The 288,358-nt window shown below is 37.6% G+C and overlaps 2 protein-coding genes and 1 long non-coding RNA gene across 5 annotated transcripts; 2 read left to right on the top strand and 1 right to left on the bottom strand.

Annotated features, from left to right (window-relative positions):
• Window positions 1-25,034: 25,034 nt before the first annotated feature.
• Window positions 25,035-63,390, bottom strand: LANCL1 (LanC like 1). 3 transcript variants are annotated; one of them, XM_039249975.1, is made up of 10 exons: window positions 63,360-63,390; window positions 62,953-63,049; window positions 59,526-59,643; window positions 43,998-44,205; window positions 34,561-34,696; window positions 33,869-34,015; window positions 31,281-31,463; window positions 29,326-29,502; window positions 28,819-28,891; window positions 25,035-28,208 (listed from the first exon to the last, which is right to left on the bottom strand). In XM_039249975.1, exons 2-10 carry the CDS (start codon window positions 63,031-63,033, stop codon window positions 28,132-28,134), a joined length of 1,200 nt encoding a protein of 399 aa, XP_039105906.1. In that variant the 5' UTR covers window positions 63,034-63,049; window positions 63,360-63,390; the 3' UTR covers window positions 25,035-28,131. The 3 variants fall into 3 exon arrangements, with proteins under 3 accessions (XP_039105906.1, XP_039105905.1, XP_039105907.1); XM_039249974.1 differs by lacking the exon at window positions 63,360-63,390 and adding an exon at window positions 63,224-63,353; XM_039249976.1 differs by lacking the exon at window positions 63,360-63,390 and adding an exon at window positions 63,284-63,345.
• Window positions 63,391-115,277: 51,887 nt separating this feature from the next.
• On the top strand, window positions 115,278-251,774 carry CPS1 (carbamoyl-phosphate synthase 1). The gene is made up of 39 exons (XM_039249986.1): window positions 115,278-115,329; window positions 128,923-129,069; window positions 151,016-151,125; window positions 154,597-154,741; window positions 156,030-156,119; window positions 158,199-158,255; window positions 161,756-161,848; window positions 164,304-164,393; window positions 165,835-165,963; window positions 166,763-166,869; window positions 167,707-167,845; window positions 168,465-168,542; window positions 170,399-170,497; window positions 172,107-172,202; window positions 175,160-175,349; window positions 176,558-176,715; window positions 178,527-178,655; window positions 180,985-181,129; window positions 182,587-182,797; window positions 184,413-184,611; window positions 188,599-188,775; window positions 192,100-192,218; window positions 212,258-212,399; window positions 213,685-213,750; window positions 214,200-214,263; window positions 216,206-216,387; window positions 222,837-223,031; window positions 223,456-223,523; window positions 225,110-225,185; window positions 228,550-228,627; window positions 231,436-231,543; window positions 232,286-232,375; window positions 233,720-233,890; window positions 236,715-236,789; window positions 239,599-239,697; window positions 247,324-247,383; window positions 248,159-248,271; window positions 249,812-249,941; window positions 250,668-251,774. The coding sequence occupies exons 2-39, from the start codon at window positions 128,944-128,946 to the stop codon at window positions 250,764-250,766; spliced, it is 4,503 nt and encodes a 1,500-aa protein (XP_039105917.1). The 5' UTR covers window positions 115,278-115,329; window positions 128,923-128,943; the 3' UTR covers window positions 250,767-251,774.
• A 4,460-nt stretch (window positions 251,775-256,234) lies between these two features.
• On the top strand, window positions 256,235-275,922 carry LOC120243743. The gene is made up of 3 exons (XR_005531387.1): window positions 256,235-256,323; window positions 274,158-274,208; window positions 275,783-275,922. It is a non-coding gene; the product is annotated as an uncharacterized LOC120243743 (long non-coding RNA).
• The last annotated feature ends 12,436 nt before the right edge of the window (window positions 275,923-288,358 follow it).

Here is a 288,358-nt window from a genome sequence, read left to right as displayed (position 1 = left end):
ACTGGTGCAGCCACTCCAGAAAATAATATGGAGGTACCTCAAAAAGGCAAAAATAGAGTTACCCTGCTATCCAGGAATTGCACTACTAGGTGTTCATCCAAAGGATACAAAAATGCTGAATAGACGGGACATATGCACCCTAAGGTTTATTGTAGCACTATCAACAATAGCCAGCATATGGAAAGAGCCCAAATGTCCATCGAGTGATGAATGTATAAAAAAGATATGTATACCTATACACGTGCACACACACACACACACACACACAGACACACACTCGTGTACACGCGTGCAACAGGATATTAGTTGGTGATCAAAAAGAATGAAATCTTTCCATGTGCAAGATTTGTGGATGGAACTAAAATGTATTATGCTAAGTTAAATGAGTCAGTCAGAGAAAGATAAATACATATGATTTCACTCGTATGTGGAATTTAAGAAACAAAACTGATGAACATAAGGGAAAGGAAAGAAAATGAAGATAAAAACAGGGAAGCAAACCATAAGAGACTCTTAAATACAGAGAACAAACTTCGGGTTGCGAGAGGGGTGTAGGGTGGGGGAGATGAGTTAAATGGGTGATGGGCATTCAGTAGAAAACTTGTTAAGATGAGCACTGAGGGTTACATGTAAGTGATGAATCATTAAATTCTACTCCTGAAAACATTATTACACTATATGTTAACTAACTTGCATTTAAAAAAAAAAAAAAGTGTTGGTTCTCGATCTTAGCTGCCCATTGAATCACTTGGGAGCTGTAAGAAAAATCCACTGATGCCTGGTCTCCTTCACAGAGATTCTAATTTCTGTAGTGTGGATGCAGCCTGGGAATCAGAATTTTAAAGATAGTTCCAGGTGATTCTAAGTACAGGAAAGTTTATGCGCCTCTGTATTAAATTATTTAACTTCTTTCTTTATGAGAGAACTTGAAAGTGTGATTCAAAATTTACGGAGTCCTAATTCACATATAAACCTAACCAGTGTTGAATCAGATTATGTAGATTAAAGGCAACTAGTTAAAGGCTAATTCTGTGTAAAGCCAGGCCCAATGCAGACTGTAATGAGAGCCGGCAGCCTGATGCAAGGGAGGAGTAGGAATGCCCATTGTTTCCTCTCCTGTGAGTAGAAGCAGGAACCTATTAACAGTACTCTTGGATGTTAAGCATCTGAGAAATGGTATCATGAGTACTGAGCAGAGCTTTGGACATAGTGAGCATCTGATACATATTCATTAAAAAAATGGATGAATAAATGAATAAAAGGAGGAAATGTTGAGAGAGAGATTCAGTGAAAGATGCATACTTGGGCGAACTAAAATCACCCAGCAGTTCTCTAACACTTATGAAATAAAGAGGTTGCGAGTTTCATATCTCTCTTCTATTTATTCCCTTGACATTTTCTGTAGAAAGGAACTATATCTTTGTAATGTTGATTCTCCCTGATCCTAAACCGGAATGGAGATTGCTGCTCATCTCCGTTCTGGTTTGAGTTCACTCATCACTTACTTCCCTCCCAGGAAGCTAGAAAAGGAAAGCTGTTTCTTCACAGCTGTCCCAAGATCAAGAGGTTCCCAAAATAAAATTAAACACTGAGCATTCAAGGACATTTCAGGATGAGATATGCTTCCTTTTTTACTTTCTTGGCACTACCTTAAGTATTGAAAAGAACATTTGATGAATGATAGTTTTGGGGCGATTTTTAATTTCCTTCCCAGCTCAGGAAGCATGTTCCATCTCCCACTTTCCCATGCTTGCGCCCCTGCCCTCTGCCCTGCACCGCCGTAAACTTGTTCACAGAGGATGTGCCTGCGCTTTGAGACAGCCCTCAGCTCCCTTACATCAATTCTGTTAACGGGGCTTCGTCTCAGGATATTTACACCACTTCAGGTTGAATTAAGTCCTCCTTAACCTTCCCAGAGGAGGCAGGGAAATATTGAAGTGCCTGCTTCCCTTATCCCTTTGCTAAATCAATACTGCACTTGACTGGCTTCCACTTGACTCCTTATGTGCAGTATTAAAGAATTTCTTTCCAGCGAACCCTGAAGAGGATCAGACCAAAAAATGAAGGGCCCAGGTATGTCAGACTAACAAGGACAGAGAAAAAAAAGCCGGAAAATTTTTTTGTCTGTTTTTGCTTTTTATGAGTCCTGGTGTCATGATACAAGGTTACCGTTTCCTTTCAGTCTCCAGTACAGAAGGGGAGAAAGGCATAGGGAAGTGTTTGGTTTCTCATTTTATTTCTTTTGAAGTTTATTTATTCTTGGGGGTGAGGGAGGGAGACAGAGAGACAGAGAAAGAGAGGGAGAAGGGCAGAGAGAAGGAGAGACAGAGTCCCAAGCAGGCTTCCCTTTGCCACCACAGAGCCTGATGTGGGGTTCTGCCCCACAGACTGTGGGATAATGACCTGACCCGAGATCAAGAGTCAGTTGCTTAACCGACTGAACCACCCAGGCGCCCCTGGATTTTTACTTCAAAAATAGAAATACTGGGGTGCATGGGTGGCTCAGCCAGTTGAGCATTCCACTTAGGCTCAGGTCATGATCTTGCAGTCTGTGGGTTGGAGCCCCGGGTCGGGCTCTGTGCTGGCAGCTCAGAGCCTGGAGCCTGCTTCAGATTCTGTGTCTCCCTCTCTCTGCCCCTCCCCTGCTCACGCTGTATCTCTCTCCCACTCTCTCTTTCTCAAAAACAAACAAACAAACAAACAAACAAAAAAACCCAAAAAACACTAAAACAAATTTAAAAAAGCATTACTGTCACCATTTATTTCAGGAAAAGTCTTATTTTTTACTGTAAATTAAAGTAAAAATTGTAACATCAACACAAAAATGGGCAAAAGACTCAATGACATAACTTCTTGGGTTAAATTTTTTTAATGACTTTTTTTTCTGCTTAATAAACTAACACCTACTCATTGTAAAACATTTAAATACTGCAGAATTCCATAATTTAGAAAAGGTAAAATTTCCATAATTCTTCTAATTCCAGCAATGATAGTTTAGCATATCTTTTCCAAGTTTTTTTCTCCATATATAACCTGCCATATATAATAATAATGGCATTTTAATTTCATAGATTAAAATTAAATTTCAATTTTATATATTGTATTTTAATATACAAGTTACTCTACAACTTCCTTTGTTTTAGTTCACAATATATGCTGTTTATCTTTTTTATCTATACTAGACTGTGTTATACTGCTCATTCTGGGTCACTTAATCCAAAAAAATGTGTGTCATATTTTCATATCTCAGGTGGATTCAAAAGCCTACCCTCAGGCCATTGCCTGAGAAAGGATTTTGCTACCTGATTATTTATTTGCATTCATAGAAATAGTAGCCAAGTTCCATTTGGATAGGCAACACAAGCATTTACTGAACACCTACCATGTACTATGTATAAGGGTGACATAAAAATGAATAAATTGTGTTTCAGCCCATGTTCTAGTGCAGGTGACAGACAAGAGTAATTACAGTCTAAAGCCATTAAGTTTAGGTTCTACAACAGTGGTCTAAGTGAACTTGCTTGGTAGAAGAGAGGAGGAGAAACTAATTCTAACCCAGAGAATAAGCAACACATTGAGAAGGAAGTGCATTTTACATTTTAATGACTTCAAAGGTTGGGTTGGATTTTGACAAGTGGGTAAGGAGAAATCTTTTAGACACAGCTCAATTACAGAGCATAGCCTGTTGGGTTGTGATTGTTTGCTTACGTGGTTTGTAAACGTCTTCCACAAAAAACCAGCTCTTTTGGAACGTGAGATCATTTCTTATTCAGCTTTGTAGCCCCAAACCTTGGTAAAGGGACAGTCATAGTAAGCATTTAATAACTGTTCAATTGGTTTTTAAGTCATTTATTGAGAGTACTGTTAGCTAGGTAGGTTCTCACACATGCTATTTCAGTTACTCTTGTAAGATAAGTATTATAATCGTCCTTTAAGAAATGAGGAAATGGGGGCTCCTGGGTGGCTCAGTTGGTTAAGTGTCCGACTTAGGCTCAGGTCATGATCTCACGGTTTGTGGGTTCGAGCCCCATGTCAGGCTCTGTGCTGACAGCCGGCTCAGATTCTGCGTCTCCCTCTCTCTCTGACCCTCCACTGCTCGCGCTGTCTCTCTCTCTCTCTCTCTCAGAAATAAATCTCTCTCTCTCTCTCTCAGAAATAAATAAAAACATTAAAAAATAATAAAAAAAAAAAAAGAAATGAGGAAATGGAGCTCAGAAAAGTTATGCATTTGGCTTGGAGTCACAGAGCCAGAGAGCTGTCATTCAAACTCCGGGTCTGTTAGACAGCCAAGTCGTGTTTTTCTTTTTTCTATTTGTTTTTCTTGCTATTCCACATTACTTCCTAACAAAAATTGCCATGCTTAGAGTGAATTTCTGGATTATGAGTGTACCTTTAGGGTAAGATATATTTATAGTAAAAAATTATTTCTTGTTTATATGAAATTGACCTTAATTAACAGTCTTGTATGTTTATCTGCTAAATCTTGCAAACCTACTTATGTATAAAGTTAGCCTTCTCCGCTTAGTCCAGCTGATTCTCTTCTTTTCCTTTCTCTTGCTTTTTCTTTAACATTTCCAGATGCAGCCTCTTACTGGTTAGTTGTGCCAATAAGTGCCATGATTCCATGTGCAGGGTTGTTTTGCAGAGCTAAAGGAAGGGGATGGAGATCCTTTTTTCCTTGTATGCTTTTAATGCCATCAGAACCCAACAGCTCTGGGAAAAGAGATAGTGACTTTGCTTTATTTTGATTTTGAAGAGATAACTACATGTAATATAAATTCCCTCTCAGGAAAGTTTGATTAATATAAGACCCATCCTGGACTTTGAGTCAAACTTGTGCTTAAAATAGCTACTGTAGGGTATACCTAAAAGGGATACCAGGTGTTTGCTTTCTGGTACTCATAATGAAAATTTCTTTTTTTACCTTTAAAAAGTACCTATAAATTTTTTATACCTATAAAAATGTATTTCATACCTATAAAAACATAGGGACTCAAAATATACTTGTATATAATGAATATATATAATGTACATAATGAATATACTTCTTTTTGCTTATATATTTGCTTTATATATATATATTTACATATATTGCTTAATATGAAGATTTATTCATATTAATACATGCTATTCTAATTTGTTCATTTTTCATGGCTGTGTAATTTAAAGGGCCAAATTACCATAATTTATTTATTCATCCTCCTATTGATGTTGAAATGATAATTCCTGTGTATATGTCCTTATATACTTGTAAGAATTCCTTTTAGATCTATGGAATGGACTTGCTAGTCCATAGGGCACAGGCATCTTCAACTTTGCTAGATATTGTTGGATTGATCTCCAAAGATGGACCTCAATTGTACATTCCTGTCATGGATGAGAGTTCCTAATGCTACAATTTCTCACTCCAAACTGAAAAAATCAGGCTTTGGAATCATATGTCAGTCTAAATAGTTATAAAGTAATATCTTCTCATTTTAATTAGTATTTTGATTATTAATGAAGTTGAGTCTTTCTAGCAATATGCTTAGTGGCCATCAAGATTTATCTTTTATGAATTGCCTGTATGTAGCCTTTGTCCATTTTATATCTGGGTTGGGTTTTGTTTTTTTTTGCCTTTTTCTAATTTTTTGTAGAAGCTCTTTCTATATTCTGAATATAAATGATTTTTATATGGCTTGCAAATATCTTCTCTAAATCTGTGGTATATCTTTTCATTCATATGTTGTTGTATATGAGTTTTTAATTTTAAAGTTGTCAAATTTATTCATCTTTTATAGTTTGTACTTTTTGTTTAAGAAAATATTTTATTTTTTTTAATTTTGAAGTTTATTTATTTTGAGAGAGAGAGAGAGCAGGGGAGGGGAGAATGAGAGAAAGACAGACAGAGAGAAAAAATCCAAAGCAGGCTCTTCCCTGTCACCATGGAGCCCAAAATGAGGCTCATATTTGCAAACCATGAGATCATGACCTGAGCTGAAGAGTCTGATGCTTAACTGACTGAGCTTCCTATGAACCCCTTAGGTATAATAATAATAATAATATAAAAATATTTATAAAATGTATTTTATTAATTATTAAATAATTAATATATAATTATTAATTACAATTAATTATATATAATAAAATAATAATATTATTATTATTTTAATGCTTATCCATCTATTTTTGAGAGAGAGCACAAGTAGGGGATGGGCATAGAGAGAGGGAGATGGGGAGACACAGAATCTGAAGCAGGTTCCAGGCTCTGAGCTGTCAGTGCAGAGCTCAACACAGGGCTCAAACTCATAAACTGAGAGATCATGACCTCAGTGAAAGTCGATCCCTTAACTGACTGAGCTGCCCAGATGCCCCAAGTAATTATTTTTAAGAAAACTTCCCAAATCCAAGTTCTTTAAGATATTTTCTTGTCTTTTATTCTATATTTCCATATTTTTAAGTATGATATAAAATAGGGATAATTTTTTACTTATTAATAATGAAATGTCTTAAGACTAGATATTGAACAGTAAATTTTTCCCCTACTGATTTGTCATGACACTTCCAAGAAACATGTGTCCATATATCTGAAAATCTGCTTCTTGAATTTCTGCTTTGCTCCTTTATTCATTTTCTCTATACCTCTACTAAAATCTCAAGGGCCAGTCACTACAGTTGTATAATAGCCATGCTGTAAGGAAGGATAATTTTCCCAGTGATGTCATTTTGTAGAAATATATTCAAGTGTGTTGACGGTTATTATTCAATTAAAATACATTTAGTCCTAAATGTATGATTCATACAACAGACCCACGCACCTCCTTATTCCCTCTAGCTCCCTCATTTTTATATTGTAAAGAGGAAATTAGACGCTTGGCTATAGGATCTCTTCCTCTAAATTCAAGCTTTGCAAAGAGTACATAGCATGCTTGAAGGTCATTGCTGATGAACATCTTGGAATCAGGCTATTAATATTCACAGAACATGTCTATGCTAAGTGACATGATTGTAAAATATTCTAGAAGCCAACCTTGTAGTACTTTCTGGTAGCATTAAGTGTTTCCAATAAAATCCCATTAAAGATGGGAGATTAGTATCGCTAGTAACAACTTTGTATGTTTCATCTCACTATAATTTTATCAAAAACTAAATCTAATGTACATAAACCTTTGTGTCTTTGATAATTGATCATATTTTCTTCATTTAATTTTTTTCCCATTTGGCTAGTTACTTAGAAGTTTTATACCTATTGCTGAATAAATTTAAGGATAGTTACAAATATATTTCACTATGAACTTCAACAATTAAGCAGTTTCTACTGGCTTCCCCCGGAGAAAACTGAACACTTACATACATACTTATGTTCTCCCTCTAATTTCCTAGAATTTGTTGATCTAAACTGGAATTCTGGATTCATATCCTTATTTTTTATTATACATCTTCAAAAACCATTTGTTAACATTGACAATAATTGTTGCATAATTCTTCAATTTATTTTAAATTTTATGTCTTCCTCTTCCTCAAGTTTTATTCTAATTTGGATGGATTACATCCTTGAATAAAAATTTAAAAACAAAATTTCTAGCAATGTCACCTAACCATACAACCTACACACATGGATTGTAAGAAGTTCACAGGTCGCCTTTCAGTGTTGACTCCTGTATTGCTATGGACAGACTCAGGCAAGATGGGGCTTCTTTCCACGGTTATTATTCATCCCCTTCTTCTCATTTTCAATTCATCTTCTGAGTGAGAGAATTTTCCTGGGAATTCAGTGACAAGAGAGAATCTATTCTGTCTCTAGTTTGCTTCCCCTCAGCTTGTGATAAGCAGTGATGGACATCACTTCCCTCTTACTTTTTTTTTTTTTTTTTAGCTGCTTTATTTCCTGCAGAATTTATTCAAAATGTCATGGTTTTGGTGTGATTCAGTTTCCCTCTGAGGTAGTAAGGGTCATTCATATACTCAGAAAATGCCCATGTGTTTCCAGGTTATGGGCAAAGCTGTCATCAATTGAATTGTGGTGTTAGACTCGGATAGACCTAGCAGTGGTGCTTAATAAATATTTGTTGAATAAATAATGCATGAGTTCCAATTAAAGTGCGGGCAGAGAGCTATACTGTCCTGGGGTTTCCTACACGGAGAAAATGCTGGCTCATGAGAAATGCCTCAACTTGTCTTTGCAACTTCCCTTGTTGATAGGTTTCTATGGAAAAATGCTTAGTGTTTCCTTAATGAATTTTACAATCATTCTATATCCAAAAGTTGCAGTATTGTTATTGAAATGGATTTTATTTAGTAAAATGTTGCTAATCAATGAAGGTAACTTGTAATAAGAATCGATATGCATCTCTAATCACTTAAATACTTTAAAAATACCCGGAAAGTGCTTTTAATTACAAAATTTAATGACAAATGTTTGTAAAGTTCTCTTTGAAAACATTAATATTTAACGTGCAGCATGGAATCTCTGGACATGCACATTCTCTTTCCAATTGGAGATTTGGAGGCAGTGCAAAGCTCTCTTTCAAATACAGTGCCACTGCACTTAATTGAAGGCTATTGGAGAATACAATGGGGCTTAAAGTGGTATTTGTATAATTAGTTCTAAATGCATCTTGTTGATTGTGTGAGAAATTCAAAAGAAAAAAGGAACAAGGCTTCAGCCATAGTATTAAAATGAACGACAGCAGAATATTTCTGAATTCTCTTTCTGAGCCTATTCTCTGTTCTCAGAGATTATGTGAACAATGTTCTTTTCTCCTGAGCAGTCAGAATAAAATGAATGGAGGGAACAGTCCAACAAAATGATGCCGGGGAATGCTCGTAGCAATGACATCTGGGACCAGGAGCACTTTCCTACGAAAATCTAGATGGCTCTAAAATAGTAAAATAAAAGAAAAAACAATGCATGATTAGGGGAATATCTTCTGGAAGCTGGTGTTACCCGTTTAATCATCATTTTAACAAATACAATGGTGATATAACAGTAGGATTTGTAACATTTTGTACTTGGCCCTGGCAAGTTTTATCAGCAGTTATACCAGGTTATACTTTTTCTCTCTTCTTTATCATAACTCTTGCTCAGATTTTAAGTGACAAGAATGATTAATTATTGACAGAAATGGGTGTCTAGCATGTGTATGGTGTGACACTAGGCTAGAGGTGCAAACTTGGATTTGACAACCTCCCATGGCCAACCCTTCCTAGAATTCTGAAGAGTTCTCAGACATACGGATCACTTCTTACTCTCTAGACATGTGAATCTGAACCCCTCCTGGCCTTTTACCTTACTTTCCTTTTTCAGATCAGCGTGAATCTTGATGCCTTGTTTTTGTCTTTTACTTTATGTTGTAGATTGAATGCAGTTGAAAAGGACCTTTTCCTATTGCCCTTTTGCCGAGGTCTTTATGAAGCTCTGGAGATTTTTTTTTTAATTGCTAGAGAAAAAGGTAAGGAAAAGTACAGACAAAAACCAGAGAGAGGCATCCTTCATTCCCCAGAAAGAATGTGCCTGACCCTCAGTTTCATCTAGTTCCATTCAGATTCTGTCTGACATCCCAAATGGAGTGGGACACACCTCTGTGTCCCATTTACCATACCAACCAGCTGCCAGGGAGACAGGGGAGAGTTGTAGGAAGAACACCATGTAAAGAAGAAATCTGAGAAGAACAGAGTTCTAGAAAGTGTTTGCCCTGACTGCTTCCCATTCTGTCTTTACAGCCTTGCACAAGGTTCATGTATATGTTTCTTAAGACTCCATTTTACCCAAGACGTATATCTCTGAGTTTCTGCTCCTGGGGAGAAAAATGGAGGAAGGGAGAGTGGGAGGTCAGTGTTGATCCTTTGAGGGTCACTTTTATTGCTATTTCAATGGTCCATGCTGAGTATTTGAATATATAATGCAGAACACATATCAAGTTATTGTCTATAATTTAATTCTAAATATTAAATACTTTAAAACATAAGGAATATGAAATATATGCATATGGTTTAATGTAGTATATATCCAAGGAGCAAGACAACATCAGTGGTTCTTTGGTGTTTGAAAAAGTGTCTTCCGGAGTCTGTACTCCAGAGACAAGAAGCACTTCAAATGTTGCTCTCTGAACCTGCATTAGCGAGTTCATTACCTAGCATGAAGGAAGTTAGAAATGCTTTTTCAATGGTGAATTGAGTGGTGTTAAAGATATAAGAGTTGGCCACAAATACAGCACAGGCACCTCTACAAAAAGTTTTATAAATGTGCAGGTATCAAAAATATCCTTTGAAAGGTATTCTATTTAAGGGCGCCTTTGTTTCTGATCCCCATAACTTAACCAGGAATTCAGTTGACTTCTCTGACCAGAAAGTTGATGATCCTGGTGTTAGAGCACCATTGTATCTGCCTTGGGACACCATTTTGTGTAAGGTGCTCATTCTAGTTCCATATGGGCAATGAACTGGACTTCACAGAGCTTCCCAGAACAGGCTGTATGCCTAGATAGATGCTTTTGTGACCGCTGGTCAACTGATATTTGTACAAATGACAAAATTCTGTCTTGAGATTTGTTTTTCTAGACAATATGCCAATGTGGCAGGCAGATTACAAAGAGATATGGGTCTCACCTCTCTTCTTATTAGAGGCTACTAATATCTGCCAGAAGGATCGAATCACTGTGAAGCTCAAATTGGCTTAAGTCACTTCGCAATATCAGGAAGAATATTGATAAAAATAAGGCTCAACGGGGGCGCCGGGGTGGCTTAGTCGGTTGAGCGTCCGACTTTCTCTTAGGTCATGATCTCGCGATTCGTGGGTTCGAGCCCCGCGTCGGGCTCTGTGCTGACAGCCAGCTCAGAGCCTGGAGCCTGTTTCAGATTCTGTGTCTCTCTCTCTCTCTGACCCTCCCCTGCTCACGCTGTCTCTGTCTCTCTCTCTCTCCTAGAAATAAATTAAAAAAATAAAAAAATATTTTAAAAAAATAAAAAAAAATAAAAATAAAAATAAGGCTCAACGAACACTGGCACTTCTTGGTGGGATGATCATATAGCTTATTTTCCAAACTGAGACACTTTTGATCGTGAAAAGGGCATGATTAATAATTAAGCCAATAACAATAGGCATAAAATCTGGACACTCCCAGGATGTGTGCTCAGCCAACGTCTTTGAGACCCTATGTATCTGTCACTGTGCTAAGTCCTAAAGATAAAAAGTGAATGTGTTAGCTTTTATAGTAGGCAGGGGGTGGTGAGAATCCTGGGTGAAACTGACCAGCAGAGTGTAATTCCTATATTCACTGTGTTCAATCTAAAATTCTCATTTTCTCTACTGGATATTTTTGTATCTAAATAGAAGGGCTGAGAAACACTACTTTCCTGGGCCATGCCCTATTTTGATCCTGAGGAAGTCTTCAGTAATCTTTGAAATCTTTTCCCCAATTCATTTAAAAATAACTTTGTTAATAAATGGCAATAAGACTTAGAATCTAGAGTTCCTAAAACAAATCCATTTCAGTAATTAAAAAGTGAGAAGATGGTTTCTAATAAAAAAGTTATTTTTCTAATTTTCTTTTTTTATTGAGATGTGACTTACATAAAGTACAAAGTGAATTTTTACTACCACTTAAATCAAGATGTGGATCACTCTCGACAGCTCAGAAGGTCACCTTATGCCTTCTTGGGAAGCCATTTTGATGATTTCCAGGTAAAGGTGATATTCAAAATGGCATATTAATTTGTTGTCAAACTTTACATTTGGTCTCAAATCCTTTGAATTCAAAGGCTCAAGAAACTGTTACAATAGCAGGGATTAGCAATTGCTTGCTCAGACTCCAAGGAAGGTAGGAAAAGGAGTGGAAGGGTGAAGGAGGAAACCGCAAGTTCTACGTTTATCTTAGCTAACCTTATCTAGGATAAACATACAAGTACTGTCCAGCTCTTCTTCCTCCTTGCTCCTTCCAGAAATGAAAAATAGCTTGTTTCATATTTTTTAATGTTTTATTTATTTTCTGAGAGAGTGTGAGTGGCAGTAGGGGGGCAGGCGGGGGGCAGGAAGAGGATCTGAAGCTGGCTCTGCACTGACGGGGTGACAGCAGCAAGCCTGATGCGGGGCTCGAACACAAGAACCATGAGATCATGACCTGAGCCAAAGGTGGATGCTCAACCTGAGCCTCCCAGGTGCCCCATCAGCTAGATGTGTCTTTAATATCCTGCCCTCAAAAAAAAAGTATCATTTATTGAGTATTCACTGGGAGCCTGGGAGCCAGGTGTGCTAGATGCTCTTTGTGGTTTATGTACGTTCTCCTGTGGAACCCTCAAAACCACTCTATAAAGTGCAGAGCAGTATCCTTGTCTTAGCTTTACACTTAAGAAATCTAATGTCCCAGAAATGTTAAGCAATTTGCCTCAAATCACACAACATCTAAGCTTTAAAACCAGGATGACACCAGTTTTCTGTCAGAAATGTATGCAAACTTCTCATCTATAAAATAAAAGATGGACTTATCATTGGTGAAATAATTTGATTGGCATAGATTTTCTCCAGTCAACAACACTGGCGTGCAGTTTACTGCCAGTTAGGCAGCTAGGGAAAGTGGGGGATAGCAATCGGCATTGCCTTCTTTACTCCTTATTCATTTGCCTGTATGTTCTTTGTATTTTCGTGGGCAATATATGAACTTACAAAGGGAGCTGCTTCATTTCACTATCACTGTAGGAGGGTCCTAATGACACCAGAACAATGCCATTTGCAGGTTATTGTGGTTATAGAATTTCTTTTGCTGTTAGGAATTCCAAAAGATGTCTATACAGGGAAGCAAAAGAGAGAGCTGAACCAATTATCTGGGCACATAAATAAATATGTGAATAATAAATATTTATGTGGACCATATGAAACTGCAGTTTTGTGGGTCAAAGAGCAGTCGCATATAGCAAGGTTATGATTCAACTATTACTGCAATGGAAGAGAATCTGTGATTTGAATATGAGATCTCTTCAAAGACAAAATCAGAGATTATTCTTTCCTCCTGATGCCATCTCTAAAAACCAAGTCTATTTGCTCACTTTTTAATCCTGATCTTGAAAAACACTCTATTAACTCAAACCTCATGTGGTGTGCTCTCTCAAGAAGACTTCATTAGTTTATATTTGAGGAGAGGTGATTTTAAGCATGTCAAGACAAGGAGACCGCCTGTGTGATGTCAGGGGACAGCTGCACAACTGGTCTGCTGGACACTGGCTTGCCGGACGGACACGGCATGCGGTGCTTCTACTTGAGGAAGCTTCTCTCAGGGTTAAGGCAGTATGGACTTCACCAGTAAGAAAGTTCCAGGCCTTAAAATGGGAGCAAAGGGACTTGGGGACTAAAATAAGACTAAACCAAATGGTGGAAACATGCTCAAGTCCTTAATTTATCTGATTAGAGCCAACGGGCGCCGCAGTGTAGAACATTTGCTCCCATCTCAAATGCCATTAAGGAGCAGTGAACTATTTCTAGGCTTGACTCCAGATTGGTGAGAGATGAACTAACTGTGGATTTGGTTTCAGCCTGGAGTCACTGTGAAACAGTGACAGACTGCAGTCACTGCAAAACTCTGTAGGCATCAAGTGTCCCCAGAGCACAGACTGTCTGAAGAGACATTCTCCCCTTCAGAAGCATTCCTCTGACCCCATCCCAGCCCAACCCCAACTCTTCCCCTATATTTCTCTGCTTTGTTCTTTTGATACAGGCACATGGTTGCTTAGACTTAAGAGTTTTTAGTAGAGTTTGTAAGTAGGCTGCCTTAATACAGTAGTGAACCATTGCCTGTTAAAATTGGACTATGTAGAAAGTACAAAGGGGGGTAAACTATCTTTTGCTATTCTGGGAAAATAGTTATCCATAAGAAAAAAAAATAGAAGACTTTGTTTAAAGGCAGTGTACAGAAATCCTGACAACCGTCTCCTGACCTTCCTCCAGGTCAGTAGGCCTGTGCCTGCCCCCATGCCTGTTCCCTCCATCAATCTGCTGCTAGCTGTGTGCCCTTGGATTACTTACCCCCTTTGGGACTGACTGTTCACTCATTTACAAAAGGAAGTGTTTGAAGACCTCTTAGGGGTTTCAAAGTGCCAACATGTAAATGCTATGAGTATAAATGTAAGAGTAGCTTTAAAAAGATTAAAATTGCTGTGAAGAGAATTATTACATAAAAGTCTTCCCCAAATTAACCCTTTCCAACACCTAACCTGTTGTTAGGTGACTGATCAATACCATTAACTCTGTTTTACAGAAGTAGAGATGATTTTTCTAATAATTTAATTGAAGTGTATATTGAGCGCCTGTGCTAGATACAGAAGAGCGTCCAGGTTTGTTGGAACTGAATCTTATATGATTTGGGAGACTCTCTTTACAAAAAGGCAATTACAAATACAACTTTAGATGCAAAAGTGAGTATTTATTTGGATTGAGAAAAGCAATCATAACACGATACGGAGGCTTACAGATTTAAGTCCCTTTGTTTGAGCTTTCTTTAGGCAATTTACCAGAATTCCTTATGTAGAAATGTTTCTGACTGAAACCTGGCTTCATTTCCTTACCTAGATAGAACATTCTACAGCTTCCAGCAACTCTTAGTACTCAATGGAGCCTATACTGGTGAACATCCCCAAAGTTTAAGCTTCATGAAGCTTCAGGGTAAATCTGCTTCTAAGTTCCCTAAATTATTTAGGGAATCAAGACCCATAAGATAGGATTCCCAGCCTTTAGAAAAATTACAGTGGCTTGTAGCCATTAAAACTACCCCCAAAACACTGTCTGGTAATGTTTATTTACCTGGAACAATTTTGCAGGCCAGTGAAAGGATTCAAATGATGACAGTTATTTACTTTATTTAAAAATAATTTTGAAATAAATTTAGACTTACAGAAAATTACAAAAATAGTATGTAGAGTACCCATATATTCTTCACCTACCTTCCCATCATGTTAACACCTTACCATCTATAATTATGGACGCCAGGAAATTAACATTCTTACAATACTATTAACTAAATTACAGATTTTAAATTTTACCAGTTTCTCACCAAATTTTCACCACTCATTTATTGTATTTTAAGATCCAATTCAGGATCCTACATTGCATTGGGCAGTCTTATCTCCTTAGTCTCTCCTGTTTCTGACAGTTCTTTAGTCTTTTTTCTTGACCTTGTCTCTTCTGAAGAATACTGCCCAAGTATTGTGTAGATGATTCTCAGTATGTTCGTTGTCTGATGTTTTCTCATGATTAGATTGAGGTTATGTATTTTTGGCAAGAACACTACAGAATGATGTGCTCCTGGGCCATAATCCAATACTATTGTTTATTTTCTTGCTAAATTGTTTCAGCATTGGCTCTTAGGAGCAGCTTCAATTGGATCTTGTGTCATTTCAACATTCCCTCAACCTTTTATGGAGCATTTCCTTACTTTGTGGCACCAAAAGAGGTTTCAGTCTCATCTATCCCCTTCCTGCCCAAACCTGGAATCAGTCACTTCTATAAGAAATTCAATATCCGGTCTTTTTGTTTAGTGTTTTCTTCTCTTTGTTCCTAAGATCCTGAGACTTGGATAGGTTCTTTCCTAAAGCAACTCAAATGTATGCATCATCAATCATTAATAGTAGGACTGTATATTCCTTTTTATTTAAAAATTTTTTAAGTTTATTTATTTATTTGAGAGAGAGAGAGCGCATATGAAATCAAGGGATGGGCAGAGAGAGGGAGAGAGAGAAAATCCCAAGCAGGTTCCACACTGCCAGCACAGAGCCTGACACAGGGCTCAAATCCATGAACCAGGAGATCATGACCTGAGCCAAAACCAAGAGTCTGATCTCAACCGACTGAGCTACCCAGGTGCCCCTGTATATTCCTGCAGTTGTAAAAGAACCCAGCATGTGAGTTCTGACCACACTATCAAAAGCCAGGTGTGCTTCAAGGAATTCCAATCAAGCCTTTCAAGGCAGTTGCTAAAGAAATAGGTCATCATTAACATTTCCCTCCCCTCATCACCTATGTTCAACTGGCCTCCCACCTGTGAATTATGACAGGGCTACCCCCTCTGTTCATCTTCACTTCCACTTCTTGAATTCTGACCTTTTCTGGGTTTCCCTGAGAAATTGTACAGCCTCTGAATGGCCTTCTTGCCTCTAGCCTTTTCTTTCTTCCAATCCATCTTCCATGGGAATACATAAATAATCTTTCCATTTGCAATTCTAGCCATATCATTTACTCTGATGAATATAGAAGAGGATCATTTTTTCCCTCCATTTTTGTGGTTTTTCAGGACCTATCATTAGTGGTTTGGCTCCCTAATGTTCTCAAATTTTAGTGTAAGTCAGAATTGGCTGGAGGGCTTGATAAAACACAGATAAGTAGGTTGTACCCTCAGATTTCTTGTCAGGAGTTCTGGGATGGGGTCTGAGAATGTACTTTTCCAGCAAGTTCCCACATAATGCTGATGATGCTGGTTCCGATAACACCAGTCAACAAGGTAAAATCCAAACGGCTTAACAAGAACCCTAAGACCCTGTCAACAATTTTGTCCTTGTGCTTACTTCCCACCTCACCCCACCCTTTCCTCAAATGTGCCTTCCCTTTTCACATCTTTGCATGACCCTGGATGTACGGATCCCCCGAATTGCCCTCCCATTCCTCCTTGTCACTAAGATTTTTATACGTGTTGCAGACAACTATCCCAGCTCACCTTCATTCCTTCATTTTCCTCGAGCCTCAGAAGGACTGTCTCTCTTGTGTGGTCCAATATTACTTGGTAGCACTGGCCATGAGAATTACAACTTGGTATTGGATTTAGGGGTTTACTCATTTGGTTCTCCCTGTAGTTTATGAGTTTTCTAAAGGGAGGATAGTGCCAAAGTCTTGCTCAGCTTTGGCTCCTCAACACTTAGCCCTTGTAGCATCTGGCGTCAGATGGGCACAGAACAAATGTTGTTGAATGAAACATGACCTTTTCAAAGAAGGTATTGTGGTCTTTACACTAAAGAAGGTAAAAAGGATATTTTATTTATTTTTAAAGTTTATTTTGAGAAAGAGGGAACAAGCACAGGAGGAAGAGAGAGAGAGAGAGGGAAAATCCCAAGCAGACTCTGCACTAACAGTTCAAACTCATGAACCCTGAGATCATGACCTGAGCTGAAATCAGGAGTCGGATGCTTAACTGACTGATCCACCCAGGTGCCCCCAAAGGATATTTAAAATTTTTAATGTTTATTTTTGAGATGGGGGGGCAGAGAGAGAGGGAGACACAGAATCCGAAGCAGGCTCCAGGCTTAATGCTGTTAGCACAGAGCCCAATGCAAGGACTCGAACTCACAAACTGTGAGATCATGACCTGAGCTAAAGTCAGACACTTAACTGACTGAGTCAGCCGGGCACCTCCCTCCACCCCCATGCCCCACCCCCTGCCAAAGGATATTTTAAATAAGAGAGTACACTAAGATATAGAGTTAGCCAAATGACTTAGGAGCTCTGATCAGTTCTTTAAGCCAGGTAATTGGAATCAGTGTCCTCTCGTAAGTCTGGGATAGGCCTATGTGGTCTGGAAACATGGAATGAAATGGAATGGAGATCTGAAAATTCTGCTGTGATTGAGGTAGGTGGTTCATCCCTCATGCAGGCTGGTAATTAGCTAACGAAGGAATTGCTAATCCCCCTTTGCATTCTGTTTCTGCTGTCATCGTGTGCCAGTCTAGGGACCACCCTTAGTCTTGATGGCATCATACACATCTACCTAACTGTAGAACCGCAGTTCTTAACCAACCTTGGTGGTTCCTAAGTAGATTTGGTGGTCTACAAATATGGGTGGAAAACAATCACATGTTAGTTTTTGCCATGTTTTAACTGAACTTAACCATTTCCCTCATTTTAAAAAAATGTTTATTTTTGAGAGAGCACAAGCCAGGGAGGGGCAGAGAAAGAGAGGGACAGAGGGTCTGCAGTAGGCTCTGCACTGACAGCAGTGAGCCCGGTGTGGGGCTGGAATTCTGAAACCATGAGATCATGACTTGGGCCAAAGTCGGACACTCAACCTACTGAGCCACCAAGGTGCCCCTCCCTCAATTATTAATGTAGGTAATGAAAAACAATAGTATTTGCACTCCCCAAGACTTTGTCATTGCTGGGAATCACCCATATTTTAAAATCACATGATAGCAGTTATTTCTATTCATCATTACTTCAAAATAATAATAGATACAGCACTAGATTTTGTTATTAGATGTGCTAATAAAGAAGCACATATACTATATCACAATGAAAACTACTTTGGTATCTATATTCCAGTACAGTTGGTCTCTTTGGTAATCTTACATATTAAGATGTTATTTACACACGGAAAACAAAAATCCAAAGTATTTATTTTATATTATTTAAAACATGTTCTGAGAAGGGATCCACAGCCTGCAATAGATTGCTAGAAAGACCCATGACGCCTCATTGTAGAAGGTAAGGTTAGGATTGAATTCTATTCACATTTACTCTCTAGCATAAATTTGGTAGGAGAATTTTCTTAAAAGCAGTACCAAAAATTCAAGTTCACTCTGGGTGCTCAAGTTTCCATTTAAAGAGTTCATAAAACAATACAATAGTTAATGAGTGGTAGCAGAGCATTCTATTGTTGTGTACAAACTGCAAATGACGCTTTCTTTGATTTCTTGGGCTACATGCTCACAGTGCAGTAATAGTTAAATTAATTTCTAATATGTCTCATTTCATTATAGATCTATGCAATCGTCTCTTTCAATTTTAAATTGAGCTTCAGGGAAGATTAAATAGTTAGGTATTCCAGTTTGTATAAAATTTCTAGATCCATACAAATTAAACTTCCTCTGTCTAAATGACCCTAATCATTCTAATTTAACTAGATGGAGCCTATTTCCTTTTGACAGAGCTTGTCATGTTGAATCTTATCCATGGAGATGAACAGCATGCCAAATGGGTAATAAGTATTCCAGATGTTGCCTTGCCACTTTCCAGCAAAGTTATTAATAAAAGTCAGTTGCTTCTTGTCTTTTTTTATCCTCTAATGTGGGTGAGAATATAAACTTCCTTTCTCCCCATTAAGATATGGTAATTTAAAAAGTACAGTAATGGGCTACTGCAGAGGAAAGTGATTTTATAAAAGTACCTATCCATCGTGAATGGTACCTCAGGGACTCAGGGCAGTGTGAGACGTGTCAAGACTGTGGATGGGGGATGTATTCGAGGATATGAAGATTGTTGAGCCCTGAGGTTGAGATCATGTGTGTGTGTGTGTGTGTGTGTGTGTGTGTGTGTGTGTGTGTGTGTTGGAGAGGACTGAGCTTCAAAAGAGCCGTTTCATTTACTTTTGGCTGGGAATAAGCCAATAAAATGGAAATAGCTTCTCGATTGACAAGGACCTGCCCTTGCTGACTTGTGGCAGGATGCCCAAGGCCTGTCAGTCCACCTTCTATCTGCTTCTCCCTGCCCTATCCCTGGGGCAGGGACAGGAACCTCCAAGCTCTGACCTCTGAGGGTTTTCAGTGGAATTTCATGAGTCTGTCCTCAAGGCAATGGATGGAAGGTGCGGCTGCAGTGCCAACAATGGAGCCTGGAGGGAGAGTCAGAGGTGGAAAGATACGGAGCTTAATTCCAGGACAATCTGTGCTAGATGAAGATACGCCTTTTAAGCTTTACCAGAAGGACCTGATGTTTCTTAGGTATAAAGAAACTAGACATTCAGAGCTAGGAAAAGCCTAATGATACTAATGATAATTACAATATATCCAGTGTGGTGGCTTCGTCAGTCTCTTTCAAAATACTTTGGGTTTGGTGAATTTGAAATGTATTTTCCTTCAATAACACACACACACACACACACACACACACACTACACACACACACACATACACACACACACACTACTTTTACTTTGCCCCCCCATTTTTAAATGTAAAGCCATGGAAAGGTCTTTCTATTTCCAGAAGTATTAAAGTATCATTTAATATTATTACTCTCCAGAAAGAAGTCCAAATAATTGGTAAAGTGAAATAAAGTTCTGGTCTTCAGAAAACAGCCTCAACCTGTATCATAATCCATATATATGTATATGTAAGATTATATAATCTTATATATACTTGCTCTCTCCCATCTTTCATGATTTTGGCTCTAGTTAGCAATAACCTGATGTCCAGTATAAAATACTTTGCACTTTGAAGTGGAAGAAACTTACCATTAAGGCCATGGTTGTTTTGAAGTCACATATTGTTGTGAAGTCAGTACTTGCAGCCATTTCCAATATGCCTGAATTGGTGTAAGGAGTTTTTGTTGTAGACACCGTTTCTTAAATGTCAACAAAGAAATCCTATTCTACTTGCAAGTATCTTCCCTCTCACCATCTCCATTAATTTTTCAAGTTCATTAACAATCGAAATTATTAAACTGAGCTCTACTGACATCTGCTGGTCAAAACCTGTTTTTCATTGTTACCAACCCCATAATAATGCTCGGGTTTCACTAACTAGATGGTTACTATTAAAACAACCAAGCAAAGGTGATCTCAACAAATAGAAAATAGAGCTAAGCTAAATATAAGATCAGCATGTAGTAAATCTAAGTAAAGGTTTCTAAGTCCATTTCTCTAGCTGGTCAAATCATATTTCAGTTGAACGTTTAACACACATTGTCTGGGCCCTCTGTGTGCGGAATACACAGTACTTACACAGTGGGTCCAGACCTTGGATAGGGCCCCTTCCTGCAAGAGGTCCTTACTTTGTAGGTCTTGGTTGGGCCCTAGAATGTACATTTCCAACAAGTTTCAACAAGTTTCAGGTAATGCTACTTAATGTTGTTGGTCCAGAGACTGTGTTTTGAGAACCAACGGTGTGAGGATGTTAATTCACCTTTTCTGGCTTAAGCAGCCAGATAACACCATTAACTGAATTAGGAAATTTAGCTGAAGGGGCAACTTGAAGGAGAGGTAGAGAGGATGATGAACTTGGCCTTTTCAAGGAAATAGAAGAAAAGGCCATCAAAGCCAGACCTACAGAGGTTCTTTTTAACATATTTCAATAAAATGTGAACACAACTCAATTTTTAAGAGGGCACATAAGAACTTGTAAAGATAAACATTCTCTGTACTAAGTGGTAGAACATGCACTGATAATGTGAGCCGTCTAAATGTGGATCATTTCCTGGTATGGAACACCCAGGAAATACCCAGGAAACTTATGTGAACAGGAGTGTATGACCACACTTAGTTGTATTAGCCTTTTAGTTTGGAAGTTGAGGACTAATGGGCTTGTCCTATTTCCAGTGAAGTTTCCAAACCTCCTGGGTCAGCCCTGTTCTTTAGCTCTGGTGTCCCTGGATAAATGACACCAATCCCTGAGGCACTGTAGACCCATAGCACTTGATGGAATTCTTAGGAAACATGGCAAATGCAAGATGATGGCAAATAAAGACAAACAACACCTCTAGTGTACACTTACTACTCAGAACATGCTGAGGAAAAAAAGTGGAAAAAGGAATGTGATTGACCTGCTCTTGCATTTCAAACACCTTCAAACAGTTGGCTGGCTAATTATGGCTCTTCATAAATTCTAAACAAGGGGCAGAGGGGTCTAATTTTCCTCATACAAGACTTGAGGATCCCAGATGACTCAAATTAACGCTTTAGTATAGATATCTTCCATATGACTCATATTACCCGAAGCTTATTACTCTCTTTGGGTTGAAAAGATACCAAATCTTTGGCAAATTTTCCATTAAAAGGATAAACAAATACATGTTCCAAGTCTGTTTCTTTTACTGGCTACGATCACCACCATGGAAAATTAATCACCACAAGACCTTATTGCCTGATGTTATGTGGAACTGTGCCACATCTGAAATCAGACTCCAGGGGCTCCTGGGTGGCTCAGTCAGTTCAGCATCTGACTCTTGATTTTGGCTCAGGTCATGACCTGTTTGTGGGTTCAAGCCTGTGTCAGGCTCTGTGCTGACAGTGCAGAGCCTGCTTAGGAGTCTCTCTTTCTCTTCCTCTCTTTCTGCCCCTCCCCTGCTCATGCTCTTTCTCTCCCAAAATAAATAAGTAAACGTTAAAAAAAATCAGACTCCAATCATTCCAGCTTTTACGCTCTTTGTACTAGTACTTGTGCTCTTTGACTCACACATATCGATCCTTTCAACTCATCAGCCAACTCATGACCTCACTTCCTTCTTCTCTCCTGAGTCGGGATTCTATGCTGGACTATCTGGGTCCATCATACTCAAAGGAGCCTCTGTGGACAGCAGTACAGGTATTGTCTGAGAGCTTGTTAAAACTATAGCATCTAAGGCCCCATCAGATGGCATTTTGGAATCATTTTAACAAGATCCCCAGGTGATTTGTATGTATATGTGGTTGAGAAGCACTGACCTCAAAATTTTTTTAACAAGTTTCCTTGACTCTCCTACACCTGTCTTTCCCCCATTCACCAAGAGTGAGTCCTGGAGAGGCTCCTTATCATAGGGAAATTATTTATTTATATTTATTTCCAGATTTAAACAGTCTTTTGTGAGCAGGTGTCATCTTCATAATCCTAGCCAGATGCTGTACCTAGCATATGCTAGTAGCACAATTAATATCGTTGGGATTGGAGTTCTTCAAGTTAATTGCTACGTAGGTTATGAAACCAGATACTAAAATGCTAATGACGAATAGCAAGTTGATTAACTGCCTTTTTGAAAACTTTTGGATATTAATTGGATTCCCTAAGGAAGTGGATTTAACCTAAATCATCAATAATGCTGATACTGGGAGTTTTCAAGAAGTCAGCCAACTGAGTGAAAGTAATTTTGGGGGCAAGTGACTTTATGTGCTCAAATTCTCCTCCACTTCACCCATTATCAGGGTGATCCAAATTTAAGAACTCTGAGTGCTTCTGGACTGGCTGGATGGCTTTTTAAAAAAAGACTCTTTAGTGTCTTCTGCCCTGCAGGATTATACACTCTAAATCTCCAAACAGAGCCAGACACCATGAGTCACAGGAAAGACCTGGGTATTCTTGAAATTTGTGGAACCACGGAGGGGGGTGAACAGGAATATTCGAATGCATTTCCCTGTAACCTGACTCATCAGTGGTCCTGCTCACCAGGCTGTGTCACCAGAGTGGGGATGTCTACTGTATACACACAGAATGCCCCTGCCAGGCATCTTGCATGCAGACATACACGTTTATAATGAATTTGGCGGATAAAATGGTTTTAAAGCATTGCTCATGGCACGTTTAAATGAAATGGCTTGTTTACAGCATGTAAACAGTGCCACCACTTTGGATTATACCAGCAAGGGGTGCCCATGTTAATTCCTAAATGCTGAATCCTGAGAGATCAGTATTAACCTTCAACTTCCACAGTGAGCTACTGCAGTAGTTTTTTGGGCCAATACCTTTCTTACTATCCCAGCTCTATCAGGGGAGAGAAATTAGGCAGCTATGACATTACTTTATAAACTGATTTATCAAGAGTCCTGCCTTTCCCTGCATAATGACTAAGTGCCTCACAAATGCTTTCTCGAACACTTATTTGTAGAGCGACAGAACATTGGCTGCAGATTTAATGTCACCATGGCTGTCATTTGCATGTGCAGAAGTTAACATAATGCAGAAATGTGAAATTAAACTGGCTGAGTATGAGCAGTGGTCCCGCTAAGATGCATTTCTCTATGCTCATTATTTCACCTCTTGGTTTATTGTGTGCGCTTTCTCCCACTACTCACGAAATTGTCAAATAAGTCTCTGAGGACGCACAAGCACAGGGCTTCTGGAAAATACTGTTTCAATAGTTTACATAATGGAACCAATGAAGCCAATATGTTCTCCATTGTAAAAAAAGCCAATGTTCTCTTGCTTTGTTAATTGACCCTCAGCTTGAGAAGGAAAAGGGCAGGTCTGGATGGGAAGACAGACTGTGAAAGCAAATCATCAGGGACTGACTTATAGGTTTTTCTGTTTCAATGACGCTTAGAAGAATGGAGAATGCACAAAACTTTTAATGACACTGAATCCACAGTGGGAACTATCTAGGGAAAAAGAAATGACACAAAAAAAGGATTATTCTATTCAGAGAGTATAAGGAAGAGGGAGGCAAAGGTCTTTTCTAATGCGAAGTTAGGGGAAAAAAACCTATGGGTTAAGTCTCAGGAGACTTAGTTCTTCAGGTTTTGTTTGTTCACGAGCTTGAGTGTGGTGCAATTTAATATGCCCGTCATTATTTTTCTCCCGTTCGGAGGACAAGCCAGGGCATGGTAAACCGGAGAGCAGTGATGGCCAGCCTGACCCACCGCAGTGCAGTCTTCCTACAGGGAGCGGGGATGCTCCAGGTGTCACTGCAGTCTCTGGGTGGCCTCTGTGAGGCACTATCCCCTCCACGCCTCACTGCCCGCAACTAAAGATGTGATTATCACCATCCATACATTCATTCATTCAAGGGAGTGAAATAAAAATAACGGTGCATTTATCCTTCCTCTTATGAGTCATTCAGACAGAAGCCTAGAGGTATGAAGGGCATTTTAATCGTATGTGCCAGAGGACAAAACCTTAATTCAGGGATGAAAACAAGTATTTTATAATTTGGCAGATCTCTGTTGTGCCGTCACACCACACAGCTGTGGCATGAAAGTAAGTGCCACAAAGTCCTTCCAGGTGATACTGCAGAACTGCTTTCCCACCTCTGAATACACATTTCATAATTAAGTCTCATGTAATCTCTTCCACTCGTCAAAGTTCCTTTCAGAACTGGTCAGCAGGGAAATCAATTTCTAGAATTAGGCCTTTACTTATTAACCACAGGTTGGGTTCTCATATGTATGAGGTGGGTGATACACTGCTCTGCTTGGATCCTAGTAGAGTCCTCCTAATTCTATAATAATCAGATTTAAAAATACTTCCCTCTGAATCTATTTTCAGAAAGTACTGCAAATCTTGTTTGACGAAATAATGAAGAAAAAGTCAGAACAAACCCTAGTATAGAGAAAAAGCCCTCATTTACGATATAAGGAAAAGCTTTCTTAAGTTTAAACCAAAGAAAACAGAAAGCACATGACAAATACAGTCCTAGTAAAATTTTATTGAGAAATCAGTGGGTGAAATCCTTTACAGAACATAGAAATACTTATGACCCCAGCCCTTCCCACTAAGTGGCAATATCAACACTGGGGTGGGTTCCCTGAACATCCCACTCTGTTCTATACCTATAGGAGAGAAACGGTTCTACAGCTCCGTAAGAGAGAAGTGGGGTGCCTCAGACCTACTGCCGGGGAGCAGAGGTGGAATTAGAACTTGGTATGAGTAATAAAGGACTGAGATGAGTTCTAGAAGCCAAAGGAGTAGATGAATAATTGTTGGCCCTTCACATTTTATATTTCAGATCAGCCAGTAGCAGGCAGGGCACCATCAGATCAGACACAAATTAACCTGAAGATATAAGAGCAAGAGTAGGTCTCTCAATTCGGTTACGTGGGGAAGTGGCAGTGAAAAGAGAAAGTCATCTTGGATCCACTTTTACCCAAAACTCTTCCTACCATCAAGACTCTTGGTGCCAAGTCATTGGGACTGACATCAAAGATGAAAAGGGAATCAAAGATGCTTAAAGGCCAACAACTTGGAGACCAAAGCCCAGTGGGATGATGGAAATGGCTGTGAGAACGTTAACGCTTTTACATGATGAACAGTTAACTGCTGTAATTTCTCATCACCACAGGAGCAGAAACGCATGACAGGATAAATGAATACTGCTCAACAAGTAAGGTTTTACTACCTCGTTTCTGCACAGGGAGGGAAGAGATACTGTGAAGTTTTGGGGAGGCAACTTTTGGAAAGGCTTTTTTTTTTTTTTTTTAACCAAAAGAAAAGAAAGTATCTGAGGGAATAATGATGTAACAGAAACAGAACCGCAATGACGTCTCTTCCTTTTAAAACTAAGAAAGCTGGTATAAAAGTTTCTCTCGATTTCCACCATGGCGTTAGGATACTGCCCTTAGTTTTATGGCTTTTGTTGGAGTTTAAAATCCTATCGGATTTTCTTACCTCATGAATGGAAAATCCCACCAGTTTAATTAAAGTCCTAAAAAGCTTAAAAACAACAACAAACCTGAATTGTGTTTGTATTGATGAATTTGTTCATGGAAGACAGTAAATTGCAATCTAAATATTAACAACTCTTATTCAAAGTGTTCTTCTCCTCACCGAGGAGTCTTCCTGGGGTTAAATTAATCAAGATGTTGGAGATGTGCTGTGGTCAAGTTTCCTCTGGCTAAGAGAAAGTATGTTTTGCTCTCTTTCCCTTTGGTAATTACAGTAGCTCAAAGTACAGGCACAGTACTGTAAGACATTTAACTAAACCAAATGGGTTTTATTTTTTCAAGTTGGACATCCAGCCAAAGGCAAATTAGCTTTGCTGGGAACACCAGCACTGCTCATTTGAAACGCTCAGGAGAAAGGCACAGCTTAGCAGTAGCTGCAGACATCTGGAGGCACAAGGTTTTCCCAACTAGTGCGAGTCGCCGAGGAATAAGCTAATCCCAGGAACTGAGCAGTGGGCTGCTTTTTAGATCCTTCTGTCAGAAGCCTTTAAAGGGTCAGACAATTTCCAATAATATAAGCTATTTTGGTGCTAAATGGAAAATAATAGGGGACTACTCTCTGGAGGAACCCAACATATACCCACATTGGGATTTGGCTCCAAGTTAAAATAAAAACAACATGCTTTTGTGACCAAGAAAGCCACGAAATAGGCACATTTAACATTCTTAGACCCTGTTTCTCAAAGCTGCAGAATGTTCTAAAATCAGTCAAAACATGCAAGAAAAGATGAAACAAGCCTGGAAAAAGCAGCAAAGGAAGGAGGAGGAGGGGAAGCTGATGAGTGAAAACATCTGTACAGAACAGGAAGCATCAGGGACCCTTCGTCTACCAGGTAAATACACGATCCTGAGGGCTCAGAAGCCGTTAAGTGTTAAACCTAGGATATGCGAAGAGATGGGATGCATTTGTTCTAAACCTTTTCACTGGATAAATACCTCCTAAATAAACAGCAGTTCAATGGAAAGCTTACTGTTTTTGTTCGAGTTATTGGCTATATAGCACCCCTTTCCCCTTTTAGAGAGATGTAGGATGTAGACTACTGTACTATTCAGTGAAAAGACAAACATCCAGATAGAATGAAAGGAAGGAAAATAGGTTATGGCTTATACCAAACTGCAAGCAGTAATGCATAGTCATTGCCAAGGAAGTGAAACACAATTCAAAGTTTAGAAGGTCAGCGGGACAAAGAGAACTCAAATCCTAAGTCACCATATATTCACATATAGAAAATCGTTTCCTGATCTTATACTAAATCCAAGGAACAAACAAATGTAAATAAATACTTCAAAGATACACTAACTTATTTTAGAATAAACAATAAACTTTTCGTAGCTTTTCTTGAACTAATCTTCATACCAGAATTTTCAAAACCACCATTGCATGTTAGAAATTTTTGATAAAAAACTTTGACTTCTGGAACCTGGATGCTTTACTACCAAAAAGAAAAAATCTGAAAGTATCATTACCTAGTTGAACAAGCACTGTGGATTTGAAAAGTGGTATTTACGTCCTTAAACCAGTTTGCATCTCTTGCAACTTTTGTCTCAGAAGCATATAGTTATTAATATTTTTGTCCCCCTTCATAATCAACCACTTAAAGAAAAACAAAGTTCTAAAACTGTCTACCCTGTTCAAGGAAAAATACTAAAGAGGCAGATGGCAATATCCAACAATAACCATATATTTTTCTTTATCTACATTTAGTTTCTTTTAAATAGTTCTAGAACAGAAAAGGATGGTTATGTTTATAAGCTTAAGTAAGAGTAAGGTTTCATCCACGTTCTGAAATACATATATCCTCAAAACACTGTACATATCACTCACCCTTCCTTTAGGAAGAAACTGAAGTTAAAGTTAAAAGATTTCCTTGGATACTTTTAAGTAAAAGTAAATGATAAACAGAAGGAAATAAACTGAAGACAAATTATGAAATTAGAAAAATCAACTAAATCAAGTACACGGTTTGAACCTATGTTTTCTTGAAAAGCAATCAAAGCACTTAGTCCAGGTTTGATATACAGAAAGGGGCATGCAGTGCGTCGCAGGGGGCAGGCTTTCCTTTTACAGTTCGAACGCAGGGAACCTGGCTTTTGTGGGCACTAGGAGGTCAGCCAGGAAATATATTGTTCCAGCCATTCCTGAAGGAAGAAAAAGAGGTACAGGTTACCATACCACATGACTCCATTTTATAGAGTAGCTTCATTCTGTACCACCATTACAATACTAATGACAATGACTTCAATGAAACAGGCATCTGTTTAATATATGATGCAGGTCAACATGAGAGGAGATCGCTAGTGAGGTGCTCGGTCTCTTCATCCAGGTGGAAGACAGGAGGGAGAGTTGAGCCAGAGAAGGTCGAGGCACAGCCGTCATTTATCACGTCAGCTCCTTAACACAGCACCACGGGCCACTAACCTGTTTGAGCTTCCGTGTCCTCACTTGTGACACAAGGATAATAACATCGGTGTGTTTTTGCTGAGATGATTTATGGGGGCGTCTGCAAAATGCCACGCCTGTGTTTGGCTCCATAAAGGGCAGTCACCATTATGACTACTTGTATTAGGTCTAAGATGGTCCATGTAGTACTTGATTTTTAATACTGAGTTCTCATATTAGGAAGTAAAGAGGTAGTTACAGAAATGACTGCAAAATTAACTTGCCGATAAAGCTCAAACTCAAATACATTAACTACCAAGCAGAGAAGTAGATACTGACATTATAAGGTGACTAAGGTGTGAAAAATACCTTCAAAGAGGGAGAAGGGGGTGTCTGGTGTTCTGCATCCGTGTTCTCCGTAATCTAAGCACCACTCAGCAAACTGAAAGTGAGACCATGATAATTACGGTAGTGATTTCTTCTGGAGACCCCCAAAAGTTGATAAAGATTCCGTAAGAATTACTTTGAAAAGTCAAAAACTATCCTCAAGGCAGAAAAAAGGGGTTAGTGCAGAGAAACAGATAGTCTGAGACAGTACAAAGAATGGGAGGGAGGAATGTCATGAGCCGTCTGAGCAACTGTCTCTGAGGTTATCAGAGGAAAATCTCTTTCTTTTCTCCCCCCAATAAGTAGAACTGTGTCCTTATACAAGAAAGCTAATTCAACTGAATGGGTTTAGAAGGCTTTTCTTAAATAACTTGATTTGCTCTATAGACTCATGGTTTAAAAGGTAAATGAATTAAATCAGACTGACTGGAGCCCTCTCTTCAACCTTCTGGGGGAAGGGGTTTTCTTTCTGGGGGTTCTGGCGCCTACCTTACAGGCCCTATACAGGTACTTCATGTCCTGTGTGAGGTTGTACAGTGTCAGGAAGGCATAGGCGTTCCCGGCGGTGCCGTGGCACACCCCGTACCCCTTCTTCAGCAACCCGTACTGCCAGATCAGGTCAGCACACTGATATGCATCGTTGAGGTAGTGCTCCTCTCTGAACACCTGCAGGGCCAAGGGAAAGCTTTATTACAAGGGATAGAAAAGAAACTTCTATTGACATTCCTTCCTGATGGGAAAGGAGGGGAGATGCGAGATGGACGTGACTTGGTAAGAAAGGGTAAGGGATTTAGAGCCAGAGAGATGTGTCATGTGGGTGGGGACAAATTATAAAAGTTGACTAGCTTTGCTTTTCTTGCCTTTAAATAACTGCACGTGACCTTGTCTGCCCCATCTACATTCTCTGTGCACTCTGTGTGTATATATGTAGGTGCTAGTGGTGAAGCAGCATTGATTTTACTTGTGACCTGCTATTATCATCAGTTACTTTCCAAAGCACCCCATGCTCTCTTCTTTGGTTAACGATAATGCCCTTTACTATTAGGAAGTTTCTTTACATACAGGGAAGAAACTGTGTAAAAAACTGATTATAAAAACGGATTTGATTATAAAACACTATACTTTGTCAGAAAAATAGAGACACATCTTTACAATCTTTTGTGGCCTCCTATATATTGGTCAGAGACTCAAGAAATATTCTGAGTAGACAGTTTTAATATCTCATTGCAAACTAAGTATTCTTAAAAGTAGAATAAGGTGGTTTAGAAAGTTTTCCCATCATATCCAACGTTCTGAAAGTAAAATTTGATGTACTAAATAAAAGCTTAGCGTTATGAGATACCAATGCTATTTATAGTCCACAGATTTGTAATTTATAGATTTGGCACCAACGGACATAGATATCTTGGTTTACTTACTTATTTTTTTCCTTTTTCTTTCAAATAAAACCCTGTTCTCTGATTATGGCTCTGCCATAGCATGCTTTTTAAGAAATGATATTTGCATTTCTTTTATTGTGGTAAAATAATTATCTTATTTATATTTTCTCAATATAAAAGTTATATTTTAGTCATCTGAAGTGTACAATTCAGTGGCATTAACTACCTTCACAATGTTGTATACTCGTCACCACTATTTCCAAAACGTTTTCATCATCCCAAACAAGCTCGGTACCCATGAAGTGTCCTGCACCTGCCCCCCATCCCTTCCACCCGGGCACCAGGCCCTGCTAGCTTCCATTCTGCTCTCCCCTGCATGCGTTTGCCTGTTCTAGATGCTGCATATTGAAACACATCACATAAAAGGAATCATAAAGAATTTGTCCTTGAGCATCTGGCTTACTTAACTTGGCATAATGTTTCCAGGGTCCCTGCTATCGTAGTATGGATCAGAAGTTCATTCTTTTGTATGGCTGAATAATATTCCATTGTGTGTGTACGGGGCTACACACAGTTTGTATTCTGGCTATGGGGAATAATGCTGCTGTGGAAATGTGTGTACATCCTTGTGTTTAAATTCTGGGGACTATATACCTAGGAGTTGAACTGCTGGATCACATACTCATTCTACGTTTAATTTTTCAAGGAATTACCACACTGTCTTCCATGGCAGCTGCACCAGTTTACAATGCCACCAGCACTGTCCAATAAAGGCTCTGTTTTAACTGAACTTCTGGGATACTTTTCTGGGCTCTCCTCCTGCCGCTACAATCTTGGCTATTCTCCCTGTCAGTGAAGCAATCTCCTGACCTAGGAAAACAGTGCCTGCTCTGGTGTAGAGGGATTCGGTAAGAATGATTAGAATCCATTTAGCAAAATGATCTTAGGTCCAAAAAGTAATGTATCTACTGCTCCTTTAAAGATTATACACGAAAACAATTTTAAGTTACAGAATTTTACGTCACATTTTCCAATTTATTTTAAAAACAAGAAAATTCATAGTACCTTATAGGCCTGGATGAGCATGTAGATTACTCCGGGGGAGCCGTGACACCAGTGGACTAGCAGATCCCGATTATCATCCACACAAGGAGGATAATTGCCAGAAGGAAATTTCAGCTGGCAGACATAGTCTACACTGGGCTTGACCAAACTATGTAACTTCGCATGGCTCACCTGAAGGCTGGGCTAAAAACGAGAAAAGGAATCATTAGTTCTGCTGAAGCAAACAGATCTTCCTAAAATGAGTTTTAAACCAGAAAGAAAACATGACCACAAGGAACTAGATTTGGATTCCATTCCATTTATTTTAACCTACTGGAACAAATTAAATTAGGGCATCTTGGGACCTTAGGTACATACTATTTTTCAACATTTATCACTGTATACATACATACAAATAATTTTCCTAAGTCAATACGTGAGCACAAGAGACATTTCCTAAGGTTTTAATACCTTAAGCAAACTTTGAAAGCCACAACGAGATGCATTAGACAACACAAGCGTAACTTTCATTATTACATTGATAGAAATGGTAGCTGTTTCCAACCGAAGAGGATGCTAACAAGTTGGAAGACCTGGAGTTTAGATCCCAGACTGATATGTGCCTCTAGATTAAGCCTGTTGCAGAGGATTTGGCACTGATATTTACACAGGATTATTTTGATACAACGATGTACAGACTGATGGGACACACTGCCACAGGGCATTTGAGTCTCCACTGTTGATACAAGTTTTCAGTTTCTTCTTTGGTCCTGTCTTTAATTCATTGCCCTGCTCACTTCTTCAAAGAACAGATTCAGGGGCGCCTGGGTGGCTTAGTTGGTTAAGCTTAGGTCATGATCTCGCGGTTCGTGGGTTCGGGCCCCGTGTCGGGCTCTGTGCTGACTGCCAGCCCAGAGCCTGGAGCCTGTTTCAGTCTGTGACTCCCTCTCTCTCTGACCCTCCCCTGCTCACGCTGTCTCTCTCTCTCTGTCCTAGAAATAAATAAAACATTAAAAAAAAAAAAAGAACAGATTCAAAGTGCTGTCTTTTCAGGCAGCGGATGGGCATGTGGGGGTAAGGCAGTGTCGTGAGGCACACGTGCTGACCATGCATGAATTTCTCCAGGGCATATACAAATTTCACTTTACCCAAGGAATACTGTTCAAGCTCAGTTTAAACAGCTAGAGCAGAATGAGTGCATTCTCATTTTGCAGAATTTATCTAAAATGGGCTATAAATAATAGTTTGGTTTATGTTGATACATAAGTACCTACTGGAATGGACTTTTAGGATTAAAAATTAAATAATCTCAAATAGACAATAATCAGCCAATGGAAAACTTGGAACACACGTTTCTAGGTTTCTCACTATGGCCACCAAAAGGGGGCATCTGGACAGTAAGATGACTCCTAATGATCTGCTTCGACGAATGGTCATGAGGCCGTCCAGTCACTGACATGTAGGACTCTACCTCACCTTTAAACTTCAAAATACAAGAACTCTCTTTTCCTGAAAACTTAAGAATATATATTTACTTCTGGAAATACAGAACCAGTGGAGGTTTATGCCAGAAAAATAAAGGAGTCTAAGCCTGAACTGCCAAAACCCCTCATTCTAAAACCCTTAACTGAGAAGTGCAGAACAAATACAAAAGTTGGTCTCACTGCCACTAACACTCCAAGTGTGGCTTTGCATTCAAAAGCAGTAATAACCTTGAGTTTTTCAGCTTCGTTGTCATTGTTTAGCTATAGGGAGAGGGAAAGTCTGACATTGATTTTGCATTATTGCAGCCAGCTACTCAACCAGCTAATAGTATGTATATCCAAGCACTCATGTTGAACATATTAATGAAACACTTTTCTTTATGCTGCATTGTACTTTGGGAAGGTGAGGGGGGCACCTGTGCTACCATTAAAAATCAATTTTGTTTTGCTATGAATTCTTATTCCCGAGTGCCAATTTCTCCTTAAAGAGAGCTGAATAAGCCCCTGGAAATGATGTCCTCATGAAAAGTCCTCTTCTGAACCCCCCTGCCAGGTTATGCTTGCTGCAGTAAATTCTATTTAGCTTTAGTCTATTCGACTTTTACTAACGTCCTCTACAGTATTAGATCCAAAGAGCTGTTGGGCACAGCGTATTCAGCTATTTTTCAGGTAAGTTACACAAAATCTGCCAAAAAGACTCTGTGGCTTTGCTCTGTAAGTGAGCCTCGGGCAACATATGCTCATTTGTTTTCTATTGATTTTGTTCTTCCTTCTGGAACTTGTTTCAATGGGTTGTGTCTAATCATATGCAATAATATTAATTCAAGGCATCTGCTGAAAGAGCAGAGCAGAGCACCGCGTGCAGAAGGAGAGGAGAACACTTCAGTCCGCAGGAGTGGCACGAGGCGGGCAAGGACGGTCACCTACAAATCGAATGTCATCTCACAGTGCGGTGCCTTTTGTGTGTGTGCACTTTCACATGCACCTTGGCAAACGCTGCCCTTGTTTGTCTAGGTCGGGAAATTGTACGCAGGGTGACGCAGTGGTTGGCAGAGTGCAACGTCCTCACCCCGGACAGTCCAATCGGGAGGCGCACTGGCAAGCTTCACCATCTTCCCCTCTTACCTGCATCAGGTAGTAATAAATTCCTGCCAGGCCATGAGCAGCCCCCACATAATATTCTTGGTACCATTCATACATCAGTGGAGTCTTTGCTGTGAAGTTTCTCTTTTTCGCTAGGTTTTCTCCAGAGGTTAAGACTGTTTCACAAACCTACAGGGAGAAAACCAATAGGAATCATGAGAGAGTCCGAATAAAAATCTTCCTGGTGGAACTTTCTGCTACGAGGTATGGAGAACACAGTGAACAGGACACAATCTTACGGCCATGGACGGGCACAGTTTAATTCTGCTGGCAGAAAGCAGTGGTGACTGTATTCTGCCTAAAAGATGGAGTGTGAACTCTCTTTACTAGAGCTTACAAGAATTCACTTGTCAGAGGAAAGCATGAATTCCTTCAGACGTGAAAGGAGACACCTGCACCTGGGAGGTGAGATCTGGCCCTCATCTTTGGAAGGGCGACACTCTCACACGGAGCAGGCTGCACTTCTCACTCCCAGTCACTCTCTGTGTTTCCAACAGCACTCAGCGGGACACGGTCAGCTCTCTGATCCTGCCTGATCTTTAGAGAATGACACACACCTGCCTTCCACCGGGGCTACGCTAACAGGAGAAACAAAACCAGTAGTTCAGGTATCCTAACAACGGGATTCTAACCGGGAGCCTAACAAGATTCCTAAAAGCACAAAAATGTGGTACCTGCTGAATGTGGCTTTGAGGAATCTTTTCCGCTCCAAAGTTCTTATTCACAAAGAGAAGAGCATAGATGTAGCCCATTCGTCCATAGAGTATTTCATTTGGAGCATGGGGGTCAATCTTATTTAGGTGAATTAGCCTGGGAATAAAAATACATGCCTAAGATAACTTGAAAGGGATCGGATAGTGGTATATACTTAAAAATAGTACATCAAAAAATACGTGCACACACACACATAAATGTATGTATATAAATATTATATGTTAACTTACTATTAGTTATTTAAAACATTTTAAATATAATTAGTATATAAACTAAATATTTTCATATATTTATATTATAACTTGTTATATATTATATATTATAAATATATGTTAAATATTATTATACATTAATCATACATTAAGCCAGACCATAAAGGGTAGTTAGGGTACAAAATTATCCCTCAACTAAATTTTTCTTCAGTACACAATAGAAATGACAAACGAATTCAAGGAATGAAATCTACTTCCACCAAATGGAAAGCCTGCTGCACCCCCATCACCTCCTTCCTTGGTTTATTTCTGAACATGTCATCAGGCCTAGGTGCAGTGTCAGTACAACAGCCTGATGAACCACAGCCGATACAATGTGCAGATAGCACCGAGGCCTCAGTCAGCCTCTGTTAGCCTCCCTGTCTCCCCAGTCTCCCAGCCTTCTAGTCCTTCTCTTCAGAAACAACCACGCTTACCAAATTCTTGGATATTCTTAGAATTATTTTATGCACACAGAAGCATAATTACGCATTTCTGTATCTCCCCAAATGTCCTATGGCTTGCTATTTATCAATACATCTTGACAAACATTTAACACCAGCACATCGAGTAGTTTCATTCTTTATCATAGCTGTATAGGATTCCATTGAATGGGTATATTATAAGGTATTAATTCCCTATTGATGGACTCAGTTCAGCTTGACACAAAAAATTGGTTTTGGCTCTAGGTAAGATGGAGTAAACACACTCCATCCTCCCTCTCCTGGTAAACGCAGCTCCAAGACTTGGAGAGAATGCTCAAGGTGGCTCTTTAAGGACTCCAAACAGTAAAAGCAGCAGGCAGAGTGGAGAAGACCAGAATTTGAAGTACCACCAAAACAGTGGTGAGTCTACCGTATTTTTGTCTATGGTATTCCTCTGGCCTAAATTCAGAATAGTCCCAAACCTGGAAGTGAGCAGCCAGGGCTAACGGGTCCTGGAAGAAGCCCTGTAGTTCTGCGTCAGGAAAGAACGGGAAAGAGCATGTCTAATATCAGAGAGTGAGTAAAGCGTCTCAGGTTTCTGTATTTTCCCTCTTTTACCCTCCATTTACTCACACCCCGGGCCACAAGTGATCCCACGCTGTTGGCAGAAACGAACACAACGGGAGCCCACAGAAGCCAAGTCTTGGAGGGAGAGACCCTTCCTCACAGACTGAAGGAGCTGTGGCCCCAGGAAGATGGGGTGAACCTCCACTGCCTCACTCCTTTCTTGCCTTCCCAGCAGTTAGCCCCAGATGCAGGTGGGAATACTTGGCAGAGTGGATTTCTTTCCAGAGGACCGAAGAGGGAAGCCCCAGGGAACCAGAAAGTAGGTGAAGTTCACAAGGAAACGAGCTTGGGAAAACAGCCATATTTGTAGGCTGAACTCAGAGAACGAGCCTTTCTTGCTTCTGGAGGTGGGTAGTGGGGAGGGGGTGGAAAGCAAACACAATACGTAGGGAAAATGTCTTTGTTCTTTTGGATTTTTTCACATGAAATTTTGAAAGCACATCCCAACTACCCCTAAACTATCCTATATATTCAATATGACACCATTTAAGGTATTAAAACAATATAATTTGGGGGAAAACTTGACAAAATATTAGCATACTGGAAAAGTAGGAGGGAAGAGCCAGGGAATTCCAAGAAAAGAGCAGTAACGAGAGGACATCGGCCCTACTAAGTAATAGTGGCTTTGTCGTCAGGTAGCGTATGACACTGACCACACTACCTGAGGACAAAGCCATTATTTGGTTGTAAAATTCTCTTGTTGTCTATGTAGAAATTTACTTTCAAAGTAGTTAAGTACAAACAGTGCCTGTGCGAGTATTTCATCTAACTTTAGTTATTATAAGCATATAAGCACTATACAATATAAGCACTATAATCAGCATTTGAAATATCCAAAATCACACCCCTGGGGTGACTGGCTATATTTGAACTAGTCTTATCAGGAATCACCATTCAGAGGTACTCGGCACTTAAAATAAGTTTATCAAAATCTACACCAGAGGATTTGCTGATAAGTATAGTAAAGAATTTAAAGATTTTTTTTTATTGGTGGGATGAGGGATGAAGACAGGTGGAAGGTTTGGGAGATGGTCCTGGCTCTACTACCGCTTGATCCATAAGACCTGAGAAGATTGTCTGGGGACAATGTGGTTTTCTCTAAGTCACAAGAACAGGAGACTACTTGTGTGTATGTGTGTGTATCTTCTTCCTAATCAATCTTTGTACACTTGGTTTGTTTATTTGGCAGAATTTGGTTCACTGCTTGTGCTTTCATTTTGAGTACTTCGTGTTAAGGTTACAGCTGAAGGGTATACAGCTCCTACCGCTAATCTCTGGAGGCCACCCATATATACAAACAATAAAAACAAACAAGCAAACAGAAACCTAACAAATGCTGCCACCAGTCTATAACCAATGGGTATAATGAAGAGTGTCCTGGCTCCCAAGGGAGGGTACTTGTGAAAGAACAGACAATTCCCCTCTCCCAACCCTCCCCTCCACTTCTATAAGGTTGTGGTCAGGGGAGGGAAACACTCACAATATAAAATTAAAAAGCCACGTCTTAATAATCAGAATGAGATGCTTTTAATGACTGAGAGGGGCTAACAGTTATGCAATAGACTGCATAAAATTTATAAAAGTGTCCTTAAGGGAACTCACCACCTGTCAGGAGAGAGGGGTGTGAAAAAGAATGTCAGGTTGCAGTTACTGACAGTTATATTGTACCTCAACAAATGGAGGCATCTCATCAAGTTGGTTAAACATTCAAATGCTGGCTCATGTATGTTTTTTCTTCTATACGTATAGGCATTAAACTTGCAGTGGAGCAGTCGCTATCTTAGGAATAGGGACATGGTGGCCAAAGGTCACTTTCAATTTTCTTGTTGTTTCTGGAGATTTTTTTCCCCAATGTGAACAGGCCTGCCTGGATGGTAGAATTATGGGCCATTTTGTTTTCTACTTCAATTTCATACACAGACACACACACACAGACATACCCCTAATATTTTTTAAAGAACTTAAAACATTTATTTAAAAAAATTCTATTTTATTCTTATGCCAGAACTGGCAATTCAGTAATGTTGAGATCTTAACAAAATATTTTTGCTAGATACAAACTCAACTGTTGTAGTAAACAGAAGGAATACCTCAGAGTTTTGATTTAAAAATTTGTTATCAAGTTTTAATGTAAATAAAGCATATTGTATTGTATTTAGATATGAAAAGGCATTTTTGGTTTACTTTTGTAAAGGAAATTGAATTATTCAAAAAAAGGAAAATTACTGTGAATTTTTAAAATAAATACTGTTCTATGGAAGTTATTCAGAACAATTACTGCATTAATTCCAATGATGTTTTCACCTAAATGTGTCTGAACCACGTTTCCTTCATAGGCCGACATTGTAGGTTACGTTACCACTAGGTGGCGATACATAATCAGCATTCCAATTATTTTGCAGCCAAGCTCATTTGTGTTTTGGAAGTTTAAAGTAGATAGCAAAATCCTTTCAGATACTTGAAAATGAAGTACTGCTCAGAGCATCTCCTTAAAATAATACTTAAGAGTTTAGGGTAAGAAAGGAAGTATTCCTTTTTTTCCTGGATTTGAATTCAAATCCTTAAAACTCATTAGCTGGGTCTGATGATTACAAAAGGTAGGATTTTTAACTGTATTTTTACTAGCTACATTCTCAAGATAAAGTGAAGAAATGATAGCATGTATAGTCTTGAAGGTTATTTTATGTGTTTTCAAAAACTCTGAAACCCAGAAGCACATTATCGCACCTCCATTTGTTTTGCTATGATGATATTAATAGCAACCAATCTTCAGAAGAGACACATTACTCAAATGTCACTGAAGGAAGAATGAAGACTTCTAAAACCAGGATAGTTCTGTTCCACTCCTACAACATTTCCTGAGGGTGTTACTGGGGAGAGTTTTTACCTTGTATCATCGAAAGGTTTGTAACTTTTTTTTTTTTTCATGAGTTCAGGTGTTTGGGGATGTTTAATCGTTTTTTTTTCATGTACCCCAGGAATCTGTCACAGTGTGCAGGGATTTAATAAAAAGCAGGATGGGTATGGTAAAATTAATAGGGGTAGTAGAGGAAGCACACCCTCCCTGAAGCCCCCCAGGGTACCTGGAGAAGGGTTTGAGTCCCCATATCCCCAGGTGACTTGCTCAGGTGTAACTGTCTCCATGAGACTCTGTTAAGGGAGAAGCACATGTAATGGAGGTGAGCCCAGGTACAGAGAGGGGAAGTGACTTTCTCATGTCTCGTCCTGTGCCAACAAATTGGACAACTTAGAAGAAATGGAAAGGTTTGTAACTTTTTAAAAAGCAGTCCTTTTCTTACACATCACACTACAAAAGAGAGAGTGGACACTTTCTGACCAGAAAGCCAAAATTCTTCATCACTCTAAGTCCTGGCCCCAAAGCACTACGTATGTCACATCAGTCACTGAGCTGGGGACTGTCAGTAGGCAATGCTCTCTCTGCATAGTGGCGCCGTGTGTGGAGGGAAGGGTGAAAACAAACATGGTACAAATCAAACAGAAGGAAAATTCTGAGCTGTCTATTCTCTTCCTTGCCACCTGCCCCCACCAACAGCAGGACATTTTGAACATGAACACAGACACACAAAGACACACACTCCTTTTTGGGGAGTCACAGACCCGTCTGAGAAAAGCATAAGGGTTCTCTCTGTGCTGAATACAATTTGGGGTTTTATATAGACCTTGAAGCCTGAAGATTCTCAGGTTAAGAATCCCTACCTTAGGGAAACACTGACTTCTTTGTCTCTAGTGCTGAAAATGATGATTCTGAAAGACCATCATATTAGGAAAATACAGGAAAGGTAAAGATGAAAAGGGATGTTGGCGCTGGGGCAGAAGAGGCGCCACACACACAACTCTGCTATTTCCCAAGGGCTGCATGATATGAGAAAGAAGGGTCAGTAACAAGTGAAACAAACTAGTAGGTTTAATATCTGATGACACCAAATTATTTCAATTGAATTGAGAAGACTTAAGAGTTTTCCCTTAAAAGGGAAGAAATGTGAAAGCAATTTATAAATAATTCCTTTTTTCTCTTCCTGTTGTGCCATGAACTCTAGAAATGAAAAATCAAAACTGTGGCCATAAACAGCCTATTTTCCTACCATATATTGATAAAGGAAATGTCGATAAAGTTTTCAAAAAGATATAAATTACAAAAAACACCTTTATTGTCAAGGTGTAAAAAAGAAAAGAAATTTTAGTTTACCATTAAGAGTATTTTATAATAAACCAATATTAATATATGGTACTATTCCCCAAAGAGCATTTCTTAGAACAGTGAGCCCTAAAAGTCCTGAGAAAAGGGGCTGTCTACTTGACAAGTCTGGCAAATGCCACTTCCTGGAATCGCGAGTGTCCCCCAGGCACAGAAGCTAACTGAAGACACTGAGCAGCCAGTAAAGGTACATATTTAACTTTGTTTAATTAGTGCTTCCCCAATCTGAATACATAAATCTTGTTTTCATTTTTCACATAGTAAATAATTACTATCTGGTTGTACATATGTTGAGAAAGGCTGGCATTACGTATAAAATACCAGGACCACTACAGCTTATTTTTATGATACTTAAGAATGACTCACTGAATGAGACTCCCTTCTGAGTCTATAAAGCAGATGTATAGCTAAAAAAGCCAGAAAGGTAGTTTCTGTAGTGCAAATTTAGATGGTACGTGCATTTAACAAAACTCAACAAATATACATAAAACTCAGGCAGGTCACTGTGTGTAAACTTTATGTCAAAAGAAGAAAACTAAACAGGTACTGAACCCAAGTAAATGATATATATGCTTTAGTATTTAGAAGGAAGGATACTGATGTCTGCAGTTTACTCTGAAATGCATCCCCTGCCAAAAAAGGATGAATAATGTGGATAGAGGACTGGATTGATGGATTAGATCTGTGATAAAGCAAGCACAGGAAAATGTTAATGCTAGAATCTATGTGGGTAGATACACAGGTATTCACTGTTCTTTCAACATTTCTGTATGTTTGAAATTTTTCATAATAAAGTTTTGAGGGGGTAAAAAAAACTCTAGTAATTAGAATTTTAGGCCAAAAGCCTGTTAATGAAATACACAGCACTGCACAGTATAAATTTAACCAAATATCCTCCACAAATGAAATCAGTGATGATAATACCATTCTAACAGTAATTTACAAGAAAGAGTAGTGGGAATCAAAAACCGTAGTAAACTGGTAAATTGGGGGCAATCACTAATTAAAATGTTGCTGGACCCAATTAAAAAATGCACTTAAGACCTTAACAGATGTTTTACTAAACAAGAGATACAGACGGCAAATAAGTATATAAAAAGGTGCTTGCTCCACATTGTATGTTAGGGAAATGCAAATTAAAACGAGGCCAGGGGTTGGGGGGCTGGGTGGATCAGTTGGTTGAGCATCTGACTTTGGCTCAGGTCATGATCTCCCAGTTCGTGAGTTTGAGTCCCACATTAAGCTCTGTGCTGTCAGCGCAGAGCCCGCTTTGGATCATCCATCCCTCCCCAGCTTGTGCTCTCTCTCTGTCTCAAAAGTAAATCAACACAAAAAATAAAAGAAAACAAGCAAGAAACAAGGAGATACCATGACACATCTATTAGAATGGCCAAAATCTGGAACGCTGGCAGGATGTGCAGCAATAGAAACTTTCATTCATCGCTGGTGGGAATGCAAAATGGTATAGCCGCTTTGGAAGATAGTTTGGAAATTCTTACAAAACTGAATCTACCCTTGTAATATGATCCAGCAACTGTGCTCCTTGATATTTACCCAAACGAGCTATAAGGTTACATCCACACAAAGACTTGCACATGGATGTTTACATTAGCTTTATTCATAATTTCCAAAATTTGAAAGCAACTAAGATGTCCTTCAGTAGGTAAACAGATAAACTCTGGTACATCCAGACAATGGACTATTATTTAGCACTAAAAAGAAATGAGCTATCATGCCATGAAAAGACATGGGAGAACCTCAAATACATATTACTAAGTGAAAGAAGCCAATTTGAAAAGGCTACATACTGTATGATGCCAACTATGACATTCTGGAAAGGACAAAACCAAGCAGACAGTACAATAATCAGTAGTTGCCAGGGGTTAGGGAGAAGAGAAGAGGGATAAGTAGGCAGAGCAGGGAGGATTTTTAGGGCAGTGAGACTACTCTGTATGAGAGTACAATGATGGATACACGTCATCATACATTTGTCCAAACCCACCAACTGCACCACACCAAGATGTAACTAATGTAAACTAACGTAAATCATGGACTTTGGGTGATAATGATGTGTCACCACAGGTCCATCCACTGTAACAAGTGCACTGCTCTGGTGGGGAATGTTGATAATGGGGAGTTTATGCATGTGTGGGGATAGCAGGTACATGGGACACCTCTGTACCTTCCTCCCAATTTTTCTGTGAATGGAAAATTACTCTAAAAAGTTAGGCCTGGGGATACCTGGGGGGCTCAGTCAGTTGATCACCTGACTTGATTTTGGCTCAGATCAAGATCGCAGTGTCCTGGGATGGAGCTCTGCATTGGGCTCCATGCTGAGCATGGAACCTGTTTAGTATTCTCTCTCTCCCCCTCCGCTGCTCCTCTCTTCCACTATGCTCTCTAAAATAATACATTAAAGAAATAATAAAGTCTATTAAACAACAAAACAAAACCAAAAAACCTTTCCTGGAATTGCAACTCTCTATGTTAACATGCCCAGTGGAGTCTAATAGCACTACATGCAGTATTGCATAGAACGAGGTTTCTTGATAGAATTTGTGCTCAATAAACTCTAGTCAAACAATAATTGCAGTTTATTAGTACCACAGTTTAGTATTGCTTTGTAATTTACAAGCTCCTAGTCAGCTGCCCTGCTCTGTATTAAAAGTAAGAATCTGGATCCCTCCTCATCAGGGAAATACAAATCAAAACCACACTGAGATACCACCTCACACCAGTCAGAGTGGCTAAAATGAGCAAATCAGAGAACTCTAGATGCTGGCGAGGATGTGGAGAAACGGGCACCCTCCTACACTGTTGGTGGGAATGTAAACTGGTACAGCCCCTCTGGAAAACAGTGTGGAGGTTCCTCAGGAAACTAACAATAGAACTCCCCTAGGACCCAGCAATAGCACTGCTAGGAATTTACCCAAGGGATACAGAAGTGCTGATGCATGGGAGCACATGTACCCCAATGTTCATAGCAGCACTCTCCACAATAGCTAAAACATGGAAAGAGCCTAAGTGTCCATCAACAGATGAATGGATCAAGAAGATGTGGTTTATCTATACCATGGATTACTACATGGCAATGAGAAACAATGAAATCTGGCCATGTGTAGCAACATGGATGGACCCTGAGGGTGTTATGCTGAGCGAAATAAGTCAGGCAGAGAAGGACCAATATCATATGTTTGCACGTATAGGAGGATTAGGAGGAACTTGACGGAGGAACAAGGGGGAGAAGAAGGGGGGAAATGGTGGGGGAAAGGGAGAGAGGCAAACCATGAGAGACTCTTGAATGCTGACAAAAACTGAGGACTGATGGATGTGGGGGGGAGGAGGGGATGGGCATGGAGGAGGGCACTTTGGGGATGAGCACTGAGTGTTATGTGGAAACTAATTTGACAATAAACTATTTGTAAAAAAATAAATAAATAAAAAAAATAAAAATGCATATCTAAAAAAAAAACAAAAAAAACAAAAAAAAAGTAAGAATCTGGATTTGCATGTTATTTGCTCCTAAGAAAAGCAATTTTGGGTCAGTCTGTCATCTGTTACCCAGCCCACCATAGGAAATAAAGCACGTTTTTTGAATTACTGATCTTGGATAGCACCTTATATTAGTCATCACATGACCAGGATTTTGATCTCATTTTTGTTATTAAACTAATGTTTGATCTGGTATGTGTCCATGTCATTACATCTTACAACAATATAGGAACTATAATGGTTGTTCTGATGTGTGAAGTGATCAAATGACAGTAGTAAGATTTATTGCTGGGAGAAAAGTAACTTGACTAAAATGTTCTTTTGCTAATACAGACAGAATATGTAACGACGTCTAGATAATAATCCTCAAAAAGAAACATGATTACCGGGTGATGCAGTCTTCTGCCTGCTTCTCATTGTTCATCTTGTGATACACCACAGCGCCCACCGCCAGGGGGCCTGCGTCCCCGCACAGGAAGGTGATGGAACGCTTGGTCAAACTGTTCAGACCTTGCTTTACGTAGCCATGTGCCATCTGTAGGTAAGCAGGGTCCCCGAACACATCATAAAGATGTAAGTAAAGCAAAGAGATACCTGAAAAGCAACAAGAGAATAATATAAGGATGAAGAATGGGCCACTGTTTTATTCTGGTGTGCTGCCTACTCAGCAGTGCCTATTGTCGATAAGCCATAACATATATGTAAGTCAACTCTCCAGAAGTTTGGGTGACCTTAGTTCTAGACTCAGCAGCTCTAAGAACCAGACAAAGGCACTTGTTTCTTCATCACTGCAACTGTAAATAATAGGAACTCTGAGACCATGTATGAACTCTAACCTAAATTTATCATTAACCCTTGCTGCACTCTACTGTGTGTAAATGTATTCTTCTTGATGGTTAAATGACAGGTTATCAAAACTATGCTTCTAAACAAATAGTCACCTCTTTAACAAATAATCATTTACTTAATAAGTAAACAAGCAATACTTATTCTTGCGAGCTAAAGAAATTCAAAGACTAGGGAGTGAAAAACTCAATTTCTCTTTCTATGGAAGGTAATTTTGTGAATGTGAACATAGGTACAGTAACCAAATTCCCTACCCCAGTATCACCAGGCAAGGATTATAAGACAACTACTTAGTTATTTGAGATCTGAGAAAATAAATTCAATTCCTCCTTAATTTCTTTTCTCTGTCAAGGACTCCGCCACTTGAGAAATTATACTGTAAAAACTGCCAGTGACTTTTGCTCTGGGCCTTCCTCAACGTGCTTCTTATCTTTCAAGAGAAGGCTATGTATATAATTGAGGCGTTGTCTGAATGCCTGTCACAGTAGATAGAGCCTTCCCTCTGAAGCCAACTGGTCTCAGGGCAGACTCAAAGATGTGGAGGAGGGAACCTACCTGCCTGCAGCATCTCCAGAAACTCATTCCTCCCCTTAAAGTACATTTTCCATCTCATTTACCATTTTTAGAAGATACAGAGCCTCTGTTTAAATCTAAATTAATAGAGCCAATCTCTTCATGGATTCCAGTGCAGTAAAAATGCAGTCTGCAAAATTACTTTTCACTGTACTGAGGACAATTTTAAATTTAGATAGTTTTCTCATTTTGCATGGGTAATCTCCAAAGCTTTGTGATACAGACAATTCAATTTCACATGTATATTAAGGCCAAATTTTCATTTCCTGCCAAAGTTAATAACCTTGTCTGCTCTTTCTTTCTTTCAAGTGGCTTGGTGTTAGTAATTCCACAAGCTGATGATCGGATGTACCAATGCTGAAGGTCTGCGACTAAGTGTACAAAACCATGTATGTAAGAAAAAAAAATCTCCTTTTCACAAATGATCAATGTCAAGAGCTTCTTCTGCAATTATGTCCTTAAATGGCTTCGTCTCCATCCACACCAGGCATCGGCTGGCGATCCATTTAAATTGTTACCCTTTCATTTTGGCCTCCTATTCCCAATGCTGCCTGAACTCCTCTAATTGAGTTCTGTAAGCACCACAGCCAGATAATGACATGACTGACGTCTGAGAAAATGCAAAGTGATTAAATACAAGCCCAATGATTGTTTTCCTTTTCAAACCTTTGTCTCTCATTATCAACAATTCCTCTTGGCCTAAATATTTAACAAACAAAACCCACTGAAGTTTGCACTGGTAAGGTTTGATGCATTTCTCAAAAACAAAACAAAACAAAACAAAAAACAGGTAGTCATTTTTCCAGTCCATAATATTTCATTTAGATAAAAATCTTTTTTCTTTTTGATTAGCAGAGAATTTTCCTCCCAACTTTGGGGATTCCACAGCCTCAGGTGCTGTTTCTCTCCTTCTCATTCTGGGTCTCAGTGTCCCTGTATTTTGGCTCAGCGATCCCCTGTGCCTCGCAGTTTACGGTGTCTACCTCCGTCACAAGACACCCATGGATGAAAAGGGTTTCAAGTGAGGAGTGTTGCTGCCAATTTGAAGAAGTTTCCTGTGCAAGCTTACTAGAAAGGACTCTAGGTCCAGAAAATAGGACGAAATGTATAAGTCAAAAACATTTAATGACTTATCAATACTGCACACCCCAGAAGACCTAATAGAAAAAAATGGGGGAACTGTGTGTGGCTAAATGTCTTGAAGCTGATCCTTTGCTCTTCCAACCTTTAGCAGTAGTCATGCATATAACATCACCTTTGCATAAATACTGAATGCTGAGAGACAACTGGCAAGGTGGGAAATAAAGTCACAACCTTGAAGGCTCTGCAGGGAAAATGCACCCCAGTCCCCTTACATATACCCACAGCCCTGGTCTCAGTCTATGCTTTAAAAAACTCTTTTCAAATGTTAATTTTTATCAAAATAAATTTGTTCTTCATGGAAAAAGTCAAATGGTACTGCAAGGCTGACTATGCTTCTCACCCACCAAGATAATATGCATCTAGAGCAGGGCCAGGCTGGGGAGGGAGGATTACAGTTTTATCCATTCATAAACTCGCCACGTATGATTCCAGTCTCTAAATGACATTTAATATAATGAGAAAGAACATTTGTACTGGCTTCTAGTGTAACAACCATCAAACTAGTCATGAGGTTCAACACAGGATGATATATGGAGTTTAATCTTTTTAATGTTTCCTTTTACTTCTTATCACAGGATGTGCTACTTAGTCAGGGTATATGGGACTTAAATTTGAGCAGCAGATAAAATTTCCTTCTATATTGTTCACTAGGCAAAAGGTAGGATAAAGGAGATTTGCTCCTTCTTCTACCCTTTCACCTTTTCTTCCAGAACAGAAAAGACTAAAGTGAGACTTAAAATTTTGATTGCATTGGGGCGCCTTGGTCAGCTGATTAAGCGTCCCACTTGATTTTGGCCCAGGTGATGATCTCACAGTTTGTGGGATCAAGTCCTACATGGGGCTCTGTGCAGACAGTACGGAGCCTGCTTGGGATTCTCTTTCTGCTTCTCTCTCTGCCCCTCACACACACTCTCTCGAAATAAACATTTAAAAATAAATTTTGATTGCATTTAGTTGTAAAAATATACTTCAAATAGTTTTAGATAGGGGCGCCTGGGTGGCTTAGTCGGTTAGGCGTCCGGCTTTCGCTTAGGTCGTGATCTCGCGGTTCGTGGGTTCGAGCCCCGCGTCGGGCTCTGTGCTGACTGCCAGCTCAGAGCCTGGAGCCTGTTTCAGTCTGTGACTCCCTCTCTCTCTGACCCTCCCCTGCTCGCACTGTCTCTCTCTCTCTCCTAGAAATAAATAAAACATTAAAAAAAATAAAAAAAAATAGTTTTAGATTGTAGAAGTACTTTATAAAAAGAAAAAAAGGGGGTGCCTGGATGGCGCAGTCGGTTAAGCATCTAACTCCCGGTTTCAGCTCAGATCAGGATCTCACATTTTGTGAATTCGAGCCCTATGTCGAGCTCTGTGCTAACAGTGAGAGGCCTGCTTAGGATTCTCTCTCTCCCACTCTCTCTGCCCTCCCCCACTTGTGCGAGCACTCTTTCTCTCTCAAAAAGAAGTAAATAAACATTAAAAAAAAAAAAAGAGGGGTGCCGGGGTGGCTCAGTCGGTTGAGCGTCCAACGTCGGCTCAGGTTATGATCTCGCCGTTTGTGGGTTCGAGCCCCACCTCGGGCTCTGTGCTTACAGCCAGTTCAGAGCCTGGAGCCTGTCTTCAGATTCTGTCTCTCCCTCTCCCTCTGTCCCTCACCTGCTCGCAGTGTCCCTCTCTCTCACAAAATAAATTAAAAACAAAAACATTAAGAAAAGTTAAACAAAATAAAGAAAACTGCCCCCCCCCCCAAATCTGGAGGGATTTTGACATAAAATTGATGTTAAAATATTCTATTTCTTAGCTGGTCCACTCCATGATAACTACTGTCTCTAGGTTATGAAAACTAATGGTTTTTTGGTCTGAATTTTATTGTCTTGTTAGATTTGCTCATATATATGACTTACACTTATTGACATATTCTAAATGGGAAAATAATCCATATGAAGAGAGATACATTAAGAAATGAGTAAAGGAAAATCTAATCCATTATTTGTCCATTAATCCAAAAGTCATTAAAGGTGACCAATAAAACATCTGGGATAACTAATTCTGTTAAGTAATGAGTACTCTCCTCCAGGAACACGAGATTATTGCTACTCTGGTGGGTCGTACTTCATTTCATAAAGGCAACAGGAAAGTTGTAATACGGATACCCCTTCTATTTTATATACAAATCCAGATAAATATAACATTACTAAAAAAAAAATCAAGTATCTTTTAAAATCAAGCATGTGAAGTCAGTAAATGCTTTAGATATGGCATGTGCATTCCTTAGCTATTTACAGCTTTGGATACTGGGTTGGTAGAGGAAGAATGGACAGAAGTAGGTAGAGTATTCCCTTCATCCCAGGGGGAAAAAGGATACCATCAAGGAGAAGGAGGTATGATGGGGTGTAGACCAAAAGGGGAAGGCTCAAATGAGCCAGTGCACAGTGCTCCCAGCAAGTGGAATTACCCCAAGCAAACCCACGTGGATGAGTAGGCTAGGGGATGACACGGTTAATAAGGACAGATTCCTTGGGGGCTCAAATTATTAAAAAACCAGACATAGAAATTTAGGTTTGATGCTCATCTATGGCTGGTTTATGTAGAGGAGGAGTATTTTTTAAAAAGGGCATTTTTCAAAGATAACCCTATGGGTTAGTCCAGGTCCTCCGAGATGGGACTGAACATGCAGGACTTTGTTAGGGAACTGCATCCTAGACACCTACTGTATGAAGAATACACCAGCAATTACACGCTTTGGCTTGTAATTACATGCTGCTTCCACCTGCAGCCGCAGGACTCGAAGAGGTGAGGTCGCCTCACCTAACTACACTGAAGTGGAGACGTTAAATCCTCCTAGGAGTTCAGAAGGAGAGGGACACCAGATACGGGTGGGCACTAGGCATGTCTAACACAGGGCCTGGCAGAGGGGAAGAGGCAGAGAATGAGCCAAACCTGTACAGTGCAGGTTTGAGATGCTCATTAGACATGCAAGCAGAGGGGTCAGGTAGGCAGCTGGACGTAGGAGTCTGGAGTTCAGGAGAGAAAGGCTGGATAAATGTCCTCCAGAGGAGTGGGGAATAATGTGACTACTGGCGTAGTTCATGATTCTCTGATGCACTTCCGGAGCAAGTGGACTGCAAGATTCATCAATCCCATGGAGGCAGGGGTTGCTTTTAATTAACAAACAAAATAAGCAAGCCAAAAAACCCAAAAACAAAAACAAAAAACTACTTCGTGGTCTGAAAGGCCAGAAGTAGCCCAGACATACATTACTTTGAGCTCACAGCTCCTAGAGCTTGTTTGGTTGCTTACAGCTGGGGCTCCAATATGACAGCTTCTAACCGTAAGTGTCTACACAATTTAAGTTCATTAAAAGTGAACAACTTAAAATTCAGTTTCTCAGGCACACTCGCCACATGTCAAATGCTCCATAGCGACAGGTGTCTAGCAGCTGCCTTACTGGACAACAAAATAACATCTCTGTCACTGCAGAACGTTCTAAGGACAGCACTGCCTTGGACAACAGAGACAGATGTCATTCTGCATAAGAAGTTCAGGAAGTCTGGCACTGCCCCCACAGTTCATCCTAGAAATCTGTTTCTGGAATGTTGAACCTAATTTACTGGAAAGAAAAAATGATACCGTGAAGACCAAAGAAAACTTTGCCATAATAGGAATCTGTCCTGGTTTTTAGTATGGAAGTTCTGAACTAGGTTTTTCTATTCAGTTTCCTTCTGTAGCTACTACTCAGGGAAGGGAAGATAAACTGCTTAGGGACACTTCTAAAATCTGCAATGTCCTTACTCAGCTACTTATCCCCAGTAGTACCATAAATCTAGCCAGCTGTTGCAAAGTAATACTAAGCCTTTGAATTTCTGAGGGATCATTAGTCCTATTCATCTTGACCAATCAAGACCTTGGTGTGTCTCAAATGTATATGGAGATGATAAAAATCTCCACAGATGTATGACTCTCAAAAACACTTGTCTGTGAGTCTGCATTTTAGAGATTATTCTTAAACATTATTCATTTATTTTATGACCATCCTGCATGGATGTAAAAACCTTTGCCACTGTGTGTCCTTTTACAAAGTATTTGCTTGCAGGTCACGGTCTTTTCAAGATTCTCTTCGTGTAATCTAGTGGGAAAAGTTGTGTTCAGACTGTAATACTGCTGGAGTCACCAAAGGGGCTCAGCTAACACCCAAAGATGGGTCTCAGTAGTTCTGAGCGATACGGGTACAGGAACTCCCTAGAAGGGTGATGGATGGTTGAGTTTCAAATAAACTATTCCCTAGTCAAAACTTTGCAAGTTCATCAACTACCATGTTTTTTTTTCCTTTCAGATTTATGAAGGTTTAAGTTATTGTTTGTTCTAATTAACACACACATTCTGATCATCTGTCTTTTTACATCATGTTGGTACTTTCTAATATGCTGTTTATTTTTTTCAACACAATTACAGTTGCCTTCAGGGCACGATTCCTAGTCACGGTTGTTGCTGTGCACAGTGCTCTCCACAGAGCCTGCAGCAGACACTGCCTGGACCAGCAGATCTGCTCAGCTGTCAGAGGAAAGCCAAGCATCACAAGCCGCTGCCCATTGAGAGTACATGTAATATGGGGAGAAGACCAGTTGTGTACCATTAATTAAATAGTATCATCCCAAACAGGGAAGTAGGAAAGAAAGAGGGTAAACAAACACTCGGAACACCTGTCTTCTTTTCTCTTTGATGCACGTCCAGAGCTGACTGTCCGAGAGGAAAATAGATTTTACAAAAAGGAGACATCATACTTTCCTCTTCCTTCCCTGAGTGCCTGGCTTCATAACTATCAAATTAGGAAGTGCTCTTAGTCTTTTATTCAGACTGCCATTAATGTAATAAATCTTTCAACATAGTAGTGATTAAGAGCACAGGCTCAGGAATCGATGTATGGGACTGAAGCCTCACTCTGTTGCTTTCTAGCTGTATGATTTTACCTCACTTACTAAACCTCTCTGTGCCTAAGCAAGTTTATCTATAAAATGGAAATAATAGTAGCTACTCCACAGTTACTGTGAATCATGCTGATCACAAGTCCCTAGCACACAGTAACTAAATAAATGCCTGACTCCATTATACTGTGAACTTCACCGAGTGTTGAAACAGTCACTCTGCCTTATGTCTGATGGCTGATTGAAAGGGACAGAAAGTACAGAGGGAACTATACTCTTCTTCCCATGTTTCTGCCTCTCTCCACCCTCACTGGCTCCTCTGACTAGAAAAATGTTTCCTATACATGTGCCATCAGGGCCCTCTCTTGAGCTTTCTGGGAGTCTTCTCTGTCTTCAGGCTCTCCCTCTTTTCTCTTCTGTTTCCCACGCAGCAATCCATATGTGGGCTATCCGATGCTCTGAGTCTAAGGAGGTAAGTTCAAATCAGGTGGCAAGAAGGAAGAAACCCACTTTACATCCAGGTCTAAACAACAGGCTCTCTATCTAGCTTTACCAAGTATAAAGCAGATATCATGAGCCCTACCTAATTTCCAAGTTCATTTCTCAACTGGATCAGAAGTCAAGGGGAAAGAGATGTAATTGACTCTTGTACATCCTAACAGAAGTGAAATGAATTGAATCCCACTCTTTTCCCATTCCATCTAGTTTTGTTTATGTGACTGTTTTTAGTTTGCATAGGTGGTAGCTAGAATAGTAATGGCAGGACACTCTCTGTTCATTCATTCATTCGTTCGTTCATTAATTCAACAAATATTAAACACCAACTATGGGCCTGGCATTGTGTTAAATGCTGAAGCTACTCGGATACTCAAAATGACAAAACACAGCCCAGCCTCCTTGGTGTTGTCTTTAAAAGTCAAATTGCTTTGATAGGTCTTCTTTCTTTTGCTCCTGCCATTTCTTCTGATCTGTCAACATCCTCTGCCTGTTCTGTGTTTCACCTAAGCACACTGGTAGCATTTGAACCCTATAGTTGTTTCAAGCCTGTATCTTAGCCACTTAAAATAACCTACAGTGTAATGAAATCAACACCATAAAAAGTGCGGTCACAAAGAAAGTAGGTGATACTCTGGCAGTTCTCTATCTAGTGGTCACTGTGAAGGGCTCTAATGAACAGGTGTAGAGCCACACCTTTTATTCTTTCCACTTGCCCTGGCAGCACTGGCTGGGAGGCACAGGTACTTCTCATGAAGGTTAAGGACACTTGGTTGGGGCTCAGATTAGACACTGAAATCCTGGCTCTCATTGAAAAGTTATGTAATAAAAAGATCAAGTTGCAAAGAAACGATACCTGGCCAGAGTGAATCCTTTCAAATAAGTCTCGTATCAGCAGAAACTAAGCCCCACATGCTAACGCTGTAGCTCAAAGGCTATACATTTGGCAGATCAGAGGAAGAGCATCTTGAAACACTTTAATGACTTGCATTTAGAGCGCAAGTTAATATTACTCCAGGGATTATTCTGCGTATCTTCTTATTTAAAATGTTATCGAATACTTGAAAAGAGGAAATATATGCTGATCTTAGCCTCATTAACTTTGTGAGTTGGTTATAGAAGATTGGGTTATGTCTTTTAGAACTAAAGCCCCTAGAGTCCTGTGTGTGTGTGTTTTTTTTTAAGTGTGAGCTGATCATCATTTCCCTTAGGAATCATCATAGTTAAGAGAGAGAAAAAATGAAATTAAATGAGGGCTAGCACTTCCCTCATTCTTTCTTAAAGACACTAGTGAGATCAGCTATCTCTTGGGTTTACTTAACTTTTCTACTATGTTATCTGCAAGGGAAGCAATCTTTTCTCCTAAACCCTTATTTCTAACACAAAAAAATACTTCATCTGCTCATTTAATTCTTTATAATAACAATTTCTCACCAGTGTTTTGTGATTTCTATCTTATAAGGTACTTTAAAATCTCTTCCTCCCTGGAACCTACAAGCTACCTGGAATTAAACCCCAAACAACCCAAAGGCAGGTGCCATTAGGCTCTCAAGTGAGTCCCCACAGATTCTGGGACACCACCTAGGACCACTTAGTAGCTGGCCTTTGGGTTTGCTCTTAAGAGGCCTCCATGTCTGTTATTTGTCCGTACCCTTTGCTATGAAGGGTACAGGCATAAAGAGCGCCTCCTGATGGGGCACCTAAAGAACCAAAACCTTTCCCTTGCTGCTTAAGCTGGGAGCACATTCTGTAAAGAACCCTTGGTAAGTAAAGCAGGAAAGGATTATAGCTAAGAATGCTATAATGTTCAGTGCTTGTTGCTGGCATATGTCATACATCAATATCATGATGCATTACACTTCAGTGTTCTAAATTCTATAAAGGAGGATTTCAGTGAGAAGAAGTGGGCCTGTTCATTTCAAGTATCGCTTATTAACAGCTGTAAGAGCTACTGATTGTTTTCAGACTAATGGTGATACTTCAAATGAGAAGATCCGCAACAAGCCTTTTCAAATACAAGCAATTATGAAGAAAAGCTGCTGTTCTGGCCCAGTTAATTTTTATCGTGAAACCATGGTGAATATATTAATTCAGGATTAGGAAGCATGGAAACAACTTCTATAGTACAATGCTGGAGATTTAATTTTTCTGGCTGCAAATGCCCATAAATCTTTCCATCCCAAATAATTTCTTCCTATAGATTTTTGAATGGTAATTACTCTTGCCTATCTAACTGTTTCCCTCTTTCTTTCCAAACTCCTTTCATGTTTTATGGATTCTAATTTTTTTCTAAAACACTTAAAACTGACTAGTTATTAGCCACTTCTAAAATGTTTGTAAAGCATGAATATCATCATGTTATCACTGCTCAAATGACACCATCCTGTAGCTTTATATGTTATACAATCTAAAGTGTATGGAGTGAACCCAGATGTGGAAATGGAGAGTAAATACACACACAGGCACACACGCTCATGGGGTAAAGACAGGGCCTCTAAAGCCAGACTTGCTGAGCTAAATCTTAACTTTCTAATTTACTGGCTATATAACCGGGAATAGGTACTTAGCCTTGCTTTGCTTCAGTTTTCTCATCTGTAAGATGGGAATACAAAGAGTATCCACAGCACAGAGGTGTTCCGAGATTTGGGTTAGTTGATAAATGCCAAGCACTTAGAATGGTGTCTGGCGTATGTGCCCACGCTCTGGATCCTACCATTCAAATATCAATCCCAGCAACATTTTATTAATAGGAATCCTTTTTCATCTTTACTCCTGTCCTTTATCAGTCAAATCTTTACTCCTGTCCTTTATCAGTCAAATGATCATGAAACTGCATATTGATGATCCTCATTCCCTTGGAAGCCAAAACTTACTCAATATATTTTACTATTAAATTACAGAATTGTTTCTGAACATCAGTAATAATTTGTTAACTCTCAATTACTGCCTACCAAATTGATTATTCACATTCCTGGATAAGCATGAGACCCCAGAGCAATTTATTACCATAGCTGCCTCACTGGTCAGTATGAGACAGGTACAGGTTTGAATAATTCTTCCCTCCTTTCTTTCCTAGGGTCAAGGTATCTTATTTCTCTGTTGTGAATCAAAAAAGATAAAAGTCAGGGGCGCATGGGTGGCTCAGTCAGTCAAGCCTCCAACTTCGGCTCAGGTCATGATCTCACAGTTTGTGAGTTCAAGCCCCACAATGGGCTCTGTGCTGAGCACTCGGAGCTGCCTCCCTCTCTCGCTCTGTCCCTCCCTGACTCACGCTCTGTCTCTTTCACTGTCAAAAATAAACATTTAAAAAGATTTTTTAAAAAAAGGTAAAAGTCAGGAATACAGATTGTAAAACTGCGCTGGACACCCACAGGAGTAAATATGTGCGCTTTGGTAAAAATAATGCCTGGATCCTATGAAAAGCCTACATTGACCATTCTCATCACTATGTTATATCCTCTGCTTCAACTTTATAATAAAAGGCAAGATAAGTTGAGTCATAAACTAGTTTGTAAAGGCAATGGACTTTCTAAAGCAATGACTTGCTTCTTTTAAAATTTTATTTAACCTGGTACACATCACCCTTACCAATAAAGTATTATGCACACAATGTTTTCTAAAGCACATAGAACACAGGTACAGAAATTCTAGTAAGTAGCTTGTCACTCTTAGTCTCAATTTTTCCTAAAAAGTGGGAAAAAATGATGGGAGTCCAACTTTTCAGCTTTAAGTGCCTATGTAATATTAAAAACACATGGGCTTCTTCACGAACCCTCTTGTTTTCAAGACCAAGTGAGCACCTGAGGCAAATCTGGTCATAGCATGAATGAGGTATTATGAAGCTGGAAAGCCCAGCTTTGTAGCTTTTTATAGTCACGAAGCAGAAACACAGACATGACTATGGGGTTTACTATGGATTAATGCATGGTACAAACAAATGAAGGATTTTATAATCCTGTGAAAAGCAAGCAAGAATGTTAGGGGATGTGAAAAGGAGAGGCAGGTAACTGTTCAGTCAAGCATTGAAAACGCTAACATAGAACCAGCTGCAGCCTCTTTCTTGATAGAAGTTACACTTGACTCCAGAAAAATTATTTATGATTTGGCATTCTTATCATACTTCCTTTCAGTGGCAGGCTTTATGAAAGGACTATTACTTATTGAAATAAAAACAAAATTAAAATAAAGGTGTTTTGAAACAAACTCCAAATGTGAGTCTCCCTAGAAACACAGAGCAGGCAAAGTATTGCTTAGGAAACTTCAAAATATTTTATAGACAAAAACGTCCCCCCAAATGGACAGACGTTAGTGATCTTTTTACAGATGGAAAAAATTAAGGCTCATTGTCCAAATGCTTTGTGCAAACAATAAAAAAATCATTTTTCTTGTTATATAGGACTTACAGCAGAGATTATATGAGGATTTTACCCCAAATCCACTTAACCCCAGCTAACAGACTACATTTAGGATGTTAGTGTAACCATGTGACTATGTGCCAGCCAATGGAAAGTAGGTAGACTTGAAATGTTGAGTGGGGCTTCCAGGAAGTCCTTTAAAAGAGGACGAGAGGCCCTTGGGTGGCTCAGTTGATTAAGCTTCTGACTCTTGGTTTCAGCCCAGGTATTGATTTCACAGCCGTGGGATAGAGCCCTGCATCGGACTCCAGGCTGATAGCACAGAGCCTGCTTGGGATTCTCTCTCTCCCTCTCTCTCTGCCCCTCCCTGCTTGTACTCTTTCTCTCAAAATAAATAAATAAATTAAAAAAAAAAAAAAGGAGAGGAATGCATTCTTTTTTTTTTTCCCCTCTTTTTCCTTTCTGCTTCCTGAAAAGCTGACGTAATGCATGAATCTTCAGCAGTGATATAGCCAAGAGGTAGAAGCCAGTGGCTGAGGGATAATGGAGCAGAAAGAAAGGAACCCTGGATTCCTATTGACATCCTGAGGCCACTGTATCAACCCTGAACTGCACTGACCTTCTTTTACAGAAGAAAAAAATTAACTTCTAACTTATTTAACTCACTGTAGTTTTTATTTTTTCAGGTATGTGCAGCGGAACCTAACCCTATTCTAAATCCTATTTCTATCTGAATGAGCATTAACTATTAGATCATGCTGCCATTGGGAAATGAAACTTAACAAAATAGGATGGCAACTTAAAGCTATATAGTAATATATAAAGATATATGATAATATATATATTATATAGATAATAATATATAAAGTTAATAATAATCATAAAGTTTTCTCATACAAACTACATAATGATCACTTGTGAAAACTTTCACTGTAGACAACAAATGCTCAATAAATACCAATGTTGAAGAAAGTAATCAAGTTTTAAAGGTTTTCTATAATAAATTAGTGGTTCCCAAAGTAATATAATTTTGGATAAGCTGGCAACAAAAATAACAATATTTATAAAAATATGACACTAAATTTGGGGAACAAAGGTAACGAAATAGAATCCTTATTTTCTAAAAAGTATCCCCTTATGGAAGACAGTAAGGGGAACACAAAGAGTAACAGACAAATCAATATATAATTATGTAAACACTGGTTTGACACACACCACCAAGTGTTTTTATTACTTTAAAGTGTTTATGAATGCATTTTTTGGCAATAAAATAGCAATAACAAAGAGAGGATACTTGGCAAGAGAGAACAATGGGAAGAGACGGTACTGACATGATTTCATGTGTCAAATTGACATTACGTAGTTTCTTATGCAACTCAGAGTTTTATGCTATTCAGACTGTCTGAACACCGGCAGGGGACAGAAGCATTTTACTTATGAAAACATTGGAGGAGACAGTCCATTTTATGTGGGAATAATGGCTTTTTAACAGTGCTCAATTAGCAGGCATCAGGATCCTTCCTTCCAAAGCCATTAGCAAATTTATCTAAAAGATTTTATGCTACATCATAAAACAACCCAAACTGCTTAGTATGCCAATTTGCCTAAGACACTTGCTGTATAAGCTGCTTTCAGGAGGCAGCAGTAAGTATCATAAATACTTAAAGACAAAAAGCTCAAGGATATTGGCATTCAAAGGAGACGATACCTGAAACCGATACCGCCAAAACATTTAGCCACACTTGCATTTTGCTTTGGAGTGGAATTCCTTTTCTATTTCCTCTTCTATTTAACCTTTAGTTTCTGAACCAGCCCCGGCAGCAGAGGGTCCGACTGATGGTTTTTTCCTAACACTGTCAAACTACTAATTCAAACTAGAAGTCAATCCCCACTTCTTTTCCTCCTAAAGCAAAGTACCTTATAATATGTAATAATATAAGCTCACTTGAATGAGTGAGTAGGAGAGAGATTTCAGTCATTCTTTTTGTAGTCAGTTAGGCAATTAAATCTAGCCATCTGTCTCAGTATCTTTTTTTTTTTTTTCCTGGCCAGGAATAACAAAATAATAGAAACTCCAAATATATTAGGAAAAGATCTGTAAGTATGGGCTTTAGACAACGTGGAAATCAAGAGGAAGCTAAAGATAACCATGCATTGTACTTGTCTTGTTTTGCTCAAATACTTGTGATTTTATTTTATTTTTTTTTCAATTTTTTTAAAGTTTATTTACTTTGAGAGAAAGAGAGAAAAAGTGGGGTAGGGACAGAGAGACAGGGAGAGAGAAAATCCCAAGCAGGCTCCCTACAGTCAGCGTGTAGCCCAATGTGAGGCTTGATCGCACGAACTGTGAGATCATGACCTGAGCCGAAACCGAGGGTTGGACACTTAACTGATGGAGCCACCCAGGGGCCCCAAATTCTTCTAATTTTAAATAGAAAATAGTAATGTTCATTTAAATGACAGATGTTATAACTTCCTTCTTGAAGCAAAATACTTTCACATTTATTCTCATTTTTAATATACCTTGTGTTAAGCTTCTAAAATCCCCAGAAATCATAAAACTAAGGTAAGCGGGAGGGCCCAACATTAACTAGTCCATTCCTCTTATTTTGGAAAATAATGGCCTTACACATCCCTGACAGTAGAATTTTATTCTGATTTTTATCTGCCTTCCCATCCTCGTAAGGACAGAATCACTTGTCATTCCTAAAAGGTTTGTTATTAGTAAATTCCTGCTATAGAAAAAAACTCTCAAAGTGCAGTCCACAAAGCACTATCTACATCAGGACCACTGAGGCTTGCAAAATGCATATTCCTGGGCTCCGCTCAAGACCTGCTAAACTGATATCTCCACTGTGAGGCCCAAGAACCTGCGTTTTCACGACAAGCACCATTGCCTTAAAATCAAATTCCTTAAGCTGAAAACGTGTTCCTCTTTTTGCCTCCTTTCTTCAGAGTCACTGGAAAACATGGAGTCTGTGAACTGTGCGCCTTTAAGATTACAAAGCTATCTTTCTGTCTCTCTGCATTAGTAAACGAACTGAAGTTCTTCAACATTCTTCCTGTGGTTTGCCTCTCTTTCACTTCCTTGACACCTATAGACTCTTTCTTCCCAAACTTTCTCCACCAGCTCAATGATCAGCAAGACAGTGAATGTAAACCAACCAGCGATGACTATCTGAAAGGAGTAGTTCATGCAATCTATGGTTCACTCTGTGTTCATGTGTGGATCCCTGTTTCTCTCCTGTGGATAAATTCTCCTTATTTCTGTTTCACATGCTCTGTTCTGGGATGCTTCCCAACTCTTCCCACTGAAATTCTATCTCCATATTAACTATGTAATGTTTAGCATGATGTTTTCTTTCCACAAGCAGCCATCCAAATTTGTGTCAGGTATGAATTCCATGAACATGCTTACCCTGCCCTAAATTCAGTAGGCACTGTTAAAAATTCAAAGATATCCAGGGTAGGATGAGAGCACCGTATTCTCCTGGAAGCAATATACTCATGTACAGATGCACTTAAGGGTGTCCCATTCTGTCAGACAGCTCTCCAAAGGTAATGTTCTGGCTTATGCCAGCTCACGGTCAGCACTTCATACCTGTCCAGCCAGTGTAAATAGTGCTGTCCCGAGGGTCTGCTGACTTTAGACCTCTCTCCATTTGCTGAAGAAGCTCTCGAATTTTATTGTTCAAGCGTTGTGAGAACTCGGGAGTTAGCTGTAGATATTAAAGGGAAAACAAGTATCAAAAAATATGGACCACTCAACTTCCCGGACTATAGGCTATCAAAATTCAGAGGATACTTCATTTCCACTTAGGTCACATTTTTCTGCCTGGGAGAACTGGATAATCATTTTATTCTTAACAAATTAATAAAACTTAAAAGTGCTACTACATTTTCCTACTCAAGGCAGGAAATACTTTTGTTGTAATTTAAATGTTTTACATAAAATTTGTAAATAAATACTACAATAGACGTCTGGGGATAAACTGGCATACAGTAGTTTCCACCTACTAGGGAGCATCTGTTATTTAAGCCAATATTTTTTATTATAATAAAAATCATTTTAATAAATTAAGCACAAATCATAATATGTTTGCCGTTTTCTAGCCATTCAAGCTACAGCGATGTTAATTTTCTAAAGAAACACTCTAGTTGCTTTTGTTATTTAAAACATGAGAATAAACATTTATTAAAGTCCATTTGTGAGAAAATGGATAAAAATTTTTAAAAACTGTAGAAGTAGGATAAGAAAATCAAAATAAATTCATGGACATGAGGAGCCTTAGGCAGAGTGGAAATAACATCAGACCCAGCACAGTGCCTCGCAAAGGAGGGGCTTCATAAATATTGCCCAAATGAATGAGGCTGCCTATATCTTTATCTGTGATTAGCTGGGTGATTTTGCTCTACATAGAACTTCTTTATGCTTCAGTTACTTCCATAAAGTCAGGATAATAATACCTGCCCCACCAATTTCAAAAAGTACTTTGAGGATCAAATGAGATCCTGTGCCTTGGATCTTTCACATTCAGGGATATAATGTTGATACTTCTTAAAAAGTTAAGCAGTCCAAGGGTCTATAACAAGCAATAAGTTGGATATGGAATAAAAGCACACTAAGGTTGGGGCTGCGGGTTAGTGACATCCATATGAAGGCCCATAGGTGCTGGGCAAACCGTGAGGCCCACATAATCATGATCCTACAGGCAACTGAAAAATATTTTGAAAAGTTCTGTATACACTGAATCATGAACTGTCTTAAAAGATCACTTTAATGTATCCCTAAGCAATTTTAGGAACCTGCTATGATTCCCAGACTTGGATTTTACAAAGTAGTAAAACTTCAGAAAGGTTGAGGAATATCACATGGGTACGAACATTTTATTTCACCATGTAAGGATGATAAAAACAAACCTAACTACCTGTTGGCATCATAATCTCATTTTTTAAAAAGGGCATCTTAACACTGAAAAAAGTAAGAAGGCAGTAACAGGTTATAAAAGATATTAAATTTTACTTCTGAAGAGCATCTCTGATAAGGCAAACCAGACTATCAACCATAAATGGATTATTTATTCTGAAGCACCACTATGATACCTTCTTTCATACTGTGAAGAAGAAACTACATTGACAGACACACTCCCATTATTTAACAATTTCTGCCAAGAGCTTCAGACTTCAACAAGTCTTGAAAATACATTTAATAAGATAAAATATACTTCAATATTAATATAAAAGGTCTATAAATCTCAACTAGATAGAAGAGTGCATCTATGTGAGAACATGTCGTCTTCTGTTCATAGATCACAGATAATTTATCATCTTGCCTGGCCTTACTCTGAGCCCAAGAATGAGAATGCCTCAGTCTCAGGAAGGGAAATCACTTTCTATTTGTCATACAACCACATTTAATAAAGGTGACCTGCCTGAGAATATTGATTACTTGTGGCAGACCACAAAATTATTCAAACTCTAGCAATAATTTGCAGAGTCTCCAAAAGCCCTTTTTTTTAGATGCCAGAAAACAGGCCAATTCCTTATTGAAAGGTCTGTGTTAACAAATTAAGGAGGACAGATCTCCAGGGTCTGATCCTTGATGTTCAACGTTAAACAATTTTAGAACTGGTATGCTCATTTCTTTCTGGAATCTGTCCAAAACCGTGTGTTAGGTAATAAATTCCTTTATTATTTTTGGAGCAGAGTTTAAATTTATGAATATCTTTTTTTCTCCCTTGGAAATGGTTAAATTCATAAACGCATTTAATTCATAAACAGCCTGAATAGTGAGCTGTATTTTACTGAAGGCTTCTGTCCTTAGGATAAATCCTCAAACGTTCCCTTTGCCAAGATAGCATGAAACAGCATGTCTTTCTCCAACAAGACAAGACAAAATACTTGAGCTTCAGGATCTGCAGAGCTAGACAGAACACAGGTCCAAATGGCCTAAAGGAAGCCATATGACGTCAAGATTATTGTAAGAAGCTTTGCTTGGGTAGTTCAATTTTGGTCTAAAAAAAATCGGACTGACTCTAGATTCATACATACTTTGGTGCCCTTCTATTCCGCAGCTCTTCTCCATCCTTTTCATCCCTCCCACTTGCATTACTGATGTTAATCCAGAGTGACGAGTGTTTTAAAGAAAACAAAAAGAGCCACATAAAGTTGACGTGGCAGATCCGAAATCTCTAAAGCCATTATAACTCATGTGAAATGCTTTACGCATGATGAGTTTAGAAGAAATAAACTGGTAGAATTAAAAAGTGTGTGCACTCCAAAGAGATCACTCTTCCAACCTAATGCACTCTGAGGATTCCCCAACTAGGCATCTCTAAAAACTGTATTCCCTCTTCACAGTAATGTCCACTCAAAGAGACATGAGAAAACACAGGCCTCTGGTATCTTACATCCAGCTTCTCTTTTACTCAGTGGCTTATAATATAAAGTGCTAACCATTAATTTACTATTGTTGGTGAGTTTTTCTTTCCCCAGCTGTGGGGATGTTCTGCAGAGTGGCAATAGCAGGAAGAATTTCAGGCCTATGTCCCTAATTTGTCTTAGCACTTTCAGCTTGAAGATGTCTTACCACACTTTCCAACTTACTCTCATCATTTACCATGCCGTATTTGGGTACAAATGTAAAGCAGTAACATGGCACATGTGACAGACCACCAAGACTCCTCCCCTGTCCTTTAAAATGCATACCAAAATTGATCAAAACTGCAAAATCACATGGAAAACGCCATATTCGCCAATTGTTATAATTTAAATTATCAACGATCGAGGTTATTTCAGTTATAAATTAACATTAATAACAATGATTTATAGAAATGTTAGGACTCAAACTGCGTATTTTGACACGTATTTTATATATTTATCTTCAAATTATATATATATATATATATATATTTTTTTTTTTTAAAAGGGGATGCTCGTCCCTTTCTTTCAGGCAAAACTGAGCACCTTTCTGAACACCAGGGCCTGGCTGGAGGTAGGGACTGCAAGCAGATGTATCCCAAACTCACCCTCCCGGCAGAATCAAAGTAGCCTTCGGCCAGGGATTTGTTAAAATCGGCATAAGGATTCGGGAAGGCCCTTTGAGCCATGACGCCGGAAGCGAGCCTGTAGAACAGGGGAAAAAAAGAACCTAGGTTGAGATGGGGGCGTCGGCCGAGTTGCCGGGGCAGCGGGAAGCGGCCGCGCAACACCTTCCTTGCAGCTTCTGGGCCACCCCGCGGTCCCGGCGGTCTGAGTGGACCCCGCGCCGATCGCGGCCCGGCTGCTAGAGCGCTGCACCTCCGCGAAAAGGCTGTCAGGGCCCCGCGCCCACAGTGGTGAAGGGACCCCGTTTTGCACCCTTCCTTCCCACTCCAGCGATTTGAGCCACGACAGGTTCACCGTCCTGAAGCCCGGCCAGGCCTCGGCCTCTCACCCTGCAGTCTCGGACACCAACAGAAGCCACGCTTTCACCGCCCACTTCCTGCCAGTCGGACCAATCGGAACCTTCGATACTCTGGAGGCCCGCCCCCTTCTCACTTAAGGTTTGTTAAAGAGACAGCAGTGTGATTTCGAAAAACTATGAGGGGGATTAATTCCTGGGTAGTTGGGTTGGGGACGTATCTTAGCGTAACGTGCAATCGTGCCCATTATTTCCTGCCTTTCTTCTCTTTTAATATTTTTAATTTAAAAAAATAATTCAAGTCCACATGATTCATAAAAATTAGGAATTTATCTGTAGAAGAAAAAAGACTGCTTCCAGAGCTGAACGTATTCATATCTCTACTGCTCAGACTGAATAAAACGGGAAGGATAATGTCTCTCCAGAGACCTTCCAAACTTTTTCTTTTGTTCCAAAAAAAAAAAAAGAAAAGAAAAGAAAGAAAAATAAACAAACCCCGCTGCCACCATGAATTAGCATCAAGGACAGAAAACAGGGTTATGTTGAAGAGCTGGATAAAGATCCTTTGGAGATAATTGATAATTTAACTCCCAAGGCACTAAAGAAGAGATGTAAATGTCTAAGGGACAAGCCGTCAAATGGCAATTGACACTTCAAGGAAAATGCACAAAAATGCAAATCACAGCTCTTAAGAATTTGATCTGCTCATTTGCCTAAATTGGACTGTAATATTGTGTACAGGAACACTTAAAAAAATAACAAAGTCCAACAGAGCAGGACATCCACAACATTGAAATTCAATGTTTAACTGTCTCCATAATCTGAAAATCAGTCCTTTCCTTTACACTTAAATCCTACCTGGTACACGTTAGGCCCATTCTGTTGCTCAGAGAATTTTGGAGTTCAGTTTAAAAAGTCAGAAACAATCCCTCTCTCTGCTCTTTGCCTTCCTCTGGTTTCAGTGAAGGACTCTCAAGCATCAAACATCCAATTATTGAAGCTCAATCGCCACCACACCCCTACCTTGGCTTCTGACCCCTTCTGGCTCAGTTTGTTTTTTAACTGTTACTTCTAACACATTTGTTAGCTCCTTCACCTAACTCATAAAGATTTAGCAGAGACCCCGGTTGAATCTTAAATTGGATACCCTTCCTATTTTAATAGATGGGTGTGTGCTAGAGCAACTCATAAGAAAGAAGAAGAAAGAGAGGGAGAGGCACTTTATCAATTACTTTTCTTGAATTATTAATGGCATACTATCAGTTTATCTTATCCACAGCTTTTATATGAGCAATTAAAATCAGTGTGATATTTAAGTAGATTAATGACTACTACAGGGAGAGAGGCAAACTAAGACCATAGATTGTGCTTGAGCAGAAATAAAAGAAGAGTAGAAGTGGGGAAAGATGCAAGGAGAGTACGTGGAAGAGTAAGATGGGGAAGAGGAAAGGAGTATCTTGGTCAGCTTGATGGGCAGCCTCTCAAAGATCAAAGAAGTAAATGGCAAATGCAGTGGAGTAGTGTAGGGACTATAGGGCTTCTCAATCTCAGCACTGTGATATTTGGAAAGAAAGGGATGCTTCCTTGTTGCCGGCCCTGTTCATGTTTAGCATCCCTGGCCCTGTTCACTAGGTGCCAGTAGCACCCGGTCCCCAAGTGGTGACAACCAAAAATTTTTTTGCGGACATTGCCAAATGCCAATTATCCCTGGGAGGAGGGGCAACAAATTACCCCTGGATTGTGAATACAAGAGAGCGTAACCAAAGGTGTTTAATAAGATTGGGCAACTGTGTAATTCCAATATCCTCATTGAAGATTTAGCTTGCTGGAATAATGAGCTGAAAAATTGAGGAGGAACTTGGGGAGAGGTTTTGTGGTGTGTGTGTGTGTGTGTGTGTGTGTGTGTGTATTTAAATCTCAGGTGCAGCAATGAGCTAATTATACTCTTGGGTTTTTAGTATCACATTATTGGTGCATACAAGACCCTATTCTATTTTAATTTTTCTCTTATTCCCAGTTCCCAACCCATTCTTCTCCTCTAGAAGGCAATCACCACAATATGTTTAATTTATATATCCTTTGGAAAATATGAGTTTTGTAGGTATGCACTTTAAAGAATTTTTTTAAACATTTATTTATTTTAGAGAGAGAAAGTCAGTATGTGCGAGTGGGGAAGGGGCAGAGAGAGGGAGACAAAAGATCTGAAGCAGGCTCCTTGTTGTTAGTGCAGAGCCCTGTGTAGGGCTCGAACTCAGGAACCCTGAGATCATGACTTGAGCCGAAATCAAGAGAAAGCTGCTTAACCAACTGAGCTACCCAAGCGCCCCACTATGTACTTTTAATAAATGGAATAGTGCTACAAATACTCAACAACTTGTGATTTAGATCTGTGTTGCTCTGCCTACAGTTGGTTGTATTGGATAATGTATAATATTTTCATAGTTGTCTTCACCTCATTTTACTTATCCTTTCCCCTAAGGATGGGCATTGTTTCTCACTTCCAAATCACAAATAATACAGCCAGGTAAATCCAGGCACATGTTCTCAGAAGTATCTAGATGTGACTATATCTGAGATACTTACTGGAGTCCGCTCTCATCAGCGATTTTGCTTCCTGCAATTTTAGCTCCCCATGGTCGATTTCTCCCTGGAAGCAGATGATCCTCCTTGTGACAAATTGTCAGAAAGTAAATAGTAGCCTAATACTACCTCATGATGCCTACATTGTTCACCTCACCTTATCTCACTGTGTAGGCATTTTATCATCTCACATTGTCACAAGAAGGAGGGTGATTACAGGCGATACAGTACGATAAATATTTTTGGGGCACCTGAGTGACTCAGTCAGTTAAGCATCTGACTCTTGATTTTGGCTCAGGTCGTGATCTCATGGTTTGTGAGTTCGAGCCTCACATTGGGCTTTGGGTTGACAGCCCGGAGCCTGCTTGGGATTCTCTGTCTCCCTCTCACTGCCCCACCCTTTCCTGCTCTCTACCTCTGTCTATCAAAATAATTAATAAACTATAAAAGAAATAAAATTAAAAATAAGATATTTTTAGAGAGATACCACATTCACATAACTTTTATTAAAATATATTTGTATAATTTCTCTATTATTGTTGTTGTTAATCTCTTACTGGTTCTTAAATTCTATAAATGAAACTTCATCATAGGTATGTATGCCTAGTATGCATAGTATGAACATAGTATATGTAGGATTCTTTGCTATCTGTGGTTTCAGGCATCCACTGAGGGTTGTACCTTCCACAGGTAAGGGGAGACTACTGTCCTCATTGCTGGATCAGAGGACATATTATAGTTAGTTTCCCTAGTCCCTTTAGATTGCTTTATAGAAAACTAATTTATATTCCCTTCAATAGTGTCTAATAGTTTCTGTCACTCTCATATCCTCTCCAATACTAGATGTTATTTAGTGTTCTAATGTTTGCAACTTTTTTTGAGAGAGAAAGATTGAGAGTAGGGGAAAGGGGGAGAGGGAAAGAGAGAGAGAATCTTAAGCAGGCTCCATGCCAACTGCAGTCCTGACGTGGGGCTCGATCTCCCAACTGTGAGATCATGACCTGAGCCAAAATCAAGAGTTGAACACTTAACCGACTGAGCCACTCAGGTTCCCCTAGATTTTGCAATTCTGATGGACAATGTGGAAATATCATTGACGGTTAAACTTTCAGTATTTTTGTTGCTAAGGATGTTGACTGAGCTTTTCTTTATATACTTGTCAGACATCTTCCCTTTCTCTGAGATTTACTTCTTCATATCCTTTGCCCATTTTTCTCTTAGATATTTCATTGTTTTCTTGTTGATTTTCAGGAGTTGTCTTTTGTCATGTTTTTGTTTTTGAAGGGGAGGATATTGCAGATATTAATCCCCTTTGGCTTTAGGTGTTACAGAATCTCCTCTAGTCTGTTAGCTTTTTCTAGGGTATCTTTCATTGAACTGTAATTCTTCATTTTAATGAGGTTAAACCCATCCAACTTTAACATTGGGATTTGAGAATTTAGCTTCATGTCCAAAAGTGTTTCTCTACTCCTAGGCTGCAAAGATGGCTTTCTGCATTTTATTTTCTTGTATTTTAGATCTTTAACCTATCTGGAGTTTACTTTTGGATATAGCATAAGGCATGGATCCAAACTTACTATGGGGAGAGTATGGAATTGTTTTGAAAATTCAGATAAATCAAAGTATGAACAAGTTCTCTCTTTGTTGGTAAGAAGAATCCCAAGATTTGAATTACGGGAAATCATATAGAACCCATTTCTTCTGTTTCATTTTGTTAGAGAAGCAACCCAAAGAATTTCTCCCTAGCTCTGGCTCGAAAGAAAAATGTTTGGCATTGACATAGCTGTGTTAGTCTTCTAGAACTGTCATAACAAAGGACCACCAGATTGGGTGGCTAAAACAACAGAAATTTATTGTCTCACAGTTCTGGAGGTTGGATATCCAAGACAAAGGTGCTGGCAGGGTCGATTTCTTCTGAAGACTCTCTTTTTTAGCTTGCACATGGCTGCCTTCTCCTTGCGTCTTCTACATGGTCTTTCTGTAGCCTGTTTTCGAATCTCTTCCTATAAGGAAACCAGTCCTAATGCAGAAGGACTCACTCTAATGACCTCATTTCACCTTACTTACCTCCCTAAAGAACCTGTATCACCAAGTATGGCCACATGCTGAGGTACTTGGAGTTAGGGCTTCAGCGTATGAATTTAGGGAAGGGGAAGCAATTCAGCCCACAACAGTACTGTGTCATCTATGGCTATCGTGGCTGAACACATTTGTAGTTAATATAGTTTTGACTGTTGATTTTTCAAGGACCATTTTATTTTTGATAAATTTAGAATAATTTTTTTTGAAAATGTATTATAGTGCTCCTTCTCCTAATTTGTAAATGTACCTCGTGTAAACTCTCAGGAAATAATCATTGTATTATTGCTTTTAAGACAGAATACTCTAGAAATCTGGTCATGTCAATGCTAAACTGATGAAAACAGGTATCTTCTGAGGTCTCTTTAGTTCTGTTTTAAGACCTTAGTTTCAGAATGTTATAACGTGTACTAGTTAGGGTGAAAGCTAAGTTATAGTGACAAAGAGGCTCAGAAACACGGCAGTGAAATAAACACATTTGGTTTTCTTTACTTCAGGTTAGCTTTGCTCCATGTAGCCATTCAGGATCACAGATTCGTTCTGCCTTACTGTGTCACCCTTGTCTGTTAGATCGACACTGGTCACAGGCATATCTGTATTCCAGCCTGTGGGAAGGTCAGCAAAACACAGGGGTGCACATGCCTTCAGCCCCAGATCAGGAATCCATCGCCTCCCACATGTTGTTCCACGTTATTCCACAGATGAGGAGGCAGTCACATTGCCACCTCTAGCTGCTCAGAAGCCTGTGAAATAAAGCCTTCTGCTGAGCTGCTGAGTGTCTAGCCACAATGAAAGAGGGAGGACCGCTTTTGGTGGCCAGTCAGTGGCTCCAATTCATAATGGCAGTTCTAGAACTGCTACTATGTGTATCTTATTTATCCAAGGGGCCCCATGCTTAAATTTCTGTGGTATTTCCTCTGCCTCTGACCTCCTAGCAAACACACCTTCTCTGTTTCCTCCTAATTTCCCTAGAGCTTTCTTGGCAACGAGGTCATTGACCTTTGGTAGAAGGTGGATCAGAAGACTCCGTAGTCTTTTTTCTAGAAAATTCTCCCCATTCACAAAACAAAACACACACAAAATTAATCAAATGGCTGTTACTTTTTACACTTTTCTCCTCAGTATTGCATCTGTTGTGATGAGTACCCTCTTTCCTTTTCAGCTCAAAGAAGCATAAAGCAAGAGTTATCTAAGCTTTGAGTTTAAAATCACCATGCTGTTGGTTTAACATCCAGCTGAGACTTTTTAATACTGAAGCAATTTTCTGTTTCATTCATAATAGAGAATTCGTGGATTGACAGGAGCTATTGCCAGTGAAGGAAACAAGAACATAAACACACGTACACCGTACACACTGCAGTACACTTTTAATTTCCCAGAGATGGTATTTCCTATGGTGCTGGCAGTGCTTCCTCCCTCCCTTGTCAGGACTGTTATTAGTGTGCTGACAGATTCTTTTCTCTAAATGTACCTGCTGGGTGTGAGCCGCTATCATGTGAAACACAGGTGCGCTGGGGTTTTCTTAAGAGATTAAAGACTGTGAGCACAGAAAGCTGGTAAAAAAAAATGTAGAAACATTTAGACTGTCTTTTCCTCTCTATGCTTAATGTTTGAGAAGGGATCTTGATCAACCGTGTTAGCCTGTGTCTTTACAAGCAAAATGAAACAGCGGCTTTCCCCTTTATTGTTGAAAATATGTACCTACATTGCATGGTGAAAATTATGCAGGTTTCCATTTCTGTATATGCTTACAATGCATAATGAAGATAGAGATGGAGAGTGTCCCTTACCAAAGCAGCCTTCTTGCAGCAATGAATCATTAATCAGGAATATTACATTCTCCTCCGGCCCCAGTCAACCATATAACACTCACCTGTGGAATGGAGGTGACGTATTGCCAAAGCCCCATAAGATAGATCCCCATTTTGAGGTATTTTTTGGCATATCTGGCAGTCCTGGGGAAAGTAACCAACAGAGAGACACCGTGGCCCATATAGCCTCTCTTTTAAGCTGCAGAATTGCCTCACAGCAGGTACTTTTCAATTATTTAAAAGAGAAACTTCAAAATTTTCTGACTTGCCTCATAGCCACGTTTTTCGTGCTACTGTTTTCCTTTCTATTTGCCATGAGAGGCAAGAGTTCAAACGCATCGGTGAGTAACTATGGGAGAGGATTAGTTTCTAGTAAGAGGCGGGTGAAGCTGGTCCGTAGAGCAAAGTGGATTTTGGAGTATAACTTAGATCAGGAAGGAAACTTGAGGAATTCAGCTGCTGCCATGTAGGATCATCTGGAACCGACCACATTACTGGTTGGCCTGTGGCTGCAGTGTAGACAAGAGGGGCTACGAGAACAAGGGCTGTAGCCATGGAGCAGAGCTGGCTTGTCTGCCATGGTCCCCAAATCTGGGTTGAGCCTTAAAGCTGGGCGCTGGAGCCAGTGTCCGAGTTGGCAGAGAAAGCGAGGATCAGATGCTCGGACTCAACTCTCTGCCCCTGGAGGGACAGGACTTGGAGTTCCAAGGGTTAGACTAAACTTTTCTCCCTGGCAACTTCAAGTTCTAGAGCAGTATTTCTAATATATTATGACATCTTGAGAGCTTATTAAAGATACAGGTTTTCAGACTTCACTGCCAGAGATTTTGATTTAGGAAGTTTAGGTTGAATCTGCATTTTTAAGAAACAACTTCTCCATATGATTGTCATTCTGACTGAACTTTAAAAATAACTGGTAAGACACACACACACACACACACACACACACACAGAAAGAGAGAGAGAGAAAGATGGAGAGAGAGAGAGAGAGGAGAGAATCTTGAATCCAAAAACTGTGGTGCTAAATGGTAACTAGAAAATTCTGTGAATTATTCTAGCCTCCAGTTTATATTTGACATCTTATTGTCCCTAATGTATTTCTTGGGCTAGTATTAAAAAACAAAGAAGAACAAACAAAAGAAAGGAAAGAGAAATGTCTGTTTAACCTATCACAACTTCTACTTATGGGTAGCTGTTTCACCTGAGATCCTTCCAGAAAAGGAGCATCCATATTTCTTTTGGTGATTAGCTCCTCATACTTGTAGGAGCTCTTTCTTAGATCTAGCCTAATATGTCTCAACCAGAAGTTGAGACATGTTTTGAGCAAGGTGGAGAACAACAAGCCAGGACATGTCTTTTCAAACTTTCAAATGTTACCTCGATTTTCTTCAGGCAGAATAATTCCATTGTATGCCTTTTCATAGGGCCTAACTCAGAGCTCTTTAATAAAGCCTTGATCATGAAACCCAGGGGTAAGGCAGGGTAGTGCTGAGGGTTGTTTTTTTCATCTTCTTAACCCTGTCTTTGTAGAGCGTCTAATGACCAGTCATTTTGGTAAGTACAAGGGCCCAGAAACCTTGCCTCAATCTGGGATCAATTTGAAGGGACACCTTAGATCTAGAGCTGCCCATGGGACGGGTGGGGATCTCCTGTTTTAACTGCATTGCTACTGGCTTTTCTCCAGCTCAGTCTGCCCCTCTCCTTCACTACCCTCATTCCAGAGGGGACTCTGCAGTAGTCTCCTACACGCAACCCCTCTCTCAGGGTCAGTTTCAAATAACCAAGCTTAAAGCAGGACCTATGACTGTCTTTGCTTGCTTTAAATCCTCACTCTGTACACGAATCCTACCCTATACAAACACACACACAAAAAGCACACTGAAGCACATCTTTGTCCCCACTTACAATTTCTAGACATGAAGTCTAATTCAAGTATATTCATCTTCTACCCTCTCGTGACCTTAAAGAATCTATACGTTGCTTTCTCAGAAGAATCTACTGAATAACGTGCCACTCTGCTTGCCTTTTGTCTGGCCCTAGCTGTAGTGATCCACCAAACCCCCACTTCTTCACTGCTAGCTTATGGTCATCTCTCCCTTGCCCTCTGCACTTAGCCATCTAGATATTCAGCAGGAGGTTTGCACTCTGGTGTCTTACATGGAGCTGGTACAAATCATAGGTGGATCCTAATATATAACAGATTCAATTTAAGTCATCTGAATTTTGTGGTAGCTTCAGAATTTCTACATGGGAGTGGGCAGGCAGCTGTCTCATGGGGTGGGACACAGAATTGGGATTGTCCAAACATGCATGTGCAAAATATTTCACATAAGACAGACAGACATCAACTGTGCAATGTAAGTTACAAGGGATGAGGAAATTGATGGAAATTACACCATGTTCTTCCAAGCCACTTCTTGGCAACTGCATTCTTTGAATGACCTGCTGGCTGTCTTTGTGTTTAAGATCATCTTAGGTGTCCTTTAGCACAGCGCGATGCCCCCATGCCCCCTTTAAAGCTAAGTCTGATTTCTCTTTTCTAGTTTTCTTTCCTCCACAGTTTGTCTTTCTTCATTCAAGAGTTTGGATAGTAAATTTACCTTTACACATGTTTGTGCTCCCAGCTATATGTATCAATTTGTAAAAAGCCAAATGGAGAACAGTTTAGCATCAGTGAAATGTCAGGAAAATGCCCTGAAGGCACCAATGCAATACTGGAGTTTCAAATTTTGAGAATGGAATTAGGCCACTAAATCAGTTTTCCTGCCTATGTCAGGGACCACAGGGATATGTCCTAGTTCTTTTTAAAAAAAAAAAAAAAAAAAAAGGGCATCTGAACCTCACTCGGTATAACTCACAGGTCTTTGCGGGGAACCTGTGGGAAACCTTTGGACTTGAAACTAATTGAATCTGCATTGAAATGGCCTTTTCCTTTCTTTATTAAATATCTGATTTGCTTTACAACCTTTTTCTTTGGCTTGCTTGCATTATTCTTTTTTAGCTTCACAAGTTGGCTATTCTCCAAGGTTGAAAGAAAAAGAAAAGATCAGGACTGAATTATACTGTTTGTTAGATCGTGAGTATAACTTTCCCCTTTGTGTTAGAGGAAAGGACACACCTCCTCTGATATAGAGGGGAGATGAGCCAGTTGTCACTATAAAGTATTATTATAATGTTTTCAGTGCTATAGGAGGAGCAAAAACATCTTTTTCTATTTGAAAAGTGAGGAAGGAGGGCAACATATGTCTGGGCTCATCATTATCATTCAGACCCATACCAGGAAAACTCTCTGATTGCAGGCTGAATTTGCTCATGATCACATTTCTTTTCCAGGGCTCGACAGCTTGCGGTTTTCTAACCATCTCTTTATTAGCACGCTGCCTGTTCTCTCTATCTACTCCTGCTGCACCTGCTGTGGTAGTGATTGTTTGTGTGTAGAGGTACCATTGCCTTGAGAAATTAAGGGTGCATGGTGAGCAGGGCTCAACCAATGGATTAATCAGGGTACAAATTCCGCCCATCTTTTGAACAATAACTTAAACATCTGTCTTGGGAAAGTACTGTTTCTCTTTGGGAATTCTGGGTTTAAAAACTTGTGTTTACAATTGCACCTATATCCTCTTTCTTGTACATTTAAATTTATAATTGCATGTCCTAGCCAGAAAAATGGTAGAAAGGTTTGTTTTTGCATTTATAGAAAAAAGTAAAAATTATTTCTCAAGTTAAGTTTATTGAGAATCTAAGAGAGGTCTTAGTGGACTGCAGATTCATACTTTTTGTGAATACTTTACCTTCATACACATCTGGGAAATTAAAATTGCAATAGATTATTAAGGATTATTGCAATTTTTTTCATTGGAGATCTTAGTAAGAAAATTACTTATTATTTTAACATTTGAAAAAATTATTTGGTCTCCACTGCAAATGTATAGATGATGGGAAAGCTTATCTCTTAGGCTTGGATCAGGGCAAACAGCCTTGAAGAAGGACTTTATTTTCTAGGACTGAAGAACATATACCCCACAATTTAAAAGAAAAGGGGTTTTGGGGCACCTGGATGGCTCAGTTGGGCAAGCATCCAGCTTTGGTTCAGGTCACAATGTCACAGTTTGTGAGTTTGAGCCCCATATCAGGATCCACGCAGATGATGTGATGATCTTGGGATGTTCTCTCTCTCCCTCTTTCTCTGCCCCTCCCCCACTTGCAATCTCTTTCTAAACATAATAAATAAACTTAAAAAAATTAAAACATGAAATAAATAAATAAACAAAAGGGGTTTTCTCTTTTCTCTCCCACATGATACTATTTGCCCCTAGGGTTAGTTTGACTTGAAGAGTAGGGTATTAATTGCTGCTGACTTTGTTTTGAATTTCTGGCCAGAGAGTATTATAGAGGACAGGTGAAATCTCTTGGGTACAATATAGTTGGAGGTGTGTTGGCACTGGTTCGGCCCATGATGCGTCTCAGGAATGAGTACTTTCCTCCCTGCATGTTGACTTGACACCAGCTGAGTGACCCAGAAACATGGCTGCTCTATTTTCATGTGTGCATGAGAGAAAAGCATCCTTCCCTGGGGCATTTATTGGCTAGCACTTTGACACTTCCATTTTGGAGGTCATAGGAGCAAGTAACTAAATATTAGGTAAGGAGCAATCAAGTATATGGAAATGTAGGTTAAGCCAAAAATCATAAAATGGGGAGATAGAGCCATAAACTAGTCACAGGACCTCAGTTACACTTGCTTTTCCCCATGCTATCATAAGAATGAAAAGAAAAAGGAAGGAGGGAAGGGAGAAAGGGAAACAGGAAGGAGGGAACATAGGAAAGAAGGAGGAAGAAAGAGAAAAAGAAATTTCACTTTATATATAGTCATGCTTCAGTTGGAGGGTGATTCGACATAAACATTCTGTGTTATGTTAGCATGTAATGTTATCAGTATTGTTCTGCCGCTCACACCATTTTGGAAATTTCTTAGAGTTGGAGCCTGGTTGGTAACAGTAATACCCTGAAATATTATGGAGGTATTTGCATGTTGATAGACCTGCCGCTCACCCCACAAACTGTCCCCAGTTTGTAATTGTTTGTAATTCCTTCCTTTCCCTCCTGCACAGCCAGAGTGAATTTCTTTATGTGATTTTATGATGCTTTAGTCGACCAGTCTCAGCACTGATTGTAACAGAGAATTTTGTATCTAATACATGCATATGACTTTAATAAGGAAGTCCAGAATTATGTCCTAAGTGATTTTACAGTAGCATTTTAAATGTAGGATGGAAAATTTTTAAATGATGCAGGTTAACATCTAAATGCACCCACTGCAACTTGAACTCCTGTTCCAATGGTAGAGCTGAGTTTTGCGTTTGTACTGTATTGCCTCTGCAGACAGTGCCAGGTTACTTACAGGAGGTAGTGGGGATACTGGGAAGGGCCCTTAGCGGCATAATAAATGGTGAAAGGGTATATCCAGTTAGAAGAGAGGCTCTCTTTTTCCCATGGTTCCCATGACCATAATTAACCAAAGCTGGATTCCTTGGAGAATTGAGAGTGGGATTATTCAATTTTTGTACCAATGAAGTATCATCTACAATTTGAGCTGCACAGCACACATGCGTACAGTGTATTTATTGGGACTGTTAACGTAATTCTTGAAAAGCTTAGTTTATACTTTTTCCTGTGTGTGTGAAATAAGAATATTGTGTATTGAGCCCTAGCTTGGGGGTCCAGTTCTGTTTCTACGTCAGAAGTCTCTTATCTCAGAAATTTCTTATCTCAGCCCCTTAAAACTCCATGCTCTCTGGATTTCTCATGTATAATAAGATGCAGAAGGTTGTGGGGGACAAAGCTGGCAAATCCCCTGGAGGGCGGTGATGCTCTGGACTGGGACACTTTATAATGTTTCCAGGAAACTAAGTTTGGAAAGCCATTAGTCAGTTTATAAACACATTCTTTTGACATAAGGTTTGAATTGTATATTGGCAGGAATTGTTTGAATAATTGACTTGAATGAGTTTAATTGGTTGTAAGGGAGTGCTTTGTTCCTTTGGATGATGTAATTACTGCCTGTGTTGAGTTCATGCAGGAATGATTTAAATGTTGGATTTAAATGTTGGATGATGTATCTGAATTGCATTGGTTGTACTAGTGTGCATTTGATGTCTGCGGATTTGTTTAGCTCTCCCTGGCGCTTTGAGTGTCCTGTGACAATGGGCAGTTACCACCTTGCCATCACCATTGAGGAACCAAGTCTCTACCAGTTCCTCCATCAAAAAAAAAAAAAAAAAAAAAAAAAAAAGAAATGTAGGATCACCTTCAGCAGATCTGTCAACACTGGGGATTAAAGATTCCTCTCGCCTAGAGGAAACTTTTCCTGGGGGCCCTATTCCAGTTGAAGGACCAGGCTTTCCCTCCAGCCTGTTAGCCTGAAGGTAGTCACATCATTCCACTTTTTCAGTTCTATCTTCTTAACTTGGCAGGGGCTTCAGTAGAGATTTAGGCATGGGTGGTATCAAAGCTGGTGAGAAGCAGCGGGTCCACTGGCAGCAGCCAACACTGTGATTGGGGAGTAGCTGGTAATAAAAAACCTGATGGCACAGCCAAAGCCAACTCAGTTGACTGTTATGATTTCAGGTTGATCCCAACTCAGTATACCAACTGACAAGAGTCAGGCTTCACTATCCTTCCAGAATTATTCTTCTGTGCTGGACCATTTTATAATTATACAACCTTCATCATCTGGAAGTCTCAAAATATATTCTAAGCAAAAGCAGAGTTTGTTCACTAGAGAACCTTTAGATGTAGTTGTATAGTTTAGTGACCCACAGCTTTATGCTTTTTACATATAGAGAAGTAGAAGTTCCAAAAGGTTAAGTTAATTGCCATAATCCTCTCGCAAGACACTATAGAAGTCAGAAATAAGATAGCTACCATGAATGGGTAGTGGACAATTTCTTTTCTTCTTTGAGAAATGCAAGTGAAAGCCTTTAATAGCACTGAAATCTAATTTCCAATAATTATAATGAAAAGAGAAGTTTCTCTGTTTGGGGGGGTTCTTAAATTTTTTTTTGTTTTGACTGCTTTGGCTTGTCACTTCTCCTCAAAAATATATTTTTAAATAAAATGCAAAGGACTCGAAGGAAACAAATCGCATTGAAATATAGTTATCAAAATAATTTAAGAATTGTGATACAGTAATATATGTGCTTCTTATTTACACACTAAATTTTTTTTAAGTTTTACTTATTTTGAATTAGAGAGAGAGAGAGCACATGAACAGGGGAGGGGCAGAGAGAGGGAGAGGGAGAATCCCAGGAAGGCTCGGTGCTGTCAGTGCAGAGCCCACCTGGGGTCTACAACTCATGAACCACAAGATCATGACCTGAGCTGAAACCAAGAATTGGACACTCAACGAACTGAGCCACCCAGGTGCCCCTAAATAACACAGTCTAGTGGCTGGCCTAATAATAATCATCACAAATACAAAGTAACAATATATACATTATTTCAGTATATCTGGAAAAATTGCCATAAGAAATAAACATCAGGAACACCTGGGTGACTCAATCAGTTGAGCGTCCAGCACTTGATGTCAGCTCAGGTCATGATCTCACAGTTGTGAGATCAAGCTCTGTGTTGGGCTCCACTGTGAGCATGGAGCCTGCTTGGAATTCTCTCTCTCCCTCTCTCTCTTTCTTTTTCTCTCTCCCTCTCTCTCAAAATAAATAAACATTAAAAAAAAGAAATAAAAACATAAGTAAATTCCTTTGAATTAGATTCCTGGACCCCTGTCTGTGGGTTCAAGATGAAGAACTCCTTCTATGAACTCCTTCTCTGACTGAAAGATGGAGTCATCTTCCATCATGTGCTTGTCTGAGATGGTGTCAAATAGGTTTTCCAGTAGGGAGCAAGCTGGTGGCTTCGTTGGAGGAGAAATGAATGGTACAGATGACTGCAGTAAGAATACAGGCCGAGTGAATCTTAGATCAAATAATAAAGTAATAAAGTTGGGGTGGGTTTGTTTTTTTTTTTTGGTCTCATTAATCATTTTTTCTGCATAACCTTTCTCCAAGTCAGGTGCTCAGTGCTTTTGAGTGATACTAACAATTCAATTAGATTTAATTGTTAGTGACAATGCTTTAGACTTTACCTGGATATTAAGTATGTATATTTACATAGAGTCTACAGGGAGACAGCACTATTAAATCCAAAGGAATCTATTGCCAATCATGGATCTGAGGGTTCCTTTTGGGCACTTGGATAGATGGGTAAAGGGATATTGTTGTTAGTTACTGATAACTTTCATTCACCTTGTGGTTGACTGTTTTCTCACCTACTCATAAGTTAGTTGTAGGTTTTATTGGGCAAACAGGGGAAGTAGTTCTTTTTCAGTTTGCTCTTGGTTCTATTTATCCTGGCAGTAACATTTCCCTAGGGGCAGGCAAATAGTCTTTCAAGTTGAACATCTCATTTGCAGTGCTGTCACTTGAAGTGATAGTCATTTGTAGTTTGTAGAGGAATGATTTCATTCATATGAGTGAACAGATGGGTTAATAAAGCTGTCTGAAGTTGTAACCTGGTTCAGAAGCGATTTCAGGGACATCAATCATGGTGTCATGATGCTGGATGCTGAACTACCAATAGTCTATTAGATTATAAGCACCTTGAAAACCAGGGTTAAACTTCATCTAAAGCAAGTCCATATTAACACAAAGTAGAGAAGTGTGCTTTACCTCTAGGCTATCATAAATAAAGGTGGTGTAGAGTATGTTGCTGTCATGCATCAGAGAGGGAAATAGTTAAAACAAATTAATTTCATAAAAAAGAATTAAAATAGGTTTTGTGCTATTTCATTCTGCCTGTGTTTTCTGTATTTCCTAACTCTTCTTGTTATCAAATGGCTTTGTCATCTCGAAAGAAATGCTCATGTAAATGCAAACACACTTTTTAAAGAATTGATACTGTATGAGCTTTAGGGGAAGAGATTCTTTTAAATTCATTGTTTGAATTGTGTTTCCAAGATCTCTTACCTTTTGTAGTGAGCTTGGTTTTGTTTTATGCTCCACTGCAGTATGCACTGGGATTTTTTGGAAGCCACATAAGAGGAGAAGGTAGGGAAGACAGTGAGGGAACTGCTGTTTTCCTGGACCTCTGTAGGCTAAACTGTCAGAATGCCCGTGGCATATGCACCATGGTGCTTGTTAGCATAAGGCAATAGCTTCCAGTCCTGGCTGCACGTTTAGAATAACTTAGAGAGCTTTTAAAACATACCAATTAGGGGTGCCTGTGTGGCTCAGTTGGTTGAGCATCCAGCTTCCGCTCAGTTCATGATCTCAAGGTTTGTGGGTTCAAGCCCCACGTCGGGCTCTGTGCTGACAGCTCAGAGCCTGGAGCCTGCTTTGGATTCTGTGTCTCCCTCTCTCTCTGCCCCTCTCCTGTTCATGCTCTGTTTCTCTCTGTCTCAATAATAAATAAACATTAAAATTTAAAAAAAAAATAAAACACCAATTAAATCAGAATCTTGGGGTAGGGAGATGCTGTGTCTTTGGTATGTATTAAAAGCACTCTAGGTGATTCTAATGTGCAGTCAATGTTGAGAATTATTGATACAATGGATGTGAGCATCAATCTATGAACTCAATGGGCAAGAAACAGAACTCAAATTATTTTTATTCCTAATCTTGATTTTGCTTCTAACCTCATTTTGTCCCTTAAGGTTTACGTCACTCACAGTTCCAAGTTCTAACAGAGTGCAAAATCTGGGGGAACAGAGGAGCTTCTATTTGTAGGTCATCCACCCACTGAGGTTACCTTTGGGTGCCTGTCATCACACTGGCATGACATTCTGGGTCTAGGGGCATGGCGTGCTTGGAACACTGGCATCTTTCTGTGGTGTGCTGTATTCAGACACCAGAACTAGTACTAAGGGGAGCCACAAAACTCAGTAAAACACGAATCATATTCCAATGCAAAATTTAAAAAAATTTGAATTAATGCAAAAAAAAATCTGTGTTGAAAAAAACAGATTTTTAAAAGAAAGACAAGATCTGTACACCTTCCATCAGCAGCCTCTTTCCTTCTGGGAAATACAGTCTGTCCAGCAAGAGTGCACTTTCTTCCTGCCTGTCCCTTCCAATTGAAGAAAATCTCATTTAATCTAAGAAAAATCCTTTTGCCTTCATGTTTTGATATTTTACCGCATGTTTGATCTTAGGACCATTTTCACTTATCCTCATCCCCAAAATGGGCTTAGACATGTGGAAGCAAAAAATATGAAGAAATGTATTTAGTGAGCAACTTCCACATTTTTTTTTCAGTTTGCCACATCTCTTTTTTTGTCACTAAGCACAGAATTTACTACTTGAAGTATGGAGAGAGAGAGAGTGAGAGAGAGAGAGAATTGGGGAGTAATGTACCATAGGTTTTCTTTCTCTCCATTGTTCCCTTCTTTCTATCTCACCTCCCTCCTTTTCCTTCTTTTTTTTTCTAAATAAAGAAAAATTGGTAGGGAATATGAAATATTTTATTATTTCTCAAAGATTCAGATCCTTGTCACTGAAATGCTCTGTCCCCTATACCAAGCATTTCTCAGAATATGTCTTATATAGATGTTGAACCAAAAAGTTAAACACAGCAGGTCACCTCAAATGCACCAGAAGTGTCCATGGCATCTGCTGCTTCCTTAGGTGTTATGATTTGCTGGTGACAATGCCCAAATTTCCCATTACACATTTTGCTATTTGAAGAATTGAAAAACAAACAAACTGTGTATGTCTCTGTCTCCAGAGCCATTTGTGGAAACAGGCTCGTTATCCATCTCTGAGAAGATCTTCATGGTCTAGGAAGAGCCACCATCTTAATATTTCCTGTTTCTCTTCCCTGGGTGATTTTGAATAAAATCTTCCTCTCATGGGGCGCTTGGGTGGCTCAGTGGGTTAAGTGTCCAACTCTTGATCTCGGCCCAGGTCATGATCTCAAGGTTTGTGAGTTTGAGCCCCAAGTCAGGCTCTGTGCTGACAGTGCAAAGCCTGCTTGGGGCTCTGTCTCTCCCTCTTTCTGCCCCTCCCCCGCACTCTCTTTCTCAAAATAAACTAGTAAACTTTAAAAAAAAGAACCACAAAAACTCCCTACTCTGGCCACAAATAAGACCCACGTAGGAATTAACTCCGGCAAATGGAATCCTCTCAAGATGCCTCTGTGAGGAACATGGGAACTTCAGCAGTTCATTTATCTTGGCTTTCAGCTGGTCTCCCCTCATTTTGTCACACTCAACATCTGATTCCCCAGTAAACCTTGTCAGCTGACTCAGAATAAATCCCGAATCTTTTCAGTTTTCACTAGCTCTACCGTCACCACCCTGGTCCCAGTCAGCACGATCTTCCCTCTGGATAACTGCAGTAGCTTCCCAACTGGGTGTGGGTAGGAACCGCGGATGCTCATCTATATGCATATTCTTCCCTTCTTCTTGGGCACACCACTCGTCTACATTTCCCAGCGCTGAGGCACCTACATGGAGCCGTAGGACTGGTTCTCATCTTTGGAATGAGAGAGGGTGATGCCTGTCTCCTTAGGTGGAGGAGTGTTGCCCCCCCAAACACCTTCTCTTTCCGCATTCTCTTGCTGCATGGAGAGAAGGACCCTGAGGCCCTGTGGGAGAGCAGGGCCACAAAATGGAAAAGTCCTGGGGTCCTGAATTATTGTATGGATTAGGATCATCACACTGACCTCCACTGGATTTCATGTGAGTAAGCAATAAACTTACTGTGCAGATAGCTGCATGGCCTGGGACCTCATTTTCCCTGCATGGCTCGGTGCCTCACCTTCCCATTTTTCTTGGTCACCCCATTCAGTATTCAACTCCTATCCTTCTCTGCTCTATTTTTCTTTATAGCGCTTATCACCACCTAGTACTATGTAGAGATTCAATTCATTTGTTTTCTAAGAGTACTCTTATTCTGAACAACTGGTCTATTTTTATCAAATAAGGAATGAGAATCTTGTAACTGATCATATCTCCCTTTAAAAGAAATTAGTCCTAATAAACACAGCAGAAGTTGTGTAAGATGCAATTAAGTAACTGTGTACTAACTCTTTCTGATTTTGTCTTACTATTTGGTCTTCATGACCTTTCCTTCTCATTTAAAATAAAAATAAATATACTGTTCTCTATCTACTTTTCTTCTAAATCTTTTTGGAATTGAGGCAGGTTATAGATAAAGAAGAATTTATCTTTGTACCTCCTAATGCCAGGAAAATATGGTAAAATTTAATAAATGTAATAAAATATTTTTAAAAATCTACCTTCTATTTATTTGGGGGAGATTTATGCTTTTTTATTGTCAAATCAACTTTTCAAATGAATACAAGGTCGATTTAGGTCAACATATATTGATTTAGTTGGAATGCTTTTGGAAATATTTTAGGAGAAGGGAGAGAAAAAAGAAAAGAGCAAAACAAGCCCATTCTAAGAGGAAGTCATTGGGTGAATACGTGGGATTTGAGGAGAGAGGTGAACCTGAGAAGGAATGGAAGGTCCCTTCCCTTTCCCCAGGCTTAGCTCCTCTGTGTTTCTTCATCTGGCTACTGATTCGTATCCCTTATCATATCCTTTACTAAACTGGTAAAATTAAAAACAAATAATAATTAACAAATAAAGGAAGTCATAGTTCTAGTCTGGATGGTGATTCTTGCCTCCCTCTTGCCCTGCAAGGCTCATGACTTTCACCTTGGTCTAACAAGACCTCACGATTTGGGGTATGGCCTCCATCCCCATCTCTGCCCCTCTGGCAGAGGGACTAATGGTAATTCATTCTTCCTTTCCACACTTTAGAACAAGGGGTGGGGGGGCTGGATTAGCTCGTTGGTTCCGAAGGGTAGATTCAGCTTAAGGGGCCTGAAGAGCTTTTAAAACCTATCATTTCCAGGAACCCTGAACTTCAATTCCTTTTATTTGAGCAAAATAAGTTTTTTCATTAAAAATTATTTTTTATTGTCATAAGTATTTGGGCATGAGACCCATGTACTAATATATTTTTAAAGGATTCTTCATGTGATTCCTTTGTGCAGTCAGAGTCAAGACCATTGGTCTCGCTACATTCTCTCTCAGCACTCACATCCTGTGACTGTGTGGATAATTTAAGTCTTTCTTTTTTCTTTTTTCAAGTTTTTATTTAAATCCCAGTTAATTTACATATAGTGTAATATTGGTTTCAGGAGCAGAATTTAGTGATTCGTCATTTACATACAACACCTGGTGCTCATTACAACAAATGCCCCCCTTAGTACCACCCATCACCCATCTAGCACATCCTCCTCCCTCCTCCCTCCATCACAGGTCTCTCTCTAACTACAGATAATGAAGTCAGAAGCTCTAAGGATTGCGTCTGTACCTTTGGGAGGTTATATTACACGCTGCCACTAGATGGCACAGACAATTCTTGGGATGGAGGAGATTTCTGGTTATTTGGAATTTTTGCCTTCCCTAGGCAATGTACTCAAGACACCTAGCTTAGGAAGCTTTGTGGGGACATGACACTTTAGTTCCTTTCCCTGAGCTAGAGGCCCAGAAGGTGCAGCTGTTTTGCTTGACAAGTTGATAGAGGCTCATTAAATAAACGTTCTATTGTCTGAAGGGAGAGAGAACGTGAACCTCTGCATAAATATTAGCTCACGTTTTTCTTACTATTTCCAGCAGGTGTGTGCTCCTCTCGTCTTCTCCGCAGTTTTCTTTCTTTTTCTCTGTCGTTGTTCTCTCTTTCCCTTTCTTTCTCCTCCTTTCTTGGTTTCTGCCTCTAACCACTATTTATAATCTGCTTACAGCTAAAAATGGATCATATTTTATTCTGTTACCTTTGTGGCTGATACATTTCATGAATCTAAAAATGACTCAGACACAGTATTCCTGGAAGCGTGAACACACTCAGGTTACTGGGAGAAATTCTTATGCAGGGGATTTCTTCTGCAGCAGCTGTAGCAGCACCAGCCAAATCCAGGAAGAAAGAAAGAATTTTATGTGCCTATCAGGGAAAAACAGTCAAACTCCTCTCCTTTTAACAACGCAGTTCGTTCGGGTAAGGGCCAAAGCTCTGGGGGTACGTGTAAGTAGGGGTTTTGCACAATAATAGGGTGTGCCTCTCTGCTACATCTCATTGGAAGATCTCAAAGCGCGCTTGCTGCTTTATTCTAGATAGCTGCCTCTTTTCCCCGGGCTGTCAAAATAGGACGACGTGTTATGATTTTTTTCCCCAAAGAGATTGCATTCCTTCCCTGGCTTTGTTCCAGCCCAGCTGCTTGTCGTTCAGGGAGATGCTGTGCTGCCGGTGCCAGGATATACCACTGTGCTCTCTTCTTCCCCGAGTGACATGTACTGATGGGTCACTGCCTGGAACAGCCTTGCAAAGCATGGTGTGTGTCCATCCGTGAAGATCTCTTGTTGTTTACTCTTCTCTGGTTTCCATCTGGCAGCATCAGATACCAATCTTCATTAAAAAACCAACCAACCAACCAACCAAAAAAACGCAAAAACAAAGAAAAATACAAGAAAAAGTTCTTTCTTTAGGAGTTAACATTTATTGAGTGCTTATTGTTTGCTAGATACTGTTTCAAACACTTTACATACTATTCTATCCTTTAACCCCCACACCAATGTCATGCCCCGGGTTTTGTTGTTAACCCCACTTTACATATGAGGACACTAGCAGGGGTGAGTCAATTGCTCAATGCCACAAAGCTGATAAGTAGTTGAGGAAATCTTTGAGCTGAGGCAATGTGACACCACCGGCAATACTCTCTTCACCCTTCATTCAGGTGGTAAAGAGTCACGTATTGGAGTCCCACATAAAAAAAGGATAGGTTTGGGGCTCCTAGGTGGCTCAGTCGGTTTAGCATCTGACTTCGGCTCAGGTCATGATCTCACGGTTTGTGGGTTCGAGCCCCGCATCGGGCTCTGTGCTTACAGCTAGCTCAGAGCCTGGAGCCTGTTTCAGATTCTCTGTCTCCCCCTCTCTCTGACCCTCCCCTGCTCACGCTGTCTGTCTGTCTGTCTCTCTCTCTCAAAAATAAATAAAACGTTAAAAAAATTTTAAAAAGGATAGATTCTCTAACTGGACAGTCATTAAGAAAGTGTGTATTTCCTGTTCATGTAGCTGTATTTCCTTTGGCATAGGATTCAATGGGTGCTCCAGAGCCAGTTTTCCCCCATTCTGAAGGACCTAAGTGCATTCTGGTATATACCCATTTCTCATTGGTTAGGTAATCAAGGAAAGACACACATCTTAATTGTGATTGGCATCCTGTGGGTGTCTACACAGTCTTAAATAAGTTTAGGAAGGAGACAACTGAGAGGATGATCCTTGTTGTTTTTACTGACTCGCTTTTGTGTTACTTGAGAAGGGACAGAGTTAGGGACCAATGCATATAAAACTAACAGATGCTATTTGGGAGCTTTGCCCATTAGTCATACCCTGACTTCTTCAGATTCAACACATCTTTCTATCTTCACACATGCTGTCTCTCTCGTAACTCCTTCCTGGCCCTCAAAACTCAGCCCACACCACCTTCCCCAGAAAGCCTTTGAATGATATGCTCAGCTGTATACTTCAGGCTTTGATTTTTCTTTGTTTACCCAATTTTTTCCCAATTCCTTTCTTTATCATTTTTTTTTGCTGTCAGGTTTTCTTTCTCTTTATCAGTTATTTATTGAAATACTGTTGGGAGCCATTCTGAGCCCACTAGTCGAGAAAACTCCTGGTGAGGTTAAAGCAAGTTTGCATGGTCTCTTGCCAATCAGATGACGACTGATATCCACCCCCACTCAATTATTTCTGCTTGAGCACTGACCCCTAGGGTACCTTGTTGATCAATATCGGGAGTGACTTGTCCCCTTATTCTGGCCCTGGTATGATGATTGCACCTTGTGAAGGAACTTATTGTGGGAATGTCTTCTTTTGATTATGGGAACAGACATCGTGTCTCCAGCAGGTCCTGTTTCCCTCCATACTTTCCCTTGAGCTATGAACAGGCTAATGACCCTTACTCATAAAAGACATGTACAATTCTGTTTCTACCGTTGCGTTAGTCCAAGATGTTCATACAGCTCAACATGTAAATCAACTAACCAAAAATGTCTTTCATGCCCTAGCTATTCAAGAAATCAAAAGTAGACACAAAGGTAAATGCACTGGTAGAGGCTATTCTATGTATTGGAAATAAGCTAAACTCTTTAAAGGTATGGTTGGCTCTCTGGTGCAATAAAGCATATATCTGGAAAATCAAGTCTTGCCTGGAGACAAAGAGCCTAACCTAGAGAGAAGAACAGAAGATACGTAGTACATACACCTTTGCTAACTGATGGTGTATAGCAGCCCCTTCCCTAAGGCCTACATTCCACAAACACCTTCCCTGACCCTGGCAGCTGTGATGAGGATGGATAAGAGTATCTACAAACCTATGATTTAATCTTAGTGTTATTAAAATGTGAACACCTTGTTATTTTCTTAGTTACTCAACCTCACTATAATTGGGGCAGTTCTGCAAGAAGACTTCTGTAAAACCTATTTCTGTACATTTTCCAAAAACATCTTATCACAAAGAGCTCTCCATTGTAAACATTCCATTTCCTGACGCCATGTTAACATTTGACCTATAAATAAAGACACCAAAACCGACAGGACGGAGATGCCTGCCTGGTGATCAGAAAGGATCCTGGGGTTCTCTCTCTCTCTCTCGCTGACACCACCCATCCTTCAGGGACCCCTGGACCTGCCGGAGCCAGCCTCCGACAAAATACTAGCTTTGTTTCTGTCATTCTTTTATTAGCCTCTCTCTTCTTTACTTCTATGCATAGATGAATATATGTCCATTGATGCTAAGTTTTGATCTACTCTTCTCTATGTCCCTACTTTATTTCTCTGCATATTTGCCCCATAATGTTTTATAAGAGAGGAAATATTTCATAAAGGAATTTTTAATCCCACTTTATTAACGGTACTATAATGCCAACCTAAGGAAAACGAAGAACAAACGCGTTGAACTTTTCCACCTAATTCTTTAACTTAGTCCTCTTGCTGTAATAATACTGTTCTCAGCAGGTAAAGTTTCAGCGGTATCAAAGATTAATATGCTTTATTGGTGCATAATCTTCAAAGAGAGTCATAAGGTCTCCCAACGAGAGAGCTAGCACCAGGATGGGTCAGAAGTCCAGGGTGCACGCATGTGTATGACTTATGGCAAGGTAAAGGTTTCTATTTGTCAGCGATAAGGCGGGTAGGCTAAGAGCAGCCCCATTCATAAATTTGGTCTGAGTCAGATCCAATTCATAGATATTCAACTAACAGAAGTGTGAGTTGCAATTGTTAGTGGCCTTGAACTGCCCCACCTTGGATCTTGGGAAATCAATGTGGCTTTGTTCAGCAGTGACTGCCGGAAAGGACCATAAATCAGGAGCTTCCATACGAACCTTTTATTGTCAAGGTAATGACAAAGAAAAATGATGGCCGTTATTCCATTTACACAGGTTAGCCTCTTTTCTTTTTCATTGCTGTTTCCTCCAGCGCTCTCTCTCTCTCTCTCCCTCTCTCTCTCCCTCTCCCTCTTTTTTGTTTTGTTTTTTTATCTAATAGAAGCATATAGCTTTTGAGTTCTTTGAGGAATACATGATACAAAACAGATTATGGTTCTTTGAAGGCTATCTTAAATAATTGTATTTTCTGAAACTCATTCTGACTATGCTGTACTGTGAACTAATCAACCAAGTCGTTCTCCAAAATGAGAGTTTCGTGTTTTGGGTCACTACAAGCCATTTTTAATAATTTCCTATCATGGTTCTCTATCAGATGCAGGACAATATACATTTTATCCAGATTACTGGGATTTGTTCACTTGCTCCTCTAAAAAGTGGTTAGCGATTGGTAAACTCAGGTGGTTATACCACGCGAGTTTAATTGCCATTGATGTGGCTCTGTGGACTCCCGGGTAATTTCATCAGACATAAATGCTGAATACTTGAGGGGGACCCTTTGCAGCTCTGCAGTGTTCTTCTGGGTAGCTCACTCCTCGCTGGCACACCGCGAGAGAACGCTCACTTCTCTTGGTCCCCAGACTCAGCTTCATGTTCCTAAAGTCAGGGGGCACAGTGGACCCTGCCTCAGTCTTCTTCCCCCCACACCCAAAGCCAAAGCCTGAAAAGTCTTCACTCGCCTCACCTGTAGTCAGTGTGTCAGGCACTGCTGATATCAACTGCCTGCTTCCTTTGTCTTAAAAAGTAGTTGCTTCCTATACACTGGTTGTTATTTCTGTTGCTGTCATTCCTTCATGGTGGAGGGTGTATGCAGTCCTTTTTACTCCATCTTAGCTAAAAAGAAAAGTCTTCAAGGAGAATTTTTAAGTTCTAATTTATATACCATAACATTCACCCATTTTAAGTGTACATTTCAATGATTTTCAATAAATTCTCAGAATTATATAACCATCATCATATCATTTTAATTTTAGCACATTTCCAACAATTCAGGAAGATCTCATACTCATTTGCAATCAATTATCTTTGTTCCCACCCCCAGTCCAGACAACTACCACATTCTGTCTCATTGAATTGCCTTTTCTAGACATTTTATCTAAATAGAATCAGACAATATTTGCATTGGCTTCTTTTATTTTTTTTTTTAAGTTTACCTATTTATTTTGAGAGAGAGAGAGAAGGCACAAATGAGGGAGGGGTAGAGAGAGAGAGGAAAGAGTGAGAATCCCAAGCAGGCTCCACACTGCCAGCGCAGAGCCCAATGCAGGACTTTAACTCAGGAACCCTGAGATCATGACCTGAATCGAAGTCAGACGCTCAACCGACTGAGTCACCCGGGCACCTCTGCATCGGTTTCTTTTAGTTATGAAGTTTGTGAGGTTTATCTACACAGTAGCCACTTATCAGGAGTTTGTTCCTCTTTATGATAATAGTATCTTTTTATATGAATATATCACATTTTGTTTATCCATTTACCAAGTGATGGACATTTGGATTGTTTACATTGTTTGACTACCATGAATAATGACTCTATGAATATCTGTGTATAAGTCTTTCTGTGGACATATGTTTTCTTTTCTTTTTAATTTGTTTAATGTTTATTTTTGAGAGAGAGTGAGAGACAAGTGTGAGTGGGGGTGGGGCAGAGAGACCAAAAGAGACACAGAATCTGAAACAGGCTCCAGGCTTTGAGCTGTCAGCACAGAGCCTGACTCAGGGCTCGAACTCATGAACTAGGATGAACTAGGAGATTATCACTTGAACCAAAGTCGGACACTCAACCAACTTAGCCACCTAGGCGTCCCTGGACATATGTTTTCATTTCATGTCTTTTGAGTAGCTATCTAGTAGTGGAATTGTTGGGTCTTATACTAAATTTATGTTTACATTTTTAAGAAACTGGTAAACTAATTTCCAAGCAGCTGTACTATTTATTTTACATTTCTACCAGGAATGAAGATTCCAGTTTCTCTGCATTTTCATCAACACTTACTATTATGTGTCTTTTTGATTATAGATCACCTAGCAGGTATCAAGTGGATATCTCCCTGTGGTTTTTACATTTCTCAAGTGACCACTGATGTGAGCATCTTTTCATGTGCATATTAGTCATTTGTATATCTTCTTTGGTGAAATATCTATACAAATACTTTTATCCATTTTAAATCATGTTATTTCTCTTCTTATTGAGCTATAACAGTTCTTAATAAATTCTGGGTACAAGCCTTTTATCCATGATATGATTTACAAATTTTCTTCTAGTCCATGTCTTATCCTTTTACTTTCTTAAAAGTAAGTAGAAGTGTAAATGTGTTTAATTTTGATGAAGTACAACTTATTATTCTTAAATTTTATGGATCATGTTATAATGATACCGAGTGTATTATCATTTTAATAAACTTTTTTTTTTTTACTTTTTTTACTGTTTTTATTTATTTCTGAGAGAGAGAGAGAGAGAGAGGGAGATGGTATGAGCAGGGGAAGGTCAGAGACAGAGGGAAACACAGAATCTGAAACAAGCTCCAGGCTCTGAGCTAGCTGTCAGCACAGAGCCTGACGTGGGGCTTGAACCCACGAACAGTGAGATCATGACCTGAGCTGAAGTCGGACACTTAACCGACTGAGCTACCCAGGCACCCCTTTAATAAACTTTTTTAAAATTTATACTAGCCAGAGTGGATTTTGTAATTTACAACTAAGAGATGTAACTGACTTGATGATTAAGAAAGGAGACCAAAAATTTATATTTCATTCCAGAACTTTTGAATCCAAAAGTGGGAAGAAGCCACTCTGGAATCATAAAACTTTATTTTTGACAGTTATAATATAATGTTTGGATTGTTACAGTTTTTGTTGCTTGCCTGTACTGCTGTCAACCAGAGGGTGCTATTGGCTTGTCTATCACGGGACTTCTTCATCTGGATGGTTAATGTTATTTTTATCTAAAACATTCCAGAGATCATTGTGGACATTGGATCTCATCAATCATAGATAGAAGAAAGAAAGCATATTATTGTGTGGGTGAGCCCTCAGAAAGAAAAAGAGCACCTCAAATTTAAAACCTCTTATCACAAACCCATGCTTTGGGATTCTTCTTTGGGTCCTAAGTTTATTATGAAAAGAAAGTACACTGTTTCATTGGGCATTCTGAAAGAGGCAAACAATTAAATCAAGGGAAAATAGATTTAATCAATAATTAAGGTAGTTAATGGATTATTTCTTATTGTAAACAACTTAAAGCTACCATAGAATCTCAGTATCTAAACAAACTGATGAAATAAAAGGACAGGTGAGTTTGGAGATGGGAGTGTCAGAGTCAGGTACTCTTCCTAAAACTAATTAGCTCTGAGATAGTGAGCATCTTACTTTCCTTATCCAAGCCTCTGTTTTGTCATCTGTAAATTAAGCATTGACTAGATATTACAAAGTTCCTTAGGCCTTTTCTAGATCTAACTGTATAGATAATGATTTGGAAACACCTTTCTATTATAAGCTAGCTGTCCTTTTTTTAGGACTGAGTGAACTAGATTCTTTCCACTCAGGGGCTGGGGAGAAGGAAGTTCTTAAAAACATCATGCCTGATTGCCTGATCTGAAAACATGTTTAAAGAGAGAATGCTCATGTTGGCACGTATAAAAGGGGTTGGCATTATTTCTTGTAGTGGGTATGCTTGAGAGTGGGGCAGAGATGGGCTAGAAAGATTGCTGTTTCTCTGGCCCGTGATGTTGACCCTTTGCACTTTACCAAAGTCAGTGACTCCATTGTGCAAAACAAATATGTGCTTAATGGAGGGTACCTCAGGTCAAAGGCCAACTGCACACACAATTACGAAATAAATAAAACTGCATTTCTGCAGGAGTCATTAGTTATAATTTATGTACTCCCTGAAATTTTGGTGCACCATATTTAGTGAGAAAGCATATATAAAAGCTGTCAGAAGGTAGACACTTAATGAGTATTATTTCCCTTCCTTCATTTTTCCTATGCCTTGCCCTCCAACATGGACTATGGTATTTATCTTTCATAAAGTTCTGGAAACTTCATATGGTTCTGTTCATCCAGAGATTGTGCCTCAGGCTTTGATCCTTTTTTAAACTTTTGCTTTTTGATCATTCGCTTACTTTTGAGGACCCATAGATATCTACAGCCAAAGGGATTTAGAGTATTAAATTATTTTAGCTGATATTTATTGAAAGCTTATTATGTGCAAAGTAATATTCTAGTGATGAGGGTATATTGGGGAACACACAAATAAAAGTTCTTGTCTCCATGGAGCTTACATTCTAAATAAGGAAAAGTAGGGATATGAATCAATAGTGAATGTTACTTTTGCGGTTCCAAATTCCATTTATCTATTTTATTATTTCTGCATAGCTACACTCCAATATTCCTATGGGAAACATACCCTTCATTGATTGGAGTCTTAACGGGATTGTCGTTTAAGTTACTCCAATCTCCCTTCACCAATTTGTGGACACATGACCATGCTGTAACAATCAGATACTCTGTCAGGTTAGGTAACAAAAGGATTGAAAATTATTGGAGTGAATCCAGCTCAAAGATAGCACTCTGATAAATGCCATTGATTTCTGTTACCTAGAACTTCAGAACTTGACTAATTCTTGTTGGTTCCAAAGGCCTCATTCTTTGTTCCTTCTGTGCAAAATCTTCAATGTTTCTTGTTTAAGTTACTGAGTTTCATGTTGCTTGGCACCTAGTAATCCTAACTATATTAAATAGTATATAAGTAAGAAGTATCACATTTATTTATCTTTTTATACTAATTTAAATTCAACCCTCAGTCTCATCCACAGGGCTGGCAGGAAATAAAACCTACTTCTTTTTTTTTTATTAAAAAAAACTTTTTAAAATGTTTATTTATTTTTGAGAGAGACAGAGACACAGAGTGTGAGTGGGGGAGGAGTAGAGAGAGAGGGAGACACAGGATCTGAAGCAGGCTCCAGGCTCCGAGCTGTCAGCACAGAGCCTGATGTGGGGCTCGAACTGACAAAATGCAAGATCCATGACCCGAGATGAAGTCAGACACTTAACCAACTGAGCCACCCAGGTGCCCCTAAAATCTACTTCTTAATGAGAGTCTTACTTCCCTGTAGGGATGAGAAATAAAGAGGCTCTTTACTGTCATTAGTCATCTATCCGGATTGTTGGAAATACCCATGATCCCAGCATCTACGCCACACCAAGGATAAGGGAATCTTTGAGGTGAATGAACACTCCTGAGTTAGGGTTCAGTTTACAGGTGCACCATGGAAAATTTTGTACGTGTAAGTAATATATAATTTATCTGAAACTTTGTACTTTCCAGCTAATTATTCTGATGCAAAACCTCTCTCAGACAGTTAGCTTATCTGAGAGCCTATGCTATCTTCTAAGAACAGAGGGCAAACTATCATGTTCATTCTGCTTTGTTCATTCACCTGTCTTCTTCAAATGAACCTGGATTTGTGTGCTGAACTCTAGGGAACATTTCATTTATTTCTTCATTTAGCATGCATTTATTTTTTGCTCTGTGCTGAGTCCATTATGAGATTCTGAAATTACAGTGAATAGCTTATTACAGTTTCTGGCCAGCAATGACTCACAGTTGGGGGAGGAAAGTTGATTGTGGCATAGTGGCTAAGTAACCAAATAATTATGGCAATGGCAAGTGTTACAGTAGAGGTATGAAAGTAGGTATAATGGGAGCACAGAGGATGGGCTTGAGTCTGTTTGGCTACACCATGCCATGGGTGGTTTGTATAAGGAGAGGATAACTGGACTGAGTCTTAAGAAATGGATTCAAGTTTACTTGATACAGAGATGGAAGAAAAGTATTATATTCCAAACCAAGTAGATGAAGGAGGAGAGGGAGACAGAGAGAAGGAGGAGGAGAAGAAGGAAATGATTGGGAAGAGGAGATTGGGTGAGAGAAAGAGTGGTCTGTGGTAGAAAATGCAAGCAGTCCATCATGACTTCTAGAATGAAGAGTCCATTGGAAGACTCATGGGAGAAGAGCTTGGAAAGGAGGACAGGAGATCAAGCATAGTGGATAAAGGAAGAATATTATAATTAGGCTCTCCTATATGAAAACTCAAGTTCTGGCCCTTTGGTGTGGTCAGCTGAAGAAGGGTGATTGATCCAGTGTTCTTAATTGTTAATACCTCCATTTAAACATTATTGTAAGGATTCAATGGATTTATGAATGCAAAGAACCTAGCACAGTGCATGCTACAGCAGAATTCCAGAAATCTTTCTCTCTCCCCCTCCCCACACACCTTGAAATTTATCACAAAAGCCATAAAACTGAAGGTTACTGATAAAAAGTGCTTGGTGGGTGCATTTGGGAAGTAGTGGGAAATTGCTTGAAGATAGAGGGTGAAGCTGAACTGAAGAGATCTTTTGAAGTGGAGTGGAAGCGCTATCGATTTAAAATCACAAGCTTAAACATTACTCAATTGCAAGCATAGTATTAAAATGGAAAAAGAAACCAATGATACAAATTGCTATGGTCTTGTCACCTAATCAACAATCGATACTGTCATTTACTCATGATACTTCTATTTTGTTAGGACCAAAATCTATATTATTCTCAGTGTTTACAGATTTTTAAAAATAGTATATAAATAGGATATTTATGTTTGAATTTTTACTTAAAATTAAATCATGGAATTTGTAAGTTATTCTATAGCTTTTCCCCCTTTTTTATTCTTCTTACTTCTTTCTTCCATTAGGAAATCATTGTTAATAGCTTGACGTGCTTCCCTGCACATATTTCTTCATGCTTATAAAATTGTATACCAACAAAAGCACCTATACTACACTGTTGTTTTTTTCATTTTCCTAAAAATGGAGTAACCATATATATTTCTTTGTAACTTACTTTTCTTATGTAAAAATATATCAGGGAGATTTGGGTGACTGGGTGGCTCAGTCAGTTAACTGTCCGACTCTTGCTTTCTGTTTAGGTCATGATCTTGGGGTTCATGGGACTGAGCCCCACCTGGAGCTCTGTGCCGACACAGCTGAGCCTGCTTGAGATTCTCTCTCTCTCCCACTCTCTATCTGCCCCTCCCCCACTCACACTATCTCAAAATAAATAAATAAAAACATATAAAAAATTAAAAACATATATCAAGGACATCCATCTAATAGGAGTCCCGTAATAACGGAATGTTATACACATATGGAAAACTAATCATAGAATCTTTAGCTCTATAGGAGACCTTAGAAATCACCTAATCCAATGGTTCCCAAAGATGGGTCTTCTCAATTAAATTATATTCCTAGCAGGCAGAGATTTTGCACATAGGGGAAGTGTTGGATGTACTCTACCAAAAATTAGTTGGCAGTGGTGGGAAGAAGGTTTGGAGGGAGGGATCTGGGGTCCTACTTCAGGTCTCATCTTTAATCTTATTTTCTCATGGAAGCATTCCCCGATAACCTTAACTTGGATAAGTGACCCTCTTATATGTCCTAATTGAATCTTCTATTTGTTCTTTGTTACATTCACTAGCATAATTTAAATAAATTATTAGTTATTAATAAAGTAGTTATTATCCATCTTTTGTGCTCTTTATGTCTCCATTACCTGCTATAGTGCTTGACAGATTAAAATTAAAAAAGCCAAAAAACAAATGAATGAGCATGAGAGTCTTTTGGGGATGGGGATGGTTACACAGAGGTTGAAATCTGATACAGCAGAGTGGGAGTAGGGGATCAGAGTCAGTGACAAGAGATTGCACTAATGGCTCAGAGACTGATAGTTTCCTTTGAATATGTGGCAGTTAAGGTTATTTTTCTTAGCATGTTAGGACCATAAACCAGGTTTTGTTGGTTCTTTGAGAAATTATTACGCTTTTTGGAAGACATTCATTGTAACTAAATGCATGTCGATATTGTTCATTTAAAATGGGAGCTGTCCCTTTAAAGTGCTAACATTCCCAACACGAGTCACTTTGTTACCAATGTTGAGATAAGTTATAGCAGTTAATTGTGGCTGTTTAGGGGGCATATAATTAGAACAAAGGGGAGGTGATGGTCTGGAGTCACATTTTTCTAGGTTGCCATGTGATGAGATAAAACAATTTTACCCCACAGCAAAAAAACAGAAACCTTTTTAGTGACACTACAACAGCCTCTCTAATGTACACAATGCTACTTTAGACCCCCTTAAGAGAGGTTTCAACGCTGGCTTCCACTTAATATTCATAATATCTTTATTTGTATTGAGAGTACCAATTAAGCTTTAAAAAATGTAGATCTGAGAGACAGTCTGTCTCTTTTTTACTATTTATTGATTTAATTCATTTCATTCTCAATCTCATTTCCCTTTGCTTTTGTTAAGATTCTTTTGGTTGCAAGCAACAGAAATCAGTAAGTTTAAATAAAAAGGTAATTTATTGGAAATACACCAAGGTAGCTCCAAGAAGAGAAGGATGAACCAAACAATAGTGCCTCAGGAAAGGCAGGAATGGTGTAGAAACTGGGTGCGTAACTGGTGAATTATGAAGCTTTTCCAACTGTGTCTCTTACATTCTTTTTAAAGATTTTATTTTATTTTACTTTATTTTACATTTTATTTTATTTTATTTTATTGAGAGAGAGAGGGTGCAAGTGAGCAAGGGTGAAGAGAGAGAGACAGAGACAGAGAGACAGAGAGAAAAGCAGGGCTCATGGTCAACTGGTGCGGGGCTCGTGCTCACCCAAAATGGGGCTCAAGCTCACCGGAAGCAGGCCTTGTGCTTACCTGGTATGGGGCTCAAACTCATGAACTGTGAGATCATGACCTGAGCCAAAGTCAGATTCTTAACTGACTGAGCCACCCAGGTGCCCAAGATTTTATTTTTAAGTAATGTCAACACCCCATGTAGGGCTCAAACTCACAACCCTGAGATCAAGAGTTGCATGCTCTACTTCTGTGTCTATTACATTCTTATTCATTTAGTTTCAAGTTCATGAGGGTAAGTGAGGCACATCTCTGTCAGCCTATCTTGCTTTTAATTGTAATAGATAAAGTCAAGGAACTCTGAAATAAGGTGCAGTTAGTAATAGGAATTGAAGGCAAAAGATTGTTGTGGGGTAAATTCTCAGCAATATTTGATAGGATATGGTGGCTAACTGTGGGATATAGTGGGACAGTAGAGGAAAAGATGAATCAAAGAAAGTATAACTTTTACAGCCTGGGTCGATTGGGAAAATAGTGATGCCATGGGAAAATTTGGAATATAGAGTGCTTTTTTTTTGGGGGGGGGCGGGAAGGCTTTATGCATATTTGAATTTATCACAATGGTGAGAAGTCTAAGTTAAGATTTTTAAAGGGAGTTATAGTGAAATAGAACTGGATATAAAGTCAGGTTTGGCATAGCCATAAGAACAGAATAACTCTCCTTGGAGTTAATTTTGTACTGACTCTTCTAGTTTCTTTGGACATAAAGAACCATGGCTTAATCATCATTCAGTCTCCTAAGGCTTAGCACTTAGTAGGTGCAAAAGAAGTCACTGTGATATTAACTGAATTAAAGTCAAGAGAGAAAAGAGTGAATTGCTAAGAATATTCACTTTCTTCTGCAACTAGTTTAAAATTTTGTCTTCAGTTTTAATGGCTCTGACACAATGAACCTATTGTAGAGGCCACCTCTTTCCATAACCAGAGAGTCCATTTGCACTATTTATTTTCTCCAGTCAGGTTTATAGACCAGGGAAAGATTTTTTTTCATTTGCCCTCTCTTGGTTGTTGGGTTTATTGCATTACAGATGCTTAAATCCTAAACATTAGCCTCTTGAGAGAAAACAGTGAGAGATATTTCAGCCTGAGTTTCCCTTGATTCTGGCAAAAAAAAAAAAAAAAGAAAAGAAAAGAAAGCAAGAAAAAAAAAAAGAAAAGAAAAGAAAAGAAAGGAAAAAAATAATCTGGAAAGATAGCATTCCAGAATAATTTTGCTTACTCTTCACTACTTGATCAATACTTCCACCAGCAGCAAGAGACAGAGTCTTCCTTTACATTGGAAGTAGGAGCTAGGTTAGACACCCTGATAATAAGTGACAGTATTGTGGAGATGGATGGGGATGGGTAAAGTATAGATTTTATTTGGTTTCATCTTAACTGCACTTATTCTATCTCCATTTTATTGCCCATTCATTGCTCCATGTCAGTTCAATTCTATTCTATTTCAACTTGAGATATACACTCAATATAAGGATGGACATTTTCACTCAAAAGCATTTTCAGATCTTGTCACCAGCTAAATCTCTTATGGATTTCAAGTTTCTTATAATGAATTTTAGTGATTTTAAGCTCTTAACTTTTAAAAAGCTTACAGACTGTAAACACTTTATTAAAAGTGTAATACTACAATATCTTGGTAAGTTTGTAAAGGTTACCATTTTATAATTACCTTCCTGATAGGAAAGTTGCTATTGAAGACAATTTAGTGACCAGCATAAGTCATGAGGTCACATATAAAAGTTGAGCAAAACTATTACCAAATTCCTCTACAAAATGGGTTGTTATATACTAATGAAATACAATTTTTGATGGATGGAGTTCCTGAACTCTTTAAGTGAATTAGAGTCTTCTGATCTGGAATAATGTTTGTTGAAAATGACAACAATTTACATTTCTAAATGTTGTTGATCTCCAATAATAAAATAAGCTGCATCCATTTTTCCTCTATCTTGAACTATAAGATAAAATTATTCACTATTCTCCATTAAATTCCCTTTCCTATGGTACAATAATAGCAAAAAACAATTGAGCATTGACTAGTACTCTGCCAACCATCTTACAAGAGACAGGTACTCAGTATGCTGATTATACAGAGGAGGAAACCAAAGCACATAAATGTTAATTTGCTCAAAAAAGTGATTGCATTAACATTTAAATTCAGATGGTTTAACTCTAGAACTTGCATTTTAGACTGCTTTCGACTCCTGTTTCAGAGACCATTGTGTTTGGTATACACATGCGAGACGTAAGGATAAACATCACAATTCCTGAAGCAAAGATGTTTTCTTCTGGCCTGTTGCGAGGGGCCTTCACTTCCGGGGCAGCCAATTTCTAGTAGTTATATCTCATTGACTGTTTTCCGCCCTATAAACCTAAATTTACAATAGTGCTACGAGGTAGGTATGAATATTCTCATTCTTCAGTTGAAGATACTGATGGAAAGGAAGATTACATAGCTTAACCTAAGGTGGTAGCTGTAAGTGCTAATAATAAAGTCAGCTAATAATAAATTCCAGAATCTTCCTGCTGCATCACAAATTCTGCCTCTCTAATTATTTTTTACCCCAACCTCTGTTTATACTCTAGTTCTGGTGGATATGTAGCTGACAACCATCTACTTCAGAAAGAACTAGAGTGCTCGTTAAAAATGCATCTAGCCAGTTTCAACTGTAGCAATTCAGATTTAGTGGGACTGGTATGTGGCCCAAGAATCTGCATTTTAACCATCATTCCTTGCCAGTGTTATACACAATAAGATTGGAGAATAATGGCCTTAGTATCAGGAAATGTTCATGAGGTAATGACTTTTTAATGTTTATTCTTATTTAAGTCTTATATATGTCTTTTGAAAAATAACTGGTAATATCGTCCCAAATACTCTCGCCATATCACAGCTTGAATAAAACTACAAGGCTTGAAAATTCTCCAGGACATGACTTAACATTGCTGGTTTCTGATATAGGAGAAATGATGACAAAAAGAGCAACTTGTATGCAAGTTGAAAGATCGTGGCCTTGGGGCTGAAAGCCCTGGGGAATTAATTTTAGTCATAACAGGCAAAGACAGGGGGAAAAAATATGAACTCTGCAGAACAGATAATTCTATGTTCAGTCTGTAATTTTAAACAGAATTCTGTGAGCTGTTAGCTCCTGTGGTTTCTATTTAGCATTGTGTAATGGTCTCTCAATTGTCCAGATTTACCAGTTATTTTAGGATTTCTATTTCTTTGGTACTTATCATTCCATGCTTACTGAAAAAGTGAACAATAAAAGTAATCAGTTGGGAACATTTTAATGAGGCGATCCAACCCAAAGCTTTGCATTCAAGTATTTGTTTAAATCTGAGGAAGTTATGCCTCCAAGCTCTGTTTTACTTGGCCTACTGAATGAGGAAAAAAAAAAAATTAGAGAATTTCACGTAACTTTGAGTGCAGGAAAAACGTTGTTTACGGGGAGGAGTTCATAGCAGAATCTGTTTTGAACAGACGGTTTGCTTAAATTGTTTACAACCTGCTATCAAGAAGGATTAGGGACCAATATTGTAAATTTGGCCTTGATATGAGGCGAAACTTTACCCATGCTGTGGGATGTTCCGAATGTTAAGATTTAAGCAAAAATAGATCGTCATAACCCTGTTTTTCAGTATTCTTTGCTGTACCTGGCTTTCTGGACTCCATTGTTCTTTTGAGATGGAGACCCTGAATATAATTTTCCCTATTTAATTCCTGGAAAAATGTATATCTTAATGTGTATTAAATTAGCAACTCAAGCTTCCTAAATCAGTGAAGAGAGCAATGATTTCTGATGGGTTCATGTACATGATGATCTCTTTCAAGGGTGCAGTATTTGGTAACTCTGACAATTCCACAGTTTTCTGGTAATCTGAGTTAGCTTGGGGGACACCTGTGTGGCTCAGTCGGTTAAGCATCCTACTTCAGCTCAGGATGTGATCTCGCAGTTTGTGGGTTTGAGCCCTGTATTGGGCTCTGTGCCAACAACGCAGGGCCTGAAGCCTGCTTTAGACTCTGTGTCTCCCTCTCTATCTGTCCCTCCCCCACTCACATGCTGTCTCTCTCTCTTTCTCAAAAATAAATAAACATTAAAAAATAAAAGTAAATAGGGGCGCCTGGGTGGCTTAGTCGGTTAAGCGTCCGACTTTCCGACTTTCGCTTAGGTCATGATCTCGGGGTTTGTGGGTTCGAGCCCCGCGTCGGGCTCTGTGCTGACTGCCAGCTCAGAGCCTGGAGCCTGTTTCAGTCTGTGACTCCATCTCTCTCTGACCCTCCCCTGCTCACGCTGTCTCTCTCTCCTAGAAATAAATAAAACATTAAAAAAAAAAAAGTAAATATAAAATTAGTTAGCTCTCTGATTAATACTACATTTATGTATCATAATTTTCATTTAGGGCCCCAGGAGTGAAAGTTTAACCATTTCATTAGCCTCTACTAGGTTGCAAAGAACTATGAGGCCTTTTAAGGAAAGTATAATTAATTTTAGAGAGTTATAAGGCAGCTCCAAACTTGAAAATAAGGCAACAAGGCCTGGAGTATTTCCAAACTTAAAGAGAAAAGGTTAATTAGTCTTTGACCTTAAACTCGTTTGGAAGGGGAATGTGTTACTTGGAAAGTATTAGATCAAAAATTGTTCTGCAGAATGGAAAAAGAAACTGATAAAATGCTAAATGAATGGGTTTCTACTTAGTGATCCCAAATTCTAAATCAGCAAGAATTTTCTTATTTCAAAATAGCCTGTGTAAAACTGAAGTCGCTGTAGGCTTTTCTGCCTTTCCACTGTTTCCTAGTAGGACTAGGCAGGTGCCGTGAAGTGCACAAACAGTAGGTAAGAGGTAAGAGTTATGTTTGGCTTTTGAAGTTCAAGTTTGCTGGGTCAAGAAAGCTACGTGCTTTAGATGATCACAAAGTGGTTTCTGTGCTGATGCTCAGAATTCTGAATTTTTCTGTTCAATGAAATTGCTTAATATTATGTCCTTAAGAGATGTAGATCGTCATATACTATTTAGTGTTATTGGGTGTGAATGAGTTATTTTGTAAATATTATTGTGCTATAAAAACGAAATTAAATTGCTTGTATTTAGTTTGAAGCTATTCAATTGAAACCTTGGTTTAGGAGATAGCTATTTCTAAAGAAACCAGCGAGTTTGATACTAATTAAAAGGTTCCTATCCAGGTGTCTTATACCTGATGAGGAACTCTACCAACCTGACACAGGCCTTAGCCACAGTCCAAAATAGGACAATTTTATGGTTTTGTTTTTATTTTGTTTTGATAAGGCACATGCAGTACTTAGCCTTGAAGATCACACTCTTTGACCATGGTTGAACAGGTCTCCTAGGTTACAAAGGTCTTCGAGAAAATGGTCCTGCCAGCCATCATTGTCCCTGCACTGCCTTAAATAGATGGTGGTCTCATGGTCTCAAAGAAGATCCTAAAGATGAAAAGGATTTTTTGGTTTTCTGAAGGCTTAAATTTAGGGTAGAGCTTTGGGCAAATAAAAACTGCTCACGGGTAGGTGTTTTGAGATTGCAAACATAGCGATACAACAATGATAAATACGTAGCTAACACTTCTATGTCACTTAGAGGCTAGATACTATTGTAAGCATTTTACCTACAAATCACTTACTTAATTCTCATTGTGACCTATGAGATAAGCAGTACCATTATTCCAATCATACAGATTAGAATTGAGGCACAGAGAAGTTAAGTAGGCAATTTTCTCAAGTTCACACATTTAGTAAGTGGTGGGTCAAGGACCTGAAGAAGGCAGTTAGGCTCCTGAGTCTGTGTTCTTAGTTACAACCTGTATGAAGAGTAAGATTCCCAAGACATAGCCTTACCAATGGAAGTTATGCATGTCTAGTTTTGTAGGGCCGAAAGCAATGGTATTGAGCTGTGTATCTCAATTTCCAAAACAATACAAATTCATCTATATTCTGTAAAGGAATCATTTGGAGTATTTCCTAGCTTTGCAGTTTAGGGGCTTCTTGGATGAGGCACCTGAGAGATAATGTACCAGACAGTGGTGTACCAAGGGGAATAAATCAAGTGATCATTAATAAAGACTGTAGGAACAAGTTCATTTCAGAGTAATCAAAAATGATCCTTTGTTCCTCCTTCTCTTCAAAGGAAAGCCGTTGGGGAACAGGGAAACCAACTGCAAAAATGCTCTGTGCCTGGTTTAATCAGACAGTGAACTGTTGAATCAAGCCAGTGTCCTTAGCTGCCCTTTGTTGAGTGCTCCTTGATTAGTCCAAGTGTAATGTGACTGATAGAGCCATGTTGGATGTCCTCGCCACATGTTCTGATGAGTTAGCACTCGGCTGCTATTGTCAGACAGCTGTGGGAAAATAAGCAATGTTTCAAAGGCACAAAGGCTGCCTGTGGAAGCACACATTGCTTAGGTGCACGGCCAGCCCTGTAGTGACTGATGGAGATGCTGCTCCCTTCTGGTGTTCTCCTTCACTTGTGCTGGGAAAGGGACGAAGGGCACCTTTGAAGAAGGAGGGATCATGCATAATCACTTCATTTTTCTTCTGCTGAATGCAAACTCATTACTGAAAGATAAATGACTGTCCTCTCTTGTAACAATTACCAAAAACCATTAATATATATTGCTGTAGGTCAGATTTGTATATTTCTGGGATTGTTCCTCTGTGGCAGTTATTGACTTCAGCACATAGCATCGATTACATGCTTTTGTTAACTTGAAAGTGTCTTAGAAGAAACAGGCAGTAAGTTTCCAAGAGGTCTCAGTGGATCTGCTTTACATAGAAATATATACTTGTTTAGACAGTGTAGTGGGTTTAAAATTTACAGTCATAACTCATGTGGACAGAATGGATTGTTTATTTGTCTTTTTTTAAGTTTATTTATTTATTTTGAGTGAAAGAGAGAAACAGCATGTAAGCAGGGGAGGGGCAGTGAGAGGGAGAGAGAGAATCCCAAGTAAGCTCTGCGCTGTCAGGGCAGAGCTTGGTGTGGGGCTTGAACTCATGAACCGTGAGATCATGACCTGAGCTGAAATCAAGAGTCAGACACTCAACCGATTGAGCCACCCAGGTGCCCCAGAATTGTTTATTTTTCTATTACTGAAATAGACTTAAACTTACTGAATAGACTTAATAGTAACTTAAACACTGTTGCTCTTGTCACCTCAACTTAGTTAAGTTACTTCTAATTTATTCAGTACAGTTCTGAGGTTATCTTTCTGGTCCCTTCTTCAATTATCTCTAGAAATGATCTAGTTGGACATGTTATAAGTCATCCTGGCATTCACAGAAGAGTGCCTTGCTTCTTGGGTCTTCCCTGGTCCTTGCTGCCTTCCACGGATGTATAGCAGGGCTCTTCTAGTGCTTGTGCCTATGTGCAGCATCTGGTGCTGATATACTTGGGCCTGGTGGAGTCCCTGGTCCAGAGGTCCAGACTTCACCTCATGCCCCAACTCTGGCTCTCTTCAGGCCACAGGCCCTCTGCACACTTCCCTGTTTTTCCTTAGAGGCTGCTCAAGAACTCATGACTGCTTTCCATGCAGAGAGTGGACTCTGGTTTTCTGAGAGGCTTCATTTGGCTCATCTGTCTAGAGCCTTCCCCAGCCATGATGGTGACCCTTCTGCCATGTTGCTTTGGTGTCAGAGTGAATGAGGAATTTTCTTAAGAGCTTACAGTGTTCCCTGGCCATGTTTTGAGAAACAAAGTATTTGTATCCCTGCCATGCGTGTTTTAATTGCTCCTCTATTCTGGAGGTTTAATCATAGTGGGGTGGACAGGTAGGTAGAGAGTGGGTCCAGTACCTACCCATATAAGCAGGTGACAATCTGCCCAACCCCTATAAGACTCTCACCTGGTTCATCACTTTCTTCCCTTCCTTACCCACCTCTTATTAAAGGCTCTGTCTACCTTTTAGTGTTGGGAAACCTCATGTTTTATCCCTGCTCAAGTTTTATACTTGAGCATTTATACTATACTATATAGCATTTATACTATAAATGCTACGCTGAGTCACTTAAGTTCTGGCTCATTGGAACCCACATCAGTTTTCTCACAATAATATCTGAAAGCCGCGCTTTCCAGATTCTGCTCCCAGCTACTGGAGAGCTTTGAATATCAAAGCTGAAGAAAGACGTTTTAGTTCTTTGTTATATTCATCCTCTCCTGGAAGTAAGGAATGCAGTTGTTTGATTCAGTGAGGAAGGTAGGGTATGTATCAACTAATATTTCAAAAATATCATCCCACATATAACATTTTCTCTTTTTTACTGCATGCACCTAAATTTAAAAAACAGTTCAGTTTCTCCTCCTTTTTTCCTTCTCCATTCTTTAATGACATTGAAACTTCCTCATTATTGGGTAAAGATGAATGCAACTACAGCTTAGCCCCCTTTCCCCCAAATCAGTTTGCTAGCCATCTGTGGACCGTCTAAAATGGCTGTGATAAGAAAGGTACTTTTACGATTTTTCATTTGTCAGATGAGGAAACAGATTTAGAGATTCAAACCCAGATCTGTAACTTCGTATTCAACATTTTAAAGGTGGACATTATACTGCCATTTCCAATTTGAGTCTATTTCAGAGTGGTCACACACATGTTAAGCTAAACCCATCCTGAACACATTACATGGAAACTAATATCCTACAAAAGGATCTTATGTGTATACAATTAAAAAATTATGTACATCTTTTTAAATTTGAAAGAAAATTAGCTCTCTAGTTTCTATTATTTTTTTATGTTTTACTTATTTCTGAGAGAGAGAGACAGCATGAACAGGGGAGGGTCAGATAGAGAGAGGGAGATATAGAATCTGAAGCAGGCTCCAGGGTCTGAGCTGGCTGTCAGCACAGAGCCTGACGTGGGGCTCAAACCCACAACTGTGAGATCATGACCTGAGCTGAAATCAGACACTTAACCAACTGAGCCACCCAGGCGCCCTGCTCTCTAGTTTCTAATAATCAATAATGTTTTTTCTGAATGGTTAAAAACAAATCCTTCTGACTAAATAGTGCTTTCTGATTCTTTAGATATAAACCCAGTGGACTGGCAATCCAAAATAAGCCAATAGGTCTTCAAAGATCACTGGAACTGTAAATACCACCTGTGGGTATCTGCCATCATAATACCTTTGCAGAGAAGAATTTAAATTGCCTGATGGATCTTTTATCCATTAAGAGGGAAATGAGAGTAAGGAAGAAAGAACATGAGAATGAATTATTGAATGGGAACTTTGAAAAATTTTTAGATTACTTCTAACACTAAAGTTAAATACTACAAGATAAATAAATGTGAACAGAAAAAAAGCCCATGTAAGTACTAACAGGCGATTTCACTGTTCCACCAAGTGAACCACCAAGTGATAGAAATATCAGCAGTTGAAAGTTAGTGATAAATTTACATCGTATTCATGGACACCAGAAACTTAGAAAGCTATAAAGTTCACCATTCCCTTCCTTAGTGATACCAGATGCATTTTAATAGGAATTTCTTAAACTCTTGTACTTTGAAATGCTGATAAGCTACAGAGGTGTATCACACATTGTCTAAAGATGAATTATCAGTTTTGGATTTCTATTTCCTCAAATCACCACCAGGCTCAGTTTCAGCACATTGCTAAGGGGATTAATTTTCAAAACAACTGAGTGGTCAGAAGAACTAGTGATAAGGAAAAGGGGAAAAAAAGCAATAGTAATTGACAAAATTCTATGTGAATATATGTATATTTCTTTTTCATTTACTGTGAATTCTGGAGGGAATAATTGCCTAATTCAGTCTGGCTGGGATAATAGGCATGGGATTAGTCAGGGCTTTGTGTACAGGATGGTGAGTCTGCTCTAGCATGGAACTGCCATGCTCCTGCGGTGGTGGGTCTGCCACACAGAAATAACACAACTAACACCTTCCAAAACAGCCCTCTGAAAAACCGAGTACTCCCATGCCCGAGTGTTCGCTCGGTATTACAGCAGCAATGTTCAGCTGCTCTAACTCTAGTCTTAATCAAATATGATACCCTAATTCCAACGTGGATGTCTTATACCACTGGTGTTTGGTAAGCTACCACATTTCCCTGAATAATGTGTCATTTTATATGAAAATGATAAGACAGCAGTAATTTATTCAACATCAGTGGTGATGTGATTCATCAGGTACTGTTGACAGGTGATGTGTTTGTGCTATATCTGGCCTTGCACAGAGGCTAACGCAGTCTGTTACCCTACAAAATGCACTACTTTTCTGCTTCCACACTACTCTCCAGTACTACTAATCTTTTCCAGGTGGGAAGACCAATACTGAAACCATGGCTTCTCTTCCTGTAGAATACAGGTGCTTTGATCCTCCTGGCCTTGGGGTGGACAATATAATTCATAATCTTTCCTATGGCAGCCATTTTTATTTGTTTGTGGCAATATTTGAAACAAGAATGGAGATTGTATAATTATATAATGAAATTATCTTTCAAATTAATAAGGCTCCATTTTCAGATTTCCTGTGTTGTCTCAATATGTTATTGAAGTTTTAAAGGCCACTATAAACTTTAGAGAGGTCTATGTTTCCTATTATAATACATCCTGTATCCTTGTTTCTTTCCATATTTATGCACGTATGTACATAATGATATGTATGTTGAAATGTTGAAATGGTCTACTTTTGTATATTACAGATTGTACAGTATAGCCTAGAGCTGAAGGTTCAGCTGGTTTTTGAAAAAAATCAAGAGAGCAAGCTTATAGTGGTTGAATGTATTCAGTATATATTAAAATGAAATATCCTTAGATGTTTAAATAATAATATGTATTATAATTTCAATAATTTACTTCGTGTTATTGTATTTTTCAATAGAAATGAACTTGTCTTGAGTAACTTTTTGTGTTAGTGTTCTTGAGAGAATGCCATTGATTCCTAGTTAATTACTATTGCATGATTAAAAATCAGTCCACTGATATCCAGTGGGGATGGTAGGATAAACAGTATGCAATTTATTAACTTTCAACATTATCTAATACTTCTTCTTGCATTTAAAAAATAATTTTCTAAGATATTAGCACATTACAGATAAAGTAGAAAAGTACAGAAAAATATTACTTATCATCATACTCTCAGACCACCATTTTTGTATCATTTATATTATCAATTTTTAGCAACATGAGTAGTGCATTGCTGTATTGTGAATATGAAAAATGAAAACATTACAGATAAGGCTAAAATCTTTGACAACATTCTTCCCTATGGAAAACCTCTTCCTGCTACTAGAGGAGAATATTATAACTAATTTGATCATAACCTCTCAAACCTCTTCCCATCAATTGTACATAAAATTGGATAGTGTTGGTTTGTATACATGTGTGTATTTATTAATGTTATACTATATGTATTATTCTAATACATATATTAGAATGTATGATTCTTAGAATCTAATATTGTAAGTCTCCTTTCTCATCCACCAGGGTGCCTTAGTGATCTTTCTTTTCTTTCTTTCTTTCTTTCTTTCTTTCTTTCTTTCTTTCTTTCTTTCTTTCTTTCTTTCTTTCTTTCCTTTCTTTCTTTCTTTCTTTCTTTCTTTCTTTCTTTCTTTCTTTCTTTCCTTCCTTCCTTCCTTCCTTCCTTCCTTCTTTTCTTCTTTCCTTCTTTCTTTCTTTCTTTCTTTCTTTCTTTCTTTCTTTCTTTCTTTCTTTCTTTCATGTTTATTTTTGACAGAGAGAGAGAGACAGAGACAGAGCATGAGTGGGGGAGGGGCAGAGAGAGGGAGACATAGAACTCAAAGCAGGCTGCAGGCTCTGAGCTGTCAGCACATAACCCGACACTGAACTCGAACTCATGCACTGCAAGATCATGACCTGAACCGAAGTTGGGCGCTTAATCAACTGAGCCACCCAGTTAGAGATATTTCTATCCAGGTTTCATCACTAATTTGTAGGGGAAGCTTGAGAAGACAACTTAACTTTGTGCCTCAGTTTTCTCATACGTAAAATGAGAATAACAAAGAACCTGCCTCACAGGATTTTTGGAGGATGAAATGGGTTAACACATGAGAAACATTTAGAACAAAGCCAGTGCACGGAGTAGATGCCATGCCAGTGTTTGCTCTTACCCTTTGTGTGTAGAGACCTACTTTCATCTTTTAATAGTCTGCAAAATATTCCACAGAATTGGTATACTGTGCTTTGTTCAGTCGTATCTCCACTGATTATTTTGAAGCAAGACTTGGAATTATTCACATAAGGCTCAGATATGCAAAAAAAAAAAAAAAGTAGCCTAATTTTCTTTTATTTATAACTAATGTGATCTATTTTACCTGATAAAAATTAAACTTTAGGGGTGCCCGGGTGGCTCAGTCAGTTGAGTGTTAGATTCTTGATTTTGGCTCAGATTGTGATCCAAGGGTCATGGGATCAAGTCCTGTCTTGGTGTCTGTGCTGAGCGTAGACCCTTGTTGAGGAATTCTCTCTCTCTCTCTCTCTCTCTCTGTCTCCCCCCTGCCCCTCTCCCCTGCTCTTGCGTTCTCTATAAAACAAAACAATAAACTTTAGTCTGAGTTGGTAGACATTACCTTGAGCCCAATGCTGGAATGTAAATACTCTTTTTAATTTTTGAGAGAGAAGGTGGGGCAGGGCAGAGAGAGATAGGGACAGAGGATCCAAACCGGGTTCCTCACTGACAGCAGAAAGCCTGATGTGGGGCTTGAACTCACAAACTATGAGATCATGAACAGGGACAAAGTTGGATGCTTAACCAGCTGAGCCACCCAGATGGCCCCCAAATACCACTTTTAGGTAGCTCTGTCCTTGCTTGGTTGACCTATGTAGATGCTCAGTTTTTCCAAGTTCTGCCTGTTTACCCTAGTCCTCTTCAAGGTGGACTCTGGTTGTTTGGCTTAAATGATTTGATGATAGAGAAAGGAAGGGTGCCTGGATCAATGTGTCTTCTGGATCCTTGTTGATATCTGCAGCAGGGCCGAGTTGGGTCTATTCTCTGTGTTGGTCCCTGCTGTGAGTTTATGTTTGACCTGCTCCTTGGGGTAATACTGGCTTTAGCTATTTGTCCTTTGTTTAAAATTATCTGCTTGCAGCGATCTTCTCATCTCAACCCTTGGCCTCGTAATTCCTCAGGTACTTTAAAACCTCTGTGCTGCCGCAGTGAGGATGGTCCTGGCTGATTCTACATTTCCAGCTTCCAGGCCTGGAGTATCAAGAGCTCTTCCTCATGTCCGGGCATCTGTTGGCTTCCCCCTGTCATTTGTGCTCCATGACTGCACTTCCTGAAGAGTGGTCCTGGATGAGGGCCCAGGGGTGGCACTGAGATTAAGGGATCCGGATCTGACTTCCTGGTTTCCTGTGCACGTCCACATTCTTCTCAGCACCCTTCAACCTAGTGATAGGCTGCGTGCTTCTCTGTGCCATTCCCTCTCTCCACATCAATGCCCAGTATTTATAATGGGAAGGGTTGGTCCATTGGTAATATGAAAGAGCACTAAGGAATCTGAGTCCTCTAGGCTAGGTCTGATAAGTTAATAGGGTTTAAAGGATTTAAAATACATCTTAATTGTTAGGGCTGTTGTCTTACTGCAAAGTACCATTGGAATGCCAGAAGATAAATATTAACTTTCTCTTTCTCTTTGTATTCCTGCTGCAATAATCCTAAACTACCCAAAAGCAAATGGAGTGTGTGTGTGGTGAAGGTCAGTAAAGAGAATTTCAAAAGGGAAAGGAATGTTAACACATTTAAATATTATTGCCGCTGCTTCGCTTCTGCCGCAATGAATATCTTTATCTATTATTTTGCACATGTTTTAGTATTTCTTTAAGTTACACAGTGAGAAATGTTAATTGCCATGGATATGACCACTTTACCATTACCATATAGTGACAAATTGTGCTGTAAGTGACGAGCCAGTTCATACTCACCTTATGAGTGATCCATAGAATCCTTTACTCATCAGTGCCAGACACTTTACAGAACTTGCTCCACTTAAATTCTCTCGACAATCCTCCATAGCAGGTTTTCTTATGCCCACTTTATCTATGAAGAAACTGAGACTCCAAGAGTTAAAGCAACTTGCTCAAGGCCACACAGATAGTGGCTTATTTGCAAATCTTTCCAAGCAAGGCCTAAGAATCCTACTGTTTTATCTCTTCATTCCAGAAATTTGTCTCTACTTTGGGTTAACCTAGCTAACGTCGACTGCCATTGTTTTCCTCATGTCCCAGTGACTAGTCTAGGATAAAACAGAATATGAAATCACAAATAATAGACAAATTGTACTATTTACTTAGGTCAGTTTAAATACCTATTTACTAGTCAAGGGCAAATAGTTGACCTTGTATCTTTTTGACTCAGAGTCATTAGTACACAGGAAAAGAAGAACAAAACTCAGTTGGATGAAGGGCTGGATCTGCAAGGAGCTTTAGCGCTAGGAATTGCGAGGCCTGAGGCATAGCCCCAAGACTAATCATCAGGGGTGCAGTATCCAGAGGGACACATGCCTTCAGCGACTGCATCATCTACTATTACAAGCATCTGTATTGAGATTGACAGAGCAAATTCGTCAGGTTAGAAAAAAGAACTCTTTCAGCTGAGTCGTGATATTTAAAAATCTCTCCTTTTGAGTTCCTTGCCTGGCCAATCAAACTGTCCTCACAGAACAAATTGTTGGATAATGAAACACATATACTGTAGCTGGTGAGTACTGTCCTATTTACAGCAACCGCTTCAGCCCGAGGCACATCTCTGGCTGCTCTACTTCTATCTATAAGTTAAAGCGATGGCCTCGGCGAGCAGTACACTGTGTACAGCAGCTGCAACTCGTTATCGGCTTTGTCCAGAATAACAAACAGAACAAACACGTTTTGCAAGGGCTTTTCCCCCCTCTTATGTAGAGAAGGGGAATGAAGCAATCAGTGAAATGCTGATTGATCAGTTGTGCTGACTTAGAGAAGTCCAAGGCCACATTAGGACTATTACCCCCTGCGAAACAGAACAACAAAAAAAAGTTCTTAGAACTTTATTTAAACCAGTATTTCTGAGATGTGAAGTTATAGGTTTCTTCAAAGGGAAAAAATGGGAAAATATTTGTCTTTTACTTAATACAATTTACTCATTCAGATTGCTTTCCTATGTAACAATGGTTAATTATTTTTGTGAAGAGAATTCGTGTTTCTTGGCAACTGTTTGTTGACCAGAGTACTACTAGGTTTCATGAACCAAATGGTATGATGTTAACCAATTTTAGCAAACCATTCCTCTTCTTTGATTCAATGTTGACTTCAGCGACAAACCCCTTAGGCACATTTAGACCTCTACCAGAAATTGCACCACCTCCAAAATTCAAACATGCCTCTGCCCCTGGCCCCTTTCTTATTCTTTGACTTCATATACTCAAGTATTCTCACTGTTAACTGTTTCTTGAGCATCCTTTCTAATCTAGCTTTAGAGTCCACCATTATAATTCTTTCTCTGGAGATATCCTTAACTTCCACACTCCTGTTTCTTTCTAACTGGCCTAGAAAACCTCAAGCTTTTAGTGAACGATCCTCCATCTTTATGCCACACCCTTGTGTTTGAACATGGCTGGAGAAAACCACATACATGGACACCCTGGTATCACTATAAATTCGTGATCAAATGGGAATCTAATACTTCTGGCTCTCCGTATGGTTCTCTAATGAAAGCATGAACTTAATCTTCATCGGAGTTACTTTAAACTTTCCCATCTTCAGTTGAAAACTATATACCTTCTTCATTAAAAAGTACAAATGGGCCGTGCTCTCATCATCATACTACTAAATCAATAAATCTCCAGCAAGAAAGGGGATATTTTAAACATCTACTCCCAACTACTCTTCTAATACAAGGATGGAAACATCACCCCTCTTATACTCAACCAATCCTTCTCCATGTTCTCTATTTTTCATCCTGACTCGCTTTCTCAAAATCTTCACTTTTGGATACACTCTTTCTCTCATGCAACTGTATTCCTTCCTTTCATCAGATATGCCCTGTTCTTCTTCCATCTGAAAAGCCAACCAATCAATTGACCAAGCAACCAAGCAACCAACAAACAAAATACCCAACAAATAAAGCCCTTCCTTGCTCCACATTCTCAACCAGCTTCTGTTATTTTACTTAACTGTGTTCTTTTCTCAAATTATCTACACTTTTTTGCATTCCATTCATTTTTTTATCTACTTGGATTTGACTTTTCCCTCCGCCACTTTAATAAAATTAAATTTATAGTCAAGCAAATTCTAGCTTTGGCTTGATCCACATGGGGAGGGCTTTGGAGCACAAACCACATGGCAAAGTTGTCTGTTCTTGAGGGAAAGAAGTTGGGCTTTTTATGACCCTAAAATGGAGAAGGCAACACTGATCATCAAAATCCCCCAGGGTAAGTCTCTGAAAAAGGTGTCAAGTATGACTGATTGGCAGTCAACCCTCACAGTGGCTGGGAGATGAGCATGTTGGCCTGGTAAAGGGGATCTGGGAAAGACACCCAAACAGGTCTCCCACAGTTAGCTTCTTACATGGACTCACCTCACATGGAATGCATTCTTTACATAGTCATCAATTTTTATAACTTAAAATACTTGCCCTTTCCATGTGCTTTAGACTGAGTGTTTATGACCCTCCCCCCAGTTCGTATGTTGAAACCCTAATCTCTAATGTGATGGTGTTTGAAAAGAGAACCCTTAGGAGGTAATTAGGTTATGAGCATAGAGCTCTTATGATAGGATTAGTGACCTTATATGAAATGGCATGCAAGAGATTGTTTTTTTCTCTCTCTAAATATGAGGAGAATGGGAAGAAGGCTCTTACTAGAGCCCAACAATTCTGGCACCCTGATCTTGGAATTACCAGCCTTCAGAACTGTGAGAAATAAATGTTTGTTGTTTAAGTCACCTGGTGTGTAGTATTTATTTTGGAGACTGATGCCATGTTAAAATCCGTCACTGGCTTCCTACTGTACTGTGAATATTAAGTATAAACCTCAACAGGTCCTATCAAGGCCTGTAGGATCTGGATTCTGACAATCTCTCAGATTTCACCTGGTCACATTCACTCCCTGTTCACAATCCTTTTGTCCCACCAAGCAGTTCCTGAAAAACACTGTCAATTCCCAACTCAAAGCCTTCACGCATGGCATCCCATCTGGCTGGAATGCTTTTTCTCCCACATTACCCATTTAATAGACATGTATCATTTGCATCTCAGCTTAAATATCACTTCCTTAGAGAGACTGTCCCTAACCATCCAATCTAAATTTTGTTACCCACTATTATTTTCTGGCTGAATACTCTGCTTTTTTTTTTTTTTTTTTTTTCTGCAGAGTTGTAATTATACATTGTAATATAATTTGTAACCATATATTGTGTGATTGATTACTAAGCTGTCTTAATACATTGAAAGCTCCAATTTATTCATATTTGTTCAGCGCCTCCTATGAAGTATGAGATTTGAGACCATGTAGTTCATTTCACCATTACTTAACAGAGTATCTGGTATATAGTAGTAGATAGTCAACTTGCTGAATGAATGAATAAATAAATGGATACATGATGGTGGCACCTGGGTAGCTCAGTCTGTTAAGCATCCAACTTCAGCTCAGGTCATGATCTCACAGTTCTCGAGTTTGAGCCCCATGTCGGGTTCTGTGCTGACAGCTCAGAGTCGAGCCTGCTTTGAATTCTGTATTTCCCTCTCTCTCTCTCCCCCACCTCAGCTTGTGCTCTGTCTCTCAAAAATGAATAAATGTTAAAAAAATGGATACATTATGAATAGATTCGACATACAAAACCAGGGAATCGGGAAACACTCCTTTTCCCTCCAGTTATTCCTTAACAATTCTACGAAGGCTATCAACATAAGGGCATTTGGTGTTTAATCAAATTGGTGTCCTTTGGTGCTGTCTTCTGAGAGCATAGAACTTGATATATATTCTCTCATTAACTCTTACACACCCCTGTCATTTACATGGCATCAACTTAGCCAGTTTTTAGAGACATTGGGATATAGAAAGGTTAATTGATAGGCTAATGATAGAATGGGTTGCTGACAGATCTAGGGAAAGAATTGTCCTTTACCTCTAGCTTAGCATGTTACACACTTGCTAGTAGTTATGGAAGATATGTTGGGGATAAATCCACATCAGTAAGTTTGTAAAACTGGGAACTTCATTCTGAAATATATTACTGCAAATATTCCTCCTCTGCACATAGAATGTTTGCTCTTTTTTTTTCCACGATCATTAATCTTTCTCAATTTCCTTATGAGAAAATGATGCAGACAAATATATGTTAAATAACATAGCTGCTGTGATAGGATGAATTCATGTCAAAGCTCTGTTCTGGGATTTCTAGTTGACTTTCATAAACACAGCTATATTTTTCATCCTCATTGGAAGAGCAGTTTATATGTTTAGTATTAAAAATTCCAGTTCTGTTGATTGCTAAGCCTTGAAACACATCAAATGAAGATTACTCAGGATGCTTTGAATCCTTCTAGGGAAACATTTTGTATAACATTTTACTTAACTCTTTATATATCATTCCATATGTAAATATTACATGTATGAATGATTTTAAATATTTAGAATATTTCTATAGCCGTAAATTATTTTCATTTGGCTTCGATGAACATTTCCTTTATGCTAGTTCAAGTGTGTCGATGGCCCTTGAAGTAAAAAGTTACATAATACTTGATGTATAACTGCAAATAAAATTTGGAGCATATTTCTGCTGGTTAATCCAACGTGTATGTGGGAATTTGAAGTGTACTACATTAAGTATGTAAAAGAACAGTAGTCATGTTGCATCTTGAAATTTGTCAAGATATTTAGGACATGTCTTTACTGAGGAAATATGTTAATTTGGAGAACTTTTTACTTTAAGCGTCAAGCACTTTTTTTTCATCTCCATACTATTTTTAAGTCAGGTGATCTGGTAAGGCTTCTAATTCTATTGGTATTAGAATATGACCTGTCACTTGGACTTTGGAGCTATGTCTTGTCCTCAGGGAAGATAAGGAAAAGTGTCTTATCTTAGGTCTGGAAGAAACACCGGAGTCCAGTATCAAGATAGTGGAGTAGTTATTTGCCCAGACAATAGTGCAGGGTTTTCAAGCCTGAAGAGAAAGATTAATCTCTTTAAAAAAGGACTTTGCTAACTCGGGCCTGGACATGGCAATCCTGTTTCCAGCCATCCTGTGTATAAGCTTTCATAGTCAAAATTTGTTTGCTTCGATTTTAATTTTCATCTTTTCTTAGCTGCTCGTATTCAAGATTTGGAAAAGAAGGAACAGTGGTGAGCTGTGTAACTCATTGGATTGTGATGTAGAGTTCTTGAGAAGTTTTATTATTCCTGACTTTTTAAATTTTTGTAACTTTAATATAACTTTGGTCTGAGACTTTACTTTTATCTCTGAGATTTAGTAATTGTATTTTGGTATTCCTGTTGGGTGTGAGGGTGGTTATAGATTTATAATTTCATGAGTATTTGAGGCTTTATTTATACTAAAGCTTGCTGTTTTTTGTATTATGCCTTATGTGTTTATAGCATTCAATATTAATCTAAATTCACTTAAAATGCATTTTATCATGAATTTCAACTTTCGTGTGTTTTCAGAAGGCATTTGTGTTTCTAAAGAAATTAATGTGAGATTTCATGGTTGATACCTTGTTTTTGTAGTCGCACAGGCAGTGGATAGTTACAATTTCACTTTAGTTAATTTGTTCAGTGTTTAGCCAGAATTGGCTGGTGAAAAGGTGTGATTCTTTTTATTCCCTTGAGAGGTTGGATCTGAAGTGTCTCCTAAGGGTACGGGTCAACTCCTCTGGGATATGAAAGATGACATGAGAGCTTTCTACTTTGTAAAGTTTGTTAACAGGTGATCACATTTCATCTTGGGAGGGCTGCTGGAGAGGAATATTAATTTGGCCTGTTATACTTGGGTCTTGTGGGTCTTGAGTTTCTTGGCCTTTAGTTCTTTTTGTTATTTATTTTTTGATCTTGAGAGTAGAAAATGTATGCCATGTCTTTTTTATTTTACTTTTAAAAATTTATTATTTTTTTTTAATTTAAATTCAGGTTAGTTCACATACAATGTTGTCATGGCTTCAGGAATAGAATCCAGTGACTTGTCTCTTACATGTGACACCCAGTGATCATCCCAAGTGTCCTCCTTAATGCCCATCACCCAGTTAGTGCATACCCACCACTCCAGCTACCCTCAGTTTGTTCTCTGTATTTAAGAGTCTCTTACAGTTTGCCTGCCTCTGTGTTTTTATCTTATTTTTCCTTCTCTTCTCCTATGTCATGTCTCTTAAACAATAAACCTGAAACCATAAACTCTTGAAAAGACTTTTCAAGAGTGAGCTTTTAGACGTCAAGTCTTATTTCTACTCCAGGGTTTAGTACCATGCTTGGCACATAAAGGGTTTTCAGTAAGTGGTGAGAAAACAAATTAGAGAGAATTAATTATCACATAGGTCTTATGTGACCTATGAGAGGTCACTGTTGATACTATTTCCAACTTGTTGATAGAAAACTAAGACAGTGAAGAAACTGATTTAGGATCTCACAACATGGATAAGGCATAAAGAACCTAAAACTATGGATAGGTATATATATTGTCTTTTTAGCTTTGTATTATAGTCAATAAGCAGTGTGGAGCTATTTCAGTGTATGAAATAAGAGTATGTGAAGCAGTTTAACTGTATGATACAGATAAGATAAACACGAAGTTCATAAAGGAAGCATAATTTCGCATGGCTTTGAAGCGTTAACAGGATATGGACAAATTGAGAAAATTAATCTATCAGATCATTGCCCTCAAATTTCTTCATCAGGTAAATACTGCATCATCTTATGTTGGCTAAAGGATTCACAATCCATTTTACTGCTTTATTCCTCCTGCTTTATCAGCTCCATTTTATAAAGAGGAAACTTTAGGAGGCAGAAGCTATGTGGCCTTTGACACTGCTGGCAGTGTGTCAAGCCACTGTGAGAGCCGTTCACATATTTTAAATGTATTGTTTTGTAATTAGACAGTCCTCCCTTGACTTCTCTCTTTTCTTGTTCCCTGTACTCCTTTTGTCATGTTTGAAATGTTTTCTCTGGTGAAATTTGTGTGGCAGGGCGAGGAACCAAAGAGGAACAAGTAGCAGAGATGGGGAGTACCAAGACACCTTGGATTCTAGCCAGTGGCTGTAGCTGAAGGGTGGGAAAAAACATCACAGCAGAACTTGGAGCCTCCCGTGGAGTGGCTCTAGTCTCTGCCAGGAGTCCGGTTTGACCTTCAGTGTTAATTTTTTTTCCTTTGTTTCGTACTTGCATATATGCCTTGATTTCTTATACTATCATCGTGAAATAGCTGGATGTCCTACCTTCAGTGTTCAAGTGAGCCATCTTGGCTTGTTACCACACCTGCCCCACATCATCATGTGTGCCTAGACGCTGAGCCAAAGACTCTACTTATAAACTCTAAGAACTGAAATCAATGGTTAACAAAATGATGGTGCTCAATGGACGTATGTGCCAATGTTTGTCAATTAATGTTATAGACAACTTTTATTTAAATGCCAGCATTGTTTTTAAAAAGAATGTTTTCTTTAAAAGACTGATTTTCATTGAGATCAAGCTGCAATGACAATTGGCAAAAAAATGCAGAGAATTCAGGACTTTAATTTTGGATTATTAAAAAAGTTTATTTTCAGATTTGAGTACTGTTTTCTCAGTTCACTGTGATATTTCAATGTGTTTTTAAGCATTATTGAGGCAAAAACTTGGATACCTTCACGGTAAAGAAGTGTCCTATTTTTCTTACCCTCTGCATTAAAAATGAAAGGAAATGGGAGTTACATACCATAGCAGTTCTTTTCTCTAGTGTTACAGAATGCTCATCTGATCATATAGGCGCTCTGGTCTCCAAGTGAATGGGGAAATTAAACTACACTCCTGAAAGACCTTTAGCTGAAGGTTTCAGTAAACTTCTAGCGGGTTTTAAGTCTTTGAAACTTATATGAATATAAATATAAGAAAAAAAGAATCCTTGGTTTATGTTGGGAATAGCAATATTTTATAACCAGCATATGTCCCCAAGGACCTTGTATCTATCTTTGTTTTGTTAAAGTAGGGAAATATTAATTAATTAATCGAGTACTAATCAATTCTGTTAATTAATGGTAGAAAAATAGATATTTACACAAGTAACTTTTGAGTTCAGGTCTTTAATAATTTAAGGAATATGGTTACCATGTTTAGTACAAATATTATTCTGACCTGATAACTGTCTCTTTTCCCAAGTTACGTACTGGTGTACCATCCCGAGTAACTAACATATACTTTTTCCAATACATGACCTTATTTTTTTAATTTAATCTTTTTAAAATATATCTAATCACTCTTTTTGTAGGATTTTTATTATTGCTACTTGGCCTCAATTTCTAATCCCAGTCACTTAACTTTTAAAAATAAACTTTTGGAACTTTCTCCCAGTTCTCAACTTTCAAATGCTCAACCTTTGCTTTTTTAGTCCATAGAGTTTTCAAGAATGTTCTCTTGAAATAATGAGTTTCCTAACCTGAGTTCAGTTAGCAACATTACTTATTTTCCTCTTCCTATCTGCTGAGGCCTTGATGAGGTCAAGTAAAAGTTAAAAATAAGTGACATCCAAGAAACAATACCAGGATAAAACATTTAATTCCTCAAGACCCCAGAGAGTGTCGGGAGTTGAAATCCAAGTAGGCAGTTTTGTCCATAGACTTCAAGGATCAGGATGTTGGCTTCTTTTTCTTTATTCTCCTCTTCTTCCTTCCATTTTCCAACTCCTTCTTGTTTTTCTTTCCTCCGTTCCAGAGCATTACTTTTCACCAAAAAAAATTTACCCTCAATAAAATAAAAAAGGCAACCTATCTTTCAATGACTCAACTCAGAAATCTCCCAATCTGGAGGAAGAAATAACTGTATGGTCCATTCATGAGAATTTGCAATAATGTTTTAGGAAGATGGAACTTTATTGTTTATGACAGTAGTTCAGGAGGTAGAATACATCTTCCTGGACCAAGTTCCTCTGCAAATAGGAGGCCAGGGAAGAAATCAGTTTTAATATAACAAATGTACTATAAAAGGGGGTGGACTATGAATGTGCGTGGGTGACCTGTTTTTAGTCAAAAAAGAAAAAATGTCTTCTACGTCATTCCAACGTAATCTACGGTCCTTTACTTCATGAAGTCGGTAACTTCAAGACATGTTGCACAACTTGCTTCTCTGTGATTCTCAAAAATGTTTAATTTAAAGAGGGTCCGATACTCACCTAGCGCATGACCTGGATTACCATGGATAACCCCTCCTCATGGCCACAGTTGCTCTTTAGAGCCTTGCAAAATCATTTGTATTTACCCTTGACAAACGTTAAGAAAACAAGACCATCAGAGCTGTGTGTTCTGTTCAGCACATTAGAAGATGATTTCGATGCCATGATAATTATTGTGCAAAAAGGGCTGCTGCTGAATTAAATTTTTTAACTTAGAAATATTTCACTCTTTAGAATAGCAGTTGCCTGATGATTTGGTCATTTTATTTTATAAAATTTATGCTGCAGCCATGTTTAGGCCAAATTTTAAGAAATGTTAGGCCCACATTAAGTTTGATATAACTTATGTAGTTTGTTTCACAAATTGTGCCATCATTTATGAAATCATTTGTATTTAAAATGTAGTAATTGTTCAAAATATATGTTTCTACAGCAATTTCTACTAAAGGCTTTAGCTCTAGTATTAAATAACTCAAAAATCATGAGATGGCTTTGGCATATTTAGATATTTATTTCTTATATCCTTAAAACAAAGGAGTTGAAAAGATGATTTTAGAGATCCCTTTCAGCTATATGTAACCATCTGTCTACTTACTTTTTTATATTCTGTTTGTCTGATGAGAATTTAGGCAATACAATTTCAAAAATTTTAAAAATGTTTCAGTTTCCCATGAAGCACCTTTCAGCATAAAAGATTACTGTTTCCTGATATATAGTATCTGATACATGGAAAGTATTCAGTAAATACTTCCTGAATTCACTATTCTTTTAGCAATTCCAGACTTCTTTTTTTTTATAAGCCATCATGAAAATTCAAGGGCCTTAAATTATCCAGGTTCTGGAATAAGTAACTTCGAGCAATAGGATGTAAGATAGAAAAATGTAAAATATCTTTTGCTATTTTATGTAAGTCCAGCTTAATCAGTTAGCCAGCTAGAAGTGTGGCTCCCTGGACAATTGGTTCTACCAGGTCGATTACTGGAACAAAAATGCACAGTCTAACTTCCATGTTACCTTCTTCATTTTTAAAATTATTTAAAACATTTTTAAGTTTATTTATTTATTTTTGAGAGAGAGAGAGAGAGAGGCAAAACCTAGAATCTGAAGCAGGCTCCAGGCTCTCAGCTGTCCGTGCAGAGCCTGATGCAGGGCCTGAACTCACAAACCATGAGATCATGACCTGAGTCAAAGTCAGATGCTTAGCCAACTGAGCCACCCAGGTGCCCCTCTTGTTATTTTCATTTTAAACATAGTAATAAATCAGAGAAGTTGTGGATAGCTTTTTCTTATTATTCGATTTTTACTGAAGTTACATTTACTCATTTCCAGGTAATGCCATAGTATTTCTGAGCATTGGTACCTCTTCAATCATATATTTTTCCTATGAAATTGGATTCTAATGTGCCTACCCATTCTAAGTCATTTCATATTGTTGCCTCTGTTTTTCCTAGATGTAAATGACATGCTGGCGAGAGGAGGGACATTGGCTAACAGCTAAGTTCTGATCTTGGTTTTGCAGCTTATTAGCTGTGTGATCTTGGGCAAGCTGCTTAACTTTCTGTGACTCACTCACCAACTTTGTCTGTGAAATAAGGTTAATGTTAGCTATGTTCAGTACATAGATTGCTTGTAAGATTAGCAAATAATGCCAAGTACCTAGCTCAGCACTTAGTAGGTGATCCACAAATGGCAAGTCCTTCCTCATTCCAATGTAATGGACTTTCAGGCAGGGTCATATTTATCATCATTGGAACCATTAAAATGGATTTAGTTAAATACATATTTACACTTACTGTCATAATATCAAGTAGTGTATATACCTTCTACATAGATATAGGTATATACTAATATATTGTAGTTATCAATTCCAATGCTTTAACTTCTGTTGTAGGAGTTTTCTTATTTATTACCCAATAATTGCTTTTTTTTTTTGGACTCTCAAGAAGGTTGGAAATTTTGATTAGGAATCCTACATGACACGCTTTTAAATTTAATAGTCATCTTACTGTCAAAATTCCATTTTTAGTGTTTTAACTTATTTAATATTTAACTTTGCAGTGAACTTTGACTTTCTTTTCTTAAATTTCACTCTAAATTCTGTTATGCATGGCTTTAAGAATAACAGCTTACTGTAACTAACTTTGGGCAGGCCACTCTGCTTTTTGACTGCTACATATGCTTTTTGGCCTATTTCCATGTCATATATAATATATAATCACTCCTCCATTGTTTGTATTTGCAGTTTGTTTTTCTCCCTCTTTTTGGACTGATTTATACTTGTCCTCACTTTGCTTGCACTTTACTCTGTTTGTGTTTGACTATGTCTTCAATTTGCCAAGGTCACTGTGGATTCTGAATCTACTTTCTAAGGCATTGTCCACTCTGTTCTCATCCTATGAATATATCAAAAGCTTGGTCTGTTCACTGGCTAATTCACTATGTCTTCTTACATTTATGCACATTCTCCAGCAGACATGTAGGGACCTAATCCTGGTCTAGAACATGTGCTCAATGCTCTCGAATGGAAGTAGATTGCATCTAATATTTCTAGTTAGTCTAGGAGTTATGTTTCTTTTCTTAAAGGTAGAAATTAGTATGACAAGGTTTAGTCTATATAAACTCATGCTACTCCCATGGATTAACCTGTTTTTTTTAAGGTGTTCTCCGGGGGGGGGGGGGGGTGGGTCTCATACATAACACCTTTTTTATTATACTAGGATATAAATCCCATGTGCCTTGGATTTTAAGTGTGTGACACCATTTTTATTAATTTTTTATGTTTTATTTATTTCTGAGAGAGAGAGAGACAGTGTGAGCAAGGGAGGGTCAGAGAGAGAGGGAGACATAGAATCTGAAGCAGGCTCCAGGCTGAGCTGTCATCACAGAGCTGGACGCAGGGCTTTAACCCACCAACCGTGAGACCATGTCCTGAGCCGAAGTGGGACACTGAACTGACTGAGCCACCCAGGCGCCTCAATGACAAAGACTCTCTTTCAGCTATATTTGGCACTTCCTTTGTGTCACTTCAACCTTTATGTTATCAAAAGTTAGATTGATAAGGACCTTCATGAAAACTCGTTCCTCACTTTGTATCCCTTTAAAGGCCAATTGGATCTTAATGAATGTGTCTCACTTGATTGGATTTCCTCAGACACCTGATTTTTTAAAGACTCCGTCATCTAAATACATAATATTTGTCTATTGTCATTACTGATAAGTCTCTATGGCCAAACTTTATTTTATCTACCAACTTGTTCTCATTACTGTGATGGGAGAAAGTGTACGCCTTCTATGCAGGAACAAATCTGTATCACTTTCCTTGAAAGAAAGTGTCTTTTAAGAAAGTGTCCATATCGGGGCCCCTGGGTGGCTTAGTCGGTTAAAGTGTCCGACTTTCACTTAGGTCATGATCTCGCGGTTCGTGGGTTCGAGCCCCGTGACGGGCTCTGTGCTGACTGCCAGCTCGGAGCCTGGAGCCTGTTTCAGTCTGACTCCCTCTCTCTCTGGCCCTCCCCTGCTCGCGCTGTCTCTCTCTCTCTCTCTCTCCTAGAAATAAATAAAACAAAACAAAAAAAAAAAAAAGAAAGAAAGTGTCCCTATCTTTACTTGTGACGGTGTTCCTGGTTATTTTGGCTAATAAAAATCAGAATTAAAACATAATAATAATTTCTTTCCTTTATATTCTACTTTCTGGCATCATTGCTCAATCACAAAATAGAACTTTCCCTTTTGGGGGGTGTTATTTCATCTTATTTTATTCTGAATTTGTTTACTTTGCAGACATACTTTGACTTTTGCTTTAAATTTCTCTCTTCAACACAGCATTTTGTAGAATTCTTAATTGACGGTTCTTTCCCCCTATTCCTGAACATCCTTATTTCCTCTTATATTCATGGATATAATTTTGTTTCTGCTTAAATAATCCTAATTGATCTGGTAGGAACTCAGTACATAGGAATCCATTCATTTACTCAATCATTTTTCCAGAAGTACCTCCTGCATGCTTGTTTTTTTAAAAACTTTCTGACAGATGCATCATTTTCTTAGAATTGCTTTTGATTCATTACCTAGCAAGACACACTTCAAGACAGCAATAGGCAGTTTCTGTACTTTTAAAGAAAGAATTAATAACACCATTATTTTCTATATGTTCTAAAACTTTAGGCCTTTGTTCTTGAGAATGAGCTGGGTCTCTTTTTTTTTTTCTTTTCAGTTTGTAGCAGATCTCCCCTTGTTTATGTCAATGGATCATCCAAATAAATGAAGACAATCTTTGAAATTAGTACAGACACTATTACAGGCTGTCAATCACTGCTACTTTCTGTTTACTCTTAAGAAGTTTTCCTGATCATTGATGTGAATGAATTTATTAATGGGAACAAAAAAAAAAGGTAAAAAGGAAGAAATAGTATTTGTAAAAAGCACATGGAAGTTTTTGACCTCACTCATAATTTAAAATTAAAATGAAAGCAAAATAACCATTTTCTGTCCTTAGATGAGCATGTAAAACATAATGCCTATTGTTGGCAGAGTGTATTGAGAGGGACACTCATATACTACAATCATATGTAGATGGGTACACTCTCTTTGGAGAGAAATTCAGCAATATTGATAAAAAGTAGCAATATTGATATGCCTTGTAGCAACAATAGAGGCAGTGAAAATCAAATATTTTATACCTCTCTCAATTAAGGTTGTTTTTTTAAACAAGGTTGTTTTTTTAAGGTTGTTATTTATTTATTTTGAGAGAGAAAGAGAGCATGAGCAGGGGAGGGGCACAGAGAGAAGGAGAGAGAGATAGGATCTCAAGCAAGCTTCAGGCTGTCGCCACAGAGCGCAGTGCTGGGCTTGAACTTATGCGAGATCATGACCTGAGCCAAAACAAAGAGTGGGACCCTTAACTGATAGAGCCACTCAGGCACCCCTCAATTAAAGTTTTAATTTTTTTTTACATTTATTCATTTTTTTTCTTTAATTTTTTTTATAGTTTATTTTTGAGAAGAGAGACAGAGCATGAGTCGGGGAGGGGCAGAGAGAGAGGGAGACACAGAATCCAAAACAGGCTCCAGGCTGTGAGCGGTCAGCACAGAGCCTGATGCGGGGCTCGAACCCACCAACCGAGAGATCTGACCTGAGCTGAAGTTAGAAGCTTAACTGACTGAGCCATCCAGTCGCCCCACATTTATTCATTTTTGAGAGAGAGAGTGTGAGTGGGGGAGGGGCAGAGAGAGAGTAGACAGAATCCGAAGCAGGCTCCAGGCTCCAAGCTGTCAGCACCAAACCTGACTTGGGGTTCCAACTCACGAGCCATGAGATCACAACCTGAGCCGAAGTCGGCCGCTTAACAGAGTGAGCCACCCAGGTGCCCCTCAATTAAGGTTTTAAACCTAAAAGAAAATGTAATAACATCAAACATATTCTTGATATAATATTACCTCACAACAGCATAATGCAAGTTTTTCACAGCTTTAAAACTATGACCAGTACCTAGTAATGAATGTTGGAAGAAGGTACACTAAAATGTTTACGGAACATATGTTTGGGGAATGAGCTATTATCTACTTTTTCATATTCAAAAAATTTTAAAAATATTAAATGAAAATAAATATCACTTAGTACTTGATATAATGCCATGTTCAATACCGGATATCTCCATGACAACTTTATCAAATTAAGTGCTCTTAAGGATTTGGAAGCCTGAATGCTTCCATTCCTCTTAAGAAAGGATAAATAATTATACTAGTTAATGATACTTTGCTCTCTCTCTTCCCTCTCCTTTCCATTCTTCTCTCTCTCTTTCTGTCTCTCTCTCTCTCTATGGCATTTTCCAATTTATAGAAGAAATAAAATACTTTCTCAGAATTAGATAAAAATGTTCAAGTATTAAAATATAACAAAATCAAGAAATGTTTTGTTTTTAATAATTTTTATTTTTTATATGAAATTGTGCAGGAGAGAGTAGCCCAGAGGTATAAACAGTGATAGCTATGATGAATGTATCAATAGAGAAGATGGGCTAAATTTATACAAAAAAATTTTCTTTACTGAGTGAGTAACTCCTAAGATTAGAGGATTTGTATCCTAGCTCATCCAACATCTATTTCAACTGCACAGATTTCCCCAGGCTGCTGTGTGTTCATGCAGGCATACCTGTCATCCCGCTTAGTTATGTGCAGACAGTTTACGTGAAGCGAGGGCCATGTAAATGCTATGGAAGACAAAAAAAAAACCATTCCAACCTGAAAAACACATTCTTTTGAAATGCTTTGAAAAAATGTCTTTCATAAAAGTATAATATTTCCCTAAATTTTTTATCTCTGGCTTTAATGTTTGCTACCAGTCACCTCTTATCATCTCACTCCTTTGATCTATCCTGATGTAAACTCCCTGACTAACAATCTTATTTCTTTTTCAGTTTGGCTGTAGATTTCAGTCTGTCTTGAACACCCAAACATGAAATTACTCGTCATTTTATTTTTTGGTCTTTCCAATTCCCAAGATGATTATGGAATCAGGATGGATGGATTTTCTTTTTCTTTTTTTTTTTTTTTAGTTTTTTAATGTTTATTTATTTTTGAGAGAGATAGAGACAGAGAATGACCTGGGGAGGGGCAGACAGAAAGGGAGACACAGAGTCTGAAGCAGGCTCCAGGATCTGAGCTGTCAGCACAGAACCCGATGCGGAGCTTGAACCCATGATCTGTGAGATTATGACCTGAGCTGAGGTTGGACGCTCAACCCACTGAGCCACCCAGGCACCCCAGGCTGGATGGATTTTCTAAGTCTCTAATTCAGAATAATTATCAAAATTTTCTAATCTTCTGACTTTTCTCTTTCATTTTGATAACTTGAAAGATGAACCATAGTCTACATTCGGGGCATTTTACTGACCCAAATGAAAGCCCGTAATCATTACAACTCTCAGACCTACATTTTTCTTTAGATTCCAGAGTCATGGAGTTATATCTTAAAGTTGTAGACATCTTTCTGGAGAACCATGTTTAGTTCATCAAGATTTTGGTTAACTGTTATAAAAGGTTGAGAAGCAACTTACTACTGTCTTTTCCTTGTTCAAATCTTGGAGTCCTCAGTACCCCAGCTGTCATATTCAATCAAAGTGCAGGGAAAGAAGGGAGAAAATATACTACAATGTTTAGTGCATGAGTATCTCTGGTTAATGAGACTATGAATGATTTAAATTTATTTTGCATTTAAAATTTTTTCCGGGGCACCTGGGTGGCTCAGTCGGTTAAGCGTCCGACTTTGGCTCAGGTCATGATCTCACGGTTCGTGGGTTCGAGCCCCGTGTCGGGCTCTGTGCTGACAGCTCAGAGCCTGGAGCCTGTTTCATATTCTGTGTCTTCCTCTATCTCTGACCCTCCCCTGCTCACGCTGTCTCTATCTCTCTCTCAAAAATAAATAAAACATTTAAAAAAAAATAAAATAAAATTTTTTCCATAATCAGTGTAAGTACATGTCATTTTTCTAATGAGAGAAAAATTTAAAAAATATATAACTATATATATATATAGTGAAGTGAGAGACAGACAAGAGGTGTCCAGATATATATATATATATATATATATGTGTGTGTGTGTGTGTGTGTGTGTGTATACAGGTGTGTTCATATATATGTATATACATACATATACATATACATACATATATGTACATATATGTGTGTATGTATATTTGTATATATATATGGTGAGATAGAGAGACAGATATACAGTCAAGGGGTGAGACTGAGGCCTAATTTAGAATGAGACTAAGCAAATAAGTACTGATTCTAAGTTCTCTGTACTGGAGTTGAGAGTTTTCCTTCTGCCAGTTTCAACCTCCTCTAATTAATTTTCCATGATCTTTCTTTCACACATATTTCATTTGTTCAAAACACTTCCATGACTACTGTGAACAGTATTTATGGATTAAGACCAACCATTTTAAGGCACACAAATTCTTCCATGTTTTGATTCCTGCTCACTTCCCTGCCCTGTACCTGCAGCTAAGCTTTTATCAGACTGTTTCAACTTTTTTTTCAAATACCATATGATTTTCATGAGTCTCTGCTGTTGCTCATGCCATCCCTACTGTTTTTTTATCCCTTTCATCTGTTTGGTGAACTCTTATGCATTCTTCAGGATAACATAGTTTAGGATCACATAGTCCCAGGCTTAAATTTTACTGGATTTTACACAAGGGAGTCTTTTCTTTCCTTTTCTTTCCTCTTCTCTTCTCTTCTCTTCTCTTCTCTTCTCTTCTCTTCTCTTCTCTTTCTTCCCTTCCCATTCTTCCCTTCCCATTCTTCCTTCCTTCCTTCCTTCCTTCCTTCCTTCCTTCCTCCATTGCATTTGGACATACTACTATAACATTATCTATTTTATTAATTACTTATGTACACTAGATTGAGAGTATTTTTTTTCAGTTTTCTATCACCAGAAGCCATGAAGTTCTTTGGCTTCAGAAAATGTTTATACAAAATCCATTAAGTAAGACAGAAGCCTGAACTTAAACTTTGTTTCTTATAAACAAACAAACAAACAAACAAAGTCATTCTCACTTCCCCAGTTCCAACACCCACCCTACATGTGTGCAGTTTACAATCTCTATGCCATTCTGGGTCATCTTTTCCAGTACGGGAGCACGTGGCAGGAGAGCTTTCATTTCTTGGCCTCCTTTGCAAAGACACAAAGAGATGATGTGACAGTGCTTCCTGATCCACACATGAATCAATTTTGACTTAGTTGAAGCACAAATGCTTAAGTTTTGAGAGTTTCATATGCAACATTTTAAAAACTGAAAAAAATCTTGGCCTAGGAGCAGTTCTTCTATGAAAATCCATGATTGCTCTTGTTTCAGACTCTATAAAAATCTTATAAATCTTAAGAGAGATATAGTCTACTTTGCTCTGCTTGTGTTTTACTTAATATCACCAACCATTTCTAAAATGCAAAATACAAAACAATGCAATAGTAAGAATGTAATATACTACTTTATTAACTCAAAAAAGAACAATCTACATTTATGCAGAAAGGTTTATTGTGTTGTCATTTTTACTAGATGTGGTTGCCTATCTCTCCTTTTTTCTAAGCAGAAAATGGCAATTCTTCAGGTTTCCTTGAGAATCCAAAATCGCTTTTGAGGCAAATTAGGCATCACATTTAACACCAGTAAAACCCTTTGATCTCTGGCATTATTAGAAAGTTATTGCTCTTTAGGGTGAGATTCCTAAGGTTATCCACTGTGTCTAGGTCATTCTATTCAGCTGCATAAGCAGTTCCTTTGATGGATGTCTGGTTTTCTACAACATTAGCATTATCTCAGCAGGAGAAGGTAGTGTTTGATGTTTTGCAATTTGTATTACACGGCCATGGAACATCTCTGGACATTACCTCAGGGGGCGGGGCTAAGAGAAGGAGGAGCAGTGGCTGAAGACATTTAATGACAGAATGAATGGAAATTCAAGGATTGATGTGCAGTCAGCCTTAAACACTGGACTGCACCCCCCATATTTCTTTCACATTAATTAGAAAAAATCTTCTAACATAATTCTCATAAATATATGTAATTTCATTTAATCTTAGTCACAAATCAACATCTTCAAAATGACGAGGATTTTGACAGTTTGCAAAGTGGTGAAGACCCTGAAAACTGGTTTTGGCTTTACCAATGTGCCTGCGCACCATCAATGGAAATGTTCAAGACCTGGCATCAGGCTTCTTTCTGTCAAGGTAACAGTCCCCTATTTCTTGTTTCTGATAAAATTGTATGGGGTGTAATTTATTTAGCCTGAGGCAAACGTGTCACTTAGGAAGCAAATACAGATTTGTGTGCAATTCTGAAGTGCTAATTTATTAATATTGGCTTTAATATTGAACCTTCTGGTTTAGTAAACGTTCATTTTCAGCTGCTCCGAGTAAAATTATGGCAATTTTCACCCAGCGTAAAGAAAGGTCACAATTCCTGTGAATATGTAGCACGTAAGCATTCTGCTTAGAAAGCAATCATTTTTAAAGGCAATAGGGCTCTGCCTGTGTCCAGACACTACTGCACACAATTTGGGTTCAAGCGTGAAGTTCCTTGTATATTCCTGAGCCACAGCATAGTAGGTAATGTGTTAAGTTAGTCTTTATTGGCTCACTGGAAAGTTTTTTCTTCTGACGTGTCATTTTTTAGGGAAAAAAATGTTGGAAGGATAATATCTACATAATTCTGGTATTTGTTAATCATGATATAGACATCATTCTATATCTTTGCTTTTTCCTTTTCCCTCTTAGCCCTTCTTTTAGAAGTCCAAATTTATTATTTTAATTTGCAGATTAAGACATGGAAGCAGTTAGCAGCTGATAATACTATCTCTCTGAATGTCTCTATAGCTAAGGAGCAGGTCCAGGAAGAGAACTTTAAGTGTTCTCCCCCACTTCATCCCCCACTGGATTATGAAATTCCTGTAGGAACTTCTGTTCCTTCCTATAATTTTATGAAGACATTTATTACCAGAGAATTCTGAAATTACTCTATGGGAACTTTGCCAATGAAAATCATTTTTTAGAGAATATAAAGTTTAAGCGATCACAGTAGCTTTAAATAGATTGCTTCTTTAGTAGTAAGAGCTATAAAAAGTGAAGTAGAAACAAAACAAAGCAAAACAAAACAACCTCTATCTGTTGAGGTAAAATAGGTTCTAATAGTTTTGAGTGTTCTGCTAATACTTTGCATGGTCCCTGGGTTGACTAAAAATCCTCCAAATGCTTCCTCAGCTTCTGCTGCTTAGATTGCTCCAGTCAGGATTGAACAGGATTTTAGCCCCAAGTGACATCTATAGGGCTAAACAGTGCCTGTAGATCCTTGTAACCTCTGGTGCCAGGATGGGGAAAGAATGGGAGTAACAGGAAAGGGAGAGGGAGACAGAAACAGAGGTGAGGAGTGAGGAGGGAGAGAGAAAGAAAGGAGAAAGAGAGAGGCAGAGAGAGAGAAGGAGAGAACACAGATCTCAGGAGAAAGTACCAGAAACTACCATTTTAAATTAAGAAATGCAGACATAACCATTTTGTTGGATTCTGTTTAATTGCAACAAGAGAGCCAGGAAGGAGGTATGTTCTAAACCATCATCAAAGAAGCAGTGACTAGATATTAACTCTGAGAGCAAATATTGGTTTTAGCTCAGTGTTAGTAATATCTCAAAGGTACTCATATATCACTGAAGAGAGAATGGATAGTAATGAAAATAATACTGTTTACAGTTACATATGTCTCCTAAGACTACAAAGTTGTGTCCCTTGAAATATCTTTTTCTTCTTTCATAAACAGGTAGGCAGGGATGGACGTATCTACATCAGACACCAGAAATGGAAAAATTGAACAACTTACTTAAAATGGCATAGATTAGAAGCCAATTCTCTGTGATCTTAATAAGTGCTCTATACACCCACAACTACAACCACAACAAAATTATTTAATTATGTGGATAGACTACAGTGAAAGTAGTTCTTCTAGTTCACGGTGGCAGATCTGTTTTAAAGGTCTGCCAAAGTTCACAGCTAAGAATGACAAATTTGTAGGAGGAATAAGCCATCATTTCATGATGTAAAAGTCATTACTCACACTCAGTCATTACTGGCCAGAGTTTTGGAGGAAAGCCAGGCATGAAAAATAGAAGTTCTTGAACTTCACGATACTGAATTAAAATTCTTTTCAGCAGTCCAACAGGGCTTGTGTTTTATTCACTTATTTTGAAACAGTCCTCTACCTAGTTTTCCTCCTGTCTTCTGTTTTAAAACTCAACTCTCTTTAAAAAAAAGTATATCCAGGGGTGCCTGGGTGGCTTAGTCAATTGAGCGTCCAACTTCAGTTCAGGTCATAATCTCACAGTTCATGAGTTTGAGCCCCACATCCGGCTCTGCACTCATAGCATGGAGCCTGCTTGGAATCCTTACTCTCCCTCTCTGTCTGCCCCTCTCCCTCTCATCCTCTCCCTGTCTCTTTCTCTCAAAAATAAATAAACATTAAAAAAAACATTATATCCAACTTTACTCTTTTTAGATGGATATCATATTTTAAAGATGGTAAAACTTTTTAGGACAAAGTTACATAATAGTCAGTGAAGGCCAGTGAGAATAGTCACTAAAAGTTGGTGGTAATATAGTTAGTTATAGCTAGTAAATGAATGGTAGAAGACACCCTGTGGTCAGATCTACAAGCATTGCCCTATAAATTGGTTGCCTTTTCAAAGGTTGTTGTAGAGGTCACTTCTCTCATTGGTAACAGAGTGGGTTTGACGACAGCAGTGATGCACTTGTACTTTTATGTGGCCCTTCCTTGCGTATTTGTTTGTGGCCAATATTTACAAAGTGTACCTTGCAAATAGACATAGTTTTCTTTCACTTAGAGGGAAGAAGAAAGAATTTCAAGGTGCTGTAAGTTTAAAGGAATTAGATATCAAGGACATACATGATCAACAGCCGTATCATATAGTAGTTTCAGAGACCATAATCTTTTTCTATTAGAATTGGAAATGTTAAGTGCTCCTTATTTACATTCAGTCTGTTGTAGCTGTGCTGTAGAAAACACACCAGATGGGGAATGAAAAGATCTGGATTCTAACCCTTCTTGTCCATTTATAAATGCTCTGAACGTGGTCAATTCACGTATCTTCTTTGAGCCCAAATTTTGTTATCTGTAGTGTAGAAACGCTTCTTGACTTACTCAAAAGATTATGTGACCATCACACATGATCAGTGCTTAAAAATCTAAAGAATACCATAAAAGTAAACCTTGGATGCTCGAATAAATTCTGTCCTCTATATTTTAGTAGAAAGGCTTAGTAGACAGATTAGAGTTGCCTCATAGTTTTCATGGACTACAAATTATTACAATGACAAGATGTCGATTAAAATATTCAAATATTTATAATTATGATTTTTTTCACCTTTGTGTTAATATTAAAGGTATCTCTAGGAAGATATTGCTTATAGTAAATTAGACCAAGACTATGAAGCAAATAATCTTTTTTCACTATTTTGAATTCAATTCCAAAAGTCAGGATGTACATTCTAATATCCTATTTAAAGCTTCTATCCTGGGAGTATAAATAGGAAGAATAATAAGTGGAAATAAATGGATGGTAAGCAGATAGTCTCTGATTTCAAGAAACTTATAAATTAAAGAATTCTGAATTCACAAGTCTTGGAATGTTACCAAGACTAAATAGTTTTATTTTTACTTGCAAATGAATTTGGAAATCAAATGTATTAAATTGAAAAGGTTAAGTTTCCCATGAATAGAGAAAGGTTTAATAGGTACTACTTCTAACATTAATCCACTTGTTTTTAAAAATAGTGACCTGTGTTACAATTAAGCCAGGAACCTAACAGTCCAAGTGTCCTTCTCTTTGGTATTTCAGATACAATTGAACCCTAGGAGTCATTATTCCTTTTGAATGGTTTTCATTTTGTAAGATTTTATATTCTGATTCCAACATGAAACTACCTATTTAGCTCAATCTTGAGGAGCTATTGTCATTTGATTAGAAATTGGCAACTACAAAAAGCCCTACAATTAGAATCATTTAGCTATATTGTAGTAGCTTTAAAGACATTCCCAGCAAGTAGAGTTTGTTATTATACTGGAGCCTCTTTGTACATATTAGAGATGGGGGTAGGGGTAGGGTTTTCGTACACTTTCAAGAATAGCTATTATATTAGACTTTTACTACATACAGATATGTTTTAGGGCTGTATTTCATCCATGATGATACAAATTTTTGAAATAATAGAGTATGTTTCAATCCCAGATGAATAATTGAAGAATTAGTCTGGGTGATAAACAACTTTATATATTTTAGGTGGATAATATTTCTTTAATTAGAAGATAGCCTCCCTTCGAAACATTTTTGTTTACGTACTCTACTTTTTATATCCATTCCACCCCCCAACCGACTTCTTTCTAAAGTATAGACTCTTTTGTTGGTCATCAATAATGCCTTGTCATTTTGAGCTGCTTGCTATAAAACTGTTGAAAAAGCTAAAGCCAAACAGGACCTAGGTGAGGGTAGGGAAAGTGAGATACCAAAGTTGCACCATTGAAGGAGGCCATCACTAGCAGGGCCATGGTGTGCCTCCTTCCATGTTACATGATAGACACCTCATTTACTTATTTACATCCCACACCTGGGTAGGAAGCTAAGAAATCTCGTGGGGGAAGTACCTGTAGGAATGGCACCAGTCTTGGCCTCCTGCTTCCTTCTTTGGCTGATGAACACTTGAGTTTCCACCTGACCATGCTTAACAGAATTACTGATGGTATAGAAGTGAATTTAGGTTCTATTATTGTGGAAACAGAGAACATTCTTTTGCCCTCCCATCTTCATTAAACCTTCTTCATGTTTCTGACTTGTACCAAAAGCTGAGGGTTTAGTAGAGTTTTCAATATCTCCTAAGCAGTGATCATGCCAGAGCCCACTTCAAGACTTCAGGAGTTTGCTTTGCAAGACTGAATGTCCTTGTTTGACTAGTATTTTCTAAGGTATTTATAGTGATGGAGGATTGGAAGAAAGCTATAAGAGCCAGCATCCAACTTGGTTTTGGACTCCTCAGCCCTAGTGACTTCTGGTTTACACCTGATTTTCTTCATTTGGTCTAAATGAATTCAACTCATAAAAATATTTTTAAGACCATTTGTTCTTTTTCTTTTTTTTGTGAACTTACTAAATGCCACGTATCAGTCTTTTATATTTCACAGGGAGATGATTGGCTAACGTGAAGTTCTAACTTCAATCAATAGGGTGGATGTAGCGCTAAGAAATTTACTAAGTTTCATCTATGATTTAGAACTAAATGTAAAAGCATATTAATGTATTACCATAAAATAAAAATTAGCTTACTATATTGGAAATCTCTTCCAGATTCAGAACAATTTTACCACATAAAAGATGCTCATTAAGGTACTTGTTAATAAACCTACATTTAATGAACACATTTTGTAATGGAATTTTTCTAAATGCTATACTTTATTTAAAATGAAAAATATAATTAGAATAAAAATTACTTTTGAATCCGACTCATTTGTTTACAAATGTCCAGAACAGAGAAGTATTCAAGTAAATTAACCTTGTGATTTCCCCTCACCCCCCCCAACATTGGCGTATGTTTACCCAAAGGCAGATAACCTAATATTAACTTAGGATGTTGTAAGACTTAATTGATTACCACTGTTACAGTACTTTTAATTGTTGAAGTGGTAGGCATTATAACTGCAGAGAAACCTCATTAAATATTCCACACATAGAAATTGTGCCTTAATTCTGAATTTTAAGTATCTGCATTTTGATAGTACAACTCTAAGAATGAAAAATAAGATTTAATTTACCAATAAAGAACACTTTAAGATTTCAACTTTTATCATATTATCTATGCAATAATAAACTGAAATAAATTCTGGTTTTAAGCTTCTTCCTTTCCCAAGCTTGGTTCAGATTCATTTTATTTCTTGAGAGGATGAGTATCAATGTAAAATAATAGCTAAGAAACATCAGGTGAGCCAGAAATCAACTATGTGATATGGCTCTAGGCCTTGGTGAAAATGGAAATAAACACATGGAGCTTCTACTTTTTTTGACACACAAATAATTTACATAGTCAAATGATTTAAAAGCAATACAGTCAGATTCCCAGAGTAAATCATTTTCATTTCTACTACTAGCTTAAGGGGATTATTGCAGCTATAATGTTTTATATTCAAAATTTTTATGGAACTTATTGCTAAATTAGCTTGAGGCTTTACATCCAGAATATTCTACTGGTAAGTTTTCACACCCAGGAGAAGAAATAATGTAGTTATTCCCATTTCAAGTTATTACCAAAAATGTAGCTGGAGTTAACACAAGGATACATGGATGTCTAGTTCTGTACATCAAGTGAAATACACCTGTAGAAACTATGGTTAGAATTTTAATTAGGCCCAAACACCATATGGAGTTTTTAAATTTGCCATTTTGTTTACTGAACTTACATACCTAAAGCCATAGTTAGTTGTTTAACTTGGCTTTGGACTGATGTAAATCACATGTCCTGCTGTAATGTTATGGCTTACTCAAGAGCCCATTTATATACTGTACTTATACTTTTCAACATAAAATGAAATATATCTATTTTTTTTCCTTTTTTTCTCCTTTTTTGGTTGCATTTTGAGAACAGATTGTTTAAATAAAGAATTAGTAAGGATTCTGGCTTTATATGGTCATCAATAATTCTACCAATAACTCTACAAATAGGGCAATGCCATTTATAGTTGACATATTTCTTCCACTTCAGCCAAAGTATTGTCATGTATTGTAATGAAACATGTTGTTTTTCAATTTTCAATTTTTTTTCTCATACAGCCCTGTAAGCTTCACATATGCAGAAACCGCTAATGTGATAGGTGTTTGCGATTAGCAATTTTAGACTTCAAGAAAAGTCTCATTTTGACTTGTTTCCATTGTCTCAAACTAATAGGTTCAAAGAAAAATGCTTCAAAGTAAAGGACCAATATCTTCAAAGTTAGCCCGGAATGATTACAGAACAATAACTGGATGACTTTTAATAACATAATACTGAATGCAAAGGAAAAGCCTAAAAACAACAATGAACACTGGGCTCTTATAAACTTTTATAGGTTAAGTTATAAATTATGCTTGAATTTTGACTCTTACTTCCTATGCCTTCACCCTCTAAATCAGGTGAGCATAGCACTAGGGACATATTTTCAAAGCTTTTTAAAGGAGAATTTAGCTGTGTGACTTGCATTAATAGTTGTTGCGTTGTTCTTATCCTGGGAAACACTTTGAATCATCTACCCTTTTATTTATTTATTTATTTATTTATGTATTTATGTATTTATGTTTTTTATTCATTTCTGAGAGAGAGATAGAGACAGAAGGGACAGGGGAGGGTCAGAGAGAGAGGGAGACACAGAATCTGAAACAGGCTCCAGGCTCTGAGCTAGCCGTCAGCACAGAGCCCGATGCAGGGCTTGAACCCACAACCGTGAGATCATGACCTGAGCCTAAGTTGGATGCTTAACCAACTGAGCCACCCAGGCACTCCTCATCTACCCTTTTAAACCTGATTTCAAACAAAGAGTATTAGGATATACAATTTTGGTCATCTTACTAGGGAATGAAAATAGATTCATAAATGTAGATTTAAAATGAATTTTAATTTTAAGGAAAAAAATCAAAAGCCCTAAAAGAGACGAGACAAAAATGTCAGATCTGCTTACAGTATCATATATTTGAGATCATTAAAGAACATTTTATGACATGATAAAGCAACAATATCAACTTCCTTGGCAGACAAGCCAACAACTAGAGAATTTGTCGGAATTTCTACTTATATGCAAGCTCCCTCACAAAAATGTATTTTCATCAGAAATTACCTACAATTTGTGAAAGAATCCTCAGGTTTCATAAATATCAGAAAGTATGACACTCAAAGATTGTGCAGTTTCTTAAAAGTTCCATCTAAAAAGTAATATAAGAATAAGTATCATGTAGAAATTTATGTAATTCAGGGGCACTTGGGTGGCTCAGTTGGTTAAGCGTCCAGCTTTTGATTTCAGCTTAGGTTATGATCTCACTGTTACATGGAATCGAGCCCTGTGTAGGACTCTGTGCTGACAATGCAGAGTCTGCTTGGGATTCTCTCTCTCCCTCTTTCTCTACCCCTCCACTACTCACACTGGCTTTCTATCTTTCTCTCAAAATAAATAATTCAACTTTAAAAAAGGGATTTATGTAATTTAATTTAATTTAGAGAAAAATACAATTGTAAAATAAGAGATTAAAATGGGGCAATTACATGTGTACAGGAAAATTCCATTTTAGCGTATTGAAATATTATATGTGGGAAAGTCTACACTCTTATGGATGTTCCTCCTATATATTCTCAGACAAAAGTAATATTTAGTATTAATTGGAAATGGGGACTACTAATTTCAAAAATCATATAAATCAAAATCATATAAAGTCACAAGGACACACAATTTTGGCTACTTATTTTATAATCCAACTGGCTCCTAGAACCACAATATCTATATGTTCCACACTAAAAGAAATCAAACTAGGAGTATGAACTAGTTTTAATGCATATTTCTTGCTATCCTCATTGGCTACAAACCCTTTGTCAGGGTGGGGCTTATTTATGTGTTTTGTAAACACAATTACATGGATAGAAAAAATATAATTTTGAAGAGGTGGAGATAATGTTATTAATTGCAGACACATTTTAAACATTGGTTCAAGGTTAATCAAGAGATCTTTAGAAGGTAGAGGGAAGTGTGTGTGCGTGTATATGTATGTGTGTATGAATTTTTCTTTAGGCAGCTGCATGCTGAACTTGTGCTTAGTGGTCCCCCAAAAGTGAATGTCTAGCCCTGGACATTGAGCAACTTAGGGGTACCATTAGCCTTGGCCTAAGAATCTTGACTGACCTTTAAGTGCTATGTCAAATTCGCTTGAAATCAGGGCTAATTCTTACATTTTAGAGATACATGAAGAAAGGAAATCTTTCAGGTGTCTCGCAGTGTTTCATATGCATCTAGTAGTTTCTGGGTTAGAACCCCCATAAAAAGTCAATCTTTATTTCTTGAGACTCCCGAAAGTCTTTGAATTCTTATCCAGACTCATTTGGCTTAAGTGTCCATAATAAGTTAGATTCTCCAGAAGCAGACACTGAAATGGCATTTAGGGAGCCAGATATTTGTTAGGGGAAAGAGTTGGGCAGAGAAGTAAACTGTAATGCAGGTTTGACAAAGCCTAGGTCAACCTGACAGAAAGCTCTTGCCCATCAGAGTTTCCTGTGTTGAGCCTTGGCCTTCAAATCCCTGGCTGGCTCAGTGGCCAGTGTGGGCATGGTGCTGTCCATGTAGGGCATGTGGCAAAGCAGCTGTCTGTAGCTCAGGTAGACGCTGAAGGATATGACTGCTGACAACTACCCACTGACCTCACTTCTTGCAGCAAGTCAGCATGTCCTTCATGAAGGGGGACTGAGACCTGCATTTCCGTGTTTACAGCATGTATAGTCCTAACAGTCTTGAGAGCTTGAGAACTCAAGGGCCTGGAATTCAGTGTGAAAAGTTCTCAAAGCATTTTGGTTCTCCTGCGATTATAACCTGACATTTGACATTGACTTGACATTTCACTTTGACAATTTACAGATCTACAATTTACAATTCTTGGTTGGCCTGGGTATGTTGTGGTTTATCCATGGCAGTTTTGAAAGAAAGCTCCTGTAAATAAATTTAAGTGAGTTTATAATTGAGTTGCTTTTTATCCCCATTTAAAACGATTGGAGAGAAGAAATGGAAGCAAGCTCAGGAAGCGAAAAAAGGGTAATGCATAACTCAGTTTAAGCTGAAATTTTCTACTTGGCTCTAAGCGGAGGGATATGATAAAGTGGTAGAAGGTTGTTGATTACAAAACACACTGATTATGTTCAGAAACCACTGCTTTTCCATTTATCAGTGGAATGATCTTGATACCTTCAAGCCTCAGTTAGCTCTACTGTAAAACGGAGATTTTAACATTACCTACCTCGCTGTTTTCTGTGAGGATTAGATAAGAAAATACATTGATAGCTTTAGAAATAGTGCCTAACACATGTTAAAACTATTATTAATAAGGCCTTAGGGAGAGGGTCAAGGTGGAGTTCTCAGTGGGGTCAATGTGCTTCCAAATCCTATTTTTCCAACATAGCTTCATAATTCTATTTGAAATAAGATACCTTTCTCAGAACACTAAACATTTATCATTAAGTCTATATACATGACTTATTTGTGCAATTGCATGTATACTTTAATAAGCATAGGTAACTATATATTCCATCAGTTTATGCCTTAACAGATTCTCATTATAGCAGAGCCAAAAGATAGAAACAGGTTGACCTACTTCTATAAGGCATGCTTATGACATGTTAATGCTTTATTTTTTAAAATATAAGGATTATTCCAGAATTAAAATAGAACAAAACAAAATGGGAGATACTTTAACATATGGACTCAAAGTAGAGAAAAATTGAAGTATATGTGTCATCTTTAGTTATTATTCTCAAAATTAGTTAACATCTTTATTGAGTGCCAAGTATGTACCAGCACTAAAGATAACCTCTGCAATAATATCAATAAAAATATGGCAGCCTCAGTATTTTTCAGAAGTGTATAAAAACAGACTGATTATTAGTTATAAACTATTTGAGGATTTGGTATAGAAATGTAATATTATGAAGCTGCATTAGTGAATTAAATGAATTTGCTAATGACATATAGTAAAAATTTGACAAGCATTTTAAGTGAAAAGTAAAGGGAAAAAGGAGAATAATTGGGCTGTGTATACTGTATCTATTTTATTCCTTTTCCCCAGTGATGGAGGAGTAGATATATTTCAACACAAGATTAATATTAATAATGGAAGCAACCCATTAGGAAGCCAAAAAAATGAAGATTAGAACCTATCTTCTAGAATCTTCTGAAGACATTAGCTGTATGACACACCTCATTTGTATTGAAACCTAAAGATGTTTATGAGACAAGGATTGCTGTCAAATCCTAACTCATTCTTTGCTTTTGTCTTCCATCTTTTAGCATGAACTATACCTATGTGAGACATCTGTCTTTCTTTCAAGTAAAAATAAATAAGCAAACAAGACCCAGTAGCCAGTGGGCATCAAAGAACTGTTTTGAAAATTCATGATATCAGCATGAGAACAACATCCTAACATCACACGATAGCCCATATTTCTGTGCATTCACCAAGTCTGTAGTGGCTACCTTATTGTGTGATCAATGGTGGGCTGTTTCTATGAGGATATAAAATTGACTTAGGCACTGTATTTTCTGTCCTAGAAGTCATGATCTGGCAGGGTAGAAGAGTAACTTAAGCAACTGAAGCAGAAGGTAACACACAAACAGTACATATGCATACAATGAGAGCACAGGAACGTCAGTGGTTAATTCTGACTTGGATCTTTGAGGGTGTATCATGAGCAAGACTAGGAAGGATAACAGGCACGTAAACAGGCAGAGAGGAAGATATCTATGCATAAAGGTCTAGAGATGCGGGAAGTCTAAGGGATTGCATATAGAGAATGGGCCAGGTGAGGGGATTTAATGTCAATTGGGGAATTTGAAGATTAGTGCTATGCAATAGACGTTTACAAAAGATAGCCTTAACGGCACTGCAAAAGACAGGTAGAAGCAGGCAGAGTTTGAAGGCGGGGGGAACAATTGAGAGGTAATAGTAAATAATGACAGGGATTTTCTCTTGGGTGTTGACAAAGTATGATGTAACGTGGAATTAATTCCAGAAGCAAATAAATGACTATCTATGAGCTATTAATAGTCATTTTGAATGACTTGATACTATGTGATGATGTGGACCTATTTTATTATTTTTGTAGTTAGAGTGACTAACATGAGATCCATCCTCTTAACAATTTTTTTTAACGTTATTTATTTATTTTGAGAGAGAAAGTGCTAACAGGGAAGGGGAAGAGAAAGAGGGAGAGAGAGAATCCTAAGCAGTCTCCTCACTGTCAGGGCAGAGCCCAATGCAGGGCTAGATCTCACAACCGTGAGCCAAAATCAAGAGTCAGACAGTTAGCTGACTGAGCCACCCAGGCGCCCCTTAACACACTTTTAACTGTACAATACAGTTTTAGGGCTAATGTACGGAAGATCATTAAAACATTCATCTTAAACATTTAAGACTTCGTATCTGTTGAATAGTAACTCCCATTTCCCTCTTCCTCCAGCCCCTGAAATTCTGATTCTTTGAGGTTGACCATTTCAGATATCTTTGTATAGGTGGAATCATTCAGTATTTGTCTTTCTGTGACTGGCTTATTTCACTAAACATACTGTTCTCCAGGTCCATCCATGTTACCATTTTTGATAGGATTTCCTTCCTTTTTTAAAGATGAGTAATATTTCCTTGTACGTACATGCTACATTTTCTTTAGCTACTCATCTGTTAATGCATATTTAGGTTTCTTCCATATCTTGGCCACTGCAAATAGTGCTGCAATGAACATGAAGTGCTAATATCTCTTTGGGATCCTGATATCAATTCTTTGGGTAAATATCCTGAAATAGGATTGCTGGATTATATAGTAGACCAGTTTGAATTTTTTGGAAAAATGTCCACACTATTTTGCATAGTGGCTGCATCATTCTGTATTCCAATTAACAGCAGAATTAATTTTAATTGCAGTAGTAATTATTTAAGTAAGTTTATTATCTAGCCTGTAGGACCAGATGTGATTTGAAAGTTGTTACTCCCAAGGGACATTAGGAAAAGATGCCAAAGAGAGAGACACTGAATCTCCAACATTTTACTATTAGATAATATCTTTGGATCTGAAAGATTTGTCAAATCAACCATTACTAGAAAGATATTGAATTAGAAATCTACATTTTATAAAAGAGTTCAACAAAAAATAAGACACATGAAATAAGAATTCACAATGCGAATTAAAGTAAAAGCATACCAAGTATATGTTTTCAGTATTAAAATGAATAATTTTCAGTATTAAAGGAAATAATGGGAAGATGGTGTGGAAGGGAATGTATATTTTTTCTGTTTTAGCTGAATTTATTATTTAATCATTTAGTGGTACTCTCCTAAACAGCTAGAAGATTATCTGACTAGAGTAATTTTACTGAAGTGTGAATAAAGCTTAATTATGATTTAATGGCTTTATAAAGAGGAATTGCTATACCCACTTACATCTCTAGTTAGTAGAATATGGAAGAGAAACTACTATGAAAGCAGGTGTTCTTTATTCCTTTAACTAGTCTCCCAGGAAATAAATCACATGGAATTAAAGACAGCTGTACATTGCCTATCACTTCTTACCTTTGTGAGCAGTGCCTAAAGAGGAATAGTTAAGATATGACTGGAGCAAAGCAGGAGTGAGATTTGCAAGCCGATTATGTTCCAGAAAAACAAAAATACAATTATGTGCATCTTTGCCACCTGTTAGCTTTTCTTTCTTTCTTTCTTTCTTTCTTTCTTTCTTTCATTTGACCAATCAGTATTTGCTAGATATTTACTACTGGTAAGGTTTTAGGGGTGATAATGGTATCTTCTCTTCAACCTCTATATTTAGAATCAATGCAGAAATAAGACACAGTATTCTAACAAATAGCAATCTGAATATCAGCTTTATTACTGTTAAAGCTGTGTAGAAAACAGGGCTTAGATCTGTAACCAAATAGACTTCCCAAGCCTCCTAGTCCCTGAACCAAATGTATTCACTCACAGCTACAGCTCTACTACTTTGATGTACAACTGAGAACAGATTTATTTGAGAAGAAACTTAAGAAGGGCTGAGCAAGTCTTGCTTAGTTCCATTTCCCAAAGTTATCAATCATTCCTTCTAATTCTCCCTTTTAGATTGGGGGTTAAATGACTTTTCTAAAGTCTCTGAAAGTTAACTTCATGGGCCAAGGTATGAATTCAGAGATGTATAAAATGGTTTCTCCAATCATCTACTTTGTGCCAGACATTGTATTATGTGCTGGTGATTGCTGTGTTGGACAGACAATGTAGGCACTCTATCCTTAATGTTGTCTGGGTTGCCTATAATCTTATTGGAGAAATTAGTCATATACTTGGATATGAGGCAGTAAATTTTAAGTGCCAATTTTTGTTTAGCCTTAATTTGGGAAGGGACTAGTCTTCCGTTGCTTGTTTGGTTAACGCACAAAGATGATCAAGCTTGGGTTTCTAACAAGTGGTAGAATTTGGGTAAATAATAAAAAGAGAGCATAGGGAAGGGTGAGGAATTGGGCATACCTGAATCACTATTGCTCTTCAAGTCTTGGTTTTCTGACAAAGTCGCCGAAGTCATCTGTAGAACTGACTACTAACAGTAAAAATTAATAACAATTAATCACATTTATAAACCCCAAACCCAAATTAAGCAAACAAAAACAAATAAGAAATCCAGTGAAATACATATTTTACCATGAATGGTATAGGGAGGGAGAGAAAAAGCCAAATGGTGAAATGTGGGAGAGATGGTCAAAATTGCTCTCTCCAATCCAACCTCGTTTACATTTATATTACCTCTCCTTCCCTTCCACAGAACACAATTTTAAAGAGTCCCTAATGGGAGCGCTTGGGTGGCTCAGTCGGTTAAGCCTCCGACTTTTGCTTAGGTCATGATCTCATGGTTCATGGGTTGGAGCCCCGCATCAGGCTCTGTGCTGACAGCTAGCTGAGAGCCTGGAGGCTGCTTCAGATTCTGTATCTCCCTCTCTCTCTGACCCTCATCTGCTCACTCTCTCTCTCGCAGAAATAAATTAAACATTAAAAAAAAGAGAGAGAGAGAGACTCCCTAATGGCTGTGCATGGAGTGGAATGGATGGGGCCAGGGTAGAGGAAGTCATTGGCCATAGTCTATGCATTTTTCCCCCTAAAGCCTCTGCTTTTCTCACTGCTTTTCTTCAGAAGTCTGTCCTCTCTATACTTAAAATGATTCCTCCCCTGGTTGAATGGAAAATTATAATCTACTCTTATCCTGAAATGTCTATATGCATTTGTATATTTATAATGGATAATTATTTTATCTTTTAAAATCTGTGATCTAAGCTTTGCCAAACACAATGTAAGTGACCATATTGAAGTGAGAGTCTCAGATGCTTCTTATTCTGCTGTCTCTTGTGCTAAGTTTTCTCTCCTTGTTAACTTTAGTGGACTTTGCATGTTTGGGGTGATAAATGACATTGAATGGAGAAAAAGGATTGATTTAAATTTGATTAACAAAAGCAGTTTAAATATCTCTTAACTGCTAAGCTGAAGACTGGTACAGATAAAACCCAAAACTTCTTTGATATATTTCAGAAATGTATTGTAAATTTGATTGAGTCAACATAAGTTAAAGGAAAATAACAACAACAACAGTCATTTGACTTTGAGGTACTTAAATCTAAAATTAGATAGTAAATTAAAAGTTAATATTTTTTTTACTGGCTATGGTCTTGAGATTTGAAGAATATTCTTATAATTTCATGTGCATTTAATTAGTATTGAAGAATTACAGTATAATGAAAATGAGTACTCAATTAAAATTAAGCCACTAAGTGGATTCTGTCACACATGGAATTTAATTTTCATGAAAGTTTTACTAAGAAAAGTTATTGGAATATTAGCTTAAGACCCAGAGGGGAAAAAGGAAAATGAAGAACTGCAAGGTCATGTGAAAAGAATTGAGACTTGTTCCTTCCAGGTCAACAACAGCAACAACAGTGGAAAAATCCAAAGTAGTCATCTGCAAATAATGCTCATATAAGTATCCACATTTTGTAAGGACCCTAAACAGGGTTCAGATTCAACTTACTTCAGAATTTATTGTTTGCTTGTATTGCTCTATAATGATGAACAAAGAGACAGGCAACAGCAAGTTAGGCTCCAATTTATACTTGAGCAATGTGGATAATAAATACATACTTATTCAACTAATTTTGGTGATCAAGAAGTAAATAGCTTTCAGTGTTCAAAATAACTTTTGATCCCTTTGAGTTTGCCTCAGACCTTCACTTGAATTTGCTTTAGCAAATTCATATTTTTAATATCTGAGAATAATGTGGGAAATGTAAAATAATTTTTCTTAAAGATACACTAAAATTAAATAGAATAAAACAGGATTTTCTTCCCATACTTCTATATTTTAGAATATACTGGATGAGGGGAGCTTTTTCATTCTTTGTCTTTATTTACAAAGTGAAATAGGGAATGAAACAGTTTGGCAAGTAATTCAAGCACTCTCAGCCTCTTTCAGGTGAAATGCCTACTAAATTGATCTAAATGATCTTTTGTTTTCAGTTATGATATTTGTCTTAACTCAGCACAACTTGTATTTGTACCCTTCTATACAGCATCCTCAATATGCCTATCCTGGTATAATCAGCCACTGATCTTTCCCTTCCTCACCCTCTTCTCCTTCAATGCCACTCACATCTCTTTCCCATCTCTTTCACATCTCTTTCCCATCATATCTCCACATTATTTCTTTTTTGTTTCAAGATTTTATTATATTCTAGTTAGTTAGCATGTAGAATATCTCCACATTATGAGACTAAATTAAAGATGTTATAGAAAAACATTCTTAATTAAGCGTATTGAAAAGACAACTCAAAACAAGTACTTGCTTATTTTAAAATTCATACCTTTAGCAAACTAAAAGCCAAATAATAATGATAATAATAGTAATGATTTCCAATATTTTATTATGTTATTTTCTTCAGATTGACACTCAGTAAGTCTTTATTCATAAAACAAAAATTAAACAATTGTCTACTTTGTGCCCGGCAGTGATGTTGGCTCTAGTGGCACACCAGTGAGTGAAGCTGACCTAATACTCTGCCCGCATGAAGTTTGCTTTCTAGTGAAATAAGGTAGATAATAAATAAGATGCTGGATAATATGCTAGGAGGTAATGACTGCTGTAAAGAAGAGCAGACTAAACAGAGCACTGGGGCGGGGGGAGATATATTGTAATTTGAAATACAATGGTCAAAGTAGGTCTCGCCAAGAACATGGATGACATTTGAGCAGACTTGAAGGAGTCCTTTAATTTTTTACTTTCAATTGAAACTTTGACATGAATTTCTTTCATGAAATTTTAATTTTTTAATATTTATTTATTTTGAGAGAGAGAGAAAGTAAGTGAGTGAGTGAGAGAGCTGGGGAGGGGAGAGAGAGAAAGAGAGAAGAGAGAATCTCAAGCAGGCTTCATGACATCAGTGCTCAACCCAAAGCAGGGCTTGATCTCATGAACTGTGAGATCATGACCTGAGGCAAAATCAAGAGTTGGATGTTTGGGGCACCTGGGGAGCTCAGTTGGTTATGTGTCTAGCTTTGGCTCAGGTCATGACCTCACAGTCTGTGCTGACAGCTCAGAGCCTGGAGTCTGCTTTGGATTCTGTGTCTCTGTCTCTCTCTCTCTGTACCTCCCCAGCTCACACCCTGTCTCTCTCTCTCTCTCTCTCAAAAATAAACATCAAAAATAAAAAAATAAAATAAAAGAGTAAAATGCTTAACAGTCTGAATGACCCAGGTGCCTCTGTACAATTTTAATTTTTATTACTTAAAACAGAAATGGAAAAAAAGGGTGAATTCTTTTTTTTTAATGTTTACTTACTTTTGAGAAACAGAGAGGCAGAGCTTGAGTAGGGGAGGATCAGAGACAGGGGGAGACACAGAATCCGAAGCAGACTCCAGGCTCTGAGCTGTCAGCACAGAGTCAAACATGGAACTTGAACCCACAAACGGCAAGATCATGACCAGAGCTGAAGTCAGCTGCTTAACCAACTGAGCCACCCAGGCGCCCCCTGAATTCTTTTATTAAAGAGACATTTTCTGAAGGAAAGGATATTTTATATATCTTTGTATCTCCAGGTGCTTCAAAGCTATTCTTTCTGAGGTTTCTTCTTTGTAGAAAGAAGTGCATTCATTCATATGTAGACCTTTTGTTAGATGGGATGCCTGGGGACATTTGTCCATGTATTTCCAGAGACAAGCATAGGACTTGGCACATGGTAGGACCTCGATGACTTTTTGAACTGAATGTCTAAATAGTCTTATTGGCATATACATTTTTATTAAACACATAGAGACCATGTTGTGATAGAGGTCATTTGCTTAGTAGAATTCGTACTTATATATACTTTGGTTACTATTACTGACATTCTATGAGTGTACAGTCTTCTCTTCAATGAGGTTTCCTTTGTACTTTTAGCATTCAAAGGATTAAAATCCTCTGGCAGTAGGCACTTAAATTAACACTTAATATTACAATCTAATTTCTAGGCTACAGACCTCTTTCTACTAGGACTGAGGCTACTAAAATATCTTACAATGGTAACAAGGTGATTTCTTTTGGACTCAGTGGAATGAAATAGCACTTGGGGAACTATTAGCTAGAAGAGGGGATTCCAAATAATAGCTCTTTGTTCAGAGTTCCTCAATCAATTCGTAGATAAGTCAATTGGCACTCATCATTTTAAACTCATCAAAGGTCCATGTAGTTAAGAGGAATATAAAGGGTACTATAGGCAATAAACAGAAGCCTTGTAGCAATATAATGTGTAGTGACAAAGAGGATTGGGAGATCTATAAAAGCTGCCCAAAAGAACAAAAAATATAATTAAAGGATCAAAAAGACATATTGAACACAATCTCAGGGACTATTTCAGGCAACAGTAAATGTCTCCTCAAATATATCTTTAAAAGACTGAAACCAAAGTAGAAAACCAGTCCTATGGATAGAGAAAGAAAAATACCAAATAGATTTGTAGGAACAGGCTAACAGGAGTTGGATTTGCTTATGCTAATTTTTACCTTTCTTAAAATAATTAGATGGTGTCTAACCCAGAGATCAGACAATTTAAAAGTCTTAGATGAGAAGAGAAACAGAAAAAAACAAAAGAAAAGAAAACAGAGATGATATTTTAGGCAGGCATGGCTTAGAGTAGGATAGATAAACTGGTGTATAGAAAACAGTTGAAATTGGTAGTTGGCACTCATTTTGCCAACTAAATACAGTTATTTTAGGTTCCATCAAAGTTATGTATTGTTTAGGAAAATGTTGGCTTCCTTCCTTCCATTTTGTGAAAGCATGTAGGTTACACATGACTTCCTCAAGAACAGAAAATAATATTTTTAGTAAAACATGTTTTTTTGACAGTGAATTTTCATTACTTGAACCAAAGAGGTTCACCTAATGAAACATGTCAGAGATACATAGGGAATTTTCCCATTAAAAATGCCCCTACTGAGAACCAGCACCATAGACATTTGATTAGCTTGTAATAATTCTAACAATACACTGAACATTATCACTCGTATTTCCTAAAATCCTCAACCTCTGTCTTGAATTGTAAATAAACGATAGTTGACAAATTGAAATAAAATGCAAAATAAGAAAAGCATCCTATTAGAAGAAGTGACATGCAAAGTTGATTTCCTGTATACAGAAGCAGAATTCAGAACTTGTGTGGAAGTCTTGTCATCACTCATATTATATTAATTACTCATTGTGGTTTCCTTTGTGCTCAGTAATTCCAAAAGCTTTTTTAGCTTAGTTGTTGAGAAGATAAACCATAACTATTCAAAGATAAAGTGTCAAGCTTGAGATCTCGAACACTGGATCCAAGACTATCCATAAAACAAAATTTTATATCAAAGATAATTTGTAAGCCAAGTAAAGGCAAAATTGTTTTGGCTAACTCTGCCTATGGACGCACACACATACATACTTATAGACAGAAACACATATAAGATGTGCAGACAGCACTTTGTCCAATCTTTCTCAGAAATACAAATTTTAAATCCATGCATTGTACCTCTAATTAAAAAAAAAGAACTTTCTGAATGAGAAAAATATCTTAAATATACCTATTTTATTTTATTTTATTTTATTTTGAGAGAGAGAGAGAGCGAGCAGGGGACGGGTAGAGGAGAGAAAGTATATTTTTAAAAACTCTTTGTAATGTTTACTTATTTTTGAGAGGGAGAGATAGAGCAAGCATGGGAGGGGCAGAGAGAGAGAGGGAGACCCAGAATTTGAAGCAGGCTCCAGTCTTCAAGCTGTCAGCACAGAGCCCTATGTGGGGCTCAAACCAATGAACCATGAGATCATAACTGACAGAGCCACCCAGGAGCCCCAAGAATCTTTTTTTTAAGGAAATAATTCTTCTTTTTAAAAAATGTTTTAAGCTTATTTATTTATTTATTTTGTGGGGGGGGAGAGGGAGAGGGAGAGAAACAGAGAGAGAGAGAGAGAGGAGGAAGAGAGAAGAGAAAGAAGAGAGAGAGGAGTGAGAGAATCCCAAACAGGTTCCATACTGTCAGCAAAGAGCCTGATGCAGGACCTGATCCCAGGAACTGTGAGATCATAACCTGGGCTGAAATCAAGAGTTAGATGCTTGACTGACTGAGCCATCCAGGTGCCCCAAACATATCAATTTTAATAGGAAATACTAAAATATTTTGTGTATAAATATTTTGAGTATGCATACCCACACATAAAATATTTAGTCACACGGTATATTAGTTTAAAGGTGATCAAACACTACTTTATACAAAGAGCAATCATTCCTATGGCAAGAGATTTGTTTGCTTTGTACCTAAAAGAAGCATTGTATTTCTACAGAGAAGACTACTATAGAAAAATAATCAGGTTTTCCATTTTAGCAGTGGAAAAACAAAGTGCATGTCGCAAAGTTAGAGGAATATAGTAACAGAGGTCTGGAAATCACTTACTGAGTTTCATCTGTATCCCAGGTTGGTGTGTATGTGTATGGGAGGATTTGGATGGCAGGGTGCTAAAGGGTTACACGCTATGAGTCCTGTCCTAAAAGTGTAAGAGGAAGAAAGTAGAGAATTCATGTTTCTCTTTAATGGCCACACTTAATCTTTGCAGAAAGACCTATGCACTGATCTCCCTTACTTCAACAATTTTAACTCATGGCTGAATTTGTTTCATATCCCTACCTATTTGTCCTAACCCCTGAATATTTTGAAGGAAATTATTTTATCTTTAAGCATTTCAGTGTATATCTTTTTTTAAAAAAAGGACTCTTAAATATAAGCATAATGCTATCTTCAGTAAAAATTACACTAAAAGTTAATCAAATTTCCTCAATTCTTGCAGAGACATTTTTCCTTATAGTTATTTTTTAAAACCATGTTTCACTTATTTTGTCCTGTAGTTTCTTACAGTGTATATTTTACATTCCAAAGTATGGTTTAACACATTTCTCTCTTCCTTGAATCTTATGTAAATTGAGATTTGTCCTAAATTGTTTCAACAATAGAATTTAGAGTATTTTTGAAGAGTAGCCAATGTCTGCTTCTTAGATAAGTTTCTCTCATTGTCACTCTTCTTAGCCAAGAATTTTATAGAAACTAGTTCAAAGATTAGCATGGTGAAGTTATCAAATTCAGAATGCCTTGGATTCTAAAAAGAGAACCGGACATGGATATAACTAACTCCACTTAAAAATATAATATGACCTATTTTTAGATGTTTCACAGTGCTTCCATTTGTGTCGGTATTAATAGAGTGGGGATAGGGTTTCATCTCCTTTATGACCATAAAGCTGGTGATGAGGGGCAGCCCTTGGGAGAACGCCATCAAATACAGAAGTTCTCTGGAAGACAATTTGATGGATAATCTTGAAGATTCCTTCTAGCCCTAAACCTCAGAGTGATGATGAGCTATATGGTACAATATGCAATGTTTTTGCAAACACATGAGCTTCCCTTAAAGCTATACTTGAGCAAAGCTATGTAATATTAAGGGGGGGGTGGAGAGAAACACATAGCATTTCAGCTCAACTGAAATATTTCTGGATTGTCGATAATTCTACAAGTAGACTTGGAATATACAATGTACCAAGATGCTTTAGTTCCTCTTTCAAGCAAAACAAAATAAAACACTTGCCAGTAACAAGAGCCACACGTTTGAAGAAAAATGACAAGGAACAGGAGCACAACTCCAAATATAGGCAGTATGGTTTCATCAAATATACTGTACATTTATTTAATACATTTGTATATTATATCTTTGGATATTTTTCAACTAGGTGTGCCTCATATTTTGTGTTCTGCTAAGATTCACCAATCTGTTTCTTTAGGCACAGACAGCACACATTGTCCTGGAAGATGGAACAAAGATGAAAGGTTACTCCTTTGGCCATCCATCCTCTGTTGCTGGTGAAGTGGTTTTTAATACTGGCCTAGCAGGGTGAGTAATGCTTGTGCACCAAGGTTTTATTCTTCCTTTATGTAGAGGAATAATGAGATGATCTTACTCATGGTGGGAGGTTGATATCATCACATGATAATAAGACTGCATATCATCCTGGCATTGCACTGCTCCTGTATGTGGTGTACTCTAGGCATCCCTGAAACAAGGCATAGACACAAACTCCTCCCTGCTGTTGTAAATGAAAGAGAACATGGACACTGGTATTACCCTGAAAATAAGGAATAAAAGTAATTCTAGAAAACTAGGGTCCAAGGAGGCAGGTTATGTGAGAGTATTAAGTGGCCTCTGCAAGAGAAGGGAAAAGATGGGTATCTCACTCTAGTGCCATTCTTTCAGTGAGTTAAGAGTCAGCTTTGCACATCTAATTTGAACTACTATAAGTAGCTGAGAAAGTTCTTAGGTATTCTATACCTATAGAATACACAAGTAACAAGTACATTTATTTTACTAAAGTAATCAAAAGGAGAGCAGGTTCATAGATCTGATATTTTCAAAATTATCAGTTGAGACCCAACTTAGTATTGAAGGTCTGCTAATAGATGTGCAGCAACAAAGATAAGAGCTACTACAGAAATCACGTAGCTGTTCTTATCTAGCCAACAAATATTTGTTCATCTGGGAACCGGGAGGCTGAAGTTCTCGTCTAAACTTCAATGACAACTGATTATGCAATATTGAGAAGATCACTTAACCTTTCTGAATTCTGCTTGCCACATACAAAAATGAGAGACCTGGATTAGATCGTGATTTATAGTTGGGATTAAAAAACATATTAGTTCTTTAAAAAATATGACTGGATGGTTTTAAGAGGTTTCCATTAGAGATTCAGTGGATAAACTTCTATAGGATAGAATATTTAATAAATTATTTAGGAAAATTCAGTTAACCTTATAAAGACAGAGTCATTGAGTTAACGGATACTGAAATTATCGACCAGCCAAACTTCCATTATGTTATTAACATACATTCTTCTCTAAACTCTTGGCTCTCTGTTTGAAATAAAGAATATTAGATGGGTTTTAAAATAGTTCCACTGGTGAGAACATTAAATTACAGTGTATGAAAGCTGTTTGCAAAGTTTTGCTTCACCAGGCAATTATTTAAGCTTTTCGACAGCACTAATTACTAGCTGTGTTAATATACCTGCCAACAGACAACTGTTTAATATAGATCAGAATGATGGAGGGCACCAGAGTTTTCTTCTCTGTGATAGATTATGGGTAATAAATCTTGTCACATCACAAAAGTCAAACAGGACCTGATGGATTAATTTGCTTCTAATGCTGCAGTTCTCTAGGACAAGCTGTATTTATTCATTTACCAGAGAGAGTATTGTAAGCATATGTTTAAAGGGAATGGCCAGTTCTTTCATGGAGAGAAAGAAGAAAGGGAAGTAAAATTAAATTAATTAAAGATGTTTCTGATGTACAAAAAAGGCATTCATTAGTAGATTAGTCCACGGACCCTATTTTCCATTGAGAACTGTTGTTTCATTCATTGTGTGGCTCACTCGGTAAGGTGGTTGATAATTAAAGGTGTTATTTTGTTTTTCATCTTCAAGAAATGCATTTATATTGTGTGTAAGCCTTGGTTAAAAAATTAGCAGTTCCTGACAGGTGAAAGGCATCTGAGAAATTAGCTGATGGAGGTGTGGATAAATATTATAGCACCCTAGTCACCTTATGGGTTGCTGAGCTGAAAGACTAAGTGTTCTGTTGACAAAGATAGTTCTGGGAGGAGTTTGTCTGGATGGGGTTGAAGAATTTATGTTGACTACTTTCCTATGTTGAACTGTATTGGTTTAAAGGTTGTTGATTCTGTCCCCCTTAGCACCTAAATTCATTTACACTAGTAATCCACAGTAAAGACTTGGTTTAACTCATTCTGCAGAAAGTGAAAATGTGAGGGGAACCACATTTGCAGTGGATTCCAGTGCATGAAATAGTTATAGAGAACTCCTGGTGCTTACTGGAGTAATGTTCCTTACTGCTAAGAACAAGAGTGATACATATGCATATATATATATAATAAAAATGAGAATATATGTGTTTTTAACTTTAAAATAAAGACCTAATGCATTCCTTCCTAAGTCTATATCAGTACTTTAAAATAGCTTTTTGAATCTTTTGATTTGGAAGTCAGAAGTGTTTCAGGTCAAATTTTTATGGGATTGCTTTTCTAAGTTCATAATAACTCCAAGTTATATACCTTTTTCTAAAGCTATTTTTTAAAAAAACCTTACTGAGTGATTCTTTCATAAACTATATGTATCCTTATTTTTCCCCTTCTCTAGGCTTTAAAATAAAAATCTAGTACATTTATTTTATTAATTCTGTCACAGATATTAATTCATTCATTTTAAATGTTCAATGAATTTTAATAAACATATATACCCATGCAGCCGCCATTGATATAATCAGGATTCTCTTCAGTTTCCTACAAAATATTTTCTTAAAAACATTTTTGACAGTTAATATTATGGTGAAATTGGCAGCCCTCACAGTAAATATCAGTTTGGGCTCATGTCTGGTAAGGCAAGTAGAAACTTCAAGATATCTGCAAACTTTAAATAGAACAATATTTTAAAAATGAAGACCCCAGGGGTCTCCAGAGTGGCTCAGTTGGTTAACCATCTGACTCTTGGCTTTGTCTTGGGTCATGATCTTACCATTCATGAATTCAAGCCCTACATGGGGCTCTGCACTGACAGTGTGGAACCTGCTCGGGTTTCTCTCTCTCTCTACCCCTCCCCTGCTTGTGTGCATGCACTCCCTCTCTCAAATAAATACACTTAAAAATATTATAAAAACAATTAGGTCCCTATGAAGGATATTTTAAGGAATTAAAAAGTTTAAGAAATTGAGGGAATGAAAATTATATGGGAATACACCCTAGTACTTAAGCGTCCATTTGCTTTAAAAGCAGAATCAGACCCATAAATACAGAGAACAAACTATGGTTGCCAGAAGGAAGAGGGGTGGAAGAAGGGCAAAAATGGGTGAAGGAGCATGGAATGTATAGGCTTCCAGTAATGGAATAAATAAATCACAAGAATAAAGGGCACCACATAGAGAATATGGTCAGTGATACTGTAATTATCTTGTATCATGACAGATGATAGCTACACCATAGCATAGCATATAAAAACGTTGAATTACTATGTTGTAGGCCTAAAACGAATGCAACACTGTGTGTCAACTGTATTTAAATGAAAATTTAAAAAAAAGAGTCAATTTGTCTTTTCATATCAGTCATATTATGGGATACATTTTCATCTTCTATCATAAAATTTCTTCAGATTTGCTAAAATCTAGAGTCAAGTTTATGGGATTTTAATCTCATGTTCTGTCATTTTCAAGGGTTCAATAATTAAGAGCATGTATATAGTTTGTAATATTGTAGTTACCTACATTATTTTGTTGGTAATTTTTTGGCATCTTTACTCAGGTACCCGGAAGCCCTTACTGACCCTGCCTACAAGGGACAGATTCTCACCATGGCCAATCCCATTATTGGGAATGGCGGAGCCCCTGACACTACTGCACTGGATGAACTGGGACTTAGCAAGTTTTTGGAGTCTGATGGAATTAAGGTAGTGCCAGTGATGACTATTTAAAAAGTCTCAATTTGGCTCAGTCACTAGTACATGCAACTCTGGATCTCCATGTTGTGAGTTTGAGCCCCATGTTGGATGTGGAGGCTTCCAGTAATGGAATAAATAAATCCTTTAAAAAAATAAGTCTTGGGGCGCCTGAGTGTCTCAGTAGGTGGAGCGACTGACTTCAGTTCAGGTCATGATCTCACGGTTTGTGAGTTCAAGCTCCACATCAGGCTCTGTGCTGACAGCTTGGAGCCTAGAACCTGGAGCCCTCTTTGGATTCTGTGTTTCCCTCTCTCTTTGTCCCTCCCCTGCTCCTTCTCACTCAGTTTCTCTCAAAAATAAATAAACATTAAAAAAAAAAGAAGTCTCATTTGGAGGGGGTATAGTTGATTTATTTTTAAGAATCAAGGGTGAGCAAAGTTTCTCCCTAATACTGTGGTACAAACCATTAAATTCATGTTCTCAACCTTATTCCTATGTCTATGAGAATAATTTTTAACATGACATTATTTTGAATTTCATTTTTCATGACACTTTGCATTTGGTCTTAATGCTGTGGATGAAACTTGGGTTAATTTGGAAAGATGTTGTTATAAGTCTAAATGACAACTATGCTACAAGAAATGGTGATGAATTACCCTTTAAAAGGTTCTCAGTAATCAACTGTGTATCAACTATTTGCCTTTTAATCTTACCCTATTTAGAGGATGAATAAAAGATAGCTTGTATGTCATTCTAAAAGAAGTAAACACATTAAGATTTTGTAATCGCGATAAATTTGGATAATATTAGGAATGTGGACCATATAAACAATTAAAAATGTACACTCCAAATTAATCTGTCTTTTCATTCTTTTCTTTTTTGTCACTATTTTTGAATGACTTGGACTGATCATGTAGATTAATTCTATTTCTCACAATTTCCCCCGTATTTCTCAGTCTCCTTTCAATGTAGTTAAAAAGTATTTATTCTTCATGTACACTAAACAAGTGATTATTAACTAGATTATTGATAAATGCCATAGAGGAAAGGTACTAGGGTGCTGAGTAAGGGGACAGGAGTTAGCGAATGGGCTAAGACTATTCCTCAACATGGTAATTAAGGTAACAGTGATGTATTTTAAGAGAAAAATGTTGATCATCTTTTTTCTTCAAATCTCAAAAATTTTAGGCCTTGTATTAATGGATACAATAAATATTTTTTTTTTGAAAATGCAAACTGACTCTTAAAACAAGTCACATACTTCGTGGTCATGCCTTGAAAACAACTCTGTTTCCAGGTTGCAGGTTTGCTGGTGCTGAATTACAGCGATGACTACCACCACTGGCTGGCCAGCAAGAGTCTTGGGCAGTGGCTACAAGAAGAAAAGGTGAGAGATATTCCGGCGGAACTAAGTGGACTAATTCTCTTATACATTTTTAAAAAAAATTTTATAGTTTTTATTTATTTTTGTGACAGAGAGAGACAGAGCATGAGTGGGGGAGGGACAGAGAGAGAGGGAGACACAGAATCTGAAATAGGCTCCAGGCTCTGAGCTGCCAGCACAGAACCCAATGCAGGGCTCAAACCCGTGAACCGCGAGATCATGACCTGAGCCGAAGTCAAACACTTAACCGACTGAGCCACCCAGGCGCCCCTGGACTAAATTTCTTCTAAATAATAAGGGCCACATAGTTTTAGTTTAATCTGCTACGTGGCACATGCTTGGTGGCATTTCTCTTGGAGGAAAGGGACTAGAGAAAACTTTAGAATATTCTATTTTCTTGAGCCACTTAATTTTCCCATCCCCTTTTACTGAGGACCAAGATATGCATTTCCATCATGGCTTCTAGTACCAGCTTTACCATTAACTAGCTGTGTGATTTTGTGTAGGTCATGTAATCATACCTTACTTTTGAAATCTTTAACTCTTATAAACATAAACAGAATGCTATTAAGTTTCTTTTAGCTTAAACATTATGACTCTATGAAGCATAATTAGATATAATCTCATTTGAAGTAGTAGGTGAAAAGGGTTATAAACGTTATCTTATACTTTCCTTAACTTAAGTATTATTTTCTAATCAAGTAAGAGGAATATCCTGGTTTGAATGCCAGACTACTTAAAGTTAAGGGACATGCTATCTTTAGCTGCATCTGCTGTGCTGTAGCTTCTTTTTGTTGGATTGCTGGGGCCTGTAACTGGCAGAATATTATTCTAACGAGCATCTGCTTTTTGGGGCTAAATGTTGTTGCTTTCTGACAAATCAGGAAATCTTGATTTTGGCTTCCTGGGTCTCATTCTTTCTAAATTTTGAAAGGGAGAAGAAGGCATTTATGTCATCCCCTGAATTACTACTGTTCCATTCTCAACCATTATCTGAATGTACTTCCGTTACCTAGACAGCTAATTTTTGTAATGGTCATTTAGGAGACCGTCACTTTAGTGTTTCCTCTGTGTCATTAAGCAACTGATATGACAGCTGCTCTGTGTCAGAACTCATAGTTTGAGCATGAACTTAATTCATGACTTATTACTTCATTTTTAAAATGTGCTTGGGATAGGGGCACCTGGGTGGCTCTGTCAGTTAAGCCCTTGATTTTCGCTCAGGTCATGATCTCACAATTGGTGAGATCGAACCCCTTCTGGGGCTCTGTGCTGACAGCATGGAGCCTGCTTGGGATTCTCTCTCTCTCTCTCTCTCTCTCTGCCCTTCCCTCAAAGTAAATAAATACACATTAAAATATAAAAATAAGTAAAATTCACTTTGAATAGAGTAGAAGATAGTAATTGGTTCACCTTCTTCTATGTACAGGTGAGGAAAAACATCTTGCTCAAACATCACTGAAATAAATAGTGGAAGAAAAAAAATAGACCCTATTTTTCTGATTCCTAACTCATTGCCCTTTGAATTTGCCACCTTTGTGTCTATCCAAACTACTCAAAGAAAAGAAAACAGTGATATTGCCTGATTTCCTGGTAGGAAGGGCAAATCTAATTACAGCCTGATGACTTAGCAAGCACCTTCAGAAAAATGTGTTGAGTGTCTAGTAGGTAGTAGGAACATTTGGCTCAAAACATGGATTTGCATATATTTACATATCATTGCTTATGATATTCACAGATTCCATTATTTATCTATATTAATACACATAATATATATAAATATGCAACATCACCTTTTTAACATCTTGTGTTAAAAGAAACAAAACTATAGCAGAAGATTGATGTTCAGAATTTCTCATTTTTTATCGTAAGGAAGGGCCTGGGTATTTAGAGTCCTGTTCCCAACTGTAACAGCAATTTACCGTGTTCTGACAACACAGTCACCCTGGGTCAGAGAAAAGAAGGAGTAGGGAAATTATTTACTGCTCAAGAAGATAGATGATGCTGTTTATAACTTGAAAACAATATGCTGGATCTAATTTCCTCCAATTTCACTGTCACTACAAATTTTCTTTCTTATAGGTCCCTGCAATTTATGGAGTGGATACAAGAATGCTGACTAAAATAATTCGGGATAAGGTATGATCATCATCTTTAGCCAACTCTATGTTTCTTTATATATATGTGTGTATATATGTAATTTATAGAGATAAAGTATAGTATATATGCTATATACTATTTTTAATTTATATATGTAATTTATATGTATGTATAAATATAAATAAATGTATATGTATATATAATTACATATGTAAAAGTTACATATATAAATTAAAAATAGTATATAGCATATATACTATACTTTATCTCTATACATTTAAATATTATATTTTTTCTCAGTGCTCGAAGAATCCAACAGTATGTGCAAGAACAAAACTGGCCAGTTTCTGTCATTTGGGCCTCTGTCACCTTGTTTTACTATTTCTAATGTAATTTTCAAGACTTAATACTTGATGGGGATGTTTGTTGCTGAATGGATTCGAGATAAATTCACTTGGCAGCAGGTTATTGAGTGGTCACTATCCCAGTGAGTCAAGGCCTTTATAAGTCAGCTCATGTGACAGGGTTAGTGAGACCAGTGGAGGAAGTAATCAGGTGCATAATAATTTTGCCTCAGTTGAATGCTGACGTGCTGAAAACTGTGAACCAGGAAATGTGCAACATTCATGCTGGTATGTGTTTAGTTTTCTTGGAGTGCTTATCTGTGAAGTTAGTGAGTTATATTTCATGAGCATGACCAGTGAGCCCTGCATATGTTACCTCAGTTATATAGTCTTTCTTAAGACTGCACCAATGACCAAGGTGATAAAAGGTAAGTTTATCTTTTGCTGGCACATCTCATAGCTGAAACATCTGACCCCTCCTCTGACAATACCTCATCACCACCTGCTTGCTTTTTCTTGTTGTAAGAGGAGTGCACTAATTTTTTTCCTACCCGAACCTTCACATCCCAGACCACAAAGAAGCTGTACCTCACTAATGTTAACTAAATTCCTCAAAGCCACTGAAGTTTTTTTTTCATTGAATTATATTACATAAAAAAAGAAAGATAATAAATGACACAATTTCAAAGTGAAATGGATTCTTCAAATAAATCTCTTGCAGACTCCCAATTAGAAAGAATATTGACAGAAGCTCTCTATAAAAGGAAGCAAAGAACAGCTTTCTGAAAACAGCTCTTTGAAAATAAGGCGTGCCACATACCCATGACAGCAAGACAATGAGAGTTTACAAAGTCCTGTCCCTCTACCTTTGCTTTTGCTTTTTCTTCCATAATTTTCCTGAGAATAGATGTTAATTGGATTATACATCCCAAGTTGATTCTTGTGTTTCCTTAGCCCAGTCATATTGTGAGAGCAGTAAACAATAGTTAGGCTACCTGAATGGGAAGAGGAGGAAGTTCAGTTTGGGCTCCAGAATCAGTGAGCAAATAAAATATAGTCAGGCCTAATGATTTGGGAAAATGGTTTACAAGACTGTATTGTACTCTTCATGTGCTATGTTAGTTTAAAATGAACTCTCCTTTTATCACAGGTGGCTAGGTTTTCAAAATTCAGCTTAATAGGGGCACCTGGATGCCTCAGTCAGTTAAGTGTCTGATTCTGGACTCTTGATTTTGGCTCAGGTCATGATCTCTTGGTTCCTGAGTGGGAGACCCGTGGGATTCTCTGTCTCCCTTTCTCTGCCCCTCCTCCACAGACTCTCTGTCTCTCTCAAAAAATAAATAAATAAACTTTTAAAAAATTGGGCTGAATAGGGGCGCCTGGGTGGCTTAGTCTGTTAAGCGTCCGACTTTCGCTTAGGTCATGATCTAGCAGTTCGTGGGTTCGAGCCCCGCGTCGGGCTCTGTGCTGACTGCCAGCTCAGAGCCTGGAGCCTGTTTCTGTCTGTGACTCCCTCTCTCTCTGACCCTCCCCTGCTCACTCTGTCTCTCTCTCTCTCCTAGAAATAAATAAAACATTTAAAAAAAATTAGTCTGAATAGAAGAGGCACGGGTAAAACAGTAGTATTGCCTCATATTTGACTATGAGTGATGTTGGTTCATATTAAAAAGGTATACTCTGACTCTCAGTTCTGTTAATCTTAGGTTGAAAAGTAAGTTTGTATTTCATTCAGGATGCTTTAAAAAAAAGAAGGAATGAGAACTGAAAACCACATTTCAAAATTAGGGATCAATAGATATGGTCAAGAAAATCTGTGATTTGGATGATAAAAGTAAGTAGAGAACGTCATGAAATGTAATAATCCAGTGTGGAAGTGATTATTACGCTACCACTCTTGTCTAATAATCACATTAAAATAACCATCATGTGTGAATGATATGCTGGTACTTTCTACTCTCACCCATTCCAGGTGACTTCTTCTTCCCTTAAGGGATACATTTCAAAAGGGGACAAAAGCTACTTTCTCTTTCCTTCAATGCAGTAATTTCCTTGGAGAAAGGCAAATCAATGAATTATTTTGACTCCCTCCAACCCCCCATAAAGTCTTGATTACTGAATGAAATATGCCATTTTTCTAAATAGTTAAAACTAGACTTACTACTAAGTAAATCTCAAGACATTGTTAACAATAAGAAAACATTTTTCAGCTAACAAGGCTAATTTGTGAAAACTTCAGAGAGCTCTAAACATTCTTTAAAGTTCAGGTCTTTAAGGACACCTGAACATTAACATATCTAAAGCAGTGAATATTTTCAATGCTTCTTCTAAAAACTGATGACTTATTTGGCATTACATATCTTTATTTATTTATTTATTTTTAAGTTATCTCTATGCCCAATGTGGGGCTCAAACTCACGACCCCAAGATCAAAAGTCACATGATTTCCTGACTGAACTAGCCAGGTGCCTGCATTTCACATCTTTTTGTGAATAAATTTTACTATCATAATGTAATTAATCCTCATTCTTTTCAATTTTCTGCAATTTTTAGATTTCTTATATTCTTCTCAATAGATTGTTTTGTCCATGTTTCCTATGAACTATCTTTAGGTCTTAAACACTAAGGGAATAGGTAGCCTAAATAGGCTAATTGGCACCAGCCTGGAACTTGAAGTCCTGAATTCTGATGCCTTTTGACTTTGCTTACTCCAGGTCACAATGTCAGCCCTAAGAAAAATGAATTGTACTTCCTAGGGTGTTTCTCAAAATGTACCGTGCAAATTACTTCATCTTTCCAGGTTGAGAAGATGAGGATCTTCTGCGAATGGTTATGAGTAGTTATAAAGACATTTTACTTTTATTATTTTTAAATTTTTTAAATGTTTTTACTTATTTCTGAGAAAGGGAGAGAGACAGCATGAGCAGGGGAGGGTCAGATAGAGAGGGAGACACAGAACCTGAAGCAGGCTCCAGGCTCTGAGCTAGCAGTCAGCACAGAGCCCAGCATGGGGCTCGAACCCACGAACCATGAGCTCATGACCTGAGCCGAAGTCAGACACTTAACCGGCTGAGCCACCCAGGTGCCCCTATAAAGACATTTTAGATCTTGGAGCTGCTGTGTAAGTCCCTGTGAATGGATTTTGTCAGCACCTTGACTGTTGCTCCCTTTTAACTGTCTAATTTTTTTATTTGACAGGGTACCATGCTTGGGAAGATCGAATTTGAAGGTCAGTCTGTGGATTTCATGGATCCGAATAAGCAGAATTTGATTGCTGAGGTTTCAACCAAGGTGAGAGATTTCCCTTCACATTTTGTAGTTCTATTTCTTGTAATATCAAAATCTTCACTTAGGCGGAGGTCATCTTCCTGAAGCACCTGAGTTGAGGGAAAAAAAGGATCTCATAGCAGCTAAAATATACAAATCATTTCATTCAAAGTTAGTAAATTTTACTTGCTGCAATCTAGCTGCAATCAGAATGACTATGGAGAACATTCATGAAGGTCTACCAGGGCCTTTTCTTTTTTAATTTTTTAATGTTTATTTATTTTTGAGAGATGGAGAAAAGGAGAGAGAGAGCATGAGAGGAGGAGGGGCAGAGAGAGAGCCACAGAATCCAAAGCAGGCTCCAAGCTCTGTGCTGTCAGGACTGAGCCCTTTGCATACCTCAAACTCGTGAACTGTGAGATCATGACCTGAGCTGAAGTCAGACGCTTAACTGACTGAGCCACTCAAGTGCCCCCACCAGGGCGTTTTCTTAAGAAAATGTTATTAAAAGACTGAAAGTTGCCTAATTAATAGTATGTCAACCTCAAAGAAGACACACTTTGATATTATCTGGGATTCCTGTTCCTATTCTATTCATATGGAAATGGGCGATGAGGATTATAGGTCCCAGACAATCATCACTGAGCCTTGATGTTGATGTTGGGTTCAGACATACATTCATGCTGAAGCATAAGAAAGATGAGTTGGTAAAGACAGTGAGTTTTAAATTAGATATGTAATTGTTTACATATTTGGAATTTGATCATGCCATATGCAATAATCTCATTTTTAATTCTAAAATTTGTTCATTAAAATGGCATGGACCTATTTTTCCTGTGTTTGTTTTTAGACATTTCCCTGTGAAGTGGTTTGGTTTGAGACACAAAAGTGATATTTTTCCTTTAAGAATTGAGAGCTACCTTGCTGGTCTAGTGTAGTATTTTCTACGTGTGAGGAACGTTGTCCTAGAGGAATTCACCTTAAAAAATTCTGTGGTAATGAGGTTAAAAACACTGCATAACATATTCCTCCCTTTAAGAGTCATAATACAAATTCATATATTCATGTGTCTGTGAGTTCTTGCTTAAAACTTCTGTCATTCTGTATGAAGAATGTATATCGTATTTGTGTAGAGACTAGTAAAAAGAGCCTGTCTGTATTTTTATCTACCTCAAATCAAGGGAACGATTGCAATGGTGAAAACTGACCCCGTTTGTTAATGCTTGGTGCAATTAAATAATTTCATTGTGACTGTGATAAAATGCGTATTTGTATCAGACTATATTTATTCTATGAGTTTTATTTGGGTATGGTTGATTACTTAATTCATTGTCTTGTAATTGCAATTTGATGTGGCTACAACTAGATGGTAATATTGCTTTATTTTGTAGCAGAAACCTAAGGTTAAAAATAAATCTGTACTTTTTCAAATTATCTGATGAGAGAGATTATCTGTAGCATTTAGGGATCAGCTCAGCAATAATTTCTGCAGATCATGGAAGGAATGGGGTGTTTTTTATTTAGGATAGTTAGCAGGAGAAAAAATATGACAAACTTTATGTATATATTTTTTCAAGTACAGTCTAAGGATTGTCATTTCCCATTCTGTAGAGTTGTGGAGAGAAGACATTCAGTTAAAGTAAAATGCTCTTTCAAATTTCCAGGTTGCAACTTTTATCTAAAATCTTTTGGAAACATTGAAGTCATCCTAAATTCAGAATATACTAGCTAACTCTCGAAGCTGAAATGAATGTGGGCACCCAACCTTCTAGGCTTTCCCTCTGTTTCTATTAATTCTCCTTTTATGACTTTGGGGAACTGATTCTTGGGTAAATGCCTATGAAAATGGATCTGACTCCAAGCAGTGCTTAAGATGTACGTAATGATTATGAGATGCTTGGGGATCCTTTTGTGAAGCCTACCGTTTCAATGTGGGTGAATGCATAGTAACCTAAAGAGACCAGTGGTCTACACTAGCTTAGCAGTCATTTGACTCTCATCCTGATTTTATCCATTAGCCCCACTGCATAAGCCTAATGCACAACAGCTCTATCCCATCCAGACTTTATTGCAAGTTGAGGATCAAGTGGTATTTAAAGCGTGATGTATCTATTACATCTGCCTAGTGCTGAATCAGGAAGTAATACTTGAAAATTCCATTGCCACTGATTGTTAATGAGGCAAAACATGGGAGAGATTATTGTTAACTATGGGAATTTCTCAGGGACCATTGTTATTACTGTAATCTACATTTTATGTAAAACAGCAAAGTACCCTTTGCTTCATAGAAAAGGTGCAGTTTGTGGCACTTGCTATGCCTTTCTTATCAATTGATTGTTAACTGCCAATGATTCCCTAGTCGTTAGCAATTACTCTGTTATCAATATAAGTGCAAAGCATCCTCACATGTGTTTATGATACTGGTGTGTTGCTCATAGCTGGACCTTCCCTCTTACTCTCTGCTTTTTTAAAATGGCAGGATGTCAAGGTGTTTGGCAAAGGAAACCCCACGAAGGTGGTAGCTGTAGACTGTGGGATTAAAAACAATGTAATTCGCCTTCTAGTAAAGGTAAGTAATTTGTTCCATCTCAAGGCTGAGGATTTGTAATATTGATCTTTAGTGTTAAACTGATTTCCTTTTTCTGCGTCAGAGAAAGCTAATGTGTTCTCTCAAAATGTCAGGGGATCCACTTTCTTCTTTTGTCTTTGATCTACAAAATAACATTTATTCCTGTTAAAACTAGAGATGTGGAGTATGTTTTTAAAAAAATCTTTAAATGTCACAAACAGAGAAGAGTGATGACTTCTTATCACTTATTGACTGACATGCTGAGACATGCCATGTTTGCTTTCTTTGGGTTTAGAGATAACCAAAAATTTAGTCAGTTGGAGAACTCCTCCATTGGAGTACATTTGTTATGTGACAAATGTTTGAAGGGATCATGCCCTGAAATAGCACAAACTTTCACATTGCTTTATATAGACTCTTAGACAACAAATTAAAATTAAACCTTAAAAATTCTTGAGGAGAATGTAGCCGTTATAATGTTTCCTTAAATATTATTTTGTTGGGATTTCTCCTCCCACTTCTCCATCTCTCTCCCTATCTATGTCTCTGTTTCTATTTCTCTCTCTCTCTCTCACATACACACACACACACTCACATGCACACACACATGCACACACAGATGTTTCCATAATACCAAAATGGTATGAATACAGAAGAATTCTTCAATCCATCTCCTCTTTGATAGTATCAACAATATCCAAATCATGATTTCAATTTCTGGTCCATTTTATTAATAAAAATTTGCATGGACTCTTTAGTAGCAGATGCTGTTGATGGCCTATCTATACCTTCTTTTCATTTTACCATTATAGGGCATTTTGCCCATACTCCAATTTCAAATGTCTGCACTTCATTGCTTGAGGGCTCTCTTTATTTGGTTGGAGGTGGCTGGTAGGCAGGAAATACTGTAGAATTAATGATCTCTGGAGCATCCTCTACCCAATGACTAGAGAAAGTCAGTGTGGAAATATCTCAACTCCTTTGCCCCATGACTGAGCTATCTTGAGGGTGGGTTGTCTACACTGTCTCTCAGAGTTCCCCAGTGGGCTGAAGCTCTAGTTGTTCATAGAACTTGATAATGCATACTTTATTGGAGTGCCTCACAGTGTCACTTTTTATTGGTATTTCTTAGAACTCTTCCAAATACACTTCTTTTTCTCAAATTTTCATCTCAGGAAATGTTTCTAGGGAAATTATCAAAGATGTCTTCCTACCCACTTCTATATACATAAGTTCTAATTATTTGATAAGAATACATATGCTACAGATAATATGAGAAAACACTAGGAAAGAAGGCTGATAATTCAGCATTATTCATTTGCATCATGTACTATTTCCCCACCCCTTCAGGGAGTGGTTAATCAAGAGAAGGTCTAGGCAAAATTACACTTTGGCAAAGAAAAATGTTATTAAACTGATAATTTTTGCATTTCTTTTCTAGCGAGGAGCTGAAGTGCATTTAGTTCCCTGGAATCATGATTTCACCAAGATGGAGTATGATGGGCTTGTAATTGCCGGAGGACCCGGGAACCCAGCTCTTGCACAACCACTAATTCAGAACGTCAAAAAGGTACAGTGACCCTGGGGGTAGTGTGTATTTGTGTGTGAGCAAGAGGGGCTCTGCTATGTAACTGCCATAAAGGCTATAACATATTTTAGGTATTCCGATATTCTTTACTACTCCTATCTATGACCTCTGAAGTATGGTCAGCAGATACTGTATGGGAGGAACCAATAAGGAGAGAGTACCAGAGGAAAAAGAACCTTTCTTTAGACAAAGTGACTGGGATTGTGTCCTCTAGTCAAGAGAGCAGGAGTGCAATCTCCAAGTATGTCTCTCTGTATGGTCATAAAATGACAATTCATGTTTCTCACCATGACTTTTGGACCTGAAACACCTTTAAGTTTCTAAAGAAATATTAAATTTTTTGTAGTTTCAATATTAAGAACATTTTATGGAATTCTAATGCTACGAATTTGTCAGTCATGTTCATATTTATAGCCTAATGTTTTTAAGTTTATTCATTTATTTTGAGAGAGAGTACGTGCACACGAGTGGGGGAGGGGCAGAGAGAGAGAGAGAGAGGGAAAGAGAGAATCCCAAGCAGGTTCTGCACTGTCAGCACAGAGCCCCATGCAGGGCTCCATCTTACTACTGTGAGATTATGATCTGAGCCGAATCCAGAGTCGGATGCCCAACTGACTGAGCCACCTCGGCTCTCCTACAGTCTTATGTTTTATTCAATTACTATTTTCTTGTTAATTAAGGAAAAAAAAGGATGCTTCACTTTTATTCCTTCAGAGGCAGCATTTTTTTGGCAGGGGTTGGGAGAACTGTACTTCTGTTAATAAAATTCTCCCTGTATTAGGTTTTGGAGAGTGATCGTAAGGAGCCATTGTTTGGAATCAGTACAGGAAATTTAATAACAGGATTGGCTGCTGGTGCTAAAACCTACAAGATGTCCATGGCCAACAGGTGAGATAGTTACGCTTCTGTTAATAGGTCAAACTAGATCTGAAATACCGTTATTAACTAAACGCGAAAGACTTGGAGAATTTACGTGCCATTTTCTTTAGGAAAAACAGATAACTGTACTATTACATGGTTCACAGTCGTCTGACTACCTGATACCACTTTTATTGCATTTTTGAAAGGCAGCCTTGTTTAACAATAATGTTGCTATAATTTAAAGTTATTTTCCTTCCCTTGGCATAAGTTGAGGTTATAATGCTCAATCAAATGATATTCTAAGGGAAACTGTTCTGCTTTCTAACACTGTAGGACTATAGTGTGACTTAAGAACGGGGAAGTCTTCAGATCCTCTTGAGTTCACTTCTTACCCCACATGATGCCAATTTATTTAACATGGAGCTTCCCTCCACGGCCCACCCTCTGCATGAAGTGTGATTCAAAATAATTCAGGACAGAGTCGTCTCTATTATTTCCCCCAAACTCTCCTCTGGCTTTAAAATTACTTAGCTCCCTTAAAATAAATCACTTATATTTGTCTCTCTGTTAAGCTAGTGAGCAATTCTTAACTTTTTGTTATGAGTGCCGTTCTCCCTTTTCTAAAACTGTAGAAGTTTAATAGACCTGCTATTTAACACACAGCAAAGCTTCCTGAAATCATTTTTGTTGCTAAAATTATTGGGATTAACAATCTGTGACTTTTCTCACAGAGTAATTTTCACTAAGCAATTGAAACCTTCACATTTTAATAGGCTTTCCTTGTTCACTATTTTACGACAAATGTGTTTATATTCTTCTCTTCACTTTTCCTTTTCCCTATTCTTTCTCTCCTTTTCTCTCCAGAGGGCAAAATCAGCCTGTTTTGAATATCACAAATAGACAGGCTTTCATTACTGCTCAGAATCATGGCTATGCTCTGGACAACACCCTTCCTGCTGGCTGGAAGCCACTTTTTGTGAATGTCAATGATCAAACCAATGAGGTAAGGGCTCTCAATAAACCTGTTCAGTTGGCAATGAGTAATGCGGAGCTTTTAATACTCTGTTATACAGACACCTTGTTTATGTGGGCTTTTTTGGTGGGTGCGTGTATAAAAACTCCTCTTATAGGTTATTTCCCAGGGCCCTCTGCTTTTTAAAAAGTCATTTCTATCTTATTGTCTCACGAGTTGACTCATTAAGATCCACTCCTTGAGTGATTAATCAGTGACTGACACATTCATTGCTAATAGGCAATTGGTGGAGATCTCTTTGGGCCTAGTCTGTGTGAGTCTCTGGGACTCACTTAGCTTTGAAGTAGCCTTTGAGAAGACCCTTGGAGAAGTAATTTAGGAGTGGGAGATAAGAAGATTTGAGTTTATTCTGAGATGCTGGGGAGGGGGGCCCAAAGGCTATGGGCCAAATCTGTTGTTTTTATTGAGAGGATCATATTTGGTTGAGGCCTTTCTTGGCCTGTTTTTATCATGGCTTTAGCTGCTAGAATGTCTTTAAGCATTTAACTTAGTTTTCTTTTTTGGACTTTATTGTCCGCTAAATAGTACACAGCCCCGGTTGACACTTATTGTTACAGAAGGAATTTCTTCCTATTTCTTATTCCTTTAGGGGATTATGCATGAGAGCAAACCCTTCTTTGGTGTGCAGTTCCACCCAGAGGTCGGCCCAGGCCCAACAGACACTGAGGTATGTCAGAAAATGAGGCTTATTACACACTTAATCTTTTTTATTTTATTTGTATTTTTTTTAACTTTTTAAAAAATGTTTTATTTATTTTGAGAGACAGAGACAGCGTGAACAGGGGAGGGTCAGAGAGAGAGGGAGACACAGAATCTGAAACAGGCTCCAGGCTCTGAGCTGTCAGCACAGAGCCCGACGCGGGGCTCAAACCCATGAACCATGAGACCATGACCTGCGCTGAAGTCGGGAGCTTAACTGACTGAGCCACCCAGGCGCCCCACACTAAATCTTTTTTAAAATCAGAAATGTATTTATGTGGGAACTTGAGAAACAAAAATAACCACCCCAGATGATCTTGGGTAAGAACATTTTCAAGAAGAAAGCTTTGATAACTCACACATTGTATTAAAATTTCCCCATGAATATCACAGAGGAAATTTCTATCTCTTTTAAAATTTAAAGTGGGAAAGCCCTTAAGAAACCTGATGTGATGCTATTTTTATTTAAATCGTTATCATTCTAATATATTTAGTTCTGAAATTTACAATGGTTGTACTATGCAAATGAATTCCCTCTTGCTCTCTTGTTCTCATAACTGAAATGAAATTTTAATCCCCCATCTGTGACTTCACAAAAATCCCTATGGCAACTGGTTGTATAGCCAGGAAGGGAGAATAAACAGCAGCAGGAGAAGGAAGGGGTATTCGGGAAGGGAGAGGGTGTGCGTGCACATATATATGAGTCAGATGGCTTAAGAAAAGAACCACAAGGAATGCTTAGAGGAATTTTGTTTTAATTTAAATATTTTTATTTGTGTGTGTGAGTTTTTGGTTCAGTGCTCAAAGTCATCTTTCCAAACGAAAGCTCCTGGTGACACTCAGAAAAGTCTGGAAAGTCTGGTGTGACTTCCTCTCCCGCACCCTAAGGCCTCCACTAGCCATGCTGACAGTTTCTCCGTGTCAGCAGATATTCTCAGAAAAGACACCTAGGTAAAATGAGGAGAATCAGAGTTTTCCCGCTGTAAAGCCTACTTTCTAAACTGTGACTTGCCTTTTTAGACATTTATGTTTTGTTTACTTTTTAATATTATTATGAAATAATGATTCTTAACAGCCCAAATTAGTATACCGTTACCTACCCACAATGAAAAGCATAAAGAAAATTTGGTGACGTACACTGTAGCCTAATGCATGGTGAATACTGTTTTTTTTTTTTATTTAAAATTTAAATATTTTGCCTATATTAGTGCTTCAGATTAGGAACATTGAAATTAAGACATGCAACATCCAGTAGCACTTAATCCTTTTTCTTTGTCCTGCCAAAAAGCTGCAAAATGAATATCTGTTGGAATTTGTCATGTCTGGTGAAACAACAGAAGTAAATTCATTGGTAACGTTTAAGAGTAAACTTGAGAGATATTTTTTAGAGAAAACAGAAATTTTCAAAATCTAGTTGTTTTGAACTTTAGGATGTATATGTAATATAGCTTTAATTTCTTTTGTATAACTGGAGTTTTATTTAGAAGAAAACATTTAGAAGAAAATAACCCCTAATTAAGGGGATGGAAACTTGACATTCTTAGAAGGCATTATCTGAAATGTTCATTGTCTGCTGCAAACTTTCTTTTGATAGGATTTGAAGTGAACACTTAGAAATGTTTATTTGATCTAATTCTTATAATAGTAAATATTTAATTTTGCCAATTTTGGCAGAAAAATAAAAACCAAATAGTGCATATGAATACTTATCCTAAAAAAAGGTATTTGTTACTTATCTGAAGTTCAAATTTAACTGGTCGTGCTGTGTTTTATCTAGCAACCTGATGAGTTTTCAGCTTCTAACTTGGTTCTCTTTTTTTCTAGTACCTGTTTGATTCCTTTTTCTCACTGATAAAAAAAGGGAAAGGTACCACGATTACATCGGTTCTGCCCAAGCCAGCACTAGTTGCCTCTCGAGTTGAGGTCAGTATATGTGGGCTTCTTTGTGACTTACGTATTTTTTATTTTCGTTATCGTGTGATAATTTTTTAAAATTAATGATAACCATTTTAATGACTGCAAAAGATGATTAGTAATATGGTAATTACTCATTATCTTAGCATCTAATTATTTTGTCTGTTCTTGATGGTGTTTGTAGGAATTTGCCTGTTTTGAAATAAAATCTTTTACAGTTTACTTCTTCTAGAAAATTTGTAATAAAATAATTTAATAAAGAATAAGCTTTTAGTTTCAAATCTGACACATTTTTATTATGTAATAAACTATCGTCTTATGTATGCTTGAGATACAGTTCAGATTACAGAATAATTATAGATGAAAAAACATTTTTTTGTTTCAGCTAGAAGTATTATTCAACATCATAAATAGAATAATATTATTTTCCTCTAAAAAGCAAATGGATAAGGATTACTATAGCACAAGACATGAATCCTTATTTGTTCAAATGTATATGTTAATATGTTAAGGTTTCCACCCATTTCCCTCACAGCCTAAACCACACATATACCCACATCAATTATTATATAAAATTTAGAGAATGTATATATATTCTCAAGTATATATGTACATATTGACTCTTTTTATAAGTAAAAATAATTGAATTATATGTTTGCATAAAATGATAATTTGAGTTGGATGCTCTGTTTTAAGGATTTCCATGGCAGCCTTTTTTCCTGAGATGGAAAGATTGGAGGTAATTTACCCACTCAGTGTGGAATAAAACGGTGGATTCTCAGTAGCCAAAGAAGCCATGTATTTACTGTACAGTGTTTTTCTCAGAATATCAACCCATGTTCTTCAGATGAGTTTCTTTTTGTTAATCGTGAGGAAAAAGATACAATTTGGGATTCCACATGTCTTTGCGTGTAGTAGGCATTTAATAAATATTTGTTGAGGCAAACCAACTTTCCCAAGTCCTTGTCTTTTTGCAGTGAGCAAGAGTATCTTTCTTCTCTGAAGGTTTGGCTCTTGTGGCTCAAAAATAAGCAGTATCATTATTTCCTTGGAATCATATATACAATTTGTAGATTTTCAGTATGTTGCCAAGACGTGCTTTATCTTGTTGCATTATCTGTAACTATTTCTGGCACTGAACTGTAAGGGCAAAACTGTGAATATACAGGTGTACCCATGTCCCCTTGCCTTCTATATTTTCATTTGTCCGTTAGGGAAGGCCCAGAGGCTTCCTTTGTCCAGAAGGAAACCAAAGAATATAAACCAAAGAATGTAACACATTTAAATTTTAGAGAGTCTTATCATATATACATTTGTTTTAAAATATATATTTATGTAATTGTGCTTAAATATTTATATGTCTTTGAATAAAACGTAGACTCCTCAAAATTTTTTACTTAAATGGAAAAAAAAACTTCATGAACTTTGGAAATTGCTTTGAAATTCGAGATGTTTAAATTGTTAGTCTTTTTCCTCACCTATCAACATATTTTTCAAAATATTGTACTTCAAATCACCATGTAAACTTAGACAATATAGTTTGAGTTCTCCACTCTTGAAAATGCCTATTTCTCCCATCTTCCTGATCAAAGCAATGTCATTTTCTTATTGCTTACAGGTTTCCAAAGTCCTTATTCTAGGATCAGGAGGTCTATCTATTGGTCAGGCAGGTGAATTTGACTACTCGGGATCACAAGCTGTAAAAGCCATGAAGGTGAGAGATCTTTGTAGAATTAATATACTCCTTTAATGAGTCTAATTAGTATTTTATAATTTAGATTTATGACACTACCTCCTTTCAAAGTCACTATAATTGATATCCTTAACTATTCCTTACACATCTTATATTAAAGAAACTTTGATCACAGGCAAAAATTTTAACCTTCTCAAACTTTTTTCACACCTGCAAATCAAGAACTTTAGCATGATCTCCAAAATCATCTATGTTGCCACCTATTTATACTGAAAACATAAAAAGTCACATTTACAGATGTTGCTCATTTCCTTTGATGCAGTGAGCTTCTAAAATATACTTGCCTTTTGTGTGGAAGAGGGAATTGGGCTCTAAGATATTTTGAATGTTCTACAGGATGCTTCAGGTATCTATGGCTGAAATGGCAAGATCCGGTTGAGAGAACAAAGGCAACCATGCCTTTTGTCCAAGCTATAGAAGTTGTTATCTGTCACTAGAGGACCTAATTTCCCCATCTGTGACTTGGGCTGGGTGACCTACCAGAATGATCTGGCAGATTTTCACGTAAAAAAGAGGATTTGATACTCACGTTGGGAAGAACACCCTCCCTGTTTATTCAAAGTCTTTCAAGATCTCCCCAACCGTTTGTTATAGCAAAACAAACCTTTAGAAAAATTTCACTGTCCATATAACATATTTCTATTAAAAAGCCAACTTAGCATCCCTTTAGTGTCCTTATTTCCTTGGATATTCACCACTTTGGTGCTAATGAGGCCATCCAGTGGCCATGTGAGCTCTTCTGTGACATTGCCTCTGGCTTTGCAGTATAAATCCATTCACCAGAGACCTGGCTAGGAGAAAGCAAGACACTGAAGGTGGCAGGAAACTAGGACAACAAACACAGAAAAATGATTGGCCAGAATTTTTTTTTTTTGCTTTATTCAATGTTCTGTACACAAAGATGTTTGTAGGAAAGACCAGAATGCAGCCACCAATTACCTAACTCTCTTCCCGTTTGTTTTTATTTTTTTAATACTCCTCTCCATACATGCATAGGCGTATATACACATGCACATGTGTTTTTTGTGTACATTTTCAAAGAGTACTTTATTTCATTGTAGTATGATTCAATTTCTCTTTATATAATTAGAGGATGTCCAATGGTTTAGATTGGTTGGAAAGCACTGTAAGTGCATTCAGGATTTATAAATACATATAATAGTTAGCATGCTTTTAATTCTATTTGGTAGTTTTATAAAGGAGTAGTATTTTTATAGCTTTTATTTTTTTTACATGCTTTACATCCATTAGGTAAAGTTATGTATTTTAACTTAAGGATAGGAATTATTAGGTAAAGTATTATGATTAATTAGGAAGTTAGTAGAAATGAATTTCTGAACTAAATATTTAAAAATGATCAGATGGTGCATATGTTATAGCCATAACTATATTAGAAAGAAGTTAGAAAAATTATTAAAATAGTTTGAAATTATTTCTAAGTTTTAAAATGTATGAACACTCATCACAGTCATTTATGGAACTTTACCTATATAATTTGACTTCTCAGAAATAACAGTATTCAATGTATAGCACATTCAAGAAAATACTTAAGTCTGTTTGTGCTTTTCTTTAGTAGTTAGACCTTCTGTAAGCTTGATGATGTGTTCTCAGTTTAGACTTAATTATTTAAATTCCAATCCATATTTTAAATGCATTTGCTTATCTGTATGTATATGTTCAAAAATTTTTAATAATACTTTTTTGAAAGCACTTTCTTGAACTCTTGAGAGATGGCTCATATTGAGGGAAGGGCATAGAACTTGAATCATAAGACTCGGATTAGAGACCTAATTTTGCCATTTATCAGCTATAAGATCTTTGTCAAGTCACTTAACCTTATAGAATGTCAAGTTTTTCATCTGTGAGGTAGAAATTTCTCTTGTAGTCTTGGAATAAAAATCAAATAAATTAATAAAGAAGTACATTATAAGTTTTAAGGCACCATTTGAATTTAAAGTAATATGAAATATATTTAATATTTTCTTCAGATCCTCCCCGAAGGGCATGTAGGGCTTTCAAGGATGATTTTTATACTTTCATCTGAATATTTTGTGGATGTTTTAGATGTGTTCAAAATTGACATGGTCATAGGCAAAATAATAAGAGCCATATGGCCATATTTTATAATAATTATTTTGCTAAGTGTCATGCTCATCCTAGTTTATAAAGCTATTATCCTTCATAGCTTACATGAAGAATTATTTTTGAGGTATCTCCAGATGTGAGAAATAAGATAGAGCTATGAATACCTTTACACACACACACACACACACACACACACACACACACACATAGAAATTTTTATTTTCTTTTTTTCCGCTTGGTCATTTTCTATTAATATAAGATGTATACAGCATATAATGCTCTTTGTTGACACATTAAGGCAGGCATGAAAATCTAAAAGGATGGAATCCAGCAGAAGGCTCTTGATGCTTCCAGCAAAGAAGCACATCATCATGCATTTTAAATGTACACTCCATGTTGGTCTTTGACAAACATTGTTAAGGGAGGCTTCTTTGATGTTGCCTCTGGTTCTATTTTATAGCTTACTACTTTTTAAGTTTTTAAAGCATTTTATTTAGTCTTTTAAGGTCGATTGGGCTATAAAGTTCAGCAGTATTTGTAGACCTTTAGTCAAATTCTATAGACATTATCTTAAGTTTTGCTTGATGCCTCCAGTGGCAAAGAATTCGGGGTGAACCTCATGAGGCAGCCAGTCTTTTTGGATAGTTTTATTATCAAGCAATTTTTTCCTTCCTTTCATCAAACGTTTGTCTTCCTTTTTATTCCTAGTTTTACTACTGATCTCTATAGCCCATAGTGAGTTTTGTCACCTAATACAAACCCTCCGTTTGAATATGGTCATTCTCTTCTTTAGACCATATGTTCCCATTCTGGGTCCTTTTGTTTTTTTTCAGGAAGAAAATGTCAAAACTGTCTTGATGAACCCAAACATTGCATCGGTGCAGACCAACGAGGTGGGCTTAAAGCAAGCAGATACGGTCTACTTTCTCCCTATCACCCCTCAGTTTGTCACAGAGGTCATCAAGGCGGAGCGGCCAGATGGGTTAATTCTAGGCATGGGTGGCCAGACAGCTCTGAACTGTGGTGAGTTCTTTTTAGTTTAACTGTAGAGCTTCAGCCCATGCACTGCTGTGTAATATTTTTTGTTTGAATCCATCTACCAATTATGCTCTGTGTGTTCATAAAAGCTTTTCTTTAATGTGTGAGGAAGCCGTTAGCAAACAACCACCTGAAAATGTCATGTGATAAATATTACTGGTTTATTTCGCAGAACAGCTGAGGTACAAAAGGAAACCTTTTACATGAATGCTCTCAGGTGGCCAAGTGAGGTCTCTCTCCTCCATTTCAGGATTTTGCTTTTCTCTGTTACCAGTGAAACCCTGCAAACTATCATGAATAAAAAATGAGAATTAACATTGACTAAATGCTTTGTGCTGTCACGTGTTGGCCCTGTAGCATTTGGATTTCACATATATTTTCACGATAACATAGATTAGTCTCTCTACTATCCCTTCATGCATCTGCTGAGTCCAATGCTCTGTCCCTTTGACAATGCTTCAAATCTTTGGAACTAGATAATGAATGAGAATCTCACTAGTTAGTTGGGGAAGCAGTTGGTGACATAATTTATAAGTCAAATATAAAAATCTTAGCCAAAGTTAGATGGCATGCTAATGGAAACCCTATCTTGATGATTTTTCACCCATATAGAGATCCACAGCACTGGAATTATTTAAATAAGAGAATCTCATTATAGAAATGGACCATAGAAGGAAACAGAAGATACTAAAATCTAGAAGTTCACTGCATACTATGATTTTTATTAATAAGGATAGTATAAATCATGTGGAGGAGTGGTATAATAAGTAATAATACCACCAGCAAAATATTTTGCTAGAATGTCCTCAGAATTTTTCTTTCAAAATTTTTTTCCTTAAGTACAATTTTATTGTGGACTCTGGTGACTTTTTGGAGTTCATTTTAAAGTTAAAAAAAAAGGGGCGCCTGGGTGGCTTAGTCGGTTAAGCGTCCGACTTTCGCTTAGGTCATGATCTCTCGCGGTTCGTGGGTTTGAGCCCTGCGTCGGGCTCTGTGCTGACTGCCAGCTCAGAGCCCGGAGCCTGTTTCAGATTCTTACTCCCTCTCTCTCTGACCCTCCCCTGCTCACGCTGTCTCTCTCTCTCTCTCCTAGAAATAAATTAAAAAAATTAAAAAAAATAAAGTTAACAGATGTTAAGAAAGACTTAAGAGTTTGAGATTTTAGAACTTGATTATACTTCGTTCTTCTGTAGGAGTGGAACTATTCAGGAGAGGTGTACTCAAGGAGTATGGCGTGAAAGTCCTGGGGACCTCAGTTGAATCCATTATGGCCACAGAAGACAGGCAGCTGTTCTCGGACAAACTAAATGAAATTAATGAAAAGATTGCTCCAAGCTTTGCGGTGGAATCGGTAAGGAATCTTTATTCTGGAGAAACAAGGCCATTATTTGTCTTACATTTAGAGGGAGAATTATTTGTCATGCCTGAAAATAAGAGTTACATTATTATATTTACATATAATTTCTTCCAGAAATGTCTCAGTATCTAAGAGACTTTGTGTATTAATCACAGCCTTTCATGCTAAAATGTTCGGGAGAGGTATTCATATTTTATGGAAAGGAAAGCAAAAGCCCATAGATGAAGTGGTTTATCAATGGTTGAAGTGCCACTGACTATCAAATCTCATGAATTAAAACAAAGAACGATGTCAACTTACAATGCCAAAGTGATTTTTACCTTCTTCCTGGGATTTGACACACATCTTGTTGATGCAAATGACCTGCAAATGAGAAATGATTGGATTGAAGTTTTCTTGTTAGAATGGAATAAATATTTACAAATGAAATTACCTAGAAAAAAGCCATTGGATCTAATCAATACGATTCATGACTGAAAAACTTGTAGTTTAGATGTTTGAAGAGGATAGATCATTTTGTGTTTTTGTTCATCATTTTCTATTGTAGCCTGTGCCTATTGAGAGGCTATTATGAGGCACTAAGATATCTATATCTATATCATCTATATCTATATCTATATCATCTATATCTATATCTGTATCTGTATCTATATCTATATCTATATCTATATCCATATCTATCTATATGTTTTTGTCCCTGACTTTATTCCTGATTTCAGGCATACAGTCAGTGAAGTGGGGGTTCTAGAGGCAGTTTTTGTTGCAACTTCCCCATTGCAAAAATAGGCAAATCTTGAGGGAAAAGGGCAGCTACTGCTGGGACCACTAAAATGGGTTGTATATGTTTCAGAAAAGAATGCTCTCAAGTACACACAATGTTGCAGAGCTGTCAGTCAGGAATAGTCCCAGGATAGCTCTGCTGAACATTTGGAAAGCTCCTGCCATACATTTATTCTTTCATTGCCAGATTTAATTATGTCCTTGCTTCCTCAGGATGCGAAACAGGCATATGGGAAAGGTGTAATTACACTCCCATTGGTAGTGTAATAATATTCCATGACAGAAAAATATAGCCACCATATGTTGTATTCTGTAAGGTAAAAAAAAAAAATCTATGCTTCTGGGACTACTCTCTGACTGAACTTGAAAAATGAAAACTCTTTCTATATAGTACTCTTAATGGCCTATTGCAGGAATATCAAGTTAGTTTCAGCAGTAGAAATCCTTGTATCATGAAGAGATGAAGGTTTTTAAGTAGAATTTAAAAATTCAGGGGCGCCTGGGTGGCTTAGTCGGTTAAGCGTCCGACTTTCGCTTAGGTCATGATCTCTCGCGGTTCGTGGGTTCGAGCCCCGCACCGGGCTCTGTGCTGACTGCCAGCTCAGAGCCTGGAGCCTGTTTCAGTCTGTGACTCCCTCTCTCTCTGACCCTCCCCTGCTCACGCTGTCTCTCTCTCTCTCCTAGAAATAAATAAAAATATTAATAAAAAAAATTCAATATGGCTCCCATTCTCAAATTAATGATGATTATGTTAGCTTTGGTCATTGTTTTATTTTTTATATGGCAAAATAAAATTTATAACTAAAAGATGAAAGAAACCTTTCAGTGGTTATGAAAAAAATCCTAGAATTTTACTTCAAATTTGTAAAACAACACTTGTGTTTCAGTAGGAAATGAAGGAATAACACATTCTATAGTCATTCTTCTCAAATAAACTGATTTACCTGAATTGCTAGACTCTATTGGTATGTTTTTTTCTGCTAGTATGGTCAGCTTTTCAAACTTTGAGTTTTTCTTGTTGATAGATTGAGGATGCTCTGAAAGCAGCAGATAAGATTGGCTACCCAGTGATGATCCGTTCTGCCTATGCCTTGGGTGGGTTAGGCTCTGGCATCTGTCCTAATAAGGAGACCTTACTGGACCTCAGCACAAAGGTATGTATTTTCACGGACCAAATTCTTACCAATCAAGAAAACTGATTTGATAAACTCTTTCAATTAGAGAAAGTTATGTAGATGAGAAATGACCTTTTCTCTATTAAAACCACTGTCATGTTTTCCAAAAGTATTGTCCAACAGACAGTACCTTTGTAAGGGAAATGCAGTGCAGTTATTTACATTGGAACACAGCATTAGCCAAATTTCTTGATGAACTCTTGAGGTTCTTGCTAGAACTTTTTGTTTCCTGCTTATGTATGCTTCTTTTTATTAAATAAGGAGTCTTTTGTTGGTTGTGTGTGCTCTCTTCTCATTGAATAGAACGATGCCTGGTGACATGGGGTCTCAATAATTGCTTGCTTGCTGAATGAATGCATGTGCAGTCAAGAGACCCGTGTAACTTACGTGGTGGTCATGGAAGTGAATTTGACAGAATTATAAGAGCTATTTTGGGGAGTGCTAGGTAAACACCAAACACAGCTTATATCTATCATGACTTACTTTTCAGAGTGAAATAAAATGCAGCCCTTGAGTTGTTAACATAGGATTTCGAGAACAGATAAATAAAATTAAATATATTTAGATAACTATAATGACTAACATTTCATTAAGTTGGATTTAGTGTTTCTAAAGTTGCCAAAAGAAATTTAAAAAAGGACAATATATCAATATGAATATTTCTTGTTTCCATTCTGGACTTATGAATCCTGTATTTAAAGAAAAGACAAGTTTATAGAAGCAATTTTTTTTTAGCATACTAGATGTTCCCAATATTTTTAGTATTACTAATCTCATTATTACTCCCAGTAGTGACAATGTGTACTTACTCTCTATTAAAAATATTTTTTTTACTGTATAAAAAACATTCTGTATACTGAATTGTTTAAAAGTGTTTACAGTGAAAGCAATTTAGGAATGGGATAAATGTTAAGGATTTACAATTCCTCTAAAATAAGCAGCATGGCATTGAATGCTCTTTTGTTGAAAACCTAGCTTTTCCCTTGAGAATAATTACTTGTATCATTCTTTCCTAAACTACCCCTTATTCTCTTGAGATTATATTTAGCACCTTCAGAAGCTGAATTAGCTCATCTGGGCCTCAATGTTAGGCTTTTGCATAAAATCTGAGACTAGAAGGAAGTTGAGGCAACATCTCATTTGATGTCAGTTATCCTTGTGTCCAAATATCCAGCCTAGTCTATTAGAATGCAGAATGGTTTCCCAAATCCCAACCCGTTGTTTCCCAGATTTCCTCTTTTAGCATGCAATCCTAATGACACATTAATCATTACTAAATTGTTAACGCTGGCTACAGAGTTTCTTAACCACTTTGAAAACCTCATCATAGGCAGCTGTGGGGACAAATGTGTTCATTTGCCATTGCACATGGTGGATCCTATAGTGTTGACTGAGGTTAAATAGATAGTGTTGAGGCACATTAAATAAATGCTAACACTGAATTATTATTTCATTATACTGCCTACTAAAAATTTGAAAAAATTCGCATACTTTCATCAGTTACTTTCTGTTCCCTTCTCACTGCCAATGCAAACTGAAAACATTATAAGACAAAGGACATTTCTGTCTTGGATTTTCAGCCACCAAATGTCCTAAGGTCGAAGACTGCCTCTTTCATATTTTGGGTTCAGTATTCTACCCACCAGTGCGTACACAGTAAATATGAAATGATAATTATACTAATTCATATCTGTTTAATCAGGCATACATGATATATGACTCAGGGTATTTAAGCACTTAGGCAGTAATTAACCATAATAATAGTTGCATATGATTCTTCTAATTCTCAAGTTTCATATGCCATCTTGGCTAACAGTTTACAACCATCATTATCTCCTTTGTTCTCCTCATCAACATCAACTGACTTTTATTGTGTATGTCACTGTACAAAGCACTCTCAGCTATTTTAGAGAAAACCAGAGTCTTTAGACTTATTTTTCCATATTTATTTGCACTTATCACATTTTCTGGTTTCACAGAAGCCTTGCTGCTGAAATAATTCCATTTCCCTCTGCCTGATTGCTCAATTATTTTCTCTTTTTCCTAAATTAGTTTGATTTAATGTCATATCAGCACTTTGAATGGCAAGCCTCAATAATATAAATCAAGCTTATTCACTGCAGGATGCTATTCCTAGTACCTCACTGATTTTCTGACACATGGTGCCTTCTGGAGCATTGAGGGGGAGGGAGACTAGGCTCCAGACCATGAGGCTGACCGGGATTCAGGCCAGAGCTTTGTGCCAAATATCCATGTTTAAACCATAGCCTTTCCTTACACTTTGATACCTTGTGTCACCAATTTCTAGGCCTTTGCTATGACCAACCAGATTCTGGTGGAGAGGTCAGTGACAGGTTGGAAAGAAATAGAATATGAAGTGGTCCGAGATGCTGATGACAATTGCGTCACTGTCTGTAACATGGAAAATGTTGATGCCATGGGTGTTCATACAGGTAAGCAAAGAGTCTTCAAGAATTATAGTAATGCCCGTGTTCAAGCTTCTGATGACCCATAGACACCTTTATTAAGTCCTTTTTGTTAAACTACAATTCTTAGCTGACAGACTAATGATAATACAAAATAGTATTTTACAGTATTGAAAATAATCTCACGTTCATTTTGATCTTCACAAAAACCCTGTGAAGTAAGACAGGTATTATTGTATTATTCTGATTTCATTTGAGGAAGAGGTCAAATATAAACAATGTAGTGATGGTAAAATCTCTAAGACTTAGTGTTGAGACATAAGAAATGAGGTTAAGACGACTTAAATCAGATGAGGGTATTAGTTATCCAGTGAGTGAGAAAATAGCCACAAGTAATAGAAAGAGGTGAAATAGGTCTTTTAGGAAGAGAAACTAGTTAGACAAGAGTGCAAAAAGGGTGACTTAAGATTAAAAAATGCTAGCTATGAGGCATGGGTGGAATTTTCAAGGAGAGGGTTGATAATGTGGAGCTGGAATTCAAGAAAGGGGAATAGAAATTAAGAAGCTGATATAAAATCATTCGCAGGCATTGGTGTGAAGGAAATAATTGAAGCTGGAAGCACAGACTATGTAAGGACATAAGCGTAGAAAGAAAGACAATAGGGCCAAGGACTGAACATGGGAGCTGTTTAGATTTACAGTGCAGGAGTAAGAGGAAGTGTTAGTGCTTAAGAAAAAGAAGGGAATGATAGAAAGAAAACCAGTTAGCCAATATAAGAAAATATTTTATAAAAGAGCTTTGGTTTTGGTTGTATCAAATATTGTGAAAGGTCAAGAATTAGGATTTTAATGTGGGATTTTGGATATTCAAGAAGACAGTTTTAATGTAAAGTTGGTTATGGGAGCTATACTGAAAAAATTATATGGCAATGAGAGATATGAAGAATTGGGAAACTTTAAAAAAGTTTCGTCATGTAAAAAATAAGAGGGATGTTCTTGTGATTGGCAATGTAGTGGGGGAGGCTGCTGAGCCAGTATAAGTCTGAGAATGTTTGTGGGCAGAAGGATTGGTGACTAAAAATTAAGAGATCAAAGATACAAGGGCTATGATTAGAGAGGAGTCAGACAATGGGAAGGGATGAGATGTGGAAAACGAATGAGTCAGTCTGGGTGAAGAGGAGATGATGTTTATAGAAGGGAGAACTTGAGAGAGAGAGAGATTTTGAGATGAAGAAAAGGGAAATTGAAGAAGCTAATGTCAATTTGGTAAGTAGGTGACTGAAGCTTGGATAGCTAGATGAACTTGGGAAAGGTTAGAAGGGCTTCTGTAAGTAATGTGTTACAGCAATGCACTGCCTTGAGACAATTATTTTCCCCACAAACCCTTAGACTAATCTGGTTTTTTTATTACACAAATAGATTAAGTCACTAAAGTTAGTTATTTAGATATACTACCAAATAACAAATGTTGCTTGGATGTACAGGTGATTCGGTTGTTGTAGCCCCTGCCCAGACCCTCTCCAATGCAGAGTTTCAGATGTTGAGACGTAGTTCAATCAATGTTGTTCGCCACCTGGGCATTGTGGGTGAATGCAACATTCAGTTTGCCCTTCATCCTACCTCAATGGAATACTGCATCATTGAAGTGAATGCCAGACTGTCCCGAAGCTCTGCTCTGGCCTCAAAGGCCACTGGGTAAGATCAGAATGATTGACCACGTGTTTGCAGATTCTTCACAGATAGTTTTGGAAAACCAACAGCTAGTGGGAGGCTGTGCTGCATTTACAAGCTATAGTCCCCATTTCTGTATGCTGGCTGCAAATCATTTAGGACCCTAAGGGCATGGTTATTAATGAGCTTGCTGCCAGATTGAAGCAAATGATATTGCTTGCTGGCTTTGTTTGCTGGCTAATCATAAACTAATCAAAATCTGGGTGGTCAAAGCAGGCTGCGAAAAATCTGCTTCCTAATTGCACTTTGCAGACATTGTTAAAAAGTGAAAATCAATTCTTAAATTTAGTCCTCAACTGGTTTCCTTCAGGTGCATAGTAAATGGCAGGCACATAGTATAGTTTGCTTGATTCAAGCATTCAAGAAATTATTCTATTTTAGCAAAACTCCACAAGACCAAACATTGTAGGATTTTTTTTTTATAAATATTGCAGCCAAATAAATGAATTTGCTACCCATTTAAAAACAGCTGGCAAGAGTAATTGGAAGGAACATTAACTAATACCTTTTGTTCTATTAATATATTTAGCACATGGCATTTAAATCACATGGCATTTAAGTGAACAAAATAATTACCTGTAAGGATTTTTTTTTTTTTTTTTTGTAATATGGCTACACAGTGATGCATGGAGTACTGGTAAAGTGTTGCTGTAAGCAAGAGTCGGGAGACTTGACTTATCCTTCCAATTCTTCCACTGACTATGTGACTTTGGACATATTTATTTTCTCTGATCAGTTTTTTTCATCTGTCAGATGGGGGAGATATATTAAACGACTCATATATAATTCTATAGTTCTGTGAATTATTTTGTCAAATATAATCACCAAAACTATCCAGTGAAGTCCCTAGAGTATTAGTGGGGTTTTTTTTCTTTCATTGATTGATTGATTGATTTTGAGAGGGACAGAGAGAGAGCATGTGAGCAGCAGAGGAATGGCGGGGGGAGAGAGAGAGAATCCCAAGCAGGTTCCGTGCTGTCAGTGTGGAGCCCCACATGGCGCTCAGTCTCAGGAACCTTGAGATCATGACCTGAGCCAGAGTCAAGAGTGCGTCACGTAACCAACTGAGCCACCCAAGCACCCCTCTAGAGTGTCAGATATGAAGGCACCCCAAGTTCAAAAATAATTTGGAAACTGAGCAAGGACCCAAACTTTCAATTACTAGGTTTTCTGGCCATTGTATACCCCATAGTACCAGCTAACTCCACTGTCTTCCTAGGGGCAGACGTGTATATCTTTTTAAAAGAGTATTTTTCAGATTCTTATCTTAGTGGAGGCTATACATAAGTGAGCACTTTATCAAGGAAACCATTGATTTTGGATTAAAGAGGCGAAGGTTGGCAGCTGTAGTCCTGAAAGTCAGGCATAGAGAATGAATCCTTTTCTGATCTGTGCCTTTCCATTTTATCATGACTCACATTGTTTTATAAGTGGCTATTAAATCTTCATACAGAACAGAGAACCAGATGTGTACCCTGATGTGGAATAATACCAGAATTTCTAAGAAAGAACAATTTTATGTTTTGGGCTGTATTTAACAGTTACTGCTGAAAGAAAAAAAATATCTCCTCCTTTGTAGCTACCCATTGGCATTCATTGCTGCAAAGATTGCTCTAGGAATCCCACTTCCAGAAATCAAAAATGTTGTATCAGGGAAGACATCAGCCTGCTTTGAACCTAGCCTGGATTACATGGTTACCAAGATTCCTCGTTGGGATCTTGATCGTTTTCATGGAACGTCTAGCCGAATCGGTAGCTCTATGAAAAGTGTGGGAGAGGTAAGTCCTTCGTTTATTCCTCTACTTTATTCTTGTTCTCAGTTATTTTGTCAAATCCTTAACAGTTTGAAAGTCTTAGTGTTGTCTAGATACTGGGATCTTGATTGGAGGATATAAAGGAATTTCATTTCTTTCCTAGTGTTTCAACATCTCGACTGTTAACATAAGGCATTTGTTACATGGCCATTTAATGGATCTTAAATGCTTTCATTTAAAAGGAGAGGCCATATCGGGGCGCCTGGGTGGCTTAGTCGGTTAAGCGTCCGACTTTCGCTCGGGTCATGATCTCGCGGTTCGTGGGTTCGAGCCCCGCGTCGGGCTCTGTGCTGACTGCCAGCTCAGAGCCTGGAGCCTGTTTCAGTCTGTGACTCCCTCTCTCTCTGACCCTCCCCTGCTCACGCTGTCTCTCTCTCTCTCTCCTAGAAATAAAAAAAAAAAAAAAACATTAAAAGGAGAGGCCATATAGGTGGATGTATAATGTACTTGAATTTATGAAAAAACATCTTTACACACACACATATATAACTGATTTATAATGTATTTATAAACAAATCTGGAAAATAACATGATATAAGATGGTGCACCAGAAAGACCACTGAACTGAGGTTAAGAATTCAATTTTAATCTATTCACACAAATTGTGGCTTTATCCCCCTTGGACTTCACTTTCTGTAGATCTAAAAGAAAAGGGGCTGGACTAGACAGTCTATCATGTCCCATCTAGCTCTAAAATTCAAACTTGAGAAGAGCCTCTTCCATATTGAAATGGTCTAAGCTTTTAGGACCTTTAGATTTCTCATAATGTCCTTTTTATACTATTTGAAATTAAAATTAGCTTTTGATTATTCCATCTTCAAAGATGCAGTGCTCCTCTGTGCAGGAGGAAAGAAAAAACATTCAGATCCCTTCCTCTGACAATCACCCCTTCCCTTCCCCACCAAGGGATTTATTTCTTCTTGTTTCCAGGTGGCTCGGCATAAGTGGAGTGAGCATGAGCCTTGGATCTAAATGGATTTGGGTTTCACTTTTTGGTGTTGCCACTTACTTAGCTAGAGACACTCATGCAAGACACTGAGTGTCTTCAAGCTTTCCATCAGAAAATTGGAGATGATAATACCTAACTTGGTTTCTTATAAGGCTTATGATTAAAAGATGTAAATATTTAGTAATGTCTTTTAAGGTAGATTCATAGTGCATTCCCAATAAGTGTATTCTTTTTTTTTAGCATTTTATAATGTTTATTATTTTTTTAATTTTAGTTAAATCCAAGTTAGTTAACATCTAGTATAATAATGGTTTCAGGAATTTAGTGATTCATCAATTACATATAACACCCAGTGCTCATCTCATCAAGTGCCTTCCGTAATGCCATTACCCATTTAGCCCATTTCTCCACTCAACACCCCTCCAGCAACCCTGTGTGTTCGCTTATTTAAAAGTCTCTTATGGTTTGCCTCCCTCTCTAGTTTTGTCTTATTTTTCCTTCCCTTCTCTTATGTTCATCTGTTTTGTTTCTTCAGTTCCACATATGAATGAAATCATATGATATTTATCTTTGACTGACTTATTTTGCATAGCATAATACACTCTAGTTCCATTCACATTTTTGCAAGTGGCAAGATTTCATTTTTTTTTATTGCCAAGTAATATTACATTGTGTATATATACAACATCTTCTTTGTCCATTTTTGTCAGTCAGTGGACATTTGGGCTCTTTCCACAATTTGGCTGTTGTTGATAGAACTGCTGGAAACATTGGGGTGCATGTGCCACCCCAATAAATGTATTCCATCAGTATTATTGTCATTGTTTATGGGTAGGATGTTTGATTACAAGCAGTATGCATGAATCTGAATCTCTATTGATTGATTGATCTATCATCTATTTTATTTCATATTGTCTCTGTTTCTATATGGCTTAGATAGGAAAACTGGATATATTACAGAGCAAAGAACTATTTATGACATGTTGTTCAATATTGGCCTTCATTTGTCCTACATTACAGATTATAGCCTATCCTCAGACTAGCCATTGCAGAAAAGATGGCCACTAATCACGGGAAGTACAGCTTAACTCCATCAGGAGAAAAGAAAATGCAGGAGAAAAGAAAAAAAAAGATATTTTACTGATCAATCATATTCATGCATGAAAGGCAGAATTATTACTATTTTGGTTTCCTTAGTTTCCAGAATGTTAATGCAAGATTTTAAAGTAATGATAGATAAGGAAAAGTTGACCTTTTAAATTAAAATGTCCTACTAGTAGTGGTAAAAAACCAGGTAGTCCTTGATAGCTGTTTTAAATCTTATTTTTTCTATTATGCTTCAAGGTGCACAAGAGAATTAGAACTGAAATGTCATGTACAGTTTTGTTGGTAGTGTTTCTGTCAAAACAAACAACTGTTATTTAGCTTATTTTGTGGGAAGTGTCCCTTTTCACATTGCTCACAATAAAATTTATAGGCCAAAGAATATGAGATAGTTTTTGTAATGTTTTCATTTAGGGGTTATTTTCTAAGGGATTTTTGTTGTCGGTGAATATTTTGCATATTGGGGAATTGGGTTAGGGCCATGTCAGTTATTCCACTGAGAAATGGTGAAATTTTCACTTAAGAAGGGGAATTTTAATAATATGAAGTATTAAAAAGCACAGATTTTGAGCAAACACGGTTATGAACTCCTTTATTATTACATAAGTATGTTTGCTTTTCTTTTGTTGAACGTATTCCATATACCATTATATACAGCATACTTACAATTAATGAAAATTTATAATGAATTACTTATAGAACCAGTTACTTTATGGCCAATTGTTAAATATATAATACCTAAAAACTATATTAAATATTCCAGAAATGCTTTCCTAATTTGATAGTACCATAAAAAATCTTACTCCTGGCAGTTTCTTTCACACTTAGGCTAGCAAGTCTAAGAACATATCGTGTAACCTTCCAAACAGCACCATGCATGCCTCGCAAGTTGTATATCTGAATTGGACTAACATTTTATTTATCTCTGCTATTGAGAATCTCCCTACTTCTAATTAAATTTGGGGCAGCATGAAAGGTTATCTGTTTGGCTTTAGTTATCTTTGAATATGTATCTTGTCACACCATTGACATGAAGATTTACCAAACTGACATTAATGGGATTTCGGGTCTATTTGAGGAAACACAGAGGTATACTAAAGGCAGCTTTATCACTGTTATTATTTTAAATTGGAGACCAAAAATGCATAGCAATCTATTATTCTGCGGAAAGGCTCAAAGACAGTGCTTATCCACTGAAAATAACTGGGTGGGCTTGACGGCAATTCAAGTTTAACTCTGACTGTAACACATCCGAACTGAATCACCACGTGGTTTTCCTAATTGGTTAGTGTACAATTAGTAAAGATTTGTAAAGATTGTGGAAAGACACATTGAATTTGTCATGAGGAATTTAGTCTCTGCCTACATCCAAAATCTGAATCTGTCAGTATTCATTATGATTCTGAAGGTTTTATTAATATTAACGCTTAGTTATAAAGAAAGCCAACCTGTCTTGAATAAGTGACTGATAAACCATTTAGAAAGAGTTCTGTTTTTGTGTTAATATATGTCTGGTTTCTCTTCATTTTGTTTTTTATTCTAAAGAACTTCTTGCATAAAAGCAAGGTTTTATTAAGGAAGAGTCTACATGCTCTGGCCACACACTCCTTGTTTTAATATGGTTCAGGGCAGGTGCAGGCAATTTCCTCATCAGTCTCAGCAAATAAAACTAAATTTCCTATGTGGTAAAAGACTGACCTAATACTGTTAAAGACTCACTACATCAAAATCATGGAGAAAAGGAGAATAGAAGAAAAATAACACCTAAATTTGAGTAGTGTTCTTCCTTATGTGTTTTGTTCCTAAGTCTTTCCTGAAAAATATTCCATTTCTGGGTTCTGTTTCAAATTTAAAATATATAAGCTCTTTAAATACATGTTTTTAAATGTGCATTACAGGTCATGGCTATTGGCCGCACCTTTGAGGAGAGTTTCCAGAAGGCCTTACGAATGTGCCACCCGTCTATAGACGGTTTTACTTCCCGTCTCCCAATGAACAAAGAATGGCCATCCAACATAGATCTCAGAAGAGAGCTGGCTGACCCATCCAGCACCCGCATCTATGCCATTGCCAAGGTAATATGTGATAAGGGGCCCAGAGCTATTGTTTTGTTCAGAATATAGTCAGCCTGGACTTTGAAGTAAAACTGAATCATAGAGTGGTTGTGAATTCAGGGATTTGGGGGAAATTTTTTAATTCTTTTCAGTAATATTATACTGGAGATTTCTGTGGCTTTCTTCTGGTTATTCTATAATTAATCAAATATTACCCCCTTTCTAAAATTTGATGTAAGCCTAGACTAAAGGGCATATATTACAGTTTTAAAGGATGATCACAGAGATAAAATGTTCCTCCATTTTGGTAGATATCTTATCAACACTCTCAAGTGGGTTTGATCATTTTGACTTGCTGTTTCCTATCACTCTCATTACTTGTTCCTTGAAAATGTATAAAACTGTATTTTAGAAAGGAAGATGCATAAACTAGTATCCTTTAGTATATGCTACCTTAGACTAGAGAATAATCTTTATTTGCTTCTTTTTCTATGTTTAAACAGAAACAACTATAAATATCTTCCATGATTATAGGCTTTTTTGTGTAATTATTTTATTAGTCTTACTTTTAGAACAAAAAAGCCCCACATTTCTCACTTCTACCATGAGTTCCCTTTTATGCAAATTAAATGCCATATTAATCTCCTTTCATGTTTACTATGTGTAGGGTTTTGAAGTTTCAGCTCATCTGATTTTATAAAAGGTGACTTGGACAGCTGGGATCTGACTGGTTAGAAATCCCTGAATGGCTTTTTGACATTTAAGGAAGCTTAAGCATTAATCCTCCAACAGTATCAAACTACAGTGACGCTATAAAGCCCCACTGACCATTTTATATGTGTGTGTGCGTATGTGGGATGAGCTGATTAAAATATGAATTTTGCCTTTAAAGAGAAAAGCCATTTTTGTAATTCGCCTCTGTGGCAACGGAAAAATGCTGTGAGTGATTTTGAACTCACTGCAACTTTAATGTCCATGTATTGAGAGTCCTGCTGAGAGGGGAGAAGGGGAGGGAATGTTTCCTTCGTTGCATATAATGTTATACTCTCCTCACCTTTACGGTTTCTAAATGCAGAGTATTAAGTTCCATTGAAATTCTGACAGATGCTAATATCTTTTGATGGACATCTCCTAATATTGAGTTTCAAAGTAATAGAGAATTAACAGTTTTCAGTGGTGATGGTGGTAATGAGAGATTATTCCAGGGGGCCATTTCACTGTCTCTACTGTTCTTATTTAAGTCTTTTGTTTAAAAAAAGCATTCTACTGTATCACACACACACACAACGTATATATAATTTTTTTCCAGACAAAGGGCAGTGAATGGATTTTTTTCTGTAAGCCTGGTAATCACGCTTCTGCCATTTTGAGGAAGATGAAAAAGGGAAGTATTTCCAAGTTCCCAGCGAGGCTGTTAAACTCAAGCAAATCTCTCATTCTTTTCTAATGGACTTATAAAGGATGAGAATTCTGGAAAAATGTGTGGAGATTCTTTCTCACAGAGTACCCTGTGTACGAACAAGAAGTGCAGGCACTGAGGTGTAAATTATTGTCTGCCAGAGTGCCGGCAGAAGGAACTGATTTCTGTGTGTTAGAAGTCATCATTACTGTTCATTTCCACAACAACCAGGAACTTGGTGGTTTTGACAAAGAGAGTAAGGACTGTGGAGGGCTGAAGGGGAAAAAGAATGAAGGGAGTGAGTAAATCTTCCCTCGCTTTCATGATTCTTAGAAAAGGGCAAGTTGCTCCGAGGCCTGATTTTTGCTGCAGTCTTATTTCAGGATGACTGGATCATCACCTCTTTTGATTTGGGGAGAATACAGGGCATTATTTTTGATTTGGGAAACATTAGAGTAACCTCAAACTTGTTTGGGGTCATTATGAACTTTATTATAGCCGCGTGACATGGCAAAGCTGCAGCGCTTGAGGATGAAGTCCTAAGATGGCAGGATCTGGCTTTCTGTTAGAAACTGTGGATGTGACTCTAGTTGTCTTTCCTCACTGGGAAATGACTCCAGGATTCTAAGTCCTCTGCCAATTGCAGGGTGATTACTGTGTGTGACTGTGTGAAAATTTCCTCTGGTCTGTCAAAAGTGTTGCTAACTCGAGATTCTATCCCCCTCACAGTGTTGATGGCCAACAGCTAAATGTGCCTTTAATCACTTGGAAAATGAGACAGAATGGTCCTTGGGACCATGGCTCTATACAGGAAGGATAAAACAAGAGAAACATAGACTTAAAATGAACATGCCTTTGAGTATTCCCATTAAATATCATCTTATACTAGTCAACAGAATTATGAGCTGTGCTGTCTCTCAATACTTATTATCATTATCTCTCTGATGCTAGAAATAAGTGAAAGTTTAGAGAAAATTAAGCTCCTGCAGTTGAAATAGAATAGTAGAGTTACTAGTTACATATATTTCTTAATGGGATTTAAAAATATGGTGTGCCATTTCTAGAATATGTTATTTTGGAGCACTAGCTGATTATTATTTTTCATTGAGTATAAATATATATCTAAAAATAGTAAAGAATAAGAGTGGACATTTTTTGAATATCAAGGTTTGGGTTTTGAGAGTTTATTTCTTCTTTCAGTTGCCTTTTCTACTCAGCTTAATGACCCGTAGTTGTGATTTTACTTCTGAGAAATTGCTAAAGTAAGCTTGAGGAAAAAGCTGAGCTGCCTATCAGAACAGAGTTATTACTACATTGTTTTGGAATATATTAGGATTTCACAAAATGCCTGTCTTAGCACAAAAGTCATAGTAACTGATTCAAAATAATTTTTTTGTTTGAAGTCTTCTCTGAGGAAATGTTCTAAAGAAATAACACTAAGTCAGATTTGATCCATAAGTTCTCTCACTGACTGCTTTAGGTGAATGTGGAATAAGCTGATAAAAATACAGCATTTGCCAAAGGGTAATTATCCAAAAATATAAATTAAAGGATCATTATACTAATTCTATATTTTCCTACCAATTTGGTTTAACTGCAGTTTCAAGAGATTCTCTTTAATTCCAAAGAGATGTACCAAATGTAGGATATAATTGTTATTATGGTTATATAAAAAGTAGGGGAACAGAGCCTGTTAGGGGGATCTTTCCGAGCACACATTGCTCTGATTAACTTAAGACACTTCCTTGGTATGCCATTTGTGGATACAGCTGGCAGTGTCAGTAGGTTTATCGGGAGGAACATCAATGATGCGATATCGGTTCCATTCTCAGTCTATAGCCTCGGGCTCTCTGAGGAATAGGGAGAGGAGTAGCTGCTATAGGTTTTCAACCAAATAAGACACATAAAATGTGTACCAATGAAAGTGTGTCTTTTTCTTTTGGCAGGCCTTGGAAGACAACATGTCCCTTGATGAGATTATGAAGCTCACATCCATTGACAAGTGGTTTTTGTATAAGATGCAAGACATTTTACACATGGAAAAGACACTGAAAGGGCTCAACAGGTAAGGCAGTGTCGTCTGATTTGCTCCAGATACTTTCTGTGCAACTTTCATCCTCTCTTACCCTCAAGCATTTGGCCAAAATTCTGCTTCAATGAAGTAAAAAGTGCCAAAGTTGGAAGGCATTAGCCATAGCCACGAGAAATGCCAGTTTTAGGTGTTTACCTTGTGAAAGGTATCTCTTAATATTCTTAACTACCTTTAACCCCCACCACTGCCATGAAACATAGTCATATTTTTATTAAGTATTTTGAAATTATAAAAATTGGTATATATTAATGAATTCATGTGCTATATAACTTAACAAAAATTACCTAGATTAAAAAGTTATCCATCAATAACTAAATGAATAATATTCCTATCTTCAATAACATTTCTAAGTTCTGAATTCTGTTTTTCTCTCTTAATATCAACCTACATATTGCTGTATATGGATAGGCAAATGCATCCCTCTTGCATTTTACTTATATTTTTTAACACTGGGACTTCTAGTTCAGCATACAAATAAGCCACATTCAAGTTTCTGTTAATAGATTCTTTACCTCTCACTAATTTACATTTTTATCTCCTTCATGGCCAATTATTTTTAAAATTTCATTTCATGTTCAGAATATTCTGATAATGTCAGGGCTTTAAAATCCACTTTTTTTTTTAATTTTCACGAGAAGACCATTTGTTGGGGCACCTCAGCCTTATGAAATCACAGATATGTTTTAAACATGGATGTTTGATAAGAGGAACATTTATTACCAATCTAAGGAAGACAGTATAATCCTCTCTAGCTTCTCCTTTTAAGAGGGTTTTGAAATATACCATTATTAGGGGCGCCTGGGTGGCTTAGTCGGTTAAGCGTCCGACTTTCGCTTAGGTCATGATCTCGCGGTTCATGGGTTCGAGCCCCGCGTCGGGCTCTGTGCTGACTGCCAGCTCAGAGCCTGGAGCCTGTTTCAGTCTGTGACTCCCTCTCTCTCTGACCCTCCCCTGCTCACGCTGTCTCTCTCTCTCCTAGAAATAAATAAAAAACATTAAAAAAAAAAAAAGAAATTGAAATATACTGTTATTAGGAAGAAGTCTCACCTACAAGCCTAGGTATACATTTAAAGAGAGGAAAACTTTTTGTTTGTGTAAATTATTCTCAAATGGTTTGCGAAAATGTAAAAATATTAATCGCTTTAAATTTTGTGGAAGACAATGGAGGTTCTCAAAGCCTACATCTGTAACATATCATTACTGTGTTTACCTAATCAAGATGCACACAAATGGGTCAATAATAACACTTCCTTTTCTTTCTGAGAAAAATGAGGTTCTTTTTTCATCTATTGAACGGTTACCCACAACAAATGCTTGGTTTTCAAAATTGGGGATTCCAATCTGCCAAAAATGAAACGAGCTGTGGTTGCATATAAGTCATCCATTCTAGGGATCACATAAAATGAACAGTAGATAGCAAATACGTTAAGAATTGAGACTATACATTCATCTTAGAAATTTGCTGACTTGAGGTTTTCTTTCTTGGTTTATGAGGCCAGCAGAACTTCCATGTTGAATTATAGTCTGTTCCACTGTTTTCACTTTCAGACAACTGATTGCAAATGCCTAGGAAACCACTCCAATTATAACCACACGAGGGTGCTAGAAACTTACAGTATGCCTGTTGTAGCAGGGAGGAGGCCTGGGGTGAAAAATAGCAGACATTATTGTGACTTAAATTTTCACTTGGTATACATTCTGATTTGGGGACAAATTCAATGCTTCCATTGAGTAGTTTTTGTTTCGACCAGAAAGCAGGTTGAATTCTAACTAAGCAGTAATAAGCGGATGGGTGATAGTGAAAAATGTCCTTGGAAGATTAGGCCCATACTGTTACAGATCACTTATAATGTTTTATTACCTCCACATTCTATTGCATTTACTTGCTAATAATTTAACATTTTTAGTTTCCATTTCCTGACATAGGCATATTTGTATTTAGATATATTTTCTATTGTTCATAATGATTGGCATAAAAATTTTATGTCTTTTAGTAATTCAAAAGATTCTAAAAAATCATACATAAAATTATCTTTTGTTGTATGAACTCAACAGGTGTTAGTAAACCTAAATCCTGAATTCATTATTTTCTGACTGATACTTTACTGTTAAATTCTTTTTTTTTTTTTTTTTAAGTGTGGTAGATGCACACACAGCAATTTGATAATGGTTGTTATTTAGAAGTGTTAGATGGATAAAAAAAAAACCAAAAACACTAGATAGCCCCTGAACCTACCTGTCACAGCCAGTCTGTGGTACATAGAGGTCTAAAGTTGGATGGATGTCACAGCTGATGGAGTATAAGTGTGTAGGACTTGAACTTTATTGTTCTGTTTTGATTATCTTCACCATTACTCTGGACTATGCTATCTCCTGCTTTTTCACAGACCTCTAAATATCCAATGAGGCTTAGTCATCAAGGCAGATACTGCTCCAACAGTAATAATACCTCTCTATTAGCAGTTGGCATTATACAGCTGATTTACATATTGCCAGTTTGCAGAAAGTTTACAAAGATTAGTTCTTTTTCTTTTGCATTCCTCTATGGTTCACTTTGTTTCAAAATCTCAACTGTCCTAGCACTGGAAAGGCTGGCTTTAGATGTGGGCCCAGGAAAGAGCTATTTGTTTGGTGTGAGTTGAGATGGCTCCTAAATTCTCTTGCCTCAATCTATCTCTGGTGCCAATGTGCCCAGGTCCCTTTGCATTCTTTTTAGGTCCCTGGGAAAATAGGCAATGGGGATTTCAGCTGGGAGAAAAGTAGAAACTTAAACATAGGACAAAATATTGAATGCTACATGTCGGTTAAGTTTCACTTGGTTCCTTTCTCATGTGGTGGAAAGAGAATAGTCTAAGGAGTGAGTCAGATAGATAGGTGTGAAGTCTTTCCCACTGTGGACTTGTGGGCATGTCATCTCCCTCACTTCTCTGGCCTCACATTCTTTCTGCTAATGTCTGCCTTATGGTTTTGTTGTGAAGCTTAAACAAATATAAATATAAAGGACACCTAGAACATGATGGATGCTCAATGAGGTTTTCCCTCTGAAAATGAAAATGCTACTTATTATGATGAAGAGTATTTTGCGGTTTTAGATGTATACATTGAAAGACAATTTTTTAGAGTCATAGTTTGCATTTGCTTATATATTTTATAATCTATCATTTCTTAACTTTCTTTATGATGCATTGTCACCTTATTTTAAAACCAGATCTGTTTTTTAAAAAAAAGAAGCAATGATAGCTAGTCATACAGATGCTATTCTTATCACAAGATCAATAACACTCCATTATGCTAATGAACAAAAATTCCCACTCTACAGTTGTTAATCATGCTAAAAATCTTCTAAAATCCAGTAAACATGTTTACTAGCAGAGGATGAGAATCTCATTCAAATTGATGGCCAGTCTATGACTGGTACTTACATATAGTCATCTGAAATGAAGTTCAGAATTTGACTCTTCAATGGAATATACCCATGTATTTAGTATATATGTGAATGCCCACAGACTGGAGGGGGGAAAACAGTTATTGTAATGAGGCTGGCATTAGGGAAATAACTGATGGGTTTTCCATGTCTGTGAGAAAGTGGAAATTATTGAAATTCCTTTCCTAAGGTTGGAGATGAGCATGTATCATGCTGAGGAGGATGTATGAAATCCCAGCCTTTTTTAGAGCAGAGATGTTGGACCAGTGTGAGGATAATTGGCCCAGTGCCCCTGCTGCAAGTGCCTGCTCCCATCAGAGTTCAGTTTACCATCTCTAATACATGAGCATAGCAATGGCAGCCCCCAGGAGACTTCCAGAGCAATAGCCATTTCTACCAACTTAGGTGAAAACCATCATTCAGAAAGCTTCAGCAAGAATTTCTCTTCCCCACTTGAGTTCACTGACTTGCTCCTTTTCCTCTTAAACTGTTTATTGCTGCCCAAGGGCATGCTAGGAAAGTTGACTGTTCTAGGCAGTTCCCCAAATTTATAAGCTGGTGTAGTGGCATTAATCAACCTAGAGTGGTAACCTATTTTGCAGTGGACTTCTTTAGGTTTTGAAAAGTTTCTCTTTATTCAAAGTGATATGAATTGTATCATGTAGGAGCCCAATGCCTGATATGCATATGCATTGGGATTTGGATGTTTAATCTATTAACTTCACATTACTTGATCACTTTCCAAGAAGTTTAAGAAAAGTTGAGTCTGTCAGAATTTTTAGCGGAACAGCAGCATTTACATAAGCTCTGTCCGCTGGCCTTCCACAACTGAACTATCCACATTTTAATATGTCTATTTTCCCCACACTTGCTCATCTTAACCAACACCAACTCTTTCACATGTAATGCTCCTCCCATATAGCATCTTCATAAATGCTCATGACAAGAAAAAATATACTTATTTGGATCTATTAAAAATTAGAAAAATCTCACCTGTAATCCTTTCCTCCATTAGCATATAGATAGATTCAATTTTGGTCATGGAAATAAATCTGACCTGCAGGGCAGAAGTACAAGTACCATAAATCAAATGTCAAATGTCTTCATCAGCTAGATTCTTCTGATATAGCTGATTCCCTTAGGTAATAAGAGAATGGATTTCGAATTCTATCTTTTAGTACAGAAACTTAAGCTTTGATTTAATCAAACAATTCTGAATGCCTTCCAAGTATAAGATAATAATCACAAAATTTATTGACTACGTATCAGTTGCTATTCTAGCTACATTATTTCATTTAATTTTTCCACGACCTAAGGATGTCAGTATTATCCTGATTTTATAAATAGTAAGCTGAGGCACAAAGATATTTAGCAATATTCCTTGCTATCACATGCTAATAAATGACAGATTCGAGATCAAACCTGAGCAAGACTCCAGGGCCTAGAAAGTTTGATATTTCACCCCTGTGCTATATATAAGTGTGTGTATATGTATATACACATATATATATGTATGGGTGTATTCACACATATAATTGTATATATTATGGTTAGAAGTGTGGAAAGGTGAATTATATAACATCTGGGGAAAATAAGTTTACGTATAATAGGCACTTTTTAAAAAAAATGTTTATTTATTTCAAGAGAGAGAACTTGAGCAGGGAAGGGACAGAGAGGTGAGGAGAGGGAGAATCCCAAGCAGGCTCCGGGTTGTTAGGGCAGAGCTCAGTGTGGGGCTCAGTTCCAAGAACCGTGAGATCATAACCTGAGCCTAAATCAAGAGTCGGATGTTTAATCGACTGAGCCACCCAGGTGCCCCTACACTTTCAATGTAGAACAGTAGTCAATAAAGGGATGGCAGTCCCTTCAGTGTAAAACTAGCATATATGATAAAGTTCCCATATGTTAGTACTTAATAGACAAGCACAGGTATAAGGATCTCTCAGCTGAACCCCTTTTGCTGTAAGTAAGGAAGAAAGTAAACTATAAGAAAGCATGTTTGTGAGTAGGGACTATTTCAGGACACTATATTCTAAGCATTTTTACTTACAATATCAAGTTGGATTAGCAATTTTAGATTGAAAGACAATAATGATGCTTAAAAGCCAGCAACATGAACAGGCAAGAAAAAAATGTGAGGGTGCTAATTACCAGCTTTGAGCATGTACTTTTCTTCGGCCTGTAACTCTTTGTAATTTCTTTATTTTCTTATTTTGACTTTTGGGTGCTTTAACTATTTCTGATTGACATATCAAAAGGAATCTGTTTTCATCCAATTTAAAAGTTTAAGAAAAGGGGCTATAGCCATTTTCATACAGTTTATACCATGTAAATATTGGGGGCTAAGATTTGGATCTATTTCTACATTAATGTCGATATAAATTTAGTTTACTATGGATTAAAGTATGGAATTATGCAGAAATTCCTTTTGTCCAATATTCTATAGGCTTCATTTTCTTTACTGTTTTAATTCTGATAATATAAATATTCTCTTCCCCCTTCACTGCCACTTACTGCTATATCCAATGTAGGAAAAAAGAGTAAAGTACAGTTTTGAGGGATCCAATTTTCATCTGAACATTACTATGTTCAATGTGATAAACTGTGTCCATTGACGAGTGCTGAAAAATCATAGGTGTGCCTATTGCTTAGGAAAACAATCTAGGGCAAACTTGGTGAGTTCCACTTGGGCATTCAAGTGCTAAATTGAGCTTAGTAAAGTTGGCCATTTCCCTGCAGCCACAAACTTCTGGCAGATGTAATAATGCAGGTGTCACCTTAGCTGGAACACTCCCTTTGAATGTCTTCTCCTACACATGTTAGTTTCTATTGACTTTTTATTTAACTTGCTCATGAGGCATGGCAACACCAGACAGGAACATTTTGTGCTTATATTTGATTAAAGTTTTTTTGGGGGAAAAAACGTCACTGAAAAGTCGCTAAAACTTACATATAAGACAGAGAAATGTCAGCCCTTTACTCTCTAAAGATAATTTACATTTTCTGATAGAAAAAATAAATAATGAACAACTTTAGTCTTAAAGGATACTAGATACAGAAATAACTTAGGGAAAGAAATATATGTATTTCCTTACATATAACATATAATTAATTGCATGTTATAATTTTGATGATATTTCACCTTGACATATGCTTGTGGTACCAATGATTGTTTTCCCTACTCTAGTCTGTGGACATTCATATATATACTAAGTATGTGGGTATATAATATTTTGAATATATAATGGAATGGTGATGATTGGACATGTTAATGGAATCCATTGATTTGATTTGCAGAAAATAGGTATGTCCTGTGACCTCACTGCCAACTCACACTATCTTTCTGGGTCTCAGTTTCATTGTAGTAAAAAAAAAAACTTTCCTCTTATTTTCCTGGAAAGCTGTACAACTAAGATGAATATATGACATATTATGTATGAAGTGATTAACTATAAAGGAAAACAATTTTATCAGTTACTACATATTACCATTCTATGGTTTTAGTTCTTCATACCCTAAACCACTTATCTAACAAACTTCTTCAGGAATACTAAAAACTCTTACATAAACGAGTTATTTTTTTCTATGTAAAAGAGTAGTATTACTGTGGGAATTTCCATGCTTCTGTGAACTAATGCCAAAAATACATTTTAATTTTAATTCGTTTTTATGTTCCATGTGATAAGATATTTTAGGTAATGTCATAGACTTTATAGGCCTCCATTATTTTTTTAATTTTTTAATGTTTTATTTATTTCTGAGAGAGAGAGACAGTGTGAGCAGGGAAGGGTCAGAGAGAGAGGGAGACACAGAATCTGAAGCAGGCTCCAGGCTCTGAGCTAGTATCAGCAGAGAGCACAATGCGGGGCTTGAACCCACGAACGGTGAGATCATGACTTGAGCCGAAGTCAGACGCTTAACCAACTGAGCCACCCAGGCACCCCTAATTTTTTAACTAATAATTTATTGGATAAGATATAATGTAAAAGCTTACATCAAATATTTAGTGTTCTGAGAATCTTAATTGAATTCACTATTTTAATAGTGTTTACATATGTATATTTTGAAAGTGTGAGAGAGAACTTGATTCTATCATGGGCAAGATAAATGCTTTACTCAAAATGTTTCTGAGTGATATTTAGTTAATTCATAAAATAAATATTATGTATTTTGTGTGTATTGATTCTTAAATGTTTGGTAGTTCAAAAATCTTAAGTTGATTTAAAATAACATATAGTCATAATTTGCATGTTTGTATCTATTAATAGTTAAGAATGATAGATTATATCCCTATGTCAATATTTCTGATCTCAGATGATGAGTTATATATTTTCTTGAGGCCATTTCTCTATATTAGGAGCTCTTACTGAACCATATGGTATTTGTTCATCTAGTCAGTCATTAATATTTATTGGGTACCTGCTATGTTCATGATGGTCCTAGGTCCCGTATCATTTGTCAATGGATAATTGTTAGTCATTAACCTGCCTTCAGTGGGTTTGTAATCTATTTTTGAAGATTAAATATATACACATGGTTATGCATAAGGCAGATGATACTGTTAACAAATCAACTAGAGGCAGGAACACAAAGCTGGGAAAATTAAATGGAGGTTAAAAATAAAAGTTCTAAGACCTTTGCATAAGTTTTCTCATGTAAGTATCAATTTAAGGTTTCCTAGAAGGTGTGCATCCCTCCCTCATATTTTATAAATGAAACAATGGCTCAGATGTTTAAGTAAACTTTTCAAGATTTCAGAGCTAGTACATATTGGAGCCAGGATTTAAATTCAGGACTTTCAGAATCCAGGAACAGCATATATCACAAAATATATGCTTCAATATATTCCAGTGCCACAGAAGCCAAGGAAAGAGAGATTTTAACACAAAACAAAAATAGGAAGCCAACTTTCAACAATATTGCAGGGTTCAGAGGGAGCAGAGAGGGAGAGAATTGAGTGAGTCCACCAAATTTGATGTCCCGGAGGAAGGATCAGGAACTAGTCTATAAGGACTGAATATGCAAGAAGAAAGAGGTAGCAGGTAAATGGATGAATTTTACTTAGGAAGTAACAAATCGTGTTTGCTCTTCTATTGTTATATTTGTTACGTTTCATAAAAATGCAAATCTTACTATAAGGAAATCAAGTCTATGAACAGAAATTAAAGTGGATATTATCAGCAATTGTTCAATGTAAGTAGTAGTTGGAACCACACAGTTTCATTTCATTGTTTTGTAATTATTTGATGCATGCTAGTAATATCCTCCAATTAAATTGTAAATTCCATCACAGCAAGTTGCAAATATCATAATGTCTTCATAGACTTTTATTATAGATTTTTCTTATGAGCTTTTGCTGATTTGTGTGAACAAAGAATAAAGTTCACTATGCTAAGTTATATCAGCAGCTCTGAAACAGATATGAATGGCTTCCAATTCTTTATTGATTATATTTTTTCTTCAGTATTGACATATGATATCTTCTATCGGGTAAATACTCAAAAATACCAGGGCACCTGGGTGGCTCTGTCAGTTAAGTGTCGAACTTTGCCTCAGGTCATGATCTCAGAGTTCATGAGTTCGAGCCTGCATCAGGCTCAGTACTGACAGCTCAGACCTGGAGCCTGCTTCAGTTTCTATGTCTCCCTTTATCTCAGCCCCTCCCTCACTTGTGCTCTGTCTGTCTCTGTCTCTCTCTCAAAAATAAACATTAAAAAAATTTTTAAAGATTACAAAAATATTTGTGTGATAATATTCCCATAAATAAGTGAATAAATATTCTTGGTAGAAAGTGAAAATCAGATTTCTTAGTCAAGGCAAAGAAGGGAAATTGGAGTATAGGAAAATGTGTTTATAATTCCTAGCTGCTCCAAGAAACCCACAAAATGACGACCTGAAAAACATATAGTCTAAAATATAAACTCACTGTGTTGGGAGACATTGTAAATCAGCATCTTTACACTTTCCTTCTTTTAAGTGACTATATATCTACTGTTTAGGTAGCAAGACTTTGAATAAACTGTTTTCTAATAACAGGAGATTTATCTAAATGTTTTATATTATCAGATAGAGATTCTGTGTACTGGAAGCATTATAATTCCTATCTAGGCATTAAAAAACCTCTATTGCCTATTGAGAACAGGCCAAATTTTTTTTAATTCCTTTTTTAAATTTATTTTTTAATTTACACCCAAGCTAGTTAGCATATAGCAGGCCAAAATTTTTATATCTTTTATTAAAAACAAAAACTATCCAGGTTTTCAAGATTGCAGATTTTTTTAAAAATTTTGTGTGAAATATTCACAAGTATTTACAATTGTAGTGAAGGTTTTAATTTAAATAACCAGCAAGAAGGTTAAGGCAAAAAAAATAGAGACTTGCAATATTTATAATACAGAGATCTGTATTTCTCTGGTGACCTTAAAATGCATTTCTGTTACAATACAGGTAGAAAATATCACTATTCTATTTTTGTGGATGGTGAAACTGAGTCACATTGAGGTGTGTGTCATAGTATATGTCACATCAGTCAGGGGAAAGCAAGGAATCTAGCCCAGGGCTTCTGCCTGCGGTTCTAATCACTAACCCTTTTGAAAAGCTTCTTTTTAGAGATATGACTTGTAAATCAGACAGCTGGAGATCACTTCCTCCTTAGCTGTCAAGTTGTGAGCTGTGTGTTTTCCTCTCTGAATTGTTGACCTCACTTAGAGCAGAAGCTTTGTAAGAGATGTGCCCTTCTCTGGAACTCTTGTGGGGAAAACACAGGGGCCTGGCAAGGAGAAACCCCTGGTGAGTCACCTTTAAAAGATATAAACAGAATTTTCAAGGATATGGAGAACTGGGACAAGGGTTTTCCCTTTCCATTTTGCTATATTTCAGATAAAAGACAGTATACATATGCATACATACATATCCATTTAATTTTTCTTTAAATAAGATATAAACACCTTATCCTTCCTGTTAATGCATGTCAGTAAAAAGCTCCTGAAGCATACAATGGAAATTACATTTACACAAAATAATCTACCTCTTCTGTAGTTATAGAAGCTAGATAATCACTCACCGACCCCCAGAATTTTTCCACCTGCTCTTCATACCTGAAATGTCTTTATGGAGGCATTAAGCCTCTGAGTTAGCCCTTGAAGGTGAAGTACGTGATTACTGACCTGAGGAGCACAGAGTGGTGGCCATCTTCCTGACAGGAGAGAAAATGTTCGGGTGCACATGTTCCCAGAAGATCAGCTGTGATTTGCAAGGAATACAGAGTATGGTGGCACTTGTCACCTCAAGGTATTGATATAGGAATGTTGCAGAGGAGGGAAACGTCTGTGAAATGCTGAGGTGCTGGGGCCAAACTTAGATGACTCAGTTTTGTTCTGATTAACTGCTCTTCCTGCTTTTCCCCCTCCTTCACTTCTTCTTTCTCCTCTCTTGTGCCAGGTCTCCCACCTCTTCTTCATCCCTGGCTTTTGCATTTACACTTAACCGACTGAACCACCCAGGCGCCTCATGGCTTTTGCATTTACGAAGCACGTACTACCTGCTTGGCATGGTGCCAGCACTTCACGTGTTTATCATTTCATCTGATTGATGTGATTTTTTTTCTCAGTAAAGTTGGAACCTGACTCTAGATTTGGCCAGTGATATTTATCTAAGGTTGAAATAGGCAGTTAGGCACTATTTGCCTATTAAACATAATGATAATAATGTAACGGCCATCACATCAGTATTAACATGGCCATGGTGGTATTACAAATCCCACCTCAAGCCCTACCCTACCTCCTAGTCTTTAGCTGTTGGACCCATTTAATTGACCATTCTTCTCTCTAGGCAGCTTGAAGGGAGAGCAACTCAATTTGCTCTTGAGTACATTCATTAGCATGAACTAAATGAGAATTTTTGCTGTCATGGGTGTTAACGTTTATTTTTATGTCTTCTTCTGAAATACACTCAGTGATAAAGGTTTTTGATTTCCACATAGGTAGTAATCCCCAAATTAACATAGATCTAATGTGACATGTCATCAGGAATTTATTTCTAGAATTTTCCCACACCTTTCTAGAAAGGACTTCCATTTTCCCCATTTCTAGAAGAGGCTTTTTTGCTCATTAAGAACAAGAAAAATTTGATCAAAAATTATTTCTATGTATGTTACATTTAGCAAGAAAACCAAATCTGTGCAGTATTTATTGGTAGGTAGGCTTCAGTTAAGTGATTCATTTTAATTAGATTCTAAGTAATAGTTTCTAGAAGTCAAAGGAAGTTAAATATTGAAAGTTATACATTTGTTGTGTGGAACAACACATATGGTAGTTGGAAAGCTATTCTATGGAAACGTGACTTGCTTTAAACAAAGATAATGGAGAGACTTTAAAATAAAGGGCTTTCAAATAAATTTATTTGTGAGATAACAGATTTTCAAACATCAAAGAATGCTTATTCAATCTCAGTTTTCTACTGAGGCCTTGTACAACATTTATTTTTGTCTGTTGGATTTGAATTCTAGACATATAAGAAACTTACATTTACGGGAAAAACCAGGATTTTGCTTACTGTATACATCTTCTTAATTTTGGGGAAAGAATATATTGAATGGATTTCAAATTACAAGTAAATGTATTAACCAGAAATAACAGAAGCAATATTCCATAATATGCACTTCTCCCTTTAGTTCAATCTGATCAGTGGAAAGCTGTTTGATTAATAAAAGGATGCTTTTGTGAACATAACAGAACACTTTTTAAAAAATTATTTGTAACATTTATTTATATTTGAGAAAGAGAGAGAGAGAGAGAGAGCACAAGCAGGGGAGGGGCAGAGAGGGAGACACAGAATTGGAAGCAGACTTCTCAGAGCCCCACACGGGGCCTGAACCCACAAAGCATGAGATCATGACCTGAGCCAAAGTCGGATGCTTAACTGACTGAGCCACCCAGGTGCCCCAGAACACTTTTTTTAAAAAACAAAACAAAACAACAAACCTTTTTTTAATGTTTATTTTTGAGAAAGAGAGAGACCGACAGAGACAGAGAGTGAGTGGGGGAAGGGCAGAGAGAGAGGGAGACACAGAATTGGAAACAGGTTCCATCCTCTGAGCTATTAGCACAGAGCCCAGCATGGGGCTTGAACTCACAAACCCTGAGATCATGGTCTGAACTGAAGGTATTTAACTGACTGAGCCACCCAGGTACCCCAGAACACTTTCTTATATGCTAAATAGCCATGACTTACTACTGTGATAGGGTAGTTTCCATTTATTTTTCATCATTTCATCCAAATCCATTGCAGAGAAAATGAATCACAGCATTGTCCACTGGGAATCACTGAGATATAAATGTGATTTATTGTGACTCAAGAATTACAATAAACCTATATTAGGTCATTGTCCCCATTATTATTACTCGATATTCATAGAGTATAATCATGATATTATAGTCAGTAGTGTATAAGTGGTCTGATCAGATTGAAAGTAATATCACAATATTTCTGGACTATTGTGGTCACTAAAGATGTATAAAAAAAGTGAACATAAGATTCATAAATTAAAAATTGTTTACTTAAAAATATCTATGGTATCAATTGCTCATAAGCTTTTCCTCTTTGTGTGATTTTGTTGTTTTTAGTAGCCTTTAAGGTGAAATGCAGTTTTAAGTGTATCGTCCTTTGAAAATCAACACGTGTACTAGTGTAGCATTATTGCAGTAGTGCTAGGGGGACCCAGATCCTAATAGATCATTTTCATGATGGCGTACTTTCCACATGAGCATTGGATCCAAGTATTGTTTGTCCCGTAGATGAGAGGTAAAGATCAAGGTTTTCTTTAATTTCTCCAAATACCTCACTGCTGTACAGAAACATAGCACAGTGCTTTCAAAAATTAGGAGAAAATTATAGCATTTACCCAATTGCCTAGGTTTCATCCTTTTGCTTTTCTAAACACTACTGCTGCTTTTGAAAAAAAAGTCTTTTGCATTTCTTTTAAGGAAAGAGGTAACAACCTGTCTCTTTGAAAGAAAAGATGAGAAGACAAATAACTTTGCAATCCCCTGATTGCATGATTGTGATTGTGGCTTGGTCTTGAACCTGTGAAATGCCAAAAATAACCCGTGAAGCCATATAAAAGCAGGGGAGATGCTGATATGAAGGTGTTGGGGCAGAGAACATGTATCTTAACTCAGTTCTCTGTCCTTTGTAAAGCAGGTGTCATTACGGAGCCATCAGGCCCTAGTGCTTTTCTCAGCTTCTGCCTTTTAGGGGATTTTTAAAAAGAAGATAATAATACAATCGCAAGCCCATCCCATAATTGTAGGCCAAGCGGAGTGCTCATTTTCACATTAGAGCTTGTGCAATCTGGAGGGAAATTTGTTTAGTATTACTTGTGAGTTGGTGGATCAGATAAAAGCCAGTCAAGTGGAAGAGAGGACTGTGTGAAGTGTGCCGGGCCCCCTGGTAATTGTGATGCTGCAGGCGTTTCACCAGTCAGTTAATAGATTTCCCCAGCTCCTCTATGCCAGGTGAAAATTTCCTCATTAAGGGGAATTTATTCCATTTCCTTTTATCATTTATTATTGAAGCCTAAGTGTGAGTGGAGGAAGTTTCGGAGATGACAGGATAGAATTTTAAACAACAACAACAACAACAACAACAACATCTACGTTGGAAGTCAGAGAAAGAGAGAGGGAGAGAGAGGAGAAAGGCTCATATTGTTTATACAACCAGAGAACACACCAGAGACTTCCTGCGGTAGAGGCTGAGCCATGCTGTCTCACCACTAAAAGATTATGGCAGGGAGTGTAAAAGTCTGATCATCTGTTTTGAAGATATTCTTCCTCCTCCAAAATTTCAGAACTGTCATTTTGTGCTGCTAAGTCGAGAGAAACTAGATATTATGAAAAGGCCAGCATCATAGCTATTTGGGGTTTCTTTGTTTTATTGTTTAGATGCTATTATGCAATGATCAAAGTGTAACCTATGAAGAGTTTGCCCTTGAACTCTGAAGGCAAGGGAAGCTGGGAGGGGAAAGATGAGTTATATAGGTACCGCACTTTAGAGGACACAGTGAAGATAAACACAAACATACTAGTACACACAAATACATACCTAATAATAGGATAATTTATTGTGCACATTTTAAAACTGTGTGCTTTTGTGCACTGTGCTCCATTCAGTTGATCACATTTCTTGCCTGGTATAATGCTCCCTTGATTTACAGTGTAGTATAAATGGAGCATTCCCTATTGAGGCTTCAAAAGACAGTCTTGAATTACAAATTCAGCATTTATATTTCTTTCAGTAATTATTCTATTTTGAGTTTGTTCCAAATTAAGGTTTTTATTTTCCTTTTGAAAAACAGAAATATTATAGCTCTGTCTCACTGAAATAAGCCTTCATCAAACTTGATTTTTTAAAAAAAATCTCGCTCTGATGGAAGTTCTTTTTAGCAGGCAAAATGGAGGACAGCCCAATATGGGCAGATAAAGATGAGACACGTGTATCTGAATCTCCACATTGTTAAATGAGCTTTATGTTCACTTAAGATTATTCATCTTGCATTTGACTCTGAAGAGGTTTAACCTTATCTAAATCACTGGCCCAAAGCTAATGAATCGTGTCTTAAAACTGTCTCTTCTTTTATTTTATTATAATGGGACTCAAAATAAAATTTTGGATCAGAACAAGTAGGGAATAAAGTCAATTTTATTCCGTATGTAATGACATGCCAGCCAGCTTTGTGTTATGCAAAAGCAGTGGAGAAAGTGAATGAGGGAAATATAGACAGAGAAGCAAACTGCTTCCTGTCTTGGAGTTCTGCGTACCCAATAGTATTAGGGTAGCATAGAGTGTGATTGTCTTTGTGATTACCATGATGGATCAGAATCAACATGTATTTTCTCAGTGAGGATTGGGAAGTGCTTTGCACTATTTCAGGAACATGGCTAAAGAGTAGAAATTGATAACCAGAGAGATTATAAATAAAATACTATAGAAGATATATCACTTTGAATTTCATATGGACATACCTACCCAATATTTGTATTCAAATGAAGATAGCTGAACACGATTATATTCATATGCTATTCCAATTTAATACACCCTGATTTTCAAGAAGTTTCAAAACATCATAGCATGCTATTGATCTAGCTGTTTGAATATTGAGCAAAAGTTAAAGCTGTTTTGGGCTAACCAAGAAAATATTCTGGGAATCAGCTTCTGAGCTTAAAACATGCATTCTGCAAATTTAGCTTCCTATATGTTTTTGGAAATCTCACTGGGTATGAATTGAGGGGGCGCCTACGGAGAAGTAGTTTTCAGCCCCATTCCAAAATTCTATCATTTGTGATTCATTATTCTGTGTTGCTGTTGCTTTTCTCGGGCATCCCCTTTAAATAATGAAAACTCTCTGGGGTGGGGATTCTATGGGGAGCAGTAATGATAGAGTCAGTCTTGTGACAGATAGCTGTGTTGTTTTTTGGGGTTTTTATTTATTTTTTTTGCCAGCAGAGATGAGCACAGAATTAATTTACTTTTTTATGCACAAAGCCAATTCCATCAATCAGTCTTCCTTTTGCTTTTTTCTCTCTTTTTATTTACTTGTTGGTAAGAGTCCAATTTTATATGGTGAGTGGAAGAGGAAGACTGCATATTTGCTGGAGATTTCTCTGTATGCTCTCTTGGACTCTTTTGGTGGAAAAGAGTACGGGGAATTATGCATATTTCAGTAATAAAAAAGACTGCATTGCTGAATGTGGACAAAAGAAATGCAAATTTATTTCATCCCTAATAGAAATGTGAGGAATCTAAATGGTTTCTTTTTTTGTTTGTTTAATACCATTATTTATAGTTTTCATTTAAAGTAATACAGCAACTTTTGAAGAATTGACTGATATTCTGTATAAGAAGACATAAAAATAAATCTTTCAAGACAAGGGGAAAAAATAGAAAAACATGACCAAAGGAGCTAAAGATAAATATACTACTTCTGGTTATCTTTAGACTTGAAGAACTTGCATTTTTGCTAGTCCATAGTCATAATCACAGGTGTGACACCTCTTTTTAAGTCATGTTTCCCAAGTGTGTCTGGACTCTTGCTATTCAGGGTTAGGATTTAGTCATTTAAGTTAGTGTGGTTGTTGATATAGTAACATAGTATGGGGTTTGCTTCAAATATTTACTGGTATAATGAGGAAATGTCTTACTGAAGATCTTTTTATTCTTAAGTTTTCTTTTACTGCCATCTCACAATTATGGGAAAATGCCACTAGCAAGCACCCAGAAAAATCTAAGGGTAAATACTGGCTTAATGTGATATGTACAACATTTCTCCATCTAACTCAATTTTTAACAAAATTGCAGATCACAGAGCAAATGTGTAGCCTTTCACCACGCAGGTAAACATTAATATGATTTATCTTTTGCAAAACTCACAATTAAATATATTTATTTAAAAAGAACATCATGCATAGTTCTAATTTAGAAAATAGCTTATTTATCAAGCACTTCCACTTTGAGGCTGAATGCACACTTGCACGTAAACAGATGAGCAATTGATTTCGGAACATAATCTTGGCAAGAAAAGTGAAAATATATGTTTCCAAAGCAAATAGCAACAAACAAGTTATTCTTCACTTTTGTCTCAAAATGGTTTCTTTTTTGCAATAACTAAAGATAAACACCAGAAACTTGGGTATTCTCAAAAGCCCTCAAGAGCTCGACAGTCATCTCTTAGGTAAGGCCTTTGTAGACTTCTCCAGTGATGGCTGGGACCATTCCCTCCAAGCCACAGCCTTCTCATCTATACATTTCTCGATGACACCTCTCACCGTGCAGACACATCTATGGCTATTTGTTTGCCTCCTAATATTTCCTGATCTCTCTGAATGTAGAGATTTGATACTTTATCACTCCATCATTAAAGTAGGTAGCACAGAGCCCGAGACACAGCACATGTTCACTAAGTGTTAAGGCACTAACATAAGAATGACAATGAATGTTGCCTTGCCTTCACCATTCATGACTTTCTCCTAACTACAAATCCTCCATATGTTTTCTATACCTGCTGTGCCAGTCGTGGTCTCAAATTATTGCAGACGCAGTTGCTCTTGCCTATAGTTTATCTGTCAACTCCTTTATCCATATAAAGCTGAACTCTCTTTTTGGCTCTGTTCTCATCCCTCTACTGCCATAGTATTTCTCAACCACATCCACTGACGCTGTTATCTTTTTACTCTGACCTCACATTGCACCACATAGCTTATCTCTTCATAAAAGGTTTTGAATTATTCTCTATCATTCCATTGTCTCAGATATTGTTTGTATCTTCATGAGCAGCAATGACTAGTAGAGATTTGTGATGATAAAATATCCTATAATCTGTACCATCCAATACAGTCACCATTAGCCATGTATAGCTATTGAACACTTGAAATCCGGGTAGTGCAACTGTGACTCTAAATGTTAATTTAAAATTTTAAAAATTAATTAACATTTAAATTTAAATAGTCACATGTGGCTAGTTGCTACCATATTGGACAGCATAGTCATAGAACATGAAGCACAATGCTTGCCACACATAGTAAGTGACTTAGAATAATCAGATTATAATCAAGAATTTGACAGGAAAATGTGTTGCTTGGGAGAGTGTTTAATCAAACACTTAGGAAGATGAAAAAATCAAAATGGGAATAGAAAAGAGAGGCTTTAAATTTATTGGGAGAAATAATTAATTAACTTGAGATATAGAAGGAAAATTAAGGGCAAAGGAAAAAGCAAATTGAGTAGGACTAGACATAGCTACAAAAATTCGAGCTAATACTGATATTCAACAGCCAGAGAAATAGCTATTAAATATACCAGCTTGATTCTCTCTTCTCTAATCTATACTCAGAGGATGAATTAGTTAAAGAAATTTGAAGAATAGAATGAACAAAATTCAGTAGATTTAATTCAGCTACATACTATTAGCAGAATTTCAATGAAAATATTTTATTTATTATTAGATCTTTTGGGAACGTACCATTATATTTTAATTTCATTGTATTGACTATCAAAATGTTGTAATTGAATTTTATTGTATTGACTGTTGCTTGAAATAGCTGACCCATAACTAAGTTACTTAGGTATACTTTTAAAGAAGTATTTTATTATTCTGTACCTTAGTTCTTTACAAACCATTTTTGTACACTTTGAATTATAGTTACAAGATGATTTCAATAACTTATAACTCCTATAAAAGCTATGGGAGTCCAGTTTCCCTGTATAGCTATAAGATGTCCAGTATAGTTATAAGATGATTTCAATAACAATAACTCTTATAAAAGCTATAGGAGTCCAGTTTCCCTTCTTTATTCAATAAATATTTATTGAGTGCTGTCTGGGGGCCAGTCTGCTGATCAGTGGGAATGATCTGGTAAATGAGCCAAATGTATTCTCTGTCATCATGGAATGTAAATCCAGCATAAAAAAAAGTCTGGGTGGTGAATAAAAGCTAAGAAACATAAAAAATATTGGTGATATTGATGTGCAAAACAGTATGGTTCCAACTATGCTTCTGGCTCCAAGCAAATGAATCAGTGAAGAGTCCAAAAAGATGAGTGGGTGAGAACAAACTGAGAAGTCTTCATAGATGAAACTTGGCTTTAGTTCACCTATAAAGAATGGCTGGGAGTTGGAGAGCAGTTGAGTAGGTAATAGGAATGTCAAAGGCACTGTAAGTGAGAGAAACAACACAAATACGGTCTATACAATGGAAATGAGCATCAGGAAAGTAAGGAGACAAATCTAACTTGGGCGGGAAATAATCATAAAACCAGAAAACTATCTTGTCAACGTAGACAGATAGGTGATATTAGTAAAGAGAGGCAGTTTATGGGAAGGATACCCAGTTTGATGCATTGTTGGGATGCCCAGGTGGAGGTGGATTCTCAAAGATCCTAGACATAAAGACCTGGAGCATCAGTCAGGGATTAAAGAAGGCGATACAGATTTGGGAATTATTAACTACTTATACTGCTGGAACCAATGATAGTGGTTAAGTTTAGAGGGAGACAGAAGGTAGAAGACCTTTAGTGTTAAATCAAGTAGAAAAATATAGAAACTTGGGGTGGGGACAAAAAACCCCAAAAAACAGTGAGTCATTTTTGTGAATAATAAAGTAGGGAGAGAAGCAACTTACTCAAGCCAGAGGAAGACATCTTTAAAGAATGAAACATTAAGCAGGACATTTGCTGACAGGTTGAGGAGATGAAACTTGAGAAAAGCCTCTTGAATTTAGTCAGAAGAGGGTCCGTGATTATTTTGAAAGAGGAAATTCATTCAGACAGGAAACACAGAAGTCATTTTCTGGAAGTAAGAGAAGAGTGTGCAAGGGTGTAAAAGTAGGAAATCACATGTTTGAAAAGGTCAGCATTGAAAATACTAGATTTCTAGAGGCTAGAAGATTTAGTGGGTTATTTACTTGTATATGTTTAAAAGATCTAAACACTTTGAAGATGGAAAATAAGGAGGCTTTGGTGTTTTTGAAGTCAAACAGTTCGCTAGTCCTTACTGTGTTTGTTCTAAACTTGAATCTCTCTTTTTCATTAACTCCTAGTGAGTCCATTACAGAAGAAACCCTGAAAAAGGCAAAAGAGATCGGGTTCTCAGACAAGCAGATTTCAAAATGCCTTGGGCTGACTGAGGCCCAGACAAGGGAGCTGAGGCTAAAGAAAAATATCCACCCTTGGGTTAAACAGGTAAACATTTCCTCACAAGGTGAAATGTGGGCACCAACGCATAGAGCCATTACCAGGATAAAGAGGGGTGGAATTCAAAAGTGATTCTACGTGTCCAGTTGATGCCCATGATGCCACCAACTTTCTTCAGCACAGGTTTGATTTAAACTTAAAAGGGAAAGGTTGAAGGGGCACTGGGACATAAGTGTTAGAGTGAGTACATGGTTTTCTCTGCCTAAATGAAAAAAAAATCAAAATGACCTTTCCTTTACTTTTTGACCCATGTGCAGATATATCTGCAATAAGATAAATCCTTAGTGAAATAGAAGGACTTGAAATACCCTAGCATGGTGGCTGACCTCTTAAAAAGAATAGTTATCTCTTTTGGCACTAACTTTTTACAGGGTAATACTTTATTTTAAGTGCCCCATCATTATGGTTCATTTAGTATTCATTGTGATAGGGTTGGGCATAATGAGCTCATCTAGTATTCATGACAATCACACAAGAACTTTCATAGGTGTACCATTGTGATTTTTTTGGACTTTAGTAGAAGGATGCCTTGCCTTAAAGTACCACCAGCTGGTTTTTGTCCTTTAAAATCATTGACTTTTCTCCATGTACTCGGGGGAGCACATGCCTTTGGTCTCAGTCTTGATGCTGAATATTTTCTATTCAGCAATTATCTTTCTTCCTTCTCACCTGCCTTACACTAGCGTGCCCTGTTGGCCCTGAATTCTTGCTCACTAAGCTAAGCTCCTGGCCTTTGAGAGCTGAATTGATTTACTTTTTCCAAATATGTTCAATGAGACCTTGTCCCCATCCCCTCTTCCCCATGCTTTATGGTATTTATGTCATTCCATTGCTCAGTGCCACTGGTAACTTAAATTCTATGCATTAATTTGCAAACCAAGAAGACATTCTTACATATAGGTCATTTTGCTCTGATTTGAGCTGCTTTAGATAGCTGTCTGGGTAAATCTTCCTAGTAACCAGTTGACTATATGACCATTGTGTTATGTATGTGAGAAGTGCTACTATAACGAATCAATGATGCTCTGGGGTGTGTATTGGCATTTATTGCCCAAGTGATAACTAGATTATATCATTGTTCCTCCACCCCATCTATTTTCAGAATTTGTAAGTAATTGAATTGTACTTACCTTTTTATTGTTTTTATATTTGACAGTAAGAGGTCTTAAAGGAATATGAATGCAGCACAAATTGTTTTATTCTTGAAAAAATATAACAAAGGGAATAAAATCCCTACTTATTTATTTACTTACTTATTTATATTTCCTTGCAGATTGATACACTGGCTGCAGAATACCCATCAGTAACAAACTACCTCTATGTTACCTACAATGGTCAGGTAGGAACTCTAAATTGCTGTATGCAGAAAGCTCTAGATTTAGTAAATGGTCAACATGGGGGAATACACATTTTTGTGTTTTTGTTTATCTAGAAATCCTGGTGATAAACATGACATTATGTAGGTCAGATGTGTCAATGTATTTCTATACTGACTTTTCAGAACTGCCTTAAGATGGTGAAATAAAACAAATAAAACTATAATAAGAATAATGGTTACCTGAACATACAGTGGTGGTGTGTTCTCATAGATGTTTAATTAAAATATATTGAAGTTATTTTTTTGTGAATAAGTAGAGCTTATACTTTATACTTATGGGTTCCCAGACACTAATAGAGTATACATGTCAATAAGAGAAAGGATGAAAAAGATACACTCAGTGACAGGACAAAGAGTTTAATTAGATTGAAGAATAACACATAATAATTTCTGTCTTTATTTTTCCACAGGAGCATGATATCAATTTTGATGACCATGGAATGATGGTGTTAGGCTGTGGTCCATATCACATTGGTAAAGTGATAAACTTATATTTACATAGGACTTTACAGTTTATATAGTACATTTCACACATGTTAATCCTATTATTCCAAGAACCATGTAAAATAGATACTGTTACGATAAACATTTTGCAATTTAAGAAACTGAAGGTTCAGACAGATAAAGCCGAAGTTTATATAGCTATTAAGTGGTAGAAGCAGTATTCAAATGCAGGTCTCAACTATAATTCCTTCTCCCTTTTCATCATATCATCCTTTTATGTTTTTATCTTCATGAACTAAATTGAGCCTTTCACTGGGGTTGGGGACTGAATTACACTTTGACTTTTTCTCATATGGCATATTTTACACAAAGACCTATATTTGCTCGAGAACTTCATACATCAACCAGAAATTACATTTGTAGATGACGTCTGTTGATATCAAATGCCAAGAGCTTTTCTCATTGGTGCATAGGCAGAGCATCATATAATCTAATTAAAATATTCACACCAGAAATGATACATCTTGCCCAAATCTTAAAATTAGACATTTAATAATGATATAATAATAATTTACAGTTACGAAGTATATATTTAAATAAACAATGGTATTTCTCAACAAGTGTGTTTAACATTTAGTCAAGCAAATTATTCTAGTATGGAAATGATGAAATGTATCATTTAAAATGTATGTTGTCTTATTTTATTACTGTAAACATAGTTTATTTTAGTTTTTATAAGTAACTAAGTGCTTCTGGATATGCTACTTTAGCAAATTCTGGCCAAATCTTGAAGTAGGTCAAAAGTGTTTATTCCTTTACTACCTTAGTTTCTTATGGCTAAATGACCTGAACACCTCCAACAGAATGTACTCTTCTCTTCTTTCATCCTTCCTATTCAAATTTTACCTAATTTATTTGACAATTCTGCATTACCTTAGGACCTAGGGCAGACTAGCTGAACTGATAATCAAGTGTCTACTTAGTGAAAATTAGCATGCTACTATATTTGGATATATTGGATAATTTACTGGTCTGATAAAAGTTTTTAGGAGACAGAATCCTTATGCAAAGGATTAGTACAAATCCCAGAACTTTCAGTTCTATGGCATCCCAGTAGAGGTGATATTTTGAAGTATTTAGGCCATTATTGTACTTGGAATTACTTTCTAGAAGGTCACTCAGTCTGCATGGGGTGGCCTTACCAAGCTCAAAGGATATGCTTGGAAAGTACAGGATTTTCCAGTCAATCAAGATATGTCAGAACTACAGGGCACTTCAGGGATCATTTGGCTTAGACCTCAGATGGCAGAGTAAGTGGAATAACTAAAACAAGAGCTCAGGTATTCTGATCACCAGCTTAAATATTTTTGTGTACTGAGGTCAGTTTGTTCACTTTGAATTATTTTCTGTAACTGGGGGTTTTTTCCCCTAAAGTTCTTTTTGTTAAGAGACAGAGAGCGAGCGAGCACATGAATGGCGGGAGGGAGGGGGGCGTTTGGGTGGGAGGGTAGGGGCAGAGAGGGAAAGAGAGAATCCCAAGCAGGCTCTGTACTGATAGTGCAACATGGAGCTCAGACCTATGAACTATGAGATCATGACCTGGGTTAGAACCACGAGTTGGACACTCAACCAACTGAGCCACCCAGGTGCCTCAAAAGGAGTTTTTTAATCATTACAATTATCTCCCATTAACTTTGAGGTTCTGAATGTTTCAAATGCAGAGATTACCTAATGCAGAGCTTAGCATATAAAACAAGCCAACATGTCATTGTTCTTTAATTAGCCCCTGTTTTTCCTACTATTAACGTAGTGTGCATAATGCATCTGAAATTTACATTTTGGAATTTTAAAAATCTCATCAAAAGGGCATTAGCTTCCTTGGCTTGGGCTGACTGGCAATATCGTTCTCTGCTCTTTGTGTTGTAACTTCATGTTTCTCTTACCTCTTTTCCCAATCTCACCATCTCTGCAGGCAGCAGTGTGGAATTTGATTGGTGTGCTGTCTCCAGCATCCGCACACTGCGTCAACTTGGCAAGAAGACAGTAGTGGTGAATTGTAACCCTGAGACCGTGAGCACAGACTTTGATGAGTGTGACAAACTGTACTTTGAAGAGTTATCTTTGGAGAGGATCCTAGACATCTACCATCAGGAGGTAAAAGGAGGAAGAAGTAGAAAGAAAGAGAGAGAGAGAAAGGAAAGAAAAAAAGGAAGAAAAATATATGCAGTGCATACTTTATAGATGTGTATATACACACACACACACACACACACATATATGTAGATTTATGTTATAATCTCCAATTAGGAGAAATGAGCTGCCAGTGTCTTCCACTGACTAATTTTGTAGTGAAACTCTAAAAAAAATTATCTCAGCCTTAGAGTCTTGAGGCTCTGGCACAGAGTGATTATTTTTTTTCTTTCTAAGCATTCCAACTAGATTGAAAACTCTTCTTGATAACATGTGCCAGACATGTATTAACTAGTACAAGACAACCCTCCAAAATATTTTGCAGAAGGGTTTAATTGGTCATTTAGACATACAATAAGCAGACTTTCTTTAGTTCATGTGTTGTTGTGGTTCAATAAGGAACGGTCTCCAGAGGAGAGAAGTCAGTTGTTCATAAAGGACCAGTTAATTCTTTGTGCCATCAGATGAAACCATTAGTATTCAATTTAAGATGGATGCGTTCATTCTGAATGATTTCTGTACTTTTATAGCTTTCTCTGACAGTTCCTCTTCTACGATCACTCCAATATTACTGAGACTATTTTCACTGTGAATTCCTATGACTGCAGGTTACTATAAGTCTATAGAACAAGTTAATTAAATTATTTTACAGTTAAAATATAACTGTTGGAAGATTTCAGAGTGATGTCCAGTGATTGTGCTTTTTTATGTCACTATAGTTAATTAAATACTATGTAGAATCATCCCTATGTATATCATATGGTCACTTAAAAAAATACCGAGCTAAGGCCATACTGCTAAAATTCAAGTTTTGACTTGATAATTCACTGACTTGTGCCAATTTCTTAAATTCTACATTTCATATTTTTTGGTGTTGTTAATGAACCAGATAAGAGTAAATATGTGCTACATGCAGGTGCTGTAAAGATAACAAGATTTGAGGTTGAAATCACATTGTAAAGTGTAAATAAAGTTCAGTGCCAGAACATGTGATGATTTTATTATATTAAAGAAAAATAGACAAACTAAGGATGGATGTATCATCATAGCTGTCTATTTGGGACTGGTATAGTAATCTTTTAATATAATGAAATTGAACCATTAGTTAGAGTATACACAATTTTTGTTTTTCTCTCTGACATGTTTTTTCTGATAATTTCTTAAGATTCATTTTAGGTGGGGATCAAAATAAGTGCATTCTACAGATATTTCTTGAGTACCTTTTAAATACCAGGGTCAGCAGGATAGAGCTGTAAGACCAAATCCCTTCAAGACATTATAATAAAACTGGGTCCCATAGCATAAATATGTGAAAAAGTATATAATTATTTAAAAATGTTAACAAGGATTACAGGAATCACAGCAGACATTTTACACATAATTAATTATTTTCATGTGAAATGTTTTAAGGAAAGATTAAAAAATTCTACAACTGCCTTCTGATACAGTTATACGTGGATATTAATGAGACCCTTTTATAATAACTGAATTCAGTATGATGGTAAAAGATAAATTGGCCCTTCTTTGAAGCTAATTGGCATTTATAGTGGTACTATGTTTTTAAAAATGTCATATTGGAGAATATAAGAACAATATTCCACTGATGTATTTGTTAGAGTATCTTATGGGAAATGTTTTATTATTGTATACACACATCATACGCACATGTACTATATGTTTCCTTCAATGAGGTTGTTGTATATATCCTCACAACCTACAGGAGACTGCTATAATCCAAACTTGGATGCCTCGTAATGCTGAAGGTACTGAGACATTCAGTAGTACATGTGCAGAGAATTGGAAGCACATCTAAACTTATTCAAAGCACACATTTGAGTCACTTTAGAAGGGCGATAGGCTTTCCAAGGATACATAGCTATATAGGATGATAGAAAGAATGATGGGTCTCCTGGTCCAGGTCTCTTGGTCTAGTTCAGGACCAAGGCTATTTCCGTGGTAACAAGGAAGCATTTCTAAAGAACGCATAAAGAAGAGTCAGAAAAGTGACATGTCCTGTGAGTAAAGCAGTCTGGTTCAGTCTGTAGAGCATGCACGCTTGATCTCGGAGTCATGAGGTCAAACCCCATATTGTGTATGGAGCCTACTTAAAAAAAAAAAAAGAAAAAAAAGGAAACAAGTCTTAATGAGAGGTGGAGTGAGAGGGGATTCTAGGCATGCTAAAATTTCCTTCCTACCTGTTCTTATTTTTTTAATAGAAAATGTTACAGTGATATATTCTTTTGGCTGCAGACATTTTTTTATGCTTTATAAAGAACAAATCTTTAAACTTTAAGTCATTTATTCCTTGTGATTGTGTCCATGGATTCTGCTCCCTGAGAAGAAATCTGCATTTTGATTTTTTTTTAAAATTTTAGTGTTGAGTGTGGGGAAAGGTCAAGAAAGTTCAGAAGTTGGTGTCTGCTATCTACAAGGGTGGGGCTGATAGATGGTATTTTTCTGAGTTCACAATTTTGGTTAGGACATTTTTTATAAAGAAAGGATGTTCTTAAGCTTTTTTGAGGTATATGAGTTGAAAATTATTACATTGTTTATAGAAGTTGCAACACTGTTCTTCTCTTTTATTAGATCTACTATTAAATCTTTTTCCCAGGGATGAATTATGTAATAATCTTCACAGGCTACAGCAATGAATAAGAATCACACAGATCCTGTTTAAACTTCACATTCTCTTTTTTCCTTTGGAAACTCATTGTCTGAAAAGTTATATAAATGAACATTAATTTTCTTCTACACCTCAGCCCCGTATAAGACCCACTTCTCTTTTTTAATTTGTTCATTAAAGACCGGATTGAGTCTAAAAAGGTCAGGCAATATACCGGACACCTTATGATATCGCTCTCTAGTTTGAGTCCTGCTTAAATAATTTTTCTTGCTTTTGCAATGAATAATCTACTGGATCATACCCCATAAAAATGTACTCTGATTAATGAGAAAGTTGTGCTACTTTTAATACCTGATACTATGTGGATACATATACAATGATACCTCTGTAAGACAATTTGAGTTAAATGAATGAATGACAGACATTAATCAATTATAGACAAAACCCATTAGGCAACTCATGACTCTAAATAGAACTGAGTTTCACTCCTAGTGTTTGATTTAACTGTTATTAAATATAATCTTAAAGGTCTGCCTAAAGTGTTCAAAATTTTTTACTAAAATGTGAGTTACTAAAACAAAGCATGATCAATCTCAGACAGATGTACTAAGAGCTGAAATTTGTAAATTAGAGATAATACATGAAATTACAAAAATCAGGCCTATCTTTTCATGAATTAAATGCTATTTCTGTTAGATAAATTCTCTCTCTTGCATTCTACCTATAACATAGCATTTAATTGGCCTATAAAAATAAGGACAAACCAATGTACTAAAAATATATTTGTGGACTTATTGCAACTTGAATACTATATCAGAAGTATTTTCGTGTGGTGTTGGCTTAGCTTAGTGATAATCAAGTTTAAAAAAACAGGAAAGTAAACAGAGTAAAAAGATACAAACAAATCTAGGTAAGATCAATGGAACTTTGGGACCCTACCAGAATTATTTTCAGCCTGAAGTATTCAGAAATCTGTGAAATATCTGAATTTTAGAATATTTTATTTCAGTGGGTTATTTAAAACTATTTTGACTTAATCAGTTATGGTATTAATGCTAATTTACCCATGTTGGATACCAAGTTATTTCCCTAAGCCCCTGCTAGTTCTGTGCTTGCAGTTGGGGGCCAATTTAAGATGGAATTCTTCCACAAAACTGTCCTATATTAACTTCATCCAACAAACATGTTCTCTTATACTGAATTCCTTTTCTGTATGGGCAAAATGTACACTACACCCTCAACCATTACTCTAACGCATTCTGTGGAAGTATGCCTTTCCAGTGATGATTTTTACTGTTGGAGTCAATGATAAGAATAGGATTTTACAAAGTTTTTCTACCACTTTTCAAAAAGAATATTTTGGAAATAGCTCTCCTTGTATCCTCTAACATTAACCATCTTTGAAACCAGGCAGAAAATAGAGTTAGCTTGAGATTCAAAGATTTGGCTTATCAGTTAAGCATAGCTGCTTTTCAGTATGTAAAGAATTGAGCTCTAGTGTTGGCTTTGTGTTTGGTAGATAAGAAATATGGGCAGGTTATTTCACTCTCGCCGATCATTAGTTTCTTGAGCTGTAAAATGGGGAGAGTAATAACTACCTCAGAGGGATACAGTGAAGTTCAAAACAGATGGTCCAGGGAATATAGTAATATCCTTAATGAATAGTAGCAGTTTATTTTATTGCTCTTTTGAAAGTTGCTAATTTATTGAAAAATAAAAATCAATTTCATAGAGCATTTTGAAAAATATTGGTGTATTCATTAATTAAACACTTTTCCCTCAACTTTGAGCTCCTACTTAATGCAATGGACTCCAATTTTTCCTCATAGCTTGGTACTTCTATTTTTTAATTTTAGAAATTATTTTTGAAATCTTTCAAGTAAAAAACTTTTGTATGCATTTAATCGAGGAATTAGTTTTTAAGCCTGTAAAATATTAACTCTGCTAATAAACTAAAAATAATAAGCAAATAAAAATATTATTATAGTACAAAGAATAAATCTTCTTAAAGGTTCTGCAAAGATGTATATTGAACATAAAAATGATAAAAGAAGCTTAAGTGCACTTATAAATATGCAGAACTGTGGCTTATTGTTTTCCATACTGTTTACAGTGCACTTAAGCACTCAATTGCAGGGTATTTGCTTAGGCAGTACTATAATTTCTCTCATCAAAGAGAAATTAGCTTTATCCCTTTTAAGAGTATTTAAGACTGATTTCAAAGAATGATAAAATACATTTGGCACATATCTATTATTTCAGCAGTTCTAATATTCATTAGGTTATTAAGGCAAATATAAATTATGTCAAGATAAATGGCCATTCAGATATAATAATATTTTGTAATATTAATAACAATGTCTTATTTATGCACTTATAGTGTGGGAGGCCTTTAATGTTTATTATCTTATATAACTTCTCTAGTGACCTTGTGAAGCTAATAGCTATTATTATTCTAATTTTACAAACATGAAGCCCGGACAGAGTTTCACAGGGGGAACTAAGATGGGAAAGGACTTTTAACTGAAAAAAATCTTGAAGTTTTAACTCCTCATAGGAGATTAAGGTTACAGATTCAGAGACTATTTGTTAGGCAAATAGTAAGGAAACGGGAATTAAAATCAGTTATTGGGTACCGTACACATGTGCCAAGGTGGCAGTAAAAGAGAAAGGATATAAAAATGGGAGTTAGGATTTAGACTGGACTTTAGTGGAGAGATTGGGTAAAGTTTAGATAAGGATGGAGACAAAAAGAGAAAAGAGCAAAGGCAGGGAAGGTTACGAGGGGCAGAACGCTTGCGAGGGGCAGTCACATAGTTGGGGACATTGAGTAGGAGGTCTTCTTGGCAGGGAGAAGAACAAAAATAATAAAGCTGGAGAGCCTTTTTTTAATGTTTTATTTTTATCTTATTTTATTTATTTTATTTTATTTTAATTTATTGTCAAGTTAACTAACATACAGCATAGCCTTGACTTCAGGAGTAGAATCCCATGATTTCATCACTTACATACAGTACCCCGTGCTCATCCCAACAAGTGCCCTTCTTATCTGACTGAGCCACTCAAGCACCTCAACAAGTGCCCCTCTCAATGCCCATCACCCGTTTTCCCTAACCCTCCAACCCCCATCCCCATCAATTCTCAGTTTGTTCTCTGTATTTAAGAGTCTCTTACAGTTTGTCTCCCTCTCTGTGTTTTATTTTTCCTTCCCTTCCCTGGGGTTAAGCTGGAGAGTCTTAATTGTCCCATCGATGGGGATGAGTTTACACTTTGTCCTTTAGGCAAAGGGACATTTTGAAGAAAATAAGTATAGGAGTAACTTGGTGAAGCAGTTTTGTGGGATAATTAATCTGAATGTGAAAAGCTGGGGTGGAAGGGAACAGGAGAAATGAGTGTTAGAAGGAGACATCTATGTCCATTTAGGAAATTACCATGGTAGTCCAAGGAACACTTGATTACAGTGTAGAGTACATGGTGAAAATATTAATTGGTTGATTTCCTTTCTCTAATTGTCATGAGTGTAAATGTCACACATTCACGTGCAGTTGTGTAGAAGTCTGATATGGTAATCATGTGTAATTATCTGGAACTCTTCCATAGATTTAAGGATGTAAATACCTGGAAAGTAAGAACCAAGTTTGTTTATCTCTTTGTGATGTAACTTAATATCCATTGTTGGGAGAAAGGAAAATATCACAACATGTTAAGCATTGTCACTAAGGAAATGAAGGCAGTTGGTAATTCATCGTGAAGTTACTCCAGGGTCTGATATTGTGGGTGTCTTTAACAGGCATGTGGTGGCTGCATCATATCAGTTGGGGGTCAGATTCCAAACAACCTGGCAGTCCCTCTATACAAGAATGGTGTCAAAATCATGGGCACGAGCCCTCTGCAGATCGACAGGGCAGAGGATCGCTCCATCTTCTCAGCTGTGTTGGATGAGCTGAAGGTGGCTCAGGCACCCTGGAAAGCTGTTAACACTTTGGTAAGGAGAGAAACACGTGTCTGTTTTAATGCTCGCTTTTGAAGAGTTGTAACTTGAATGTTAACTACTGCAGATGTTAACTGCAGGGCAGAGAGAAGGCACTGTGCTTAGTGACTTTACTTTAAAGTTGGTATATTTCCATGATTGCGGTTAAATGATGGTTACAAATTGGTAGGAGTATTCTCATTAAGATTCAGACAATGAAAGACTTTCAAACTATTTCTGAACTGGATTTGATATATAGAATTAGCAACTAGGAATTTTATATATTTTGAATGTCCAATTTGCATTTTAATAGTGTCTTTTGAGAGAAAGAATAAAAAGAGATGTGTTACCACTTGTTCTAAAGATATCTTTCTGCAGAGCTGTTGCGTCTTTTAAACCATTCATGCATTTTGTTGTTATTGTCGTTTCTATCAATCAGAATGAGGCACTGGAATTTGCGAAGTCTGTGGGCTACCCCTGCTTGCTGAGACCTTCCTATGTTTTGAGGTAATATATTTTCCCCCAAAGTAATGATTTAAAAATCAGGAGATGCAGAACTGAATGCTGTATGCTAACAGCACTTGGCTTTGATGTGTGCAATTTGTAAATCCACCCACAATCCCCAAACCAACATGGCCAAACAGAGGACCTGGGGACTGTCCTTCAGGTTACTGCATTTGCCTCACAGGGTGGCCATGAGAGTCTATAGTCCTCCATCTTAGAAGCATGACTTAGGGCATCTCCTTGCCCAACTAGAGGAGGATAGTTTTACATTAGAGAAGAGAACAATTAAAAAAAAAAAAAAAAAGCAAAACCAAACCTAAACAAGCCTGGGATATCTGTCTCCAATATCTGTTTCCTAGTACACAGAAACGATGGCTTATCTGACTGTCGTCAGCACCTTCTGATGGTGTCTCTGGTCTGAACATTTTAATTTTTGACAGCACATTTTTTAATGGATGAATTGTAATGGTGAGGGACATGGACAGTGAGTATCTTTTATATTAAACGTTGAAACGAAGTTCTATCATCAAAGGAGAAGTTGTGAATTAGCACTTCCTCTCTTCAAATGTTACCACATGTAAGCAACTACTTCACTGAACAGAGGATAATAAGAGAAACACAATTTGCTATGCACCATCTGAAAGTGTAAATGGAATTTGAGATGGGATCCTTTAAAATAATGAAAAATTTGAAATGAGGTAGAAAACTTTCCTTTTTATTTAAATGGCATTTTGTGTAAATCACAGTGAAATAGTACTTCTTCTTTGAGGTATTAATGTAAGTTAATTTAAACAACACACAGACATTTATGGGAGGGCTGCAGAAAGCAGCCCTGACTATTGTGCCTCCTTTGTCATCTCTGCAATCTGTCTCTTTGTTCCAGGTGCCTATGCTGTGAATTATCAATGTTAGTGCCTTAGCCTTCCTGTCTTAAATAGATATTGAAAACTCTATGCAAAAATTTGTAAGAGTAGAAAAGGTAAAGAAAATGCTACTTTTTAAAAAAATATTTTTATTTATTTCTAGGAGAGAGAGAGAGAGAGACAGCGTGAGCAGGGGAGGGTCAGAGAGAGAGGGAGACACAGACTCTGAAATAGGCTCCAGGCTCTGAGCTGGCAGCCAGCACAGAGCCCGATGCAGGGCTCGAACCCACGAACCGCGAGATCATGACCTCAAGCGAAAGTCGGACGCTTAACCGACTAAGCCACCCAGGTGCCCCAGAATGACCTGCTTTGACAGCAGACCTGTGGATAAGATCAGCCATTGGCAATGACCTCTGAAGAAACAGGCTAAGAATAGCTAAATCCTGGGATGAATGTTGTTAAGGATTAAGAATCTCCTGGAGCCAGCAGAGTGAAAACACAGAATGAGAAAGGACAAACATTGGGTTACTGCCATCTCTAGTATGTGGTTCTCTTTGGACCTTATCACAGTTCTCACCCCCAACTTGGGTAACTCTTGTTGATTGCTCTGATGATTAAATGGAGTAGTCTCAATTCACCTGGAGCTGTTCTGAGAAGCAATCAAGACCAGCATGCCTTACTTCCAAAATGATGAAAGAAACTGACTTGTCCTCCTCTGCTTTCCAGTGGGTCAGCCATGAATGTGGTATTCTCTGAGGATGAGATGAAAAAATTCCTAGAGGAGGCCACTAGAGTCTCACAGGTAATGTCTGATTTCCTCCTGGTGACTTTTTCTGTTAGTTGCTACCTTATTTCATGTTTTTCTTTTCACAATATGTTAGAGTGGTTTTCCCTTTTATTTCCTATCCAGCAGTCTCCAACATATGGAAATTAGAAAACTCAAATGCATTTAACTGTATTTAGATCCTTAGGGTTAGTGAAAGAAGGAGACTAGTGCATATTTGAACACAACATTTATGTGGTTTTAGACTCCCAGAGTGAGTCTGGATAAACATTCATGACTGCTCATAAGTTAGATGCTGGTCAAGTTATCCCTGGGGTTCTCAGCCTCAAGGACTGCCTGACCAAGCTCATTATGTATCAGTGAAGGCTTTCCTGATTTTTAATTCTCACACTTGGAGAAACTTTGCCTTAGTCAACCCTACACTTTTGTTTTTCTTAATTTTTAAAATATTTATTTATTTTGAGAGAGTGAGTAGGGAAGGGGCAGAGAGAGGGGGAAAGAGACAATCCCAAACAGGATCCCAGCGTGAGGGCCAGCACAGGGCTCTATCCCACGAACTTTGAGATCATGACCTGAGCTGATATCAAGAATCGGACCCTCAACCAACTGAGCTACCCAGGTGCCCCAATCCTGCAATTTTAATAGTAAACTCCTTTGCTCACCTATTGATTTTTTTTTTCCATTTTGGTACATTCCATTTTCCAGTTAACAAAAATGTTTATAATTTTGTCATGATTTAACCACCTTCATCCACTGCTCTCAGCTTTTGTTTTCTCCCTTGGTGCTACCTCGATGTGATTCATTTAAGCTTTACCCAGTAGGGTTATTGATCTGCGACCTTGTATTGTAAAGGATGAAAGTAATGTTTTCCTTTTTAAAAGCTTTCAAAAGCTTGTTGGGTTTTCTTAAAAAAAGAAAGAGAGAGAGAGAGAAAGAGAGAGAGAGAGTGCATGCACAACTCATAGAAAAGAGTTTGATATTTGGCAAGTGGAATTTGGAGGGAGCTGAAGAGTAAAGTCTGAAGCATTTCAAAAAGGAAGGAAGAGCATGGACTGTTCGTGCTCATGAAGCCAGACCTCATTTCTGCATGGTGGTTGCTCCCCAAGGCCATTGGAGCAGTGAAGAAAGTAGCTAAGGATCAAGGGTGAGAAAGACAAAGAGCATAAAAAAAGAAAACCGAATAGATTTTGAATCAGTGTTAAAGTTGATAGCTGAGGAGGGAATGTCTCAGTGGGCCAGTTTTCATTAATGTGTACTGGAGCAAGACACTGTCTTCTTCTCTATCTTATTTCCTGCAAGGGTCCAGGCCAACTTCCTTTTTGAGGAACAAGTTAGAGCCAGCTGGTCTCATGTGAGTGATGAGACAGGTCTCCTCTCTTTCCTGCCTGGAACACTGGATCTTACAGGGCCTCTATTCATAGAATATTTAATATATATATATTTTACTGCTAGCATATGGATGGAACCCACACTGGACCAAAGTTTTATAATGGAGATGTCCTGACTGAGTGCTTTCTGGTTACAGGATTCCCATCAAACTACAGTAGAATCTGGAATACTCAGTCAAGTGAATCTAGAATAAAATCACCTCCTATCAATCATTCATCTATTTATGTATTCATTCCTGTTTACCGCCTGCTGTATAATGGCATTGTTCTCAGTATCAGAGGCTACATTCATACAAAGAGAGATACAGTCTTCTCTCACAGAGGACTCTCTTTACTAGAGACATCAGACTTCAAGTAATTACAATTAAATACAGTAAGCACAGCAATAAGAAAATATAAGATACCGAGGAAGAGTAAACGTATTGGGGTCCATCCCTAAAAAAAGGCTTTTGAAATTAATTTTAAATGGTTGGTTTAGAATTAACTGGGTGAAAGATTTACATTGTGGGTGTGAATAGGAAGAAAGTACAGTAAGGTAAAGGTTCAAAGCTGAGAAAGAGCATGGGGTTTCTAGAAACTATTATTGAAGTATTCAGTATATGGGCTGGGACACCAAACATGATGGGGGAGCAGATAGATTGGGAAGGGAGCAGGCAAAGAGAACCTTGTCAGTTATGCTGAGTTTGGATTTTAGTCATAATTTCTGATTTTAGTCATACTATAGTATGGAGAGTGAATTCTGGGGCAATACTGAATTCATGGAAAAAAGTTAGGGGCTGTTGCTATAGCTCAGAATAGAGATGACAGTGCCTTGGATCAGAATAATGATAATAAAGATAAAGAGAAGTACATACATTCTAGAAATATTGAGAATGTTCACTGAAGGCAATTAGTGAGTAGATGGAGGTAGAGGGTGAAAGAGTATCTGATAAAGGATGACTCCTGAGCTTCTGCCTTGGACAGCTGGGTGGATGGTGGTACCATTTATTAAAATAGGGAACACTGGAGAAGAAGGAATTTTAGAGAAGGAAAATATATATTTAATTTTTGACCTTTTGTATAAGGTGCCTGTGAGGAATCCAAGTGGAGATGCTTTAAAAGCAGCGGGTTATACAGATTTTAAATTGAGAATAAAGGTCATGGCTAGTGATAGAAATGTACATATAGTTTTGGAAATAAATAACAAGTCATTTTAGTCAGAGTTTAGAGAATGGAAGGAGAGAGTATAGAGGAAGAGAAATAGCTAAGACAGAGACATATTTAAGGGCTGACCAGAGACAAAAGAACCATGAAGGAGCTGACAAAGAAGCAGGAAAAGGTACTTTATGGAAATAAATGGAAAGAAGTGTTTTAAGAAGGCCAATAATGTATACTGCTGCAGAAAGATGGACATTTATTAGGAAATTTTCTTCCCCACAGTGTCTGGGTGGCTTAGTCAGTTAAGTATCCAACTCTTGTTTTTTGGCACAGATCATGATCTCAAGGTTCATGAGTTTGAGCCTGAGTCAGCATATGCTTGGGATTTTTTTTTATCTTCCCCTCTCTCTGCCCCTCCCCCACTTGTGCTGTCTCTGTCTCTCTCAAATAAATAAACATAAAAAAAATTCTTCCTCAACATGATAAGGACTATTTCATAGATTTGTTCAAATGTCCAGGATGGTGGATACTATTGTTCCCCCACTCAGATCCCTTTACCTGTGGAAGCACCTGTCCCTAACTGTAGTGATAGCTGATAACATTAACCAGCTAAACTTCTTCTTTGGGTAGCTATCCTCAGTACAATAGGAGCTTCATCAACAAGGAGGCATGATTCCTCACCCCACCACCACCCTCAAAACACTAGACAGTGATATACCTTTGCCTCAAGATGGGACTTACTCTGTGTTGCAATTCATGTTCCAGAGCTCCCTGGGCGGGGAGGGGGGGTGGGTAAGGCCAAATTCAATCTCCACTGAGAGCTAAAGATTTTGTCCTTCTGTTTTCCTTGATGACAGGAACACCCAGTGGTGCTGACAAAGTTTATCGAGGGGGCCCGGGAAGTAGAAATGGATGCTGTTGGCAAAGATGGAAGAGTAAGTGCTTTATCCCTATACCCTAGATCCCTGCCTTCCCATCAGGTTTTGTTTTGTTTAGTTTTGTTTTGTGTTTTTCCTTAGTGATTTTGGAACAGATTAGAGGTCATGATGTCTACAAAACATGCCTCTAATGATAGTGGACAAGCTGCTCAGTCCAAAAAAACTTCAAATTCACTGACAATTTAGGAGATGTGTCGTGGGAATCATATATCTTGTGTTTTATATTATTAGAATTCCTCTTTGATGATATTCAAAATTAATTATCATCATGTACTCATCATTCTTTTTGATAGATTTTTCTCCCTCATTTTCTTTTGTCTGTGGGTTTCCTTTTATGTTTCAATGAGTATTATAAAAACATCCAATACTTTGCTTTCTGAAGTTCCTAATTGAATCCCTCATTTTTCTCCTCTCTTGATTTCCCAGCCTCCACCTTTTTATTGCATTAATAAAGACAAAACTCAACAGAGTGGGGTGGATAAGGATAATAACATAAAATTAGTTTACCAAATCACATCTTGAATTGCTAGCACAATGAATGCCTCCAACTTTAGGGAAAAATGAAGATGTGAAGAACACGTTCTTTTAGATTGCCTGGTGTACTAATAAGGCACTCATGATTTATCTTGAAATATAGGAAGTTATGTTTTAGGGAGTCCATGTGATATTTTTTGCTTTAATGAAAAATAAAAAGTTTTCCTTCATTTTCTACTTTGTAGATACTTCAACACAATACTGAAAATGTTAAATCATTTTTGGCTTTTTTGTCTTCCAGATTAACAGTTAGTTCAAAGTAGGGTTGTTTACACACACACACAGACACACACACACAGACAACATATGCTGTTTTATACATATATACATACACATATACATATACATATATACATATACATATACATATATACATACATATACAGTAATTATGACTTCATACTGCAAAATCATACAATTCTGAGTTTAAGCACCCTTCAAAATCATTTATTTTAACCTCACACCCCCAAGGATGAGAATCTTCTTCCAAGCATCATCAGAGAGTGGTCACCTGCTTTCTGCTTAATAACTTTGGTTACACAGAGCACAGAAAGTTGTCGGGTTGAAAGATGTCATAGATATATATGGACATCTTGTTTATTCCTTCTTTTGAAGTGAAGTCTGTTTCCCTAGAATTTTTTCATTCCTGACCTTCTGGCCTCCAGAGTTGTAGAGCATATGGTTAATCTTTCTCCCTTTCAACATTTTAAGTATTTTAATACTCAGGTATAATGTGAGAGGGATGTCATCATACCAGTGTCAACGTGGAGAATGTAAGACTGGCATAGGGGCATTTGTGTTTTTTTCAAATATTGTGCTGGTAAAGTAGTGCTGGTCTGTTGGTCTGATTTGGTTCCAATTTGCTAGGGTATGCTCTTAACCTAAGCTTCTCTCAGACATCAACTATTGCTTATCAGCCTGGACGCCTTCTTTTGGAAATGTTCCAGGTTATTCACATAATTTTTAAACAGTCACATTCAAAAATGGACGTAGTACTTCAGCTACATTATGATTTTTTCAGAGCTCAGTGGGAGTATTGTCTCCCTATTTCTAGACACTATAAAAAAATCTGAGTGCTTACTATGCACTAAATATCATGTCAAACACTGAATATGTGTTCATACTTATCCTTATAAACATTCTGTGAGACAGATACCATTGTTAGCACTGTCTTATCAGAAACCAAGGCTACAAGATAAAGTACCTTGCCCAGGTCACAGAGCTCATAAGTGACAGCAGGAGACTCTAATGTTACTCTGCTTTAAGTCATTTATAAATCTGATAAACAAATCATGTCTGTACTTTATTTGTCTTTTACAGTTACCCAATTATTCTCCCCCACAGTCAGCTTTATCATTTCCCAAAGATACACATACTATTAACATTCAGGTTATGGTGACTGAGACCATAAACTTTGGAATGTGACAGATAAGGTTGAAAATCCTGAGTTGGCCATACAGTAGTCACGTGCATTTGGGTTATTTCTTTTTATATTGCCTTAGTTTGCTTACCTCTGAGAGAAGGCAAGAATAATTTCCTCTTGACTCCCTTCTTTCTCAAATTTCAATTTTTAAATGTTTATTTTTGAGAGAGAGACACACACACAGAGTGCAAGCAGGGGAGGGACAGAGAGAGAGGGAGACACAGAATCTGAAGCAGGCTCTTGGCCCCACACTGCCAGTACAGAGCCCGACGTGGGGCTTGAACTCATGAGCCACAAGATCATGACCTGAGTCTAAGTCAGACGCTTAATTGATTGAGCCACCCATGTGCCCCTCTCAAATTTCAATTAAAAATCTTAATCTTTAGATCTGAAGCCTTCTTCTTCATCCACCTAAGCTACACCATGCACCCAGCTATTCACCTCTCCCATCTTTTCTTTTCCAGTATCTAAAACCTTACCTGGAAGGAAAAGATAAAGATCCCTCCAGTGCCTCCCAAATGCTTCAGTTTCCTATTTGTTCTCAAAAGTCAACATGAGTCAGTTTAGTTGTCCTTTCTTCCTATTAGGTCCTCATTTCCTATAATGACTAGTACCCATTCTAGTCAACAGGGGAGGGAGGGCAGCTCTGCCACTCTCAGTCCATCACTGCACAGGGAGGGAGCTAAGTCTACATGTGCAGCCCTTTTGTACTCCTCTCATCAAAGACTGAGCAAAAGAACTAGTCAATGCTCGAGGCATCTGTTACAATGGGGGGTGGGTGGTGTTGAGACAGTAGCTTCATTAAAATAGGTGCCTGACGACTCTTTCTGAAATCATCTTTCGGCCAGGTTATCTCCCATGCCATTTCGGAACATGTGGAAGACGCAGGTGTCCACTCGGGAGATGCTACTCTGATGCTGCCCACACAAACCATCAGCCAAGGAGCCATTGAAAAGGTCATCACCTATAAATAAAAGTGCAAGGGGGAAAAGCAAAGATTGAAAATAAATGTTTTTAACGAGGGAGCAATGTAGGTCATGCCCCCAGGTGAAATGTATTTATGAGGGGAACTTTCTTGCTCTGAAGAGTACCTTCTGAGTACTCGACATGGGTACCTTCTGGCTCTGGTTGGATAGAGGGGTTTGTACATGTGACATGCAGAACCTCCCTGCAAGGAAACACCCTTTCTTTCGGACCATAATGTCTACCTTGCAGAGTCCAGAGCAAGAAAAAAGTACATCAAAGAAATCTGTCTGGTCTCTTTCCAGTGCCTTGTAATTTCGGGGCCTGCTTTTCTCAGCCAGTAGGTCAGGAGATTAACACTACAGTTTGGACTGAAGTTTCTGGTGCTGAGGCATCCGGACTGAAAGAATTCTATTTAGCCCTCAAAGTAAAATCAAATTATATAATGGTGGGCAGATAGAGACCTTTGGCAGAAATAATTTTGTAAAATTATTTGTTCTCTTCTTTACTAGTCTGTTATGAATATTTGGTATGTGTTATTATATTGTTAACAGACGCCTACTAGTGGCTTCTGTTATTATTATTGCCATTATTATTGTTACAGTTATTAGTGGAAATGTAGCTCTGCTTAAAGAGAAATTAAAGAAATCTAAATTTAAGGTGCTGTAGCTTTTTCATTGTGTTTTCTAACTAAATATGCTCTTTAGCGCCATTATCATTGTCCTTTTGATGCAGGTGAAGGATGCCACCCGAAAGATTGCAAAAGCCTTTGCCATCTCTGGTCCATTCAACGTCCAGTTTCTTGTCAAAGGAAATGATGTCTTGGTAAGAAATGGCCAAGGTGCTTGAGAGGACACCACTGCTGTGTCAGCTTATGTTGGTCTGTGTCCCTCTGGTGATCTTCTCTGTGCGCATAATCACAGAGCAGCTGAGACTCCTGCCACTATTTGTGTCTGAGTGTAGGTTGTTGCACAATCTATGATGCCTGCCTTGTTTGAAGACACAGGCCCTTGGTGGCACTGATATGTCAGCCACGGTTATGTAAAGCACTCTTATCCACTGGGAAAGATCACTGTCTGCCATCTACAGTGTAGTATAGATGGACACACAGTGACTGTCATAAAGTAGTCTGAATATGTAGAATGGTCCTAAATTACGTGCACTGAAGTTTTAGATCCTGTTTACCAAAAATAGTTAAATCAACTTGACGAGTCTTAATTAATTTACTCTATTTAATGTAAATAATCAGTAACTGATATTGGATCAGCATTTACTGTGTGAAGGCATATGGTGGTAATAATGATGTGTAAGCCACAGTTTTTATTCCCAAAGATATTCAGTTTGGTGAGGACTGGGGAGAAGATGACTTTATAGATAACTGTAACATAAGCTAGAGTATAACTGCTGGAAGGAATGTACAAATATATGGCATTGGAATCGTAGAACAGAGGGAGCATGTCTGATAGCCTCTGTGTGTGTGTGTGTGTGTGTGTGTGCGTGCACACACGTGTATACACAAGTGTGTGCCTAAGCGTGTATCTGCGTGTCATATACCTGACTTGGGGTGGATTTGATGGGAGATTTTATATTTTAAGCTGAATCTTAAAGAATGGCTGGAATTTTGACAAGTAAAGGAAGGTAGAGAGGACATTACACATAGAACATCTAAGAGAAAATTTGACATATTTTAGGAGGTAGTGAGTAGTTAAGTTTAGCAAAATCATTTTTCTAGGGAAACAGTGGAAGATAAACTTAGAAAGTAAAATCGGGGTCAGGGAAATGGTATAAGATAGCATAGAGAGGTATATATGGAAGCAAGTGAATAGAAGGCCTTCAAGGACTAGACTTTAATTTGATGGCCAGTGGAAACCCAGTGAAGGCTTTTCGGTAGGGATGTGACATTATCTGAGCTCTGCATTCACATCTACAGCAGTGTGGGGGGGCGAAATTGTGGAAAGTGGATGGAAGAAAGGCAGAATTCAAAAATACTGATGAAAAAGAAAATGGTTAGCAAACGTTCAAGCAGTGGGAAGAGAAGGAAGAGATTGGCAAAACAAGAGCTGAGTCCCAGTGAAAAACAGCTGGAACCCAGGTGGTAGGGGGGATATTAATATATTGCCATTGGTTCTCAACATCTGCCTCTGTTTTTGAATTTTGTTATCTTTCCAGGTGATTGAGTGTAACCTGAGAGCTTCTCGATCCTTCCCCTTTGTTTCCAAAACACTGGGAGTAGACTTCATTGATGTGGCCACCAAGGTGATGATTGGAGAGAACATTGATGAGAAACCTCTTCCAACATTGGACCATCCCATAATTCCTGCTGACTATGTTGCAATAAAGGTAAAATTAAACAGAATTTAAGTTTCAAGGAAATTAAAGGAACAATGTTTCATCAAAAATAATTTCAAGGGGTGCCTGGCTGGCTTAGTCAGTAGAGCATGCAACTCTTGATCTAGGGGTATGAATTCAAGCCTCATGCTGGATGTGGAGGTTACTTAAAAAAATATTTTAATAAAGTAAAACAAAGATCTTCATACCTTACAAACCTTCTAACTAAAGTGCTGGACTAGGGATTTATGATCTTTCCTTTAAATAATACAATGCAGTTGCACCACAGGTAACTTTATATGAACTTTTATCCATTTCAAAAATAAAAAAAAAATCATTTAGAATTGCATAGCTTCAAAAGTAACCAGCTGAGTGAATTATAAACGACGTGAATGTGGCCCATATGTGATGATGTCAATTTAGTTGGTAAACAGAAATTCTGGACATATTTTGTTAGGACAAGATTTGAGTTGTGCCCCTTTTGAACTACACCAAGACTTCCAGAATGCATGGATCTTGGAGAAGTGTTACTCTTTGGTGGCAGTCAAATTCTAACTACCTTGGCCACCCTGTCTAGTTTCTATTTTCTTCAGTGGCACAATGTTTCCACTTGAAAAGTTGAAATAGCACCTGGTATTCACGGTGGTGCCATGTAGGTAATGAAATTGATGGCACCTTTGTGAAGATTAACCAGAGAATTTAAGATCTGTTCACTAATTTCCAATATATATGTATATTCCTGGTAATACTTTAATAATAAAGCCATTGTGCTCCTCTAGATGCATCAGTATGCCCATGCACAGAGTATTTATTTATTTTTAATTTGTTTTTGAGAGAATGCACATGTGCATGTGCACAAGCCAGGGAGGGACAGAGGAGAGGGAGAGAGAACGAGAGAGAGAGAGAGAGAGAATTCCAAGCAGCCTCCATATTCAGTATGGGCCCATTGCAGAGCTCAATCCTATACTCCTGGGATCATGACCTAGCCAAAATCAAGAGTCAAATGTTTAAAAACTGAGCTACCCAGGTACCCCAATGCACAGAATATTTATAATTATAGCCTTTAACTACAAGCTTAAGCATGAAGCATGAAGATTAGTGAGTTATTATATAAATACATTTGAATATTTTAGAAAAAGCATATGATGAAATTAATTTATATTGTGTGATGTATTTTTGTGATATTTACATATTTTGAATACCTTCAAAAGATTGCCATTCCTATATGTACTAGTGACCTCAACCATAATTATGTTATAGCTAAGACTGCAACTTCTGACTTTTACAGTGGAAGCTTTAAGTGGAAACTATAAATCAAAAAATATTTATTGATCTTACTTAACTTAATAATTTACGATGCCTTGGATTTTATAGTGCATTATTATATTGGGTAAGAGTGGCACTTTATTCCTGGAGACTAACAACACAACATAAATTGTTAAAGCTTACAGTGGGGATTATACATAAGTAAAAATATATAGGATTATACATAGGTAAAAATACATAGGATATTTTTGTTTGTTTGAGGCCAATAAGTAGATGGCCCTGAAAAAAATTCTATATATGAATTTCAAATTCATGTTTCTTCGTTCTTATATACAGAAATATACATACAATCATCCACATCTGTGTATAAAACAATTTCCATCTAAAAATGGTATTGATGGGTAGATATGCATTTTTGAAAATGCACTGTATCTTCTAGTTTACAGCTTTCCAAATTACATTTGTATGAATCTTGACTTCTTTTTTAAATATTTTTTTAAAGTTTATTTATTTTTGAGAGAGAGAGAGAGAGAGAGTGCACACAAGTGGGGGATGGGCAGAGAGAGAGGGAGACACAGAGTCTTGAAGCAGGCTCCAGGCTCCGAGCTGTCAGCCCAGAGCCCGACATGGGGCTCAGATTCAAACCGTGAGATCATGACCTGAGCCGAAGTCGGACACTTAACTGACTGAGCCACCCAGGCGCCCCATATGAATCTTGACTTCTTAAAAAAGAATTTCTTACTTATAGTCACTCTTCACATAGGCCTCGTGAAGTTGGGTGGATGTCGACAGATGAGGGTACAGAGAAACTGGAGTGCAGAAATGTATAATAACTCGACTGAGACTCACCTAGGGAAATGACCCTGGGCTAGAACTCCCAGGAGAACTTAGAACAATACCAGAGTCAAAGGAAAAATAGTCTAGACTAGACAAATGGATATATTCAAGGAATAAGAATTGGACTCTTAGTGAATTGCACTGATAAAATAAATGAAAAGGAAACACTCCTATCTATGTTCTAGTTCATATGAGAGTTCTGGGCCAAAGTGGTTCCGAAGCAGAATGTTTTTCAAAGCCTCTTAAGAGGTGTCAACAACGGTTTCATGTCTTAGAAGTCAGCTTACAGACAGACATTTCTGGCATGGTTGCTTGTTGCAAGTTCAAATGATCCGAAAAAGAAGAGGAAGGTTTCAAAAGCCTACCAAGAAAAAAATGTGTTTGAACTTTGTGTCTGGGGAAACGAATGCCCAGTAGACTTTGTTTGAAATCACTCCAGTAAGAATATGTGTAGGCCAGATTAGTAACACTGGCCTAGACTGCTCACAGGGGCCCTATTTACAGAAATAATTTGTGATTATTTAACCCAAGTTTTTGGCCAAGAGCTCAAGAAATTCTTGGAACAGAGTTTTAAAGCTATTTTTCAAGTCAGATGCTTGGACCAAAGAAAGGTTTTATGTGTCTACCATAGCCTAAATGAATCCTGTGAGAGACGGTTCACTAAATATATTTATCCTTTCATTCCTTTTATACCTTTCTCTCACATAGTTTTCCTCCCCGTTGTTTCTGACAGGCTCCAATGTTTTCCTGGCCCCGGCTGAGGGATGCTGACCCCATTCTACGATGTGAGATGGCTTCCACTGGAGAGGTAACTAGTTAATGATCCATGAACACTTTCATTAAATCTACTTTGAAATCTATGGTTTTATGATCTGAATATAATACAGTAAGTAAGCTATTAAGAAGTAAGGGGGACACAAACTTCTGTAATCAGAGTAAGTCTGAAAGAGCTAGGAATTTTCTTTTCTTTTTTAAGAGTTTATTGTCAAGTTGGTTTCCGTATAACACTCAGTGCTCATCCCCACAAGTGCCCTCCTCCATGCCCATCACCTCCCTTCCCCTTCCCTCCCCCCATCAGCCCTCAGTTTGTTCTCAGCATAGGAATTTTCAACCAAAGAAATATCTTATATTTTTATAGACTGGAGTTTAAATTTTCACTTATATTTAACTGATGAATACAATATACATATTCCTAATTCATTTCCACATTACACATTGGAACACAGCTTCCAAATATTTCTTTAGATATCTAAGTAAATATCTCCTGGGTCTTTCTGTTTTATTTTAAGGTCTCTGTGTAACAGTGTTTCCCACCCCCACCCCCCTCATCCACTTGCTGCTATGAAATTAGATCGTTTAATTTTTACTAGCAACATACAGAATGATTGTACAGCATTAGAAAGACCAAGGACCTAACACTGTGGAATCTATAAATAAATGCAAAAATCCCAGAATAACCTTCAAAACAAGTTTAACCTCCTGGGGATTATCTAAAACCTATAATGGGCTTGGCCACTGGATGTCCCTCTTCACTTGTGTTGGGACTCTTGTCGGCTGAAGGTTTCTTTAAGAATGTGAACTGTGTTTCTTGTAGAGAGCTGTCAGATTCTAGAAAGTTCCCTACGTGTCAGTGTCAGGACATTTTATGAATCACCTCGCCCATGACAGACTTACTGGCTACAACCTTCAGATTCTCATCAGTGCACATCAGAGTGGCAACATCAGACTGTGAGGCATCATTGTTTCTTTGCTATTATGGAACACCTGAAAGGAGAAAAAATATTTAATTGCAATAAATACGTGATGTTTTATATGGTTGCCTGGTTACGAGCTGCATCTGTGCTGAGAAGGCAAGTGAGCCAGGACAGCAGGCAGTGAGGAATAAATGGCTATCTTGTTTGTATTTGGATTGGCGATTACCTTCTTTTAGCTTCTTTGCAGCTGCTTTTAATTTAATAGGTGAGAAAACCTAACTTTAAAATGACGGTCCTACATTATATTTCTCGGCCTCTCAAGGAAATACTCCTCAGGTTCATCATCTTGATCCCATGGTCACTCAGTAGCAGGGCTGTTTTCAGTGGGTCCAGAGTTCAGATCAGAAAGAGATCTGTTTTCCTTTGTGCTGTTTTCTCTAGTGTGGTAAACTTGTTTTCAGCGCCTATGTCCATTCTGCCTCTAGACATACACTATTGGAGTTGTTGAAATATGAAGATATGAAAGAATTAGAAGCTCAGCTCACCTTTTTTGTATCTGTTTCAGAAGTATAAAGATCATTGTTCTATGGTTAGAGTCATACTTCCAAGTGTCACTGAGTGTGATGTTACAAGGTCTATTTCATAACTGAAATCAGAATAATAATTTTAGCTTAGTGAAATCTCAGTTATGCTTCAAAGAGACATTTTCAGTGCACACATGACTTGTGGGATTAAATAAACCTTTAGTTCTTGATCTAGCTAAGGGGTGTTTTATTTTCTCAGTGGCAAGGTGATGGTAGTCCTAAGGTTGACTTGAATATGTGACTGCTTTCTATGGTTTTTTGGTAGAAAATTGCTGACACCTCTTCTGTGTTGTTGTATCTGCTGTTACTATGTAATGGCCTAGTCCTATTAGTAGAATTTGGGTTTCATTAACTGAGGTTGACATTACTTAAGCTAGTTGGCCATTAATTGACCAAAGAAAATGTTCACTGTTGAATGAAAAGCAGCTTGTACTGGTGGTTGGCTGAAGGTCATAGTCATGAGAACATCCTTATCACAGTAAGGGAGTCATTTGCTTAAAGAATGAATTTAGCCATCATCAATGTTATTTACTATAATGGTGGTTCTGTACCTGTGCCAAATGATGATATGCATGGCAGAATCTACTTCCGTCATGCTCAAATATACCACTTGCTCTATAGTTATGGTGGCCATTTGACTTGTAGCTATATTGTAGCACAATTACCCTCTTTGAAACCTCTGTATATCCTAACATTATATGTTAGCTTGGAATTGTTTTGTTTTGTTTTACATATGGCTGTGGTATTCAGAACTAGTAGCAGGGTATTTTGGTTCATTTTATGAAAATGACTTTTAAAAAAAGGTCCTTTGAGACTTTCATGCATTTATTGAATTTCTCAGAAACCTTTCTTATAAGCTGTACAAAATGACTACTAACCAATTGATCGGCAGTTGTGCATTTGTGCTACTGACCCATGAATTCACGCACTGTGGCATAGCATACATAACATATACCGTTATTTAAACATTAAGTCATATTAACATTTGGTAACTCACCACATTATGGACCAGAAGCTGTGATTTGTATCCAAATAACTCACAGTAGAATCCAGTTATGTTGCTCCATGGAGTGTTGTTGGATAGAGAAAGAATTGCTTATTCATTCATTATGCTTAATTAAAAACATAAGATACATCTGCCTCAGCCAGCCTTTTAATCCCGGGATTCAGACTGCATGGTCTTTGGGCAACTCAATAAAATCTAGCAAAGGAGTCTATGAATAAAGTGCTTTCCATTTGCATTTCTTTCTTTCTTCCTTCCTTCCTTTTTTTTTTTTTGTAAGGGTTTTTGACTTGTATTGGCTTCTTTTTATTTTATTTTTTAATTTATTCTAAACAGGTGGCTTGCTTTGGTGAAGGCATTCATACAGCTTTCCTAAAGGCAATGCTTTCCACAGGCTTTAAGATACCCCAGAAAGGCATCCTGATTGGAATCCAGGTAAGTGGTACATGGTTGCATGCACACCCCTGGGCACATGTGAAGAGTGACTGTGTCAAGGACCTTAAGTGTGGTATAAAAGAGCGGAGATTTGTTTAAAGTTCCACTAAAGAAAACAGCAACTAATAGAAAAACTGGACATTTGTTCTCTTTATGTTCCCCGAGTTTTGCCTTTTTCCACTAAAGCAGCCAATTCAAATAAGTGCATAAATAAAAAGAAAAAAAAAGTAAAAGTCTCTAGTGGAAAGGATCTAGGATGCCCTAAAAAAGGAATCTCTTCTATTCCTTGGTTTTATCTTTTATAGATGTTCTGCTCTTTGTTCTTCTTCCTTATCCCCTGAACAAATGCTGTCCATAAAGTTCAGTTTCGCCTCATCTTTACTCTCTCTCTCTCTCTCTCTATCTCTTGACTCTCCCCTTTGCCAACTCATGTCTGTGTTATCCACTGTTCTATCCATAACTGTCATCTTTAAGTCCTTATCCTCAGTCATCCCATATCTCCAACAATATCTGGATGGACCTCTATCTGGATGTCTCAAACACAATACTTCCCAAGCTGAACCTATATTATCCCTTCCCAACCTCTGTTCTGTTCTTTCTTACGTTGATTCATTCACATTTCAATTTCTACATAGATCTACAACTTATGGTGGGGTTATATCTCAGTAAACCTATCACAAGTTGAAAATACCATGGATTTACTATACCTACCCTGCTGAGCACCATAGCTTAGCATAGCCTACCTTGCAGTGTACCCAGAACACTTTATGTCAGCCTGCAGTGGGGCAGAATCATCTAACACAAAGGCTATTTGTAATAAAGTATTAAATACCTTATGGAATTTACTGAATGCTTTACTGAAAGTGAACAGCAGAATGGGTATAAGTGTATTGGCTCTTTACCCTCATGGTTGTATGGCTGACTGGGATCTGCTGCTGCCCTCCATCACAAAGATTAACCTACTGCACATCATTATACTGGAAAAGATCAAAATTCAAAATCTGAAGTATGGTTTCAACTGAATGTGTATGGCTTTCACATGATTTTAAAGTTGAATTTTTTTAAGTCAAGGAATGTCTCTAAATGTCAAAGATCCAAAGATGAAGAAGATGTGGATATTAGTTGAGGAATTTTCTCAGTCTGAATCTCCACAACTAATTCAAAGTTATTGAAGAGGAGTAACTGAATGGGCTTAAGAGTCAGCAGAGCCCACAATATACTTGGGAAGATCTTGAAATATTATTATTTGATAAAATCTTCTAAGTCAAAGCAAGGTGAAATAATTATAAGAGAGTATCTTTATACAATGAAAAGGGCATTATTGGTTTATTATTGCAAATCAAATGGAAATCTTAGGGCAAGATGGTAGCTGGGAAACTTCTATGACTCCTTGGAATAATTATTGTAAGAATGTACAGACTGTTCTGTTTATAAATTTCCTGAAATATACTAAATCCTTCCCACCTGGTCATTCATTTACATTTGAGGTTAGTAATTCTTGGATCATATAAAAATGATAGATGGTCTTACATATCACCCCTACCATACTTTTAATAAGCTCAAACCCTGCATGGTTACATAAAAATCAATAAAAAATATAATTAGAGCAGTTCCAGGTATTCTCGAGTCAGTGGGTGATTATTATAGATACCATCTCATTAGGGTGTCTTAATATCAGTAAATTAGACTCTGGAGACTGGATTGGTAGTGGCTTTGGAGAAGTTCCTACAAAGAGCAACTTGGAATTTTGCTTTGTAAAGGTGCCAGAAGGGAGATGGTGAACAGTTAGAGCCGAGGCTAACAAGATAACTTGTAATTGTGAAGCTTAATGGCAGTTTAGAGACACATCACATCATATGAGAGACTCATCATGTTATAAATGGGTATTAAGTCTTATTAAGTCACAAGTATGAGAGTATTTGCCCAACTTCCAGTTATGGCTTAAAGTTTAATGTGAGACCTGGGGGCATTCAGAGGAGACCATGCCCTTAGTCCCGATCTTCACAACTAATCATAATACAGCTAACATTTTAAAATACCAGTTTAAGAAGGCAGTGATGTATAAAATTGTGCCTTGTTTGGTTCCAGTGCTGCAAGGAAATATTAAGCAAAAATTAACTTGATCCCTATGAAATATTTGTGTGATTTTGGCGTCAGTGAACAGAATTTTTTGCTTTGTAGGAGAAAAAGGGGGGTTGTGTAGGGTAAAAAGAGTTTTCTTAACGGAATGAGGTTCTGCCCATTGAAGTTTTATCTTTCAGTACATTCTGTTTTAAAGAAACAGTGTTCCAGCGGCTACATGAGCTCTTGCAAAGAACTTTTTTCCTGTGTATAAGTGCACATGTTTGGGCTTTTAGATTGGAATCTCTTTTAATTACAAAGTTTAAAAAGTATATTTAAAGAAGTGTTTGGTATAAAATTATACTTAATAAAATATTTGTAGCTGTGGTAAAATTGATCATCAGGAGATGGACAAGAATCACTTTTTGACCTACTTAAATGGGAGGCAAGGAAGAGCCGCCATTACCAGCGATTATTGGATAGCCTCTCGTTACTGTTGGGGGGGGGGTTTCTTTTAGAGTGATTTTTTTAAATGCATAGGCATAAATTTAAGTGAACAATATGACAGAATATTCTAACGAGAGAGTTCATGGCTATAAAACTTGCTGGGTATCTTCTCTGACAGAAAGGGATGAATTCTAGCATCAGCCTTTTACCCAAACTGTATAGCAACTGTAGATGAAGTAATTAAGGTTCCATTTTTTAGTATACATTGTACTTTATAAGAGGGTTTTACTTAATATGATTCAACTTGGTCAGAATAATTTGTACAAATTCATTTGAATATATGAGCCAGAACTGAGAAGGACCTAAAAAAGTACTACTAATACATATGGGCATTAGGGCCAGTAAATACAAAGGGAGGCATTTAGTGGAGTTACCTAATGAAGTTCTAAGAAAGAAATCCACAACTGCCTTTTGATTAATTCTTAAGATTATCACTTATTTAGCCTAATGCTGCGTAGACTTCACTCACAGAAGAGCACTGGTAGCCAGCACCAGTGCAGTTAATTTGCTTTATTATTCCTTCATGTATAAATGAGGAAGATAGTCGATATCTGTCCCATTTACTTGAGGTACAGGTCTTCTTTTCTCTTTATGTCCTCCCGCTGACCAAGCTTCCTGCTATGAATAGGAAGATTTAATTGAAGATACCTTAACTCATTAATATTCACGACAGGTTGCAAGAGAAAACTGGGGGAAAAGTGAAATATGGAGGAGAGGTAAAAGTGGCTCTGAGCCAGGAAAAATTTTTTCTTATTTTTGGTAGTTTAACACATATTCTAAATAGTAAATCATTACTAGCAAGTATCAGCAACTTCTCAACATTTAGTAGAGTCTGTGTGTATGTGTGTGTGTGTGTGTGTGTGTGTGTGTGTGCGTGTGTGTGTATGTATTTGTGGGGGGGGGAGGGCACAAACACATTTATTGATTTGTTATACTGCAATCTTCCTAACCTTTTATTTCTCTTCTCTTTCTCACCCTACTCCTTTATACACACAGATCCTCTGTTTCTCTTCCTCTCAAAGTTAAATCCTGTGGGTCAAATTACCTGGGGAATTTGAAATAGTCATAACACCAAATGTGTATAACTAGAACTTTAGGGGAAAAAGTATCAAGATTTAGATTTTGTCAAAGGATCCCTTTCAACTTACATGCACTGGGTCTCTAACAAGATGCTTTCCATAGGCCTAGATCCTAACATAAGAAAGGCATAATGCAGGTTTATATGACAACAAAATCATCTTTGATTTTCCTGCAATATTTCCAGCCTCCTTTCATCCCATTGGGATTTATTTTTAGTTGCTATGAGTAGGCAATCTGCCTTGTTTTGAAGTTTTCTGGAACACCCCTTAACAATAAATGATTTACTCTAGAGTAGATCAAGAGCGCTCGCTGTGTTTTCCCCTCTGATTGGGCTATTCAGTGATGTTTGTGGAGTGGCGAGCGCCGTCGCCATCCTGACATCTGCGTTTCAGCATTGCTTGGAAACACAAAGCAAGCATTTTATTTGAAAAAGACAACTCCAAGTGACATGAATAACCTTTTATCTTCAATACAGAATCATTAGGAACAACCATAGCATTGTCGATGCAGACGTCCCTGTAAGGCCACAGGCACCACACAATGTTAACTTGGCTTTCTGTTCTGCAGCCAGAAGTTGGATTAATGTGAAAATGATAATTGGAGGAAATATATATATATTTCATTTTTAAAGGACTTTCCTTCTTATAAACATTTTCCAAGAAATAAATCAGCTTGCACTTTTCACCTTTAGTAACAAATGGTTTCTTACCTAGGTATTTTCAATCAGCTATTAAATCTGAAGCTACTCAGATGCAAGCTGACAGCCGTAATTTCTTTTTGTAGAGAGGCTGTTTTATGTGTCACAAGTGTTCAATACATGTTTGATAGAAGTTTATAATGTGGCTATGAAAGCCAACACCCCAGACCAGAAGGCAGAGTGGTTCCCCGGCTGGGAACTGCCAATACTGTCATGTTGGATATTTATCTTTTCCACTTGGGGGACAGCATTGAAACAGCTCCATAATGAGGTTCTGACTGGTGTCTGCAGGTCTTAGAGGACTTGCTGACTTATTTTACTTTAAAATAGCAAAGAAAAAAATTACATTCTAGTACTCCTTCCTCAACATTTTTCATTGTGACTTTGGCCAAGTTTAATGCATCTCCACCTCAAATTACAAAATGAGTGACGGATGGGTCTCCTATTCCCTCTTCCCTCCTATTCCTAAACTTAGGTGTGCATCGAAATCCCCTGGAGGGTTTGTTAAAATGCAGATTACAGGGATTCACTCTGAGAGCTCCTGATTCCACAGATCTGAGGTGGGGCTCAAACTTTTACATTTTAAACAAATTCCCAGGTGATGCTGATTTCCCAGGAAACAACATTTTGAGAACCACTGTACTTGTGAAATGATATTTTAGAAAATGCTTTCAATGTTATCACACAGCCATATATTATTAGTGATATTTTGCTAGAGGAAAACTTAAGATATTGAGAATAGTTTGTTCAATATATAATTAATGTATTCATTAATAAATATATTGGACAAATTTATGTTGAATCTTCTCTTTAAAATTTTTTTAAAAATGTTTACTTATTTTTGAGAGAGAGAGACAGAATGCATGTAGGGGGAGGGGCAGAGAGAGAGGGAGACACAGAAACCGAAGCAGGCTCCAGGTTCTGAGCTGTCAGCACAGGACCTGATACGGGGCTTGAGCCCACAAACCATTAGATCATGACCTGAGCAGAAGTCAGATGCTCAACTGACTGAGCCACCCAGGTGCCCCTGGTTGCTTCTTCTAACATGCTTTAGTCCTCACTTAAGTGTGTCTTGTGTTCAGCTGAAGATCACAATGTATTGTTCCAAATTAGAGATTTTACAAAATTCAGAAGTTCGTTTAGAATATTTCATGCATATTTACTGTGTTTCAAGGAACCTTAAAACATGAGGAAAACCTAAAAGGCTATCTAATTCAGTCCCTGGCTTTCCAAGGAGAATCAAACTTGCAAAATGATTGTCCTATTTTTCTGCCTAACCTATTCTTAAAGAGACTGCCACATACCTCTTTAAATTGCCCTAAAGCCATGGAGTTACTGATTTTAATTTTTTTTCTTTCTTTCTTTTTTTTTTTTTTTTTTTTTTTTTTATGTCTACCCATGAACTTCTTGCATCTAAGGCCCATTTTCTTCCTGTTTGGTCCCAAGCAGGAATAGAGAGCTACTATCCTGGGCATGGTTACAATTCGTATTCTAGAAGACTGTCATGAATAACCCCTGAGCCTGCCTTAGCTGAGATTCATCCAGTTGCATTTATCTTTTCTATTTGCCAATAGTTTCCTCTCATAAAACTGCAGTTCTGGGATCGAGAGGGCCAGAATCTTAAAGAATTTTATATTTGAACACAGTCTTTGGAGTCTTTTCCTAGGATGTAGATCTGTTCTCAGAAAGCCTCTGCAGGCAAATACTAGGAGGTTTTATGGGCTGAACGTTATCAAAATTGTACAAGGATCTTGGTATGTTTTGTTATGGCAATTCTCAGTTTCTCTGAGACTCTGAAATAAGATCATCTCCATGATATTTTTTTTTTACCTATTACTAATAGGGTTTCTAAACAGATTATAAAACATTTACTGAAGTAACCAAATTATTTCATCTGTTTACCAACTTTTTACAAGGGAAAACAGCCAAAGTGTTTTCATTTAAGGCAGAATAGATATGTTTTTAACTGTGTATGATTTTCATATTCTAATTAGCTCAGTAACTTAGACATTAATGAGGTCAAGGTAAGGGGTTGACTTGTGGGTAGGCCACTTAGTTTTGTTTTTTTCTTTTTTTTCTTTCACTCTGACCACTGTCTTTCAAATACTGGCTGGTCGTCACAGGAAGGAAGTTAAGTCCAGGCAGGACCTGGAAACTAGACGGGTCCAGCTGAGACTCTAGGAAGTTCACAGCAATAGTCTCTAAGAAAATATCTGAACAGTGAGAGAGATCAGGGAAGCCTGTCTGGAGGTAAAATATATGTGAAGAGGACGTTGGCTTGTATTTGAAGTGTGACAACCAGTAGAGGAAGCCAATCTTGGAAACTAGGGTACAGGGACAGGAATCTAGTCTCTGAGAGGCTGAAAAAAATATTTTAATAATAATAATTAATACTTAATGAGAACTACTAATGGCCAGGTAACTGTGTTCAATTACTGCACTAACACCTAAGTAATACTTACTTATAAATGAACTCATCAAACACAATGACTCTATGACACAGATATTGTTACTATTCTCATTTAACAGATGAGGAAAGTACATCAGAGAAGTTAAGTAAGTTGCTCAAGGTCACACAGTTCATTGTAGAGCCCCGAGATGTAGATACACTACTATCCTCACTGCTGTTTTAAAAATGAAGAAACAGAGATTCAAGACATTAACTTTTCTAAGGATGCACCAAAAATGAATGGAAAAGCCAGGATCTGAAATGCAGCCTAGTGTCTCCAGAGCCCATTCTTTTACACTTTACTTTAGACTTAATGCAAAACTGAGTTCCAAATGGTTGACCTATTGCAAGGAGGCAAGCACAAGCTGCTAGGAGAGAGACTAGTTACCTAAGAGCAGGACTGAGTTCAAATTCAGCAATTAGTACAGGCTGAGCAGGCAGAACAGTCAGCAATGCTGACCTAGTGCTGATGTCCTAACCCAGGTGCCCTTAAATTCTCCGTGACCAGGGGAAGCATCCATGTAGGACTGAGGTGGATCTTAATCTGCAGACAGACTAAGTAGACTAAGTAGAGAATGGAAAAATTTGAGGGCAAGGTGTGAAGACTACAGAGAGCAAGACAACGTGGGTGTAATCTCACTATATGGGGAAATAAGAACTCGTACTCACTTTGGAGGGTTAAAGGATCAAACTTGTCACTTTTGAAAATAAAGGACTTGACAACATATGGACTTGTGTTTTACAGTGTCACGAGAGAATATCATATTGCATATGACAAAATAAAGAGCAATATATCCAGAAAGTGAATTTTGTTAAATTCTTTTAATTGCAGCAATCATTCCGTCCCAAGTTCCTTGGTGTGGCTGAACAATTACACAATGAAGGCTTCAAGGTATGTGACATTAATTTTTTTTTCAAGTTGTTTTCTGTAAGCACTGAAATCTATTCACAAAAGAGAATATTAATGAATCGTAGGGAATGAAACAGCTCAAAACATATCCTTTCAACTTGAGAGGTATAACTAACTTGACAGTTTCAAAACTTCAATAGAATAAAATAATTAGAAAGACTATTTTATTAGAATAAAATAATTACAAAGTTTTAAGTTTTAACAAAATTACCATAAATTCCATAGAAGTTGCTAGCTAAAGGCTTAGAACATTTAGTTTACACAGAACTGGGACAAAATTCCAATGCATTTCCAATATATTTCTCCTTTTTCCTTTTCTCATGTCCATATGAAGTCATGTGGACTTCATAACTGTTATAGGCAAAACTCTTCTGCCACGAATACCTCCACACAAAGCCCAGTTCAGTAAAACAAAATAATTCCCAAGGCTCAGAGTGGGCCTGTGGTCATGGCACTTTGTTGATCTGATAACAAGGAATCCTCAGCCATGAATAATTCTTCATTTTTCTCCTCTACAAAAGCAGTTACAATTGATGTTATTAAATTTTTCTTTAGTGCAAATATTTTAAAATTATTTGAAGTGCTCGTGATTCTGGACAGTGAATCCAAATCTCTATTCATGATATTATTGCTTCTCATATATACCATTTTCTTCTACCTTATGTTTTAAATGACACGTGTGTGTCCCAGTAGGCTTCTTTGCTCCATGAAAGCCTTCCCTGTGATACAGTAATTGACTTTTCCATTCTAAATGCAGCTCTTTGCCACGGAAGCCACGTCGGACTGGCTCAATGCCAACAATGTCCCTGCCACCCCAGTGGCATGGCCATCTCAGGAAGGACAGAATCCCAGCCTCTCTTCCATCAGAAAGTAAGAACTGGGCAGAGATTTCTGACATTACAAAATGGATAGAGGATTAACTTTGGGAACTAGTATGATGTGAATACTTCACCTTATTGCAAGTCTTCTAAAAGTACTCTTAGCCAATTTCAGATGAATAAACCTGTGGATTATAGGGAAGTTTCAGTCTCATGAACTTGGCTGTTCCTATAACACATGATGCCATATGTGTACATGGTGATACATAGCATCTTTCAAAATATTTTCTAGTAAAGATGCTTTCCTTGATGGACACCAAGAGTTCAACAATGAGAATCATAGACGTGAAGAATGTAATGCAGCACCTTACCTCTTACATTGAACTTGAATTGTAGATAGATGTGAATATCAAGTGTAAGATTGACCAGCTGCATTTCCTCGAGGTTGTGCATCAATAGATTAGTCAGTTTATTGAACACTTGCTCAATGCAGGTGGGTATGTATGGTGGGTGGCTAGAAAAACACCATCCATTGGATTACCTAATTTACCATTCTTTGATCAGGTTGGTTATTGTGCCGTAGGCTATGTCATCATTAGGTTTTTGTAAGACATGTTATTTTAGTGCACCATGTGAGCCTTCAAGAACACCATTACATCAACACTTACAGAAGTATATGGCATGGGAAACTAAGAGATAATTCTCAATTGTTCCAGAATAGTACAGTCTACTGAATGGCTACCATTTACTGGGGCTCTTAAGAACGCATACCATTTGCTAGGGCTGTTAAGAAGGCAACCTATAAATCATTATCAAATTAGTAAAAGAAGGGCAAATAGTTCAGACCTTAGTAGACTTCCAATGATGCTATAAGCACTTGGTTAGGACTTTGTAAAACAATTAGCACTACTTTATGCTTTTGACATTTAAATGTCTCCTGGTGTGTGTAGCAGCCCAGCAACAGAATGTGAAGTGGTTTAATTCAAACTCAGGTGACTTGTTTTCTCATACCGTTAGCTGAGAGGCACTGGGAAGCAGGCAGTGGAGTGGTAAGATGGGGGATGGAACAGACCTCAATGCTGGAGAAATCACTTCCTTGTAAAATAAGTAAATATCTATCAAATTACCAATTCTTCTGGGGTGCCTGGGTGTCTCAGTCGGTTAAGCTTCTGATTTCAGCTCAGGTCATGATCTCTTGGTTCATGAGTTTGAGCCCAGCATCCGGCTCTGTCTGTCTGTCTGTCTGTCTCTCTCTCTCTGCCTCTCTCTCTTTCTCAGAAATGAATAAATATTAAAAAACATTTTAATTACCAATTCTTCTGTGGATAGATAGCATTTTGAAAAGAAAAGTCTTTCCATTTAATTAGTTAGACTTTCACCAGAATTCTTTTGAGAACACAATAAAAAATTGTAACTCCCAAATGAGTGTAATTTGAGCATCCATTGTGGGTGAAGGAGGGCAGGTGGCCATCAACTCAGTACAGCATTGACTTGAATGGCATCAGAGAATGATGACGGTAGTATTTTCAAAACTAATTATATAACCTACATCGTCACCTGCAAACTTTTGTTTATTTGAATTATTCTTCTAGATTGATTAGAGATGGCAGCATTGACCTGGTGATTAACCTTCCCAATAATAACACTAAGTTTGTCCATGATAATTATGTGATTCGGAGGACAGCTGTTGACAGTGGAATTGCTCTCCTCACTAATTTCCAGGTATGTTGTTTTTTCCCAAATAGAGCTCCATGCAGGTTTTTACTTCTGTGCCTCCCCGAAGAGTGCTCATCAATATACACATATCCTTCTTCTCCCCTTCTTGTAGCATTTAGAACGGAGAAGAATTTTTAAATAGACTCTAAAATAACGGTGCCACTATGGTGGGTCATGGACTAACTGAGACAGTTGATGATCAAGCAATTGAGATCATCAAAAGCCACAGACAGCCATGCTCTCTCATTTGCCATACAGTTATTCTCTAAATAAAAAGTGTGGTGTGGCATGGAATAAAGATACAAACTTTTGTTCCATTGTTTCTAAATGGAAGCCACCACATAGGAACAACGGTTAATGATAATTGAGGGCCCGTGTATAGTGCAAACACTCATCCGATTCGCAGAAAATGATCACCCGAGGAATGTTCAGTTCCACTTGGACATGACCCACCAAATTTATCACCTACTTCAAGACTCATTAACTTTCTATCCATCATATATTTTGCTCCTGAGTCAGTTTTAGTCCCCGGGGGAGTTGAGTGGTGGGGATAAGTGTGTTCATGGTAAGGTCTGAGTTATACAAGAAAGTCCGAAATAAATAAAAATTTTTGTGTCTTTCATCATATGTCCCTTTGGAAATCAGGAGCAGAAATTGATTTTTCACTCCTGCTTCGTTAAGTGTTCATTTTCATGTCATGTGGGTCCCTAATATTCCTACCCTTGTTTTCAGGTGACCAAACTTTTTGCTGAAGCTGTGCAGAAATCTCGCAATGTGGACTCCAAGAGTCTTTTCCACTACAGGCAGTACAGTGCTGGGAAGATGGTATAGAGAAATAGACACCCAGCTCTCTCTGATCTCAACCCAAGTCCCACTGTATCTAAAGGAACTGATCCCCAATCGTCTGCCACAGAGACAAATACTGACACCAAACTATTTCAGTTTACTTGGTTATGCCTTAGTATTCTTTTCTTTCACAATTAAATTGTTGTCAGTCAGTTTTTACAAACCTTACTTAAACTCCTTCCTAAGTAACTTGTTCTTCATGAGAATTCATTTGTTTTCTAATGCCTTATTTTTGGTGGGCTCAGCTTACCTACGTGCTTATTTGCAGCTAACATTTTATGGTGCTGATTAACAGTGATCAAGGTAGAAAAAGTTGTTGCTCTATCTTCTGAACTATTACTATACATACTTTCAAGACTCTATTGTCATGGCTTTTAAATAGCATCTGCCACACTCAGGACATTTTTAACAAGGCAGAATACTATAACAATTTGTTAAAGTGAAATACGGATTTAATTTATGAATCCCTTCATCATGATGTTTGTGTAATGTACCTTTTTTTGATAATTATTCTCAATTATCTGGCTCATCCAGGGACATCATTATCCCTTTTTACAGTACTGACTTTGAGAAGTGACAAAGGTCTTTAAAGTATGAATTTCGTTAAAGGACATTGGTTTGCAGTTTTGTGTTCTGGCGTCTGTCCGCAGATGGTACAAACCGCTGAGGTGCTTTTGTTCTTGTTTTCCTCTGGATTTCAAACTGAGCCAAGTGAAACCTTCAGATTGATGCCATCTCTCTCCACCTCCTCTCCCCTGCCAACTTTGGAATAACTTGGAAGTTATGTCCGTTCCCTTCGGATTATGGACTCTGTTGATCTACTGAGCCCCAGACTGTGCTATGAATTCCACACATTTTAAGCGTAAGGTCCCCATTCCTCTTGCATATAAAAAAAATCCTACCTGCAGGGCGACTTATGTCACTTTTAAACTTTTTGTGTTATTACAAGTGTTCTAATTGTAAACTTTTCAATAAAATACTATTAAGAGGCAATACAGTTGTGTTCTCACATTTATTTAATTTTAGTTTGTTTCTTAACATTGATATACAAAACCAGTTCACTTCTCTCGTGAAACAGGGTTTTGGGCCAGGATTATGTCATATTCTTTTTTTTCCATACAAAGCCATATAAGATATGAGTGAGCAAATTAAAATGAAAAAAATTACACCTCGGCTGTTACATTTTTTGTTCCCCCACCTTGCTTATAAGCATTATTAAAAATTTTATTATGTTGTTATGTGGTTATATATTATCTTTGATCTAGCTCCTTTCAAATATATAGCTACAAACACACACTGACTAAAGATTGCCACATATATATAATAAACGTTTATACAAATGCCTTGCAAAACACCAAGAGAAGTACTTGAACCCCATCAGAGAGGTTGATCCATATTGCCTGCTGGAGATAGTGCTAATGGCCACAGCGAAACCATATTCCAGAAACACCACCTAAAATGGGGCTTTGTGAAGGTCCTAAGATAATGATGACATAAGAGCTTGTATCCCTTCCCTCTCACCTCACAGTCATGGAATTACTTGATATAGATCTACATGGCTTTCCAAATTCTTTCCCTCCTTCTCTCCTCCTTGTTACCACGGTGGTTGAGACCTTCCTTCTTCCCTCTACTATTATAATAATGTGCTCCCTGAGCAACCCTTCATTCATTTACCTGAAAGTACTTAGTGGTGTCTCCAATGGTTGGTGTAGTCTATACCATTATCCCTCCTCCTACCATTCGAGTACTTTTCTTTTTTTTTTTTAATTTTTTTAATGTTTTATTTATTTCTAGGAGAGAGAGAGAGACAGTGTGAGCAGGAGAGGGTCAGAGAGAGAGGGAGTCACAGACTCTGAAACAGGCTCCAGGCTCTGAGCTGGCTGTCAGCACAGAGCCCCATGCGGGACTCAAACCCACGAACCGCGAGATCATGACCTAAGCGAAAGTCGGACGCTTAACCGATTAAGCCACCCAGGCGCCCCAAGTACTTTTCTGATACTATACTGATCACCGTCTCACCACCATAATAACTAACATCATGGCACACCTGCTATTCCTCAGTCAGTTCCAAGCACTTTACATGATTTAACCCATTTAATCATCAAAATATCCCTATGAGTGGGTGCTGTCATCTCCACATTATAAATAAACGGAGGCATACAAAAGTTAAGTAACATTCCCAAGGTCACACAAAATGCAGTCTCATTTTTATATCTTATAATGAAGGCAAACATGTAAAAAATACTATATTTCTCACACTGAAGACAGACTTAACTTGCCTGCAGAGATCAGGGAAAGGCTTTTCTGCAGAGATGGGCTCGTGTTGTCTTGAACAGCATGTCATAGTCCCCAGGGAGACGGAAGGATGAGGGCATCCACTGGAGGAAATTACAGGTAATTTGGTTTGACTGGAGCTTGGGATATGTGTGGAGAAAGAGAGCAAGGAGCAGAAGCTGCGGCTGGACTCTAGGTTGTACATGTTTAAGCCACATGTAAATTTAAAAAAAATTTAATGTTTGAGAGAGAGGCAGAGCACAAGTGGGGGAGGGGCAGAAAGAGAGGAAGACACGGAATCCGAAGCAGGCTCCAGGCTCTGAGCTGTCTGCACAGAGCCTGACACAGGGCTTGAACTCATGAACTGTAAGATGATGACCTCAGCTGAAGTGGGATGCTTAACCAACTGAGCCTCCAAGGCACTCCACATGTAAATTTTTTAAATTTTGTTTGTAAATAACTTTGGACCTAAAAGATTGTAAAAATAGGGGCACCTGGGTGACTTAGTCAGCTGAAAGTCTGACTCTTGATTTCAGCTCAGATCATGATCCCAGGGTCATGGGATTCAGCCCATCATCTGGTTCTGCCTTGAAGGTAGAGGCTGCTTAAGATTCTCTCTCTCTCTCTGGCCCTCTCCCCAGCTTGTGCATGCTTGGTCTCTCTCTAAAAAAAAAAATTATGAAAATAATTGTACACTCTACCCAGATTTACCTATTGGTAATGTTTTACCTCATTTCATTTTTTTCTGCTTACGTTTTTTGTCTTTAAGCTCTGTACCCAACAGGGGTCTTGAATTCATGATCCTGAGGTTAATAGTTACAAGCTTTACTGACTGAGCCAGGCAGGCACCCCTGTTATTACTTTACCATCCATCTGTCATCTATCTATCAACTATCTACCTACCTACCTACCCACCTGTCAATCATCATCAGTCTGTCTATCTAAACACACGCACATGGAGGAAGAGAAAAAGTACTCTCCAACCAAAAGTTATCGGGTCACTAGTGACCAATTTAGAAACGTAACTCATAGCTTGTTGAAATTACCAAACATTTGACATGATAGTTAAATTTTATACTGTGGGAATCTAATAAAGGTTCTTACTTTTTATATCAATTTGAACAGGCTATTTGTAAAATACAGTAAAATGAGAAGAGTAATAATAATGAATCAAGCAGCACTGTTCCTAAGTAAAGCCTACACTTTTGTTGGTGACATAAAGGGTCTTTGGAAAACAAGACAAGACCTGTATTCTCTCCCTTGTGCTGGCATGAAATTACATTAGTTTTTGTTAACTTTCTGTTTTCTAATGTCTCACACTTAAGACAAATACAAGTAAACAACGTATTCGAGAGCTTTGGTCGGAAGAGGGAAATGCAAGAAAACAGAAGCCGATTTGTCTTCAGATTTGGCAAGGTTTTGTCCTTTTGGACATTTTTATTCTTTCATTATAAACAGGTTAACACAATTTTTTAATGTCCAAGTCTGTTATACACCATAAGCGCAGACAACATAGGGGCTACGTCTGTGGAGCTGAATAGAAAATCGAAGTAGCTTGTTCCATACTGAGAATTTAATAGCAGGCAAGGGGAAACAGCTGTACTGGGTGGGGACAAAGGAGCTCAGCCAGCTTGTGGAATGAAGAAGAAGAAGAAAGAATGATTCGTTTATAGAGTTAGGATTTTATGGCCTTGGAAAGGTAAGTAGACTATTTTAACTGTACTTCTGTCACACTTTCCTCTTAAACAGCATTCCTCCTGGAAACTTTTAAAAACGGCTACACCATTCATTTATCTCAACAGCTGGAGGTACTTGAACCTCAGCTTCTACAGTGGCCACAGCCTCTTGAACAATGAAAGTGGAAATTATCAGGGAAACAAACCATGGCTGAATGCAGTGAAGTGCTCTGTAATTACACACCAGCGTTACCACACGACGGCTGGTGCGGAGGGGTGGCGGGGGTGGGGTCCCCCACGGACACAGGTGCCGTAAATGCTCACACACACACAATCCAATCCACAAAGACCTTTCATTACGTATCATTTGAGACACGCTTCACTTGAAAAAGACTAGCTCAACTTTCCCTTCTTTCTGTTTCTTTTCCCTTTGTTCTTAATACATAAAAATTCCATTTTTCCTAATGAATATTGCTGCGTTATTTTATGAGAAGCTGGTGCAATTGGTGAGTGTGGAGGTAATGTGACGGGAGCAGCGGCGGGGGGAGGGGGGGTTGAGAATGTCTATCCTCCTAAGTGGCTCCCGGGGCTCTGTGAAAAATTGGTAATAATCGTCCCCACTTCTTCTCGTGTGCATAATGTAAGGTACAAGGGTTCCAGAAAGAGTTTAAGTGCCTACAGCTGTTGAGATCAATGCAGTAATGAGGAAAAAAACCTCAGCAAGTCACAATTATCACCATTTGTGCATGCTTCTTGTTGCTTAAAGATCATTTTTTTTTGAGTCTTTACAACTTTCATTTTAGAAAGGACCTGTATTCACAAGAAAATTATTGATTGTTGACCAAAACAAAAACAAAACCCAAAAAATAGGCTTTTCTAGGAGCACTAAAGGTCTCCTTTTTTTTCTCCTGAAACTACCAGCCTAGCTAATTATTTCTCTAAGGTGTTCCCTAGAAGAATCACACAAAACACAGAGCAGTGCTTTTGTTCATCAAAGGAAACAACAGCAGCAGTCTCACAAAAAAGTCAAAGACGCTGTGTCTCCAAATGACAGTTTTCCATACAAGTGTGGTGCTGTTGGCAGCCATAAGGAAGACAGACATGATATCAACATGCAGAAAGGGGAGAGAATCCAACAAGCTCAAAACATGTTATTAAAGAAGAGAAATAACTTGGGGCGCCTGGGTAGCTCAGTCAGTCAAGCATCCGACTTTGGCTCAGGTCATCATCTCATGGTTCTGGGTTCGAGCCAGGCGTCGGGCTCTGTGCTGACAGCTAGCTCGGAGCCTGTTTCAGATTCTGTGTTTCCCTCTCTCTCTGACCCTCCCCTGCTCACGCTCTCTCTCTCAGAAATAAATAAAAAACATTAAAATTTTTTTTAAAAAAGAAGAGAAATAACTTGAAAAATGTATGCATTTTATTAATAAAGATTCATTCTAACGGCTAGTGTCTAGATGACTACATTTTTCTTTCTAAAATTTAGGGGCATTTGGTCATCTTTTTCATAGTGTCTTTTCTACCTCCCTTTGCAAGATCCTGAAGGGTGAAATATGGCAGGACTTTGAGGTCTTTAGCATAACAGAAATATTCTGGTAAGTGTTTTCCATAACTCTTTACAAATTTCCACATAGAAAAGCTGCAAATGAGATTTATACAGAATGATTTAGATTGTAACATTTATTTTAATCTCTCCATTCAAGAGGATTTACATGTGGATCCTTTTTTAAAAAATGTTTTCTAATTACACTGAGGACATAATGTCATATTATTTTCCAGGTTTGATGTACTTTCTTTCTGACTCATAGTTAAAATCTATAGGAAGCCTCAGGGGGAAAATGGTGGTGTTGCAGTTAAAATATGAGGAAGTGAGAGTTTTTAGAGATTTTTTAAACCATGAGGCATAAGTATTTAATGTAAATTAGGCTCATACTTTATTTATTGTATCAGAATAAAACAAAGCAACACTGAATTGACCGTCTCCAACACTGGAGGCCTCCAGAACAACAACAACAACAAAAATAATCACCTAAATGCACCATTACCTGCCTTGGGGTACTGTGTGAGGCCTTGTTTGCTTCCAAAGTAACTTACTAATTCTTATGCCTGATTCTGTTGAAATTTGTGGATCTGAATTTCCCAGGGACCTTTGAATGCCAACAGATGGTACTTTGTAGACTGAGCCATGAGGGAGTGATCCCTGGCTTGCTCTCTTTGAGTGATCTCCTTGGAAGGCTGGTTTTAAACAGATATTCTCAAAGGACATAAGCCAACCAAGTTTTTCGGTTACATATAGTAACTAAATGTCCATATGTACTAATATCCATATGAGGCATTTGACTTTAATCAGTGATGGTTTCCTTTGATCCATTGAGGTTACCCTACTATAAATAATTCCAGGTCATTGTCAACATACATTTTCTTTAACCTGAATATAAAGCTGAAGGCAAATCATGAGTCTCTGATGCTATGGAAGGTAGAGTCTACAGAAAGTAGAGATATATTGTCTTACTGACTTAAATTTCTATAATCTGAATGATAGTAGACATTCAAAATTATTGAATCTACAATATTTTTATCCAAAAAAGTAATTATGGTAAGATTATTGATCAATATGATTGTGGTCCTGTCTTCTCTTAATTTGGTTAGGGGTTTCTACTTCCTTTCTTGGCTATGGGGACTTTGTCCAATATCTGCTGGCCTCGAGTCTTAACTGTGCTTTTAATGGACTCAGGAGTCTGGAGAAGTTTGTAAAGGAAACACTGATCAACATTCATTTCCCAAATCTTCGATTTACTTTCTCTTTGAAACTATCAGAGATCAATATAATTATTTTCAATCTTAATTATTGTTTTAATAACCTTATGAAAGTTTGTATGTATCTCCATGCCCATGATAATAAATAAACATGTATTTACTGAACTCCAAAATTTCTATTTTATCTGTGCCTTCATTTATTCTTTCTCCATGGTATTTTGTTCATCATCACTTACCATTCCTTTTACTTCTTTTTAATTTCCTATTATAGAATATTTCATACAGAATATTCATGCAAATTGATTTTTTGGGGTAGAAAACAGATTATTTCACTTAGGAGTATATATTTGCTTGTACATAATATCTTTGTGTCACAAATACTTTTAAGTAGCTATGTTAAATAAAATAGAAAAGTTTCGGACTTGTGAAGCTTATGGCTTAGTGACCAATTCAGAGAGTATTGAAAAAGTTATTGTAAGAGAGTCTGATTAATGCCATAGTAAGGGATGTTTAGGGGCCATATGAACATGTCCCTGAGGCAGGTAAGGGCAGGCTTGTACAAGGAAGTAACATTTAATCTGAAAGCAGAGGGATAAGTAGGAATTTCCTAGGTGAGGAAGTGTGGTATATTCTACAGTGCGTATGCTCAGTGGAAACAATGTGCATGAAGACCCTGAGGCAAGGCAGTCATGCTGTGTTTGGAGAATTGAAGGAAGCTGTGTCTGACTGAAGCAGTGAGTCCAGGGTTGATGGTGATTCTACAGAAATAGCACAGACTAAACCATAGGATTCCTGTAAACCATGTTAAGCAATTTGAACACTTACCTGAAGATAATAGGGAGCTGTTGAAGTATTTTAAGATAGAAAGTGACATACTCACTTTTGCATTTTTGGAAAACTCATGTCGGCTGCATACTAAAGAATAAATTTGAATGGACCAGGATTGGAGGCAGGTTATTGTGGTGATCCAAGAGACAGGTGGGAGATGGGGAGATAGGAAGAGAGGGAGGGAAAGAGAGGGAAGGAAGGAAAGAAGGAAAAAGAAAGAGACGGAGAGAGAGAAGTAAGTCCAAGTCTTACTTGGACTAGAGTAAGAAAGAGAAACCAGTCTGAGGAATAATGTGTTTGGAAGGAAAAACTGTCATGATGTGCTTAGATGAGTGAGCAGGGTGCTCATAGAGCTCCATGTTCTTGCCAAGGCAAGTAGGTGAGAGGTCATGTGATGCTTTTGGTGCTAGTGAACCCATGAGTCAGAACACATTTGTGGTTGAAAATATTAAGTTCTACTTTAGGCATTTGAGTTTCAAGTGTCTGTGAGAAGCAGAATGGAAATGGTATACAGTTAGTGGCTAAAAGCCAGACTCTGGAGTGAGACATTTTGGGTTTGAATCCAGGCTCTGACACTCAGTAGCTATGTGATTTTGAGCTGGTTATTTAAATTTTCTATACCTCGGTTTCCTCAGTAAAATGGACCAAATGATATTTACCCATAGGGTTGTTGTTACAGGTAGACTGAGAAAATATAAAATAGGTACTTCAAAAGTGCCAGGTACAAAGTAAGTGCTATGGTGTTAGCCATTATTATTATTGTTATTGTTATGGAACATACAAATGGACATGTCTATTAGACAATTGTAGATTCAGTTTTGAAGATTAGAAAAAGGAGGGGCAACTGGGTGGCTCAGTTGGTTGAGTGTCACACTGTTGATTTCAGCTCAGGGTTGTGGGATCCATCCCTGTGTTGGGTTCTGTGCTGAGCATGCAGCCTACTGAAGGTTCTTTCTCTCTCTCCCTCTGCCCCTTTCCTCCACTTGCTCTCTCTCTATACATACATACATACATACATACATACATAAGATTAGAAAAGATCAGTCATGAGTAAGGTCATATCTTATTATATATCTGAGGGAAAAGAAAAATTCCCCAAAAGAGACATTTTAATAGTTATTATTGACCTTTATGCAAGGTAAAAGTAAAATTCATGCAATGTTAAAATGTTTAGAAATCTGTGAATAAAAACATATTCTAGGAAGATTAAATTGTGAATTGTTATTTCTCTTCGTTGTTATATAGGAAAATGTATTTCAGTGCCATATTGTCCTACATGAACCAACATAACAAGCTTTAATATTCTGCAAGATCAGATTAACCCAATTTAAATATGATTTTCATCTTTTCCATCAGAAATAATATGATTATATTCAACAAAATCTTACAATTACAAAGAGCAATTTAATTGCACAAATTTGAATTTTGAATGGCATCAGTGATAGTTTGGTGGATAATTTCTCTGTATGACGGGGTTGGACATTATATGTTACACTGTGACAATGCTCTGACTTTCTGGGCAGTGTGGTTACTTTGACTTGAACATTTTGATTGTGGTAGAGATGATCCTGAATGAGCCCGAATGAATGTAGATTTTTATGGGGAGGAGTGATGGCATATTGTAGTTGGTAGTTATGTGTTTATTGGCATGAGTTGAAGGGCCACTACTATTTTAGGCTGAAATATAATAGTAACATATTAATAATGGTGAATGTATTTTGATGACTTACCCTTTATCCTGTGCAATACTAATGCTCATCACATCCCTTATTTACAGTTGTGAAGAGAGGTAAAGTGACTGCTCAAGGTCACATACAAGTGAAGGGAGGAGGTATAGAGGAAAGTAGGTCTGAGCAGGAGATGGAGCTGCAGGGGAGAGAGTAAACAAGAGCAAGGAAGATCAAAGGAGTTAAGACAGGAGGGAAGGAGGAATGAACAAACAGATGGAAGAATTAGATGTTGTCTGAATACCTATTTGCTCACATGAACTGATTTTTGAGTCCTTGTGAACATGTTCATACCACAAGATAAAGTCAAATCTGTGGGAGCTGGTGCCTTTCAGTAGATCCAGAAGATAAAGAAGTCTGCCAGGAAAGCAGCCAACTCACATGGACTCATTCCTCAATATATTGAGAATGTCCTCTGAGGGCCTAGTTACAGGGGAGAGTCAGAGGTCCTTGCTTATTTTAGCTAGATACCAATATGGAAGTGAAATCTGCTCATAAATGTGAAACGAATTCTTTGGGCTGGGGATTTTAGGATTATGCAATGATAGAATCAGAATGTCAGGCTTGATTCCTTTATGGCAAAGCCATATATCATACTCTTGTGGTTATCCATTACTGAATAACAAACTACCCAAAAATGTAGTGACTTTAAACATTATTTTATTATATCTCATAATTATGTGGGTTAGAAACCTGGACCAAAGTTGGCTGTATTATTTTGCTTTTGTGGCATTTATGAGGTCATTTTGTGTCCTCAGATGCTAGTTGGGCTGGTTTTGAAGGCCCAAGATGGCTTCCCTCGTGTATTGTGTCTTGGGAAGGATGACTGGAAGCATAGACCTCCAGAGAGTGTAGACCAGAGTGCCTACATTTGATGTCCTCAATGTGGTGATCTCAGGGCAGTTGAATGTGTTACATGGGAGTTGACTTCCCCCAGAGTAAGGATTTTGAAAGACCTAATTGGAAGCTTCACCTCTTTGTATGACCTATCTTTGGAATTCCCAGAATATCACTTCCTCTGCATTGAAATTGGTCAAATATATCACTAAGACCAGCTCAGATTCCAGAGTGGGAGAACTAAACTCCATTTTCCACCAGAGGAGTAGCAAATAATTTACAGCCATATTTAATTAATCATGTGCCCCTATCTCCAATTAGATAATTTGCAAATATATTCAACTGATCGAAGAGCCCGAAGATTTATGTGCATAGTTACCACCACAAATGTAAACATCATTCACACTGCAAATATCATCAGCAGTGTATGAACAACATTTTCTTATTTGAAGACATACCTAGGCCTCCCACAGTGTAAAATAATATTTTGCTGTTGAAGGCTAGGTGGTACTTTAAAGTCACCTGGAGTCAAGGTCTGTAATAATACTCATTTTGACTGACTCAAAAGCAAAACAGAGAATCTTTGCCAGTAAGATCTATTTGAATGAGGTTTAGAAAAGATAGGCAGGAAGTTCCTAAACAGCTCGCATGGCTAGAACTAGGAGCAGACAACCTGTTTGGCAAGAACTATTATTGTGGACGTGATCTGCCAAGGAGGCACCTATATGTACTATACACACACATATAGGATTTTATGGTATTGATTAGTGCTTTGCAATGGTAAGCACAAGATAGATCTTAAAGAAATGACATCTGTGTACACAGCCTTCTACCCTCTAGTCAGGTGAGAGTACTAGTGTGTATATTGATTAAAATCTAGATTTCTTGGGTTTGAAGTCTGTCTCCACCATTGACTTGCTGCATGACTTTGGAGAAACGATCTAAACTCTTTGTGCTTCAGTTTTCTCATTGGTAAAGGCGAGGAAGTAATAGTACCTAGTTTATAGAATTGTGGTGCAGTAAATATGACAATCCATGTAGACTGTTATAGAAAAGTAAGCAAAAATTCAATAAATATTTGTTCTTATAATTACTTTTTAAGAATAGATCGCTGAGTTCTAGGGATAGCTTAACACTTTGTGGATAGAAGGGTCATTAAATCCATAATGTTCTTTAATACAATTTCAAGGGAAACCAGTCTCATTAACAAGCAACAGGTGACCTACTATAGGATCTGACAAAATAAGATTGAATTTTGAAATGTTTTGCCATGTTTGTGCTCTCAGGCACAGAGGTACCTAAAAATCAATGTAAAGACACATATCCAGCTGTTCAGAGATGAGAGGGAAATACTTTTCTCAACAGATAATAAAGATAGAAGGTCTCCAAAGTGCAGAGGATGTCAATTATGTAGAGATACATTCAGGAATTTAGCTCTTAACTGTTTTCCAAAATATAGGAACTACATTGAGATCAATGAATGTATTTGATCTACCACTATAAAGCAATGTTATACCAAAGCTACTTAACCAAGAATAAAATACTTTTAAAAAGTTAACTGTTGGAAAAATAGCCTCAATAATTTAACTCACTAGCTACAATCAAGAAAAAGCCTATTAACAATAATTGGTGGGTTTTCAGTTTTTAAGAATCCATAATTAAATTTTATTGTTTTATAAGTGATTTGGATTAATCACATCCATAATAGACTGATGCTCATTCCCTATGTTGAGAGAGGAGATGGCAGTTTCATAGAATCCAGTCATTTACTGCAATCCTCGAACATTTTATTTCCTGCCAAGGCAAATCTGCCACAAAGCCCCAGTTCCTCTTAGGATTTGCTGAAAAGTGACAGGTGTTGATTTGCTGGTATCTTTCTCAACAGATTCGAATGAGCTAAACAAAATGACTTCTCTACCCATTTAGTCAGAAAAATAAATGGGGACACCAGCTAATGAGGGAATGTAGACTTAGCTGGACTCAAAGCATTCCAAGCTGTTGGCAGCTGGAATCAAAAGAGGAATCATGCAGACAGTTGCTTGTGTTTATTGCTGAATGTGAAATTAGAAAGATACTTCATCTTCCCCACAGGTGCAAGAACATATAGTTATTAATTACAGCAAAACACATTTATTGACAACCCCAAGCCTACAAAACCCTACACTCAGCAAATGGCTTTCAAAGTTCATCCAAAAAGCACTTTAGAATCAATACAAAGCACTGCATAGTTGACGAATCTGTGTCTAGTAAAATTTTGTATCCTGAAAGCATGGCACAGGCTGTCTCTTAATATTTATGTAGTTGAACATCATCAATACTCTCCTTCTTCTGGTAGGAAACCTATTAGAAACAAATTTTTCTAATACTTTTTGTTGCTTTGATAGGCATGGTTTCAGAATATTAAGATGATTAAGCTAATTTTGTTCATTTTCTGAGGTTTTAAAAACAATTTTACCCCCTCATTTAGCCATATGACATATTAAGCCATCTGTTCACATATTAATTTAGTAAAAGTCTATATTACATACCCATTTTTGTGGCAGCACTATTCCAGATTCTGTGGAAAACATATATAAATTCATAAAGACTTAAAATCTTATGGAGACTATATTATGAACCAACTAGAACAAGTATATAACCAAAAATGGGCTTTAAGAACCACCTTAGTTTGAGGAGGTAGGCACTTGAAGGATTTGGAGATGAAGGATGTTGAGCTAGGCTTCCTACAGACACTGAATGGATATACATATTATATATATATTTTTTTCAACTTGTCTCATTCCAAATAGGATTTGAGACAACTTTCAGAAATGTATATAGTAACACATAATAAAATAAAATAAAATAAAAGGATAAAAATTATATTATGCACAGACTCTAAGGGTGAATTCAGGACTCCAAATGTGCACCATTAATTTCTGTCTGGCTTTTGGAGATGGGTCTCAGATATAATCCTGTGTTTCTTCACAGCATAGATAGAAACAAGATAGGGTAAAAGAGATATATGATCCCAGATCAAAGCAAACAAGTTGCTGGTTGCTTTTGTGTATAAACATGTGAGATAAATATGTGAGATATAATGAATTAATTCCTTATAATTGTTTGTATGATATAAAAGCTAGATTTTATGACTGCTTGTCCCTCAATGTCGGTCACTACTCTGATAATCCAGTTTTATTTATTTATGAAATATTTAAAGTATTTATTGAGCATTTGCTATGTGGAAGCTGTTCTAGACACTGGAGATAGACTGCTGAGCAAGGCAGATAAAGTCTCATTTGGCATATTGTTTGGAAACTGGGCCATGAATGAATAAATCACTAAACATTTCGAATAGTGATCAGTGTTGTGAAGATGATACGACAGAATTACTTAATGGACAGTAACTAGGAAGATGAGGAGGGCCTCTCAGCAAGATGATAACTGAGGCACATTTCAATAACTACAAGGAACAAGGCTTGACGAGATTAGGAGGAAAGATCTTAGAGGGCCCAGGGAAAGAAATAATCCTGATGAGCTGGAGAAATAACAAGGAAGCTGGTACAACCGAACCACAGTGAATGAAGAGGCAGAGGAGTTCAGATGAAATGAGAAGGAGACATACTAACTTATGGTGAAACATGTGGATTTACTCTAAGGGCAATGAGGTAAAGGTTATATGATTTGGAGTATCTAGAAAAATGGGTAAATGAAATCTCTGAACTTTGTTTTTGAACAATTTTAAGAAATTGAACAGATAATTTGAAAATACGTTCCCTGGAAAATGCTGGAAATCAGAAATTTAATTAAAACCAGGGTATTCTTTACTTCTAATTGGGTAGAATATGTGAAAATCCATATGATTCCAAAGCATTTTTAGTGTCTGGTTTATTCCAACAAATGAATGAATGGTACTCAAGTTCCCAAAATTCTATGACAGAGAACTATAGAAAATGGTCATAATAATTTTATTCTAAAAAAAAAGTCATAGCAGGTGCTAGCAATTGTTCGTGGTAGCCATAACATATCAGTAAGATAACGATAGAATTGACTAATATTAACCAAAGACACATTGTGGCAAATCTCCAAGTATAAAAATATACTTCTAGGTAACTAAGTGAATAGATCTATGACATAAAGTTTTAACTATAAGCCAAGAAAGCTTTGGAAGTCGGTCAGGTGATTATTAAAGCTTTCGAGTAGGTGTTTTTAAGCTATACTTTCTGACACTAATTAGGTGACAGGATCAGTCATCCACTGAGGCCACTCTTGATTGATGACAATAAAACATATGATCAACATATACAGACATTCTCTCCCTGCCTCACTTTTGGTCTTTTCCTTAGGGTAGGAAGAAGACTGATTTTTCTCACCAGTCAAGTCAGGCAGTAGACAGGTCTGCTTTGTATAACCTGGGTCCTTGGTTCTTCTTGATAGAGAAGGCTGCCTTAGAAGGAAGAGTTAGATAACTCTTCTGGTCTAGCTGAAGCTTTTCAGTAAATAAGGGAACTGTTGTCAGTCTCATCAAACCAGTGGAGAGGAAGATCAAATCAGACAACAAAGAATTTTAGCTTCAACGTCGTGAGCAATGGGAAGATGTTATTTTAGACAAAATATCATGATTATTATTTTTTTTAATTTTAAAAATTACTTTCAGGAAAAGTAATTTATGCCCATGGTGCAAAATTCAAAATGTAAATAGAGCATAGAATGAAAAAGCATATCTTCCTCCTCCAGCTGTCCCCAGAATAGTCACTTGTCTTTTCCAGAGCAGCTACTTTTATGAAGCGATTCAAAGGTAAACACATAGACAACAGTACACTTTTTACAAACACCAATTAAGGTGTACTCTCCCACTTCTTACATTTTTCATTTAAGAACCGATTTTAATCATTGTTCCATACCTGTACACAAAGAGTGACCCCACTATTTTCACTAATTTCATAAAATACCATTGTATCAGGGTGCCTGAGTGGCTCAACTGGTTAAGCATTTGACTTTTGGTTTCAGCTTAGGTCATGATCTCACAGTTTGTGAGTTCAAACCCTGCATCAGGCTCCACTCTGTCAGTGTAGAGCCTGCCTGGGATTATCTCTCTCTCCCTGTCTCTCTCTGGCCCACCCCCGCTTATACTCTCTATTGCTCTCCATCAAAATAAATGAATAATTTTTTAAAAAACACCATTGTATAAACAAGCATATTATGTTTAATTATTCCTTGATTGATGGTCGTATAGGTTATTTTCAATATTTTACTATCTTAAACATTGTTAATGGTATCCTTGTACATGCATGGATATAGCCCACACTTGTGTGAGTATGTGTAATACAGGAAGTTCCCATGAATGGTATTGTTGGATTAAAGTGAATGTGCATTTTAATTTTTGATAGATATATTGACAAATATCTCTCTTTGGCAGTTTTCCATTTGCATCAGCTAACCTTTGCTGTGTAACAAGCTATCCTCCAAATCAATAGGTAAAACAAGTCATTATTAACTCAAGATGCTGTAGGTTGACAATTGAGATAGGCTCAGCTGGGCACTTTTGCTGGTTTACCTGGGTTTCTTTCTCCATGTGACCACATTTAGTTGGTGACTATTTGATCTTAAATGACCTCATTCATATGTTAGAATTTGATGGGTCAATGGAAGGTATGGAGTCATGATTCTCTAGTGGCTTTCAGGCTAGTATATTTTTCACATGGTGACTGGGTTCTAAAAGCATCAAAAAAAGAGAATCTCTAGGGGCACCTGGATTGCTGTCAGTTAAGCAGCCAACTCTTGATGATGGCTCAGGTAATGATCTATGGTTTGTGAGATTGAGCCCCTTGTCGGGCTCAGTGCTGTCAGCAGCAAGCCTGCTTGGGATTCTCTCTCTTTTTCTTTCTGCCCCTCCCCCACTCTCTCTCTCTCTCTTTTTCTCTCTCTCTCTCTCTCATTCTTTCAAAATAAATAAATAAACTTAAGAAAAAAAAAAAAAAGGAAAAGCTCCAGCATATAAGCATGCTTTAAGCCTCTGCATGCATCATGTTTGCTAGTATCTCATTGGTCAAACCAGTACATGGTCAGAACCAGATTCAGGGGTAGAGAAAGAGACTTTACCTGTTCATAAAAGTATTTATATGAATATTTTCTTTTTGATGAACAATGTCATGTCATTTGGTCATGTAAAAAGTGTATTAATTTGCAGAAGCTTTACTTGTGAAATTAAAAGAAATTAAGCCTTTGTCTATAGTTTACATATCAGCTATTTTTCCTGTTTTTATTTCTGTTGTTTCACATTTGAGTTTATCTTTAGTACAGTTTTATTTCTTTCTCTGTTAAGAAGGAGCAATCTATTTTTAAGTTTTCAAATTCATAGATGATAAGGGTTTTTTGTACACTGAAAATACTTGCAAAAACTCATGTTTTATTATATTATTTAACGATTTTATATTTTTTCAATACTTACCTTTTTGATCCATTTGGAGATTTAGGACAGAGGCAGATAACTAACATTCTTTTTTTCTAGAGGTGTATCTAGATATCCCAATGCTATGTATTAAATAATTTCTATTTCCCAACTAATATGCTTGCTACATTTATCATATACTAAATTTCTCTAAGTTTCTGGACTTTTTTTTTATCTATTCTAATAATCTATCTGTTTATGAGAGCTATATTTCTATCATATTGATAATATGCATCAATTGGGATTCCTGTAGGAAATAGATGATACACTCAAATGTTATTTGAAGAGACTACCAAAGGGCCTATTTACAGAGGAGTGGACAAATTTAAGGGAACCTGCAAGGGATAGTAAAGCTCTCAGTGAACAGAAACAAAGAGAAGCCTTTTATGACCATAAACCTGAAGAGAAAAGATAGGGAACACTGTTTCCATAATCCAGGGAGGTCTTCCTCCATGGAAATAAATGGCTAGGCCAAAGGGAGCTATGGTCAAAGAATACAACCACTTCCAAAATTACAGACTCCCTGCACAGAAGTTGTTGAGCCAAGGGAATAATTACTTGATTTCTTGCTCCTCTGTTCCTCTAGTCTCCCATTAGTGCCAACCATCACTGAACCCAATCAGCTGGCCCGATGATAAATCTATAGAGTATCAGTCACCTTAGAGGCATAAAGCAGGATAGAAAAAACAGATAATGGATCCAGAAAGAAAAACAGACAGGTGGCCAGTTTATACTATCATGCTTTTAATTATTATAACTTTGAAATCTGATTTAATAAATGCTTGGTCCCTTCTCATTATTCGTCAACTTTCATAATCTCCCACTTAATTCTTTTTTAAATTGAGATATAAATGACTTATTGTATTAGTTTCAGGTATACAGCAGGATGATTCAATATTTGTATGTATTGTGGAACCTGAAAAAAAAATCAGCTAGTTCGTAGTGTTAGTTGTTCTCTACGTTAGTTGTTCTATACAAAATTTACTTTATCTTGTTCCAAAAGTTTGCTTTAGTGAACTTTGTTTCCGAAGTATAAAACATACACAGAGAAGTGCACATATCATAAGTATACAGTTTGGCAAATTTTCACAGAGTAAACATATCCATGTAATCATCATCCAGACCAAGAGAAATAACATAACCAGCTCTTTAGAAGTCCCTTCTAGTCTCTACCTCCTCACAAGGGGAACTACGATCATGCTTCTAGCACTACAGATTAGTTCTGACTACTTTTGACCTTATATAAATAAAATCATAGACATGTACTCTTTTATGACTAGCTTCTTTGCTTCAATAATATGTTTATAATATTCATCTATGTTGCTGTGTGTAGCTGTGGATTATTCCCGTTGTTGAATTACAGTCTATTGTGCAAATATGCATTCCTTTTTTATCCATTCTGCTTTTGTAGGGCATTTGCATTGTTGCTGGTTCTTGGCTTTTCTGAATGATGTTGCTATGAATACCCTGGTCTATGTCTGTTGGTGAATATACATGTGTATTTATGTTAAGCATTCATCTGGAAGGAGAACTGCTAAGTTAAAGAGTGTGCATATATTAGCTTTAGTACATACTGCCAGTTTTTTTGAAGTCATTTTGCCAATGTACACTACTACTAGTAATAAATGAGCTTCATTTCCTCCACGCCCTCATTGGCTTTTGATTTTTGTATTTTGACTCTTCTGGTAGATACATGGTGATATGATTTAAATTTTCATTTCTTTGATAACTTATCAAGCTGATCTGCTATTCATGTGTTTCTTGGTCATTTGGACACCGTTTACTACAAACTGCTCATTCAAGTCTTTTATCCATTTTTAATTTTTTTATTGGGTCATCTTCCTTTATTTTTTTAAACTGATTTATAGGAGTGCTTCATAGATTCTGGATTTGAGCCCTTCATTGAATACAGGTGTCTATGTGTTACAAATTTCTCTTATTCCATGGTTGGCTTTTTTTTTTTTTTTTTCAGAATTTTAATGGCATCTTGTGATAAATCTTTAGTTTAACAATCTTTTACTTTACTTATTTATTCATTATTAATTTATTATTTGTTAGTACTCTTTATTTGTTATTGGTTTCATTTGATTTCTCTTTGCCTTCTCCTGTTTTAATCGAACATTTTATGTGATTCCATTTTTATCTCCTTTTTTAGCATATTAATTACACTTCCTTTATACAGTTTTCCTCTTTACCTCTTGCCTTAGAGTTTGCAAAATACATTTTCAGTTAATCTAAATCCACCTCCAAGTAACACAAGACTACTCATTAGTTCAGGTAACTTGCAGTACAATAAGGTATTCCCAAATTCTTCTCCCATCCTTTATGGGAGATTGCTGTCATTCATAAACACCCAAAACATTCTTGCCATTATTACTTTAAACAGTTATCTTTTAAGTCCAGTAAAAATATGAAAAGCAAAATATTTTATTTTATCTATATTTGCCTCTTAGAAGCTCCTCTCTTTTGATAATTTGTAGTACTGAGTTCATGATCTAATGCTTTGTATCATTTTACTTCTGAGAGCAGTAATGACATTAGTACAGATTTCCTTCTATTTATCCTCTACTCTCTGTGAAATGATTTTCATGGGTTACATTATTTTCCTTAGGTTATATATATTTACCCTCTTTATTAATAAACTTCTCCTCCTTATTTGATTCACTGTTTAAATAATATATTTTTACATTCTGTATTTTACATAACACTGAGGGAATCAGTGTTATGTGCTTCCTTCTTTTCCTTTCACAATTATCATTCCTATCATTTCCAATTCATTTTAATTATTCCCCAAATTTCTCCTTCATATCATACACTGTGCTTTAACAGTCTTGTCTCCTTTTTGTTTCTTCTCTGATGGATTCATTTTTTGTGATTCTTTCTTATTTCTTTTATGAGCTCTGCAAGATTATGCTTCATCTCACTCTGTTGTCTCACTGCATTTTTTCCTGAGTTCTTGTAATTTTTCTTTGAACTCTTTGATTAATTCACTTGGTTATTTTGAATTCATGGCAATATGCCTGGCCAAGATTTTTATCTGCTTGGTGGCAATATTTTTTCCTGTTACTATGTTTTGGGCCTGCCATTCGCTTTTTCTGTTCTTTTTTTCTAAAAGTATTTTTAAATGATTCTGTCTGTATCTTTTTAAAAATTATTGTAATACAGTCTTGATTGAGGTGACAAATCACATTTGAGTCAGCTATTTGCACAAAGCCTATGTGGGGAGGTGCTTGGGCAATAGAATTAGCAGTGATTAATTTGAATGTAAGTTGTTTAGCCTTTATTTGCCCTGTCATTCTTACATACTAAGGCTTTTCAGCTTCCAAAAATGACTGGAAATTAGACTCTCTTTAGACTCACCCACAGACTGCTTTCTATAAACATGGCATGTCTGTGTGTTCCCATTCTGTGGTACCAAATTCTGGAGAAAGTCCAGCCCTCAGTCCATTTATTCTTTTCATGTTGCTCTAAACAATATACATCAGTCAGTATCCCAATAAGAATAAAGTGGCCCATTTAAATGCAATAATTCAGGAGAATCAATAAAGAGTTTATTTACAAGGCTACAGTCATAATTAAGAGAAACTACTGAGAGATAATGAAGTACTATATGGCTAACAATAACAGGAAGCCAGGATTTCCAAAGGCACAAGGGTATAAGCCAATACGTGCGCGCGTGCGCGCGCACGCGCACACACACACACACACACACACACACACACAGAGATGGATGGATGGAGGAATAAATGGATGATAGACAGATAGATGATAGATAGATAGATAGAAACTGTAGGTTGTAAAAGCTGACTTCCCAACAATAGCTGTGTGTTTTGGTAGAGGAGTAAAGTACCATAAACCTGTGGCTCAGTATAAAGAGAACTAACAGCATAAATACCCCATCCATAATTTCTTGCCACCCTACCATATCCTGAAATGTTTCCCATCAGCCATACCCAATGGGGAAACTGAAGGCAAAGGCATCAGACTGAATTCAGTCCATTCAGACCGAAGGAGAGAGCAGACTGGGAAAGGTGTAGAGTATATTTCTAATAGCTAACAGACAATATCAGCTTACAAGCAATGTCGGTTTTGAATTTAAGGGTTTGTCATGTGTTTTAGACTAGTGAGGTATTTTAGATAATACACAGTGAAATTTGTCTAGGATAACTAGCCACAGGTTTCATTTCATGGGGGAGTCTTACACCTTTGTTTTACCTCTATTGCATTTGACAGCTTTCCTCGTGTTTTGTTTTACAGATGTCAGTGAATTTCTTTAAAGGTAAATGTTGGGATATTATTTCCTATTGTAAGGAGTGATTTCCAAGAGGATGAGGGGGAAGAGACGATTTAACTTATTATTCTTGTTGCAGTATGGCAATGTTTGGCAATGTTTTGCAGGAACAGGAAACAGAACATGAAGAAGCTTTTTGGGATGCCATTGAAGTATTCCAAGTGATAGATGATAATAGCTTGTACTTCAGTGGTAATTGTAGAAATGGTGAAAAGTTTAATTCCAAAAATATATAGCAGGACTAGATTAATTGATCAGACATGGTGAGTGAAGTAGAAAGAGATATGGATGTCTTCCATATTTCTGGCATAAGCCACTAATAAACGTTGATTCCAGTTGATAAGAAAACGGCTTCATAACAATGGATTTGTCTTTACCACTCTTCTTTCTTGAGTCTCATGCTCCTCATACATAAGAAAATAGTAGTGACTTTTATAATGTGAAATTGATGGTTTTTATTTAGTAAGAAGGTAAGTAAATAAAATGATAAACTTAATAATAAGGCCTGTGTAAAAGCTTTGAATATCTTTCTCCCAGAGTTTAAATAAGTTGGAATCTTCCCCTATGTCTGCCTACTTTGTGATCTAAATCTTTCTTCATCTAGCACTGAAAATGGGTGAAACGGAGAATAACTTAACCATGTTGGAGGATGTGGCCTAAGAGGATATTGGACTTTGGGTGTAAACAGTGCTTAAAAAGGACTGATGGATGCATCTGAAAGAGGGGAGGAGATCTGTTATTTACACAGCTGAAAGGGTGTAGCTCTAAGGGTATGCATGTTATGTGCTGCATGCTGTTTGGGGAAGAGAGAATAAGTACACTATTTCTCAAACCTTACTTCACTTTAAAGTTAGAAACTTATTTGAATTTGGGAGGTGTGTGTGTGTGTGTGTGTGTGTGTGTCTTTGACAGTCTCTTGAAGAGGGTAAACCATATTTCATAATTGCCTTCTCCCCCATTACCAGCAGATATGCACATTTTGACGATGGGGAAATATTAACTTCCCAGTAAGAATGGTTCCTGTCTCTGCCTACTCTACCTTCTCCCTGTAAGGCTAATGATACAGTGCCCAGACTGTATAGAAAATATTTGATGAATTGCAGGTTTGAGAGTGAAAATCATAAATTTAGTTTGGCATATTGAGGTTCAGGTACCTGTGAGATATCCAAGGGAAGACCTCGGATAAGCAGTGGGATCAACAATCTGAGTCTTAGAAAGAAACATTTGAGTTGAAGACACAATTTTCGGTGTTATCATATAGAAGGCAATTAAAATGGTAGGAATGCATGAGATTGGCTAGGAATAGAGTGCAAAGTGAGAAATGCTCTGAAGAACCTGAAATTCCCTCAGGCACTTGTAATTAAAGGTTGGGGAGAAGAGGAGGCACCTGGCTGGCTCCATTCCTCTAGGGTGAGTGACTCTTGATCTCAGGGTTGTAAATTCAAACCCAGATGTTGGGTGTAGAGATTATGTAAAAATGAAGTCTTTATATTAAAAAAAAATCATTTGGGGAGAGAAGAATGGATTATCAAGGCAAATTGAGATAGGCTGGTCATAGGAAAATAGAAGGAAACCCGGGAGAATCTGAACTCACAGAATTCAAGGAAGAGAGTATTTTAAAGGGAAGACAGAGAGGCCAATTATGTCACCTACTGTTAAGAAGTCCTGTGAAATGAAAATCAAAACTTTTTTCTGAGTCACAAAGTGTACTGTCTGTAATGAAATGTGTTTGCATTGGTGGTATGGTAGAGCCATACTGGAATGGGTTGAGGAGTCAATAGAAAGGAGAGGCAAAAAAGAGAACTCTTTACAAGAATGAAGGAGAACAAAGAGATAGAAGAATAGCTTAGGAGAACATAGTATCCAAGGAATGTTTATCTTTTTTAATTTTATAAAGGAATGATTAAAGCATATTTAAATACTGAAAAACAAGGTCTAGTGGAGGGAAACACTCAGCTGAGAGGCCACGGACAACCCCTAGCCACAGAATTATGAGACAGTATTAGATAAGGCCCTTTTTGGAGGAAAAATATTTGCTACATTTTCAAAGTAAAGAAAAGAGGTGAATCTGGGTGCCTTTATGAGTAGGTTTACATATTTGGTGATGAAAGTTGTACAACTTTCCCTTATGATAGTTCTAATTTACCTTATTTATGATTCTAATTTATATATTATAGAAAACTCAGAGAGAGGATCATCCACTGAAATTCCAGAGGAGAGAGAAGGGTCAGGATTTAGGGAGACTTGAAAACATCACTGTGAACAGTCAGAAACAAGCCAGGCACTATTGAGTACTTGATGAGTTTGGAAACCATAAATGTGCCCCATTGCATTATTTTTCTCCAGCACTTTAAAACTATTTGAAAAAGAATGATGAAAGGTATGACCCCGGTATCTCAGTCCGGCACAAAGCATTCCTGTGATGTCTCTCTCTAATGTACTTGATACCGGACCACAGGGAAGCTAGTTTTATCTTTGTAGAGCAAATTCCCCTCATGGCTTAACTGAGGAAACTCTTGTGGTAGATATGCCATCTAATGTGATTTTACTCTCTTGCAGAAAATCTCCCCCTGGATCGGCAACTGTAAAGGCCAACAGGTGGATTTTGAAGTAAGGACTTAAAATTTGTCTTTCATTGATTATTCAATCATTTACCTCAATTCCCTACTTAAAATTCAATCTAAACTGCTTTTTAAACACTATCATGGACCTAGCTGTGTGGTAGGCACAATAGATTAAGAAATATAGAACACAGACTTACCTTCAAGGAATTTATGATGTTTTAAGATTAATTTTCAGAGGCTATTTTCTTAATATTCACATCAAAACTGTTAAAATGTGTTAACTCCTCAAATATTACATTTACATGTATAAATCTGTGTTTAGATGAAAAACAAATTAAAAAAATTAAGGAAATATATTTTATAATAACCTATTTCTATGACAGATTAGACATAGAAATATCTGGTTTGGCTTGTATTCTAGTAATAATGCTCCATGAAAAAGAACAACAAACTACCTTTGTAGGACATAGGTAAAGGCATTAATATCTGAAAACTTTTTTGTGTGTTTTTTAAATTAGAGACCAAATTCCAATTTTCCAAAGTTCTCTTTTTGCTTATCTGTATCAGTATTTGAACTACCTATCTTTCCTTATCTCTGAAACAATACTGAGGAATGTCACAAAGGTTAAAAAACATTTAAAATAATCTTTTTATGAGGCGGTGAATGGTAAGCCATACTTCAGTATGTTGAAGCATGAGTAGGAAGTGGAGGCAGGAAGGTTAGCTGACAATGTTTTCCAGGAGGCAAGTTAACTGTTCTATTGAGTTTTAAGTATTGGTATGCATGAAAATTTTTATTGTGTATTTCCAAACCCACAATACAGAGAATGAAATAAAAGTTCATAGTTTTCAGCTGCTCTAGGTGACCTATTCAGACTAGCTAAGAAGGAAAAATACTGTAAATCTTTTTGTGTGAGACTTGTTTTTGTAAAAGATATGTGTGAGTAGCTTTCATTTAAAACCAAAATATTTTGACAAATCGAAACTTCAGCTAGAACCACTGTGAATAAATTTAAATCCATACATTGAGGTATAAAATGGTGCTAATCACATATTCCAGCTGTCAAAATCCCTGGCAAGAGTATATTAGTGAAAAAAAGAAGTCATAAAAGAAGAAGAAAAAAAATCTGACAAGGAAAAAAAGATGGTTATAAATGCAGCAAATTTTCTCTGTAGATTCAAATGTTTTCACTAAACAAGTCAAGAAAGGATAATTTAAAATCTCTGTAAGAGGATTTGGCAAGTCAAAATAGACATGAAAAAGACAGACGGTGCAAGTGACAGTTAAAAGTCTGGGGAGAAATCCCTAATAATTTTTATCTAAGTTCTTTTAATCTCATTGAATTTGAATGCCATTCTAAGTTGGAGACATTAGGAAATCTAAGATCAGATTTGTTTTTCCTATTGATATTCAGCTGGAAGGGTAAGTCATACATTATTTAAATAAAGAATAATAAATCCATTTGAAAGGGCTAGATCAAACTCATAGAGATATGTATTATTCTTCCAGAACTTCACAGACTCCAAAGACAAGTAGAAGACCCCAGAGGTCACACAGTTCATTTTTCTGTACTTTTCAGCACTCCGGAGAGACAGCTTTGTTTCTTATTCATTTTGCAGACAGGCAGTTGCTATACTACTGGTCCAATTTCCTCCATCAAATTTGGTTCAATGATTTCTCTATCAACTTCAACATCCCATTTATGCAACAACTGGCAAACATCTAGTATATGTCAGAGACTGTACTAATCACTGAAGGAACCAAGGAAAGTAAGAGGTCCTCTCTCTTTGGGAAAATACAGAGTGCTAAGTGGAATGAACTGGATGCCCTGGGAGCTTGGGGAAGGGCATCGAAACCATATGAGGGGAGGCTAAGAAGCCACATGTGAACGTAGTCTTGAAAGTGCCATTTAAATTAGCTAGGAAAAAGAGGGAAAGCAGAACATTTCAGTAAGAGGAGGACTCAGATTCCAAGATGAGAGGGTGTTAAGAGAGTGATGAGTTCCAGGTGTTCCATATGCATTGGGTAAAGGCTACTGCAGGTAGGGAGTAGTAAGAGGTGAGGCTAGAATAATGCTTTCCAAAAGATCTTTGAGGAACATTAGTTCTGTTAGCAGAATTACAAAAAAAAAGTTTTTAGATTCAGTTGATTTGGAGAAAAAAATAAGTTATATTCCTCTTCTGGAGATTCATAAAGATATGATTGTATTATAATTTTAGAAATCCCATAGTATTGAACTTGACTTAATACCAAACTTATCATACCAAAGAAATTCTTAATACAACACTTTCAGTACTCAGAAACAGTGCTCCAGAGAGCATACTTTGGGAAACATGGAACCAGCATGGGAGAATAGGCCATAATAGTTTTGCTTATACACCAAACTAAGAATTTCAGTCTTCATCCTGAACATCTTGGAGGACAGTTGAATGATTTGTTTTTGATGTTAACCCAGCACATTTACTGACATGGGGCTCGATCCCACGACCCTGGCATCATGACCTGAGCTGAAACCAAGAGTCCAACACTCAAGTGACTGAGCCACCCAGGTGCCGCTAAATTAAAAAAAAAAAAAATATATATATATATATATATTTATACAGATGTATATACATACATATATATATAGTACATATGTATGTATGTATATATATGTATAAATAGGCTCTGCGCTCAACATAGGGCTCAAACTCGTGACCCTGAGATTAAGAGTCAAACACTCTACTGACTGAGCTAGCCAAGTGCCCCAGATATGTGCCATTTAAACAACACACTCTTGAATGCTCATTGGATCAAAGAAGAAATCAAAGGGGAAATTAGAAAATATCTCAAAGTGAATGATTTTAAAGCAAGGAACAGGCATGATCAGATCAGATGTTCATTTTAGAACTTTCCCTCGCAGTTTTGGACTCTGTCAGCTTTGCCAGCTCTTGTGGCTATGTTAGCAATGGAGGAAAAGGGGCAGAGAGACTAAAGACTGCCGTGGTATTTACCAACAATAACGCAAGTGTGGGCTAAACATCAATAAGAAAATGGAGAGAAGAAGGTAACAGGAGGAATGCTGATGAAGTAGACAGAATCTGATGGGAGGTCCCAATAAAACTAATCTGGAGGCTGTAGGAAGGCATGGTTGGCAGAATAGGCACGGGAGGAAGTCCCAGAGGCAGGAAACTTGGAGCAACATTGGGATAAAAGTCCGGGCAAGGAAAGAAGATTGGAGGCATTCATGTTGGGAGCAGTGGCTCAGGAACATGAGGCTGAAGGTAATACCTGGAGCTTTAGTTTCCTCATTACTAGATGGAGGGACTCTGGAGGTGTTATTGTCCAAGACTATATGATGCTTCAAGTCTGTGGTGCAGTTAGGCTATTGTCCACAGATCCTTTCTAACAAAATATTTTATGTTTTGGTTCCTCCCCAAGTAGTATGGTTACCTACATACTTGCTTGGCTTCCTTTATACCTCCTTTCACCCTTGGATGTTTACCTGTAGGTCACAGGCTGTGGAGGGTTTCCTCAAGGACAGGTTAGAGTTTCAAGGATTCCCGTTTGGCTCTGTCAGCTGTTGCCTCACCTGGTGCCCCCGCACCCACTGTTTGTAATCCAGTTCATGGTCTTCTCACCAAGTAATTCTCATGCTCACTTCAACAGGATGAGGCCTGGTGATTCTGCTTTCCCTTTTGATTACTTTCTGAAACCACCGTTTCATGCTGTGTCCATATCCTCATTGACTAGATATAGTCTGTTCGACTGAATGTTCTGGAATGTTCTGGCTTACCTATGGCTCAAGAGTTTTGGGAGAAAGGACTTTCTTTGCTAAAACCAGGGAAAGTCCTGAACAAGCCAGAACAGTCAGTCCCTCTTAGTGGTTCTGCCTTATTCACCACTACCTCCCAGCACAGTGCCTGCTGGGTGGTAGACCTTAACTATTTTAAGTAAGCACTAGCTTAATTAATCAGACACCTATGATTTACCTGATGATGATGTGCAATATACACTTTATCTTGACGGTAAATAATAATCTTATTTATTTTACATATGAGGAACTTGAAACTCAAGAGGTTGTCGTCTACCCAGGGCAGAGACTTGATTCAACCCAGATCTGTCTGATTGCAAACTTGTATCATTTCCAGAATGTAACACTGTTTGTATTGCCCACCTTCCACCAGCCACCTGCTTCAGTTTTTGTGTTAGTGCTGAGCTTTGTGGGTTGTCAGAGACAGGCTCCCAGGAACCAGACATGTTAATAGAGAACTGCACTTTGTACATTGCCAGTAAGGGCTACTCCCCTTTTCTTCCCGGGGCCCTTTTCCCCAGGGCATCTTGTTATCTCCAAGAAACATGAATTCCTGAGAAAGAGCAAATTCCTGACTATCAGCATGAGTTAGAAGTCAGGCAATTGTAGTTACTTTTATCTTTGTGCACATATCATAAAATATATTGCTTTACTAACCCTAAGCCTTCACATACTCTTTACACGACAGCTTTTATAACAGAAATTAAAATGCTATAGGATCAAAAGAAAGATTTTTTTCCCCTGTGTTTACCTCCAGGTATCTTTATACTGGAATTGATGCCTTATGTATTTCCTATGGACCATCTTATAATAATAGTTGACATACGACATCTTCTATTTTGGAACAAAACTAACTCTCCAATCAATTTGAATTCTCTTTGTAGTTTAGATTTATAATGCAACGTTGAATTCTTTTAATAGAACATTATTATCAGATTAGTTACTCATGGCGTCTATTATTTTAGTATAATAAACAAATGTAGCTATAATTGTAAATTGTATTGTGATTAATGAGTGTGTCACTCTTGCACAGCAGTAACATATTTGCTCTTTGTTTAATCAAATTTAAAAGGAGATGGAAGAAGGGATTATGATATGATACCTCCTGTAGATGAAACTGATAAAGGAGCTCCAGGTCAGTGCTTCCTTTTCCTGCATATGAGCAGTTTCCTCAATATAAATTATTTATGTAGCCAGCGATCACAGTGGACTAAAATGTACACAGGATCACACATCCATCATTAATTATATAATCTGGTCTGAAAATTTTCCTGTTTTTAAAAGAGCAGCGAAAATGAAAATAACTGAGCTGTGAAAATATGGTAAATGCTTTGCCTAATGTTTATTTTTAAACTTCCAAATTGTCACTCTTTTGTTTCCCACGTATGTGAAGTATGGGCAACTCTACAATTTGTAGATTAGTTGATTTAGCAGATCAAATTTTTAAAAAATGTATCTATAGCATAGTTGTTAGAATATTCAGTAATAAAAACGACAGCCTAATGCAGAAACTGATGATTTGATTATCCAAAGCCTTTAAGAAATATTTACAGGAATAATTTACTGGCCAATATTTTACAATGGCAAGTCAAAACAAGACTACCTTTGACATTAGAAATTAGGCTTTTTTGTAATTTTCATCTTTGAGTAAAGGAAGAATATTCTTATTTCTACCAACAAGTATAATGAAGGCTTTGGGCAGTTATGTGAGCACTATGAATAATAAACCCAGTGGGTGACAATCTGAAAACCAATATTCTGGTGGTAATTGTTTGTTTTTTTTTAATACTCTTATTTTCATTTTTTATTTATTTTAAGTTTATTTATTTTGAGAGAGAGAGTGCACAGTGGGGAAGGGGTGGAAAGAGAGAGACAGAGAGAGAGAGAGAGAGAGAGAGAGAGAGAGAATCTCAAGCAGGCTCCACACCACTAGTGCAGAGCCCCATGCAGACTTTGAACTCACCTAACTGTGAAATCATGACCTAAGCCAAAATCAGATGCTCAGCTGACTGAGCCACCCAGGAGCCTGAAATAATGGTCATTGTTTTAAAGAGATTCAAACCACTCATTTAGCATACTTACTACATTTTATTCTCTCTCTCTGTCTCTCTCTCGCTTAAAAAAAAACTTTTATATATTTCATTCCCATTTATCTAATAATTACGTACCTTGGTGACAAAAGAGAATTCATCTATCCTTAGAGCCCCCATAAAACCTAGCATAGGAGCTCACACCTTTTTGGCAACTGTAAATGTGTATCGATTGCCTGATCTATAATTTTGGGATAAACTGTGTTAAGAACATGGCAAGATTGCTATTGAGACAAGCAAAATAAATTGATGTGATATATCTCAAAGTTAAGGGATTAATCAATTATACTTCAAATTTGATAGACAGAGTAATACTTCACTAATTACCAGAATTTAACGATCCATTCTTGCCATCAATTTACGGCTGCTGCCAGGAGCTGGGAGAGGGCCTGATTCCTGAATTGGATGCGGTTGGCTAAATGCAGACTTCTTACTAATGCCCATAAGGTTCAGCACTTTGCCACATGTGACAAGCACTATTTCTATATGAAAGTCTTAAGTCCTCACAATACTATGCTCATTTAAAGAATATCAGTGCTTTAGAATAAATTTTACAATTAAAAAATGCTTTAATGTTTATTTGTTTTGAGGGGGGGGGAGGGCCAGAGAGAGAGGGAGACAGAATCTGAAGCAGGCTCCAGGCTCTGAGCTGTCAGCACAGAGCCAGTCGTGGGGCTCGAACCCATGAACCCTTTAACCGCGAGATCATGACCGTAGCCGAAGTTGGATGCTTCTCTGACTGAGGCAGCCAGGTGTCCCTACAAATTTTTTTTTTGATGAGAATACCTTAAGTTATTTTCAAAATGTAAATAGATATACATCAATTAAGTTGTATCTGGCCCTGGTTTAGAAGTCACATAATTGCTGTGGGAAAAGTTAAAAAGAGTAAGAGAAAATACAACCCTGCTCCCTATGAAAACAGGCTCTTGGGGTGACCATAACCAAGTGGGAGATGCAAGAAAAGTTCTAGAGGATTCTCCTGCTCTGTACAGGGAAGGATATAGGAGTTGGGTTTTTTTTTTTTTTTTTAATAGAGAGAGAGATAGAGATAGAAAGAGTGAGCAGGGGAGGGTCAGAGAGAGAGGGAGACACAGAATCTGAAGCAGGTCCAGGCTCTGAGCTAGCTGTCAGCACAGAGCCCAACATGGGGCTTGAACTCACAAACCATGAGATCATGACCTGAGCCAAAGTCGGACACTTAGCCGACTGAGCCACCCAGCTGCCCCAAGGATGTAGGAGTTCTAAACACAAGTAGGTTACAAAGGTAAACTCATTTTTTTCCCTAAATAATGTGGACACTCTGATTAAGGTCTGTGGCTGTGATAGAGAAATTAAGAGACTCTTAGATACTCAAATGTTGAGGATGGTTGAGAATAAACTTCTGGAGAGATTTTTAACCAAACACTGTTATGTATGTGTGTTAAAAGGTAAATGTCTGAGGTGTTTTCTTTTCTCCCTTTTTCTTTTCCTTTAAAGTAATTAAGAAAATATTCTAGGTTTTTATTTCTGAAAGAAACCTTTCTCTAAAATAATTATGTTTTATTGAGTAATATTACTTGTATTTACTTGCTTTTATAAAGACTTATCTTTTGGTACCAAAAGATATATTCCACTCTCTTTTTTTTTTATTTATTTATTTCTAGGAGAGAGAGACAGCGTGAGCAGGGGAGGGTCAGAGAGAGATGGAGTCACAGACCGAAACAGGCTCCAGGCTCTGAGCTGGCAGTCAGCACAGAGCCCGACACGGGGCTCGAACCCACAAACCGCGAGATCATGACCTAAGCGAAAGTCGGAAAGTCGGATGCTTAACCGACTAAGCCACCCAGGCGCCCCATATTCCACTCTCTTAAAAGTAAATGACTACACTTGGCTTCTTTAAAAGCACATATACAGTGTGGTGAGCTAAATTGTGGGTGTGGTGTTTTTGAGTGGTGAATAAGCCTAATTTTAAAGGTTGGCTCTCCTAAACTAAAACCACAGCATAGAAGCACATTGTTTGGCTGAATAGAATCACTAATAAAAATGAATTAAACCATTGATTTGGAAACAGATGGGACAATATGGATTCTATTTACTAAGCCTCAGAATCTTTGGAGGCAAACCCCATAATACTTGTATATCAAAAGACTATTATTGAAAAAAAATCTGCAGACATCAACTAATTAAAAATTCTCTTTTCTCTCTACCACAAAACTAAAGGAATGATCTAAAAATTCTTGGGCAAACACAAAACTTTAAATAAAATCTGTAGTGGGGCGCCTGGATGGCTCAGTTGGTTGAGTGTCCAACTTCGACTCAGGTCATGATCCTACAGTCTGTGGGTTCGAGCCTCGCGACGGGTTCTGTGCTGACAGCCTGGAGCCTGCTTCAGATTCTGTCTCCCTCTCTCTCTCTCTCTGACCCTCCCTCACTCGCTTTCATCTCTGTCTCTCAAAATAAAGACATAAAAAAATTAAAAATAAATAAATAAAATCTGTAGTGTAAACATAATATTAGTTCAATGAGGAAGGTAAATGCCAATTTTCAAAAAATAGTTATATTGAGATATAATTTACCAACCATACAATTCATCCATTTAAAGTGTACAACTCAGGGTGCCTGGGTGGCTCATTTGGTTGAGTGTCCAGCTCTTGATTTTAGCTCAGGTCATGATCTTATGGTTTGTGAGGTCGAGTCCTGAGTTGGGCTCTGTGCTGATAGGGTGGAACCTGCTTGGGATTCTTTCCCTGTCCCTTCCCTGCTTGTGTGTGTGTGCATGCTCTCTAAGTAAATAAACATTTAAAAAATTAAATAATAGGGGCACCTGGGTGGCTCAGTCGGTTAAGCATCCGACTTCAGCTCAGGTCATGACCTCACGGTTTGTGGGTTCAAGCCCTGCATCAGGCTCTGTGCTGACAGCCATCTCAGAGCCTGGAGCCTCTTTCACATTCTGTGTGTGTCTCTATCTCTGACCCTTCCCTGCTCACGCTGTCTCTCTCTATCTCAGAAATAAATAAGACATTAAAAAAATTTTTTTAAATAAATTAAAAAATTAAAAATTAAATAATAAAATCTAGAGTACAACTCAATTGTCTTTAGTATGTTCAAAAGTAGTGCAACCATTACCACATCAATTTTGGAACATTTTAATGACCTCAAAAAACAAAAAACCCACAACTATTAGCCTTCATTTCCCATTTCTTCCCAATATCCCCAGCTTTAGGCATCCACTGCTTTCTGGGTTTTGGGACAAAAGGTAGTCTTTTATGACTACCTTATTTCATTAGCATGTTTTCAAGGCTTATTCGTGTTCTAGCACCCATCTGTTTTTCATTCCTTTCTTGGACAAGTAATATTCCATCATATAAATATACCACATTTTATTCATCAGTTATCATTGATAGATATTTTGTTGCCAGGGGAACTGAGGAGACCTTGGGCCCTCAAACCAGACCATCCCAATGGGCTTGTTGAAGGTTCTCAATCTGGTTTCCAGAAGGCATTCAAGGACTGACACACACCACAGTGGCTGAGTGACATAAAGGGGAAGGTTTATTAAAGCACAAGTACTCTTGAGATGTGAGAGTTAGGGGAGCTCAAGAGGGAGGGAAAACTGAGTCCCTGGGGTTCCAGTTTCTATCCTTTTATCAGCAATTGTCAACTAGGAGGTGGAATATTCATTACTTGGGACCAGGAAGCAGAGTTTCCGTGCTTTCTCTTCCTTATTTGGTCAGGGGTTCCTGATCATGGCACCCACCCTCTTGGGCCTATCTGGTCTTATCTGGCTTCCTATGGAGTGCTGCCAGGGTAGGCACCTACTCTAACAATTTGGGTTATTTTCACAATTTTAGTTATTATGAGTAATGTTATACATTTTTGTGTGGAGACATGTTTTCTTTTTTGGGCAAGAGGAATATATACATATATATGTGTGTGTGTGTGTGTGTATAGTAGTAGAGTTGCTAGGTCGTACAGTAGCTATATATTTAACCTTTTGAGAAATTGCCATACTATCTTTCAAAGTGGCTACACCATTTTGCATTTCCACCAGCTTTCTATGTGGATTCTAACTCTAGATACTGATGCTCCCCCTCCAGCGCTCACTGTGGTTGCTGGTGTTTGTTTATATTTTTATTTGCTTGGCTGGATTATCTCAGTGAATCCTATGTCCCTCACAGCATCCTGCCTCAGAGAACACCACCTCTGGCATTGCACAAGTCACCCTGGACTGACAGTGGCTTTAGCAGTGCTCTCTTTGTCTTTCAGTCTGATCTCTGTTAAACTGTTTGCCTCTGATGGTATCACACCCAGCTGCCAACTTCCTCTCTAATTGCGGCTGATTGCTCTATTGTTTTCAACAATGTCCTGGGGCACAAATTGCTCCAGTCTAATCCAATTAAACTCCAGTCTCTGCAGGGGTAGTTTTGAAGCCAGCCTTTGAAGTTTGTCCTGACCCCAAAAGGAATCTTCTTAGCTGTCTCCCTGCTCCTTTCTTGTTAAACTTCTACCTGGTCTTTGGTTTAGCTTATTGGAGTTGTCAGTCTTCTCTTAAAGGCTTGGGACCGAAACCTCTGTACCACTACTCTAGACCTTGGGGTAAAGAAAATGACTCACTTCTATAGAAGTGACATCTCTTTATAAGTGGGACATTAACTTTTGATCCTGGGTTGCCTCTTCAGGCATAGACACTCTATCTCACCTGTAGGTGAGCAGAATCAAGGCAATCAGGAACCCCTGGAGTAGGGGCTCCCCAGTTTGAGTGAGGGCTACATGGAGAAGAAACTCCCCCAGACTGCTCAGGCACTCTCGCCTGGAGTAGAGCTGCTGCAACTGAGCTGTAGGATGCGGGCTGGTGGTTTGTACTGCCTGGAGAAAGAATGTGCCCCTGACGGGGAGGTGGGGAAGAGATCTCTGTGCTCTTGGCTGTCCCTGCCTAGAGTAGAGCTGTGATCATAGTGAGCTGGGGGAGGGGAAAATAGAGTCTCAAAATGCCACAGACTCGCTGCTCTTATGGAGATTGCATAGATTTCCTTACATGGTTTTCCATTTGCTATATGCCCATAGGACAATATCCTGAGACTTAATTTATTTTTTCTATAATTTTCACCGGTTATGGTTCTTTCACTGATGATAGGGTCAACGGAGCTCCTCATGTTGCTATTTCAGATATATCTGTATCCATACTCTCTTGAAAAGAATGTACATATGTCAGTTCAGTGAAGTCAAAAAGAAAATTCTAAGAACTACCAAAAGAACAAGAGCAAATCACCTATAAATAGGGCCCCAAATCAGTTTTATGCTACACTTTTTTGGTAACAGAAACCCAGTTGGAAAAGATAATGTAATGTTATTAAAGTATTGAAGGAAAAGAAAAAAAAATAAACTAGCTATTTATTATCTCACAATTTCTGTGGGGCAGGAGTATAGACACATATTAGCTGGGGTTTCTGCCCAGAGTCTCAAACAACCTGCAATCAAGGTATTAATCAGACTATATTTTCATCAGAGCCTTGACTAAGGAAAGTTCTGTTTCTTCCTCCAGTTGTTTACAGAGTTCATCGCCTTGTAGCTGTGGAACTCAGGGCAGCTTTTTTTTTTTTAATTTTTAAATTTTTTAATGTTTATTCATTTCTGAGATAGAGAGAGAGACAGTGCGAGCAGGGGAAGGTCAGAGAGAGAGGGAGACACAGAATCCGAAGCAGGCTGCAGGCTCCAGGCTCTGAGCTAGCTGTCAGCACAGAGCCTGACGTGGGTCTCAAACCCACAAACCATGTTTGTGACTCATGACCTGAGCCGAAGTCGGACGCCCAACCGACTGAGCCACCCAGGCGCCCAGGGCAGCTTTTTATTGCTCACTGTTACTGGGCATCTGCACTCTGGCTAGAGGCTTCCATTCTCTGGGCGCTTTCTATGGGAGCTTCCCCTCTGACAACATGGGTGCTCACTTCATGGCCAGTGGGAGAATTTCTCTCTCCAGTCTTCTAAGTCAGAGCCTTATACAGTGTAACATGGAGTGACATGGCATCACCTTTGCTAGATAAAGTAATTTAATCAAAGACATTGCACCCTATCACTTTTGCCATAATCTATCATTTAGAAGCACTAGGAGGTTCCACCCACCTTCGAGAGGAGGCAGTTAATACAAGGACATGACTCGTCAGGGTCACTTTAGGGTGTGTCCACCAAATCTCTCTATACCAGGAATATTTTAAAAGAAGGCCAGTACACACAGTTTTCACTTAATTTTAGAATAGTCTGTGGTAGGTTACTAGTTGAACAATCAGTTCACGAAGAAGAGCCTGCTGAACTTCTTCCTTCCAAACCTCCGTGGCACAGAATCTCTTCTCTTGAGGAAGGGCCCTGACCTTTATGTATTCGTAGGCTCTGATGGGAATCACAACATCCAATTACAATCTACATTATTTATTTTCCATTTCTACTTTATATTCTGTGGCTTCAGCCTCCAAGGAGTACAGTACATCCTTGGAAACTTTTGGTTCTAAACTAAATCTTTAAAAAGTAGCGGCAGAACTCAGGGACAGGAAAGGTGTGCAGAAACAGGCCTGGGTTAGCCCAGGGGAAGAGTTTAGGAGACAGATGCATATATGAGATAAAGAACAGGAACGTCAAGGGAACTAAAGGGCAGTTGTTAAGCAAATCAAAAGAGAAATAAAATCAGCTCAGTTGTTTATTCACATACCCTTTTTAAATCTCCAGCAACTCAGTTAGTGAAGAGTTAAAAAAGAAAGTTTAGAAGGTGGGAGGAACATTGAAGGCTACTGCATTACTCAACATTAGTATGATGAGTGTCACTCTATAAGTCAGCAGTGACCCTAACTACAATCTATTAAGGCAGCCAGCGACTTATCAGCGTGACACAAGAAGGCTTTCTCTGTCTTTCCTTGTGATTCTGGTACTCGCTGGACTGAAAGTGTATGTCAGCATAGGGGCTGCAGTTGGCTTTGATTTCCAGAAGCTGATTAATGATGGTCTTCCTAAGTAAGCAGAAGTTACCAATAAAACTGACTCTAATGGGTGCTTGGGGTGTTATTATTACGCAGCTGCAGACAATAAGCCAAGAGGAACAGCTGATGTACATCTTGAGATCAAGATAAGAGGTGATGCTCGGAGCTATAGTTTAGTAGAAATTGCAGAGTATTTATAGTACTTATTGTATTTGCAGTGCATTAGTTGAATTGGCCAGAGTATAGCTTGAAGAGAGCTATGGATCCACTGTTGAAAAGCGTGCTGAGTAGAGGCCGCAAACTGCTAACTGCAGCTAGTCTTCTCATCTGTCTGTGCCAGTCATTGATGTGCAGAGCATTTCAAGTCAGAAAACCTGCTCCTTTCTTTCATCCACTTAATTTCTTCCATTTGTTTGTTTGTTGTTAGCTTTTAAGATAAATTCCCTAAACCTTACATGACCTGTAAGCCTTCCCATTATTTCTTCCTTGGCCTTCACTTCAGGTGCGTCAGCCTTCCTGGATATCGTTTTCCTTCAAAGTATCTGACTCAGGCCTGCTTCAAATTGTTCATGCCTGCTGCCTCCTTCACTACCAATAACCTCCCTTTCCCTTATGGATCCTACTCATTGTTCATCTCAGATTAAATGCCCTTTCCTCGAGGAGGACTTTCTTCATCCTCAGAGTGAAATGAATCTCCCTGTTACATGCTCTCAGAGCTTCTTAGAGCTCCTATGGGCTCTCACACTTATATACTGCTGATCAGGATATATTTATTTTTTGCCTTCTCCTTTTTTTTTTTTTGAGATTTATTTATTCTTGAGAGAGAGACAGAGACAGAGTAAGAGCAGGGGAGGGGCAGAGAGAATCTGAAGCAGGCTCCAGGTTCTGTGCTGTCAGCATAGGGTCCGACATGGGGCTTGAACCCATGAACTGTGAGATCGTGACCTGAGCTGAAGTCGGATGCTTAACCAACTGAGCCACCCAGGCATCCCTACTTTTTACCTTCTCTCCTAGACTGGAAGCTCCATGAGAGCATGTGTTGTCAGCTGCTAGTCCAGTACTGGGCACCAAGCAGGTTTCTTTGTAGCTATGACTCAGTGATGAGGAGCAGGCCCCTGGAGCCAGATACAGCCAGCCGCCTGTTGAATGCAGTGTCACCATGGGCAAGTTATTTAATCTTGCTAGCCTTACTTTCTTCCATGTGAAAAGGAATGATATCTTCCTTGCACAGTTTTCTGAGAATTAAATTAAATGAGATCATGCATGTCAATCTGTAGGAATAGCATAAAAACTATGGTTGATGAAGCACAGATAATTTGGATGTGGCCTTTGCATGATATGAAACTCATTATCTTCCTATATTTTTTG

This window comes from Hyaena hyaena, unplaced genomic scaffold (assembly GCF_003009895.1).
Source record: "Hyaena hyaena isolate Hyena2069 unplaced genomic scaffold, ASM300989v1 scaffold_353, whole genome shotgun sequence".
In the NCBI taxonomy this organism is placed as follows: domain Eukaryota; kingdom Metazoa; phylum Chordata; class Mammalia; order Carnivora; family Hyaenidae; genus Hyaena; species Hyaena hyaena.
This window is presented reverse-complemented; position numbering and strand designations above follow the sequence as displayed.

Excerpts from the sequence above, each read along its gene's own strand:
- LANCL1 (XM_039249975.1), bottom strand. The coding sequence starts at position 63,033 with ATGGCTCAAAGGGCCTTCCCGAATCCTTATGCCGATTTTAACAAATCC. Across the intron at positions 34,016-34,560 it reads CTCAAAGCCACATTCAGCAG|GTTTGTGAAACAGTCTTAAC; the intron begins GTACCACATTTT and ends TTCTCCCTGTAG. Across the intron at positions 28,209-28,818 it reads CCCCTTCTCCCTCTTTGAAG|GAATGGCTGGAACAATATAT; the intron begins GTATTTTTCACA and ends TTCTTCCTTCAG.
- CPS1 (XM_039249986.1), top strand. The coding sequence starts at position 128,944 with ATGACGAGGATTTTGACAGTTTGCAAAGTGGTGAAGACCCTGAAAACT. Across the intron at positions 156,120-158,198 it reads AGTGGCTACAAGAAGAAAAG|GTCCCTGCAATTTATGGAGT; the intron begins GTGAGAGATATT and ends TCTTTCTTATAG. Across the intron at positions 223,524-225,109 it reads AGACCTTCCTATGTTTTGAG|TGGGTCAGCCATGAATGTGG; the intron begins GTAATATATTTT and ends TCTGCTTTCCAG.